Consider the following 272,947-nt stretch of genomic DNA (forward strand, 5'->3'; position numbering starts at 1 on the left):
ACACTGTTAGAATCTTTTCAACAATGTTGGGGGGGGGGGGGGGTCCTCCTTTTCAAAAAGTGGATTTTTTTTTCGTTCGAGCTACCCGAACACGAGCCAAAAAATTACCAATGAGTCATACTTAGAATACAAAATACATTTAAAAAATGGCTTGCAAAAAAAAAAAAAAAATTGAAGCAAAATAGGGTCACCTGTTAAAAGTTTATTCTTGAATACAAATATTTTTAATACCTGAATTTAAATGTAAGATACCAGTGTCAGAAGTAATCATATAAGACTATTTAAATAAAGTGTAATCTTAGGTACACATTGACTGTTACATTGTCTTGATATGTTTGGGGGGGATCTTTATAAACATGCCAACTCATAACTGAGTGTGCGTAGACTATAGCTTACATCTGCCTGTCATTGTGTTCCTGTGCGGATGTGCCTGAGAAAACAGAATAATATAAGTGTTGTAGTGACAGAGATATAAATGATCAAGTCAAAAGATACCTGAGTACATTTAAGTACCTTAAAGTATATCTAATTTGTTAGGCCTACTTTACACCATTGCCTATTGCAATGAACCTCAATCTCCCCTTTAGAGGAAAACTGGTGAAATGGGGACCACCCATGCCCTGTTATTTATGAAGACGTAGGCGTCACCATTAATTCAGGAAACCTAGGTTTCTAGAATACACCCAAGACTTCCACACGTCAAAGAGAATATATGATGCTGAATGAAAAGTGGTTGGGCAAATAAGCAGTTTCATTTCTGCGCATTGCCACACCCCACATGTAGGGATAGCATAATTACATGGGCAAGGGACTTTGAAAACCACTTTAAGATGATGGGGTCAAAGTGTTACTAAATTTGACCAGATGGGAACTTTGTGAACAATGATATGGCTGAGAAAAGGCACGGTACTAGATGGATGAAATGAGTGAAGTCTACTGGACTGGCCTGCATTCATATTCCCTTACTGTAACAACACGTGCCTGGAAATGAAACGCGATGACGGATGCCCTTCCGTCAATTCACTGAATGAAAAGAAATGGCACTGCAATGCCGAGTATGTGATGTTTTGTCCAATTATGCATCTTAACACATTTTAGACATTTAGCCTTTGAAGCTTTTAGTTTGGCCTAGCGTCCCAGTTTAGCGAGAAGAGTCATTTGGATTATAATGTGCCGGCCGAATCTTTCCAGTCAAGCCCCTCCCCTTTTCTGACGAGAATTTATTTCAGGCAGGGTATATTCAGAAGGGGCTACTGGCGCAATAGTTCATAGATTCGTTTCTCAAATGCATGCAGGTGTGGACTGCGACTGAGATCTCTCTATAGAGAGAATTGTTTCATCTTCCTTTATCGTCGTGCCAACGGGCTGCAGACTAAAGATGAATCGAATAACGGCAAAGTCTGGGGATGAAACTTTGATAGAGATGAGCCCTGCGGTGTCTTATAGTGGTGAGTGTCCATGGTATCGGCTACTATTTTGTTGCCTTAAACAATTTGACACAGGCCTATCCGTTTAACAATCCATTTATTTTGTATTTGTTATAGGCTATGTTTATCTATTCACCAGCTGATCGGTCAACCTTTGCTTAATTTATTAACTTTGTTGGAATCTTACCTATATATCTGCAAAATCGACATACAAAAATGTTTTAGGGTATAGCCTTCTTACCATGTTCAGTATGCAAAAAAGTACTTTCACTGAACATTGTAACAAACTTTCTTTGACAGTTCAGCTAAAAGGTTTCAGTTTTTCTGTTAAACCCACAGATTATAGTAGCTACTTCATTGTCTTATTTCCTGTTTTGCACAATATGATAATAACGTATGTTTCTCAACCTATTTTCATAAATTCACAACCATGACTACAGCTTTAAGACCTATCCTTTAACCAACAATTTAGCCAGTTGCAAAATGTTTGACAAGATACCTGACAATCATATCACCTTGTTGAGATCAAGGCAAGACATAAAGATGTCAATTAGAGAGATAAGACTCAACCACGTTTCCAAGTAACACATGCCTAGTTGAAACAAACAGCCGAAACTATCCACAACCAGGCAACAACCTCTGCCATGGCACTTTAACAGCAGGCCAGTGGAGAGAATCCTGGGAAATTGAGTTGGCAGCTCTCAGTTGAGCAGAAAGTGGCCATGAACTGAGAATGACACAGCACAGCTTATGAACAACGTACAGTACATGACTATCAGATCTCCTTGGGCGAGAGATTAGCCCAAGAATCAGCCATGACAGTCATGCCCAGCTTGAACTGTCAACATTGCAGCCAGACCTGCAGCCTTTACAGACAGCCAATGGAAAATGAAGTAAAAACAAAAAGAATGAAGTAAAAACAAGTCAGTCTGCTGGGAAGGTTCCTCCACTGTTCTGGAAGGGGGGCATGAATCAGGATGGATGTTCCTCAGCAGTATATTAAAAATACAATTGTGAAGTTAACCCTTGAAGACCGTGCTATTTAAAACAGAATCTTTAGGCTCAAACCAAAGAATAATCTGTAAATTTAAGATCATTCTACCAACAAGATGCTGGACAAAGTACCTAAATGTTTTTTATTGTAATGGTGATTAGATTAGGATAAACATCATAAAGATATCACATGGACAGATAAGATTTAACCGTCTCAACCTTAACATTCAGAACATAAACACAGATACAATCTATGTACAGATAAGTCATAATAAAACTGACAGTCTTTTAGGTGACCGCCTTCTTGGTTTTGTGGCGAGGCTGTTTATTGGTGTTATAGCCGTATATTTTCTCTCAGTACTAAGAAAGGGAGTAGCCCACACCATCTGTAATAGCTTCAGCCATATCCGAGGTTGTTTTCTTTGCCATCTAATAACACTCTGTCTTCAACTGTAGTGTCAATATATACTAATATACTTCATTTCAATTGTCATGCATGCAAATATTGTTCCTCATTATCCATGGTATTATTGCATAGCCTTTTATTACTCTGTGAAGGCTATGGCAAACAGAAAGGAAGGCCTAGCCTGGCAGTTGTGATCAGCTGCTTTCTGTGTTGAACAATGGCAGGTCTGTTAAAGCTGCCTTGGCTAAGCTAGCATGTAGTTTAACAGAGTTCTACATTAGTATACTACATCCCTCGGTTTCCATGGAGTCCAAGCAAACAGTCCTCATATGCTATGAGGTTCATAGATGTGAATCCAGTCACTCTCATTGCTTGTTAGTGGCCTAAAATATATTGTGAGTTTAATTTACTGATTAAATGTCTTCAATATATTTTGAATGTTAAAATCACTTTAGCCTAGTGGATATCTTCACATTAGTGGAACTTGTTTCAAGTTGGTAAGAAAGAGGATGTGGTTTGAGGTGGTCCTTTTTACACTTCACTTTATCCTCTTGCTGAAGTTTCCAGAGTAGCATGATGTCATGTGTTCTGTCAGAGCTAAATATAGTTTTAGGGAGTTTATATTTTTGCCTTTCACTTTTAGTAAAGTGATTTGAGCTATTCCCAAACTGGATGCCGCAACCAACTAGTGGTCAGCTAGGGTAATACAGGTGGGCCGTCAAACCAATGAAAACTAAAATATGAAAAATGAAAAGAATTATACATTACTGTATATTTACTGTATATACTGTTGGTAAATTATTATAAAAAATTATACTATGCTGATTTCAAAATGACATTTTGCCTTTAAGTCAGGGGTAATGCAGGACTGAAATGTTACGTGACCCAGTTTTCAAGTGACAGTATGAGGTATACAAAGTACTTTTAATCACGAGCAAGATTGTACCAAACATTCCACATCGCTTTCCTCAGAGCTAGAGAAACAGCTGAAATGCAATATAAAGTAAAAAAAAATGTTTAAAGCAGTGAGTCATCATAATCGGATCAACTCTGAATCACAGCCCGAGTCCCAGACAGAGAACATGCTTGTAGCCTAACTCACTGATTCAGATCTTCAGAATCTGAATCAGTGTGAAGAGGTTCAACCACAGTGGACACATTTCGACCACATTTATGACTGCCTGCCAAAACTCCTTAGTCCATGTCAATTGTATACGTTCCTTTCTCTGATTTCCTTTGCTTCCACATGGCCCCTGATTTAGGTTTCTCTATTACAATAGACTGATAATTTACTCTTAATATGAACAAAATAATACTTCCTGTCAAGTGAACTCCCCTACTTCTTTCTTGTGTTGCAGAAGATAACAATGGCTTCCGGTCAGACTCTATACACAGCAGACGATCGCCCCAGGATGAACTCCCTGAGGTAAACACTCACTCCTGCTCCTCCACATGCAAATCCAAATGTGGTAGACCATGAAACAGAATGGAGAAGGAGATGGATGTATTTCTACCCCAGGAAGATTAGATCTACTAAAACGACATTCAGCTATTCAGCATAGTTTTAGAGTCATTTTAGAGGTCATTTTAGCTAAAAAATAGAATACAATAAAAAAGATCTTAGTCTGCTGCGTTAGTGTTGATTTGCATATTTCGTGATCTTATCATGCAAATGATGAAGTCTAATTTGTTTATTTCCATTAGGTTACATTGCCTTTATTGTTTACTTTAAAAAAGGAAGTTCATGCTGTCCCTGAGGAATTGTGTGTTGATACAGGATCTTTATCTTCTTGTTCTTCCTCAAGTGGCAAAGCAACAACATGAGTCATACACTGTACTTGTGCAGCAGTTATTCTCCAAACCCAACAACATTCTCATGTCAGGAAGTAGCTGCTGGCTGGCCATCCCAGTCCAGGCCTCATCTCTCCTCAGAGTTACCTTCCTAGCACAAAAAGCTGTTGGATACTGTACTGCTCTTGTTTTTGTATGGAATCTTTCCTCCCCATATCTCCACTGTTCCCGCCGTCTGGTATCAAGTTACCTTTAACCTCTGCTGAGTCCTGTGAGTCTCTGTGCTCCAGCCTGGCCTCTCTCCCCCTCTCTGAGCACAGTGACAGTCCCATGTCAGAGCCCCCCTCCATGGAACGTATCAACACTATGACAGGGGTAAGACAGGAGCCATGGCAGGCACTGCTGCACTCTCCTGTGTGTGTAACTTCCCCATTGCATGCTGTAAACAGTGCAGATTTCCCCATAATATCTACCTCAGAAGTTGCCTTAACAATCCCATTTTGGTTAATACTATTAACTGAAAATAGGCATTGGATGCTTGTCTTCCTGGGATTATTCAGCAAAATTGAATTGCATTATCAGTCTAGAGTTCACTGAAGCGTATTGTTGTGTATAATGAAGAATTTGAGGTACCAGTGCTTCTTCTTGGTGCTACATTGTGTTCCATCCCTCACTGTCCAGTCGGTTTGTTCACAGATTTGGAGAAAGAGGGCCCTGTTTCTGAAGCATCGCTCCAGGGTATGGCATGGTAAAAGGGCTTGGTGTGTTGCGTTCGTGTGTTTTTGAATCCTGCATCCAACCCTTGGGCTTCAATGCTAGTTACTCCATGTCTCTTTAATGTAGGAATGTCTATTGTCTTCAGTATAGCACAGGAACTTGAGAAAGCTAGTGGACAAGCATGTTTTTCGGAAAATCATAGTGAGTCACGTAAATACGCTACTGTAGCATTAAATGTTTCAGTGCATCTTGTGTGCCTCATTAAAACTGGAGGAGCCTTTTGAGTTTCTCACCTGTGATTACAGTTTGCATCACTGAAGAGAAAAACAAATCAGGGTGCTGTAACATAACAAAAAATATAGTACTGTACACACACACACACACACACACACACACATGTACACACACGCCTTTACATATATAAATATCTACCTAAATAATGGAATGATACAGGCCTACATTTTATGTTATAGGTAGGCCTGTATGATCTGTTGGGGCTATCATGTCTGTAGAGTGGTCTCCATGAGTCCTATGGTTGCAAGCAATCCTAGGTTTAACTCGGGGTTAAATAGAGGAGGGCAGAAGCAGCATGGTCTGTATGGGGCGGACCAGCCCTGGGTGCGTGTGCGCTAATCATAACCCTGCCCTGTGCTGATGATAGGACTGAACTTAACATGTGGTACGCCGGGTCGAGTTCCCCCTCTGTCTCTGTCAGATGTGGTCAGAGCTCAACGTCGTCTCATCCAAATGTCTGAGGTGTTCTGATCCTTCTACGCTTATAATCTTCGCTCAGAACGATCCGATAAACACACCTAAGTGTTGCTACTGATGTTCACATTCCATTGAAAAGCATCAAAAAAAGCGCCAACATTTCTACAGTCAGCCTATTCCCCTGTGACTTTTGAATACTGCTAGTTTAAACCATAAATACAATAGCATTAGATTAGGGAACCATGAGCCTCTTTAAGTAGCATAACTAATAAGAACGTTCCTTCAGTCCAACTCCCAGTCCCTCCTGCTCATGATAGGCCTACTTGGGTAATTACCTGCCCCACACCATGTTCTACATTTATCCTCCTTCATTCACATCCAAGCTACGCCTAGATCTATATGTCATTACAACCTATGGTGAGGCTTTGGTGGGTAAACGTATAGAGGGAGGGATCTAGGCTTTTCTACATGTAATCTGTAATTACAGGAAATTAGAGAGAGCTGCTACGATGTTCCAGTCAGAGAACGCAGCCTCCCTTCATGGACAACATGGACTTGGGGGTTGGCTGTGGGGGGTGGTTCAGACTGCTAGTTAAGAGCTAATTTGAGCAAGATGGAAAAACTGTCCTTGTCCTGTACACGTGGAGACTGATGCTCCGAGCTGGCAGTGATATCTGAATGGTAAACATATACAGAGGACTTTAGAGTCCTCTACTTTATGTTCTATTGGTCCTTCTCTGCCTCGCCTAGATAACAGGCTACTAGTGTTTTGTTAAAGCCCGTACTTTGTCCAGTGATATTATCATCCCAGGTCGATTGTTTTTAAGCAACGACTAGCCGGTATAATGTGCTCATATTCTGGGATCGTTAACAGGCCCCATAAATACATGACAGAAGCTGCCATATAGATCCCAAAGAGTTGTGCTTGAGAGACGTTTTGGATTAGATGATCAAAATAGGAATTGCGGCTCTAGGTATCCTCTCCCCCAGTATTGTGATGTCACTTCCCCTCCTGTGATGCTGCTGAGCTCTTATTACATTAGTGGGCTTCTGGCAGAAGCTGTGCTGATGGCATGCTGATGTTGCTCTAGGAGCCTCCCTTCCCCTCCGAGCCTCCCACATCCCTCCCATCCCCATCTGCCCACCCCCCCCTCTCCTCCCTGTTCTCCTCCCCCGGCTTCGGACGAGCGAGTGCTGGCTTGTCTTGGGATGCTCGGGGAGTAGTCTGCCTTAGACAGGGAGAGAGAGAGAAGGTCTGTGGCTTGACCGTGCACTCTGGGGAGAGGCACTCTCTCTGTAAAGGACTTTCGGCTGATGCAACACTACAGACATTGGAGAGGCAGAAAACCATGGAGGTAAAGCGCTCTTCTTCTGCCCTCCTCGGCCCGCTTGCCGACTCCCTGACTGTTTTGTTATTGTTAGGTGCCGGACTAGTGCCTGCGGTGTTGTTAGCAGGGTCTGAGCCTATCCAGGCAGCTGTAACGTGAAGCATTTAGCTCTAGAATGCACCGTGCAGTCGTTATTTATAGCTTTGTGAACAGCTGTAGTAGCAATAACACTGAGCAGTATCTCCTTCTCTCTGCTGTCTTTCTCTGTATCTCCTTCTCTCCTACTCTTTCCTTCTCTCCCTCCCCCCTTTCCACTTTCTCTCTTCTTTCTTTCATTCCTGAGTAACTGCAGAGGGAGTGCAGGGTTTCTTTCTGAACAGGCCGCATGGCCTGACCAAATGCATGGTCTGAGATTAAATGGCTGCGTTCAAAAGAGCTGTGTTACCTCTCGATAACAGATGAACAACAACTTGAGAGGTCAAGCTACACTGATGACGTACAGTGACGAGGCGTATACTGTAGTTCTTTGTATGACTTTATTCAGACTCTAACATCTGACAACCCTCTCCCTTTTACACTATCTTAGCAGTCATAAAGTAAACTCTTGTTAGCTGCCATAAAAACAGTGTAATCTAGAATCATGGTATGCTGGATATCTCTCAGGGTGTCATTAGGCACTACAGCTTTCTCACAAACATTGCCCTGAATCCAGCCTTGACACTAAAGTATGTGTATCTCCTACCTTAATCAAGGTGCAAAAGTACATTTTCACCTTCACAAAATGCAAAGGCTATTCGCATGTAAGTCCTCCGCGAGACATTATGATTACAGTGGATTGCTGTGGTTTCAAATAACAGATTTGACTTTGCTCACAGACTCTTGCATAAGTAATCAAAATTACGGTGGCGTATGCATTGATGTGTGTTCTCTTGAAAACCGCAGGTGTTTGCCTGTGGATGATGTCATCTTCTCTCACCATCTCCCGCCAGGTTGACAAGCATCAGCAGAGTAAAGACTCTATATTTTTCCGGGATGGAGTGCGGAGAATTGATTTTGTCGTGTCCTACGTCGTTGAAGACAAGGAAGGAGACAGGAAACCAGTAAGCCATTTGCTATTTTGACAGTTCCATGAATCAGTGCTATTAAAATGTAAATGTCACACAGTACATAAATACAGGAAGTGCAATGGTGTACAGAATTGTTCCACTGTGTTTCTGGGTCATAATGTCCAAAACTGGTGATTTAAGATATAGCCAATGCATTGTTGGTGGTAAATGCAATATTCTGGTAATAATGTCACCACTATAAATCATAAACACTATAAAGTTATTAGTAGAAATATAACATATGTGTTGATAATGCCTAGCTTCTGCAGTCATTATTTTTAACCCAAATTTCCAGGCTGAGGGATAGACCTTACTTAGATAAAGGCCAGAGTGATGAGAGGCCTAGTGTTTGAGATTATGCTGTTAGCTCTCACGCCTGAGTGTTAGGCTCCATGTCTGTCAGCCATGTAAGTCTACCCTCCCACACTTTCACTGCCTCTTCTTTGACTTAGAACCCAGGACTTTCACTACCTCCTCTGACTCAGAACCCAGACTCCCAGCCAGGGCAGGGACTCACTCTCTTCTCAGAGTGGAGGTCCACCACTATGTCTTGAGTTCTAATGATAAGTTGTGTAACGTTAAGCTGGCCACGACGAGCCAACATGTTTTGATGGTTTTGTCTGCAGGAGAGGAGGAAACAGTATGAAGCGAACATGCAGAAGGCAGGTCTGGAGCTGGAGTTGGAGGACAAGGCGGTAAGAGATCTATTGCTGATCGAATTACATCAGTCTTGCCAAATTATGGTCAAGGCTCCAGCCTGGCACGACGGTAGACATCTTTACAACGTCAGGCTGGCTGTCTCTGCAGGTTTTTGAATTCGAATTAATTGTTGTTTGTCACAACCAAAGGGATGTAAAATCACCGTAAAGGCACTCGAAAGAGCAGGAATCACCATAGTTCCTCTCCAAAGAGAGTTAGATTCACACAGAAGCATCAGAATCAGAAAAGTATTTATTCGCCATGAAAGTTTGCACAGACAAGGAATTTACTCAATAAAATAAAATATAAGTTGCCATAAAATATAAGTTGCCAATTACAATATGAGAATACAAAAAATACAAATATTACAAAAGATACAAATGTACAAGATAGAATTGTGTAAATGCAATGTGTTTTAAGCAGGAAGTCATTTAGAGTCAGTGTGGACCCTTGGCTTTGTTGAAGTGGCCAACAGCGGATAGGAAGAAACTGTTCTTGTGGCGTGAGGTTTTGGTCTTGATGGACCGCAGCCTTCTGCCGGAGGGGAGTGACTGAAACGGAATGTCCAGGGTGGGAGGGGTCGGCCACAATCTTCCTCGCTTGCCTCAGGGTCCTCGAGGTGTGCAGGTCCTCGAGGGTAGGCAGATTGCAGCCGCTCACATTCTCAGCAGTGCGGATGATACGCTGCAGCCTGAACAGAACCACCACATCGTTGAGCTTTCCTAACATCATTTCCCACGTCTGTTCGTGTCTTTCTCTCATCAGGAGTCAGATGATGGGAAGACGTACTTTTTAAAGATCCATGCCCCTTGGGAGGTGCTGGCCACGTATGCAGACGTGCTCAAGATCAAAGCACCGTTCAAGGCCAATGACATCCCCAACAACACGGACGTTCCCATGAACTGGCTCTTCACGCCCTTCCGCCTGCCTGACCACATCATGAACCCAGAGCCAGACTACTTCACGGCACCCTACAACAATGGCAAGGAGGACTTCTTCCTCATTGACAACAAAGACACCTTCTTCTCTCCTTCCGTCCGTAACAGGATAGTAAGTGTACCGACACCTTACAAAACAATCGTTCTACCACACGATAAAGCATCATTAAGATCTCATGCATATTGTTGCTGTGACCACCTCCATTCGTTTGAAAGGGAATTCATCTTAACAATGTGTAATGTCTAACCATCCCTCTTCATCAGGTGTACTACATTATGTCCCGCTGCCCATACAGCCAGGAGGACAGAGATAAGGACAAGAAGGGCATCAAAAGACTGTTGAACAATGGCACCTACATCTCTGCTTTCCCGCTACACGATGTAAGATGATGTTTGGTCTCTTTTGTAGATAATGAGGATAATGTGACGTCTGCAGTGGTTGACTGGAAGCGCTCTATATGTGTGCAGAGTTCCTACTGGAAGAGATCAAGGGATCCCAACTGTGAGAGTGACAGATACGACCTTTACAAGCACTGGGCCCAGTTCTTCTGTTTCTTCAAGGAACAGCCCCTCAACCTTGTAAGGTATGAGCAGATGAAGAGAACGGAACACTTTCTGTGTGGTTAAGTTGTCTGGCATCTTCCTTTTTGTGAGCTTTTGTAGCTCCCCAAAAAATGGCTCTATGCCTGGGACTTTACCAGGAGTTGATTATCAAAAGAATGATTTAATCTGTTCAATAACTGTCTCTGAATGACAGTTCTTTACATGCTCAATAACTCAATTAACTATGAATAAATGTTGAATAACTATTGACTAACCCTAAAACCTCAACTTTTTGTTGAATATCTTTTTGTATTATAAAGCTGATACTGTATTTGTAGTAGAGAAATCACAAATGATCTTAAGGAACTCTAGGTTAAGTGTGAAAACAAGAGGACAGCTGCTGGTTGCGGATGTGTGATGTTCTGTTTGGCCGTAACTAGGAAGTACTACGGAGAGAAGATAGGAGTGTATTTCGCTTGGCTGGGCTTCTACACTGAGATGCTGTTCTTCGCTGCAATAGTGGGCCTCATCTGCTTCCTGTATGGACTTTTCACCTTTGATGAAAATGTGACGAGGTAAGGCCAGTAGTGGAAAAGGACTGTCCGGCACATACATTAAAAATAGCAAATAGACTTGTCTTGAACAACTGATAAATAAAAGACATGAACAAATATACATTATTGAAAAAAAGTATCTTGTACTGTATTTTTGTAAAAACCAATAGAATTGAAATAATAATTTATATTAATCACGATCCTCCTTCAGTAAAGAAATATGCAGTGATGAAATTGGAGGAAAAATCATCATGTGTCCATTGTGTGATAAGAAATGTGGATATTGGAAACTCAACTCAACCTGTAACTCCTCCTGGGTGAGTGACCATGGCTGTCTGACTTGTTGAAGAATGCACGTGTTTGTGTTTATAACATTAGAAAAAATTATGCATTTTTCCTTTCAGCAATCCCATCTATTTGACAATTTTGGGACATTATTCTTCGCCATTTTCATGGGAATATGGGGTAAGGGAACATACTTGGAATTTTGTGTCTTTTTTTTGTGTCTTGCATGTCTTGCACAGAGCACCACCTAGTGGCGGTTGATGGTTACTACAGGTAGTCAGCCTACAGGCCATCAGTTTGGAACCAATTACAAGTTTGATTCAACCCATTGTAGCACTACAACCACCGACATCGAACACAAGAGGCGTAGATCCTACCGTGCTCTTGTGATATTCCTAATAATGAGTTTGTAGTTTGTAGGTTTCACCTCTTAATAGTTCTCTGCCTTACCTCTCGCGTCCCTGCCCCTGCAGTGACCCTGTTCCTGGAGTTCTGGAAGCGGCGACAGGCTCGTCTAGAGTACGAGTGGGACCTGGTGGACTTTGAGGAGGAGCAGCAGAAACTGCAGCTGAGGCCAGAGTATGAGACCAAGTGCACCAGCCGGCGGAAGAACCGCGTCACCCAGGTGCTTGTGTGCCCATGACTTTGAATTCACAGGAAAGGATGTTGAGTTGATACATGAGGTATCTTAAAAGGAGTTTTACTAATGCTCATCACATATATGTTTTTTTGTTGGGGGGGGGGCGGCGGTACTTTTTAGTACTCATTTACTCATTCGTAATGAGTACTTCTTCATTTTTAAGCCATGTGATTTATTTGTGCAATATGGGGATGTTTTCTGTGGGAATTTAGTTACGCACATCACTGCAGACGATCCTGTTTCTTGGTCCTTCTGACGTAAATGTTTGTCACAGTTATAATCGAGGGAGGACTGCAGGCTGTTCTCTAGCCCTGACCCCCTCCTCACCTATCTGTAGGAGATGGAGTTGGTTTTTGAAAGGACTGTAGGGGATCTGGTGGCCAAAGTGCTGCTGTGTTGGACCACTGTGTTCCTGTGGGTAAGACTGGCATCGCCCAGGGCGGCGCCCCACGTTCTGGAGTGGGGGTGCAGGTGTTTGGCAGGTGTGGCCTGGCTTGTGTTGACCCCCTAAACATGTCCAGAAGACTCTAGAAGCCAGGATCTTTGATGGCACTTGCACTATTTGGTGAAACGCATACTGTATGTCTTTTAAGGGGATCTAACTTTATAGTATGGGTTCACCGGATTGCCACAGTGTTCACGGAGCTTAGTGTGACACGAGGAGCTGTGTGTGTGTGTGTCTGTGTGTGTGTGGAACGTCCTCAGTGTGTTCTGGGTGCAGTGGTAACCAGGGTGACTGACCTCCTTGTCTTGCTTTGCCTGGTGACTGTGTAGGAGATGGAGCCTTACTTACCCGTAACAAGCAAGTGTGCTCGCACATGCCTGTCTGGAGCCACCGTCATATTCTGGGTGAGCACGCTCTATTTGCTTCCTTTATCATCAAGGTCATCTTCCTCCTCTCACTCCCTCCATTTTTTCCCCCTTCATCCTCATTATCCCCTTTTATGGTTTCATATCATTTGTTTACCATCTATATTATCACTATACCATCTCTTTCACCTATACCATAATGCACACTGTAGCATAGGACGATATACAGTTCAATATACAGTTCATAGGTGTCGATATATATGGCCGTTAAAAAATACCACATTAGTACGGGTCAAATGACATATCTTTTAGCTTTTCTGATGTGCATGTGTGTGAAAGCATGTAGATGGTTCCGGTTTCATGTGACCCAAATTGGTGTTTCTGTGTGCGCTTCAATCTACCTTTGCCAATCACTAATACTTTAATCTACTTTTACAAATCCCAAATACGTTTACAAATCTGTCATTGTGTCCTCTCGGTTGTGGCCTGCCTCCCACCTACTCTGTTTCATAGAACTCCTTAATAATTGCCTGCATCATCGGGGTGATAGCCTACCGCCTGGCGGTGTATGCAGCTTTCGCCAGCATCATGAAGGACAGCCCCACCAACAATCTACAGGTGGTGGGTTCGCTCATCACTCCCCAGCTGGCCACCTCCGTCACGGCCTCCTGCATCAACTTTGTCATCATCATGATCCTCAACATGATGTACGAGAGAGTGGCTGTCTGGATCACTGACATGGGTGAGGGACCGATCACGATACAGGTTCTACCAGCTAGGGATGCACGATATATCGGCGACCGTATCGGTTTCGACCGATAAATGTTTGTCCATATTTCCATATCGGTGCATCCGTCCAACAGCCCCACGGATGCCCTTATCTTTGCTAGCCCCAGGAGAACCTGTTTAAACTGTCTGCGGTTCCACGTGAATGGGTTCTTTCTTGCATTGCAGAAATCCCAAAGACTCATCTGGAGTATGAGAACAAGCTGACCATGAAGATGTTCCTCTTCCAGTTTGTCAACTACTACTCCTCTTGCTTCTACGTGGCCTTCTTCAAGGGAAAGTTTGTGGGCTATCCTGGGAAATACGTGTACATGTTTGGCAGCTCGCTGAGAAACGAAGAGGTAGCCAAAACCATATCCTTCCCTATCACGTAGTTGACAGATATGTTTACACATAATGCATTGATATATATTGTTACATAAGTTATGTAACATAACTGTAAGAATGAACACAACTTATGTTCATTCTTTTCTGTCTCTGTGCAGTGTGACCCAGGAGGCTGTCTAATCGAGCTAACCACCCAGCTCGTCATAGTGATGGCTGGTAAACAGGTGTGGGGTAACATCCAAGAGGCTCTTGTCCCGTGAGTATCATTAGCACCAAACCCCATAGCTCAGCTCTCCCCTGCTGGTCACATGCCTATATACAAGAGTCATTGCAAGCCACTTAGATGTAATGAATCTCCTCCAGGTGGCTAATGAACTGGTGGAAAAGCAGAAAGGCTCGTAATCACCCAGAGAGTTTGTACAGCCGCTGGGAGCAGGACGAAAACCTCCAGAGCTTCGGTCAGCTGGGTCTCTTCTATGAGTACCTGGAATTGGGTGAGCACAGGCAGACAGATAACCAAGCTTAGCCTGCGTTCAGTTGTACCTGCTGCTGTAGTGTCCCCTGCTGTCCTACAGAGGGCACTGTTTCTCTGTTTTTGACTTCCGCTCCTCTGTGTCACAGTGATCCAGTTTGGCTTCATCACTCTATTTGTGGCCTCCTTCCCCCTGGCCCCTCTGCTGGCGCTCATGAACAACATCGTCGAGGTGAGAGTGGATGCCTGGAAGTTCACCACTCAGTTCCGACGGCCGGTGGCCGCCAAGGCCCATAGCATCGGGGCCTGGGAGGAGATACTCAGCGGTGTGGCAGTCTTCTCCGTGGTCACCAACGTGAGTGTGTCATCTGGTGAAGATGTGTGCTGTTCTTCACATGGCTTCGTCTTTATTTGTTACTTGGTGGTTCTGTAAACAGATTTAGTTTCATCTAAAGTCAGATGGCTGAGTGGTTAGGGGACCGGGCCAGTAATCTGAAGGTTGCTCGATTGATTCCCGGCTGTGCCAAATGACGTTGTGTCCTTGAGCAAGGCACTTCACCCTACTTGCCTCAGGGAGAAATGTCCCTGTATTTACTGTAAGTCGCTCTGGATAAGAGCGTCTGCTAAATGACTAAATGTAAATGTAATGTAAATGTAACTACATTTACTACATGTCCCTGCTTCTTCTTTATCCATCCCAAAGGCGTTTATCGTGGCCTTCACCTCAGACATGATTCCTCGACTTGTGTACATGTACGCTTACCAACCGGACGGTGATTTCAGCATGAAAGGCTACATCAACAACAGCCTGTCAGTGTACAACATCTCAGAGTTTCCCTTTGAAAACGCACCTGATGATGGAGAGAGCCCTTCCTGGTTCAACAGCTCTATCTACACCACGTGCAGGTGAGCCGAGATGTCTGTGCCTGTGTGTCTGCGTGTTTTAGAAGTTTCTCTGTTGATGCACTGGTTTTGATTTATTCTTGCTCTCTAGGTATCGTGACTATCGCTATCCCTCAGGCCATGAGAGGCAATACTCCTACACCATGCAGTTCTGGCACATTCTGGCTGCCAAGTTGGCTTTCATCATCATCATGGAGGTACAGTTGGGTTCTACCCTCCCACTTCCTGCCTACTCCCGACTGAGAATAGATAATGCTAACACTCATTCTTTATTATTAGTATCATATATTGTTTTCCACTTTACTGACATCCACCTAAATGACTGAACAGAATTCCTCATAATCATTGCAGATGACTACAGCAGTAAACACTAGTATAAAGCTGTTCACTGAACGCTGCTCTGTCTCCTCTGCCTCCCTCAGCATGTGGTGTTCTCCGTGAAGTTCTTCGTGGCCTGGATGATCCCTGACGTTCCCTCGGACGTGAAAGCCAGAGTGAAGCGGGAACGCTACCTCGTCCAGGAGTACCTGCACGACTATGAGGTGGAGAAGCTGAAGAAACAGCTCATTCAGGAGAACGACTGCACCTGCACCCCCATGATCTACCCGTCCATTAACACTCACGAGGTACTCTCTCAGTGTCTCTAGCCCAGCGCCCAGGGTCAGCGCCCAGGGTCAGCGCCCAGGGTCAGCGCCCAGGGTCAGTGCCCAGGGTCAGCGCCCAGGGTCCAGGGCCCAGGGTCAGCGCCCAGGGTCAGCGCCCAGGGTCAGCGCCCAGGGTCCAGGGCCAAGGGTCCTCTCCCTCTTCACCCGCCTTTCGGAGCCTCGTTTGGTTCCTAGTGCAAACCTGGATGGAGAATCCCCTCGCATCCACTCTGTTCCTATATGCTGATGAAGTTCAACATGTGACATAGAGGATACGTTGTATTGGCAATGTGATAGTGCCAGGTGAATTACCTTCTTGTCATCCGTCCTCCCATTATTCCTTCCTGTACGCAAGATTAGATTCTTGTTAATAAATTGGGGCACAGAGAATGAGTGCCTGGTGTCAGCAACTGTTCTGCGTATACATATGTACACGCACACTTGAAGTTTTAAATCACTTCGCTTATTGCTTATTTATGACTCACTCTTTTTACCATTAAGGGTTTCCTCGACTCTGAGGTAAAGAGTCTCGGCGAGGTGAAATGCTATACACACACTGTGCAAGCCAAGCAGCCTCTACTGTAGTGCTTAGAACATCACAACTGTGTTTACTTGATAAGTGCCACTACCACTAACCAAAGACAAAGGCCTTAAAGAGAATCATTATTACGTTAAGATTTTCTTTATCTTTCTAGTGAATTGTCCTTATATTATTATTAAACCTAATATTAATGGAAGATGTATAATTTGTTGTTGTTTTTGTTGATCTGTTTTGAAGGAAATATGTCAATCAAGGGTGCCAAACTTTGTTAAAGGCTTCTTGAATGCAAAGAACACATCAAAGATAGGGCATGAAGAGGAGATGTAACCAAACAATCAGAAATGTTTGATAAAAAAAGTTTTGCCATTGACAATGTATGGTCCATTTATTGGAAATGTTTTTTTTCCTTCACTTTTTTTTTTTACCTGGTGTACAAGCAGTCAAACTATCTACGTATGTTTAATTAGATTTGCTTAAAATGTCACTCATTTGACACGGAAGGCGTGAAGGAGTTTATGAAGAAAATGATCTAATCTAACCTAATTATTTGATTAAAATCGTTTTCTTAGAGATCCTGTTTTCAGTGTTATCCAGTAGATCCATCCATCCAGATGCATGGCTTTCAACAATGTACCAGCAGCACGGACTTCAGCAAGTAGGCAACAGCTGGTGCATGTTGACTGTAATTAAGTCTGTGTGTGTGTGTGTGTGTGTGTGTGTGTGTGTGTGTATGTGTGTGTGTGTGTGTGTGTGTGTGTGGGAAGGGGTTCTTTTCCTGGAGGTAAGAGTGTAAAGCCTTGAGAGTGCAGAAAGATCCCTTTTTAATGTGCCTCTGTTTACCCACTCGTTAGTGCTAATGAAAGCCTGGCCTCACCGACTGATTCCTATCGCACTCCTGTCTGCCTCCCTTACACTAAACCCATCCGTTATCGTTTAGCTCTTGTGTCTCTGGTTTAATTTCTTCAAAGTGTCTCTGATGTAAAGGACGGATTTAATTGTATCCTTTTTTGTTTTGCACAAAGCACTTAATGAAACCAATCCCTTCAGTCAGAGTAAATGCTTCATTGTCACTGGGTCATCAGTGCTGGGAAGCAAGGATCGCTTTTATGCATGGAACAAGTGATTGGTAATCTTGCCAGAAAAACAACAACTCTAATTTCCCCTAAAAATAACATGTTAAAGCATGTATAGGGTGAAAAGTAACTTAATCTTTTAAGGTTGAATCTTTTTTTTTTATTCAGTCATTAAATGAAGGATATATATACATTAAGTGTAATAAATGTATGTGAGAGTTTTTTTTATTTAATTGTGCCCTCTATCGAAGATTGCTGACTGTCTCTGTCTCAGGTCCACACACATCTAGTTTGAAATGCAGAAATATGAATGTGTTTACGACAGGAAGTGACATGTTAACACCTAACCATGATTGGACAGTTCCAGTTAGCTTTTTAATTACATTTCTCTATGAAATTAACGCCTCTTTAATGCCTTAATGATCAAGTTTTGTATCTTGAAGACATACTGTATTTTTCTCAAACTTATTTTTCATATTTTACGTTTGACTAAGTTTTTATCTGTTGTGTTGGAAAATGCTTTTATTGACTATCTGTTTTCTATTCTCCCCAATAAACTGGTGGTTTACAATACATTTCAATTTTAAATTTTGTTCTTTTTTTTTAAACACTTCCTTTAGGTAATTATATATATATCACTGTGCTTGACTGTACTATATTTAAATGGCGAATTTATAAATTACCATCAGCATCACCACTGAATCCCTGTGTAGATATGCACAGTATATACACAGTAAATGCAGTGTGTGTATATAATTCATACTGGCTACTGTTCATACACTGTAACAGAAGGTCTGAGTATGGATACGGTATCAGCAGGAGGTGTTTGCTCACACTAGTGGGTGTGCCTAATACCACAAACATTCTGCTTAGGCAAACTCACTCTCATCCAGTGTGACACTAAATCAGGGAGCCACAACACTAACATGGGCAACAGCCAAGCTCAGGTAAGTCAGACTAGTCCAAACTCGGTAGTACACTTTGATTGTTTTGAACATTTACAACATTCATCGTCGAGTTGTACCACAACTAGACAGGCCCTCTGTTCTACCGCAGCCTCCGGAGCGTGTCTTCTGTGACGTGGGTTCTCCCGGGGAGGAAGGGATGCTGGTGGTGCAGCTGTACCTGATGCCGGCTGTCTTCCTGGTGGTGCTTATCTTGGGTCTACCTCTCAACATCCTCTCTCTCTGGATCTTCTCCCACCGTCTGGGGCGTTGGACCCGCAGCAGCGTCCTCCTCTTCAACCTGGCTCTGGCCGACACTTTCTGGCTGCTGGCTCTGCCCTTTCTGATCTACTACCACCTGGACCACGTCCGCTGGGGCCTGGGCCGTCCCCTCTGCAAGGCCATGCGGCTCCTTTACCACAACTACTTTTACCTCAGCATCTACTTCGTGGCCTGCATCAGTGTGGATCGCTACTTGGCCATCGTGCAGCCTCTGCGCTCCTTGGTCTTGCTGGGCCGCCGGCAGACCTATCTGCTCTGCGCGACGGTGTGGGCGGTCACCGTGGCGCTTAGCTTGCCGCTGGTCAACATGACGACCACCCAGCTATGTCCTGGAGACAACCGCACCATCTGTACCCTGTACCTGCTGCTGGAGAACACCGTGGAGACCATGCCTTACTCCCTCTGCTGTACCTGCACCGGGTTCCTGTTCCCACTGGTCTCCATCTGCTACTGCTGCCTGCGCAGTTTGAAGGAGCTTCGCAGCCGCCCGCACCTCCCCCGTCGGCACAACAGGGGGCGCCGTCTCACCCGAGTGCTGAGCGCAGTGTTGATTCTTTTCACCTTGTTCTACCTGCCGTACCACCTGACCCGAAACGCCGTCATCATCTTGCGGACGGTGTACCCAAACGACCCTGCTTCCCATTATTCCATGGACCTGGCCTTCTCACTGGAGATGTGTCTGTGTAGCCTTAACACCTGCATCAATCCCCTGTTTAGCTGCTTTGTGGGTCGACAGTTCAGGAAGGAGTTCCTGGACACGTTTTGTAGCCTCTGTCACAAGCGTCCGCGACCAGGCGCGGTGACAACCTCACAACTGCCCAAGCAAGGGCAGGGAACCGTGGGACATGGGATGAATGTCACCCCATTGTAGATGTTAGAGCGACAGAGAGGAGCATACCCCCATCAAATGTGTACTCTAAGGTCTTGTGTGTTTTGTGATGACCCTCAAATTGAAATATAATTTAGTTAAGTAGCACATGTAAATCCTGATCAGACTTTTCTTGTCTTGTATTAGATCATCTTCTCTCATTGCTTGTATTGTTATATTGTATTCAGAATGATGTTCTATCATCTGATAGTCTGTCAAGCCGCTATCAATGTAACTCTTAAATGTCCGAAGAAATACAACCTTCTGCGTCTATTTGCAGAATTTGAACGTGGCTGACTGTTGGTATAAGATGAGTAAACGCTGCGCATGTGCCATGTGTATCGCGTGCCACTGAGGGGAGCTGTTGACAGGTAGGCTTCATCAAACAGCTGGTCGCGCGCAGGCTGCCGCTCTCCTTGGTGCTGAAGGTTCTTTCAGTTTCACCGGAGATCCACACCTTAGATAAGAGGGCTGCTCTATTTTAGTGTTATAATTTTTCGACTTCACAGCACAATAATCTACTATTTATTTCTGAATATTATGTTATCTTGATGGATTATTGGGTGGATCATTTCTTTCTTACCATTGACAGGATATCTAAAGGATGGCACTGAGAGGATTTTATTTGTGCAAAGCGAAAGAGGATTTATCACAATTTTGGATTTGAAATAACTGATTGGTCACATCATCTTGCTGTACAATCCTTTTCCATCTGTTTCCGTATCTCAGGCACTGGATGTGAAATTCCTATTCTTGTTAGAGGTGCAAATAATTTGGATGACAACATGGCAATATGTTTATTAACATTATTCGTATAAATTCGTTATAGTAATATCATATAGGCTAATAAGGAAATTGAATATGGAACCAGAACAGGAACGGGCTTTCCCCCCCACTAAACAGGGTCTGAAGAATTTAGCTGGAAAGGCCCTTGGGAATCTGCACAGGTATGGCACACAAATGATTTTGTATGTCTGAGTTATCTGCTTTTCATACATTAACTAATTCACGTGTATTTTTTCACATTTCACGATCGTAGACTATAACACCTTCACACTGCGAAATATATATATTTTTTTAATCACCCCCAAAAAATCCTTAGTTGTTCAATTAACTCGAGATAACACGACGTATGGTTAGAATAATTATGAAGAGGAAGTTGAAAAACGTTGTCGGAGAGCAATATTTAAGCATCAGATATTTCCCTGGAGGATGCATTCTCTTCCATCCAACAGCTGTGGTTGGTTTTAATATTTAATGCAAGGGAACAAATCGTGACACGAGGTCGAGGAATATCTGTTACATAGGCCCACTCATGAGAGTGTATTAACAAAGATCGATCAAGGTATTTTTTAGGCTATCAGCTTTTCTCAGCTTTTCTTCTTTGGTAGGGATGAGATTCGATGGATTGTTTGATCAGTGCAAATGACAAACGTGTGTAGTCTAATATATATCGTTTTTTTTTATTCAAGCACGTTGAATAATAATGATAATAATTCTGACTAGATTTGCAATTTGAAAACGTTATTATTTAAACATTTTGTTTGTTCATTCAACGTTATTTACTCTAAGAGTTTGAAGACAACGGCCCCTTTGCACTGTATTTCTAGATTTGTCCACCATTAAAATAGATTTGTGCTGTAAGAATAAAACGTCTTACATTATCCCAAGAATAAAAACCGAGTTTCCATAATTTATGGGAATGTCTTTTTAATACATCGAAATGTGTTAATTTGTTTTGTTTCGCATATTTTTTTGTTATCGACACCAAATGCATACATTAACAAGCTTGTAAACGCAACCAGGGAAAAGGAACTAAACACATTTGTATTGTTGCAATGCGGTATATCAGGTTTTTTTTTTGCCAATGATCTCTTCTTTAAATCGCTGCCAATTAATCAAGGAACGAAAATAACAATTGAAATAGCCCGTTTTATCCATATTTTAACTGCATTGAATATGCACCATTATAAATGATAACATTTAGTTTTGTTAAAAGAGGTAAGAGTCTATAGGCGCACAGAACAAAGAAAACATCGAGTCTAGCCTACTAAAGCAGGCCTACGGACCAGCAGATTTGAACACGTCTGTAGGCTCCTTACTAACTATTCTCCCTTATAGGCCTAGTAATCTTAATTTATTGGGGTTGAATATTTTAAATTAGGCAAGGCTCGTGCCTTATTTTTCCAATCCGTCCTTGCAGGGTGGAACAAATGTTACATCTTAAAGTAGGCTAGGCCTACTGGTCTATATGTAGGCTATTATTACAACGAATTCTTAATAGTCTACGTTGTAGGCTTTAATACAATAAAAACATGTTCTTTTTCCTCTTCGGTAGAGTACTGGAAAAACGCCAGAATACAGGTGAAGTGATTGAACTGACCGAGGATGGACGGCCTTCTGCGACCCAGCCTAAGAAGGCCCCTTTATGTGACTGCACGTGCTTCGGGCTTCCACGACGCTATATCATAGCTATAATGAGCGGTCTTGGTTTTTGCATCTCCTTTGGCATCCGATGTAACTTGGGCGTGGCAATCGTGAGCATGGTCAATAACCACACCGTCCATGAAAATGGCAAGATCGTCATCAAAGAGGTGCTGAAGTGTTCCGCCCATTCTTTACAATTCTAGAAATGCCTGTATTTAGTCGGCATAAACACATGTTGTACAGGGCCATCAACGAATGCATGATATGCTTCAGGCTAATACACAATGTGTCACTCTGCAAGTACCTTAGCGTTCACATACATAATCAAATGGATTGGCTATATTTAGGCTACAACAACATACTTACCACGAATGAAATTCAGTTAGTAGGCTATGATGTAAAGCAATTCATTAGAGTATAGTCTGTACAGTGTACAGGACTGGGTTCCGTGTTTGTAGTTGTCCAAGTAATTCGTGTTTTTTTTTTGTGTTTTTTTTAAGAAAGCGCAATTCAACTGGGACCCAGAAACAGTTGGGATGATACACGGGTCATTTTTCTGGGGCTACATCGTGACTCAAATTCCTGGAGGGTATATTTCAGCAAGACTAGCAGCAAACAGGTAAGCAGGGTGAAAAATGACTAAAACTGACTTTAGACCGAAGCCTAAAACTACAGTAGGCTAGGCTAACACATTAAGGCTTCAATTTAATAGCGTCTTGTCCTGCAGGCCACATTACATTGAGCAGAAATTTGCCGTTGCCAAATGAACATTAGACCGATTGTCTGGGAGCAGAGGCAACTGACCTAAAACATGTATTGTTTTTTAGCTTTTTTATTGATGCCAGTAAGACATAGGCTACTTACTCATGTTAATTGGATCCCATGGGACAACCGTATCTAATCCTTTACAATCGGAGGCATGGCAACAAGCCGCAGAGAAGAACGCGGCATGCCAAGGGCGAAGGGCAGGCTAGGAATTGTGTACTGGAGGAAGAGCGAAGAGGGAATCCTGCAACAGAGACGTCCTCCACCGAATACATATTTCCTTTCACATGTGTAATCATTATTCTCGAATATCTGTTTGGCTACTCAAGTCTTCTGATTAGTTTCGGTCATGTATATAGCAATAGTCTATTTGGTTAGTGGTAGTACCAACGTTTTCTTTCTTCATATTAATGGCATCAGTGTATGTTGCTTGCACAATCTGCACTATTGTAAAACGGTAGCAAAGACCCAGGCATGCGTCTGTGTGTCTTTTGGCATATAAACCATGTTTTCGTTTTACTCCCAGGGTGTTCGGAGCCGCCATTCTCCTCACCTCTATACTCAATATGTTCATACCCACTGCTGCTCGATCGCACTATGGCTGTGTCATCTTTGTGAGGATATTGCAAGGCCTTGTTGAGGTAACATTGCCCTCCTTTAATCTGGATATCAATTGATCGATCATTTCGTGGGTTAAGCCTATTGTATGAATCTTTAGTTTTTTTGTCTAATAACATTATGACCATGGAGATTCCTAAATCGTATTCATATAAAGCACCTTTTTTTCAGAAAAGAAAGTGCATTAATTTATGTTTCTGCTGGTCAGGATTATTTGTTTTCCATGTGTCTTGACAGGAGATCACAAAGCTTTAAGACCTGTTGATTGTACAGAGGTCATTTCCAATGCACGAAAACATGGGCTTTAATGGATAACTGATGTGCAATGCTTGAAAGGCATCATCCTTCAATGTTTTAGGATACACAGTTTTAATCTATTGCAAACAATCCTAGAGAATGTGTATTCTCTTATACCTGACTCAAGCATTTGAGTAGACAACTCATCGAACCTGATAGAGATGGACTGATGTCCACATAGAAACACAAAGAAAAGACTGAAACCACATGATGTCATTCCTATTTCTCTTTGACAAAATGTGTTGTGAAAGAGGATGTATGATGTTTCATGAGGGACCATTATCAGACCGAAGGTCATCTCTCTTTTGTAATTTTGGTTCATTCAACCTTGTCTGTTGAATAGAAGCACACTTCCATTGAGAAGCTGTGTATGCCTCATATTGTCTGATTACTGCAAAATAAACATTAGCATTTCAGGATGTCTCTCATAGCAAGCCCTAGCAATTTGTGTCTATCAATAGTTGATTGTGTGCCACTTAGTGAGTAATGAAGATTTAATAGGAACAAATCTCTTTTCGCGGTGAAGTGCCAAGTCATCTTGAATTTGCACTCGCTCCATTAATCTTGCTTAGGAAGTTAAACTCAAAGGCATGGAAGTTGGTTTCTTATTAAATGTAATTTGTCTTGCATGTCAGTGACTAATGTGAAACACATTTTGCCATTTTAATCAAAGAATCGAGTATCCATGAATGGCTCACATCTTATTTTCTTTGTTAATTTGGCATAATTTTATATCAGTGCAAGATTACTAGAGGGTATTGAGGCAGTGACAATATGTATTGGGTTACCAGTGTATCCCAGACCACGTCATTGAGATTGTCCCACTGTTACAGAATGTTCTGTATTTCTGCCCAGGGAGTAACTTACCCAGCCTGCCATGGGATCTGGAGTAAATGGGCTCCGCCCCTCGAGAGGAGTCGTCTTGCCACCACATCATTCTGTGGTGAGTATTTACACCCAACAGACGGGTATTGACAGTCAGCAACTGTATAAATGAAAAAGTACATCAAAAACATTTGGTTCACCTGTCCCACGGAGTGAAAGTGAATACATGATATGAACTTATCTACTCATTGCTTTCCTGTCTCCAGGATCGTATGCTGGAGCAGTCATAGCCATGCCTCTTGCTGGAATCTTGGTTCAGTACTCTGGCTGGTCATGTGTGTTTTATTTGTATGGTGGGTCCAATTTGTCTAATATTGAATATGTACCATATATTCATATAAAGCACAGCTCGTATGATTGTGGATTTTGAACGTCCAGCTTCGAAAACACAACGTGACATCTCTTCTCCTGTCCGTGGGTTGTCGTTGATTTTCTGCATCTTTATTTCCGCTCAGGAACCTTTGGAATCATCTGGTACATGTTCTGGATCTTGGTGTCTTATGAAAGTCCAGCGGAGCATCCCACCATTACACAGGAGGAGCGGTGTTACATAGAGGAGAGCATCGGGGAAAGTGCCAACCTGATGGGACCAAGCGATGTGAGTCTTCCGATCCGCAGCTCCAAACTCGGTCACGTCAACTGAAGACGTCGGCCAACTTACGGTGTGTGTGTGTGTCGTGATTTCCACAGAAATACAAGACTCCTTGGAGGAAGTTCTTCACCTCCATGCCTGTCTATGCAATCATTGTGGCCAACTTCTGCAGGAGCTGGACCTTCTACCTGCTGCTTATCAGTCAGCCGGCATATTTTGAGGAAGTGTTTGGCTTTGAAATCAGTAAGGTGAGTTGAGCCACTCAACATCAGACGGTATCGGTTTCTCCCATAAGTACTATGCTTGGATTGCATTACCCTGTTGGAAATTGTGTCAACTGTAAAATACGCAGAGATAAATCATTGTATTTGAATTGATCTGTAGCACCTAGAAAGCTGAATAAATCAGACAGGCCTGACAGGAGCAATCCAGACACACATTGGATTCTTGGCCTGGTGATTACTGTGGATGAAATATTGCTAGAGTGTCAGCGATACCAGAGCCTACAAAGATTTGTTTGGAGAGAATTGTTTGGGGAAATCTACTCTTACCTGTTATAGGAAGATAAATCAGTGGAAAATATTTGCTGAATATATCACTTTGTGGACCTGTCTACCCCCTTGCATGCTGTTCTAATAAAATATTTAATCAGAGGCCTTCATTAAACCTCCAAATCCTGTTCAATCATGTAAAATATAACCCATTTGAACATTAGCACAAAGTAAACTTTTAAAATATATCTGCCATTCAGTGATTCAGGGGTGTTTGTCCTGTGTTCTTAGGTTGGGATGCTGTCAGCCCTTCCTCACCTGGTCATGACTATCATAGTGCCCATTGGAGGCCAGCTGGCTGATTACCTTCGCACCAGGAACATCCTCTCCACAACTACAGTCAGGAAAATCATGAATTGTGGAGGTGAATGAGAATCACCAGTAGTTTAGTTTACATTTACATTTATTCATTTAGCCGACGCTTTTATCCAAAGCGACTTCCAAGAGAGAGCTTTACAAAAGTGCATAAGTCACTGATCATAACAATGAGATTGCCCCAGACATTGCGGATAGCCAAAACATGAAGCATACATTGTGAAAAAAACAAATAAGTGCCAAAGGGAAGAACCATAAGAGCATGTAGTTAAACAAGTTACAATTACACAACATGAACCTCAAAAAGTGCAAGAGTGTACCTGTAGAAAAGCAATCACCAGTAGTTTAGTTCCTACACAGCAAACAGTCTACTTGGTCCTGCAGTTGCTCCATGTAAAGATCGTCATGGATACTGTTTGTTCTTGTTTGTAGGGTTTGGGATGGAAGCCACATTGCTGTTGGTGGTTGGTTTCTCTCACACTAGGGGCGTGGCTATCTCTTTCCTTGTTCTTGCAGTGGGTTTCAGTGGGTTTGCTATATCAGGTGAGCTACTTAACATTTGAAGTGACTTTTATAAGGATTTCATTTGAACTTTCTACCTTGTTTGCATGGGACATCACTGGTTCACATCAGTTGGTAACACAGTTTCCCTTCTGTAGGTTTCAATGTCAATCACCTGGACATCGCTCCTCGCTATGCCAGCATCCTTATGGGGATTTCCAACGGTGTGGGAACGTTGTCAGGTATGGTGTGTCCTCTCATCGTGGGAACCATGACCAAAAACAAGGTAAGCCTATTGTTTCAAAATATGGGATGTGTAGTTTTGTATCATTGATTGCATATAATACTTTTTACACTTTTCCCTTAAATCGTCATCTCTCTGTGTGTTTCCTCATCTGTTTTCTGTTGCTTCTAGACTCGTGAAGAGTGGCAAAACGTGTTCCTCATCGCTGCCTTGGTGCATTACGGGGGCGTGATCTTCTATGGGATATTTGCTTCCGGGGAGCAGCAGCCATGGGCAGACCCGGAGAACACCAGCGAGGAGAAGTGCGGCTTCATCGATGAGGACGAGCTGGCCGAGGAGACGGGAGATATCACTCAGGGATACGGTGCAACGGCGGCCCCAGTCAAGAGCTACGGAGCGACCACACAGGTGAACGGAGGCTGGGCAGCGAGTTGGGAGAGCACAGAGGAAGCCGTCTCAAAGCCAGTTAGCCACACCCGCACAGAGGGAGAGTTTTCATAGAGCACACATGCACTTGTTAGCAATTATTAGGAGTCAACCGACTGGGAGAAAATACACATTGCCATTTGCACAAATTAGCATAAAATGTAGATGAAAAATATCAGTGCTAAGGTTACAACAAAAAAATGGATACTTTTTCAGTGTAACTGATTGTTAGTGTTAAAAGTAGTTTGGATTCACATAGATTGGTAGACATTTGTTATCAACACCCATCTAGATTATCGAGTGTCAGCAATCATACAATATAAAAACGCAGGCCTAAGTTCTATGTGTTACTAACCTCTTGAAACTACTTGAAAAACACGAGCCAGATATATTGCAGCTGACAAGTATATACAGTAGGGTTATACTTTGTCTGGAGTACAAGTTGATTGCACTGATACGATATTCAAAGTATTCAAAATCAAAAGCTATTCTATTTCTTATAAATGTTCTATGTAATGTATAAACTGTTTCTGTGAGACTGCAGTGGATTTGGGTCGTTGATCTGTGTGAACATTACTATAAAAGGCCATATTTTTCATGGACAGTACCTTTTCAGGGACATGTGTGCTTGCCAAAAGGTCTCATACTCATGAAGGCCTGTCATTAAATGGAAATAATAGTATATTGTATGTAAAATATAAATGAGATCTCCAAAATAGAACTATTATGTGGAATGTTGCATGAATCTTCTTAATTCAGTGTGAAAAAACAGTGTTTTGTTGCCATGATAATCTTCATTCAGTCACTACAGACACAGAAACATTAAATGTGTATTTTCAAAAGTGATGTTTCAAGTTACATTTTGGTTTGCAAGGAAACACCTAATAATGTACATTTAAAGGACAATGTTTTACACAAATCTCTGTTAATTTGAGCAACTGTTAGATGTTCATTACAATCAATTCTGTAGAGCTGCTTTTCATCCTGTTTTGTAGAGTAACTTTGGCTTCCAAACTTGTATGTATCTGTAACTGTTTTTGGAGTCATGTGATGAACAAGAAGTATACAGGATAAAAGTTTTTGAAAAGACGTTTACTGCTTATGACGCAGGTCATGTTAAAACTATTTGTCAGACGTAAATAAGTTATATGAAAAACTGAAATTTCTGTTCTATTGGTGTTTTCTGTTGATGGTTGTCGTTACCTGTGATTCAGGGCATGAAGGCCTCTCATAGTAGCCCAGCCCACTCCTTAGCCTCTGAGTTGGCTTTGTGTCATGAGATTACTCTGCAATATATAAAATGATATGAGAAAAAAAAGAAGAATTTTAAAGAATGTTCAGGATGATCAAATTATGCTATTTTGGCTTTGTGCCATACATTTTGTTTAAATGTGATTCTACTGCTTTTAATATTGTGTTTGATTGATAGGTCTTTTGATGTCAACAAGTGTAATTCATATGCTCATGTCATTTTATAAAGAAATAATATTGAACAAACCCTTATGTCTTTTCTTTGTGAGGTGCTTCACCACAGACTGACTCAAATATGTTACATTTGCTACTTTGAGTTGAAGTACAAGCTGATTGCAACTGAACTTGAGCTGATCTGTTTCACTTCAATTTCCTTCATTTGTTCTTGCCTCTCCAAATTGCACCACACATTGCTAATTAGTTCATCAATTGCATAGTCTCCTGATCCCAGAGAGAACAACTGACCTCTGCAGCTTTGCAATGAGTAACAGCAGTCTTAAGGCTGTTGGAAGACATTTCGCAAACCCATATAACCCTAGAAAATAGACATATCACTATCATACTATACAGTGCGTGACTTTGTGTTTCACTTTAACTGTTTTGCTTTCATTATTCATGATTGTTTCATTACAAAACACTAAATCCACCAGTTCAAAAGGCAACTGCTCACAAAACATTGACTGTGATTTACTGAACACATTTTGTTGCAGTTGCTACATTTCTTCTTTTTTTACCAGACGTTTTTTCCAAATAAATGCACATATGGAACGTTCCACATATGGAAATCTATAGAATTTATTAGTGACAAATAACAATGTATGATAGACATGATAACGGCTGATAAGGGATCTTCACACATAATAGCAAGTGAAACGGCCTTCTACACCAAGTCCTCAGCCCCAGCCAGTATTGTGTGTCCTTCACTACAACCGAACAGGGCTGAGGTCGATAGCCTATCTTGTTGCACTAATGTAACAGACTGAACTATTGACTTATTGTGGTTCCTGAGGAAAAACACAAATCATCACATGCAAATTAAATGATAAAGAACAGGTCAATGCTGTTTTACATACCCTGGTGGAGAGATGAGTGGTTTGCACTTAAGGCTAAACAATATAAGATGTGGAACTAAATGTGCCCAACTAAGAAATGTACAATATACAGTTTTCACAGATGCGCGGAAATTCATAAAAATACTGGTTTTCTATAAATAAATCCATCCAAATGCTAGTACGTAAAAGCTGTCATACCAAGCATGGGTGTCAGAAAGGGGAGGGGCAGAATTCACACTCATCAACACCCACCTCCAATTGCACTTCTTAATCTGATGGGAAATACAATTGTCAACCATGTGGAACATGTTTTTCCAGGACTAACCAGCTGGAATGGTCATGGCTGTTGCCTTTAGTGCAATACCTGTTGGAACATAACTAGTCTGAACATGCATACATCTTAAACACAGGTCTGCATTAGATGCATGTGGCAGACTGTGGCAATGTCATCAAATGACCGACATATATAATACCAACAATTTAAAAATATATGTTTGTGTTGTGTTGGTGTGTTTGTAACCCTGGGAATGAGCTTATGGTGAGTGGGGATGGTAATGATCCGAGGGGGGCAGGTGTGCGTGTGGCCCTGAGGGACTGGGATGGGACGAAGCCGATCCAAAATGAGGATTTGATGACGGGGACTGCATCCCCATGGGACCCTGGCTGAATGTAATTATCCTCTTGATCCACACTCTCTGCTGTGGTGAACGGCTCAGGCTACTGTCAACACAACAATTGTCTCCCAGACAAACCAGATAAAACGTACAATATCTGTTGAGATACTTGGTTGTGAAATTTTCACTAGAATATTACTGGTTCACAGAGTTGTATTTTTGTGGTACAACATGCATAAAAGCTCCCAATAAATTATAAGATTCAGTTAATTATCTCAAATCATGGCGTAGCTTCCAGAGTAACAGTTGCAATTTTATAGCTTTAATTATTGTTTTATGATACCCAAGTCCATGTTCCGGTAGCTCCTTCCTCTGTTCTCTCTCTCTTTACTGCTTCAGGAAGTTTTTAATCTGTCACCATTTAGCTCACAGCCATAATTGCTGTTAATAGTAATGGTAGATTGAGACAATCATTGGCTAGGAAATAACATTATCTCAAGATGAATTAGATAAGGTTATCTCCTACTTAAGTTTATGCTCTTTAATGTGTCTTATCTTCCAGACACCTGACTCTTGTTACATCCACATGCTTTCCTCCAATTTACTCAACCTTTCTGGTAAGTGACATATCATTTGTCTTCCAGTTCCCCACCCCCAATCCACATCATTTTGACAGCTTCATGCGCAATCTTGCCTGCATCTCCACAAAGGATATGATTATCAACTGATTATAACATATCCATGTCTGTTGAAACATCTTTATTTTCCTTTTCAATTAATAAAGGGAAAACTGTAAACAGCTGCATACTTTACACATTTATCGCAAGGACCTCAGTCCTCATCACTTGAAAAGCTTTCGCACGCACACTAACTCCACCCCCTTCTTTGCAATGTCCCAAAACAGTATTTCTGCAGCTACAGCACCTGACCAACGCCTTACTACGCATTTCTGGTTTAAAATAATGCTGCAGTGGGTCTCCCCCCTCCTTAAGCAGAATGTTAATTGCACCAACATCCTATCCTACAAAATATGAATGCGTTTTCATGAACACACATTTTCACAGTGTAAAAAAAGGCAGGAAGATGACACTGGACCAAATAATATTGTTCTACACCAAGGTCATATTTGAATACCATTCCACCACCGAACAAATCTGAAATCCACTCCGCAGACATTGAAAAGGGTTTGGTCCTTAACAATTGCATGATTCAGAAACACACACTGCTCAAGTTCCCTGATGGTGATATGTCCTTGTGTTTACGCAGAGACCTCAGATCACCCCACGGTTGTCTACAATCCTGGGACACAGGTGTGGGGAGGGGGGGGATGGAGTGGAGGACCCCTCCTGCTCCGACCGTGTGGCCAGACAGAAGCCAGGCTGGAGGAGCTTAGGCACGTATTTCAAGGCACACGGCCCCTATAGAAGATTTATTTATTTAGATTGCCAGATGGGGACTGGATTCGGGTTTTAATTAACACTATCCTTCACCATGCTCCCAACCCCTTCCTCCCAGATGATGTCAGAAGCACCTTTCAAAGTGAGCAGACACTCTCAGATTAAAGCACCTGACAGGTAGACCCTTAGAAGCCTTAGACTGTGTTCATTAAACACCTTCCTCACAACCAACCCATATCTTTCCCCACCGTTTGGAACGCCGATGACTGATGTGGTTTGCAGTTACACTGCTCAAATAGAGAAAACACAAGCACCTTGAGCTGGATAGAGAAAATGACAATGCAAACTATGATATTTGGATTTGCTTTTTGCCTTGGTTTCTGCCTTGCTTTCTGCCTTGCTTTCTGCCTGCTGTGACAGGCAAGTCAGTAAGCTTCAGCACACATGACTCATCACCATGGTTGCTCAAATGCTCTGCTAATCATGTGCAATACTGTGAAAAGAAATGCGAGATCTGCCAGTGTCAATCACAAGACAAGGTAAATAATATATTTTGAGTCATCTCATTATTTGAGCCTACCAATTAAAAAATGTTTTAAGTCAAACACTGATTTTTTGCTTCTTGTTTACTTGACCTTACGCCTTCACATGCATCAACCGACATGCTAAATTGGAGAGCAGAGGTAAAGTTTAAACAATTGATTTTTCCCAGCTCGATGCATATGTTCCTCATTGGGTATAATAAATTGCTGGTGTAGTTTCTGCCCCACGCGCACTGACCCCCAACGGTCTCTATGTGAATTGCTTTCAGTGTGTGTTAAACGAGCCGTGGCCATGCTGCAAGGGTGTTACCTTTCACACTACGGCTGGTGCTGTAATCCGCTGTCTGGCCGTGTTATGTCAGACGCGTGCCTTTGTGTTGGGTTTGATTGAAGATGCCTGGTCTGACTAATTGATCCCTCAGCAGCAGAGGTGCTATAACATAGGACTGGGGGTGGTAATGTTTGGACTGGAGGCCAAGTCATGTGACTAGCATGCGGCCAACCAGCCATTCAGAACCAGAGGCCAGTTCAGCCTAGACAATGCTGACAGATGGTGACATGAGAACATGAATGATTGAATAATTTACTTTTAAATTGTATGCATAATATAAGACAGAATGATTCACCGTAGCTACTACAAAGAAGTATGCCGTTATGTTTAAAAAATAATAATAAGAGTCACATCTCATGCCATATTCCACAAATTCAACAAATACTAATTAAGCAATATATTTGGTTTAATGTATTGGAAGTTTTTCTTCAAATGTTTTCAAAATAATTCGTAAAATCCTTTATTGCAGATTGAATCAAATGTATTAATGAGTATCAGTGCTTAAGGGAGGGGCAAGAAATGAAGTCTGCCCATTTTACTGGAAAGCAAAGTACTTTGTTAGTTTCCTAGGCAACACATGATGCCACCATCTGTCATGATTGTGCTTGTTGATTCCTACTTCCTGTATTGCTACCAGTACAGAAGAAACACACAATTTATGTAATGAATATTAAATGAAAGGTAGGAGACTATAGACTAAACACTGTAGACTATGTAAATATAAATGTTTTAGAAAGGCCCAAAGACTGGTAAATGAATAAAGGGGGTATTCAACAACACTGAGTGGCACAGTAAAACAATCACTGTAATTCATATAGGAGGTCTCCCCATATACAGAGGCCTTTCACATCAAAACCTCCATCTGCAGCCTTCAGTGTTTTCAATTCTCCCAGCATTTCCTCTTTCAATGATGACCATTCTTCATGTAATGACCTAAAATGGTTCTTCAGTGTATTGAAAGTTATTCCTTTGGCAAATGTTTGAACCCATTCTCCTTCATCTATATCGTACTCCATTTGGGAAGCCCACTCTTTCAGGATGTTACAGTAGGCCATCCTGAATTTCAAAAACTGCTGGGAAATATTTATCAAGAGTCTAATGGGTAGTGTACAGCACATATTGTGAAATAACCTATTGTTTCGCAACAACCAGTCTACAAGCTTGTCTTCTGAAACTCCTGAAAAGTTATTAGCCGTGTCGTTTTTCCTTGACAACAAAGCAACTGCGATGACCTCAGAGAGATTGTCAAGCTTGCCACAGTTCTTAAGGACAGAGTCCAGGAATCCGTCTCTCTTGTCCACGTCGCTGTCCATGTTGTTCAGTGTCTCGAGCCTCTCTAGAAGCATCGTGCCTTGTACCTCAGCCTCAGGACCAACGTCTGTCTGTCCGCTGTCAATAGCACTGAGAACCTTGCATGCAGATGTATACTCAAGGACACGGACGCATTGTCCAGTGGCTTCCTGGCAGTCGTTTCCAGTAGTCTTCCAAGAACTGGAAGTGTCAAATAGCAATTTTAATAGACAACTGGGAAGCGCGGGATTTTTCAACAACGTCGTGAGCAACAATTGTTGACACTGGGACAAGCGAGCAAATGTGACGTCGCTGTAGACTCCTTGGAAGGCAGCTCGTAAGCGGTCATTTGTCACCTGCAGTTGTTTTTCTATCATTTTCCTGACGACAGGATTTGTGTGAAACCTTGAATACAGGTGTTCACAGTAACGACTCCACTGAAAGGCCCTGTTAATAGTTTGTTGATCCCATTCTTTTACTCCGTCGGTCTGAGTAACAGCGAGGAGGTCGGCGATTCTTTCCAAGTTTTTAAGAACTGCCTCCATGTGGCGCTCTCTGCTAAATAAAACATGTGCATGAGGGTCCGGTTCTTCCAATATTTCGAGTCTGAGAGTTGCCTTCAGACTTCCGTTAGCTCTTGGTCATATATTTTCCTTGAAAAAAACGACTTAATATATGTTCTACGTGCTGTCCTTTGAGGCACTTTTTCTCTGTTCAGCATTTCCTCAATATGAAGTGCCACGGAAGTTCCGAGATAGTTGTCCATTCTTTCAAAATAAAAGTCTGTTAATAAGTCTTCCTCTAGGTCCTGATATCAACACAAAAGTTATAGATTCGATTTACACAGTACATCAGATACCTATTATTATAGTTATTATAAATACAAATACTGACTGTCTTAAGACAAACCCGTTAAAAGTTTTAGCTTGGATACTCTCAAATTCTTATCTTCTTAACTATTTAGCATAGTTAAATAAAATGAAAATGTAAATGAAAACACAACTATTCAAATTGAATGTGTAAGAGTGGATCAAGTAAATATTCTTTACTTCGCTGTACAGCTGCTGAACGGGTGAACAGACTGCATATGCAAGCTGCCTACTCATGTCAAACTGAGGCAACGCGAAGAGCTGCTATAGGGGAGGAACGCATCCAGCATGATCAAACTTCCGTCCCATTGGCGTTGCAGATGAATCATTCGTCTCTGCAGTTTGCACAAACTTCTGACAGTTACATTACCTATGCCTATCTGCCCTGGGCCACTGTTCTCCAAGACTGACTCGAGGATCGGTAACATATCAGTAGAGAAAAGCATGAATATAGAAACACCGGAGCACAGAGGACTCACGGAAGGACGGTCCGCATCTAACAGTTCAAAAGCAAAGGGTGAGTGGAAGATCTCCGAAAGCTCATTACAGATTTGTTTGCCACTTCTACTCTATGCCTGTGTTTTCATATTTATTGTGTTTTACTAAGATACACGTGATACCTACCATGGGTATAATTATTGCATTTGCATTTGTTTTGAGGTTTCTGAGGTGCTTTTAAATAAAAAATAGATATATTATTTACTACTTTTACAAAAACAACCACAAACAAGTTAATCACAATTGAAACATTTCAGAGCTTGATCAAGTTATTTTCATGGCTATACTTCTGCAATGACTTATCTTATAGCCTACATTGGGCAGAGGACTCAATTATGCAAATAGTTTAAACTTTCACACAGAGCAGCCTTGTTTTTATTTTGGAATGTCAATGACTAACCCTCAAGTGCCAAAATGTTTTTTTTCTGTATTAACTCTCTGCAACTTTCTCACAACTTTGACCTAATTCAATGCCCCCCTCCCCCTCCTCCTCCCCCTTTTTGATATGAGGTCAGGCTTTAGTTTTTTTTTTTTTACTCTTATTTACAATAGGATTAAATTACTCTTGTGGCTTCTTTATTAGTTGTTGTAAACATAGAAACTTTACACAAAGGGACAGCTTTGAAAGTTTACTGCCCTTTTTAAAATGAGATACACAATGACAGGAGACACCAGGACTGGAGTGATGCACTGACCAACAGAAAAGAGAATCTGTTAAACAGTATATTGTGTGTGTATTATTTATTTTCATTCAATTTATGATAACATAAATGAACAGTTTTCTTAATATCTGATCATTATCATATTCAGCCTCAGCCTGCCTGTCAAATACCCTTGCAAAATGTTGTCTAGGTGTACATCAGCACAGGAGCAGTCAGTTCTGAATGAAACTCAGTAACTGTTTACAAATACTAAAAAGAGACACATTAGCTATTGTGTGAAATAGCAATGAAAGTGTATTTTTCAATGGCAATTGCACATTGTAACATGATGTCACCTATCAGTCAGTGTTCCACCTATAAGCTAAATGGTCCCTGCTGAATAGACAGGTCACTTATAGATCCGTTTTCTCTTGTTAAGGGGAGGGGAGCAAAGTCCAGCCAGGGTTCTGGGGACAGGGGGAGTTCATGACTCAGCATTCAAGATTCACTATCAGATTTCTGCAGTGAAATGATCTGGAGCCAACTGTTGTGTGATGTGTTTGCATTAAACAAGGTCATGAAGAGGTCTGCAAGGGGACTTTAAGGTATTTTAAGAACTGATGTGACTAATGCAATTATGTATTTTATAAAGGCATGACCACAATGTGGTTGTTGGCCACACGCAGAATTGTGTATTTTTCTGCAAAATTAAGACAAAATTCATGACGTGGTTTTTGTTTGCGATTCCCTAAAGAAAAGTGGCATGAGAAAGGACAGGAAAAAACTCTATGGCACCACATTACATGCTTCTGAGCCAAGATTAGCTATTATTTGATTACAGATTACAGCTTGTAATCACAGAAAAATGTGAAACTAAATATTGCCGAAGTACTGTATAGATAACCAATTTTGCCTTTTTTTTTCTTCCCCCTGACATATATGTATTGACTACTTTGGCTGTTGACAGACGATTCTATTGTGAGAGAGAAGGTTTGCTCTGGGCCTTGTCAGGCTTTCACCTCAGTGGATGTGGGAATGTGCCACTCATATGTCATTAGTCTACTCTGGTGCCTGTGATGTGTGTAGGGTTGTTGTTTTCAGAAAGACTAGCCCACAAGGTCCTTGGTTTCCTGTTTTCACTGGGGTGTAACAGCAAGGTGTACTGTCCTACAGGTCTGTAGTCAAGTCCAATGCCCAAGGGGCTAATGGAATCCACAAATATTTGTATTTGTATTTCAGTCATGCTCTTAAAATGTCTTGCTCCTTTCAATTGTCATCTGAGGATATACTCATTTATATGTACTTTTCTGTTGCATTGCAGCTGTTCATTCAACTAGCATATGTGAGACTGACCAAACATGTCTCAGTCATATTGTATGCACTAGGCAAGCCTACTAAATCAGTGTGATAGCAGTTTTACATCGCTGTTTGCTCATGGCATTCTGCATTGAAGCATCCTCCTGCTACTATATTTACTTACTGGGGAGAATGTGCTGTACAGTACATCAGAAAGTGCTAGCACGAGCCTGGGCAGTAGGGGACCCGTGTAGTAGATTCCAACGCAAGGATCCAAGCTCCTTCAGAGCCTTTATGGAGCTGAATGGACTTGGGTTGTGTTGGGTAAATGAACAGGTTGTTATTGAGGTTATAATGGACCAGAGTAGTGTGAAGCCCAGCTAATACAGGCTAATGTCTGTCAGGGGAAATGAATGGGAAATTATCAGGGAATGGCAAGCTTCACATGTGCAGAGACCTCTGGCAACCTGTGAGCAAAATAAATATTATACCCATGGAAAAGTCAACATGCTTCTGCTCACAGTATGTTTTTCTATACAGGACTTATGGTGCATATATGGTGACAGCTAGTCTCATGAAAAACAACCAATTCCTGCAGAAAGAGGTTTTCGTAGTCACTGTGCCATCTGCACTGAGAACGTAACCCAGCAGAACAGTTGGTAACATTCTTGTGATGTCACCATCTTGTCTCAATGTTAAAGTCTTCTCACATCTTTATGTCACAGTCACTTGCAAAAGTGAACAAGCCTCCTGTCCCACTCTTTGGTCTGAAAAAATAGACATTGTTGGGAGCTGTTGATATTTCCCCTCTGATCATTCACCTGGTCATGCTGTGCATCTGGTTTCCTGCTGTGCCGTCTGACACTCATAGTCTCCTCACTCACTGACTCAAAGTTTTCAATCCACACATTGTTGGCCATTGAACAGAGGAAGATATTGAGAAAATTGAACATATCATGTTTCATCGAGCCGCTTTACCGCTCTCCTGTGATGTCTGAGGAAGTGGAGGTGATATCATGCTGTAATGGTTGACCTCTGGATCGGGTTGCACTCTCTGCAGCATGGGAACCCTTTCTGTTCTCCCTGTCAGTCTGTGAGATAGAAGTCCTACTGTACTGTGTTGGCAGCTATGAAAGGAAGCCTGTTCAGGGTGGGAGATAGGAATAGGAACCAGGCTGAGAATGTTCTGTGTCATTAGGTGTGCTGTAAACCACACCAGGCCCAGAGCAGTGAAAGCAGTGATCGTTCTCATCACTCCGAGTCCACTCTGATGCTCTTTAACACAGTGAGACCAGCTCAGCTCAGGCGTCTTTCTAAATGGGTTCACGTCCACCGTGTCAACGTTTTCTTCCATGAACTTGGTCTATTATCGGACACCGAAGTGACCATTTCTTTTGACATGTACAAACCAGACGGCCATTCTTCTACAAACCCATGTGTTTTTTGAGGGTAAAGCTCAGTGTTTGGAGCATTTGATTGCAGATCAAGTGGTTGCAGGTTCAAATTCCTCCTATATTGTGTGCTGCTTTGCATAAAAGCATATGCTAAATGAATATATTATTATTATTATTACCGGTACTCATTTAAATGTAGTCATTTAGCAGACGCTCTTATACAGAGCGACTTACAGTAAGTACAGGGACATTCCCCCGCGGCAAGTAGGGTTAAGTGCCTTTCACGGCCGAAAATCGAACCGGCAACCTTCGGATTAACAGCCTGATTCCCTAACCGCTCAGCCATCTGACCCCAATACTCTTGATTTGTCTGATTTCTTCTCTTCCTCCTTATTCCCCAGGCCAGTGTTAGGCGAACCATGTGCAGCTCCCTGAGTCCGAAGCACCCCATTGGCCCAGGCCTGACAGACATGCAGCAGTACAGCCAATGGCTGGCCAGCCGGCACGAAGCTAGCCTGTTACCCATGAAGGAGGACCTGGCTCTCTGGCTCACCAGCATGCTCGGTGAGATCCACTACCACCGCCTTCCGTTTACTGTAGCTTTCAAAAAGAAATGATCCTAAAAGTAATTTTATACCAGTACTTGTGTCATCCTCAAGACCCTTAATGGTGTTTCCCCGATGATATCTAATAAGCATTGTCAATGAATAATGAACACAAATATTTGTGTCAAGGTGTCAAAGCCAGTTGAATTGGATTGCCAATAGACCTGAGTACGGTTACGGTCCTGTTACTGTGCCTGGTTCAGGAAGACATGTGGCTGATTTGCACAGCTAAAATACATCCTGTTCAAATATTTACATTAAACAAAGGAGATGAGCTCTGAGATGAACTATAGCTATTCTTAGGTATTCCTTATTGTAAGTGGTGTCTAGATAAAAGGCTGTTTACTTTGATCCTGCCTTGGCTTCTACCGGATTTTGTTGTATTACTTTGGTGGGTCCTCAGGGGGTTTCGGGTATTGATCCGAAGCTTCATTACGAACAGCAAATGAGACCAGAGTAGGGAGTGACTCCCGCTCTGACACCAAACCTAATTGACTAATGGGTGTCGTTAACAGCACCTAGTACTATGCACAGGCAGTAATCTCACATGCATGTTGTGTTTCGTCTGTAGCTTGCAAGTTGATTGCAAAAAAAAAAAAAAAAAATCCAACCGATTTAGTTCTAATTTATTGAGCATTCTAACTCTGATCCTCATCCCTTATCACTATCTGCCCTGCTCTGCATCTGCTGGGCATGTCTGTTTGCGCTGGCAGCCACCAGTGTTCTGTCAAGGGAGGAGTGTGGGTAGCTCATGAAAATAAAGGCTGTGCACACTGTGTATGTAGTCTTGCACAACCAGCAGGTCTGCAAAAGCTCAGCTACTGGTTTTCCCAAGAACAATATACTGTATATTTCCATAGAGGGAGTTGGCATTTGTGTTTTGACGATTTGTCTTTACAAATAACATCTGAAAAGGTCACAAATCCTATAGTCTTGTCTTGTAAATAATTGATTGTGGCACACATATGGAAGGGCTAGTTATGACTGGGAGGGAATGTTTGTGGTTGGTGGAATGCTTACTTTATTGTGGGTGCACAGGAAAGTATATAGATATAATGAATGATTAATACTGTATATTGGTAGAGAGAGTTGCTTCATTACATAGATTGTCACATATATGTTGTGATTGGAAGATTGCTTTGGAGCTGAAATGTTGTTAGCTTAACCATAGGTTAGAATATTATTTGTAAAAATACTAGTCATGGTTATGTCCCCTGTAGGATTCATAAACATTACCGTGGGGCAGAAAGGGGTACATTTTCCTTCTCTAGTAAAAAGGAGCGGATAGCATGAGAATAAGGTAGAAACTTAGAGGGTATTTCCCAAGCTCTCAATCTCTGCTCCTCTGGGCTCAATTACCACATTTGGAACTCATTAAACATCCAACCCCCACCCCCCCCAGCCCCCTCCTTCTATTAGAAAAAGAAAAGAGATGAGAAAATCACTCTAGTTTCTTTCCACAGACACCCCCTGCCACCACCTCCTATTTCAGAATGATCTAACTGAAAAAGAATGGCCGTCTGGAAGCCAGTCAGCTGCAGAGCCCACATGTTGATCACTGTTCTATCTCTGCCAGTGTGTGATAATGAAGCATTACTGTGCAAAATCAGATGGCCCCTGTTCATGTGCCTTAGCTAGCTGACTCTGTTAGCCTGCAGGGACTTGTATTCAGCTATCATCCCTGTTCTCTTGGCCATGTGCTACAAACAGTTGGCCACCACTTGACGTTTCTAAAAGCCCTTCATTACTCTTTGAGAATATCTAGAATCTTTATGATATTTTTATTCATTAATAGATTTAAAGGTTTTGTGTAAACTGAGGCAATATTGTATTTCAATTTGCCATATGCAGATGTTGTTTTGGTAGGCATGTGCTTGCAGAGTAGACCATTTGACCAACTTTACCTGTAAGTTTCAATATTTATAATGTTATTGTCAGTCATTTTACATCAAGCAAACTAATTGTACTGTTTGATACATTGTTACCGAGTTACTGTCAATTCAAAAGCAGGTTTTTGTGTGGAAATATGTCTGCTGTTTGACAGGACTAGTCTCTTCACCTACACAGGTGTGGAGATCACTGCTGAGGGCTTCATGGATCGTTTGGACAACGGCTTCCTTCTGTGCCAGCTGGCTGAGACACTGCAGGAAAAGTTCAGGAAGAACAATGACAACCTACCTGGCCCTGGCAACGGCAAGGTACAGGTCCACCGAGACAGAGTCAAGCTGGGCATAGTAGCAGGGTGCGAATTACGGGGGGGTTAGGGGGGTCTGACCCCCCTAATTAAGACTTGGACCCCCCCAAAAGAGATAAAAACAACAGGTCGGGGGGGGGGGGGGTCTGACCCCCCTATTTAAAACTTAGGCCCCCCCAAAAGAGTTCAAAACAACAGGTCGGGGAGGGTTGACACACACCCTGGAGAAGAAGTTGACCCCCCCGCTTGTCATTGTATAATTGTGTAATATTAGCATCCCTGTTGCTATTGCTTTATACCAAGTTTTTTTTTGAGCAAGTACAGTTCAAACTAACTTCTCATCACAGCGAATATGTCTCAACCATCCTCTTGAATTACAGTCTAGGAATCTTAGGAATGCAACCACCCGTGAGGCTTCTTTTTACCTCCTGATTGACAGTCCATCTCCCAGGGTTGTTTTGGTCTATATTTTTGTACAATTACAATGGAATTTTGAACCCTGACAAAACATGACTCACTAGACAGTTAATCTTACTGGTCTCACTCTCTTCTGGCTTGTCAAACAAACCAAGGTATCCTCCTTCAAAGATAACCGTTGCAGTCTGTTCTGTTCTCATGAGATGAAAAGCTTGGAGATTCTTGCGTAGCCTGTATTGACATTGTACTGTTGACGTAAACTGTTAGTTACCCTTTTTTATGAAGCCCCACTCCACTTTTGAAGTGAAACAACTGAAAATGTTATTATAGCCTTAAATTTAACATCAGGATTTAACTGATTTATTAACTGCTCGTTATGTATTATACCAGGGTAGAATATTTCTGAAGATTTGATTCGGCTATTTGTCTATCTTTCACATGGTACCATTGCCCAGGACACACACACAACACACACACATACACACACTCTAGTTTTATGTTTCCCTTCTCTGTAGTCCCACATTTGAGTAGCCTGCCATGTGCTTCCTGACAGCAAGACAATGTACCTTCTTATGGTTTGTTAAAACTGCTGAATATGCTGTTTTATAAGGACCCATTCAATGGCAGAAATGGTTATTATTTCAAAATAAAATCCCAGGTGGGTAATTTTTAGAGCCTGATGTATGTTGTAAATTATTGAATATATGTTTTGGCCGTGGTCCTACCACATAAGGACCTCCATAATTGATTGCCCTTTTCTGATTGCCAACTAGGCTATTCTATGTGACACTGGTACAGCACCGAACAATACCTACTTTATGTCATTATTGGTTATTCTACAAAACACATTGGTAAATGTTCCCTATTGGGGATATGCAAAACGCATAGGGAAAGGTTGGAAGCATTACCAACCATTTTTTAGCTCAATACAAACTCCTCATGGCAGTGAGGTAGTTAACAGAGGATACCTCAAGACTTAACCCAATAGAGCTAAGTAGTTTACGGCTAACCAAAACCAGTTTACTAATAAAGAATAGCTTGGCTGTGTCTGATGCGTGTAGTTTTACCGAGATGTAGTATTCAGGTCCTCCATTGGCTTTTGGACTGACCTCTTGCCTGAAATCTAATTTGCTGATTGAGATTGGGTCAGCAGTTACCTTGACTGTTTACTTGTTGGGAGTTTGGCAAAACCATTCACTGGTGATCCATCCAGTGACTTATATCGCTGCGCTATTGTTACCGCTATTGTTACCACTATTGTTACCGCTATTGTTACCACTATTGTTACCACTATTGTTACCGCTATTGTTACCACTATTGTTACCGCTAACTACATAACTCAGCATGGCTATATCTTGTTTTTGTTTTTTGTGATCACGTAACACTGGAGAGGTGTATGAATGTATAAATGAGAATGCAAAATGCATTAATCAGCAGCTGGAAGGGTTGTCCAAGCTGTCTTAAAGACTGCCCTATTAGCTTCATGAGGCATAGCTTCTACATTTACATGTATGCATTTAGCAGATGCTTTTATCCAAAACGACTTAGAAGAGAGAGTTTTACAAAAGTGCATAGGTCACTGATCATAACAACGAGATAGCCCCAAACATTGTGGGTAGCAATGTGTGTAAGTCAAAGGCATGCTGAAATGAACAGTCTTGAAGCAATATACTGTGTAGTCAAACTGTATGTTTCAATGACTGAGGGGTAAAGACCGTTTTTCCCGAACGCTGGGCGTGATTACACTAATCACAATCCTGAGAAAGTGGAAGGGGAGCAATAGGCTCTATTGTTGAGCCTTTGGTTCTTCCAGTATTGATGTTTGCCTGCAGACTTTAGTGAGCCGCAGATGGTGGGTCTCCTGATCCCAGTGTTAGTGTAGCAGCACAGATGTGAGGAAATACTTGAGGTCAACGGCCGTGGGACCAGGAAGAGCCTGCTAGAATACAGGGATCTATTGATCTGGGAGACCATGGAGGAAGAAGAGACAAAGTCTTCTCAAAGCAGCTCTGAAATGTATAGAAAAGGTTGTAGGAAAGGAGTGTTAAGATATTTGTTTGGGAGAATATAAATTGATTTTATCTCCTTCAAAGCTAAAAGAAAGGAAACCTATTTTGTATTACGCTTTTTTTCTTTATCATGAACGTTTTGCAATAAAGCTCTTGTAATTGAATCAAGTATGAGAAATTGAACACACTGTACATTACGTTCAGTAACTGTGCCGTTTCCCCAGTTTTCACCATAAATCTTCTAACTTAACTCACACAGTGGCTACAGCTATTTATACTTTAAAAGAGCCCATCTAGTCAAAGCGGTTTTAGGCAGCTTTGAAGTCCCATCATTATTGGAGTTGTGTCATAAAGAGAGTGGGTCTAAATGATTCCAGAAGGAAGAGTTGATGAATTATTAACTGTTGCTGTTGAAAGCTACGATTGAACCTCTCGTCGTAACAGTAATCCTCTAGCAGAGAGATTTCACTCTGCAAGAGCAACATACAATGTGTGCTCAATGTGAAAGCTGTCTTTCATTTGTGTTCACTCGTGGTTATACAAATATAACATCAATCTCATATGAATGCATACATAGAGTATACTGTAATAATTGCCGGCCTTTTAGGTTACAGTTGCTTTACCTAAATATAGCCCTAAACTGTATTTTTCAGGCTGGTATGTTTTGAAATTAACCAACAAAAAATGTAAGGCTAAACTAGAGCCACTTTGTGAACATATACAAGCTAAAAGATATATCAACTCTTCGCCGGATGTATTTATTGAGTGACTAATGTACTTCATCATTGTATTAGTTACAGTTTTCAAGAAATTACTTCAAGGTGTCTGCTCTTTATTGTTGGTATTATTAGTTTATGTCCTTTTAACCCTAACCTCAACCTCTGAAGGTAGGCTTGACAGATATCCAGTAAGTGGCTACGTCTGCACGTGTGCCACTAGCTAAGAGATGTGCCTGTGTGGACAACACCATTGTCGGAGGAATTCAAGATAGTGGAGCAGTAGAACAGATTCCACAGTCAGGAGTGAACTGGAAAGAAAGGAAAATTCCCCACAAAAGACAGCATTTTTCCAGCATGACCTCATTGTACCTTTCTCCCTGCTCAGACTCACACATCCTGTATAAAACCACAGCGAGGCGCATGAATCTCCCAGTCCACCCCGCGCGGGGATCTGCTGCTGTGTGATTTGATCCTAAATCATAGCAAGCCTGGTAAAGAAGCCCAGGGTCTCTTTTACCGCCATCTACCATATTGATCTGTGAACGGAAAAGGGACTTGATCCTGAGCTGAAACGAGAGCCTGGACAGATGGAAAATACATCAGTGCAGACACAGGGGGATATATTCTGATGGAAATGCTGGGGGTTGGGTTCAGTGGCCCCGATTGGTTAACTCGGCTTTCTCTTCTCAGAGAAAGGAATTGTCAAAAACAAGTATATTAGCTTCTGCACAATGCAACTGCCTACCGGACAGCTCCATATCCATCCTATTAACCTGATTGTTGTTGGTGATGTTACAATAATAATCTCAACCCTAATCTCTCCCCATCTCTACCAGGCTATTCCCTGTCGTAGGATACCGTGCAGAGCGAGTGCACCCTCCGGGTCCTTCTTTGCCAGAGACAACACAGCAAACTTCCTGGCTTGGTGTCGTGAGGTTGGCGTTGGAGAAACCTGTTTATTTGAGTCTGAGGGGTTGGGTATGTATTGTTATAGATCTGCCTTAAGTTTTTGGGGTGAAATTAATTATTGAGGTCTGGAAAATTGCCTATTTGTAACCTTTAATTGCCTCTTTCTTGTCGCTCATATCCTGTTCCTGTCTAATAAAACAGTGGTGTCATTAGGTAGCAAGAGCAAAAAGCTGTCAGAGACGGAGTTAGCAGAGGATACAGGCCGGAGTACAAACTGTCAGGTTTCACCATCCCTAACTTGTGTGGCCCACTCCTGTCACAAGGACAGAAGGAGAGACCCAGACTGCTGTCTTGGACTGCAGAGGTGGGAGCAAGAGGCACAAAAGCATCTCTTACCAGTCTGAATGGTCTCATTATGCTTGTGGAGGACTAGGCTTCCTTTACTTCACCAACACTGTCCCATGGCCCTCTGTCTCCATTACCCAGGAGACAGGCTGTCCTCCAACTCAGATACCAACACACCCCTTTCCTACACACACAATACCTGCTCAACACAGCAGCACACTGTGATGTCTGAGGCTGTTTTGGTTTACCAGATGACTTTGATACCTCGCATCTTAAACCAACGTTTATCGACAGATAAACTAGAAAGGGAAGCATGGAGGGGAAGGGTGGAGTTGGAGAAAGTAGGCCAGAGCTATGTAAATGTATGCATCAGGGAATTTGCTGCTCTATTTTTACACTGACACACTCAGCGCAGGCTCTGCTGGGCGATTTTGAAGTAACAAGCCAATGATCGCAGCCTGAAATGCGTGTGAAAACACTGTCTTAAAAATGTTGTTAATTCATTCAGATGTACAGACAGGATCTTTCCCTTTTCCAGCTGATGTCTGGCTGATATTCACTGCTTCAATGCCAGATTGATCGGTTTGCACCCCCACTTGTGAATAACATAACAGTTCATAGAGGAAGACTGAAATCTAGAAAATCTAATAGTCTCCTCAATGTACAGGTGAAATAGGTGTGCTTGCACCTGAGGGACCGTTACTGGATGTGTCAGAAAGAGTGATTCCTTTGTTCTTTCTCTCTCCCCCTCTCCTCTCTGACGGATTGCACAGCATCAGTTGTAAGGTTTGCAGTCATTAGGTTTATAGCTTCATGGTGTGTGCAGTGTCACATGCAGCATGTTTATTTCCTCCACTCTCTTTGTGTAGTCTGAGATTTTGTGTTCAGTACATTGTCAAGTTCTACCAGAGGTTTGCTTCCCAGTCTTCATAGCATTTAGTTAAATCATAGTACCGTATTTTGTCATGGCTTAAATCTTTTACCTTCAGGTTTTTTTTTTTTTTCTCAAGGCCTGTTAAAATGTTTTGAATGATCCAAATAATACCACAGATCTTTTTTTTTGGTTCATTCAAATATGATTGGAATTAAATGTGTCTAATGATATATAAACTGTTATTATTTTCTATATTTTTAGAGCAATGTAAAGAGTTATTAATCTTAATTACTCTAAATCAAGATAATTCAGTTCCATCTGTTTGAATGCATGAAGCTGCTATTAGAACACTGAATATACTGTATTTCCTTTACACTTTGTTTTATCACATTCATCACCACTGTGTGCACTCATTAGAAACTAAATATGACATTACCATTGTTGCCTATCATAACCACTGGGTGTGAATAAGCATTTTGTGGGAATATATCTGATCAGATATCTGTCTTTCCCCTGTAGTTCTTCACAAGCAACCACGGGAGGTGTGCCTTTGTCTCCTACAACTGGGAAGGATAGCCTCTTGGTGAGGTGGAATATTCTTAAAAGTTGACGTGGAAATTACACATTTTTCCTGTCCTTCCTCAGAAGAGTCCTAAGATTCGGACTCTTCTGAAGTAAACGGAGTGATGACTAATGTTCTTCACCCAGGTACAAAGTGGAGCCTCCTGGGCTGATAAAGCTGGAGAAAGAGATTGAGCTGGAGGAGAAGGCCCCTCAACCTCCTGTCTCCCCTGTCTCCCCCTCCCCATCTCTCTCCCCCTCCCTGTCTCTCTCCCCCTCCCCATCCCCATCCCCATCCCCCTCTTCTACCAAGTGCTCGTCCAACAAGAAGAGTACAGGAAAGCTGCTGGACGAGGCTGTGAGTGAATCCGTCCAAAGCAAGAGTTTTCCTTGACCAATCTAATGATAAAAAAACGTATCTACTTCCATTCTTCTTTTGAAAACAAGCCTATGTTCTTACATGCTGCGGTCACTGCTAACTGGCTGTCTAGTCAGTCATGAAGTCTGTCATTATGAAGAAACTGTAGGTGTGTCTATGGCTGTGCATGTGTTGCAGGTAAAGCACATTTCTGAAAACCCCCCCTGCAAGTGTCCGAGTAAGTATTGTGTGGAGAGGCAGTCCCAGGGTCGCTATCGCGTTGGAGAGAAGATGCTGTTCATTCGGGTGGGTGCTGGCTCATGTTATCCCATTGGACGATAGCTATATTACGCAAGATGTCATGAAGGAACACATAGGATGTACTGTAGCTGAACTGCAGTAGTTTGAAAAATGATGTTGAATGGATGCAGATGGGATGTACATATACGCACAAGTCATCAAGAAAGTATCAAGTTGCCTCATTTGCTTCATTCATAATTTGCTCATTCGGAATTATGTATAAAAGCAAGTATGCTGTGTTTCAGAAGTACTAAAAAGGTTAAATTACCCTTAGAAATGCAGTTGAGGATTGCAGTGGTTTGAGGTGGACACCTATACCGTCCCCGTAGCAACCCACTGGACCCTTTAGTTCAAAGATTTTATGATTTAAGATTTTGGCTGAACTGTTTTTGCTCACTGCTTATTTATCGACTTCTCAGTTTTGGCTCGATCTTTTAGTTTTATGAGCTCCCACTAACAATCAGGTTTCTCTTCTCTGCTCCAACTCACATTTTCACTGACGCAGTCACACTGCGTACAGCAGTCTGTTGATATTTGGTCTACATGTGGGATGAAAGTCATCCTTTGTCTCTGGCAAGGCCTCTGTTGTTGGGAGATTTCATTTACTGGTAATAGTATTCCAGCAATGTGTCTGGACTGCACTGCTCACCCATTATAAGGAGATAATTGTCTTTTCCATTGTATGATACAATGGAAATTACTCCCCATATTCCAATAGAGCTTTATGAAATGTTTGATTCTTTTTATAATGTTACAGACTTTTGACTGAGTGATTAAGCACTAGGATCCAATACAATATTATGCAGAATTACTAAAGATTTCATTTGTACGCATTGCGATTTTTTGGCTTTTTGAAATATTTTGAAACGCAATCGGATGTGAAATGAAGGGTATTCCAATGGGTATTTGGAAAAGATAAGTAAAGAGACCAGAAGAGATGAGGAAGCATTTGTACTCCAGTGATCCTGGTTACTTGGCAACCCAGTAGCAGGATTCACACCTCTAAGAAGGAGCATTGTGTGCTCAAGATGTTTGAAGAATACACTTTAGGTCCTCTGCTGTTAGCCCACTGTACTTGCACGACGGATGGGTTTGTGTTCTTATGTAGAACTAAGAGCTAGAGAAATGTCATGGCTAGTTCATCTCAATATATCAAAATAACATCCACCACCTTAAGTCTAGCCCAAAGATATTCTGGATATTCCCTCTGTCTAATGGATGCACAGGGAAATGCATCCGACAATCTAGAAAATGTTATATCCAAGGTCCTACACTGTGCCTCAGTGGGATCCATGCTTTCATTATTAAGTTGTAGGTTTTCTGAGGCATTGTATAAGAGGTAAATATCTACATTCTTTGACTTCATGGCATTTTTTATCATTCACACTGTTCCTGTGAGTTGCCAAGCAACCAAGGACATATGCAGTCTTGTCACTTTGTATTTGCTTTTCAAGAATTCTCAGAATGCCTTTCAGAGGAATGGACATTGAGTGTCTACTGTCTAAGTTATTTGTGTGCAAGACACACAATTCCAGGAGGTCAACATGAGCATTCATCAGGGTCTCCATCCCTGTATGGTTCAATAAATAATTCAACTCAGAAGCTTCAATTAACATTCCCCCCAAATCTTCTCCTTTACAGCTCATACCAAAATAAAATGATGTTGTATGTTGACTAGTCAGAATCTTCAGGCAATAATGACAGAAGATCAAAATGGAACAGAATGACTGATATGATAAAGTGGTATTCATTTAACAGCTGTCACTAACTAACAGTTAGTGTACCGTGGCCATGGTATACTTGAACTTACATTAACACATGCCACCATATCAGCATGATCTGACCTCAAATTCAAATCCAGAAAATATACTTAGTAGAGTAAACTCAGGGGGTTTATACAGGCTACATGTATGAGGTCATCCGTATTTGATTCAGAGTTGTTAAATCAAGTATGTCCTTCAACATAAAGGCCAGGGTTAGAGAAGGTGAAACCCTTTAATCACAAGCAGTCAGCGATCTACCCGACCCTTTCAGCTCCCAGAGTAAATGAGAGGCTTGTACCTCCAGTTAGAGGTTAGAGTACCACTACATGGGCAGCTTGATGCTGCACAGAGAGCGTGGGTCCCCCTGGCCTCAGAGACTCTGCTGAGCTCAGTCGCCGGCTCAGTGAGATGGCGCTGGGGTTCTGGCTCGTGGTCTCGTAGAGCAAGTGATTGAAACCCTGTCTCCACCACAAGCCTATTACGTCCCCGGTCACATAGCCTGGGGGCCTGCTACTGCTGATTGGAGCTCCTGCCCTCCCAATGCCCTGTTGATTGATTCTCAGAAATGTTTGATGTTGTGAAGCTGTCAGGGGAAGCCTCTATGTTTTACCTTAGGTCTGTTCACTTCCAGCTCTTGTCGCCTTGCCGTGGTGGTTTTTTTGTTGGTATATTTTGAAATATTTATTTATCAGAATTGATTGTTTCATCACTTAGTATAACGGTGAGTTAAGAGGTGGTGAGACAGGGGGGGGGGGGGGGGGTGGTGGTGTGTGGGGGGTGGTGGTGGTGGTGTGTGTGGGGGGGGGTGGTGGTGGTGTGTGTGTGGGGGGGGGGGGTTGAATGCAGTGCCTCTGAGGAATGCAGGCATTTGAATTGCCAATGGGTGATAAATATGGCAGAGCAATTTATTTCTTCTGCTATTGGACTAGGATGTTACCATGGTTCCCAACTCTGAGAATTCAGTGTATGTAACAGGCTGGGGAAAATTCAGGTCTGTAATTAAAAAGGCGTGGATGAAATCTAAAATATATTGCTAATAAAATGCAGCCCTCTTAGCCCCACATAAATTCATGGTTAACCACAACATATGATTTATACATACAATTTTCAGTGAATAACACAAAAAAAGCCAACTCCAGAAGCTTGTAATTTTAGAGAACAGAGTAACAGAGACTCATTTACAGTAGTACATTGTGCTTTCATCTAATTTTGTGCCAACTTGTACATATATTGTAAACATGTACAATATATGTACAACTTGTACACATTTCCTTCATAATCCCTGGTCTTCACCGCCCCTAAGCAGTCAAGCAGACTGGACAGTGTTAAACTGTGGTTGCTAGTTTCCAGCTTTACCATGGTAGCAGTTGTAGTGAGATATAGAACTGTTTCCTACTGATTGTAGTCGGTAAGAGAATTCCAGATCGGCTATCAAAACCCAACATGCTTAGTGGCTCATTGATCTTACACTCAGGGGTGCCACCAGGAATTAGGGTTAGGGTTAAAAAAAATAATTGGGCCCCCCCTGTGCAGCTGTTGGTGATTTGTACATGCAAGTGTGCATGCAGTATGCAGTTCACTAGTTGATGCAATATTTTTGGGGCCCAGTCAGGGGCCCTTGGAATTGTCCCCCCCCCCCCTCCCCCCCTTATACGGCGCCCCTGCTTACACTCAAGATTTATCTTACACACCCACGCAAATTACATTTGCTCAACGTGTATGCTTAGCAGCCATTTCTAACCCTAGCTTGTATGTATGTAGCCTAGTCCTGCTGTCATCAGCGGCGGTAACAAGGGCCATTTAAAAGCGTGTCGATCGTGAGTTTGACTCAGCGCTGTCCTGTTGCCTTCCTGTAGATGCTGCACAACAAACACGTGATGGTTCGTGTTGGGGGAGGCTGGGAGACCTTCGAGAGTTACCTGCTAAAACACGACCCCTGCCGCATGCTTCAATTTTCCCGCGTAGATGGCAAGACCTCCCTTATTGCCAGCAAGTTGCCAAATATAAAGGACCTTACTCCCGACAGCTACCTGGTGATGGCTGCCCACTACCGCGGTAAAAAGTGAAGACGTTAAACATTGTGAGGGCATTCAGACGATTAGGTTGGGCAAATGTACCCCCTATTTTGTATGACGATGCCATAACGGTGACATCGAAGTTACTGCATCCCTAGGCAGCAGCCTTGTGTTATTACGGTCACTAGTAGCCTACGTACATTTTCCAGCATAGGAGCTTATTATGCAACGACCTTCACAATGATGTCCAGCCTGGGATCAAGATCTGGTTCTACAAATAACCTTTAATATAACATTTAGTTTACTTTACGCAGTTTAACTCATCGTTTGGTATGGCTGCTGTGTGGATACTGATCTGATTTGGTTGTGTGCAGTTAGACAGACACTAGTTTTACATGTTATTCCAATTTCCAAACCACTGTTCAGTTGATTTGAAGGAGCTTGCTTCATTGTCAGATAGCTTCTTAGTTCAGTCTTCATACCAAAGACCTCTTTGTGGTGTTCATCCACAAATGTATATGTCATTATTACTATTATTATTATTATATCCCTCTTTACTAACAATATGGGGAGCAATACATAGAATGTTTACATGCTACTTTGGATTTTTATACATTTCCTATTTTCTGTACTGATCTGTAATCATTTTCCTTCCAGTAGTTTAATTCTGTTTTCCTTTTTCGAACCCAATATGCTTTGTTGTAAGATTTATTTCTGTGAAAATAAAAATGAGACAATTTCCTAAACAGTATTTATATCAGTAAGTTTATTGTATTTACTCTTACACATTATGCATAATCATATCACCTACAACTGTACCAGAATATGAATACATGTATTGAGTCAAAATTGAGTTACAATTACAAATCATTAAAATCTGATTTCAGCATTGACTTATTTTGGCAGACAAATATTCATAATTTTTGATTCACTGCAGCAGTCATGTATTTTTAATCAACTACTGACCCCATGAGGTAAGAAACAGTAGTGTAAATTATTTTTGAAAAGTAGTGGCTCTGGCAAGGTTGCCTATGTAGTAGGCACCAGGTCGGTACTGCGACATTGAGGATTTGTTGTTATTGAGAGCCCTGCCTGTGAGTTTCATCTTCTCATCCACTCCTGCAAATAAAGATGAATTCCTGTTCCTCAGAACCAGAACAAACACAGACAGCCACTGAAGACAGTAGGAAACAGCATTCTAAGAGATTCAGAATCAATAAAAGCAACAACATAACTGAATGTAATTCGGACTGCAATTTAATTTATTTAAACAAATTACAATGGGTTGACTTCCTGCCTTGCAAACAGCAGAAGCACCTTAAGCATCGGGAGATTAAGTTTAAGAGTAAAAGCACTCAAGGAAGGTACAAGATAATTCAAGTGCACACCGAGTTTCAGAAATGTTTTCCTTCAATTTCAGCCGCGCCTTACTGCAGGCAATCTCAATCCATTACCATCACTGCACGAGTGTTGTCCTCACCACCAACCATGCACCAGCAAATATTTGGTCTTAACCTGGTATTCCACAGTTACAACTTCACCCTCAATCAAATGAAGCAGGCATATGCTTCATATAAGATTTTATTTTTAATACTGATAAACTAAATATATAACTAATATTGCACAATCATAAGAAAACCAAAACACTAAAGCAAAAGGTGTATTATATTGGGAAGGTCACATTTCAAAACAAGCAGTGAGATGTAACTGTAAACATTACTTTTCAGCAATTTACAATTAAAATGTTGTATTCGGACCACGGTCGTTGAATATTCTTCATAGCTTATACATTTTAAAAGTAAAATATAAATATGCCAATATTACTAAAACCGTAGTATGAAAATTACAAAAGCACAGTGGTATAAAAGCTGTAGTGTTTACTTTGACAAGCAAGCCAACTGCTTTTGTTTATGGATGTGTAAGAAAGTAGATTTCCAAAACAAGCGTATGTGCCCCTGGGTGTTTCACTATTCAACTGATTGGCTGGTGTCTTGGCATTAGTCAAGTCCCAAAATGTCACCTAAAAAAAATCAGGCAAGACGGTTCTTTCCGTAAGAGACGGGTAAACGCTTTTCTAAGCATGTGCCTATGAAAAGGTGCAGAACAGATAGCTTCTCAAAGGTTTATTCAAGTCGACTGGTAGCAATGCTGCATGTTGAACCACCCTTAGTGTACTTGCAGACTTCCAAGGTCTTCTCCATGAACATCCTCAGCCCACCTGCCACTGCACAAACACTTGATTAAGGAACTGATTGGCCATAGGAATGCAACTTTGAAAATGGCTTCTTATTACGAGAACATAAATGCTTACAAATGTTCATGGTTATAACAGGTGTGTTCGATGATTCTAGGACTAACCTTTAGCCCTCCCCCGGAGCTTGACGTGGTCATCGCCTGTTTCTCAATCTCTTCCTGTTTCTTCTTCTTTCTCTCAACTCCTTCTGGGTTTTTGACCCCCCTATAGGTTGTCTGAAATAAGATCAAAGTTAAATGACAATAGAAATGATTAAAACAAATATTTTCTTTTGACTTTGACCGGTGTGTGTAATAATCTTGACTTTGATAAACACAAATACTTTTGCTACAGCTTTGACATGCATCGTAAGCAAGGCCTGGCCTGACATACTGATATAATGTTGTGTAGATAAAGTTGTGATATCATGCCAATTAAACAAATGTGTCTGGAAAGAACAACTTGCACATATAGTCAGCCATGAATGTGGAAGCTGCAGTATTGATGGTCTTGTGTGCTGTCATTAACAGCATGCTTTGTGTATCGTTTTCATTCATTCATCGTACAATATTTCTGTGTGACAAAAAAAAAAAGGTAAACTTTCACGTTCAAGTGCAACGCATGATAAGACTAAAGTTGAGAAGGGGTGGCAATTTCAATTAGTTAAATACTATTGCGTGAGTAACAAATGTCCGAGGAGGAACCAGCTTTGAAAGGGTTGAACTGCCAAAAAACTGCCAATCCTTGGGATTCTCCACCTTCTTACCTTGATACTTTTTTATGTGGAGACATTCGTCTGTGACTGGGGTATTTCTGGACAATGGTACAAAAATACCCACCACATCATAAGAACTCCAATTGTGATTTACCACTGCGTCCATTGTTAAGGTTTCAACAGCACTTTTATCTAACCTGAATCGCCAGATGGTTTATTACACATATCCATCTGGGAAGTTGTCCTTGGAAACTGTTTGAAATAGGGCAGGCACTTGGCAGGTGAGTGGGTGAACTATCTGTCTATCACCATCTATCATGGGTTAACTATGCCCACAGCTGCCAGTGGTTCCTCATAGTACTGATGGTCTAAACCACTGTGGTTGAGGCACAAACTAATAGCTTAGAGCAAAATAGATTTTCTTGTGGTTGAGAACTCAACTGAATGATTGCAAAGCACTTTTGTACATCAACTCACATTGTAAATACCCCGCTGCTAGCTAAATATTGTATAGATCAGGTCGTTTTGAAGTTTAACATCTCTTAAAATGTTGCATTCTAGCTAGCTCTATTTGTGTGTTGGCTAGTAAAGTTGTCCACTGGTTGTAGGCTTGCCAATAGGTTCAGCTTTCCCCACCTAGATGGAATCTGGAAACCACTTCAACCTTCACCCCTTCTCAACACTTCTTCCTCAGAACAAATACAATTTAATATCCGAAGTCCTCCAAGAACCATTTCCTTCGATACGGAGGGATACAAGGGATTAAATAAATGTTATTTATTTCTCATTTAAATCTCATTAAAATTAGATTTTATAAGGTTGTCATTATTATTTATAAAGTGGCGATAAGCCCAACCTACCTCCTTCTGCCTCTTCTCAGCTGCTTCTGCTAATTGCCGCCGTCTCATCTCCTAAAAAGCAAATAAAAGTAACACACTAACACTGCCACCGTTTCAGACAATGGTGGATGCGTCTCATTAAAACTGTACTCAAATGTGACTTGGTTATATATACTAAAATCAGAATGGCAGAGCAAATTTAACTTTTGGTAAACTTGCCAATCTGGTTAATAGTTTAATACAAAAGTTATGTCACGCACAGAAATGGTAGCGCTAGAACTTGCAAGGTGTAGCCTATAGACTACTGGATGAATAATGCTAAAGGCTCTGTTTAAAAGTTGCTGTACGCCCTGCAACTTCAACTTACTGGGTCTGGAGTCACCACGACGTCGTCAGAAGCTCCTCCAAGGCACGGTAGGCACATTCCCATACTTGGGTATTTCAGCAAACGTGATCAACTCAATGTAAGTTGTATTACATTAGCTAGCTACCTAGCCAACTGTGATGATACAGTATCAGCTAGCGCTAGCTGGTGCTTGAGCTAAATTCCTTAGTCAATTTACAAAGCTAGGCAAGAAACAGTTTTGGCTACTAAATTCTGTAGCTAGCAAGAAACGAAAAAAAGCTAGCCAGTTTTATCTAGCGAACGTTACCGTGTGGGTTGGGTTAGACACTCAATGCAGACCGCATCAGCAGCTTGTGCAGCAACAACAAGTGTGCTAGCTGGCTACTAGTACGCTAACTCTACTAGCTACTGTCACAAGCTGAATTGGACGAGTTGAGTCAACTTGAATGAGACACCGCCCCTCCTCTTCTTTATCAGGTTTTCGCTTAAGCCTAGATTTGTAGCGACACTATTATTAAAATAATTGCAAGCTAGATATGCAGCTAATAATTAAGTTGCTAATGCTAACCTCTTGTTCCAACGTATAGGCATTTTGTATTTGCTCTGGAGAGTGTTACTGTAGTAGCTCCATAGAGTGAGTAGCTCTGTGGCTCGTTTTCTTCGTCTTACTTTTGAAATGGCAGATTGCAACCAACATTGAGAGGCGGATTACCGCCACTTACTGTTCGGGAGTGTGATTTCGGCGGCCAATTACTCAACAAAACAATTACCGGTGTATAAAATATCCACTTCCCGGCATCCATAGACTATAGCTTAATTCAAACCTCCTTGCTAATATCCCAACCATTTCCCCTTGTGTTTGGTATTCCCCCCCACCCATCTTAACTCACTAATCCTAGCTCTGGTTATACGGCCCTTAATCAAGTCATTAATTCATCATTAATTAGTCAAGTAACCCTAACCCTTCTGATTATCCTCACTTAGGTATTTTTCATGAGTTCAGAGTTTGGTGCCGTTTTTCCCCTACCACCACTACCACTCTATTAACCAACATAGACAATAGGCCTAATAACTGTAGCCTATTTTAATGTCATACTTGACCCAATCGGGATTGAAACTCCACCCATCCATCCCAGTCATGTCAAAGGGCAAAGCGCCAGTTCCAGTGCGTAGCTTCATGGGGCGGTCATAATGGTTCACTGTTTGGGAATCATTTAGCGATCATCCGATGAATAGCAAGAGGACACAGACATGCTATGGAAGTTAAATGCCATGTCGTCTTCGGTAGTTTCTCAGGTAGGTTAATTAGTTTGATCCGAAAAATGCTATTTACCTTTCTCTTCTGTGGGAATCGCTAACTTTAAATTTCAAAGTTGGGTAGAATAGGCTACAGTTTATAGCAGTTGTCCTACCGCCCAAAAGCAAGCGAGCAGGTGGTAACGTGGATCTACTTTTTAATTATGGATAATGAGATGCTCGACAATCCTGGGTTGGTTTGTTTATAGAAATTTGGACAAATACGAATTATAATGTGCCAGAGTCAGCATATGTGTAAAATGTTTTAATGCCGTAGCCTATTGTTTTTGTGGTGAGACTAAAACGAGTAAAACAAGCTGTTTTGTGAAGGTTTTTATAGAGATACATCCACAGGTCTGTCAGTGTCAAAGTTGCAGTATTGCATTGTAAAATTACAAATTAGTATTTAATGCATACAATACAGATAAAGTTGCTTCTAAGTCTTTGCTTCGTAGAAAAAACAAAACACTAAGTATAGTTTGATTTTATAAAGCTGTCCATCAGGTTGACATATTTGATGTAAAGGGAAATTATCTAAATTACACCAGGAAAGTAACTCAAACTCAGTGACATTGATAGTTATGGCGATATAATACTCGATGAAACCATTGTTTCTTTCAATAATACACAACACAATAACACCACACAGTGATGTTGGTCAACTCAGTGATTGCAATGTTTAAATTTGTAATGGCATTATTGATTGCTATTTCATGATAATCAACAAGTTAAAGGGAATGCTGTCATGTTTTTACAGTAGGTTGAATACAGTCACTTAGGCTGTTGCAAACTAATGCTTTCACAGTTACTCATTGCTATGATTCATGCACACACTTATACCATATTCCCATTTAGGCCTGAGTAGAGTGCAGCGGAAATGTGTGTCTTAAGTCCCAACTAAAATGGTATGTTTTGAATAGATTATTCATGTACCAGGAAGTTCAGAGGATTTTCCTTCTCACCAATCGATATTTGCTAATAGCAAACTTTTAACTGTACAGTAGACATCAACCATGTTTGATTCAAGTTCCATTAATGACAAATGCTCTTGAAATCATCATTTTAGATGATCACCTCATTTCAACCACATCTGAGGAGACTCAAGAGGGAGATGTGACTGTTGATCCTTCAGGGCTTTGTTTATAAAATATTTTTCCTGAATGCTTTGCAAAATAATCCTTCTGTGAGCAGGGCTGAGTCACACTGTGCCTCCATTTCAGAGGCATCTTGTTTCCGCGAGCCTAATGAGGCCGAACGTAGAGATGATCATTACGTCCTCTCAGAGTGAGGGGATGTAGACACATCAACACATCCGGTTGCCGATAATGATGTTCGTGGACTCAGACCTTGTGGCAGTGCTTGCAAGGGCTAAAGAAAAGTAAAACAAAAACAAAACATACATATGATGTCATGAATAAAATGAATCTTAAATACTATGTGATATACAAAGATAGATTTGTGAGGATTGCATGCAATAAGTCTTATGGCGTGTTCTTAGTGGCCCAAGGATTTAGTAGGAATACTTTAGGCCAAAAATGTGGTATTGGGACTATTTTTGTATTGGTCAAGGATGTGCCCTGCGTGTCAAACCTGCACGACAGGTTTTGACCCAGGTACAGGTCAGACCTGAATTTGGTCTGTATATGTTTTCATGGATGTAGCCATTCCTAATTTGGTGGGGGGAAATGCAAAAAAAAAAATGTTTTAGAATTTCAATGTCTGGCACAAAGCCCCCAACATATCTACAACTATGGTCAACCATGGAAATGTAGCAAGTAAAATATCTGAAAACATGTTTTAAACTATAACGAGCCCCTATACAGTACACAAGTATACTGCCACTGTAAATATTTTAACAGTTGGAAAGTTCAAAGTACTTATGAATGCATGTATGAGATAGTTGATTAGGAAGCCAAGTTATTAGAAAGACCTATTGTCCTCCATTAGTGTCATGTATCTGTAAGTCTTTTTCATAAGTGTTAAACATTTATGAGTCCAGCAATACGAGGAGTATTACTGTGGTCACCTGTTTGGGTTGCTGTATCTAAACACGTAATTCTATAGGTTTTCATAGGAAAGATGATATAGTAGTTAAATATATGAAGTAAAGCAGTTCTCAGGAGGAGTTTCAAGCTACAATAAGAAAACAAAATAAAAAATACCCTGAAAGAACAGGTATGTGTGGCTCCTGTTTTGCAGAAGCATGTCACGAGGAGAGCCATCTCACCCAGCCGTTGCTGGTGCAGGAAGACCCAGGGGCCAGAGGGGCCACACCTGTTCCTCCACAGCCTTGCCTGAGCCACTCAGTCTCCTGGAGCTCCTCCCTGGACACCAGTGCTCACACCGGGGATACCGAGCTGGACTCGGGTGAGTCTCTCCCAAGGAATCCAAGATGGCCTCTTGCGTTGTTGTCAGAGCCTAACCGCTGTGCTTTAAAACTGACGATGCCGTGACAAGAACGACAATGACGCTGTTTGTCATTGGTGTCCCTTCGCTATTGCATCAGGGGGGGCCAGTGTCAGGATGGCAGGAAATCCGGGATCAACACAGGAGCCAGAGAGGACTCATCAACAATGCCCAGCTCTTTAATACCTGTCTGACAGGAAGTGTATGAGAGGTTATGTCAGGTTACTCTGAGCTAGTAAAATAGCCATATCAGCAAATAGCACTCTTAACACTGAGTGCTAGAGAGAGACATCAATGGTAATGCTTTTAGATGGCTTGATATGCTGTCCTGGGGCTGTGGGTGCTTCTCAGAATGAAGACAGGAAACAACATTTGTAAAATCAATGTAAAGGCATTATGTGGAAAATATCAGCAATTTGCCTGATAGACTCAAGCTGTTTTTCAAATGAAGATTCATTTGTGCCTTTTATTTTGAAGAGCAATTTGGATGGTACCTTTTTATATATGAAGGTAAATTAGGGTCTAAAAGATTTGCCAGTGTAAAACTAAATAAACTGACTGACAGGGACCAACTAAGGCAAGCGCATGGTTCGCTAGCCAATCAGTTGAGAGGATTCTGGTCTATGGACCCCTGCCCAAAGCCCACACCCCACCGCCCTCCTGCCTTGCCGAAAATAATTTTGACCCTGATTTGGCGATGAAACTGGGCCAAAAAAGGGAGTTCATAAAATTGAAAGGCGCAAATGGTGAGCTCGCAAAATGTAAAAGCAAAGACACAAATCTTTTCTGCTCTTTTTTTTTTGTGGAGGGACTGTTTTGATCTAATGATCAAAGGAGTCATCACACCAGTCTTTCCAGTTGTTTAACTCAAGGTAGAATAAGCCTTATATTGCCTTATTACATGTACTAATAAAATGTGCACATGCCTTCCCAGTGCATGGCTCTGGATACCTGTAAAAAAACATCTGGAGAGGTCAACATACTGCACTCGATGTTGTAGCGTGTCATGACCACATAAAACACTAGATGGCAGTAAAACCTTTCCTGAAACTTGCACAAACACCTGACCTACATGTGTAAATGAACAGATAGAAGTGGTGGAGATTTCTTTTTTTAAGGAGTCACTTTTTAAGAGCTACTTATTTATGTAATTATTGGCCCAAAAGCTGAGACATAATTGCGTTGCCGAGTGAAATGTAGCAAGGTGGCATGTGCTACATTTCCCACCAGTCCTCCATAAATACCACAGCAGTGGGAAGAGAAGGGACCTGCTGAGCTGCGAGGAAGCAGATGGTATTAATGTCTGTGACTCCAGACCACAGACCACAGACAGAGATACTTAAAGTAGGCAGACTTAAATGGAATCGTTGGGCTATTGAGACTACGTATCGGTAATGGGTATGCCCTTGAACAGGTCATGATCACGTGACTGTCAAAGAATGAAACGGAGGTGACTAGGCTCCACCTTCCTTTGTGACCAACATGAAATCACTTCTGATTGGAGGGATGCAGCTGTTCTACCCCATTGCCATTGAGATAAGATCAATGACCTTGTGGAATTCCTTTTTTTTTTTTTTTTTGAAAAAAAACAAACACAAAAAACTGTTAAAACATGTTTATGATTCTGACTGAGTGGATGTTTGTAGTATGTTGCAATGATCTACATAGAAGTAGTGCCACACAAGTGTCTACTTGGAAAAAAATACAGGAGTATTGATTATTAACAGGTCTCACCCTGACTAATGTTCTAGTAAACTTTTGAGATTTTGGTCTATATTGACATGAAGTCGGCTGCAAATCCATGATGCGAATCTCCAATGCCACCAGATTAGGTGTTCTATCGGATTGAGATCTGGTGACTGTGGAGATTAGTACAGTGAACCAAGATGTAAAAAAAAAAAAAGAGATTTTTTTTTTTTACAATAATAATAATGCCTTTTTATTTTTAGCCACCTTTCAAGGCACTCAAAGACAACATGCATCATAAAATGCATGAACTAAACAGTATAGAAACACAAACACTACTGCTAATCAGTCAAAGTTGTTCTAAAAATATATGTTTTTGTATTAATTTTTTACGGGCAGATGCAGTCCGACTGACGCATCTGCAATGGTAAGGAGTTCCACGATTTTGGCGCTGCACCAAAATAATTTAATTAAAAATGAGGTGCAGCCAGTTAGAGCTTTGTGACATGGCACATTATCCTGCTGGAAGTAGCCATTAGAAGATGGGTATGTGGTCATAAAGGAATGAACATGGTCAGCAACAATACTCAGGAAGGCTTTGGCATTTATACACTGCTCATTTGGAACCAAGGGGTTATAAGTGTGCCAAGAAAATATCATCCCTCACACCATTACACCACCACCACTACCAGCTTGAATTCTGACTTTACCATCTGAATGTTACTGCAGGAATCGTGATTCATCAGACCAGGCAAGGTTTTTCAGTCTTCTAATGTCCCGTTGTGGTGAACCCGTGCAAATTGAAGCCACCGTTTCCTGTTCTTAACTGAGAGGAGTGGTACCCACAGTGCTCCTCTGGTCCAGCTCATCTGCTTCAAGATTCGATGTGTCCTGCATCCAGAGATGCTCTTCGCCACACAGGTACCTTGGTTGTAGCAAGTGGTTATTTTAGTTGCCTTTCGTTTTTTTAAATATATATATATATATGTATGTTCTGACACGTTCTGCTTTTTTGATTTTGATAGTGACAGTCGAGACAGGCAGGGAGTGAGAGAAGGGATGACATACATGAAATGACCCACTCTGGAATTGAACCTTGGCCATGGAGTAAGGTCTAAGCCTATATGGGACACGTTTGGCTCGGACCAGTCTGGACAATCTCTTCTGACCTCTGCCATCTCCAAGGCATTTTTACCCAAAGATCTTTTACTCGCCTGACATGTTCTCCTTTTTTTTTTACCATCCTTTGTAAACCCTAGACATGGTTGTGCACGAAAATCGCAGTATTAGCCGTTAAAGACTCATACCTGCCCGACTGGCACCAACAATGATGCAAAGTTCTAAATCACTTAGAAACTTTTCTTCCACATCTGACGCTTTGGTTGAACTTAACTGGATTATTTTAACCATACCATATCCACATGCCTAAATACAAGTATACAGGTGTACCTAATAAAGAGGCCAGTGAGTGTTTTAAAAGAAAATGTGATTGTTGAATACACGTCCATGTTCAGAGTGTAATTTCAAGGTTCTGACCTTTTGCGCCTTGAAAGCTGTCCTTCGCTGTTTTGACGGGATAGATCATTTATTTGGAGCAATAATTGAGGTCTTCACTGATCAAGAGAAACTGCCCAACGTAGGACCTCCTCTACAGTACGTTACCATGACAACAGCCATGGATGGGGGAGCATGCGGAGCTTAGACAGGTGTTGAGGGTTTGCGCATCGCTCTAGAAATCGTTGGGTATGGACGGAAACTGCAAGACCACCTACGCAATCCCACTATAGTTTCGCATGTATTCAGCAATATTGCTGTTCAAAATAAGGAATACAATTTACTGTGGAAATCAATCAAACGGCGCAATGGTGCATCATTCGGGGTCTATTCAGTCCTTCAAGCAGCAAAAAGGTTTGTAGTTGCGATGCTGTTCGTTTCGTTAGTCGGGTCTTTACGTAGTCACGAGTACTTTTGCACCTTGTTTATAGTTTGCGAAATGTGTTAGGGAACGATAATGCACCCATGTTGACACGCACTGGAACTGTATGCTATGTGACGCATAGCGTTGTTGTGAGTTGGCCCACGGTAAAAATGACGAAACTGTTTTACAGATATGTCCGAGATATGTGTATTGAGTAGTTATGCGATGCTGCGATTTGAAAGACATTATTTTAATACCGACATGTTGTAATTGTCTGTGAGCTTAATAGAACACGATGACAATTACTACATTACTTCCATGACCCTGCACTAAACTGTTCAGTTTCCTAAAGTATGTCTTTGTTTCTTTTTTTTTTTACATTATCATTTATCTGAAGTACATTTCCATAAAATGTCTAATTGTAGCCACAGTACAATTAAACTAGATTGAGATTATCAAAAGGTTTAAAATGAACATGACAGTTTGCAATGACAATACCCCAATACAAGCAGCAAGAGAACACTAGAGATGCTCAAACCATGCATCATCTTGTAACAACAGCATCCTAAAGGCTGAGTGGTTGTGTCTGCAGATAATTGATTTATCTGTAATCTAATGGAAAATAAACATCCTAAGGTAATGTGAGAGGCAGCATCAATCTCCACTTTATGCTGGTATCCATCTAACACTGTTTTGGAAAGAAAGCTTGCAAGAAATACAGCTTTGTCAAACTCCAGGTCTGAGTGTCACACAAAACACTCTGTTTTGTCAAGAGCCTGCAAGTTTACCCCTTTTTAGGTTTTCTCTCCTCTGTAAAAATGTAGAGATCTACTGCTGTCAGATGCCCACGGCATGGTTGACTGGATGAAATGAAATAATTGCTCAGTTTGGCACATTTGACCCCTTTTAATGTGCGAGATAATGCACACAGTAGAAAAGTATGCTGCTTTAAAACAATAACACTGTCTCTGATATTGATCATGGAAAGTCTGGCTCTCTGCAGAGGGTTAGGTTGATTCTAGTTGCTGTTCATTATTGCATGTGTATTCAGAGTTCTGTGCTAGAGTCGTCTTTTGTGATGATATCTGTACTGCTGACTACTGAGCACTAGGAAATAAGGAGTTTTGTTTTTCTAGCTGGCTCATGAGATCTCACTGGTGGATTTAGTGCTTATGCAGAGAAATGATGGCAACTTTATTCACGGATAGTACGATGGATGATCACTACGTTAGCAGTCCTATTAGTCAAGATTTATGGGTGATGAATTCTCAGGCATCCATGCTGATTTCCTTCTGCATCAGAACACAAACACATTTGAGTCTGAGCAGCTATGATGGTAAGAGCAGAAGTTGGAATCTGTCCTTGAGTGGCAATATTTGATAGCTTGATATCTCAGTTTAGGCATTATGATTTTGCAAGAGGATATTGACTCCACTGTATGAACACTCCAAATGAAGTTCAGTTCAGCAGACCACATTGTCACATCACAGCACCACCAACATGGACTATCTCCAAATATAAAAAGAAGGAAGCATGTGGGCTTATTTGAGATGTAGACTTGAAAGAAAGATTATTTTGGGGGGAAAATATTAAATGTTGAAGTAATGGATATTTTGTTTAATTTTGTAGCATGTGTTCAGTGAAGGACTGCCTGAACTTTTGATTACCCAGCACCCCCACATCCACAAGCAGGCCACCTGTTTTCTTATGTCATCAGACAGATGGTTTAATAGATATAATTCATAATTATTCATTGAAGCATGAGGTGAAAGAATGGTGAATCCTACCCTGTTTTAGCTAAAATAACATTTGCTTTACAAATTCTGAATACTGTACACATTTTGAAAAACCCCCATATCTTCCTCTGATTATGAGATAGACTTGGTTTGCTGAAGTAAGGGCAGGTACACAGAATGTTAATACAGTTTTAACCACATCGACCTGAGGCTTTACAGAAAATCCTTTTGTCGTAGTAAGAATCACAACCAATCCAGGGACACAACATACTTCATTGTAGGAGGGCGCAGAGGCAAGCTGTGACATAGACAGATAGATTAAAAGGCACAGACTGAGGGGAGAATCCAGATGTTTAATCCTCTGAAATGAGGCAATAGGAGACTCTGCCAAATTTGCATAAGACTGTTCAGAGTTCAGAAGCCTATAAACCATCTGGGCTTGGATGTGTTCATGGTCGGACCTCCAAGCAACACGTGATAGCCTTCAGCCAAGAAACTGTCTCTATGGAGATTAAATCTAATTACTTTGCAAATAGTAGTCTTTTCACATTGCCCATTTGATTGCTTAAAACTGTGTTGTTTTTTGCAATCTAATTTGTTTGATATTATAATTTGTACTGTTATTTTAAGTACTGTTATGCCAACTTCAAGATTCCATCTGGCTCTCTGATAAAACAGGACGACCACCCTTTGAGCACGGCAGAGTCTGTATTATTATATCGTGCCAAGCAGGAGATAAGAAAACAACATGAATGGCTTAAAAATTGTTTTCTCAGTAGAAGGTTGTAGTTATTCCTGGCTCCAGGCTGTAATCTGGTGAGGGCAGCAGAGTTTGTGATGTACCTGTCTTTCTCTGTATCCCTGCAATGGGGCTACCCTTATATGCCCAGTGTCAGGGAACAAGACACCTAAAAATATCCTGATGGGAAGTGCTCCACTCTTAAGTGGTAAGACTCAGGCTGAGACTGAACACAGATGAATAATTCAATTTATGCTTCATATGGGAACGTGAAGGAATTGTGGGAAAGAGCCCACTGACCTGAATTCACAGCATCATGTTGCTATCTGCAACTTCCCTTCAGAAAAGAAGATCCCGATTGATTCTGGCTTAGCTTCTTATTCAGGCTGTGCCAATGGAAGGGCAGGGTTCAATTGTGGTGGTATCGGATTCTATCCTGACTAATTTAGGTAGTGCCTATGTTTACATATCCACGATGGATCATTCAAAGAATCCACCCAATGTGTATTTTACACTTGCGTGTATTTTCTGATTAACCTTTTGAAGATTTTTCTGTCCGATCTAAAAAAATGAGATAAGACATGTAACTGTCCACTGTGATGGATATTTTTACGTGTAAATGTACACCCATTTGCTGGATGAGAAATGCATAAGTTCTTGGCAAACCCATACAAACATCTTTGCGCACACCCATAAGCGCAGATCGCAACACCCCACCAAACACATTATAAACATGAACAAATATTTTTAATCTCACATCAAAAAATCCTCATAGGCAAGCTGCCCGGTAAAGATTCAATTCCTGGATCATAACCTTTCCTGAACCCCTGCCAGCCACCCCTCTGACTAAAACATAGCGTGTGTGCGTGCGTGTGTGCGCGTGTGTGTGTGTACCAACGTTTGCAGTTAAGGGCCTCAGTCATGCTGATGTGGTGAGAATAGAAAATATCTCCTTTTTTTCCCCACGTCAGTCATACTATTTATCTTCTTTCTCATACAATCCATCCTTTTTTTGTCTCTTTATCTGTGACTCACTCGTACACACACTCGACTGCCAAACACCCACAGTCTCCTCCACCAATGGTACACAATCCATGCTCACGTCCCCAGACACACAATTGCTGGTGCACACACACACAAGCAAACACACAAAAGATTAACTTTCTCCCAACAAAACAGTTTTAGCCAGCCATCCAGCCCACAGTCAGATTAAAAGCAGGATTGCACATTAGATGAACCCTTTATATATTTATATAGACTTATACAATGTGGTGTCTTCAAAAACAAACACACATCTGTCCTGCTTGTGGGGCAGAACTGAAGCACACATGCTGTACATCAAATGTTTACACACAATGCTGTGGTGTTTGTCGGGGCAAACCTCATGCCCAACCCATCTTCTGTCCCCTGTAGAGTGGTGAGATGAGTTGGCAGCAACTCTGTATTGAATATCCATGATGGAAAGCTCACACTATATCAAGCCCATCCAATTTGTAGGACTATTTTAAACATGGGAGTCATTTGGGATCATCAGGACTCACTCCTGTAGACTGATCTGAGCGTTTTAGACATGCTGAGACTAGCTGGAGTCTCCTGGGATTTTAGACTACCTTGCTTATCCACCGTTTGATCATTATTTCACCAAACCAGTGATTTACTTCCCAGGAGAGTGGTTTTATAGTTGTTGTATTGGAGAGACTGTGAGCTGTGTTCCCTAACTGACCGTTTAATTTAAATAAGAAAGTGATTGCAGCTTTTGTCAACCCACAAAGGCAGTGGAATTATAGCCCAGGCGACTGGCTGTAGGACTCAGTGCCCACTGTTCATGTAAATGTATCACTTAGTCATAAATCTGGCTGGGAGGAATCAGGCCTTTCTAAATAACCAGACTATTAAGTTTAGATATGATTTTGACAGACACGGTATTCTTCACAAAATAGTGCAGCAGGTATTTTTGTTTGGTTGTCATCGTTTTCTTTTGACAGTGCTGAGAGCTAAATAGTGTGATGCCTGGTAATCAGCCAGTACCTGGGTTAAATCTGTACAGAACTATTAATTTATTGACTGAAATACGACTGACTTGGCTGTGAGAGGATTCGTTTAATGTGGCTCACAATCCCTGCGGTTTTTCAGCTTTTTCAATTATTCATCATGTAGCCTTTAGCACGACTTAGCTTCATACATTTCATATCTCTGCAGAGGAATAAACGGTGTTTCCCCTGGGACCGGATAACTTATCTTTAAATGGGTCTTGTTCCACCCAACAACACAGGGAAACCCTACTGAAATCAACGCAGTGAGACAAAAATGAGTTATTGCAGCCCCTTTCAGCACAGGGTTGGTGAGGGTGAGCGAGTGAGAGAGGATTATCAATGCAGCTGAGCTTTGCAGAGGGGCGTTATGAGACTTTCTCCCTGAAGGTGAGAGTCACGTTCTCTTCCATGTGTAAGAGGCACGTTTCATGAATAACCGTGTGAGCGAGGCCGAATCATGATGGAAAGTCATATGAAGGTCAGGCTTGCAGTTGAGGCTCCATAGTTGCCTATTTGTTATGATTATCAGCTGTCATAAATGGCTTTATATGTCTTAATTAGAGGCTTTATCGCTGTGGCTGCTAATGGGAAAATGTCAATCATTAAACGTTATTGACACACGTTTACCTCTTTTATACTGTGCTTGTGCATGACGTCAGAATAACCTTGAAACATATGACCGTTTCATACGTGCGAAGCTACTTACTGTCCTAAGCAAAACCATGATTACATAGTCACGCCCAAGCCAGATGTCATTTGTTAGCAGCTGTTGTTGACCTCCCAGGAGTGTCATACTTTGTCCTCCAAGAATGGAATACCATCTATCTGATAGAATGAAAGGGTCATAAATACGCTGATGTTAATGACATCATGACCATTATGGTAAAACCTTGAAAACATGATGGACTCCTCGATACGACCGATTCACGCCGCCTCTCTCCACCCCTGCCCTCCCCTGCCTTCCTCTCTCCTCCCCTGCCCTGCCCTCTCCTCCCCTCTCTTACTGTGTCCTCCAGGCATGCACACAAGCATCAGTGAGATCCTGAGGGAGAAGACCCTGAAGCCGTCCCGTCGCAGCTTGCCCTGTCTGGCCCAGAGCCAGACGCACCCTCTGAACCTCAACCACTTCCTGTCCGTGCCTCTGAGTCCAGAGGTCAAACACGAGGCTGTCCCTGTCCTGACACACAGCCTCAGCCTCAGCTCATCCTGCACTGTCCTCCCCCCCCAGACAGGTCTGTATGTCCCTCTGGTCTGTATGTCCCTCTGGTCTGTATGTCCCTCTGGTCTGTATGTCCCTCTGGTCTGTATGTCCCTCTGGTCTGTATGTCCCTCTGGTCTGTATGTCCCTCTGGTCTGTATGTCCCTCTGGTCTCTGGTCTGTATGTCCCTCTGGTCTGTATGTCCCTCTGGTCTGTATGTCCCTCTGGTCTGTATGTCCCTCTGGTCTGTATGTCCCTCTGGTCTGTATGTCCCTCTGGTCTGTATGTCACACTGGTCTGTATGTCCCTCTGGTCTGTATGTCCCTCTGGTCTGTATGTCCCTCTGGTCTGTATGTCCCTCTGGTCTGTATGTCCCTCTGGTCTGTATGTCCCTCTGGTCTGTATGTCCCTCTGGTCTGTATGTCCCTCTGGTCTGTATGTCACACTGGTCTGTATGTCACACTGGTCTGTATGTCACACTGGTCTGTATGTCCCTCTGGTCTGTATGTCCCTCTGGTCTGTATGTCCCTCTGGTCTGTATGTCCCTCTGGTCTGTATGTCACACTGGTCTGTATGTCCCTCTGGTCTGTATGTCACACTGGTCTGTATGTCCCTCTGGTCTGTATGTCCCTCTGGTCTGTATGTCCCTCTGGTCTGTATGTCACACTGGTCTGTATGTCCCTCTGGTCTGTATGTCACACTGGTCTGTATGTCCCTCTGGTCTGTATGTCCCTCTGGTCTGTATGTCCCTCTGGTCTGTATGTCCCTCTGGTCTGTATGTCCCTCTGGTCTGTATGTCCCTCTGGTCTGTATGTCACACTGGTCTGTATGTCCCTCTGGTCTGTATGTCCCTCTGGTCTGTATGTCCCTCTGGTCTGTATGTCCCACTGGTCTGTATGTCCCACTGGTCTGTATGTCCCACTGGTCTGTATGTCACACTGGTCTGTATGTCACACTGGTCTGTATGTCACACTGGTCTGTATGTCACACTGGTCTGTATGTCCCTCTGGTCTGTATGTCACACTGGTCTGCATGCCCTGCTGGTCTGTATGTCACACTGGTCTGTATGTCCCTCTGGTCTGTATGTCCCTCTGGTCTGTATGTCCCTCTGGTCTGTATGTCACACTGGTCTGTATGTCACACTGGTCTGTATGTCCCTCTGGTCTGTATGTCCCTCTGGTCTGTATGTCACACTGGTCTGTATGTCCCTCTGGTCTGTATGTCCCTCTGGTCTGTATGTCACACTGGTCTGTATGTCACACTGGTCTGTATGTCCCTCTGGTCTGTATGTCCCTCTGGTCTGTATGTCCCTCTGGTCTGTATGTCACACTGGTCTGTATGTCCCACTGGTCTGTATGTCACACTGGTCTGTATGTCCCACTGGTCTGTATGTCACACTGGTCTGTATGTCACACTGGTCTGTATGTCACACTGGTCTGTATGTCCCTCTGGTCTGTATGTCACACTGGTCTGCATGCCCTGCTGGTCTGTATGTCACACTGGTCTGTATGTCCCTCTGGTCTGTATGTCCCTCTGGTCTGTATGTCCCTCTGGTCTGTATGTCACACTGGTCTGTATGTCACACTGGTCTGTATGTCACACTGGTCTGTATGTCCCTCTGGTCTGTATGTCCCTCTGGTCTGTATGTCCCTCTGGTCTGTATGTCACACTGGTCTGTATGTCCCTCTGGTCTGTATGTCACACTTGTCTGCATGCCCTGCTGGTCAGTCACTCAGTCAGTCAAGCACTGGTCGTGACTTGTTCACCAAAACGTTTAGTACTGTTAGGAGCAACTATAAACGTTTTACTCTCTAGAAGGGTTCAGAGTCGTCAGCGTATATCACAAAATAAGTACTCGGTGTATCCACCACCGTAATAAAATATCATGCTGATTGATAATGATGGTGATTTACTCAGCTGCTGTGTTAGGTACTCTTGGAATGCTTTTTGTGGTGAGAAGCGATCGTAGCAGTTATCTACATGTTCATTGATCTTTGTAATGACTGGGGGACAGCAAATGCATCATATTGATTTGAAAAGCTTACATTTTGCCCTCAAGGATTTATATTTTGTAGCATATACGTTTTATAATGGAGTAGATTTTAAACGTCTCGAGAAATAGGAAGAGATCCTGGCAAACTGTTGTAGCCCGCAGCAAGTCATCACTTTATGCCACTGCCTTTGGGGGGAACAGAGGAATTATTCACCCTTTTTAATGAAATATTTAGCAGAAGGGAATTTAGATACCATTTCGCTTTCCAAATGAGCTTGACTGAGTACTCTGTCTTAGCATGATCAGCCGTTGCAAACGGGGGGGGGGGTACTGCTGAAGAGCTGAATCCTGTTTCATTCCTACACTGATGCAGACGGCAAAGAAACATGCATGCTCATGGATCCCAGTTGATCCCAGTTACGCTTTCATCTATGTATCCAGCATGTGCCCTGAAAACAGGAGGGTGGCTGCTCCAGAACAACTTCATCCCCGAAGTGTTTTAAGAAGTAGAGCCCTCAATAGTATCAGAATCGATCTGCCACAGAAACACTGTTGTGAGTAGTGATGTGGAATATTTAATCTATCAAGGGCTTATGATATAAGCTGTGGTGATATACTGTACGTGCTCTAGATATGAACAGATGTATGAGCTCTACAATCCCGGTAATGATGGTGATCATTTTAATTAGTGCCATGTTAAAACACAGCAGCCATATTAGTCAATGAGGGATAGACTGTTCCCATCCACCCTGAAAAGCTCCACCTCCATCAATGACACTGTTCGTTCTCCCCTGATCCCACAACCTACAGAGGATAAAAGAGCTCTCCACTGCAATCCCCTCTTTGGATTAGAGAGCGCTGATAAAACCAAAAGCCTCCAGACCATGAAAACCAGGGTGGAATGATTTGGTTTTGTCCTCTAAAGACGAGTTCCCCAAATCAAAACTGACCTTCCCTCAACTGCAGCTGTTTTGCTGTGTCCTGTGAAACTGGTTACCTTGCTATATTCAAGTCAAACATAGATACCGTTATATGGACCAAGCTTGAATCAGTGAACAATCTGTCTGGCCTTCTTAGCTTACTGTACCATCCTTCCACTACAGAAAGGTTTAGCTTTACTGCCATTCTACCTGATGCATAGTCTCTCTTTTAGTTTTTTTTTTTTTATGGATTCTTATAGATTATTTATAGTTTCATGATTAAATGTTTATCTTAATGACTACAATACCAGCTCAAAGGCTAATCACTCCTTCATATACACATGAAAGCAGAATATTTACAATGTGTAAATGCTGTGTCTGTTTCTGTTTTTACAGAAACGATCAAGGACCTCTATGCAGAAGAGTCGGAATCTAGTTCCTGTAAGGCGAGGGCAGACGATTATAGTTCCTGTAAGGAGAGGGAAGACGATTCTAGTTCCTGTAAGGCGAGGGCAGACGACTCGTTTATAATACAGAAACCTGTCATCCGTGCAAAGTTAGAGGCCCGCACTGATTCAGTTCAGGTAGCACACTACCCACACCCATTAAACAGAATGACACCCATATTTTTACCTGTCTTGAAATGACTGCCATTGCAGACATTGACAGGTCACACAATCAAGAGTTATGCCTTAAATCTAGATCTATTTGAGACCCATTTTCTGAAATGAAATCTCAAATTAAGAAACCAAGAAGCTAAAACAAAGAATGTGTCTCTGCAGAGCAAATACAAACGAGCTAACTCATCAGGACTCCTGTTCAGGGATGGAAAGAAGCGCATCGACTACATCCTGGTATACAAGAAGTCAAGCCCTCAAGTGGAAAAGAGATGCACCTTTGAGAGGAACTTGCGTGCCGAGGGGCTGATGCTTGAGAAGGAGGTATGATAAACTGAAATACATTCTCCGGTTGAAAGGAATGTATCAGAAACCCTCTCCACAAAGCACTTCCTACCCGACTTTCTGTACTGCTTTGATGTGAGGAGGAAACCAGAAATCCTGCTTTTACTTTTGCCATTTTCATTTTGTCAAATGTAACACGCACAAAGTGGTTGCATGAGTTCTTCATTCCAAACTCCACATGCTGTTGCTATGTGTTTCTCTGTGGGAGAAGAAAGCAGACAGTTCTTCAGGGTTTAGATACTGGCATGAGCTAACCTGGTACCTCTTCTTGCTCTTGAAAGCCATCTCTGACCAACAATGACATCATGTTTGTCAAGATCCACGCTCCTTGGGACACTCTCTGCAAATACGCAGAGCAGATGAACATCCGGATGCCGTTCAGGTATGTTGGTGCTGTAGTGTGTCTGTGCTGGAGGTACTGAAGGCGCGTGACTACTGACTACAATGTGGCGTCAGGTCATTCTGTGAGATTTTACTCTCATAATCTGTTTCAGAAAGAAATGTTACTTTACCGACTGGAAGAGCAAAGCTTTGAGCAGGTAAGTGGAGTGACATCACATTGTGAACTTCTCCTTGATATTCTGCAAAAGCGTTCCGTCCACCAAAAAATGCCTTCCGCCCAGCTGGGCTGTCACTTGCTGGGAGCTGGGTCTGTGTGTTGAGCTGGAGGCTGGAGGCTGGAGGCTGGAGGCTGGAGGCTGGAGGCTGGAGGGAGGTCAACGAGAATGGATGGTCATTGTAACAACCAGGGGGACTTCCTTAATTGAACTTTCACTGAGCTCTGTCTTCCCTGAGGGGGGTTTAATTAATTCAGGATTAATCTGGTTTCGTAGAAGAATGTTGGATTTGAGCTTTTAAGCTTTATAAGTCACCCTGAAGAAATGTGTCTACAAAACAAACACTGTGAGTGATGATAATATTGTCTGGAACGGATATTAGGATGGAGGGATTCTGAAAGATTGTCTCATCCCAAACTTTTACGAGTGAAATTGTCCAAACTACAAACTGTTTTGTTGAATACTACAATGTTCTCATACCGCGGCTCCGTGTGTCCGTGTCTGTATGCAGCAGGTTCCGCCAAAGATGTCGTCAGATTAGGAGCTGGCTCCCCAAGAACCCCATGAAGCTGGACAAAGAGGCCTTGCCTGACCTGGAGGATACTGACTGCTACACAGCCCCCTTCAGCAGAGCGCGTATGCACCAGTGAGCAACACGCACTCAAACACAAAATGTGTCTATAATATTTTAGGATTGAGTATCTGTCTGCAAAATTGCAACGTGGCTTGTTTGTTCTGGCCATCTTGTATGCCAAGTTACTTTTTTTTTAAGACCCACGAGAGCCAAGGAAGTCTTTGGACTGTGTTGTTCAGCCAGAAGGAAGGGCACGAAAGAATAACGACTGAATGTAAACTGTGTTTATTTCTTCAGTTCTGCAGTCTTTGGATCATCCCATAATCTTCTGTTTCTCATTTTCAAAGATGTGTTTCTGGAGCTAACCCAACACAATGTTTATTTGCCAGCAGTACTAATTCCTTTTTTGGAAGGGGGGTAATCTCTCTTTATTCTGCAAACAAAGTGTGGATGTCTCTATCAAATGAACAGTTTTATAGGTAACAGATACTTTGTCCTTCTTCCTCAGCTTCACTATCAACAACAGGCACACGTTCTTCTCCAACTCCACCAGAAGCAGAATAGTCCACCATGTTCTGCAGCGCACAAAGTATGAGGATGGGAAGCCTAAAATGGGTATGAACCTGTGCTGGATCTGCCTGTGTCCAGTACTGAAATACACCATCATTACTTATGGGGGCTAAAAAACCTTTTGTACATCTTTAAATGTTTTGATTGCGATGGTTCATCTAGACTCAATATTCATTGGACAAAAAGGTATTATTTATCATACACATCTGAAATAAATGTGAATGATAACATCCGTTTTCATCCCATCAATGAATTCAGTATGGTGATGCATGAAAATTGTGCCTTGTCTAGATCAGAGATAACAAAGGCCTGCTTTTCCTGATCCATTGAGTGAGTCAGTCAGTCAGTAATATCTGGTCGAGGCACTAATTTATATCACATTGCCATTAGTTTTCTAATTTCCATTTTCTTGCTGTCTGTCCTCCCGTCTTGCTTCTGACTGTTTGTCTTCCCTTGTCTATGTCCCAACGATGTATTTCTTGTCCTGTTTGTCCTCCAAACTTACTAAGACCGTTGTGAGGGCCTTCTTGTAAGTGTCAGCTGACATCACTATGATGTAGCACAGTAAGAGACAGGATACTTTGCTCTTCAGATGTACTGGCTTCAGTGGGATAACTGGAGCAGAGGTTTGGCAGTTGTAGTTGGGAGTTCCATGTGTTGCACTGGCGGCTGATTAAAATGTGAGCCGCTGTCGTCATTGGCAACGTCCAAACAATGGCTGATCCTCTCCTTCTGGCTGTTATGTATTTAATTTTTTTGCACTGGCACTCAGACACCCCCCCCCCCCCCCGCTTCTCTCTCTCTGTCTCTGTCTCTGTCTCTCTCTGTGTGTCTCTGTCTCTCTGTGTGTCTCTGTCTCTCTCTCTCTCTCTGTCTCTATCTCTCTCTCCCTCCAATTCCAAAGTCTCTCTCTCCAACCCCAAACTGTCCATTGCATTAAAAAGCCCTTGTCAGTCTACTGCAGACATGTTTTGCTGATTAAGGTTTAGCCTTGAAGGGCCTGTGGGATTTCAACAGTAATATTTTAATACTGCTGACCTCTCTTCTCCACGCCAACAAATGAGTTCAAATCTGGCAAAGGAGTGACCAATCCCCTTCTAGTGCTTGTGACCTCACAATCGACTATTCCAAGCAGGACTACTTCTGTGCTGTGAACACAGTAGTAAAAAATCCATAATCCGAGGCAGCTGAATATTGTGCACGGAAGACAAGGCCAGATATTGTCTCTTCTCCATCAGGATATCCGGGCTTTCATCCATATGTCTCTTGCTCATTCCAACCACATGAATATCAATCTATTTGTCCTTTACGCGTCCTCTCATATGGAAGTTACAGTGGAAATGCCTTTTAGTATGTATGTTCATGGCTCACCCGTCTTTACAATGTTCCTGGTGTTAAATCTCTCCATGAATAGGGCCATACAGCGTCAGGTTAAGCCTGCTGCACCCCCCCAGTAGCACCCCCCCACTATGTACAGCATGTCTGTGTGTTGGACAGCGTTTCTAGTTACATCTCCTTCATTTTTCAACAGCTCCTCCCCTCTGTTGTCAGTCTCTCCTTAATTATTATGGTCACCATGACCGGATCATGATTGCCCAGTCTCTGAACTCCTGGGAAGGTGCGTATGTCCACGGCAGTGCTACTGGGCTGTTGAACTAGTAGAAACTGGACAACAGTGTTGATTCATGTTCTTGCTCTTCTCAAGTAGGTGTTGATCATGGATCCCTCTACTGTAGTTGTTAGTATATGCAGGAACAAATGAACACGTCATGTTTAAACACGTTGGGTTGAAATCAGCCGACCTGAAGTCATTTCGACTGAGAAACTTGAAAACCAGAGTTTGTCTGTGTGTGTTAACTGTGTTTACGTGTGTTATGTTTTTTGTGATGTATGTTTTGTTTGTCATGGTTTCCCCACTAACTGTCTACGCATTTAGTATTCACCGTTCATTTCTGGAGTTGCTGGTTAAAAATGTTCTCCAAGTTCATACAGTTTAGACCCCTGTAACGATACAGCAATGAAACGATGCAATTAGGATTATGCCTTGCAATTAGATGATATCTTCCACACTATCCTGCCTTGTGGCCGTCCCAGACTAACCACACTTGGCCGAACACAAAGCAGAAGACACAATTATGTAGAACGAGTGGCTAATCAAAGTTCTGCTGTCTCAGGGGTTCCAAACAATCAAGTACTCAAAGCCTGACGAGCTCCGTTACATAAAGCAGTATATTATAATCACAGCCGAGGATTTAAATAGATCTCCAGCGGGGGCCTCTGTCAGCTACACTAACTGATGCTGTGTCCATTTTTAATCTCGAAAATGAGTTGGGAAAAGTGCCGTTAATAATGTTCTAGTGGACTTCTGGTACTTTTTTTTCAGGTTTGTTTGGTTTTGTGTGTGTGTGATGGATTTGTTTCTATCCAGGTATCAATCGACTACTGGGCAATGGCACATATGAGGCTGCGTTTCCTCCGCACGAGGTACAGTTCATAATCATAAAATGTGTTTGGAAGTTAGGAAGCTGGACTTGTTGAGTGTTGGTTTACCTCACTCATGCGTCATTCACAAACAGCCTGCTTGTTTCTGGCCTGCGATTTCAGGGTGGTTACAAAAGCAAGCACCCCATTAAGACCCACGGGGCACAGAACCACCGACACCTGCTGTATGAGAGATGGGCTCGCTGGGGTATCTGGTACAAATACCAGCCTCTGGACCTCATAAGGTAACCAGCCATGGTCCGTTCAGTATCTCACGGTTTTGTGCTCTCTCCCCTTGTACTCTGCCTGCAAGAGAAAATGTCCCTAGAGTGAGACAAGTCTCTGTTTTGATTAATGTCTGAATAAAACTCTAATTGAAAAGTCAGCCTGTCATGTGGGCCGATTGTTGCTACAGCAATCTGTCTTCTTCTCCTCCTCCTCCTGCCTGACAGGCGGTACTTCGGAGAGAAGATAGGCCTGTATTTTGCCTGGCTAGGCTGGTACACTGGCATGCTGATCCCCGCAGCCCTGGTGGGTCTGTTTGTCTTCCTTTATGGCCTCTTCACCATGGACACCAGCCAAGTCAGGTCAGACCAGACACCCCACAGCAGGGCGTCATGTACAGACCCCTAACATCCTCCACAATCCACATAAATACTTCTGTGTATTATTATTTTTTTGGTGCCTTTTCCTAGGTTTTGCCGTTTGATTGACTGTCTCATTAACGCTGACCTTGTGTCTGACTCTCCTGGGTTTTGTCTTCAGTAAGGAGATCTGTGAAGACAACACCACCATCATGTGCCCCATGTGTGAGGAGAACTGTCCTCCTTGGAGACTGAATGATAGTTGTGTCTATGCAAAGGTCAGTTCATTTATCACTACATGGAACTTCATTTCAGACTGCTGTGCTAATCAAGTTTAGGTCAACGATGGTCATTAAAGGCCTCTGTAAGTTGCACAACAGTTGTACTTTCTATGGTAGTAACTAATATTGTACAACTGTAATTGGTGTTCGTATGTATATTGTGTGTTTTTTCAGGTGACCTATCTTTTTGACAACGGGGGAACTGTGTTCTTCGCGATATTCATGGCTATATGGGGTAGGTGAATGCAGTTTTTTAGGTTTGAAGTTATCTTTGTGCAAATACATGTTTAGAATTCTGTTCCCCACGGTGAACAGCTTTCAAATAAACATTCGTATTCATCCGAGAATACATTGTAGTTGTAGAAAAGTTAAAAAGGAATACAATGTTAATACACCATTGAACAGGCCTTTAGGTGACTAATAAATTAGTATTGGAAAGCCTCGAGTTAAATCTCTATCCAATCAAGCCTGCATATAATTAGCTGTGTAATGAAACACTAGCCTCTAGCTAGCTTCTGTCCTCCACCCACATGACACTGCAGCATGGTGTTACAGCACTGTGTATTCTGACGCTAGTGCACCTGTTCCCAAAGCTAGTGTCCCTAACTCACCATCAAGCCTGCTGTATGGCACTGTACACGGCCTGGGTCTGCTTGTCAAACCGACAAGATGAATGATCCTGACTGCTACAGGAGGGGGCTGGTCTGTCCTATCCTCTGGTTGGGCTGAATGGAGGTCACAGGGAGGTCCAGTCTGTAGTGGCCTGGTAGTGACTGCAGGGACTACGGAATCCAGCTCTGAGATTTTTTGGGGGCAGTGTTGTCGAGGCTGCATTATTGCACCACTGAGTGCTCTCCGGGACTGCTGCGTTTGAGAAGAGGATGAGAAAGGGGGGGAAAAAATGGTTAGCCCAAGGGACAGAACACAAGCATCTGAAAAGACTGATTTTCTTACCCTGCTTCTTCAAACAAAAGTGGGTCGAGCTATATTAAACTTCAACAGCAAGTGGAGTTGAATAGACTTTGAGGGCGCTCACTGGTGCTGTGTACTTTCTCACTGAAAACATCCATAGGTGTGTCCCAATCTCATGTGCAGTTCTGGTCACAGATGTCAGTCTATACCAGAAACATACCTACTGTTTTCAGAACAACAATCACTCTACATCACTCTGAAACCCATAAGCCGTCGTTCAGTAATATGAATTCCATCTCTAAGGTGTCGACATGATCAATACAGTGATTGATTTCTTTACGTCCTTCCCTGTGGTAATCTCACAGCCACTGTGTTCCTGGAGTTCTGGAAGAGGAGGAGGGCTGAACTGACTTATGATTGGGACCTCATCGATTGGGAGGAAGAAGAGGTCAGTTGGTCGAACTCTGTAATAGATTTACAACCATTTCACCCAGTGTTACAATGTCTAACTGTGCTCTAGTTGACAGCTAGGTGGGTTGAAAGAGGCTGATACAGGTCATGTGATAGGTCATGTGATAACGGGATGCATGGCGTTCTGTGTGTCTCAGGAGGAGTTGAGGCCCCAGTTTGAAGCCAAGTACTCCGGAGTGGAGAGGGTGAACCCTGTATCCGGCAAGCCTGAGCCCTTCCAGCCTTTCACAGACAAACTCAGCCGGCTCATGGTGTCTGTGTCTGGAATCTTCTTCATGGTAAAACCCCCTCTCACCTCTGGAGTAATCCGACTGCCTGCCATTGCGACCTGACGAGGTTCAGGATGGGCTTTTCCTCTGAATGTACTATCGCTGGGACTCTGGCCGCCACACAGCTCCCCCTGCTGTTGATGGTTGTGTATTTCGGGAGCATGCTGAAAAAATTTGACTCGGTCTCCCATTGTATTTCCGTTCCTTCAAATGAGATGGAATACCCTAAACCAACACCCTGAGAGGATGCTTTATCTAGTTGTCCATTAGCTCCACTGAAGATTAAATTACAGTGTTTGTTTACACTGTTTTTCAGCCTTGTTTTATTTTCTACTCCTCTCTCTCCCCTCCCTGCTTCCAGATTTCCCTTGTTTTGACAGCTGTGTTTGCCGTGGTGGTTTTCCGACTCATTGCCATGGAAAAGTTTGCATCATTTGACTGGGAGTTTGTGAAGAAGAACTGGCAGTTTGCTACCTCTGGCACTGGTGTCTGTATCAACTTTATGATCATCATGTCTCTGAATGTGGTGGGTGTTTGTCTCGTCTGTATCTGTGTTTCTTAAGAAGCAGGTGCTGAATGAACCACACAGAGGGGCAAGTGTTGGGCAGATATGTGGTCAGAAGCTAGTTTGGGGATGCTCACCTTGCAGATTGTCAATTGCTGTCATTTCCTCATTCACAGTTGATGGACGTTACTATTTTTTCTCTCATCAGGTTTATGAGAAGGTGGCTTATCTGCTCACTAACTTGGGTGAGCATTACCGCCATGCTGTAAAACATTCACTGTAGCGTGTCACAGGTTTGATAGACGCATGACAACTGCTCTTTCAAACTGGCATCCCCACAGAGCACCCACGCACAGAGTCAGAATGGGAAAACAGCTTTGCACTCAAGATGTTCCTCTTCCAATTTGTCAATTTGAACAGCTCCACATTCTACATTGCTTTTTTCCTTGGAAGGTAAGCGACTCCAAAGTCCATCTCCCCAATAAATGTAGTTAGACTTTATATGAGCTACGGGCCTCAGGACATTCAATTTCCTTTGGAGTTTGGCAGCACATCTTCCTTTCCCCTGTTTCAGTTTTCTAGTTCTTTCTTCCCTGCCATCCTTAATGTTATTATTTCTCTGCATTGTCTATGTAATCAGCAATGCGACATCAGGCCACTGTTTCTATCCTCTCCCCACTAACAGTTATTACAGATTGGACAATTGAATTTGTAAGCTAATGTTGTCAATTTCATTATGTTCAGGTTTGCTGGCAGGCCTGGGAAATACAATAAACTATTTAATAGGTGGAGACTGGAGGAGGTGAGTACAATTGCAAAGCCATTTAACCAGGTTATTATTTCAACACTGTAGGAGTTGGTGATTGCCTTCCATCTGGGCGGAGATTTTCGAATATTGAAGAGATTTATCATTTCTGTGATCGTTTCCATGATTACTAAATTCACACAGTAATGAGAGCCATTAATCTCCCTTATAATGAATCTTAGTTACGATATTTTTCTAAATAAAATATGCAGTAAAGCTCTATCATTTATAGGAAATAAACTAGTATTTCTCCAAGCATGACATAGCAGTATGAATATACTGTATACCGTTTTTTAATCGATTTGTATATTACCAGTGCCACCCCAGTGGATGTCTGATCGACTTGTGCCTGCAAATGGGAGTCATTATGGTTCTGAAGCAGATCTGGAACAACTTTATGGAGTTGGGTTATCCGTAAGTACTGCCCTTCAATAAACGATTACCTGTGTATGTCTGTCCAACAATCCCTTCAGAGTTGATGATACAGTTTAACCCCCCAAATCACAGGATCATGCCGGTGCTGTCATTTCTTTGAGTTACCGATTGACATCATTCCACGATTTTGTCGTTTCTGGGCAGTTTTATGAGGTGCATGCTGATTTAACAATGAAACAGAACCATATTATTTCTTATTTCCACATGAAAGGTCCTTTTCTTGTGCAGAAACTCATCAAATCCTCTTTAGTGTGCTCAGTTCAGTGCTCCCGCAGTGCTTTGTCAGAAATAATTGGTTTGAGTTGACAGCCAACATTTTCCTTGCTGTTCAGTTTGCTGCAGAACTGGTGGTCTCGCCGGAAGATAAAGAAAGGAGGGCAGAATGTAGAAAACAAAGTGCAGCTTCCACAGTGGGACAAAGACTGGAACCTGCAACCAATGAACGCTCACGGTCTCGTTGATGAATACCTAGAAATGGGTATGATCCTCTTTACAAAATGTTACCTTCGACCTTTTTCTTGAAGACATGACTTCATAAATGGAGTTGTTACTGTTGGATGTGTAACGTTGGTATCTGGATTGGTACTGGAGCTGTGTTCAGTCAGTCCTGTTCAGACCCTCCCCACAACCCCCTCCTCTCCTCCCCTCAGTTCTCCAGTTTGGCTTCACCACCATCTTTGTGGCTGCCTTCCCCTTGGCTCCTCTCCTGGCTTTGCTTAACAACATCATCGAGATCCGCCTCGACGCCTACAAATTCGTCACTCAGTGGAGGAGACCCATGCCTGCCCGCGCCACCGACATAGGTCAGCTGGCGTCCCTCTAATACCGCCTGGCACTCTACCCGAGTGAGGCCGTCTCTCTAGCCTTCACACCCACCACCTCCGTCGATTTCAATTCCTCTTCACATCGAGTGGTGTGTGTGTGTGGGCTGCTCTGGCGTTTTGCTTACTCACACGTCGGGTAAAGCTACCTGGAGCTTAATGTTCTGAGCGAGCTCTCTTGTCTTGCTGTGTAGGCATCTGGCATGGCATACTGGAGGGCATCGGTGTTCTGGCAGTCATCACTAATGCCTTTGTCATTGCCATCACCTCCGACTACATCCCTCGCTTCGTCTACGCCTTCAAATACGGGCCGTGTGTGGACAAGGGCTACCGCCACGAAAGGTACGTCCGTCTCCATTCACCCGAACGGGAGTACATCTATTTCTGACTGTCAGGGGAGTGGATGAGCGCTTAGGGAACGTCTGAGAAACAGAAACTGTGTTTTCCAACTGGTGACGAGCCTCTCGTATCCTTAGGTGCCTACGAGGCTACATGAACAGCAGCCTGTCGGTGTTCGATATGGGGGAGCCTAAGAACGGCAGCCAGGTCCAGACCAGGTTCTGCCGGTACCGGGACTACCGGGCGCCCCCGTGGAGCCCGGTTCCCTACGACTTCACCCTGCAGTTCTGGCACGTCCTGGCCGCCAGACTAGCCTTCATCATCGTGTTTGAGGTGAGTGAGAAATCCTCTCTCTCCCCTCCTCTCTCTTCCTCTATATTTCTTATTATCTCTCTTTTGGGTAATGCACGCAATTACCTTTACTCCCTTTGACGGAAAGTCAGTTTAGTTTTAACGGTTTAGTTTACTAAAACCTAGTTTACTTCATGTATTATTTACATAACATTGAACCTAACCATAGTACTGTATTTTTGCTTCCAAGTCCATAACTTCACACAAACTAAAATATAGAATTGTAGAAAGGATTTTTTTGTTCTAATAACAAAATTGACATTGCACCCTTAGCACCTGGTGTATGGGATCAAGTCTTTCATTGCATACCTGATCCCAGACATGCCCAAGGGGCTGTGTGAGCGCATGCGGCGGGAGAAGTATCTGATGCAGGAAATGATGTACGAGGCTGAGCTGGAACACCTCCAGAAGGAGAGGAAGAAGAACGGCAAGCGTTATCACCATGAGTGGCCTTAGCTTGACACCCCCCCCTGTCCTCACACACACACACACACCTTCACACACAGGCAAAGGCACACACACCTTCCACACACACACACACACACACACCTTCCTCATACACACACACCTTCCTCACACACAGGCACACACATGCATACACATACCCCCCTTCACAGGCTACCCAGATGCAACCCTCTATGTATTTAAGCCTCTGGCTTCACTGAACTGAGTCTGCACACCAAAGAGGCCTGAGTCATCGTCCCCCTCTCTCCTCTGTCCAGAGTGTCGGTGCTTAGTCTTGGTTTTGAACAACCCCTTCCCCTCCTCTCTTCCTCCCCCTCCTCTCTTCCTCCCCCTCCTCTCTTCCTCCCCATCCTCTCTTCCTTCCCCTCCTCTCTTCCTCCCCCTCCTCTCTTCCTCCCCATCCTCTCTTCCTTCCCCTCCTCTCTTCCTCCCCCTCCTCTCTTCCTCCCCCTCCTCTCTTCCTCCCCCTCCTCTCTTCCTCCCCCTCCTCTCTTTCTCCCCCTCCTCTCTTTCTCCCCCCTCTCTTCCTCCCCCTCCTCTCTTCCTCCCCTTCCTCTCTTTCTTCCCCTCCTTCAGCTTCATCTGGCAGGCTGCCCTTGGCCTTGCACCGTGTCATGGCTTAGAAGGGGGAGTCCTGTGCAATTGTAATGTTTACTATGCAGATCAAGGGCTGCACCACATCACCACTGCTCTCTCTCTCTCTCTGTCTCTCTCTCTCTCTCTGTCTCTCTCTCTCTGTCTCTCTCTCTGTCTCTCTCTCTGTCTCTCTCTGTCTCTCTCTGTCTGTGGCAGCTAGCACCATGCTGTAACAGATCGGTCTAGAACAGCTCACAACATGGCCGTGTACATCTCCATAGACATCATTATGGTCACTGGCCTATGTGACTGTGCGCTAGTGTGACACGTAGTGGGTCTTGTTGCAAAAGTGATTCTGGTGATGTGGCTACCAAAAATAATGGACAATGTTTATGCAAAATAACTGTATGTTGCCCTCAAAGCATGCTAGTTTATATTCACATTGGTTCATTTGTCAACAGCTAATAAAATACTTAAAAGATGTTAACACAAATCTTTTGCTAAAGGTTTCTCTATAAAATCATGTAAAATGCATGGAAATATTGTTTTGTATTTTTTGATAGACAAAGCCCCTGTCTACCTGCCTGGTGCTCATACGGTCTTATCCTTATTCTGTGTGAGCTGTGTTCGATTTTATTTGTAATATTTATTCCAAATTGCTGACCTTGACTGTGTCCTACTTTGGTATATCTAGTACATCATTATATGTAAATCTAGTGTGATTTGATTGTGCCTAACTGTTTTGCAAACAACAAGATGTGTCACCAACATCACATGTGCCTGTTTGTGCTGCAAGTCGAGTAATCTCCCTCTTCCTCTAACTTCCAGAAAATTGAATTATCGATATGGATTGCTTAAAAATGTGAACACTAGAGCCCACCACTGTTGCTTGTGCACCAGCCTCAGATGGTGATTCAGCTCGTACAAAATCCTCAGCGTATGAGGAACAGCCCCATTGTAAACAACTCGCACCTGCAGGGGTAAATCTGTTCTTCCATGCCTAGGGTCTGTTTCTCATTCGCCCTTCATTGTGATCTATTGTGATGACAGGGAGTTAGATAGCTAGTTTAGCCCTGAGACAGTTCAGGGAAACACACTAGGAAGCATGGAAGTGAAAATATCAGACAATACCCCAACATTCTGCTACTGTATATTTTCATTATAGCGTTTTTGAATCAATATATAAAATAACATACAGATTAGAATTTTAAAAAATGGATCTTGAACAGATGCTTAATTTTTTACATTTTCTCAAGGACTTCGCTACCAAGCACATTTGATTACATGACTTCTTCAATTTGCACGATGTGTGGCGGTTTCAGAAATTAAATAATGTATGGAATCTAGAATAGTAGTAGCTGAAATGTAAGACTGTCTGGAATACTTTAATTAGGACATTCTGTTACAGTACTTGTTGTGTTATTGCTGTACATTTTTATTTTTAGTTCAAGAGTAATCATTTCAGTTTTTCTTTACAAGCTGTGTGTGTACAGTATTTTTCTGAAGACTTTTCGTGTGTGTAATGTTTTTTGTTGGTGTGCTGAATTTAGCCAGCATGTCTTCACCTTTCCTTAAAAGCAAGTAAGGTGATGTAACTTCCGCTTTCCTCAGGTGTCTTCTGAATGTTTGCAGCTGATCTTGTTTTAAATCATTTAGTAGATGCAATCAAATGGTATACTGTTTAAGATGTATACAGTAAACAGTATACATATGTTTGCATTTGCACAACTAAAAATCATCACATTAGTCTGAAAATTAAGCACTTTAGAAGCATGATTTGTTTTCTTGCATTGTCTCAAAACAAACCATCTCAAATGTGATGGTATGATGCTCATATAATAAGAGGTTATGACTTATATTGTAAACTACAACGTTTTATTTTTCATTGAACATTACAACTTTTACGAACAGATTGTTCAAAAGCTTTTATGAATAGCATAAAGAAACTAATTATTTGCCTAAAGCTGCAACAAGTAACATTAAATTTAAATATGAGAAATAGTACGTATCTATTGTTAATAAACGGTACAATACAATCCTATACACCATAGGTCTCTAACCCTGGAAAGATACCTTACTGTAGGTTTTACTGCAAACCACCTGATTCTAGTATTTGGTAGTGTGGTTTATTCAAATAACTGATGTGTTCAACAAAGTTGGTTAAAACTGCAGTGAGAGCTAAAACCTACAGGAATGTAGCTCTACAGGAACCAGTTTGGAGACCCCTTAGCTTTACACATTTCAATTGCTGATCCAGTTTATACATATACAGTGGACTGAGGAATGTTAGAATAATTTTAAATCATCCTTCCTGTGATGTGATTATTGGCAATCTATGCATGCTGTCAACCATGGCTGCTCTGTATAACTTGAATAGTGTCCGATGTGGATGCATCAATTCATTAGAATACTTTTTAACTGGGGCCTGCATGACTTATACAGAGCCTAACTCTGTGAGGTTAACAAAATGTGTCTTCAATTGGTTCAAATGACTTGTTTCTTGTTTCAGTGACGAATATGAACGATGTTTAATTCATGGATGGTTGAATCCCCCATAACCTACCATATGTTCAGTTTCAAATACTGATATTTAAGATAAGCATTTTGGTTTATGTCTGAGTGTTTTACAGATAGTGGGTTTGGCATTGCTTTTGGAACACTGCAAAATCCTTGTGGGGAATTATGTAAAAGGATAAAATCTTGATGACAGCTTTATTTGTTTTTTGAAGTCACTTTCAGCACAAAAACTGTTTGAAACCTCTTGCTTTGTCGGTGGGAGAAGCTACTTATAACAACAAAATTGGCAGCTGTAAATCTGTGATTTTGTATCAGATTGGCTATAGATATTGAAGAATGACCATAGATATTGAAGAATGATTCGGATTAATTACTAGAGGCGACATAACATGAATTATTGTCCCTGTCACTCTTTTGAGATATTAAACAATTGATTAAACATCACATGTAAGTGATAAAGTACAATAGAGCAAGAGCTGGCTATGGAAACTGTAGGTAAGGGTAGAATATTGTATTCAGTAGAACAGTGATGACCTTGCCCATTATGAGAAGTCAGACACTGAAGACATGGATATCCTTCCATACTGCATACTGTTAACATGACAGGAAGCCCAGTAGACCATGGACTTTATGTTAGGATGTCATTGGTTGTGTACCAATTACTGGACATTGTTTACTTCATCCCTGTTTACATGTAAAAACATTTAAAAAAAAAGAAAAAAAAAAGGATGTAACATAATAAAATAATTTGGATATCACTCTTTTCTGTAATAAATTATGGATTGTATCTTTTAAACCAAATACTATGGCTGTTCTTTTTTATTATATAAAGAACAGGTCACCTCTACCTGTTATGCTCATGAACCACATAATACACTCCAAATATTGCATTTGAGACCCATAAATGATATTGCATTTAGAAAGGCTGAGAGTCTTCATTAAACCCAGTATTGGTGTAGGATTTTTCCGTAAGGTCGTAATAGTTTGTTGCTGGCTTTTTTCTTTTGAACGCTTTTTTGCCTTTTTCCTCCCACTCACAGTGTCCTTCCCATGTCACGTCTGGGATTTCCAAAACCTGAGAAGCAGAACACAGGTGTTTATTGTGTTCCTCTGATACATCATGAACATATGTGGTCATGCTTATTATAGTCTCTCACTCTGATACATCATGAACATATGTGGTCATGCTTATTATAGTCTCTCACTCTGATACATCATGAACATATGTGGTCATGCTTATTATAGTCTCTCACCTGTTTATCCTCGCCATGGCTCACACCACACCAGCACATTTTCTTGTACTTATCAGACCAGAAGCAGCAAAGATTGCACACTGGCCGTATTAACAGAGGTTTCACATTCTTACCCCTGTTAGATCCTGCCAAAGAAAGTTAGAACCCAAGATAAACCCAAGAGTCCTATATGTTTAATGTATGCACCTTCCTGCCAAAGTAAATTCCTTTGTTTGATTCTGATAAAGACAACTCCAAAGTTTCCACTTGGTTAGAAACTGTGAATTCTTGCTTATGCAGCCTCAAATGCCTCAACATTGCTAAATAACACTTGCTCGCTCAGTTATGTAACGATCTAAAGGTGTTTTCAGCTGGTTTCTAAAGCCTCTTTTGAAAATCGAAGGGTGAAGCCTGGGCTATCCAGAGCAGCAGTTGCATTTTCAACCACGACATTTTCACACAGTTAATAGGATGTCACAGAATGTGCTGTAACCATGTCCCTTCACACTCATGAAGTAGAAATTGATCCCTGGTCCCTTTAAGTCTAAATGAGTAATGTGCCATCTCCCCTATTGCACATAAACAGTACCTGTAAGGAAGGTAATCATCAGGCCTGCTATAATAGTGGCTATAAATCCCACTGCACTGTAGTACAAATAGGACAGGGAGTACCAGGAATCAGCCAAGGGTGACCTGGGGAGGACAAAGGCGATATGCTGGCATCCGTCATGGTGTTAGACACTAATGCGACTTGTCAGGGAAATAATTATAAAGGGACACAGAGAAAAACGCTGGTTCTGCACTCCACCTGGGTGAGAGAGGATTGGAGTCCAGTGAGAGTGGAGTTGGAGTGACAGCCATAACTGAAACATTGGCCTGCTGGCATGCTGTTGTGCTGAGGTCAAGAGGCCTGGTGTTGTTGCTGTGGGCTGGGTAAAGAAACCCCCCAATGCCAGCCCAGAACGAGAGGGCAATGCCCACCATCAACCCTCCAGCAGCACCCTACGACCACGGACATACCAAAGGGTTAGAGGGTTGATGTCAGACTGAGGTCAAGTCGAGTGCGTCTATATATCAAATGGCACTTCAGGGCAGAGTGTGTTATTTGTGTTGTGAATTTATGTTTCAAAGCACCGACCTTTGAACTGGTCCAGGGAAAGACTATTCCCAGAGAGAAAAGGCCAAGCATTGGGCCTCCACACATTCCATGAATACTCAGGGCAGCCTGGCCATCAGGAGTTTAATGAACATTAACACATTAACACACACACACATCAAAAGAAGTTCCCAGAGCAGGACTCCAAGTCAGATTCAACTTTTACCTGTACAATTCCTCCCATATAGGAGGCAGCAACAGCCATGGAAGTGCAGACCACACCAAACACAATACCTGCAGGAGGGTAGATCATCTCTCAGCTGTGTGTAGCTGGTGTCAACTTCTTGTTCATGCATGATCAAAATGTTATCACATTATTTTTTACATATCTTCTTTAACATCTCTCGCTGTCCTGGGAGCACAGTCGTCATGCACATACAAATTAAAGGCATATTTACACAATCCTTTGCTGATCCAGGCACTGGCTGAGTTGGAGAGGTTTGTACAGCTCTGCTTCACTAAGTCCTCATAGGTCACTGTTGCCAGAGCGTTGATGCTGGCGGCCACAGTGCTGCGGGGACCAACGGTTCAGTGAAGAAAATATCTTTGAAATTACATTTCACATCTTGCAATGAATCCATTGAAACGAGAAAACCGCAAACGTTTTTTGGTAATAGCTGCAAGACGCCTCGTAATTGAAATGTGTACGCTTGTAACCTTAGAGTTCCGCTGAAGGCGCAGGCCACAAAAAGTCCAGGAAGGCCTGGGAGTTCCCCCAAAATATCCATGACAAAGTACGGCATGAGCTTTCGAGAGAGATACACATAATTAGAAATGCATGGTACGGACTGGCACAACCGAAACTCGAGATCCAGACACGGTACCGGTCCTAGCACAAGCTAGGCGGCCTAGGCAAGATTTATCACCCCACCCCGGGATCACAAAACGGGGTGCTGCCCCCCCCCCCAACCACAACACGGACATTGACGTGGCGCGGTTAGCGCCCTTTGCTAGTTGTGCGGGAGGATTAATTAATGGAAGCACTTGGTAAAATGCCGCCCCCCTCTTCATGCCGCCCTAGGCGGCTGCTTATGTCGCCTATAGGAAGGACCGGCCCTGTCCAGACAAACCTGGTCGGGGGCGGTAACGAAGCCGGCTGTCCATGGATCACAGCCAGCGTAGAAGGCAAACATGACGAGGCCCGACAGCACAGCACACACCAGGATGATCAGCAGACCCAGGAGGTTGAGGTAGAGAGCTCTGAAAGGGTGTGTGGATGCAGAAGTTCACGTGCTGTCTTTTTCTCCTTCGCAGCACGGAGAATCGTGCTGAATCTATAGGCGAAGCTCTATTGTTTTAGGGCAGAATATGAAGGTCTTGTGGGGCGAAGATGGTCTTGACAAAGAAAGTCAGATATTGTACATCGACTCACAGTGCCATGGCAACAGTTAATGCTTACAGTCGGGCGTGGGTCTCAGTCTTGCAGGAAATACACCTCTGTATAGTAGACTGGTTAACCCCGTAGATGCCAAGCCAAGTAAATGTCCCTCCAATGGTGATGGTCCAAAATGTGTGACGTCTCAGAGGGTCAGGGTCAAAGCTGAGGAAACCATTTTTGTTTATTTTACTTTTGTTACGTACTATGAAGATAGCAGTAAATATCATTGGGCCATCTTCAATCTAATTTCAATGGTATTGGTATCCAGAGAATGGTGAGGCCAGTTTCCTGAACTCACTCAAAGACAGAGAGCCTGTTGCTTATCTGCGCTGCCTCCCAAACAGACCCAAGCCCTCCTGCTTTCAGCACCCCCTGGATCAGCACAGTAAGGAAGCCCACCACCATCACCACCATCTGAAAGGCATCTGTCCACACAACCGCCTTCAGGCCTCCCTGAACACACACACACAAGTATGTACACACACACATACCAATCACAGACACAGACACACACATATAGTGAGCTTGCACACCACAGACAATGAACACATCCATTGGTACCTGGCCCCTCTCTTGTGACTTAATCTCTAACCTGGTTAACTACTTACGATGTCTTGAAAGTTAATTAGACTTTCAATGTTGATGTTGTGAGACATGTGTGAGACAAGTGTTTAAACATGTGCCACATGAGAAGAAACTGAATGGGCTTGAATGAGTTCAAGTTTGAGTCATCTGTCTCTGTTAACCCAACTCACCAAGGTGCAGTAGAACGTACACACGATGCCAGTGGCAAATATAGAACCCCAAAGATTGAAGCCAGTCACTGCAGAGAGATTGAGAATCATTTCAGTTTGCAGAATACGTTTGGTACAGTGAATTTATGTGATGTTTGATCTACAACCGACCTTGATTCAGGGCAAGCGCAGGAGCGTACACCACAACTCCAGTGTATAAAATCTGAAATATTACCAAGACCGTTACGAACATAAATACTTCATAACGTGCTCTTCATTTCCTATGCATCCAGTCTGCTTGACGACATAACTTTGCAGTGTGTATTTCCCTGGTTGGGTAATCTTACCGTCTGCAAAATGTAAATGAGAGTGGCTGCCAGACGAACCCCCCTGCAAAACCGCATCTCCAAATACTGGAGGGAACAGGACGATGGCAGTTTACTGTTGGCTCTGTGCTCCCTGGCACAGTATGCAACGTGTTTCTAAATTATATCACTGGAAGGTTGAACCCCTATCCTACACCACCTTGAGATGATGTCATTTCCTGCAACGCAAGATTGCAGACCAACTTTCCTTTCACACAGACGTGCAAACAAACGGATTGAAGTCTGCTTTTCCAACTCACCTTACAACCCCCTGGGCAGGTAAGCCTCGATAGTGAGGCATGCCAGACAGACTACTATTGCACGTACTCATGAAATGCACACTTACCTCGTAAGTACTCGTGATCCCTGATCTATAAAACACAGGCACAAAAAGTTCTGCTGTTGCGAGCACCACCAAGGTGTAAGCCACGCCAAAGAGTATGAAAGAAGCCCCAAAGCGGTAGACGTCAGAGGGGGCTCCGAGGACCGTGACGGCCGACATGAAGCTGGCCGTGAGCGACAGAGCCACGGGGCCACAAGTCATCTGTCGCCCCCCCACCAGGAACTCTCCAGAAGAGGCCTTGTTTCTCTCCTTCACGGCAAAGAAGACCCCTATTCCAGAGGAGACCACGAACAGACAGGCAAACACCACGTAGTCCCATGATTGGAATGTTCCCACTCCAGGAGACTGGAATGCCATGGTGGTTTGATGCTTCTGTTGAGGCAGTTGCTCTGCTTCTTGCTTTTGCAAAGACGATGTTCATTTACTGAATTATTTAAAGTGTTCACTAAAAGTTGATGATTTAGGGAGCTGCCCATTATTAAATTGAAACAGAGTGAGATTTTGCTGATTAAGGTTGTGACAGCGATTACTCATCCAAAGCCACATTAAGCATTAACTTATACATAAAATCATGTCCTTCTTTTTGAGGTTACAGAAGTAAGAATTTTGATCTATAAAGATGTAAGTTGTAAAGAGTATGTTTTTTGTAGTTTGAAAACAAAAGGAGAATTTACCAAAGTAAAGATGTAAATAATGGGTTTTTGAGGGTTTCTGTAAGGCTTAATGTCACACACAATTAATCATTAATTTTTCTTGAGTACATTTTTTGTCCTAATGTGTGAGACTGACTCACCAGTAAGATATTACATGAGTACAGGTGGGGAAATTGCTGACACTTAAAACAAAATGTCTGAAGACAGTGTTTTCACTAATCACTAGAAGTCTTGACTAATTAAACCAGCAATGACACGAATAGCAAAAAAAACTCAAATAAATATTTCATCATAATCAGACTATTTTCCAACTTTTTGTGTAACACAACCAGATTTATTTAACTTTGTGAGCAGGTTTTCAGTAGCCTGTGCCCACTGGCTATTAGACTAGACTATCAGGCTACAATTCAGTGGTTGGTCTGTGTTAACACTTCTAATTCGGGTTGTCTGTGCCTTTTAGGTAAGGTGGGACTGTAACTTGAGTCGGAATGAAAACTGCACGCGAAGCACTCTCACAGCAGTTGTTGTGCTATAGACAGCGGTTAAAGCCCTAGTCGGCCTAAACCCATTGAGAAGTGGATATGGATTTCACACGTCTAGTGCTGTTTCTTTTAACATCTATGCCACTTTGCTTTTCAGCTTTTAGTGGGCCCTTGTACCCAGAAATGTCTAATGGCACATTTCATCACTTTTTTGTACCGGACGGCGACTATGAGGAGAATGACGACCCCGAGACATGTCAAATGCTCTTTAAATTCACTGACCGGCGCGCGTGCGGAACGAATGAGGACAGTGACTCGGTAGTGCGCGACGATTTTTTTATCATGAAGCATCAAGTTGAAGCTGCTTCAAGGTTGTTGGAAGGCATCGGCAGAACGATATCTTACGACTTGGACGGAAAGGAAAGCTATGGGAAATTTCTTTCTCAGGAGACATCTCAGATTAGTGAGGCTTTTACAAGTGTGGAGAAATCACTCTTAGAGTTAGAAGTTAAATTCAAACAAAGTCAGGACAACGACCTTGAAGAGGAGCACCAACTCAATGGCAATGTATTGAAGCCAATCCATGGCGTTACAGATAGTCTCAGGGAGACAACGGACATCTCAGTGGGACTACAAGATAAACACGAGCTGCTCTCTCTCGTTCTTAAAAGCCATGGCATAAGACTCAGTCGTCTCAGAACAGAGTATCTCAATGTATAAATCAGCCCAGTCCCAACAACTCCAGCTGGAATGTCCATTGCATGAAGAATGAAAAATACTTCTGGCGTATGTTTGCGCGCGCATGTGCATGCACACTTTCTGAATTGTTGTGTTTAATGTTCCCCTGCCTTGTAAATGTGTCATTTGGAAGGAACTTGACTGAAAACATAAACACAGTCTTTGAACTCAGGGGAGCAACATTATCCGTTATGCCTGACTGAACCCCTGGAACCACCTCTTCAACTCTTTAAAGCTACATAATCCGATTTTGCTGACTTTATTTCATCTTTATTGTATGCTTCAAATCGGGCTGTACATGTAGAGAAATGTATTGGGAAGTACCTGATATTATCTACTTTAAATAGTTTATTCTTGTTGGTACATAATGTTACTGTTGTCTAGTAATGTTTTTTTTCTTATGTTGTGTTGTATTTTCAGCTTCAGACATAACAGGTCTGTTTGAAATGTTCCCAGTTAAAACCAAATAAATTTTAACTAACAGGGATAATGCCTCTATTGGAACTATTAAACGAAACTTTTACCCCTAAGAAATTCTATGTAGGGAACCAAAAGTATAACAAAACACATACTAAAGGAAATGTGGGAAACAGATGTATTAAAGTTAGAGGTCATAAAGATTTAATAGGAAATATGGGAAAGCAAATACAGATCATGAACTTCTAAACTTCCTGTTGTCAATGAATAAAGACAACATTCCTTTTTCACTGGTAACACAGAAAGTTTAGACGTTGCTCTAGATTTACTGTGTACGTAAAACATTTCCATTTTTACTTTTTTTTTTTCTGGGAAGCCTGTGTCATTTATTGTTCTACTTATTGTGAAGGAGGTCATGTTTTTCTATTGCAAAAATTAACTAACTAATTAACTAATTAACTAACTAATTAACTAAGAAGTCAAGGGTTAAGGAGACTTGAAGACCTCAGAAGTGGTTAAATAAAATGACAACCTGATTTAGTCTATGTTCTCCTTATAAAATACAGAACAAATGAAGTCAAACGCATGAACATTTTATTTTTCAAAAATATTTTGACTCGGCTACAATTCCATGAACATCAAAACATCTCTCATGAAATCATACAGATTCATCTTCAATGCTCATGTTCTCCTTGAATTAACATAAATGCATAACTACATACATACAGTTAAAAATGTATAGGAACATATATTTTTTACTCAATAACGATACTACTGCACACAATTGCCCTTTGAAATGTGACAATACTCATTCATGATTTAATTGTAAAAGTTTGTGCTATTGATCTTCTGTGTTTCTTTATAACCTGTAATAACTTATTTTTTTCTTTTGAATAATTGTGTGCTCCCTTTGAATAGCAAGCAATGACACTTTACAGTTTATTGATTTACATTTACATTTAGTCATAGACGCTCTTATCCATTCCCCCGGGCAAGTAGGGTGAAGTGCCTTGCCCAAGGATACAACGTCATTTATGTGCAGCCAGAAATCAAACCGGCAACCTGCTGATTAATAGCCCGACTCCCTAACCGCTCAGCCATCTGACTCCAGGTCTGATTAAGAGGGACCGAGAAAGCCCCAGATCTACTGAAGTAATCTACATTAAAATCTCCCTCTTCAGTAACAAAGAGAAACAATGTCCTTGTTTATGTCCAATGTCATTTAGCAGACGCTCTGAGCGACTTACAGTAAGTACAGGAACATTCCCCCCGAGGCAAGTAGGGTGAAGTGCCTTGCCCAAGGACACAACATCATTTGACTCGGCCGGGAATCGAACTGGCGACCTTCAGATTACCAGCCCGATTCCCTCACCGTTCAGCCACCTGACTCCCCTGTACATTGTGCGGCCAGAGTGGTGTGAGTGCTCTCAGTTTTAAATCCCCCTGGATGATGTCTTTGGAAAAACAGCTCAGCTCTGCTGTTTCAGAAGGGGGTGGGGAACGTGTCACTAGGAAGTTTGGCAACTTGTCATACACAGCCATTCTCCTGTCTGGGCTTCTGGGCCACCATGTGGGGGGGATAGAGGGACGGGGCCAGCGTGCACAGGAACCCAGCCAGCAAGGTGAGTCCTAGCCCCCCAGGCACAAAACATGGACCAACCATACCCATGACTAATGTCCTCTGGTATTCCATACATGTAGCGGGGATAACGGGAAAGTTCAAAATTGATCCCAGCTACACAGGTGCACAAGGAAATGATACAGCATGTTCCTGTTCAAACAAAAAGAAAACAATGGATCATCACAAAACCATTATAAATAAGAAAATTGGTGTTTAAATCAGTGTTATTAGGCTACCGGTACTCAGCCCACCTATTTTCTTCTGGACCATATTGTACCCGTTCGGTCATTCCCTCTCCATAACAAACCCTTTACTGCCCCACAATGGTCATTCAGAGTACTGCTTTCTCTATGTAAAGTAGCGCTTACCTCCCATGAGGAAAAGAAGTCCAGCAACATACTGCATCAGATCATGCTTCTGACAACAGCCCAGTACTCCAATGATCCAGCCAAAAAGAATGATGGAGATTGCCATTCCTATGAAGCTAGCAGTCATTCTTTGGAGGTCTGTCACGGAGAAAGACATGTAATTATTTCAATAACCATAACATTTAAAATAATCAAATTGATTCCACCTTAATGTAGCAAAAGTAAATAAAACTGGGCTGAGTGTGAAGCCACAACTTACGGAGTGCGTGCCACTCATCCTGTTTAATTGTCTTGGTGAGATTTATTGGTAGATTTCGGGGGAGGGTTGAGGAGGAGTAGTAGTATTTAATTTGTGTGCAGCGTTGAATCAACCCTACAGATAAAACGAAAACAAGCGTTTTACAAAGCCCATTTGAAAAACACCAGTGCCTGGAACACAACACATGCAGTACCGTAACCTGTAGCCTACCATGTCCTAACGCAAACCATTTTTAAAAGAGTTTGCCTGTAAAATTCAACATTAAACAGGATAAAGAAAAAAATCCCTGCCCATTTCAAAGGATGGATCTGTTCCTGCGTAGGCCTGCTATGAGTTGGATAACCGCGCAACATCAGCACCTTGGATAGCGCATACGTTGTCTTAAAACACTGACCGAGTCGTACAATTGCAAGGAGATCAACATACCATTTTCAGGGGTACAAATATTGTTAACAGATAAAAAACAAAAACAATAAAAATTACATCGGACACGGTAGACTAGAACGTAGCAGGCTGATATTGAATGAATTAAACCTTTAAAGATTAGGTCCTCTGTTTCCAGGTCGAACCCTTCCCGGTGACACTTTCTCCACAGCCCGGTAATGGTTGAGTTGAATTGCCGACTGCAGAGGGACTCCATGGCCGGGGCAGGAGGCAAGAAGTGCCGTTTAGCACGCAGGAGGATTCCACCACTAGATCCCTTTCTCTCTACATTATTTTCTTTCGGTAACATGCGCAGAGGGAGGTTGTGATTTGAAATGTAAATATATCCAGGGTCATTTCTTTTGTTTGAATAATTCTTGCAACGTTCCCGGTGCCTCCTCGCATCGGTTTCATACCAATTGTCGGTACTAATAGCAACTGCGATCAATCCTAAGGCACAAAAAGCCAAAAAGAGACCTGCGACCGTTAATGTCCTCATAGCAGCCATGTTCCGCGCACGCTAAAGGAGCTGTTTTAGCGCGAGGTATAGCTCTCCAACCGCTGCTGTGATTCCCTGGGATAGCAATCACTATTTTGTTATAGTCTCTCGTAGCTCGCTGTAGTATAAATTGCGTAATTGTCTTAAAAATACTATTTTGTTTCTTTGATATTATGTAAAAAGGACCACACTCACTTTTATGTTACTGTCGTAAAATACGCATAATTCGGTGGATGTATCATTGCCACAGGCCTATGTTTAGGTTATCTGGCAACGAACCTAACACTGTAACATTCCATCTGGGACATATTGTCAGGTCGAATAACTAATGCCAGCAGATGGAGACAGAGCAAACATTTGTAAAAACAAACCAGCAAGAGTGTTCTTTGTCAGTATAACATGTCTGTAAATATAGGCCTTAACGAAATCTAAATCCTACAAAAACCGATTGCAATTAAATTTGTCTCCCTAATAAATATCTTAATCGGTCATTCATCACACAAACTAATAACTTAATCACTCTATCTAATAATCCCAAATCATATTTGCATATGTAACCTACTTCCTCTATCTTCAATAGGTTATTTTAAACCTCTCCGTTACCTTTTACATATAATGAGCACTGGAGTAAAAAGGTGGTTAGACAGCTCGTGCTGTAGGCTGTACAGGAAATGTGCCCTGAGAGATAAAGGCTCACATTAGGCTGGCCTACTGTGGCCTACAAGCTTGACTGATAGACCACATAGCCTACCATTTACACGTGGTCAGTAGTGCTCCTTACTCAAAATATGAGTGTGTGTTTTAGCTTTTTTGTAAGGTGATATGTGTCTCCGTTTATGAAGTAAAAGTTAAAAGTAAATCATATTGGATAATAATCATAGCTTGAGTCACATGCTAGTTACATTTTTCAGAGATAACTATGCCTTTGATGGCTACTACATACAAATAGATATTGTTTTTCAAGACACTGAGTTGAAATCCATTCAAATGTTAAGTGAAACCGATTATGTCATCTTCCTGTTATATTCACTAAACTTAATTGAGCTGAAACAGTTGAAGCGATGACATTCTTTTAGCAGTTGTGCAAAAGATGGTCTCTGCAGTTGTAACTGACTTCCTGTAGACAGGAAATACACTCCAACACGTCAGGAAAACCTACTAATATTTACTTACAGTATATTCAACATTGTATAAGATCTAAACTATGGGCCAAGAAATGTGGTCTCAGTAACAACCAAAGCACATAAAAAGGTAAAAGTAGGTTGGTATGGTAATACAAAATGTTCTATTCTATGATTTTTTACCTTCTATTGCAAATAGCTACTACATTTATATTTGATCCAGTCTTACTGCCCTCTGTACCGATGATGTAAAGAGCAACTGAGATCTGAGTATTTCAACAGATTTGTCACAATGCTTGTAATCACTTACAGTACATTTAACAATACCTGACTGCCATCTAAACTATCGACTTCAAACTATCCTTTGCCAAATCAGATCATGCTCTCTTATTGGTCTGTTTACAGACCTTTATTGTACGATTCAGAGAGCCTACATTGGCAGTTCTTCTCAGGACTCTCATTTTTGTTATTCCCATATATAAAAAAGGGAATTGAATCTAATTGTTGATTATTGTTCCTCCTTTGAGCCGGAGTTCAGAAGTGTGTGTATGTGTGTATGTCTGTGAGTGTGTCTGTTTAGATAGTATGTTTGTGTACAGATATTTACAATGCATCTGAAAAAATTGTCACAAATCAATACATTAGTTAGATAAACCATTTGTTTGTTGTGAGTTATTGTAAACTTATTCATTGTTTAAAGAACTGCGAATACTATTAGAATTTCAAACAGGTTGGTTATAATGCATTCAAAACTTCCTCAAATGAATGACTATAGTGTCTAACTGTGATTAAAAGGGGAACTGTCCTCTGTCCAAACATCACTTTTGGTTTCAGACCTGTTCTGTCCTCTTTAACCGCCTAGGGTCCCCTTTAACCGCCTAACCCTGTCTAAACTAAAAGACAATACAAAACATTGTCAGATAACTGTCTGAACCATTTTTGTCAGAATAAAATATATACATTTTATTGATAAACATCTCTACCGATATTCAATATTAGCTTATTCAAAACACGGTGTGTAATTACAATGAGCTCGATGATTTGTTAAAAATGGACACAAAACAACGATGAAGACCAGCCCCATGAAGTTGTCACGATTGGTTCCTGTGTGCTGTGACACTTCACTTCAGTCCAGTGTGCACATACTGCTCCTTGTCGCACTCTTTCCCATCCATCTGTCTGACAGTTGTGTCATCAGTCAGTGGAACTTGTATTCAAGGAGAAGATTTTCTGAAGGATTGGTCCTGTTTTGTTTTTTTTTACCAAAAGTTCCAAAAGTAGAGATCACACTGCCTGCTTACATCATGGAAGGCTATATCTTTCCATCTGTAAGTACTGTGTGCAGTGTTTCACTATGGATATAAATCATTTACCATTCTTAAATTGTCAAGTTTGCTAATAAGTGATAACGTTGTGTTTCTACATCAATTATTCTAGTGGTGGGCGAAATGTTTTCTATGGACTAAAATATAATGTAGATTTTATCATCCCTTTATGGAACTTTGAAGACATTGAACACCAGCTATTTTATAAATGCAACCAATGCATTTATGAACAATATCTGGCCTTCATTAAAGAGATGCCTTAACCTTAATCTTCTCCAGGCATCAGAGAACATACCCCCGTATGAAACCGAAAACTATCGACCTCCTTTGGAGTTGAACTCATACCTCACTGCTGTTGGAGAACCCCATGAAGGTGAGTTATAATAGACATCGATATGGCTTATTGACTGGTGACACTAAATTGTTCAAAACAAAAGCCTACATACAAATGTTGGTCAGGCTTATGAATGGCATTTTACTTTTTTGATAGAGGGGCTGTTATAACACCCTTTATGAGATCTGTCTCTGAGCCACATGGGTAAAATTGTCCATTATAAGCCACGCATGAAGATCTGTTGATGAAATACATATTTTAAAAGATGGACTCAAAGATGCATGAATTATTAAGGTTTCATAAATGCTTTACAAATGTGTTACCATTCCCACGCTGAGTGAATTATGTTCAAATCTGGACATTTGTCTGACAATCCTCATGTACCTTTCTTCTTGGTTAGAAAATGTATGGGAGTACCACCACGGTGTCCAGCAGACAGAATTTGAACAACCTCCAGAAAATAATTTAACAGAATTACAGAGTGTTCGATCTCAACGTTTTGATCATTATCAATATGTGGACACGCAGCCTCCACACTTTCCCCTAGACCCCGCGCTTGGAGTCCTTTCAATATCACCTCAGGTAAGTTTGACTTAATTAAGTAAGCATATCACAAAACGAATGACTCAAAAGATACTGTGCCTGCAGTGTTATGTTAACCACAGTAGCCTAATCTCTGTCTAAGATGTTCAGGGCAATAGTGAAACAAGGAACACGGACATTTGTGTGCAGACAGAATATTGCTCAACGTGTCCTTTTCCTGAGTGAAGACACATTAGGCCCCACTGCTTGCAGTTTTGTGCAGACTCACCAACTGTTGAATTGTGGATACATTTTGATATACCCGACTTATTGAGAAATCACCCCTAGAAAAAGAAGGTTTAGTGAAAGAAAAAAAAGGAAAGTACAGAAATTCAAAGTTAAATTCCCAGAAGTCAAGATATTTAATAAATACATAGTGGCTTTTAACTTTAAACTTGTCGCAAGGACATGGAAAGGCTGTAAAAACATAGCACAGGGAATTTTAACTGTATTTTCTCCACATGGCAAATTCATGCCATTTGACATTTGCTTCTGTTCAAATCTGCTCCTGTTGACTGTACTGTAATGTAACTGTGGGGGTTTGTTTGACTGAAACCAAAGTACTTCCTATATTAGTCCTTGGAAAATTGACCTCTGTCATGATCTTCTTCTCCACCCACTATACAGATACCATATTACAGCCATGCCTTGTGTTACCAGTATCTGCCCACTGTGTCGCCTGCCCATTATTATTCAGAGGAGGAAGACCAACCTGTACGCAGTCCTCCTCTAGAGGTATCAGAAGGAGAGTACGACCAAGAAGACCACCTGCCTCTACTCTCATTGAGAGACTCCAGTGAGTACAGTAACAAAAGGGTCATGTCGTTTGGGTTCAGATACAGATGTTAAAACTTTTAAATAAAAGACTCAACTTAACGTTTATATATTTGTTATCCAGGCAACAAAAGGAAGATCCGTTTGTACCAGTTCCTATTAGATCTGCTAAAGAATGGAGACATGAGGGACAGCATCTGGTGGGTGGACCAAGACAAAGGCATCTTCCAGTTCTCCTCCAAACACAAGGAAGCATTGGCCAGCCGCTGGGGCACCCAGAAAGGAAATCGCAAACGAATGACCTATCAAAAGATGGCTAGGGCCCTTCGGAACTACGGCAAGACTGGAGAGATCAAAAAAGTGAAAAAGAAACTGACTTATCAATTCAGTGGGGAAATACTGAGGAAACTGTACAGAGGGGAGACGTTTCCCTCACTCACACAATGATATTCATCCAATACTTCAAATCAATAACAATAATCTATGTCCAAGCCATTTTTTATATGTGTGTGTGTGTGTGTGCGTGCGTGTGTGTCTTTGTGACTGTGGCCCGATTATCTTGCGAATGTGGCACTGTAGGAAGTTGAAATACGCAGTTGTATTCCACAGGACCCAATCCTGTGCTGTGTCGCATGTTACCTTGTTTGGATTATATGTTTGCAATAACTACAAACAGGCTATAGCCTGTATAGGTCTATATATAGGCCTATATATAGGCCTATAAATGCGGACGTCGCACTTGCTGCCATGTCGACCTGCAACAAAAGCGATGGATCTCGCGTGCCGCCAACTGGTGCACCAGTATCCTATTCCTAATTATTTATTTTACGTAATTGTTAATTTACCTTTAATGTTTAGCAGCAACAACAACTCACTTGGCTACACGTTAGCTTTCTAAATGAATGGTAAGGATGGAACAATAGTATATTAACCGAATGTGTTCTTCTGTTGTTTTCTTGTATCTCAGTAGGGCTCGTCTTGATCGACAATAAAACAAACCGTCATGTATTAATGTTCCATTTTCTAGCACCAGGACTCTCAATCCCCAGTTTGTCACTTTGATTTAGGCCTATAGGCAACAACTTTTAGGTTTACTATTTAAATGCCCAATTGTGTTGGTAAATCTCGTTTTTGCCTAGACAACCACATCAGTTAGGCTACGGTGAAGAGCAACACATAGAAACTGAAATGACTAATTAGGCCATGTATTCTCGGGCGAGGTGCCATGAAAAGGTTTAGCCAATAATGTTTTCATGTTTACATAAAAAAAAAACGAAACTAAAATAAATTTGAAGAACTTTTTATAAGGTCCGCAGTTGTACTCCCCCCCTCCTCCTCCCTCCTCCGTTCAGAGGAGAAGGTCATTGGTCTGTAGCGCTACGCCAATGAACAAGTTTCGTGTTGACGTACTCCAATCATTGGCCAATGAGAGGCAAATGATTGTTTCGGTGCAAAATTTGAAACGAGGTGGCGAATCAGTCTGGTAGAATACGTTTCAGAAGTTGAACTCTTTTGGGGTTGTGTTTATAAGACACGTTGCATTTAAGTTGGAAAACTAACGAGATCAAGTATATTCAGAACCGGGACCATGAGGAGAAGGTAAATCTTGTTTTCCTTCTTCGACTGTTTTAGCGAACGCCTGCAAGTGCAAGATCGACGACGTTAGTTAACCACTCGTTACTGTGTAGTCTAGCTAGCTAGCTAGGTCTACTAGCGTACTAGCAAGCTGCTTTCCTCTGTTTTCGCGTTAACATTTTATTACCGACTTCCGTTAATTGGGTTGAAGAACAAACTAAATCTATCCTGAATTTAAATATTGTAGTCTTATTAGTTGATATTATCGCTGCCAGGACGAGTGTCGTCACTGAGTCTTACAGGGTTGTAGCTATTAGCTCGCTAGCCAGTCGTGTTAATATTATATTCAGTTAAACTGGTTGCTTAACCGGTTTAAGGCCTAGATATTCACCTTTTTCGTCCGTGTAAGTATGTGCTAACTGGTCCACCACTTAACAAGTCTACTATAATTACAAACTAACATCGGAATGTTGCTGTTTAGTCAGCTCGCGTAGCCAGTAGTTACACGTATTTGTTTCTTATTCGTTTTCTCAGTGAAGTTCATGCTGCAGAGTCGGTGGCATGTCTGAATCGAGCTCTTAATCGTCTGAAGGACATTTGGGAAGAAATCGGCATCCCAGAGGATCAGCGACTACAGAGGACAGATGTTGTGAAAAAACATATCAAAGTGAGTCCAACCTTGCATGAAAGGATTTGTTGTAGTAAGTTAACCAAGCTTACGTTATATCTGCATCAACCAAGTTATCTGACTAGCTTGTTTGCTGACCAAAAGGACTTGCTGGAGATGATGATTACAGAGGAGGAGAGTCTCAGGAAGCGATTGTTGAGTAGCATCGAGGCTTGTAGCAAAGAGCTTGAGAGCCTGTGTCAGGAACTCCAACTACCACCATTTGAGGTAGGACAACTAAACCTTCCTGACACGTTAATATAATAAGTTAATAAGATAATAAGTTAATTAAATAATGAAGTGGATGTGTAGGATGCTTGCCATTGTGTGTAAGGCCTTGATTTTTTTTTCTTCTTCTTCTGAACGTTGGTGTCCCTAGGAAGAGGAGGGTAGCACCATGTTGCAGCTGGAGAAGGATATCAGGACACGGTTGGAGGTGATGACCAATCAGAAGAGCCAGAGGATCCAGCAGCTGAAAGCCTTCTGGAAGCAGGACCAGGAGCTTTGTGACATCATGTGCTCAGCTCCTTACTGCATCAGTCTGGAGTCAGTTCCGTCTCTGGAGCAGCTGGAGAGCTACCGTGCCTACCTGGACAGTGTCACCGAAGAGAAGGTGCCTTCTCAGTCATCCGTGGTGTCTGTTAGCTGGCAAACCATTTTCTAATATATATATATTTTTTATCCTAAGAGATAGGATGCATATATACCACAGACTTAGTGTTTTTGTTGTTTTGTGTTTTTCTAGGTGCGTCGACATGACGAGTTCATCGGCATCAAAAGGCAGATCATCCAGTGCATGGAGGATCTCGATCAGCTGCCTGACACCAGCTTTGAGAGAGACGTAGTGTGCGAGGACGAGGAGGCCTTCTGCCTGTCCAACGACAACATTGCAACCCTCAAACTACTGCTCGCTCAGGTAGCGTACACAGAGGCTTTGCTACCGCTACATTCTTAACAGGAACCAAACATGTCCGTGCAGCATCCAATGTGCGTGTGTTCATTTCCAGTTGGAGGAGCGCAAGGCTGAGAATGAGCTGCGCTGCTCTGCCTACCGCGCTAAGATTCAGGAGCTGTGGGAGAGACTGCAGGTTCCCCTGGAGGAGAGAGAAGCCATATCTGAACACATGGTCCTATCGAAGAAAACCAACCTGGATGCTGTAAGAAAGAGTCGTTATGGCTCAGTTGTAATGGCATGTTTTTAAAGACGTACGTTTCTGGTGTTGAAATGGAATGAAAGGGATGTGGTTGTTCTGGTCCTTCTCTCCCAGCTGCAAGCTGAGGCCGGGCGTCTAGAAGAGCTTAAGATCAAGAACATGCAGAACGTCATTGAGGCCATCAGAGCTGAGATAGCGCTCTTTTGGGAGAGGTGTTACTACAGCTCTGAGCAGAGACAAGCCTTTGTTCCTTACTTTGACGGTAACATAAACATCTTGGTGTGCGTTTTATATCCAAGTTTTTCTTATGGGGCTGGCTGGTCCTTAACGCATCACTTTGCACACAGATAATTTCACAGAAGAAAGTCTGAATCTTCACGAGGCTGAAGTTTTGAACCTCAAAAAACAATATGAGGATCACCAGGATCTCTTTGAGGGAGTCGGAAGGTGGCAGGAGAGCTGGATGCTGTTTTTGGAACTAGATGTGAGTAACAGGATCAGTATATTATTAATATTTTTTTCTCCCTGCAGATGGTTTAGCTCAGTGATTTATCTTTTATTCATTTATACTTGTACACAGAAAAAGGCAACAGATCCTTCTAGGTTCAACAATCGAGGAGGGAATCTTCTGAAAGAGGAGAAGCAGAGAGCCGACCTTCAAAAAAGTTTGCCAAAGGTAACGAGACCGTTTACCAGACTGGTGGCCTTGCTTCATATTTTCTTCTTGGTTGGCAAGTGTTAAGGAATCCTGCTTGATGTGATTGTGTCAGTTGGAGAAAACCCTGAAGACCCAGATTGACCTGTGGGAGCAGGAGCAGGGCAGGGACTTTTTAGTCAATGGTCAGCAGTTCATCCAGTATGTACAGGAGCAATGGCAAATCCTCCAGAATGAGAGGGAGCAAGAGAAACTAGAAAGGGTGAGTCTAGAATCTTCATAGCGGCTGATTAACATCTAGATATGAAAGAGAAGGGGGATTGCAATACTGAACTAACTCTGCGTGTGTAATAGCAACTGAAGAAAACCAAGCAGTTTGAGAAAGACGTGCTGTTTGGAACCACTGTGAAGACGCCGTCCAAAAGACGTCTGGCAGCTACACCCACACCGAGCAAAACCAGAAAGGTAATACAGGGCAGGTGGAAAAATTTGCATCTTATTTGTTAATTGTTTGTATTCATCAGATCTTTTTGGCCTTTCTCTTATTGACGTTTTCTTGATCCTGCTGCTTCAGTCAACAATGGTGTTTTTCACAGTTGCATGGTAAGAAAACGTAGTGATTCCCTGTTTACCCCCCTGCCCTTTCCATCTAGCTAAATTCCACCTGCAGCATCTCTACTCCCAACAGTACGCTCCGCTCTGGAGGAAGCACTTTCCAGTCTCCTGCCCTACGACCGCCTCTGTCCATCAGTAAGGTGAGAACAGCCCGGAACCTTCCCTGGCTCTGACACCAACATTGTCTCAGAGAACTCAGAATCAGAAGAATTTTAATGCCTGTGTGTTCCAACACAGATTCCTGGACTGCGCACCCCTGCACGTGCCAGGACTCCTCGGGCTCAGGAGAGGAACAAGGAGAACATCTCCCACCTTTATGGGACTGCTCTGGGCGGTACTTTAAGACCACCAGCTAGCCCACACCGGAACTTCAGCATCAACTCTGTGGCCAGCACCTATTCAGAATTTGCGGTAACTCTTTTTGTATATTTAAGACGTATGCTGCTGATGATGATTATTCCAGCAACACACAATCCAGTCCGATTTTGTAACTGGTAAAATGAAGAAACTCTGCAGGTTACCAATAATTGACTTGCTTTATCTTGTGATGTGACAATGTTGTCATTGTCATCATTAACTTTGAATCAAATTGTTCATTCTATTGTAGAAGGAATTTGTCAACATTGATTCCCCCGTCATTAAAAGGTCTGTATTTAAGTGTACTTACGCCGTGTACCATTCACGCTCACCCCACTAACCAACATGGCATGTAAAGTACATCTACTTTTCAGCTTTACCTCCTGGAGGACACGCTGAGTCCTGTAATCTGAATGTTTTAGAGAAGGCAAGCGTTTATGTAAACTCTTTGAATTGGGCTGTGTGTTGCTGGAAAATCAGTTCTTTACCCTTCCACTTTTAACAACCCGGTCTGCTTGGTGTTTTTGTGTTCTGACAGTTCACTTATTCACCTCAAACTTGCTGTTATGTGCATGGAAAATGATTTGAGGCAAATGAATATAGGAGTTTATAGTATGGCTACAAGTTTTGTTTGTGGTAACATTTTGTCTTTGTCCCCAAAGCGAGACCTTTCAAAGGTCTCCAAATCTACGATCATCCAGACAGGACACCTGAACTCTACAGTCACTCATCTCTGAGGGCCGGGCCAGGGGTGCACTCTGAGTCGACCAGCTCAACAGTGCCCCCAGCATTATGTTAACACTGTTGGAGTCTGAAATGTCTTTGAAGGAAAGTTATAAATACAATGAATGTAACTCCAAGTTGACACGATTTTTATTTTATGTTATTATATTACTAGAGATTTTTAAGCTTCTTTGGCTTCCTGCTGAATGACACGTGGGACTGCAGAACAGTTTTCATGAAACTCTGTCCTTTCTTTTATATTGCTATTTCATCATTTGCAATTTGATGCAAACTTATTGTATAAATGTTTTGGGCTAGCTGATCATGAGTTTTTCCCTCTCAACTTTGACTATACACTTTACACTACATCTTTTTGGTGTTATCTTTAAGGTATTTTAAGTGCACAATCTGCTGTCTGCACTGCTGCAATAACAGCACTTGTTTTAAACATATGAGTGTAATTGGTGATCTGCAAACTGTAAATAAATGTTTTGTTTCAATATCTGAGTGTTTTGGGAAATATATCGGTGTTTCCCTCAGGGTCTTAAAAAGTCTAAAATTCTCAACTTTTAATTTCACGTCTAAATTAAATGTAAGACCTCAGATGAAAATCTGTCTGTTTTTACCCTCGTTCATTTCTAGAAATGCTGGCCGCAGAAAGTTATTACAAAGTAGCAAAAAATGTTGTCGTAAAGGGCGTAGCCAGAATAATCTTTTTGGGTAGGCCTAGAAAAATATGGATAGGCATCTTTTCACTTTTAATATTTTTTTGTTGTTGACTTATTTACTTTGTGACGTGCACCCGGTGGATAATGTTTCTGAGATATTTTCGTTTTTGGGTAGGCCTTAGAACAAATCTTCCCTGGTCGTAGCCTACGAAGAGGAGCTCTCGACAGACCAGGGATCGAATTATGGGGGGGGGTGGTTGAGCCCCCTAATTAAGACTTGGACCGCCCCAAAAGAGGTAACAACAAGTCAGGGGGGTTGATACATTTATATATCGTTCTTACCTGTAATCCTAAATATTACTTTACGCCCTAGAGAATAAGATGACTCCCCCGTTTATCATTGTATAATTTGCACTCTGTTCAATCAATCTGTACAATCTTCCTGAGATTGACAAGCGTTTGGCGGAGAGGAGACAATATTTATGAAACTGTGAAGTTGAAGTCCCACATCTCACATGACCACAATGTAACTTAAGTTAAAATAAACAATTTAAAATGTGTATTTGAGTTTTGAACCCAGGCTGTTGTGGTATTGCACCAGCGTGTCTGAAAGAGCATGCATACTAGCCCAGTGAGTTGATTAGGGGAGCCCTGCTTTCTTCTAGTTTTCTGTCACCCCAACTCTACAGGTTGTTACAACTAAATAGTTTAATGTCAAATGTTGTGTTAAGTGGACATTGTTATGATCCCTGATAGCTCAGGGGTTAAGGATGAGGGCTACTGTATGAGGGGTTATGTGTTCAAATCTGGCTGAAAGGTATTCTTACAGCTCCATTTTTGCTCTTGGATAAATACTGTACAACTCGACTTATAAATAAAACTGATAAAAGGTACATTTCTTTAAAGACTCTTGGTTGAGCCTTTCCTGGTAGAACAGTTGGGTACCTGGAAAGAAAGTTGGGAGAGAGGATCTGGACAATCAGGTAGTGCACTGTGGTTACAGGGATCTGGCCACAAATGTGTTTAGCACAACGCTCTGTACTGGTTGTTGTGGTTTAGGCCCTTGTTCTCAACCCTCTCCAGCCCACAGTCCCCCTTCTATATACTTGGAAATAACATATATATTACTCAACGGATATCAGTTAAATTAATTATCATTTTGTTTGTGCAATATTTGAACCAGGGGTACTGTGTTTGGCATTAGACTCGATGGTACACATGCTTACCCACTGAGACACAGAGGTTTCCTGCAAATTAGCTTTCTACAAGATGGTGTAATTGCCCTTATGACACTACTGAAAAATCTACCAGCTCATGGCTTTCTTGGTCCATTATCTGTTCCATGTCATGGTCAAACACAATGACAAACATTTGTAAAGTGAATTTCTTTATTGACAAATATTCCAATATCTTAATACTAATGTCAATATGTAAGCCTAAAAATAATTGACTCAGATCTGCATTCTTACTATATTCCATCAACTGCATTTCATTTAGGTACAAGATGTGCTGTGACTTAAGCCACCCTTGTCATAAGCTCCTCCAGGGCCCTCTCACGGTGGTTTTCATGGATGAGCAGCACCTCCTTAATAGCACTCAGCTGGAAGCCCATCTCATTGAACTGTGTCAGGAGACGCAGGAACTCTGCAGCCTGAAATGGTAAAGTACACTCAAGCACCGAGAAGTAAACACGAGGAGCTAGCTGTCACTGCTGTCTGTGTTCGTTACCTTGCTCTCACTGTTCTGGAACATCTCAAGTGCCTCTTCTACCTGTGTCTCATCGTAACCCAGCTCACATAACCGCTCACTAGCAACCAGGTAGTTTATGATCTGTGGGCACAAGACCAGGATACTGCTACCAGTTTCCTGTTCTATCAGAACGGGCAAGTCACCACTGTTCTATCAATTAGTTAACAGCAATTTAAAGGATCTCTAGAGCTGATCACAGTTTACTGTATTGTCATCTACATATGTCCTACTTTCTCTGGACTGCTGTAGCCTGTCTTCTGTAGGGCCAGGATGGCTGTGCGTAGATGGTACCCCTGCCTTGTGATGACCTCCAGTAGCTCTCTCTCTTTCTGGCTGAAGGCTGAGAGAAGCTCTGCAGGTGAATCCAGTACCAGGCCATGGGCGGTTCTGGGCCGAGGAGCCTGTAGAGTAGAGCGGATGAAAAGGAATAGTTTGAGTATGCGCTACGTAGCAGACACTTTAGCCAGTGGGGTCAGATGGCTGAGCGGTTAGGTAATCGAGCTATTTATCAGAAGGTTGCGGAAGGTTCGATTCCCGGCCGTGCAAAACGACGGTTGTGTCCTTGGGCAAGGCAATTCACCCTACTTGCTTCGGGGGGGAATGTCCCTGTAAGTCGCTCTGGATAAGATTGTCTGCTAAATTACTAAATGTAATGTAAAGTAGTGGCACACACGACTAATACAGTTTATAGCATGTCCCCTCCAGTCTAGTCACAGCAAATAAATGCACTCAGAAAATATCAGAATTGGCTCACCCTGTTGCTGTGGTTTTTGACAATGGGCCCTGCTGAGGACGGCCGAGGCAGCTGAGGTCTGGAAGGAGGAGAGCAGAGACAAGGACAAGAGCAAGGCAGCTGAAGGGGCAGGGAGTTCTTTCTTTCCTTGGAGAATTGTAGGTGTCTCCTCCTGCTCGGCCTCTGGCCATGGGCTTGTGGACTGCTGGAGTGAGACGGCTCCAATCCAGAGAGGGAGGTCTGCATGCTGTCCTGGAGGGTTGACAAGGAAGCCCTTTTGTGGCGGCCCAGGCCTCGAAGAGACACAGGGTTGGAGCGGTGAGATGAGGGGTCACCATGGGGGTCTTTGAGTCTGGATAAAGGGTGTTTCGGCGCTGTACCTCTCAGCATTTCACACAGAGAGGGGTGAGGCCGGTTCTCCTCGCCTGACGAACCCTCGTCGTCCTCGGAGTAGCCGGCTTCGTGCTCGGAGTCAGACCTCATTAGCCAGACGCTGCGCTGGCGGTGGTGTATGTCAGCAGAGGTCAGGCTGTGGCTGCGCGGTCGGAGGACGGGAGCCCACAGGTCACTGCTCTTGAGGTTGGCCAAGCGTCTCTCCTGGGGACTGCTGAACATCAGCCAGTAAGGAGGGCAGGAGGCGGGTTCTCCTGCGAAGGGGGGATGAGCGGCTCGCTGCTCCTTCAGACAGCCACTCTGAAGCCCCGTCAAGATCCAGTTTTCCATGGTGAACTCATACTGCCGAAAAGAGCAACAAACTCTTCAGCGATACATTATTTCATATTCTCACATAAACACAGACTTGGTTGACACATTCGCAGTTATTCATGTTCATTTTTAACAGCTAAGGAATGGGAAAGTACGTTAAAAAGGCCTCAGTATACGGCCATCTGTGTTCACGCTCTGGTGGGCTAACCTCTGTGCTTCTTAATATCTGGAGGTAGTCGGGTACGGTGATTTCTGGAGCTGTGACCAAATCCACCTCCCCCAAGGGCTCTGCCAAAGAGCCCAGAAGAGTCTTAAAGGGAACTCCCTCCAAGTAGTTCATTCTGCACCAAAACACAGTAACAAAAACACCTACAGATGTTTCAAAATCAGAGTCCAAAAGTGATCAGTTTGTACTGACAGGGAAGGCACAGTAGGCAAAAGATTGTTAAAAATATTTAAGAATACTAGGCAGCTCTTTCACTCCAATCATTTTAAATTATTGATCAGATTATTTGCATTTTAGAGACACTCACCTCTATGTGAATAGTATTCACTCTAGCGTGTCCACCGTGTTGATGTGAAACACTGACAGGTGCATAGTGGCTAATACTGAGGTGGGATAAGACCGGCTCGTTCTTTTTAATACGTCAGTAATAATCATACGTCAACAATAAGCCCATTGCATAAGAAATGTTTACAAACACACGGTGTACAAATCATGAACATCTTGTTCCTTCCACAAAGAGGAGGTGGGGAATTTATAGCTTTTCATCACTGTCACATCAAACACTTTGAGGAATAGATGTAATGGAAACCATTATCTCCCCCAGATACACATTATGTAGATTTGTATTTATTTATGTGAGCACATAACATTCTGCTCCTTGTCAACATTGTCTGTTTATTGGCGTGCACGTCTGAAAATGAGCGAGCAGGGAGGGAAGACAGCAAGTCAGAGAAGAGGATTAGGAAAATGCTGAGGTGTTGCTAAAAATGAGATTACAATACTCAGATATTAAGCTTAGGCACGAATGGGGTCTTTGGTGCCCTCTAGTGGTTTGTAATCACTTAAATTAAATCTGACCCAACATTTTAATTTAATAAAACACTGAATGTCTGTACAGATATACATTTTATTTATATATTTAAACAATACCACGACACGTTTTAGATTCACAACTTTGGGGCATACAGAAGATTGAACTTTGAACTTAGAGAAAAGCAATTTTGAAACATAACTTAAAGCATATATGAATTTAAATCAAATTAAAAGGTACAATCCTAAATTAAATCTCATTTCATAGAACATGTAGGTGGACAGCAGCATGGTTTAGTCCAAAGACTGTGCTAGGAAAAAAAGGCAAAGATTACAGAGTAGTCTACTGAAGTACGATTTACAGGCGGCATCACTTAAGGTGAGGTTCCTAAACTTGACCAAATGCAGGAAGGTTTGCTGTGTCGATTCAGTGGTGTGTAAAGGAGTCTGAGGGTATCCTTTCGTACATTCTACCGGAGAGGCTTGAGATAGAAAATAAAACACACAACAAACTTTTTCGAGTGTTTTAAAAAGGTAACAAGTTTCTAGTCCTGCTGTTTAGTGTGCTGGTGTGGGCATACACTAAAACGAGTGATGAGATAATACAGGTTGCCTCGTGATACAAACTGATAAATTCTAAGTATGCGCCACTGCCCTACATTTACGAGCTCATTTTATTATCAACACCATTATTAAAATGGTGAGTAAGAAAACATCAAAATACTGATGTGAATATTGAATAACATGACAACAGGGCATTAGCTGCATCATGTAACAAGAAAATGTTGAAGCAGAATATTCCTAACCCTATGCCCTTAAGTGTACAATATGATCCCATTATGATAATTTGATTCCCTTGCCTTACAACCTATCACCCCCAAAAAAGAGAAGGCAAATCTCCTAGCTACTAATCCTTTTAAGAATAAAATTGCATTATCTTTTAGATAGATAAAATTGTTAACAATCCGCAAAGATTGAAAATGTACCAGGTTGAAGTCCACCTTGTTAGTTGTGCACCTCCTGTTGTTACAGATTAACTCCTGGATTCATGGGACCAATAGGACACGTGTCGGATACAAATCCTGTTATTTACGCAGACAACTCAGTGAGAACGTCCAGGATGTGTTCTCTTTACTACAGCCTCCAAGGCCTGTCTGGGGTCTCAGGGCAGGGTTATGAGGAGACAACAGCTGGTTTCCCTCTAAGGGTTCTAAGGAATCTAATGATTTGAGGCTGCAGTCGTTAGGAGTTCTCGGAGAAACAAACAGGGTGGATCAGTTGTTGGCTGCGTCTGCTTGTCTGGGCCAGTTCTCCTCCTCAATGCCGGAGTCGTATTCCTCCTCGGTAGACACCTTCACTGGAGCCCTAGAAGTCAAATGTGAACCTCAGTTCAGCTTTCCTTTCACGTGGCTGGGCTCTGCAGAGCTTGGCTGTGCAGCACGTAAGGTTTCTGACCTAGGTAGGAGGCATGAAAAGGTCGCAATCTACAGTGGGGGAGAGGAGTCAAATAAGATGTGCTCTGACCTGACGTATCTGGGCTCTGATTTCCCCTGGACGACATCTTTGGTCAACTCTACAGCCATGATGTCCGAGTGAGGAACCTCAAACATGGGCTCCAGGAGCAGCTTTTCCTGTGGAGAACAGTTCACAAAACGTTCACAACAAAGACACAGCATAAAGGCCAATGCACACTGCAATGTCTGAAATTCGTATCCGAAATGTTCGCACGTAAAAAAAAAAGTCAAAAACACTTTCGTCTGTCTAAAGAAAGTTCGGATCGGGTTCGATTTTCTGCGTTTTCGCATCCATAGCCAGCATTTTGATGGGATTTTTGGAAATTGAGAGCCACCGGAGGTTGAGGCTGACGATTGCGAAAATACGCATACGAAAATTTCGCACTCAGTGTGCAAGGGCCTTTAATGTACGTCAACTTGTTTGAGACCGTTTGTTTCCTCTCGTACCATAATCGACCTCAGACCACGGGCTCCAGTCTTCCTCTCCAGGGCCAGCCTGGCGATGGACTTCAAGGCATCTGCAGTTACACTGAGCTCACACTGGAACACAAAATCACACACTCGTCCAATGAATCAGTGATGAACACATTCTGTCTCAACATGCCAACCTAAGAAGAAACACACTGTGATATTTGACAATTTGGAGTCATAAAACCAGAAAATATAGTCTTTTTGTCAGGTGGGTGACAGGTAGATGGAAGACAGGTCAGGGGGCCCTGGTGCCCCTCCCCTGCAGGGGCAGTGCTATTGGGGGGGGGGGGCAGTGTGACCCCAGTGACAACAAGCTTGGACCCTCATGGCCCCCCTACATGTAGAGTCTGAATAATTATAAACATGGCACTTTGACTGTTAATGTGTGAAGAAGTGAAAAAACTATTCGACAACACTAAAGTTTAACGTAACTGGCCCCTCTTAAAGTACAACCCAGCTTGCCCGCCCGCCCGCCCCCCCCCGCTGAAATGGTCTAGACTCTCCCCTACTCCAGGCCTCACCTTGTCCATGCTGAAGAGAGCCTGGTACTGGGGCACCACGGCGTTGCGGGGCTCCGTCAGGATGCGCACCAGCGTCTCCTCGTCCAGGCTGTGCAGAGGGACCACCACGGGCAGGCGGCCCACAAACTCTGGGATCATCCCGAACTCGATCAGGTCCCTGGCCTCCACTAGCTTCAGCAGCCGGTCCTTCTCCTCGATCTCAGCCAGCGTATCCGTGTCCCCGCTGCTGTTGGCCTGGTCGGCCGCCGCCGCCGCACGCCGCCCCTTCCCCATGTTGGAGGGGGTGCCAAAGCCCAGGTACTGCAGGTACACACAGGAGGAGGAGGAGGGGGAGGAACAATACACACTTTATGAGCATCACGTTTCCGGAACGTTCACCTATTTAGGTGATGACGCCCAGATCTCGGGTTAGGGATCCGAGCAGGTCTGTTAGGCCTCACCTTTTCGTTCTTTCTCCTGCTGATGATTCTGTCAAGTCCATTGAAAGCACCCGATGCGACAAACAGGATGTTCGTGGTGTCTATTTGAACGGTCTCTCCTCTTAGCTTCCTGGAGTTCTTCTCAGGAACATTGACGATTGTGCCCTCCAGCAGTTTGAGAAGTCCCTGTATGAGTAAAAACACACTTTACCCCGAAACTACATAAAACACAAGGAAGAGAGATAACAATGGTATCTGGGACATTCTAATGTTTCTTACTAACCTGCTGGACTCCTTCCCCCCCAACATCTCTGAGCTGGTGAATGCCAGGCACGCTGCCAATCTTATCCACCTCATCCAGGAACACTATCCCTGCACAGGGAAACCACAGCTCAGTGTTACATCATCGCCATTAGAACACTGGGCGCAAAAGAACATTCTCTTTCTAAATAGTATTTTAGACATGTGACTGCAAACAGTCTGTTGGACAAAACGCCAGCCATGTGTCACCATTGACAACTTAACAGTTCTGACAGCTGTGTCATCTTGTGTTACCCACCTTGCTGCGCTTTCTCCACTGAGTAGTTTGCATCCTGCAACAGTTTGGCAATGACTGACTCAATGTCCTCCCCTACATATCCGGCTTGAGTCAGAGTGGTGCAATCACATATCGCAAAGGGAACATCGAGACACCTCGCCAGGGTCTGAGCCAGCAAGGTTTTGCCTATGAAACAGGAAAATACGATATATTTAACTGAGTCTTGACATAAAATAATAAACAACAACAACATTTTTTTTTTCATGGTCTTATTTGACCATGGCATGAGGAACATGGTGACGTGATGATTCCCAACAGACCTGATCCAGTCGGACCCAGGAGCACAATGTTGCTCTTCTCCAGTCTGATGTCCGTGTGTGTGGAGTCCAAAACGTCCCCGCCCCTCCTTTCCTGAGGTGCCTGCTGGGTAGCCTGCTGCTGCATGGATGCGCCCAGGGCGTTACCATGGGGACTGATCCCAGCAATCTGCAGTAGTTCTACAACATACACAGTTACAAGTGACCTGTTTAGAGTGGGATCACCACAAACGTTGTATATACACACTCTGAATATTTTTTATAAAGCCGCTAAACCTAAAAATACATTTGTGCATTTGATTCATTTAGCAGACTCTGAAATCCAAGCGACGTACAAATAGTGGATTTAGAAAGGATAGTAGAAGATGTGAAGTGCACAGCTCTACAGTATATCAGTGGTCAGTCAAGGAAGTCTGTATTTATTAGCAGAATAACAAAACGACGACTGTGCACTGATAGAAAAGTCCTTAAACTGAATAAATTCCATTGCGGAAGTAAGATTCAATTGAATGAGTACGGAATTGCATAATCCGAGTAGTGAGGAGTCACTCTCATGGCAAACAGTGGGCAGCAACAGGTCCAAGATCCATCTATGAATACATTTCCAGCACAGCACTATTGTGGGCTTACTGAATGGAAGCACACAGGACTAGGAATTCAGATGCACTTTATCTAGGTCATTGGGACATCTAATCTCCCTCTGTACACAACATTCAGTGCAGGACAACAGATTAATTTGCTTCTATTCATGAGACCAGTTCCAGAACCATGTCACATCACAATGAGTGTCTGTTAAGTTTGGCATTTGTGCAATTTATGAGATCAAACAAAATATTGGACACCTGAAGCCAATACGAGAAATTTACTAGGGAGTGCCGATCACTTACTTGTGAATCGGTATTCATCCTCACGTCTTCTCATCTCTAGTTCTACAAGGAGAGGATGAAATTACCAACATAGCTATCACCATTCTATGCTCCAATGACTTGATTCTATATAACACAATTCTTAAATCTATAAAGAAAGCAATAAAACAAATGAACCATTGGACAAATGCCAAAGCATAGAGACAAAGAAAATCAACTGTTTTGACCCTAAAAAGTATGACTGAACACTGAGTGACAAATGTCAACACTAAAGTTTGTGGAACATGTAGAACGAGTTGGTTTGCCTGACAGAATGCTGACCTCTGGGCGTCAAGGAGGCCTGTTTCTCCACCTCCGCCTGCTGTTGGCTCCCTGCTGGGATGTTGTTGTAGATCCGTTTGTAATGGTTGTACACAGCCACGGCTAACACCTTCTTAGCATAGGACTGACCGACAACGTATTTGTCGAGGTATGCGTATATCTGAAAAGGAATGTTACAACTTCATATCTTTCCAACTATCAACTTAAAAGCATTTGTACATACACCTGCTTATAATTCACACTATCTTTGTGAGATATACACCAGCATTTTTCTGTTGAGACAACTTCTATTCAACTAATTCCATTAGTTGGCCATCTAACCTTTTTAGGTGGCGGGGGTGGTTTCTGAGCGAAAGCCAGTTTCACTGCTTCAGCAGCAGACTCTGCCTCTTTGTTTAAACCTTTCTTGGAGTCAGTCTCAGAGAGGACCACAAAAAAGTGATGGCATTTCTCACATTTCACAAATCGTGTCGATGCTGAGGAAGTAAAACCAAACATTCAGATATCGGCAGTGTTCTTTTCTTTTCAGTACCTAGAATGGATCTATGGGGTTATAATAGTTATCTTTTAAACTTATTTGATGATTTAATCTTTTTTTCTTTTTTTAAAAGGTACTTACAGACAAAGGTCTCTACATGTGTGCAGGGATCTCCACATTTGGGGCAGCGTAGTTGGCTTCCTCCCTTCCCTGAGCCCCCAGAGGAGCCAGACGATCTCTTCCCTTCACTGATGCTTTTCTAAATGTATTTAAAAAAATATATAGAGAAGACAGAAAAACACTGATATAAAAACGAAAAACAAAGAAAATTTGGTGCATATTTTCCATTTACTTTGAATCTTACATGATGTATTACAGTAATATCTTAGATTACATAATTGATTGTAGATATTCAATTAAATGTACCTTTCCACCATCACCAGAGCCATCCTTTGTGGTGCCATCTTTTGAGGCAAAGCAGACTGCAGTTTCAGAAAAGGATCTCACTTTGACCCTGGACGGTAAATATGTTTCACGCGATCCTGGTCTACTCAAGGAATAGAGCTGAATCCGTGAACATGAGAACCCTGTAAAACGTGACAATATAAATATTGTATAAACATGTTTAAAATGTTCAAATAAAAATGTAACACACATTGTCTATGTATAAACATTTTAAAATCTATACACACTTACATCTTCAATCCAACCGACTTTACAACCATGTAGGCATATGTGACATTTCAAAAGAAACCTGGGTACCCAACATCTTGAGTAATGATTCAATTATGCATAAAAAGGGTCAAGTAGTTGGGTATCGTGCTAATCCAGAGTGGCAGCAACCGACTACACAAAGTAACAATCTAGTTTCGATTCTAATTATTCTAAAATATTGATACTAATAACAGAAAGAAAAAAAACTTTGTTGAAATGTACCTCTTTGTGCGGAATTGAAGAATATCCTCGCGGCCGAGGAACATGGGCAGGACATAGTAACTTAACCTCAAGGTCCTGGTGGAGGGAGGGGTAGACGGTATTGAGAATGACATAAGAGTAGTGCTAGCATGCTTAATTGTAACAATTCTATTGCACGTGCTAATGCGACCCTACGTGGGTACCACTAATAGCCTAGTTAATGGCTATGCTGGTCAACGTGCTAGCTACTGTAGCTAACTAGTCGGTAGCAGCTAGGCCAAATGCTGCTCAGACTCTTATTGCAAGGAAACACTGGCTAGTAGGGTAGCATAGCTACATGTTCAATATGAATAGGCAGCTACATCCAATAACATGCCTTCAACGCACGCGTTATCAGAAATGCTAGACTAATAATACCACCACCGAAATAACATTGAAACTCTGTTCCGAAATACAGATTAAAGTCAATACAAGAAATAGACTACTGCGCCCACAGCGGGCCTCGAGATTCACTCTTGGCTATTTAGCTCTCGGTTAGCTAGTTACTGACTACAGTATAGCAAGCGAGTCGACAGGTAAACAATCCACTGCTGACAGTGAGGCACGTCCATAGCTTCAGTGAACTATAATAAGCAGCTGGATAGGTGTTTACTTGACCAAACTACGATTATGTTAGCTAGCACTACTGTAGCTAACTAAATCCTGTGACTTTACTTACAGTGAGGAGGTACGACGAAATCAAACAAAACAACTTCAACCACAAATTGATTTTGTCGAGTCACTATTTCACGGACTTACAAGTGTTTAGCTAGTCCGCTAGCTAGCTAGCAATTATAGCAGGTCAATGTGTCATACCAATGTCACAATGTGCCGATCGATCGCATGGAGCTATGGTTATTCCCAGGCTCGAGGTCGTTTTTACCCCAGGTGGTAACAGACTTCATATGATGTAACGTTTGGTGTTATGAAATAGGTCAGTCGAACTAGCCTACGAGATCGAGGTTAACAGTTTCTCCTCTTGCGTTAGGAAACAACTAGGGTGCAACAGCAGTGTTGGCCTGGTTCTGTGCATCACATGTTAAAGGGGGCGCGCCCAATTTTTCCTTTATTATTGCTCAGTCTTTCTCACCTGTTCGGCCTACTCTCATACTGTTGCACTATTAACCAATCTGACGCTTGACAAAGAGTTGTAACGGTAATGTTTATTTAATCATAGAAATACAAATATAACATTATTTACAATATACTCTGAAATATATATACAGTATATAATACTATATAGCAGAAATTGATTCTACGAAAGATCTTTTTAGGACAAATAAGGACTGCTAAAGCGTTTGGAGAGAGTCAAATAAATCCTAGGATCCTATGGGGATTAGCTAAAGGAGATGGTATCCTATGGAGCCTATTGCTAAAAGGGATAGGATAACAACATTATGCTAACAGCAGTGTTTCCCACAGATTAGAAAGCAATTTGTGGCGGAGGTGGGGACTTTATTTTAAATTAAATATATATGTATTAGCTATTGCATGATATCCACCTCTCCTACTTTCTTCAATGTCTAACGAATCTATCTCTTTCTCTCCCTGACCCTGTCTTTATGCTTGAGCAGCACTGGTTGAAGTCTGAAAATATTGTAAACAATTTCTGCATATATGCAGGTAGCAACGCTAGTGCTAAATAGTTATTTAAATAACTATTTAGCTGGTCGGCTCCATGACGCCGGGTATAGGGCTCGTGAGACAGCTCACCAAAAGAAGGAACACACTTGTCTAACAGATTAAGACATGATCGTAGCTACCTAGCGAAAAGTAACCTCAACTATCCTAGAGTTAGCTATGGTACTAAGGCTCGCCGATATCGCATATCGTCGTTGCTAACGTGTGCTGACGTTGAGACTATGTGTATGTGAGAGACGCGTGAGTGACAGAGAGACGGAGGGAGAGCAGGGAAAGGAAATGCAGCTGAACGAATACGCTGCGTGTTTTAAATAGCGTTAAAACATTTTTTTTTATAACGAAACGCAATATGTGGCGGCCGGTGTTGATTCTGTGGCGCAGCGCCACAAACTAGTCTGTGTGTGAAACACTGTTAACAGTATAGTTCAGACATAAACATCTAACAGTAGGATTCAATATTTATTTTAATTTGATATATTATTGTCTACATCACATAACAGAGCATGTTATTTAAGTTTATGTTTACAAGTAAAATATATATTAAGTCATACAGAATTATTTGTTATTATACAATTATATAATAAACAATGAAACAATCTTATATAGCCTGCATTTTGTGTTTACATTTATATACAATATAAATTTTCAATTTAAATCAAATATCTTATGTACAATTATACTTTAGGTAATGAATACGAATACATACATTTCCTGTGTTCATATATGTTTAATTATTAAGTGAGATCTAGAGTTCAGGATCTCTAGTCTTCCCCGAACAAAAGTGTGTCTTTAAATGTCCTGACTGACTGAAGCTCTTCCCACACTGGTCACAGTGGTACGGCTTCTCTCCTGAGTGAACACGCTTGTGTCTCTTTAAGTCTCCTGACTGACTGAAGCTCTTCCCACACTGGTCACAGTGGTACAGCTTCTCTCCTGAGTGAACACGCTGGTGTGTCTTTAAGTCTCCTGACTGACTGAAGCTCTTCCCACACTGGTCACAGTGGTACGGCTTCTCTCCTGAGTGAACACGCTGGTGTGTCTTTAAGTTTCCTGACAGACTGAAGCTCTTCCCACACTGGTCACAGTGGTACGGCTTCTCTCCTGAGTGAACACGCTGGTGTGTCTTTAAGGTTTCTGACCGACTGAAGCTCTTCCCACACTGGTCACAGTGGTACAGCTTCTCTCCTGAGTGAACACGCTGGTGTGTCTTTAAGTCTCCTGACTGACTGAAGCTCTTCCCACACTGGTCACAGTGGTACGGCTTCTCTCCTGAGTGAACACGCTGGTGTGTCTTTAAGTTTCCTGACAGACTGAAGCTCTTCCCACACTGGTCACAGTGGTACGGCTTCTCTCCTGAGTGAACACGCTGGTGTCTCTCTAAATGTCCTGACCAACTGAAGCTCTTCCCACACTGGTCACAGTGGTGATGTCTGGCCTTATCCGTGTCCATGCTTCCCTGGATGGGGACCGGGGGGAGGGAGGAAGTGGTGTTGGGGCGTGGTCGAGAGGAGGACAGAGTCTCTGGTCTGATCTCTCCACTCCTCAGCAGAGAGACGTACAGGTCATGGTGGCACCTCTTGATGTGCTTGTGGAGGTAGATCTGGGCGGTGAAGGACAAAGGGCACTGGGAGCAGGAGAACACCTCAGTCTCGGACGACTCAATCCTTGGTCCTGGAAGTGTGAGAGCAAAAAAAAATAGATTTAATACAATTAAATACAAACAGCATAGTTTTCAAATGACAACCTATGGTAAGGGAAGGGATTAACAGGTTGCAATCCTGGTCTGTGGGTTTAATGGTTGTTAGAGGTAGTAATGAAAGAGACAAATGTATTATTGGCATTAAATTAACTTCACTCAAAATCAATGGTCTTGTATATCAGTCCTCTACTATAAGAATGCAGTTAAGGTCAATATTGTAGGTTAAGAACATCTCCAGTCAGTGATTTGTGTGGCTCAATGCTACAAGTCCCTCCAATCTTCCTATCAAGAGGGAAATGGAGAAGAGAAGGGAGGAGAGAAATTAGGGAAGAGAAAGAAGCGGAGGGGGAAGAGGAGAGAGGAGGTGACGTAAGAGGAGAAAAGACAGAGGAAACATAAGAAGAGAGGACATATGTCAGGAGAGGAGGAAAGGAGAGGACATTAAGAGGAGGTACCTCTGGTGGAGCTTTTGTTGTCCCAAAGGTAGTCAAAGGAGATGCCCAGGTCTCTGGCGTACTCCTCTCCGTACCAGACCAGCAGCTCCTCCCCCGGGGCCAGCGGCCGGCAGCAGCGGTACAGGATCGCTCCCCGGTGCTGAAACGCCACCAGGTTCTGTTCCCCCTCATTACGGGCACAGTTCACATACCTGAGGGGAGGAGGAGGAGGAGATGGGGATGGGAGGAGGGAGGGAGGGAGGGAGGGAGGGAGGGAGGGAGGGAGGGAGGGAGGGAGGGAGGGAGGGAGGGAGGGAGGGAGGGAGGGAGGGAGGGAGGGAGGGAGGGAGGGAGGGAGGGAGGGAGGGAGGGAGGGAGGGAGGGAGGGAGGGAGGGAGGGAGGGAGGGAGATGAGGATGGGATGGGATGGGATGGGAGGGAGGGAGATGAGGAGGGGATGGGAGGAGGAGGGAGGGAGGGAGATGAGGAGGGGATGGTAGGAGGAGGGAGGGAGATGAGGAGGGGATGGGAGGAGGAGGGAGGGAGATGAGGAGGGGATGGGAGGAGGGGTAGAGGGAGAGAGATGAGGAGGTAGAGGGGGATCAGAACATGAAAGGTTTAAACCAAGATAAGTTGAAGGAGTAGGGAGACTGAGAACATGAAGGGGAGTAAGGAGGGAAATGAGGAGGCAGATGGGGATCAGAACATGAAGGAGTTGGGAGAGTGAGATCAGTCAACTGACTCAGGGTGTTTTGTCATCACCTCATCCAGTTGGAGTGAGTCTCTGTCTTGGCGTCGATGTACTCGTTACAGTGTCTGCTCTTGTAAATCTGAAAATGCACACACACAGTTTGTGCTCACTTAAAACCCATAGATACATGGTTTTAAAACATACTCATACATTTGGGGAACTTTGTTTCAGGGAAACTTTCTGCTTCACACAAGAGATGCATAAAAGCTTTTTCAGTCAAAAAAATAATTTCTGATTTTGGTTGCTTAACTTCATATTAAAATGTTCAAATGTAATCGTATTCCTTACAAATTCATCAAAACACACTCCCTTTCCCCCTCGCCTCCTCCCCCTCCTCCTCACCACCCAGGAGTATCCACTCTCGATGGCCTCTTCCTCCTCCTTCACTTCTCCCTCGTAAGGGCCGTAGTGTGTTCCCTTGGCGACCACCCCCCCACAGTTGAACACCCCCAGCCCGGCCCTGGGGATATTTGACCTCCTGACCTCCAGGCCGGGCGGCAGGGTAAGTCTGGCCCGGTCTGTCAGCCCCAGGGCTGCAGGGGTGTCGGGGACAAACAAGGGGGCGCCGTGGAGATCACACTCCTTGATGAAGAACGAATTGCACTCCTCACAATCTGGAGGAGAGGCAGTATGTTTACAAATACAATAGAGGTAGAAGAAGGGACGGGGAGAGAGAAAAGGGGAAAGAGAGAGGGAGAGAGATAAAGAGGGAGAAAGAGAGGGTGTCTATCTCACAGAGGTAGTGTATATCTGACAGAGGTAGTATCTTTCTTACAGAGGTTGTGTCTATCTTACAGAAGTAGTGGTCATCTTTGGGCTCCTCCTGCTCAGTATAGTTGACCCTGGGTCTCTCTCTCAGGTTCCTGCCTCTGGAGAACTGGATCTTCTTTGCTGCCCTGCTCCTCCTCACACAGTCTGCCTTAGACAGGCCTGGAACACACACACATTATCCTCAGCCCTGCTCCCCCTCACTTAACGCAAACACAGAAATCACAAAGAGATACACAGCCAGCTAGCGTCTATCACCTCACCTAATGTTGACAGATCACATTTCTCCTGGGGGGCCTCTGGGCCTCCCGCGCCCCCTCTCTGAGTGCCCCCCCCACCGGTGCTCTGGCCCTCCGTTGCCAGGGTATGTGTGTGTGTCGGGGGGCTGGCGTCTCTGAGGAAGGCTAGCTCCTCCTCATTCAGCATTTCTTCCAGGGGGGGTTGGGCCTCCTTGCTGGGTCCTGCTACCTCACCACTGGGGGGCTGGGGGGAGTGATGGAGAGAGAGAAAGACAGAGAGCTCCTCATTTGGATTAAACTTTTAGATTATTTTATTATTGTAGCAATATTGTGTATATCTCACCTGTGGTGCAGGTGTGTATATCTCACCTGTGATGCAGGTGTGTGTGTGGGAGCAGCTCTCCGCGGTGCCGCTGGTCTCCTAAGAGGGGGTCTGGAGGTCCGTGGGGCTTGGAACACACAACAGAACATTGAAACATTCCTCTATGACTTTACAGTCAAACAGCTACTCTCTGATTCCTTCAGAAGCATTCTGAGGTGGTGATCATGGGAATGTATTTGCACTTCAGTAGTGTAGGATTAGTATCACTACAATACTATTACAGTACTATAACAGCTACAACAGTTAACTATTCTGTATGTGGACAGCAGTACTACAGTGATGTAAGATTAGTGTGACTACAGTACTACAACAGTACTACAACAGTACTAGCAGTATTCTTACCTGGAGGGGGTCTCTCCATGCGAGGGGTCCACTCTCCATCTTCTTCAGAATCACTGGGTTCAGGGAGGGGGGCCAGGACCTTGGCCCTGCCACGACGCATGAAAGCTGGAGCAGTGGAGGTCAGACCTGCACAACCACATACATACAAACAATACAAGCTATGTGTTGTAGGTGAATTTTCATGTGAGGTAAATTATTGTTACCCATACTTTGTCCTGCATTACAATCCGATGTTTCCTTGAGATACACCTACAGAGGTGGGGGGCACGATATTTAGCATGAGCAGTTGTCACCTGAATGTAATTTTGATCCAGGAAAACCCTGTTGATAGTAACCACGTGAGACACTGAGAAGGTACGTACCTATGGCCAGCATGGCCAGATGGTTTCTTTTGATGTTTTTAAAGCGGACTTTCTCCCATTCCTCCAACCTGGACCACTCTATCATGGAGAAGTGAGTCTTCAAGTCTGCATACTCGTCCTGTCAGGTCACCACCAGTTCAGACGCAAACTACAACCAAACTTGGAATTCGGGCTGACAAGCAAATTCCCTCTTTAACTAAGATGACTGGCATTGTTAGCATCCATGGCCAGCTAGCTAATGCTAGCCTCACCTCCTCTGAAGAACTCATCTTGGATGAAATCTTCGACGTTGGTCGTCAATTCTGCTGCTTGGGTTTATCTAGCTACAGTACAGTGCAAGAAAACGTTAGCTACCGCTAGCTAGCTTGCGACCACTTCTATCTGCGCTAGTTATAAATTATACAGTCTTTAACTAGTCTAGCCAACATCTGTATCACGAACGGCACGGCACTAGCCACAGTTAATTAATGTATTGTGAATAGACTAGCCACATTAGCTAAATAATTAGCTAACAACTCTGCAGCTATAGTAGTGTACTGTAGTGACGGTTACAACTAACCTAACTAGCTAGCATAGTGGCAGTAGCACCGTCGACTGGTTAACTTTATCTAACCTTACAATGCGACATTCACTTATCAACAGACGAATTTAGATCATTTTAATAACATATTACTAAAGTTAAGTACTTAACGTGAAATTAAACTTGATGAAAGCAGCTAAATACAGCTAGCTACCTTTTAATAAAGTCTTCCAGTCCTAAGATGAACTCAGTCTGAAGTAAACTACCACTGGACCGCGAGACCACCTTTACTGGCGCGAAACTCCAGCGGCGGGAAGTTTCAGCGCCTGCTTGAGACTAGAGAAAACACTGATTGGAGATCACGTGAGGGCTGCCTGTCACAAGTCCATGATGAGGAGTGAAAAGCCGCACAGCATGAGAGTAGAGAAAGGTTATAACGATACCTATACAAAGGGACCTTGTTAAACATCTCGTGTTGCGTATCTTGTGTCTACTGGAAAAGTTCTCATGAAGATGTGTCTCATATATAAGCTGTACTTGATCCAGAAGTGGGAGCATTTTTGCATACGTTTTCAGCTTGATATTCAGACTTTTAGAGTGGAAATGTCACACTGATCTTCGTGCACAATGCATTTTGATCATGGGAGTCAGATGGCTGAGCAGTTAGGGAATCGAGCTAGTAATCAGAAGGTTGTCGGTTCGATACCTGTCCGTGCAAAATGGTGTTGTGTCCTTAGGAAAGTCACTTCACCCTACTTGTCTCGGGGGAATGTCCCTGTACTTACTGTAAGTCGCTCTGGATAAGAGTGTCTGCTAAATGACTAAATGTAAATCATACTGGGTTTATTGTGATGTTTTTTGTGAACATTTTAAGCAAGTGCATGTTGCATAGTAATGGCCGGATGAACATTATGGGAACAAGTAAATCATTCTTTTAATCCACAAGAGAGCTTTTTCCCCCTTTACTTGGCTCTTAAAGTGAAAGCAGAGTGCAAAGGAAGCTTTTTTAGTTTTCTAGTAAGAATAAGTGACATTTCCTTTTATAGACTAGAGTGGTCTTCAACCCTGGTCCTATTAATGCATTAATTCAAATTAATGCTCATTATCAGGCTTAGATAAAGACTCATTCATTTCAATGGGTCAGAAGGCTGAGCGGTTAGGGAGTCGGGCTATTAATCAGAAGGTTGTTGGTTTGATTCCCGACTGTGCCAAATGACTTTTTGTTCAAGGCTACTTGCCTCGGGAGAGTGTCCCTGGCCTGCGCTTACTGTAAATCGCTCTGGATTAGAGCGTCTCCTAAATGTAAATTTGAATCAGGTGTGTTAGAGCAGGGAAACATCTAAAACATGCAGGACGGGGGTCCCTGAGGGACCAGGGTTGAAGACCATAATGCACCATCAACAAACCAGACATTTCTACACAAATGATTACCAATCGAGTGTCACCAGCAAAAAAAACAATTTTGAGATCGAAGGAACTTTCATTGCAGTAAAACACCTCACAGACCGCATAACTGCAGCTTGTTTTTCATGTTTGTTTTTTTTACAAGATCCTCAAATGCAGATAGCATAACGTAATTGCTGCCCATTGTGTTCGCTGTTCTACGGTTCTATGGACATGATAGTTACCCATTTGTTAGAAGTTTGATGGGTAAAACCCCTTTCACATTACGCTGGGTCAGGTTAACCTGACCTAGCTAATTAGTTTTCTGATATAAAGGCTCTTCATTTGATGAATTAGACTGTTGTGCATGAGAGATCTAAGGTCTGCACTCAAAAAGTGTCTTTTGTTCACTTTTTTGACAGACAGTTGGACCCTACACCAGTGCTCCACTGTCTTGCCTTTTAAGTCTTTTGTAAGAAGTCCCTAGCATTTAATAGCCCTTGAAAACTCACAATGGCTGTGTATCCAAGCAACAAGTAAATTGAAAGCTTAACCAGGGATTTACAAAAGCCTGAATCACTGAATTATTGAATACAAGCATCCCAGTAAATCTTTAAAAGCAGGAAAGGAACCTTTCTCAGCGACAAACTGTCACACCAGCACCGCCTTGTCATCAGAGCAGCCAAGAAACGTACGTACTGCCTCATCGTTTATCAATTACAAAATATATTGTTCAGTATCTTAAAAGTATCTGTTTTTAATCAGCATTCCTTATACACAGACAATTGCAAAGTACCTTAAACAGGGCTGCAAACATGATGATTTAAATAGACATCTAGCTTAAATGATTGATTCCAACACAAGATGCAAAATGTAATGAGCAATATAATGACTAAAGTAATGAGTAATCATCAGACGTTTCCATCTGTGTTACTGGACATGCTCCAAATATACAGAAGCAGGAGCACTGTGCTAAAGTGATTGAATTGACTTCTGTCCTGAAAACAACTCATGTAGGCCTACTCTATTCTACATTAATTAAAACAACAAATTAATTTAGCTGACAATTTTATCCAAAGCAACATACAGGGGAAGGGTTTGAACTTACATCTCCGGATCTGCAGTTAAATGTTCTGCTGTTGATCTTTCTCAAAGAAGCAGCAACAGTGCATTCACAGCATTCACAATGCAAACAGTGTATTCAGCTCAGACTGCGTTTGTTTTAGCACATGTTAAAGAATGCACCATCTGTATACCTTATACACCTGCTGCTTAGCTAACCAGCAGTGATACAAACATGAGGAGATCAAAAGAACTTCAACTCAGAATAAACTCTGTGACATTACGACAAGATATTTCATTATCTTGTTATCCAACTTGGAAAACAGTTACTTGCTAAATGTAATGACTTTTCAACCATGGCCTTGCAGCTGTAACATTTAAGGCAATAGGTTAACTTAAAAAGCTGAAAGTATATTTAACTTATGTTATCCATATGGTGTCTGTTTTTGAAGGGCAAAAGGTGTAAAAATAAATCAAAATTTGAAAATCAAGGTAGTCCAGAGTTTGAGGTTTTCTATGTTCTTGTTTATTGTTGTTGACAAATGGATCATCTTGATTTGTCTGTGAGCTATGGCAGGATGCACGCAACCTTTTTCAGGTCAGGTGTCTCCTTTCATCACATGCACATCCTCGCTCCAGGACGGCCATCACACCCAAGATGCTGCCCTCAGACCCTCACTCTCTGGTAACCACGGTAATCAACACCAACCCTGTAGTCTTCCTGTTTCTACTGCTCTGTCTCCTCCTGTCCATCGCCTTGACCTGCGCACCCACCCAGTCACCTATACCAGGTAACGGGTCACATTTAAAGTGTATTTAATAATGGCCCAATTTTTTTTTCTTTCTGATATTACCCACCCAATTTGTTGACTCACATCATACATTTGCTTGGAGCAAAAAATGGACTGCCTGACTGACTTGTCTGCCCCTGTTTCTACATGTCACTGCTACTGTAGGTCCTTCCTATTGCGTGGGCCTGGGCCCTATTCTCTCCTACGGCAGGTTCATCTGGACCGGCATTGGCACAGCTTGCAACTACTACAACCACAGATATGGGAGCATTGTCCGGGTTTGGATAAACGGGGAGGAAACACTCATTCTTAGCAAGCAAGTTATTGTTACTATAGTAACAATGAGTTACTATATTAAAATAGGTTAAGAACATGCCCTTATTTGGTTGTAATTTGAGTGGGGAATGCATCACCTGTTCAAGTCACAGTTATAAATATGTATTTTCAGGTCCTCAGCAGTGTATCATGTTCTAAAGAGTGCCCACTACACCGCCAGATTTGGCAGCAAACAAGGCCTTCAGTGTATTGGAATGGATGGGAGGGGCATCATCTTCAACAGCGATGTTCCACTCTGGAAACAAATGAGGGTGTATTTTACTAAAGGTATACAGAAATAAAAGATTAAGCACTTGAAACAAATGATGAAGTATGAGAAAATCATCAGATCTGACTGTGAAGTGTGCATGTTCGGCCATGTTACTGTAGCTCTCACAGGACCAGGTTTGCAGAGGACAGTGGGCGTCTGTGTTAGTGCCACAGAGAGACAGCTGGAGTGTCTGCAGGATATGACCGACGCTTCGGGACACGTCGATGCCCTCAACCTGCTGAGGTGCATCGTGGTGGACATCTCTAACAGCCTCTTCCTCAGAGTACCTCTCAACGGTCTGTCATGTGGATTCTGATGCTGATTCTGATGTTGATACTGATGCTGATTCTGATGCTGATTCTGATACTGATTTTGATGCTGATACTGATACTGATTCTGATGCTGATTCTGATACTGATTCTGATGCTGATTCTGATACTGATGCTGATACTGATTTTGATGCTGATACTGATGCTGATTCTGATGCTGATATTGATTTTGATGCTGATACTGATTCTGATGCTGATGCTGATACTGATTTTGATGCTGATACTGATTTTGATGCTGATACTGATTTTGATGCTGATACTGATTTTGATGCTGTGCTTCCCACTGTCATTCTCCTCTGTCACCAATAGTTTTCCTCATTAAGTTGAATATCTGTTTTTGACAGTTTGGCTTTCTGTCCTTGTTATACAGAGAAGGAGTTACTAATGAAGATCCAGAACTACTTTGACACCTGGCAAACTGTTTTGATTCAGCCTGACATATTCTTCAAACTAGGATGTTTGTACAAGAAACATGAAAAAGCAGCGTGAGCCCATGTCCATTTGACCTAAAATGCAACGCAATACTAATACACAGATGACTGAGAGTTTAATCAACTTGTCAACATGTATGTCTCAGTAAGGAGCTTCAGGAGGCTATGGAAAGCCTTATTGAGAAGAAAAGAAAGATCATCAAGGAGTCTGAAAAGCTGGATGATGACCGTGACTTCGCATCTGAACTCATATTTGCCCAGGTCTGCCAACCGATTTGTTAAAGTCTTTTTAGGAGCACTTTGCATGCATGGTTCACAATCTCACAGTGTGTGTGTGTGTGGGTGCAGAATATTAGTTTCTGACAGTCAAATGGTTTTTGTGTGTGACTCAGGATCACGGAGAGCTTTCGGCAGACAACGTCCGCCAGTGTGTGTTGGAGATGGTGATCGCAGCCCCAGACACCCTGTCCATAAGCCTGTTCTTCATGCTCATGCTGCTCAAGCAGAACCCGGAGGTGGAGCTGAAGATAGAGGAAGAGATGACCTCTCTCATGGGCGATCACCGCTCTCACTCAGAGGCCACAGGTGATTACTTGTGAAAAACACATGGGTCGTGATCATTACCACCAATAAACCCATGTATTGCTCTTTTCTTTTTTTTTTTTTACAGGTAATGAGGATGTGAAACATTTTGATTTACAGAAACTGACAGTGCTCGAGAGCTTCATAAATGAGTCAATGAGGTTCCATCCTGTGGTTGACTTCACAATGAGGAAAGCTCTGGAGGATGACTACATCGACGGCATTAAGGTTGCCAAGGGAACCAACATCATACTCAACATCGGCCTGATGCACAAAACAGAATTCTTCCCCAAACCAAACGAGTTCAGTTTAGAAAACTTTGAAAAAAACGTAAGTCGAAGCACCGTCGTCATTTTACGTGTGAATGTTTCACTTGGAACGCATGTGTCTTTAGAGCTACTCCATCTCTGATACATTACATTTATATTTAGTCATTTAGCGGACACTCTTATCCAGAGCGACTTACAGTAAGAACAGGGAAATTCTCCCCGAGGCAAGTAGGGTGAAGGACTCAACGTCATTTGACAGGGCCGGGAATCGAACCAACAACCTTCTGTTAATAGCCCGATTCCCTAACCGCTCAGCCATCTGATAGTTCTCTTCCCCTGCCTGCTCTCTCTGACAGGTCCCGAGCCGTTTCTTCCAGCCCTTCGGCTGCGGCCCCCGCTCCTGCGTGGGAAAGCACATGGCCATGGTGATGATGAAGGCCATCCTGGTCACCTTACTGAGCCGCTACACAGTGTGCCCTCGTCAAGGCTGCACCCTGAGCAGCATCCGCCAGACCAACAACCTGTCCCAGCAGCCTGTGGAGGATGAACACAGCCTGGCCATGAGATTCATCCCCAGGGTCACTCAGCCTCCACATACGGAACACAGCCAGCTGAGAGACGTCTAGACACCTGACACTTCAATAAACATGTCCGCTATTACTCACCCAAACTAGGTTGCTTGATGAAAGTGTCTCTAGATTGAACATGCTGTATATCTAATAAGATTAACCCAATTTTTTTGTGGTTTATTGAAACTAAATTAGTTAGTTGAAAGAAACCCCATGTTGAGTGGATTAGACTACACACTCAAAGTCAGTACAGAATTGTGTTGCTTAATATTTAGTTTTGACTACACAATTGTATATGTTGCAATCACTAAATAGCTTAGATACTTTGATTATTCAACCATTTGTGGTCTATATTTACATACATAGTTTTGTCCTTCACTTGGATTATCCTTTTTATCAAATGTATTCTCCTTTCTTCAATATTTGTCCTAAATTATTATTACTATCATTTTGTAGCTTATCTGTTTTAACTCATAAGAGCTACAAATAGTTTTTGTTGCATGGTAATTTTCAAGTATTTCATGTTCTATATAAGAAGACTAACATAAAAGTACATTTGGTAATGTAAACATATTTACACTTTCTACATTCCCAAAAATACATCTACTACAAAGTAATAGCACAGTCAGTTAAAAAAATGTGTTGCATTAAATGTGATTTATTAGAAGCAGAACTAATGACAGGCACTCTGAAGAACCCTGCTCTATCCAGTACCACAGGCATAAATGAACATGCCTCACTGGCATTAGAACATAAGGCATTTGGTCATCTAGCGTTATCATTTCAGTCCTGTTGCCTTTCAGCACTCAAGCAATGCAAACGCAAAACATATTCCCTCATAACACAAATTCAAAAGTGAGAATGATGGTCCTTCTCTGGATTACTGTAGTCTTTAGTTTCAGGACCTAAAAGTCAGTCTTGATTGATCATGTAAGCTGTACAACTAAATCAAGATACAAAACATTTATCTGTATGAATCTATCCAATAAATATGTATTGCATTGTTATATAAAAATATATTTGAAGACTTTCAGAATACACTTTTGTTCCTTGACTTAAAAATGAACCAAATGCATAGATTATCAAAGGTTACATGACAGGGTGTCTGCAGAACATAACATACAGGACAACAACTGCAAATACGTCTCTCCAACAAGAGCCAAGTCACACCTTCTAAACAAACCCACCCCGAGCCTTTTAGAATACGCTCAAACCCACCCCGAGCCTTTTAGAATACGCTCAAATCCATTAGTATACAGACCACGTCAGATGGTTTTATAAACATCTGGTCAGGTCCATCGGACCTTGGATTGATAACCAACCAGTCGAACTTCAGCCCCTACAAGTAATGTGTGACACTTTAGGGACATAAGGATCCAGATTAAATATAATACTTTAAGACATAACAGTTTATGATTCAACACAAGCTGGAAGGAGGCATCTAAAAATAAATATGCTGGAGTTCTCTATACATGTCGTACTGAGAAGTGGAAGAGTAATACCTTACCCTCTTACAAAGTGTCTGAAAGGCACATCAAACCAAAAACAAGTCAAACATTTGCATTACAACTGTCCTACTACCGATTTAGTTCTCTCATATACTGTACATAGTCCCAGTAATGAATTCCAATGACAGTTACAAATGTATAAATTTGATTAGTGTCTCTATCGGACATGCTTCCCATGCATTTCCCATAGTTGGTTAACTAGCAACGTCTTCCGCTTGAAATCCCAAACATCACCTCTGTCTAATTCCATGTTTATGTTGCTACTGCATTGGAAACAATATAAAATAGTAAACATTGTTTGCTTCATACTGGATCGGCTTCTGTTGTTTCTGCTGTGACGTGACCAGTCTGTGTACATGATGATTCCCTTCATGTGTTTGTGTGTGTGTGTGTGTGTGTTCAGTGCTCCTGCAGAGCTTTCTGATAGTGATACAGCAGACTGTCTGGCAGCTCGAGTACAGGAGAGCGCAGCCACACAGCCAGGGAGTCGTCATGGACACGGCAGTGCATCAGACAAGGCAGACCCTGAAGCAGACGGCAAGCCACAATCCCCTCCAACCCTGAGACACAAGAGGAAAAGGTCAACATCATCAGCAGTCCACTTCAAGCCACGGCTTCTACACAGAGACGCCTTTAGGAATGAGAACATCCTGCTCACCTATGATGTCCACCACGTGAAGCTGGAGTTTCTCCTTTAGGGCGTTTAGCGTGGCTGTGAGAGGGTCCTGGTCGTCTTGGACGAGTTTCAAGTTCTGTTTCGTGTCGTGAGTGTAGGACAACCACATTCTCCCATACTCCTCTGTGGACACAGCCAGAGGCCTGAGGGAGTGAAGAGAACGGACTGTTGACGGCACACAATTTGTAAACAGCCAAACTGTACCAAACAAGGCAGACAGATAGCGTATAGAGAGATGGTGTATCTGTTCCTACTGGGAAAGCTAATATATTGACAGATACACCACTGCCTTGACACAAGGTGTACCAATAGTGTATAGCTAGTTTATAGACAGAAGTGTACCTGATAAAGTCAGTCAGGCAGAGTCGGTATGAGAACTGTGCTGCCTGTGGTTCTCCAAGAGGCATCTGGTAGGACAGCACACCAGCCAGCTCTACCTGAGGAGAGGGGGTTTTCATCACCAGGGAGTACTTGTACACTGCAACACCGTGGCCGGCCAGCTCTCCTGGGGCGCCATCAGACAGGCAGGAGACCTGGGGGGGGGAGGTACAACCACATCATGTAGAAAAACGGGCTCGCTTTCTATTAAACTGTTTACTGTTAGACCGTAGCTGTACCTCTAGTTCTCTACACGTGAGCTGCAGTAGCAGGTGTTGGACGTCCGAGTCTGAGGAGTTGGAGACCAAGAGGATGAGCAGGAAGGTCTCCTCTGTGGACACGGTACAGGCTGAGAGCGCCACGTTTTGGTTGGAGCACAGGGGTGTGATGTCGGAGCGGGCCGTCCCACAAAGCTCAGCCGGCAGGTGAGAGCTCAGGCAGGGGTTACTGGGTCTCTCTGGGTCTGTGTGTGTGGCTGGCTCCACAGTGTCCATGCCGATGCCGCTGGTGAGGGGCAGGACGTGGGCTGCAGTCTCCCCTGGGAGGGGCGTCTCCTCCGGATCGCAGGTGCCGTTTGTGGCGGTCAGGTCTGGTGTGCGTTCAGTGTTCTTTGGGGAAACTACCCCATCCGAGGGGATGTTGGTTGAGTCCAGGAGGTTGTTGCCCAGCAGGCTGTGAGAGGATAAAGAGGATCTCTCAGCGGACCCTGACGAGGATCCTTGTTCTCTGGGCTTCCTCCTGAACCGCTGTGGCGCTGCGTCCGTCTTCCCCATCTGTTTGGGCCAAAACCGATGATGAAAAACCCCACAATTCAACCGTCTTTACTTGGAGTAAACATCCAATCACATTTGAGATGACTGTACCAGACACACAGCGTTTTGTGCCCCCAGGCCAACGAAGAGAGCCGAGGCGAGCTGCTGCCTCTGGAGGTCGGGCTCGGGTGTGGGGGTCTGTGTCTGGGGGCTGTCAGCGCTTCCATGCTGGCTGGAGGAGAGGAGGGGGCAGGGACCCTCCACCTGGGCCGCTTCCTCCACCACCTCCTTCTGGGCCAGATAGCCCTGCTTGCCCCACACTCTCTTCACACCGTCCAGCTTCAGGGTGGTGGGGCTGGGGGAAGAAAAAGAAAACACTGGGATGCCATTCTTGGTTCCATACTGAGTCTCTTAAATCAGTGGTCTTCAACCCTGGTCCTCTGGGAGGATTGTCCAGTATGTTTTAAATGTTTCCAAGATCGAACACACCTGATGATTCAAATGAAAGGTTTGCTTCCAAGCTCTGCAGAACCTTGATAATGATGATTCGAATCAGGTGTGTTGGATATCGAATATACAGTGGGCACTGAAGACCATGGTCCAAGACCACTGCTCTAAACCATCCAGTAATACACCATTCACTACCAGACAAAAAAAATGTCTGAACAGATATTGAACGTACGCTGCTCTCTGTGAGGGATCGGTGCTGTTCCCTGAGCTCACAGACAGGAGACTGGGAGACTGTCTGTCGGTGATGCAACAGGAGGACAGACTGACAGGCAGGGACAGGCCGTAGGGCTCCAGGCTCAGGGCTGAGAGAGAAGTCCAGAACATCAAGACGGACGATGACGTCATCATGGTGACAGGTAGAAAGGAGAGGAAGTGTCTGTTGGGGGGAGGGTCTTACCTTTCTCCTGGGACAGCTCCTCTTGTCTCTGGTGGGGAGGTTTGTAGGGGGCAGCTCCAGCAGCGAGGGCCTCAGAGACAAAGCCATCCAGAAACGACAGGGAGGAGTCCACCTGAGCAACGTCAGGACGCATCACGTTAGCAGGCGTCCAATAGAGCAGCGGTTCCCAACCCTGGTCCTCAGGGAACACCTGTCCTGCATGGTTGAGATGTTTCCCTGCTCCAAAACAGCTGATTCAAATGAATGGGTCGTTATCCAACTCTGCAGAAGCCTGCTTATGAACCATGCATTTGAATCAGGTGTGTCGGAGCAGGGAAACATCTAAAACATTCAGGACAGGTGTTCCCCGAGGGAGCAGGGTTGGGAACCACTGCTGTAGAGCAGGTGTGCTGTCCCCTCACAGACTGTGCTGTTGTGTCCCTTACCTCCAGGGGCTCCAGGGTGCAGCGGTACGTCATTACCCTGCTCCGCAGCTCCGCGTCCTGGCTGAGGTGCTGCACCTCCTGAGCCTTCTGCCTCAGCACGGTGTCCAGAGAGCCGATGTACCTGTCGCACACCTGCTGGACCAGGGCGGCGCAGGCAGGGCCCTCACACAGCTTCATCATGGCTGTCAGGACCCAGCTCTTGGTCTCGTTGCTGGTGTGGTTTAGATCCAGCAGCCTGGCCAGGAGGCGTGTGATCGTGGTGGCTTCCAGGTCGTCTCTCAGGTGGGAGTATTCACCAAGGACCTGAGAGAGAGACATAGGGGATGTCATATATTTTTCAAAATAAAATCTAACAATATGTTTTACTTCCATGCATTGCGTCAGAAAACGTTTCTATCATTTACACTAAATGAAATACCTAAAGAGTAAAATCTTGTTTTTTAACTTTTTTTGAGAGACAATCCAGTTCTTGGCGTTTTGATTTCATCTAACCAGGTTCAACACATTCACAGCAAATTCAGGACAACTCTGTGTCACAAGGATCCTGGAGTTATGACAAGCTTCTTTAAAGTGTAAAGTGTTTACCCAGCTGATGACCTGCAGGAATCGCTGGGGCAGTTTGGCTGGATCCTCCTGTAGCAGGCGCACATACGAGTCCACAGCAAACAGCCTCAGGTGTCTGTTCTCCTCCTCGCTGTCGAAGCCTGCGCCGGACACCGTCAGGAACCAAATCAATCAGGCCACGTTAACGAGCTTTTCACTGCCACTGTTGAGGGAGGGCAAGTATGTATCTGGAGTACATGCATTATCTTACCCTCAGAGAGGAGTCTGAGGAAGCTGTTTGGAATATCAGCCTGCATTGTGTCTCCCCCCAGCAAGAACACTGCATTCATGGTCTGAATGAACCACCCATTATCTGGAGCATATGTATAGAGGTTGATAGGAACAAACTCTCAGCAGTCAATGAACAGAAACACCAACAGCATGTGCAAATACAGCCAGAATAATGACGATGATCAATATCTAAACAGGAATAAAAACTGTCACGATAACGAAAGGATATTTTTCTGCCACTTCTGCCACTTTCCCCACCAGGTCGATAGTGCTGTAGTCATCGTTACTAAACCTGAGAAACTCAAGCATCTTCTCCACAATGACCGTCACATTCTGGCCGTTGGTTATCCTGAAGAGTAACTCCAGGGTCTGAAGGGGGACAGAGACATTAAAACATTAGCATATGAACAAACTGGCGGGATCACAACGCGTTTGTAAAGGGCCATGTCTCACCTCGCGCTTGATCATGAGGTCTGAGTGATCTAGACACTCAATGATGGTCACCTGATGCTGCAATGCCAGGTTCGCATCCTGCTGCACCACAAATGTCAGGGCCTTCAGTCCTGAAATCCCAAACATGTAACAGTAGTAGTAAGTTGCTTTGTCTAATGAAAACAGAAGATTGATTGTAAATGTCATTCAAAAAGGTCTTACCCAGATATTTGAGGTTTATCTTAGGAGATAGAACAAAATTCCCAATGCATTTCACAGCTTTCTCCAAGAGCTCAGATTTGGGATGAATTGTGTAAATAGCTCTCACACACTCGTACAATATTGCTGTTGAAAAATTTAAATATGAATTTAAGGACCAGTGTGCAGCCATTTAACTTGAGTTATAGTTCAATGCATTCTGTAAAAAAATAAATAATGACGTACCATAAGTGATATTGTGGTTCATCTCTGCTCTGCGTAAGCACTCGTCAAGTACATCATACATAATCTCGCTTGTGCTGTCAGAAACATAGACATTCAACTGAAAAACCCTTTACAGAAACTGGACACTTTACTCCAGAACATGTCATGTGTTAACATAGAAAGGGGGGTGAATGAGTGGGCACTACAGGGTACCTCTGGTCATCTTTGCCCAGGAGAGCCAGTATTTTGAGCAGCTGGATCTGCAGCCATGGAGCTGGTACACTGTGGTAGTTAAAATCCATGGGGAGCTTCCCCCCGACCACCTGTTTCAGTATGGTCACAAAGCTTCCCGTCAAGTCCTTGTAAACATCGGGGCTCTCCTGTGAGTTCAAAACACAGCATGTTACCTTGACAACGGTCAATGGCGCCATAAGATGTGCTTGTGCAGCAAACACAAACTGAATTGTGAAATCTTCTTTTGCGGCGTTATACTAACTGACCAAAACACTTGACATACACTTGCACCTCTAAGTCGTGTGATTTAGCACGACGGTACCTTTATCATCAGTAGGTAAATGTGTAAAGAAGCTGTCATAACTCCAGGATCTTTGTCACATAGAGCTTTCCTGAACTTGCTGTGAATGTGTTGAACCTGGTTAGGCGCAATCAAGTAGAACTTGTACAGTGCAAGAACTGCCTTCCTCCGAATGATTTCCCTGTAAACATTGACAAATGTTGACAATCAATCACAAGTACAGGGCTAATTTAACTCGAGCAAACAATCATAATAAGATCAACGTTGCGATGCTTACTTTGGATGTGAGAGCTTATCCTCCACTAGAGGCAGAATTGCAGGTATCATGTCTTTGGGGAACATCTGACTGATTACAGTTAAAGCCATGCACACCTCAATAAGGTTTGTGCTTTGAAGATCCTGAAAAAGACGAATGACCTTTCATATTTTACCATACACACTCTCCTCGATAAAATATAAGGCACAGATCTCAGTTGAAGTTTTACCTTTAAAACTGTGTTGACAAGTAGAAGCAGCAACTCGTGGCTTTCATTAAGAAACAAGGACACACCGAGGTAACCTAAAACACCAAGATATCATTCATAAGAATCTCTCTCAGACTCATTTTGTACAGATAAAGGGTATTTGTATCATGCAACAGTTTTAAAAGGAACATACCCACTCTCTTCTCAAGAACACTGCCTTGCTGAGCCAGCTTGATAGCATGAATGTAGGTGAAGGATGCCTCGTAGCCAAGCATTTCACAGTAAATGGCTCTCACCATAATCTCCTTCATCTGCCTCTGATTGAGGATAACACATAATTACAATCAGAAAATATTTGGCTACTGATAACGTACAAAGAAAAGCCCTGTTTAAGCCTTTAAATGAAACTTACCATAGTGGTGTTGGGGGAGGAAACTTGCTCTTTGATTGCGACCAGTTCACGTCTAATAAGCTTCTCCTCTTCCTTTAGTAAACAAAATACAGTCTTTAGTCATTAGCTTAGATAGCTAGCCTGCTAACGTTGCGGGTGCATAAATCAATGTGGCTAGCTAGACAGCCGCAGCTTAGCAATACCCAGTGTTGTAAAACAGGTACATATACATCTAATATGTATGTGTTTAACTGGTATGTAACTCACATGTTTAGAAGTCAGCTCAGTGATGCCTCTGATGAGATTTCCTAATTTGGAGGTGGATGAAAGTTTTCCAGACCCTGATTGAGAGTCCAGTGACAGGAGACTCGGAAGAGCTGTCAGTGTCTTCTCAACAACATCACTCATTGCGGTGCTCAAATAAGGCCTGAAAACCTAGGAATTGTTTGTAAAATGAGACTTAATTATCCATTTGACTACAGTACCCAACGTGTTTCAAACAACGCAGGCAATTATCACTACGGAGAAGAGTGGCATAAATGTTCACATAAACAGGCACGTAGTCGGCCATTGTTTTGATTCGGCGTTTTCTATTGCGTCACTTCCTGTTTTTGCTGGAAAACTTTATATATACGAACAGGAATTGTTTTTACAATGTTCTCGATCAAGCCTACAATAACAGCACTCAAACATCAGCCACGTTAGTATTTCAATAAATACACCATCGCTCAATTATTTATCTATTTCAGTAATGACAAAACAGGCGATTCATATTCCAAAGTGAGTTTATTATGTTTTTGAGATTTTGGTAAATGTTTCCTTATTTTAGCAACTTGTAAGCTATATACATTTAACTAAGGTAAAATAATTGCAACAATAATTAAAATCATGATTAATACACCAATGGCACGAACAGTAGTAGTCTTTATTCTAACAGGTGGAACGTTTTTATTTGAGTGCTGATAAACATCAGGAATTAGTCTACCGTGTATAGGCCAGGATCTCTCAAGTAACAGAAAACGTAAATTCCACAGTAGAAGTGGAATACGGGAAGAAAACATTAAAAAGTACAACACAAAATTATTAGGAAGATAAAGTGACATAAAGTGAGACAAACTTGTCTTCTGGGTGGTTTCTGCTCTATCTCTGGTATGTCAGCAGAAACCAGAACATTCAACAAAAGTCTCTACGCATTTTTGCACATTTCTACATCCTCATGTACACTTTTGTTTATCCAATAGATCTGAGCAAAGCGTCCATGTACAGTATTCTCCTAATCAGTCAATAAGGTTTTCTTCAACATTTTCAATGCTTCTAAATATTTTCCACCTTGTAAATTAATCACAATAAAAATGATAGTCACCCAATGCTATAAAGTCATTTATCTGATATGCATTTGTATATGATATATTGAACTTGTATCACGTGGAATACACCTAAACACATATCTATGATTGTACTGAGGCAGAGTATCCATCTTTTTCAGCTGACTTTTTCTCTTTCACTGTCTTCGTCTCCATCTTTAGGCCCAGACCTGCAATGTAATGACAAAGGTTAATTGCCATTGCTCTAAAACCAGTACTATAGTACTATAGTACATTTGTATAATGTAGTATTAAAATGCAGGATGTTTGAGTGACTGCTCTGAAGGGCACCATCAGGTGATGTGATGAGCCTCACCCTTAGGGTGTGGTCCCAGGAGCCTGAACAGAAGGCTGTTCCATCTGGGGAAACACGCAGAGTGCTCACACGATTCTCGTGCCCGAACAGAATAGACACTCTCGTCCCCTTCAAAACATCCCATACGTTGATGGTGTAATCGTTGTAGCCACAGAAAAGTAACCGACCTAGGCGAAAAAAACCACAATGAATGCATTGTAGAAAAACATTAACATCTTTGAACCTTGATTTATCTCCAACGAAGCCTTTCACGCATCAGGAACGATAGTGTTTTATGTGCAAACGAATGAAAGGCTTCTGTGCAGAAAGATTTACATGTCTTACCACTGAGAGAGAAATCCACGCTTGAGGCACCAAATATGATGCTCTCTTTGGAGTAAATGGCCACTTCTCGATCTGCCCTCAGGTCATACAGCCGACACTGTAACAGACACACTGGTTCAGTCTGTGCATCTCTCTAATCAGCCTGGTTTTCTTGCAGCAACATAATGACTGACTCAGCAACAGACCAGTTGAGAACGGTACACGACTTACCGTAGAATCATCTGAACCCGACGCAAATGCATCTCCGCTGGGATAGTACCTGAAGCCAAACAAAGATGATATATTGTTCTATATCTTGTGTTAGATATATATATATAACCCATACATGTGACAGATGTGGTCTTGCAAGCTCCATCAGAGGTATATGGTATATAACTGTTCGCTCCGACCGGGAGTCGAACCGGCCACCTCTGACTTCCCAAGCGCCACCACTACCAACTACACCAACAAAAAACTAGCAATTTTTCACGCGGGTGGCCTGTTAATTACTTGAGGAGTGATTTTCACCACACACCGGCTACATATATATCTCACATTTGTTGTTTGCTCATCAGTGAACCTGTTGGACAACCTTACCTGACACTATTGATGTCTGACTCGTGGGTTTCAAAGGACTGGATGCATTGTCCTGAGCGCATGTCCCAAACATTTGCCTTCTTATCACAACCCTGCATTACAAGGTCAGAGTTCAACTCAAGGGCAGAAGCATCACTAACAACTCGACTTACATTCCCAAAACACAAAAAACACAAACACGAAATAGATCACTGGGTGAGAAAAATAACTTGTGGAGGAAACCTCTCACCCCTGACACAAAGGTGTTTCCTGTCTCAGAAGGGGCTAAGTCCAAGCACAGCACATCTGCAGCGTGTCCATGGAAACTCTGCAACAGCTGCCCGCTCTCAACATCCCATAATGCACATGTTCCATCTCCACTCGATGTAAGGATCTACAACACATAGTGTCTAAGGGTCATATACACTGTAAGGCTGAAGCAAAGTCATGGCAGTCATATCCTGAGACTGATTATTAATGGTTTGACTCGGATGAGACGAAAGCATGTGACCAACCACACTAAAACACGCTGTTAAAAGTTGTGAATTATTCAAAAGCATTCAAGTCATTCCTCAGAGATACTGTACTGTACATTCCCGAGAGAAGCGCTTTCCCATTACTGGTCGAAAGCCAAAAAACTATTCAAATAAAATCTTGAGACTTGAGTTGACAGTTTGAGGACACATCACAATGGTTTGTACTGCTTATCATAACTGCAGTGAGATAACAGGAGCTTGAATAGAGCTTTTCTCACCTGCATATCTGAATTGGTGAAACTACAGGCAGAAAGGTAGTTTGTATGCATGGCCACAGACTTCTTCTTAGCTGCGAGATTCTCATTCTTGTCCAGAGACAGAGGATACACTGAGCATTTGTTGTCCAGCCCCCTGAGACAGAGCAAACCATAAAGGTCCTTTTAACGTTCGAGAGGTTTGGCAACATGGTCGTTAACTGACTTTTCCATGATGTATTGTTTGAGGCTTTGCAAATGGAAGACTCACCCACAAGCCACAGCACAACCCGAGGGAGCATAGGCGCAGGCCATTACCCAGGTACACGGCATTGTCACTGCATGCTCCTAGGAGATGGCAGGAAAACACAAATGAAACATTCACAATTTGTTCTTTGTCAGGGTTTCATACTACATTTGTTTCAAACGGACAAAGATCTTAAATACCTTGTTAGTTGTGAAGGCATCCCACACAATTACTTTTCCATCCTGAAAAGGCAGACATGTTTCTTAAAAAAAACTGTTATACATGCACCTGTTATTTTGTACACAATAGTACACTGGCCAAAAGAGTGTTCACTGATTTTTTTAAATTCTTAATACGATTTCAGCACCAAGGACAGGGGCGACATGTGCATCCCGTGACACAGTTGGAAGTGGTTTCAAGGAGGGGCGCGCTCAGAATTTCTAAACAGTATTTCAGATTTTTACCTGTGAAGAGCTCACGATCCTCCGCTTGTCCTTACACCAATCCATGCAAAGAACCTTGTTGCCGTGCCCCTTCAGAGTGCGCCTGGTCTTCATCACAAACTGGCCCAATCCATCTAACTTATCAGCCACTTGATGTACTAATGCAGGGGCGACGTAAATAGATGATCGTCAAATGCGCCGCTTGCAATATAATTCCGCCATTTCTCGTAGCAAATAAATTACAGAGGATTTGGGGATGTTGAGAGTTAGTCATTTTAATCTTAACAAGGTCAAATGTAACGTCCACATAACTCGATATACAAACCGCATCATTGACTAAACTGAAATGGCAAAAGATAGCGTCGAATCACATCCATAGTATCATATGGATATAGGAAAGCATGTTATCAATATATTAAATATCTTAATGCACTTCTGATAGAGTAGCCTACCTACAGACAGATATCATGAAAGCGCAGGGAGGTAAACATCTCTATAGTATCAGTGATAGTGCAAAATAAAGAACTCGTGGCGACCTCATGAATGCTGAATAACTGTAAATTACAAATTAGCATGTCTTTTTCGTATTTTACTGTGAAAATGTACGATCGTTTAATTTATTAGTAATTTATGTATTTGCTATTTTGGATAAGATGGTGAATCAGGCCCTGATTTTTGTCTACTTACGTTCCACATCATGCAGCTTTGCTCTTTCATCTTCGAGCTTAATCTTCAACGTCTCCGATTCCGTTTTGAGGTTTGAAAGAGACTCATTTGGTTGTACATCTTGTGACGCCATTTCAGGAGTAATAGGAAATCTCATATGTTTCTGTTGTCAAAGCAGCGATGGGCAGTAAAAGGGGTTTTCAGTCGGGCTCTCAGCTGATGCAGCTGTCATGACGTCAGAGAAGATGCTCTTTCAGTTTCCACGGGAGGTTTCTTGCTCATGCGCCGTTCGAAAGAACCGTCCAGAGCAAAAAGCTACGCATTTCAAACGTTATCAATAAAATATGTGCTTAAAAGTAGTTTGACATAAATAGAAATATAATAATACAGACAAAAACACTGTCATAACAAGTCATAACAGACTAAAACTATTTATTTAAAATACACTCAGATTTGTAAGAAAATACTCAAAAGTGCACGTCAAAATATTTTATAAAGCAACAACTTTGCTGATGAAGCTTTGATCTGTACTAAAGTTGACGTGGTTGCTTACATTTGAACTGTGTTGAATCAAGCATTACATTAGCAGACCTTAATTCACTAACAAATGGTGGTAAATCAAAGTTCTGCCCAATACTTAGAGCACAAGCAATTACATCATCTTATTCATCATCAAATGTATTCAGCTTGGCAGTCACTTGACACAGTCTACATCAAACCACATTCAGGGTAATAACTGTCTGAATTCATTGGGGTCCTGATTTTCCTGTGAACAATCAGAAGTGCCGGCCGTGTCAGATCCTGGAGAGGAAGTTCAGTCGGAGGCTGCTAGGCAACTGAAGTGCCTCCAGAGCTTGGGAGGAGGGGCAGAAAGGGAAGGTGACCTGGAAGCGATACTGTGTGTCCAGCATGAGCTGGGTGGAGCCTTCACGGTCCTGTTGCAATGCCTGAGTCCAAGAAAGCACATCAGAGACATGTGACTCAGGAGTGAGAGATACAGCACATAATCTACGGTGCTGAAAAAGCACCAAATGATGAGTTTCAAATTGAACACTGTGTCTGCAGACTGTAAACGCTATTTGTTTAGTCTCTTTGGGAACAAGCGTCTGACAAAGGAATTAATGTAAATGTACACTTAGAAGGTCCACTGCCAACTATGCTACTTAACTAAATGAACAATGACTCACCTGAACTTTGCGAACAAATGAAGGTGCCACCCTTTTCTCAAAATCGTCGATGGGGGTGTAGGAGTTCAGAATCTTCACAATCTAGCACAGAGTAACAAACCAACACAGTAAACTATAAGTGACCGTATCATATATATAAGTGTATGGGATGTTTTGATATATTTCATATAACCTTTTGGAAAGACCGGTTTCCCTATAATATTATTATGACTATTTAAAAAAATAACATAAAATCACTCATGTGATTCCAAATGATCCATGCATACAATGTGTCCATGATTTTGTAACAAAAACACTTAAGTGCTCAACAGTGAGGAGTACCTGAACAGGGTTGAGTTCAGTGCACTGTTCAAGGATCTCCTTGGCGTCTTCCTCGGTGGACTTGTTGACCTGCAGCAGCCAGGCGGCCTGGGACAGTGGCTTCAGAGTGTCGATGGCACTGGAGGCCTGCATGTCCTTATCCTTCAGCCACTCCTCCAGGTAGCTGATATTACACCTAAGGCACACAAGGGAGGGGGCGATACATAACACACACAAAAAACACACACACACAGAGACACACACAGATACCAACGTGCGCAAACACACACACACACCTAATTTGCATGCCCTTCCTACAGGAGCACATGTCTTTGCGGAGCAGGATGTTGTTGAGGGTGGTGGCGCCGACCAAGTAGAACTGCTGCTTGACGGCCTGTCTGATGAGCTCCGGCTCCATACCGTGCTGGCTCATGGTGATGTGGAAGAAGCTCAGCTGCTGGAGGATGGAGGAGATGGTGTACGCCTCCGTGTCCTCGTAGACGCTGTTGGAACGCTTACGGAAGCCAGTGGGCTTCATGCTGGAGAAACCCTGCAGGCTTTCATGCTCCAGCATGCCAGGCACTGAGCACAGAAGCAGCAACTCTCTCGTGTCAGGGTCAACACAACGTGAATTCAGACGGTAACACATTTTCAATCGACAAATCTGAAAGAGGAAGGGCGTGATGTGTTTGAAGTGCAGGTGTCAGTTACATACCGATCATAGGGGTTAGGGCTTTCTCTATGACCGTGATGAATTTTTGGTAGATGCGGATGGCCAAGTCACTGATAATCTGTCTGTGTTCCGACAGATCAAAATTCTGCAAGCAGTTCTTATTCTGCTTCTCGGTATTCTGTTTCATGAATTCCTTTTAAGCAGAAGAGACAAGGAAAATTCCAGATTACGTATACTTGTTGATGCTTCTGAGAGCGGCAGGTTTGCTGGAAGTTTAGTAAGAGATTAAAGCCCTACCTCCTCTCCACTGTACTGCTTTAGACAGTTGAGCATGTGGTAAGTGTTGGAGAGCCAGAAGGACAGCACCTCAAAGTCTGTATGGTGATCCTGAGAAAGAAAATGCATTCGGTCTTCATCTGTCCTTTTGCACGCAAGACAGCACTTTGTTAGCAGCCATCAGCACGGAACTTACCGTGATGACCTTTTTGATCCCGTTTATGACAGCGTTCATGAGAGACTTGAGCTTGGCTCCGTCGTTGAGGTAATCAGCGTGACGCACACACATGAAAAGGATGTTGGCAGCCAGGCCAGGGATCATATTCACCACAACTCCCCTGGGTTTCAGGTCTGTAAGCAGAGACCATGTCCAGACATGGAACAATACTGACAATCCAGGGAATGTACGTCAATGGTAACTTGTACAAATTACAATTAAAACATTAAGTAAAGGCTGGCATCAAATTTTACCAAGAATTAGGTTCTGGATTAGTCTGGATTCATCCTCTCTGTTGTATTCCAACATTCCATGGTATTCTTTGGGAATACTGGGTATCGGCGTGTGTTTTTCTGAATGAGATAAAATATGAATACACGTAAATATATCGTAAATATATTTTAAACTTTTAATTTGAAAATATATAGAGAGAGTAGATTGTTTGGGTTACCTTTATCAGAGGTCTTAATGCTTTTTATTTGATTGAGTAGTTTCTTAATCTGTCTGTCCTTCATATCAAGTTGTTCTTCAAAGTCCTGGGATGATATTGAAGTACATTAAAGATGTGTCTGTGAACTGTACACTTTAGCACACACACACACATGTACACTGTACACCACACACACTGTACGCACACACACACACTTGCCATGTTTTCTGCAGTTAATCGTGATGCCTCTTGACTTAGTCTGACTTTGGCATCGCTCTCTGCCTGATGCTGCCTCTTCAGATGCTTGTTCGCCTCCTCAAGCTCCTCCACATTCCTCTCCAGCTCCTTCTTCTCCTGCTCTAACTCCGCAGCCTTTAGCTCCACCAGCCTTTACAAGAAACACGTTAGGTCACATCTGTCCCATGCAGAACAACGTTAACATCAGGTGTGACGTGGTTAGGGAATCAGGCTATTAATCAGAAGGTTGTCGGTTCGATTCCCGGCTGTGAAAAATGACGTTGTGTCCTTGGGCAAGCCACTTCACCCTGCTTGCCTGGGGCGGAATGCCCCTGTACTTACTGTAAGTCACTCTGGATAAGAGCGTCTGCTAAATGACTAAATGTACCTGCGATGGGAGACGTCCTCTTCAATCTTTTTCTGATGCTGACTTGAAATCTCCTCCATTTTTTCTAAAGGGCAGAAGGTTAGGCAATTTCTCTAGGATGCAATCAAGTAGTGCTGGATAGACGGGCGAACTGATGAAAAGGACAGTGGCGGGTACCTGTCAGCTCCTTGTTTTGCTCCTCCAGATGGGCTTCCAGTTCCTGCTTCCGTCTCTGTAGCTCTGACACCTGCTGCTTCAGCTCAGGCAGTACCTGTGCATCAGAGGCAGTGGCGGATCTAAGGGGTGGCAAGGGGTGGCAGCTGCCACCCCAATAAAAAATACTTCCACCCCAATCTTCCCATGGAAAAATATTATGTATACATTACAGAACATTTCAATAAATAATATTAATGTTACTGTTTAATTTAAACTACAATGTTGTAGCCTAATCATTTACCATAGGGAGTAGGCCAGCCAACAACATCCTTCTGCCACCCCATTGCCACCCCGAATGAAAATCTCTAGATCTGCCCCTGATCAGAGGAGTGTGAAACAAAGTACACGTCCCACTAGTCTGACCCTCTGTACACAGCCAAGTTTCTCCCTACCATGTTTTCGGTGTTCAACCTGGCCACTTCTTGGCGAATGCTATCAGTGATGTTGCTCTTCTCATTGAAAAGTTTCTGGAGCTGGTTGTTTTCGTTCTGTACATGCTCCACCTTGAACTGCAGACTCTCAAGCTGACTGTCGTAGCCCTCCCTCTGCTGCTTGTGGTGGGCATCCAGCACCCTGCAAGATCAGGAACCATTAGGAACCATCCACATGGAAGTAACAACTGGATCAGACCAGTCTGCCGGAAGGAAAATATCTTCAGACCTGGTCGCTTTCTGCAGTCCATCAAAGGCAGTGAGAAGATCCTCGACTTCGTATGATGGATCTGGGCCATCTTGTGTCATCCTTTTAAAATATAAACGTTTTTCAGTTGAAACACATTATCCCAGTCTGCAGTAATTTTCTGGCCATAATGTAATTTGACCAAAAAACAACCTTCTGAAGGAGTCTTAGATACGTGTTTCCAGCTGACCTAAATCTAACACCTTTATCAAACCTTGCATATAACATTACATTACTGTATGTAATCTAAGGTATTTCTGGGTACACACAGAAGTCTTAGAATCATCAAACTGAAATATGATCTCACTTTAAGAGCACTTCTTCTTCCACAATGCCTCCAAGCAGCTGTCTTGTAATCACACTCACCTTTGCTACAGGAAACAGGAAACAGGTACACATCACATATTTGGCAGATCAGTGTTATGTCATTGGATTCATTGGTTCAAAACATTTTGTTCCATCTACCTCGTGTTTGTTCTGATCGCTCTCTCATCTTTTTATCCAGTTCGTTCCTTTGGGTCTGCAGGTTATGAAGCTCTTTCCGTAACTCGGGTATAACCTTGACGTGCTTTGTGAGCTGGACCACCTGTTCCTGCAGGTCCGTGTTGGCCTGACCGCCCTCCTCTAACTGTCTCTGAAGACGGTTCCTCTCCTCTTTCAGTTTTCTTATCTCCTCCTTCATAACCTCCACCTCTTTCTCGTGGTCCTCTCTCTGGATCTCTATGTTGTTCTCTGCGATCCTGACAAGGGAAACAATCACCAAACAGCATGTGGATTGAACTCCTTGAGTATTTCCTCAAGTTCCAAATCCTTACTTCCTTAGTCTTTCTTCTTTTTCCATATCTTCCTGAAGAGTTGTCTTTATTTGATCCAAGCTGTCTTTCAGTTCTTTGCCAGATTCAACATGCTTCTTCTCCAGGGTCTCCTTTTCCTGGACCAGCTTGTCCATTTCTCTCTGAAGCTGGGCTATAGCCTAAAAGAGACAGAATACAAACAAGGATGTAATGTTCTGATAATCGCGACACAGCCGTAACGTGCAATATGAGACTAGGCATACCTGACTGGCATCTTCCTTGTTCTTCTTCTCTCGTTCCTCGAGGGCTGTCCTTTCATTGGCTGATTTGCTCAGCTGGGTTTGTAGACTCTGCAGCTTGTCTGTACTGTGGGCATGTGCAGTAGACAGGCCTGTCAGCCTCTCAAGTAGCCCATTATTCTCTTTGGTCTAAAAACAAAAACACAAATTCTTCTGACAGGGGAATCACCTGACCCCGACGACACCGGAACTTAATAACAAAAGGCTCGATACGTTTCAAAACGGACATACTGGAGATAATCTCACCTGCTCCTCAACCTTTTTTCTCAGCTGCTGAACCCTGAAGGAGAGCTGGACATTCATCACCAGCCTACGCATGCTCTGGAACCGCCGTCGTGCAAGCCACGCTCTCGTGTATTTCTGTAGTATCATGGCCTTTTGCTCAGCCACCATCTGAGGTCAAAGTCCACACAATAGCATGCATTGATAAACAATTCTGCTCTCGCTATCATATCTAAATTTGTTTTTTTGGGGTTGGTTTGGTTGAAGTTTATTTCTAATCAAATCAAAACACCTTTCTGAAACGTTTGCGGGCAGTCCAGCCTCGTGTAAAGGCTTGTATGGTAACAGTTGCCAGATGGACCACATGGTATATCTGCTGCATCCTGTAGCCTCTCCATCGCCTCTGAATGACCAGCGCAGCCCAGCCCTGCTTCAAGGCAGCTGCACTCACTGTTTTTCTTTAGTGAAGATATAGATATAATAAATCACACATTATTCCAAACAATTGACAACATTCTGTGAAACACAAGTGATGCTTGATGCCAGTTAGAATCTAGAGAAAATATGAATTTAGCACATGATGATGTGCAGACCCTCTCCCACCGGATTGTTTTCTGCCCGCGGATGTAAAGTTGGATGGTGATGGCAGCAAGTCTCATGCGCTGATACTTCCTCCTCTGGCTCCAGGCTCGGACGTGCTTTTGGATGGTGACGCAGGCCCCTCGCAACCGGTCCAGACGGAGCTTCTCCAGGTAAGCCACCTGGCCTGCTCGGAAGAAGATTTTGGTCCGACCAAACTTGTACTGGTTGGAGTCCTGGATGTCGCATTTGGGATTACATTACACACAAAGCAAAAAAGAATACAAGGAGGGAATACATTTATCATATTCCTTTTGTGAAACTAGCGCTTTTACTCTCTTGATATTTTATCACTGCATGGTCTGGTCTATTATATTTGAATTACCCCAGAGTTGTACTGTGTGTGCTAAAGAACTGTACGATACAACGTTGACAGAAAGAAGGAATAAAATGCGAAACAGTGAGATATATTTCTTTTACTGACCTGAATTAATCTCTGCAGCACTGTCTTGCAAGTCTGTTTCTTGTCATTGAGGCCTACCTCTTGCTGGGTCATCAGTATACTGTACCGGCTGTAAAACTCAATATAGGTCCACCTGTGAATCAATAGCGGGTTAGAGGACACAAGCTTACACGTGTAGAGTAAGGTGAGGAACGAAGCTCAAATCAAGGCTCACCTGGAGGGATAGCTTTGTGCACTGATGTGAATGGTCTCAAGGACTCCACAGGCCCTGAGCTGTTGCACCACCCTTTTGGAGTCATATCTGACAAGGCACATGAGAGAGTTTCTTTTACAACTCATGCATCGTATACGACATAAAGGCATCCTGGTAGAGCACCAATGTAGTGATTGTCCACTCACTCAAACTGAAGCTTCTCCTCGTTGGGCTTGATGCAGCGCACGTAGTGAGGAGTGGTGGCGTTCAGGGTCTCCATCAGCAGGTAGAGGGAATCACGGAACTGCATGGAAAAACAGGGATAACATAAAGATAAGGTGAGGACAGGTAAAGCAAACATGGCGGAGCCCACTACACACACCGCACAACAAACCTAATATGGTTAGGGAAGGTCAAACTTCCTAATCTCTTTGACGCAGAGCAAACACTGGTACCTTATCTCCCACTGTGGTTCTGAACTGCTTGTTGGCTGGCTTTACACCAGGTCGGGCTGGCCTCACTTTGATACCTTTCATGCCCGTGATGCTTTTCTCGTCCTCGTGGAAAAAGTTGGCCAGTAGTGGAAACTGAATTTAATTGAACCGTGGAGGAAACACATTGTTAAAAATGTTAAAAATGTTTTAGATGTGTCATTTATAATTGAAATATGTGACACATAAGTCCTGCTTGGTATTACCGTGCTGGTTCTGATGATGTCAATGAGTTCCTCATACAGCATGTCTCTGTTCTTCTCTAGAAAACCTTTGCACTGATACTCCACCTGTAAAAGCAGCACGCCTTTCAAACCTCGCTATATCGCATCATGAACATGCAGCATTGAAAATGTTAAATATCTGACATCTGTCGAATCTCCTGGGAACACCAAGAGAGATGACCCTCAGGTTATATATGGCTCTCCAAAGGGCCAGAGACTGCACCTTGTCTGCAAAGTGTTGAATCACAAAAGCCTCATTTGATAACCTTGGCTTTTCGAAAAAAGGGTTTTCTTTTAGGTAGTTGTACAGCTTTTGTAGCCAGTTCTGATCTGTTCCCTGGGGAAACTGAAGAGAATACAAACATAATGAGTAGTGAAAGTTCGGGAACAAGAAAACCTGCAATACAATTCCACTCTTCAGAAAGTCATTGAGGTGAAATTGATATCTCCTTACCAGACATTCTTCATCAAGAAGATCCAGGATTCCCATTTTGGCTTCGATGAGGTCAATGACAGGCTGGTTGTCATAGAAATCTATTAATGTCCATGGGATATCCTCTTTCATGTACTCCTCTTGCTCCAGTTTAAAAACATGCTAAAAGGAAAAGAAAAAAATCATTTAGTTTAGCCATTCAACCATATCATGTAGGCCAAGCAGTGCAGTACTTAAGCCAAACAGGAAATGTTGCATACCAAGTTAAACTGCTGCTGAAGTTTCTCATTGGCATAGTTGATACAAAACTGCTCAAAGCTGTTTATCTCAAAGGTTTCAAAGCTGAGGGTACAAAAAAGAATGAGCATGAAAATGACATACATTGTAACTGATCACACACAGTAGTAGTAGTAAACAGACAGCCATGTTTATACGTTACCCATAGATATCCAGCACTCCTATGAAGGTGTGCTGCTTGCCTGGGACCTGCAGGGCAGCGTTGATCTTGCTGATGACACAATCAAACAAGTGGGCATAGATCTGCTTGGCCAGGGCATCCCGCGCATTGACCGCCCTCTCTTTTGGGACTGGTTTCACCACCGTCTCAGTCACCATGACGATCCTTCGATGACACAGCCACCGACACACGCCCTCTGATTTGACACTCAGCAGCTCGCAGAACGCAGCCAGATGTGGATCACTGGACTGCAGGCCGGGGAGAGAGAGGGTTGAAAAAGTGCCGTTGTCGCTGTGTACGTGTTCGGAAAGGCATCCAAGGTTTGGTTCAAACTCACGCTAATTGAGGATCGGTCACCACCAACATGTCTGATTTCAACATTTCCTAAGTGAAGGATTCCCGCTAGGATCTTGAAAATGTCGGACTGAAAGTCTTCCTTTAGGCCTAAAAGATGACATTGAACAACAACAAGATATAATAAGTTGGTCATTTATGCTGGTGAACATATGACCATGGTTGGTCTGTTAGTATGAAGGGATGTAACTCTTACCCAGAAGGGAGAAGGTTGTGCGTGTCTCTGCCATGTCTTGTCTGTCATCCACACCGTCAATCTCAATCTCCCCACCCATACAGGTGTACCTGAACTTGTCTGCACTCACTAAACACACACAACAGTCCAGAAAACACCAGTGTTTTATTACTAAATGTAGGGTGCCAAAATTAAGATTTCATTTTTGATCTACAGTTTTGTGCTGTGATAAGGAAAGCCGGTTGTTAATGCAGTCTGAATCGCTGCAGTCCCATAGTGATCTACTCACACAGTCTCAAACTCTTGAACTCTGGCTGATCAGCACACGCACACATCTGGTAGAATATGTGATAGTTCCTCTCTCTCTCTGACTGTGGAGCAAACATTGCATTGCTCAGAACGGAGAAACAGTAGCACAACTCAAGTATTGAAAGTGAAACCCAAATGATCTACGGCTACGCCATAAACAATAAATAAAACACGGGTAAAATGATGTAAGACCTGAAAAACCACTCTGGATTTCTCTAGAAGATACGTCCTCATATTGGCTCCAATAATCTGGTACCTCCTGTCGAAGCTGATCTCAGTGTACTTCCCAAATCGACTGCTGTTGTCATTCCTTGTTGTTTTTGCATTTCCTATGGCCTGACAGTCGGTCCGAGATATGAGTACACACTTGCAAGTCTGATTTCAAACATACTGTAACATACTGTAACATACTGTAACATAGTGTAACATACTGTAACATATTGTAACATACTGTAACATACTGTAACATACTGTACCATATTGTAACATACTGTAACATACTGTAACATACTGTAACATATTGTAACATACTGTAACATACTGTAACATACTGTAACATATTGTAACATACTGTACCTCTGTTATTGGGTTTGATGCCAGAACCTTGTCTTCCACGTGTGTTTTGCTGCCAGATTTGCTGACCACGGCAAAATACCTCATAGCATATCTTGCAGACACTGTCTTCCCTGCTCCAGACTCTCCGCTGACTATGATTGACTGATTCTTGTTGTTTCTTGAAAATTAATAGTTTCTGGTTACAGATTGTATTGTTCTGTAGTCAGACGTAAAGTTGCAGTTCATTACAAATGTTACCTTGCCATCTGTTTGTAAGCTTCCTCAGCCACCGCAAATATGTGAGGGTCCATATCCCCCATGTTCTGGCCAGAGTAGGCATGAATGACCGCATCTCCATAAATGTGTAGCTGTTTGTAAGGATTGACAGCCACTAGGATAATACCTTAAAACAAAAGGACAGCTCAAACTCAAACTCTTCAACAACAACATTTTCTATCCTTTCATGTTTATTTGAGTTCAGTTTTTTTTTTTTTTTTTTCATTACCACAGTAGGTGTAGATGATTTTGGAGTCCACAAAGCGCACTTTGAGGTTGTGGAGGACAGCAGGCTCGTGGAGGTAGCTGAGTGCTGTGAGGTCGTTCTCCCCCACCAAGATGTCAGGATTGCGAAGGTGAGGTAGCTGAGGGGTTGTAGAGTCCAAGGGGTAGAGCAGCACCTGTCAAGTACAAAAGTATGCAAACAAGTCAGCTGTTTTCTCCAGATACTGCATTTCACCTGGGGGTGTCTTGTAGGCTGATGGATGCCCTGGTTTGGTAATTCCAGAGATATTTTTTCTTTCTCAAAGTAGTGGTAGCTATATTTGTATTACAAAGTAATAAGGCTTGAATTGGTGATACTGCTGGCGTATGTTGTTGGACATTGAACGTGAGGCATAAAAACAAGTAATAGACTACTTACTGTGCCATCTTCAAGTAGGAGATGTAGTGTATCATCGCCATATTTGAAGTCTTTGCGAATTTCTGCAGATTTCCAGACATCCTGGGCATCGGGAATCCACACTCTATTGTACTGAATGATCAAATGATAAAAGGTTAATTAAGCTGTGTGCTTGGCTGCTGAAAACCGTTCCACTTTTAATCCTGTCATACATTTAAGCTTTTGTTTCATACTGGGCCTCAGACAAAAAAAAACAATATTTGACATGTTATGTTCCCTATGGCAATCCCCTGTGAGTTGAGCAGTTATACTGTAAACATTTTAAGACAAAAGGTAACACAGATTAACTTAATTATCCCAGTAGGTCTTACCTCGGTATATAGTTCCGACAGAGCCATGTTTGATCATATTTATTCCTTTAACCACGTAAACGTTTATTTCAAAGAGCGATACGCTACTCCTTTCGTTGTCATGCCGTCCCTGTTTACTTTCGCCCTGCTTGTGGGAATACCGTCCAACTTTTACGCCTCGCTCACCTGTGCGCTGGACTTTGACTTCCTCTACCGCCCAGTAGTCTTGTGACAATTGCTTGACAATGTGGGTGTGATCGTTTGAACAAGGACTCAGACAACAAAAGGAACAGGATACATACCTCAGCAAGTCTGTTGTCAGTCGCTAAGCAATTGCTCAGAGACTCATTAGAAAGCTGTCGATGTAGTCAGCTGTACACTAGCACAATCTACTCAAACAAATAGATTTAATGATCTTTTATTCAACTGTAGTCATACATTATAAAGGTGGCAGTGCATTAGAGAACACCATTAAGAAGGAATTTGCTAAGAAAGCAAGGCACAAATACTGTATGAAGCAGACTGAAGAGCCGCTGGATCCAGCGGCTGTGAAAGTGCTCCTCAAACATTTTTTTTACTTCATCAGAAGGCAATAAATGCAACACTGTATGTATTCAGTATCAGCCACAACATCAAATATTTCCGAAATGTAATGGATGTCCCTTAACCCTGAACTATATCTGATCTGTATAAAAGCTGTTGTATGGTTTGCTTAGCACTGAAAGCTCTGCTTTCACCAATATCGACTGCAAAATGTTCAGGTAAAACATTCTTGAGATTAGCTCTTCACCTATAGCATAATAAATACTGTTCTCAGGGTGGAGGTCAAATGAATCAAAATCCTTTCAATTTAAAAAGATACTGTAACATTTTATATAATCCCTGTGCCTATACATGGCAAAAAGCATCAATTGTGCCAATAAAATACATACACGTAGAAAATATAAAATGTACTATAATATATTTGGTGGTATAAGCAATATCCTTTCTTCCATGTATGCAGGACAACTGTTTATCTATTAAAGCTGATATACTTTAAATCCCTGTATGGTTTACAGTATATGGGCGGGAAATGGCTTGTCTTTGGTATGAATGGTGGTTCCCTGCATGAAGTCACAGCTGTCAGGGGTCTTAGATCCGGGTGAGGAAGTCCAGGTTGAGACTACTGGGGATCTGGATGGTCTCCAGGGCAACGGTAGAGGGCGCAAATGTAAAAGTGATGGAGAAGATCTTCCTGGAGTCCATGAGCAACATTGGAGAATCAACTCGGTCTTTCAAAAGGGTCTGAGAAATGTCAAACCAAAATATAAATCATACATTTATCAACAACGACAAAAGAAGACTAGATATGTACTACGTTTACAAACGCAAAACACAACTTTGACAAACCTGTATCGTTTGGATAAATTTGACCGAAACGCGTTCCTCAAATTCCATTACTGGGGTGTACAGGTTCAGCACTTTCACAATCTGATGAGAACACAAACATTTTTTGAGAGCTTTAAACTACTCAGTTTTACTCAGGAAAATATCACAACTGTAAATGTGGGTAATAACTGGGTAAACAAACAAGAAAACCCTCTGATTATGCCTGTAATCCCTTCACTGGCCTCACACTGTACCTGTGCTGTGGTGAGGGAGCTACACATGGTGCTGATGGCCTTGGCGTCTTCCTCAGTTTTCTTCTTCACCTGCAGCAGCTGTGCCGCCTGGATGAGGGGCTCCAAGGTCTCCTTGGCACCACTGCTGATCAGATCCCTCTCCACTAGCCACTCCTCCAACTGCCACACGTTATACCTGAGGAGAACCAGAGACCTGGGTCAAACTCAGACATTTACATTTAGTCATTTAGGAGACGCTATTATCCAGAGCGACTTACAGTAAGCACAGGGACATTCCTCCGAGACAAGTAGGGTGAAGGGCCTTGCCCAAGAGCACAATGTAATTTTGCACACCGGGATTTGAACCGGCAACCTTCTGATTAATAGCCCGATTCCCTAACCGCTCAGCCATCCGACCCTCTTTAGACGCGACGCACCCTCCACACCACAGAGGGGCGCTAGCACAGCCGGAGCCTAACCCCCTGTGTTACCTGATCTGCAGGCCTTTGCTCCAGGAGCACATGTCTTTCCGCAGCAGCAGGTTGTTGAGGGTGACGGAGCAGATGATGTAGAACTGCTGCTTGACCACCTGCTTGATGAGGTCGGGGTCCATGCCGTGCTGGGTCATGGAGGCGTGGAAGAGGCTGAGCTGCTGCATGATGGAGTCCACGGTGTGGGCCTCCTCCTCGGGGAAGCTGGAGGTCCTCTTCCTGAGACCTGTGGGCTTAGCTCCAAGCACTCCCTGGATGGTCTCATGTTCCAGCATGCCTGAGACTGCAGGTTTACAACAATTTAAGAAATGGAAATGTTTGGGGGGTTGAAATCAAATTCATTACAGAAATTTTGAGGTTATTTTTGTTATTTAATTTTGTTATGACTTTTAAAAATGTATAGTTTGTTTTTTTGTTGTTGAAGGTAAGAGGTCTTTTACCTATCATGGGCTGAAGGATCTCCTCCATACACTTAACAAGCTGCTGGTATATCTGGATGGCTAAGTCACTCAGAACCTGATGGTACTCTGACAGGTCGAAGTTGGAAAGACAGTGCTCATTCTGTCTGGGAGTGTTGAACTTGATAAACGCCTTCACAAAGGTGAAGCAGAAACCCAACAGTTATTAATGGACGGCGCATGGGGTAGTTAGCCCAGTGCTAGCATCACTCGTGTCTTCCAACTTACCTCCTCCCCACTGTATTGCTTCAGACAGTACAGGAACCGGCATGTGTTGGCCAACCAGAAAGACACTGTATCGAAGTCGTCTCCTCTCCTCTGCGAGACAAAATGGACCCTCTCACAAACACTTCAGACGCAGCGCTCTCGCCGCGCTACTCGCTCTGCGGGGGTCAGCGTCCTCCTACCTTGATCACGCCTTTCACGCTGTTGATGGTGGTGTTTAGCAGGGTGCTGACTCTCTGGTCGTCGTTGGCGTAGTCAGCGTGACGCAGGCACATGAAGAGGATGAAGGCAGGAAGCCCGGGCACCAAGTTGACAGCCACGCCGCGCGGCTTCAGGTCTGAGGGACACACGAAAACAACTTGAATACATTTTATTCTTTCAACTGATGCTTTTATCCAAAGCGACGTACTAATAATGCATCTAGAAAGTACAGTAGAAGATCCAAGGGTCTGAAGAACAATGTTCCAACACAATTTTGGTGGTTAACATCTAGGAACGGTTAGTTTTTTTTACAAGCCACGTCACTCACATCAGGACATTAGAAAACATTGGGGAAGTTTTCAAACTTGGACCACTGGTTTGTGTGTTTTAGACAGGTAAACATACCGACAACTAGGTTTTTCAGCAGCCGGCTCTCATCCCCTCTCTTGTACTCCAGCATGCCCTGGAAGTCCTTCTCCTTGCGGCTGATACTGGCCCGGTGGACCGACAGAGAGGGAACACTCTCCTGCAGCACTCCAGCTACACACAGCAACCACAGGAAAAACCAGAGCATGACTTGTAGTCTTGTTCCAAAACTATTTCAAGCATACCAGTTATTTGTCTTTAGTTTTTACGTGACCCTATGAAAGTACACCTTCAAACTCCTCCAGCTTTTTCACATAGAGTTTAAGCTGTTTCTTGAGTTTGCGTATGACCTTCTCCTGCTTCCCTTGCTGCTCCATTAGATCCTACACGAGGACAAAACACAGGTGAAGGTCAAACATGCTGCATTGATGTCCTCCACAGCAACAATGAAATACCGTCCGCCCAGCGCAGAGCTGTGGGGGGCGGCCGTACCCACCAGGTTCTCGTTGGTGAGGCGCGTCATCTCGTGCTGGAGGCCGGCGTCGACGCGAGCGCCCTGGGGCAGGTGGAGGCTCTGGGCCATGAGCTGCTGCTGCTGCCGGTTGTCTTCCCTCGCCCTGCGCACCTCCTCACGCATCTCCTCACACTCCTCCTCGTGAGTCCTGTCCTGCAGCCGCAACTGGGCCTCCAGCACCCTGCAGGAGGAGGGGAACCACGAGGGTAAGAGACCAAATAAATCTCTCAATTTTTTATTTTTTTTCACCACCTGGTGAAATGGTGTCAATCAGATTGGTGGTATTAGGAGTGTCCAACAAAGCAAGTCTGTGTCAGTTTCTACTTCAATTCATGTTAAGAAAGAATGTGTTTTCCAGTTGTTTTCCTTTCATACCGGTTGGTCTCCTTTAACCCCTCGTAAGCTAGCCAGAGCTCTCCATCCTCGTTCAGAGTATGGACGTCAGGAGCGGATCTGAGAAACGTGAACGAAGAAACAGTGTCAACCAAAACATACCGGAAGTAGATAGGGTGGAGGAGGGGGCCAGAATCAGAATTACCTGTCAGCCTTTTGGGGGTGTAAAGACGGCAGTGGGATCTCACTGATATCCTTTAGATTCAGCCCTTCTCCCAACATTGAGTCCTAGACAGAATCAAAATAACTCTTAAACCCTATGTACACACACAGAGACGCACATTTGTTTTTGTCTCCAAAAATCCAACCATATCATGTGAATGACAGGACCTTTCTTTGAACAAAGGCACCCACCTTGTGTTTGAGGGCCTCCTGGCGCACCAGGTGGGAGCGGAGCAGCAACACCTCCTCCTTGCGCATGTCCAGCTCCTCGTTGGAGGTATTGAGCTGCTCCAGCAACACGTTGTAAGGCAGGGAGCCAGGACTAGGGGGCGCTGGAGAGCCACAGTCCTCGGTCAGGGACTGACGCAGCTTGCCCAAGTCCTGCTTCAGCTTCTTATTCTCAGACTCCAGCTCCTGCCGCTGAGAAACAAGAGAGTCAGAAAAATGGCCTCCCATACCCATCCACAGAGCCCGTCTCTTCCGGAACAATCTCCGAGTCCATCCTTACCTTGAGAGCCTCCATGTCCAGCTCTGCTCTACCAGCAGTCCTCTGCTCCTCGGCCTCCTGTAGCAAAAAGCAGAGACGCCATCAACAAAACAACACCAACTGCACAGTGATTTAGTGTGTGATAAACGACTCTTGACTCCTTCTAGGTGGTCGTCTGGTGTCCGGCACCTTGGCCTTGTTAATCTGGGCGTCCTCTCTCCGGTCCAGCTGGCGCCGCAGGCCCTGGTTGTCCTGCTCCAGCTCCTTGACTCTCCACTGCAGCTTCAGCAGGACCGGCATGTCCACAGCAGTCTCCGTGACATCCTGGCGAACGGCAAATAAAACCCTGTTCAGGTACTTCTGGTTCTCTACTTTGAGTTAACGCAGCAGATTCCTGCTTGTGTTGGACACCTTTTACCTCGCTTTGTACAGAGCTATCCTCTGGGAATCCAGAACTTTGGGTGCCCTCTGAACCGTTGCTGCTGTAGTTGGAGTCTGTTCTCCTGTGCCCGGGCTTGCTTGTGCCCTGCTGAGAGAAAAATATTACTCATGGACAGCCAAACCAAGCAGTACTGCTTCTGTGTGTGTGTGTGTGTGTGTGTGAGAGAGTGTGTGAGAGAGTGTGTGTGTGTGAGAGAGTGTGTGAGAGAGTGTGTGTGTGTGTGAGAGAGTGTGTGTGAGAGAGTGTGTCTGTGTGTGAGAGAGTGTGTGTGTGAGAGAGTGTCTGTGTGTGAGAGTGTGTGTGTGTGTGTGTGTGAGAGAGTGTGTGAGAGAGTGTGTGTGTGTGAGAGAGTGTGTGTGAGAGAGTGTGTCTGTGTGTGAGAGAGTGTGTCTGTGTGTGAGAGAGTGTGTGAGAGAGTGTGTGTGTGTGTGAGAGAGTGTGTGAGAGAGTGTCTGTGTGTGAGAGAGTGTGTGAGAGAGTGTGTGTGTGTGTGAGAGAGTGTGTGAGAGAGTGTCTGTATGTGAGAGAGTGTGTGAGAGAGTGTGTGTGTGTGTGAGAGAGTGTGTGAGAGAGTGTGTGTGAGAGAGTGTGTGTGTGTGAGAGAGTGTGTGTGTGTGTGTGTGAGAGGGGGACCCATCCCAGCATGTCTCTCACCACACTCAGTCTCATCTCATCCTTCAGGTCACCGTAGCGTTCCTCCAGGTGCAGGTGTTCACTCAACAGACTCTGGTAGCGGGAGCGCTCTTCGCTCAGGTCTCTCTCCAGCTGCTGGCTGTTCGCCACCTCTGCCTTGATCTCTGACCGGGCCAATGGGTGGACACACGTCACAAACACTCACCTGGGCACTCAACACGACTGCATTAGTGATAAGATGTCATCATTGCAGACCTGAAATCTGCAGGTCCTGTTCCTCGATCAGCTGATTCAGGTTGTTTCTCTCGCTGTTCATCAAGCTGTTTTTGGCGTTCAACTCTGCCAGAGACTGGGGATCAAGGCAAATTAAAGTGCCAAGCTGCTACAAGTTTGTACTGCACAAATTCAGGTGATCCGAATACAAATATTTGTCATGTGAACACACTGGTTGGGGTTGAATCATAAACCAGGCAATCACGCGATCGGCCTACCTGCTCCATCTTCTGCTTGTAGGTGTTGGCCTGCTCCTCTACGGCCTCCTTCTCCCTGCGCGTGGTCTCCAGCTCCTGACGGAGGAAGGACAGCTGTTCCAAGAGGGAGGGGACCCTCTCCGCCTTGCCCCGGGCCTCCTCCTCCGCCGCGCGTAGTCGCTCCACCTCCCTCCCCAGCCTCTCGCTCTCGCCGGCCTGGGACCTCTCCTGCCCAGCCAGCCTCTCACTGAGCTCTCTGTTCTCCTTGTGCTGTAGGGGGGGAGACACACACAGACTAACCATGTGACACGGCACAACTCCCTCTACCTCTCAGAACGCTGTTGTTTTTTCCCCAGCTTGGGTACATCATTAAATCAAACAGCTAAAATACTCGATCCCGATTTGACAGATTAAACCGACCACGGACACAGACGCAGTCGGCCGGGTGCCCGTGTTTGCCTTGACGGAGCTCACCTGCTCGTCCACCCTGCGCTGCAGCTGCATGATCTTGTTCTCCATGCCCACGTTGAGCTTCTTGAAGTGCTCCACCGAGCGGGCCTCCACCTTGAGCTCCTTCAGCTGCCGCTTGGCGATGAGGCGACGGACGCAGCTCTGCAGCAGGACCACGGCCGCCAGGGCGCGCCTGTACCTGCGCCGGGCCAGCCAGCCTCGCACCCGCCTCTGGACGACCACAGCCGTGTGCTCATACAGCAGCTGAGGGCGGCACAGAGGGAATGAGCGCACACACACACACACACAACACACACACACACACACAGACAGACATAGATGTGTAGTGAATTGAGGGTAAGTAATGACACAGGGAAGAGGAGCGCTTGGTACATGGGTACATGGTCAGGGGCGCCGCCAGGAATTTTGGGCCCCATGAAAATATATATTTATATTTTTTGATGATTTCTATTAGTTTTTCTATTTTTGGGGCCCCTGTCAGTCAGGGGCCCTTAGAATCGTCCTAGCTTTGCCCCCCTATACGGCGCCCCTGTACATGGTACAGTACAAGACAGTACTGTACGCTGACGCTTTCCTATTAGACTACTTCATCACTCCTTTTAAATGTGTTCAGGTGTTTTTTACCTTGTGATAGTGCTGTCTGGCCTTGTAGGCCCGTAGGTAGCACTGCACCGTAATGGCTGCCTGGCGGAGCTTCTGGTAACGCCTCCTGGTCGCCCACATCCGCACGTTTCTCTGAACGACGACTGCAGCCTTAGTCCGCCGCATAAACCTGACAAGACTGAGGGACACAGGTGAGATGGACTAAATATTTATTTTTGTGTGTGTATGGGGGGGGGGGGGGTCTGGACGATGTGAGGGAAGAATGAGGGAATGCGGACTGGCAACACTGCCACCTGCTGGCCGTTCCATCTTTCCCTGATAGGCTACCAGGGAAAGAGATGTGGTAAGACATGCAAGAAAGGGCCTCAGTCAGATTCAAACCCAGGCCCCTGCCTTAATGATTCCCGCTCTTACCCTGTGAGCTACCGGGCCTCACAGTAAAGACTCTTAAAAGGTTTTACACGATCAACATGACCACTGTGATGGTTGAACTCACCCCCGGGCCTGATGGCCCCGTACATATCTCTGGAGTGTGACGGCAGCCGTCCTCATCCTCAGGTACTTCTTGCGGGCCACCCAGCAGCGGATGGTCTTCTGGATCCGGACACAGGCTTTCCTCAGTTTGTCTGAACGCAACTTCTCCAGGTAGGCCACCTGGCCAGCCCGGAAGAAGATTTTGTTTTTTCCAAACTGGTACTTGTCCTGGTCCTTGAGACAAAGTAGAAAGTTGTTCAAGGTTGTTTAGTTTTTTTGTTGTTTTCAATAGTTGTGCTTCAAGAAACCTTATTTACATGTACCTTAACTAATTTCTCCAGGACATTCTTGCAGGTCAGCTTCCTGTCCGATAGCACATCTTTTAGTGTCATCAGAACCCGGTAGCGGCTGAAAAACTCTTGATAGGTCCACCTGCAATCAAGTCAAATGTCTGTCATGACATGGAGCATTTTCAGGTCCATACGGGGATGTTTGTGTTCATGTGCTGTATGTGGCGTGTTTGCATGCATGCGGTCATGCAGGGAACCAAGGCCTGCATGCGCAGGATGTACCTAGACGGGAAGCCCGCGGCCGAGATGCGAATAGTTTCCAGAACGCCACAGGCCCTTAGCTGCTGTACGGCCCTCACCGGGTCCATCCTAACACAAAGAAACCACACATCACTGTTTCTCAATGGGCTCTTTCAAATCCCATGGGATAGAAAACAAGTATGGAGAAGGAAAAATGTGTTATTCTAATCCAGTGTGTCTCAGAAGAATTTCATCTGTGGAGATAGGAGAGGAATCTTTCTCACGTGAAAGGAGCTTTGAGGTCATTGGGCTTAATGCATCGGACATAGTGAGGAGTGGTGGCGTTCAGGGTCTCCATCAGTAAGTGTAGAGAATTGCGAAACTGTAAAGAAAATGCATGTTCACTGAAGAGCTCTGGCTGCACGAAGCTACACTGACGAATCAATCTGTGCCGCTCCCTTACTTGCAGGCCGACAGTCTTCTTGTGGTCCCTCTGGGCCTGACCAGGGCGTGTCATCGCTGTGCTTGAGGCACTAGTGGGCCTCTCCTCATCCTGGAACAGCTCCAGCAGCAGATCAAACTGCAGTGAAATACATCAATGATTCAGAACATTAGGCTTCGACCTTTCCATCAGGGACTTTGAGCGGCCAGCAGGTGGCAGTGTTGCCAGTCCGCCCTCCCTCATTCTTCCCTCAAATTGTCCAGACTTGTTTCCACAGCTCTAACTTCTAGGGTGTCGGGTCTCTGCGCTTCACGAGACAAGCTGACTAGTCAACCACTGAAAGCTTTTACTGAGGGTGGAACCAGAGAGAGAGAGAGAGTGAGAGTGAAAATAAATACCAAAACACAACCTTGCTCAGTTTCAGCACATTTATCTGTTCTTCATTGACTGTGTCCTTGTTCTTCTCCAGGAATCCTTCGCATTGATACTCCACCTTAAAGCCAGGAGAGATCAGACAACGGTTAGGTAAATGTTCACTTTGCTCAGATAAGACCGGAAGAGATTAAGCTCACTCTGCAACCTAATTGGAGGTCAGGTGGCTGAGCATGTCCCTGTACTTACTGTAAGTCGCTCTGGATAAGAGCGTCTGCTAAATGACTAAATGTAATTGACCGATGCTGTTCTGCGGGAAAACCTATTAACTCTGCTCATACCACACTGGATCAGATGTATACCACAGACAGTGAGCAGGAAATGACTTGTCACAGAAATCATTTCCACATCCTATTCACTTACACAACCACATGGTACAAACTTAGCACACGTACCAGAAGTTCAATCATTATGTTGTTTGTGTTCACCTTGTCTGCAAAGTGTAGGATGATGAAGGCCTTGTTAGACATACGAGGCTTCTCAAAGTGAGCTTTCTGCTTCAGGAGGGTGTTGTAGAGTTTCTGGGCCCATGAGTCATTGTTACCTTTGGGCATCTATGGAAGGAAGGAAGGGGTTGACTCCAGCATTACTGGGCTTCCTCAAACACACTCCTGTGGAGGGCTGAACAGGCACAGTCAGTATGGGTAGGAATGTATGTTGTTACTTTGCACTCCTCATCCAGAAGATCCAGAACCCCCATCTTCGCTTCGATCAGATCGATGCACGGCTGGTTATCAGAGAAGTCGATCAGCGTCCAGGGAATCTGCTCCTTCAAGTACTCCTCCTGCTCCAGCTTGAAGACGTGCTGGGGGGGAACATCAGGTGACAGTCAGCCACATGCTATAATCTGGAGATCCATTACTGATATGAACACAAGATAGAGACCAACCATGTTAAACTGTTGCTGAAGCTTCTCATTGGCGTAATTTATGCAAAACTGCTCAAAGCTATTGACATCAAATGTTTCAAACCTGAAGAGAAAAAGACAGTAGAACTAAAGTAAGTCTGAAGAGAAATAGGAAGAGAAAAATAAAATGAACAAGAATGAACGAAAAACACACCCATAAATGTCTAAAACCCCGATGAAGGAGTGCTGCTTGCTGGCAGACTGCAAGGCTGCGTTGATGTGATTGACGATCCAGGAGAAGAGTTTTGCGTAGATGTGTTTGGCGAGGGCGTCTCTGGCGTTTATGGCGTTCACCTTGGAGAAAGGCTTAACGTACACCTCAGTTGTAGTCTTCAGCTTGCTGTGACACAACCAGTGAGCCATGTCCTGACAGGGCACACCCAGCAGCTCACAGAACACTCTCAGGTGACTGTTGTCAGGCTGAAATCACATCAATTTGAATACATAGTGGGTTAGAGCTTTAAGGTATCCTCAATACATGATTACCAGCATTAAAGGTTGAAAGAAGTGTTCCTTACATAAACGAGTCAAAGCAATATAGTAAATCTTCTTGTCAACATCTACAGAAACACGTGGAACCCACGTGGACTTACCACGATGGTGCTTCTGTCTCCACTACTATCCTTCACCTCCACATTGCCCAGATGAAGAATCGCAGCAAGGATTTGAAAAACTGCAATTTGATACGCTTCACTGATTCCTAAGAGTAAAACGTTTTCAAGAATAAGTGTAGGCTCTTTGACTACAAACCTGAACTTTGGGTTCTTAAAAAAGGTAGAAATGTTGTCCAATCTGACTACCCCCCTCCTCGGGGGTGAAGACTTGCCCAACAATGAGAGAGCCTCCCTGGTGCTGTACATCTCCTTAGCGTCATCAACTCCTTCTATCACTGGGCTGCGACCATGGCTAGTATAGTGGAAGTCATCTGCACTTCCTTCATTTCATCACACAAAACATATTTCTATAAAAGTCAATGTACAGATACAGATACTGTGGCCATAGCTCCATGTGTTTCTAGTTATTCACACGTTTAAAAGAAAATTCTTTTTTAAACAAGATTTCATTGATGATTTCATACACAGAAAGCAACCAGAAAGAGTGTAAACGACAGTGGATGTGGCCAAATCCAAAACCCATGGGGTAATTTGGAAATCCTCTGTTTAACAAGGCAGAGGCAGAGTGTTTTTGGGCATGGCACTTTAAACTCAGGACAGGGTGGTTTTCCCACAGTATGATAACAAAAGCTTTTAAATTGGCCAAATCGTTTAGACAAATGCCATACCCAACTTCAAAGCTTTGAATTCTTGAAGATGGGAGGAGGCACACAGCTGGTAGAACATGTGGTAATTCCTCTCTCCATGCGCCTAAGAAAAAAAACATTTTAAGTCTACGAAATTGCTAATAAGAGGTTCTAAAGATAGAAATGAAATGATTGCTTTGTGTCTTTTTTGGATTAGAGAATAGTTAGAAGCAGACCAGGATAATCAAATTGAGGATTAAAAGGACTATATATATTGTACAAAGCAAGATATCTAAGGACATCACATCCAGCTGTTCATCTGTGGCAAGTTAGAGCAGAGAGTGGACATCAGAAAGATGGTCACACTATGCTAATGATCAAAAGACCCACTCACCTGGAAAACGACTCTAGATTTCTCGAGGAGGTACGTTCTCATGTTAGCCCCAATAATGTGATGCTTCTTGTCAAAGCCAATCTCAATGTACTTCCCAAAGCGACTGCTGTTGTCATTTCTGGTCGTCTTGGCGTTTCCTATCGCCTAGAGGAGAAGCAGAAAGGATGCTGGGTGTCATGCAGTCATGCTGCAGACAAGTGAACCTAGATGGATGGTTTCTAACCTCCATGATGGGGTTGGAGGCCAAGACCCTGTCCTCGATGTTGGCATCGCTGGAGCTGCTGACTGTGGCAAAGTAACGCATAGCGTACTTGGCAGAGACCGTTTTTCCAGCACCTGACTCTCCACTCACGATGATAGACTGATTCCTTTCATTTCTGTAGGAATGAGCAGTCGTTCATTGTTTGATGTGAAATTTCATTAGGACCTTGAAATTATGAATCTAATGAAGACAAACAATGCTACTCGTGACAAACCTGGCCATCTGTTTGTACGCTTCTTCAGCAACAGCAAATATATGAGGGTCCATATCCCCCATGTTTTGTCCATTGTAGGCATTGATGATGTCAGAGTCATAAATAGGTAGACTCTCATAGGGATTGATGGCAACCAAGACAATGCCTGAACACAACAACAAATATGTATGAATACAGGGAATCCATATCATGGATACATATGATGGATACACCTGTTGGTGATTCTATTTCAAACAACTGACAGGGTTTCAATTTCTATATTGCAATAGTCACTTCTGTAAACCCTCAGTACAGTCATTTCAATCGGCATTGCTGTAAGTTGCAAGTAAGCACGAACAAGAGATTATGTCAGACAGTACAGTGAACGAGACTCCAAAGTCTACACTGACGCAGATAGTGAATCTACAGAGGAATGGTTCTTTACCACAGTACGTGTAAATCAACTTGGAGTCGATAAAGCGCACTTTGAGGTTGTGGAGGACAGCAGGCTCGTGGAGGTAGCTGAGTGCTGTGAGGTCGTTCTCCCCCACCAAGATGTCAGGGTTCCTTAAGTAGGGTAAACTTTGGGTCTGGGGGTCAATTTTGTGTTCCACATTCTGGAAAGAGACAAAAGAATTTCAATGAAATCGACAAAACGTGTAGATGTTTTAGTAGAGTCACTTGTGTAGATATAACAAATTAATCCCCCTGTCAGTCACTTTCATCTGCCACAGCCACAGCCAAATAAGTTGCACTTATTTTCATAGTTATCTGGAGTTGGTCTAGCCTACATGACCAAACATGAAAGTACTTTGGCAGAGAGCAGCAGCTTAAGGCACTGGAGAAATGATGATGCATAGAACACATTAATAAAATTTGGAGAAGTCTCTTATGAAGAGCCGTCTCTTCTATGGCCACGATTTGTCCAAGGAGCCCGGTTCTTTAAAATTCAACCATAAGTCATGGTCATGTTTTCCTACCTTTCACCAACAGAAGGGAAACTATGAACATTGGTCAAATTCACTAGACCCCGCCCCACCAGGAAACAGCACTGATCCCTTCTTACCGTGCCATCCTCCAGCTGAAGATGGATAACTTTGTCCCCCGGGGTGTAGTCTCTCGTGAGCTCTGCTGACTTCCACACCTCTGTTGCATCTGGAAGCCATACTCGGACATTCTGAGAGAGACAGACACAGGTCATGCATGACACAGCTGCCTATTAGCAGCGAGTACCTTCAAGTGTCAGTAGGCGCATACTAAATGTGTTGTTTAGGGTACCTATTTAATTACAATCATTTATAATTAAAAACAAAACAATACTACGTCCGTGTTCAAATGTAGCTATAAGTTGCTTTAGAACCATGTCGCTTTTCTCTCCAACTGCGTTATTTAGAAAAAAGTAATTCGCTCAATTCTACCTGAAATATAAAACTAACAGACAGACCATTCCGGTGAATCAATGAGAAACTGTATGTCAACTAATCTAGTATTAACCTACCTTCGAATACAGCTCAGAGGCTGCCATCGCTCTAACTCTGCTTTAATCCGTCTTCAGTTCAACTCTTCTGCACTGTGTGTGGGCATAATCCATTTTCGTAGCAAATGTAGACAGAAGAGTTGCAGCTCTCCTGTTTCGGGTTTTGCCAACACATACTTTTCCAACACAGAACTTTGTGCATTATGGGTAGCTACAGCTGGCCAGCGTGCCGTGGCACGTTTGCCTCAAGCGAGGGACGCGTGCCTCGTAGTGGCCAGGAAAGGGTATTACATCGCATTAGACCGTTAAAAAAATATTTTTATATGCAATATGAATGCAACATTTGAGAAATTGAAAGTCTGTCAACGATTATACTTATTCAACATTACATTTGAGTCAAACAAACCTCCTGTGTATTTGCTGATGGCTCGTGTAGTTATGTGTGCATTTGACTCAGTATTTAAAACGTGTTTTCATGTTTTCCACTAAAAGTCAGAGCCCCAATATTGTGCAAAACTATTTTATTTACAAAACAAATGGCACAAGGTGACTGTACAGTAAATGCACATGCACACTCCAGATAATTCGTTTTCGTGAGTTGCTTGACTACAAAACCGCTTCATTCACAGAGATTCTCACTGGAGTGAGCAAATATTGCCCGAGAAAAACAGTGGTTCATTACTGTTAAGGCCATTTTAGAAGTCAAGATGAGATGCATGTTCTCAGCAGCCTTTGAAAATCAATATCACAAATATTAATTGTAACAAGACCACCTAAGAAGGGCTATGTCCAAACCATTTTCAATGCATTCAACAAAGAATATAGCGTTCATAAGGAGGGGAGTAGATATAATCCAAAACAACAACATTATTTCACAATTCTAATAGGAGGCGCAATGCAAAATGTAAAAACAGTAGTAGAACGGGGCTTCTCTCCAACAGATTGGGATGACTTTCAACCAGTCACTATATTAGATTTCAGAAAAACTCCTACACATCGTGTCAATAATTTCTAGTTCTATGAGAGAGTTGTGTGGCATACATATCCTGGTTGATTAAACAGTGCTTTCTCAATTCTTATCAAGGAGATACAAGACGACAAGAGGATGGGTTGGCCAATATGTAGACGTGAAGGGCCGGAATGGTAACAAAACAGTTGACGTCACAAAACCTTTCAATTCAACCGGCCAGCTTGCTGGCCACAATCGACGGCTTTCTCTGGGGCAGATCTTGAGGCGTTGGGATGTGGTCCCCCGTAATTTCAGCCTTTTCCGTTGTGGCCGTTGGCACTTGTTTGCTCTTACCCTTGGCTTTCGCCATATTGTAGTCCCCGGAATCAAAGTACTTTTGATGCTGCGTGTATAAAATTGACAGTTATGAAAATTGTAATGTACTTGTCTTGAATTGAGGACTACATCCAAAAAGTTAAACCACACATACCCCTTTCTGGAGTCGTTTCCTGAGAAGGTCAGATCCTCCGGGTTTGGCACCAAGATGAGGATACCGTGCCTTTAGTTTCGCCTCCTCGGCCTTCTCTGGACTTACAACTTTATCATCCATTTCCTACAGCAAAGCAATGTAAAATATTTGTATTGTTGAGTTGTGCACAAGTGGCATATTTTGGCCTAGGCAGTTGCTAGCTACACAGCCAACGATCAAGCTACCGCCAAGCTGCACCGACAAACAACCACCACCAGGAGGAAGGCAGCTAACTGACTAGAGTCGCTAGATGCTACGTCGTGCAGTAAACTGGTTGTTGAAAGGAAATGTGTTCCCTTGATTAATCGTTGTGATATGAAAACCATGAATGCTACCGTTTGTCTAATAATCCAAAACGCTGAAGCAGGTACATGTCCAGTGATTAGTCATCATGGCCCCAGAGTTTGTTAGTGCTAGCTACTTAACGTTAGCCAGCTACTGTTAAATGGTGGTTAGCTGGCAAGCTAACTGTTAGCTTGCGGCATGCATCTCGACAACATAAAATACAATGCAGTAAATTATTCACCTGCTGTTCCTCAGTTGTCCGTGTTATATCACTTCCCTCAGACATAGCTAACAAAGTATAACTCCCTGATACTGACGCTGTTTGCAAAATGTACCTAGCTAGCAAGTTGACACCCTACCAACTCAAATGAAACGATGCTCCAGCTACCAACTTTACCCCAGCACCTGCGCAGTTCAGCGTTTGTGGCTGGAAAATAGTTCGACGTCACTATTTCCACACTTCCCTGGGATTTTATGTCGAAATAAATGAAAAGGGAAAATATTCGTTTATCACGTTCTCATGTATTTGTGTACTAGTATTATGTAGAATGAAAAAATCAAGCAAAAAAAAAAGAAAAGAAAAAATTATTCCTTTAAGCTGTCATGTCTTAAACAATAATATGCAAATCCATACTGACCAAAAATTTGACATGAACCATTGAGTGATATGAATATGTATGTAGTTCACACAACAAAGTCTCTTTAGTATATAAAATTCAGACCCCCATTCAGATCTCCAAGTCTAAACCATGAGGCAAAACACAATATCTCAGCCATTTAATAAGCCACAAAATAACCACAAAATAACATAAAAATAAACTATAGGCCTAATCCCTATACCTTTCCATTAAAACGGCAAAAAAGACGACATTAAATTAAAAAAGTAAAGCATACTGGTAAAACCAAGTTGGATATAAAAACCTCTAAGAGCATACAATATGTTGAAAATAAAACTGAAATATTAAAAGTAGCCTACGATAATGATACGTTGTGAAAATAGGCCTACACGTTTTTTAAAGAACATTTCATGAGGAGGTGTTGCACGGGGCCCAAAGTAGGCTACAGTGCACAGGGGTCGATACAGATTATTTACTGGTGAATACCGCATTAAAAGAATTAACACTGCGTAGGCTACCTTGCAGTCGATTTGTACAAATATCATTCCATGCCCCGGATAAACAGGCCCAGAACTAAAGTAGCACCTTTTAACGCAAATTTCTTTAACGACTAACGTTTTTATGTTTACGTTATCTATTTGCTTCTTAGTTAGCTTCTTCGTATATGTTCTTCTTTGTACCAGAGAATGTTTAGTGTTAATGGAAGATTGCCACAATGTTTAGGAGCGGCATCACCGCCACCTACTGTTGAGTCGGGTTAGGTGTACAGTTGCGAGCGCCAAGGCTTTGGGGTCATTTGCATGGCGGGAATGGTGACATGATGGGAAAGGTGACGGGACAATTGAAAAAGGGCCGCCCAAAAAGTATCTGCCATACGTTTAGCTTTTAATATAGTATGGTATATTATATTCAAGTAGTATATTAATGATTAACATGTTAAGTCACAGTCCCAATTTGACACCAACAGTCAGGCATTCAGGTCAAGGGAATATTTTCTCATTCGACTTCCTTAAAATAAACGGTTCAGTGGGATAATTAGTTTGCTCGGTGGCAAGTCCGTTGAGAGTATTTTTTGATGACTAATTTCTGAATTTGTGCAACTGTAACTTACTAACTGAAGTCGAGAACGTGTCTCATACACTTTGAGAAATAGCCTATCTCCACACTCCTCTCAAATCTTATATCTGTGTCTGTCTGAAATGTATCCAGTAGGCTACACTATCAAAAACAGATAGCACTGCAAATGTATGTATTAAGAAGGAATGTATCATGTTAAACATGGTGCAGCTACTTAAAGAGAGGTTGAGCCTTTTTCAAGTTATTTTTATTTAAATGGTGAAAATAACTTTAGAGAATCAAAAACTTTGGTTGGTAGTGACTTTGTGCTTTCATACAAGACAAAAACACTATGTTAGAAATTTAGAATAAAATACATGAGGTGGTAAATAATGTGAATATTAAAAAGCATGTAATTACAAAAGCATAAGTTAAATAACAACAAAAAAGGGCAAAATAAAATGTTTCTTTAGCCCTTAGCCCGAGTTGTCCTGAGTTCATGACACAGCATTCCACAGGCAACAAGAACATAGTCTAAAAACACCCTTTCATAATCCACATATTCAGATGACAAAATACTTCCAATTGTAATCTGAAAAAAGTTCAAAACATGATGATGCTAAAAAAAGAAAGTCACAATGTAACCGTTTTTACAGCTCTCAGATGAAGTTTCACTAACACAATCCAACTGAACAACTTGACCTCTTTAAGTTCAAAACAAAATGTATTGGCATCCACAAAATGTATTCAGCCTTTTCTATAACAATCAAAACATTTGAAAATTATATCACATTATGCAAATACTGTGTTCAAATTCAAACCAAAAGTAATGAACAAATAACAGATTAAACATTTCTTTGGTTAGGATTGGTTGTGTCTCAAAGCTATGACATTTGATTATGTTGCTTTTCACTCGGAGGGTAATCATCTATAGTCAGACTCCTTGATGTCGTCACACAGAACACAGCGTATAAACCAATATTTCACCATGCATACATCACTTACAAAAGGTCAATTGTGAAAGTTTAGATCTCTAGCTGATAAACGGAAATTCAGATTCAACATCTGGATTGATCATCAGCCGTCACTGGAAATACACACTGGATCTTTGGTCTGTCGTGAGCAACATCTACTGAATGATTACAAGTATTATCTGAAGGGAACAGCTCTACCCTCTGAGGAATAAGACAACTCTTTGGCATCGGCATAGCCGTTGCATTTAGCAATGGTCTAAAAGGCAAATGGATGACTCATCTAAGAGACAAGTTATAAAGCTTTCACCAGGATAAAGCATCAATAAATGTACAATGATAAATGCATTCACGCCATCATTAAAAAAGAGATAAACATTTTTGGGAAGAACAATATTTTGGCATCCCCTCACAGGTACTATAAAAGTAGTTTTTTGGGTAACTTTCGAGTTTCTTTTGTATTCTTAAAAACTCATTCTTTGGGTATTTTTTTCTGTCTTTGGATGTTTTCATCATACGCAAATCCCTTTCCATATAAGGCCCTCTTTAAAGCTTTTAAGGTTCAGTGCACTGTAAATGCCAGTCAACCTTTTTTTGGTATGATCTTACTCAAATAAAAGTTGACAATATCTAATGCACTTCAATGTTGAAACAAAAATACTAAAAATAAAAAATACTAAAAAACTTTTCAACCTTTGAAAAACAATGTTTGGGAAAAACAGGAGTAACCTGAACGATAAGTCCTGAAGTGCACAAATGCACAAAGGAAAACATGGCTTTCCTTAAACCTTGTCCCCTGAGTTAGAAGAAATACTGCACAACATACTGACAAAGGAGGTAGTAGTGTAAACACGAAGAGAGAAACTGAGGTAGACATCCAGCAATAAGGGGGTCAGCTACACCCTTTGCTCCAGTGGCTAAAAACTTAAATATAGAGAAATGTATCTCAATACATTTTTGACATTCTGTAGGACATTCATTTTGGGTGAGCTTTGGTTTCAAACATACACACAGACAGACTGAACCGAGGGAATGAAATGAGTGGAACAACATTCATTATAAAATCCTGAGGTAGACCTGAAGTAACAACCCTCTTTCCTCCATAACTGCTAGCTTCCTGATCCGTGCTTCTAAGAAAAGAACCCTGGGGTCCAGTTCAGTAGGCGGGGTGGTCGAGGTGGCGGCTGGGCTTCACCTACTGCAGAGCAGAGGATGCTCGGTGTCAGGAGTAGGCGGGCTGGGAGGCGTAGAGGCCGGGATGAGCGGTCTCCACAGCTGTGAGGGAGCCGTGAAGCGAGACGCGCACAGTGTCAGGGGCACTCCTGCGGAGGGGGCTCCGAGGCTCCTCCCTCTCCACTGTGAAGCAGGCCTCCCCTTCCTCCGGAGCAGGGCTGTCGTCAGACCCGAAGGACGAGGGCCTGCAGCTTCGGCTGGTGGATGGGTCGTTCGTCTCAGCCTCTTCGTTGGAGTAGTGTCCGGAGTCCCCGGTCTCGTGGCTCCCCTCGCTGGTCTGAGAGCTCTCAGAGTCCCCCAGGGGGCCGTAGAGGATCTGCAGGGAGGAGGGCTGGAGCGGTGAGGCGCCCAACCGCTCCTCATACCTCAGCACAGTCTTCCCTGCCTCATACAGACAGGCCCTGTCCTCAATCTACAGGAAACATGAGACAAAACAATTGTTTAGGCATGTGAGTCACTGTACTTAAATAACTGTACAGATATATCTTTACAGTAATAACAATATCAAAGTCATAATATAGAATTTACTGTCATTAAATCTGACAACTTACATTGCATATTGTTGTATTCCGTGTCTCCTTTTTAAAGAACTGCCATCTCTTTCTTCTACTGCCAACAGGCCCTGCAGTGCTTATCACCAGGTTGGTACCACCCTAAAACCGTCAGAAGGTACATTTAGCAATACAGGAAATGCATACTTTCACATCTCATGTGTCACCGTCACTATTATTTCCAGTCCTGACCAAAATGGTCTGTCATGTCCTGAAGACACTCCTGTTGGTGAACTCATGTCTCACCTTGGTATCTATGAACGGACTTCTCATTGTTGGCTCAAGGGAATCAGCATTCTGAGCATGCTCAGTGGCCTGGGGCGAACCAGCATGAGGACCCTGCCCGTTCACCACACCAATAATCTTAGAGTTTGACGATTTCCTGTTTGTGTTTGAAGGACAGAAGTTAGTCAATAGAACTTCACAAATGGCTGTAGTGCAATCTGTATTAGGTTTTTATGTTTGGTGTTTATACCTAGATCTGCCTTTACTGATGAGAATTAAGGCACACATGACGATGCAAGCCAAGGCGATGCACACACCCACGATTATCCCCGTCATAGACCTCGGGTCTATGTGGTAGAGACCATCAGAAAACACTAAAACACAAACACAACACTGGTTCCTCAAGGGGAATTCATCTCTTTTTGGGCAAACCCTTTATGAAACCCTTTATGAAAATGTACAGGAAACAATTTTACACATCGACATTCAGCCCGATTAAAAACGGTTTCTTGGCCACACCATCCCTCCAAAACGTACCGGTAGTCTCGGAGCGTCCGTCAGAGTGGCGGGGGCTCTTCCCCCGGTGGGTGCTGCCGGGCTGCAGGGCCAGCTCCACGATGCTGGAGAATGGGCCGTCCCCAACCTGGTTGGAGGCAGAGATCTTCACCAGGTAGATGTTGCCTTGCTCCAGTTTCTCCAGCAAAGCCATGGTGTTGCTCCCTGTCAATCACAGCAGGTGTCAGAGAGCACTGATAAACAAGCCCCCTTACAATCTTCTGGGTGGCAAGGCTTACTAGGCCAAGGCTTACTAGACCAAGGCTTACTAGACCAAGGCTTACTAGACCAAGGCTTACTAGACCAAGGCTTACTAGACCAAGGCAAGACCAAGGCTTACTAGACCAAGGCAAGACCAAGGCTTACTAGACCAAGGCAAGACCAAGGCTTACTAGACCAAGGCTTACTAGGCCAAGGCTTACTAGACCAAGGCTTACTAGACCAAGGCTTACTAGACCAAGGCAAGACCAAGGCTTACTAGACCAAGGCAAGACCAAGGCTTACTAGACCAAGGCAAGACCAAGGCAAGACCAAGGCTTACTAGACCAAGGCAAGACCAAGGCTTACTAGACCAAGGCTTACTAAGAATACAAAACCCTTTGGAGCACGCTGCCAACAGAAAGCTGTGTGTGTTGGTCTAAAAGCTGCACGGAGGTTTGTTCCTCACCCTCTCTCTGCAGGACCTGCCAGTGTCCGGCCAGCCAGGCCCTCTGGGAGGCATAGAGGATGGTGTAGTGGGTCACCGCTACGTTGTGTTCCTCCGGCTCTCTCCACGACACCAGAGCTGTGTCCTCCTCGATCAGGGTCACTTTCACGCCCGCGGGCGGGTGGCTGGGGGCTGTCAACACAAGAAGGAGTCTCTTTCATAACTCTATTAAATAAACACATATCTAAAACAAAGAAAGATATCTACTATGATGACAAAATGTACGGAAGCCCAGTGCAACTTTAATAGAGGAAAGAGCTATAATCCTCCAGGGGCACGCATCTACTACACTAGCTGTTATCACCCAGGGGTGCAGGCATCTACTACGGAGAGTCTTACCTGATGGAAGAGTCCGCTGGTAGACAACAGAACTCCAGGGACTGGACAGCTGGTCCACATGCAGACGAACTACAAACTCATAACGGGTGTTGGGTTCTAGATCCTTCACAATCACACTCTGGTTGATACTGCGTGATGAAAGACAACGACAGAGAAGAATGTTCCATGAACTCAAACACAGTACCATCATCCCTTTGTGCAAGCGTGAATGTGCCAGTAGTGTCTAAAAAGCTGTTCTCCGTGACAATGCACCAAACTCACGTTTGCAGGTAACGTATGTCGGAGGAGTTGTGTGTCCCGACTGGAGTGCAGCGAGCGGTGTAGCTGACGGCCTTCCCCGTGGTGAAGGCAGGACGGCTCCAATGCAGGAGCACTGCGGAGGAGCTGTTTGCCCGGGCGTTCACGTGGTCGGGGGGAGGAGAAGCTACCAGGTGGTCTCGAACCGCTGCAATGCAAACACACACATACACAGACGCACATGTTCAAGTGTGGCTCCCATTGGCCTTTAGAAGTCACATGGATCCATTCTGGTCTAAGGTAAAAGGGTTGTGGGAAGTCTTTGGTAGATTGTTTACTCACACACACATCCTGGGGTGCTGACAGTCTGGTCGGCCTGATAGCCATCGCCCAGCAGGCTGAAAGCCAGTAGTTTGACATGGTACTTCCGCCTTGGATCTAAACAAAATAAAATAAATGAAGTGCGTCTTAAACAAGCCAGGATAAAAATAAAAATGAATGAATGGTATGAAACCAAAGCAACACTTATAAATAAGTCAAAACAGGCAGAAACATCACTCAAGTCACATTTTTCAGTTAACAGAGCATAGCTTTCATAGTGGTTTAGTGCTGGAAGAAAAATGCCTTTGTCTTGGCCTGCCACCACCCATTCACACACAACTCAGGGTCTCTGGTGTCACCCCAATCTATCATGTGTTACCATAGAGGAAGAAGCCCTGAAGGCCCTGAAATGGTGGTGACATGACCATTGAACTCAGTGATGGACACGGTGTCTGTCCCTATTCAAAAGGTTCAATGGCAAAAATACAACACAATGTCACTGCAGAGAAACATTGCCAGCAGTCTGCACGGCAGTATGCACACTGGAAGAGGCAAAGGCAAGGGACTTCAGGTGAAATTAGGTCTGTGCACATAGAAAACATACTTAGAACCTGTAAGAAGTTTCAACAATAAATCAAGCCCCAAGGAAAGGACCATACAAAAAGCTAGTGGGTAATAGCCGCATATCCTTTCCCCCTGAAATGTGCAATTAAAATCACTGTCCTTTGGCTCAGGGATTCCTTTGAAGACACCACCAACTCTCCTACTAAACCAGGACGTTTTTAGGGAGCGTTAAGATTTGTTTTATGCTTCCGAGTGTGAAAGGTTAGCCTGTGGGTATTGACCAGTGGAGGTGGTGTGTCCAGACCTGCGGAGGGGGAGGGGGCCAGGGGCAGCCTTCAGCTGCTGGGACCAGAGACCCCTGGGACTGGGGGGTTTGACTGGGGCCAGTAGGTCAGGCTAAGATAGAACAGAAGGAATCTGGCCTCTGGAGTGGGGCCCCTTTGTGTTCCCTCTGAAAGTCCTTCATGCTGCGCCCATTTTAGCCTTCAACTTGAAGGTGGTGGAAAAGAAATAGAAACACTGTTCTAACTGTTATAACACAGGCAGTTATCGGAAGGTGATCTCATCAACTAGGGGGGAAAAAACCTGCCCATCCATTCCAGGAACCTAGACTTATCTAATTTCCCTCTGATTGCGTTTGCTAAACCCGAAAAGTCTGTTAATTAACTATATGACCATACTTTTCAGAGTCCACAAACACAGACTAACTAACTAACTAAAATGTTCCTGTCTTGAACATTTTATATAATTAACCTTGCATTATTTACATAGCAGACTGGAGCTGAGAGAAGGGTGGGATGCAAATCCAGCTCCACAGTCTCAAGTCCGTAGGTCACTGGCCTTCCCAGCTCCGGACAGTCCCAGAGGGCTTTGGGTGAGCCCCACTGCCCAGCTGGAGGGGGGTGGGGATGGGCAGTCAGGGTCTCACTGGGCAGGGCTGGCCCTGGACCTGAGGCACAATGGCCAGGAGTAATTATGCAAGGATGAGGATGGGAAACTGGGAAGGGAGGGCCATCTGGGCTCTGAACTCTGACCCTGGGAGTCTGTGCTCCCACAATACTGGAGCAAGGCTGGAGAGGAAGGTGCTGCTGTTTAGGAAAGCAGGATCAGTCCTTATCGATCGGCCAGGAACACTGAGGAATACTACTGCCCACTGAAAGAACAACAAGCTAATTTATCTTCAAGGTGTAGGGTTCTCAATCTACAATACTAAAACCATAGACACGCAAATAGGTTCAATGTATTGAGTACAGACACATTTTCTCCATTAGTTGATTCAAGAGGTACCGGCATTCAAATGAGCATATCTCCTTCAAATATTTCCATATTTCAGTGTATGATACGTCATTTGAAAGATACCAATCTGCACTTGTCTGATCCGTAAAGAACCTGAAAAAATTCAGACCGACATGCAGACTAAAACACCAGCACCTGTCCCATCCTCACTCCTTCCCATTCAACATTATGTGTATTTGAGTTCATCCTCAAGAGGCGGCATCACTTACCAAGTCCACTGATGGTGTGGTGGGAGTGCTGCGGAGGAATCTGGATGGTGGGCTGCTCTGGCTGGCCTTCCTCGTGGTAACAGAGACGGTAACCATGAACAAGCACGCTTCCCGGAGTGGGCTGCCACCGCACTGTGATGGAGGTACAGTTGACAGGCTCCAGCTGCACCAGGGGGGCCAGGGGCACTGCAGGGATACAAAACAGCTGTAAGGGACAGTGTGTGCATCCTCCTGTTACAGGATTGGGTGGGTTCCACCCACATCACAGAGGAAACAGAGTAGAGGGCATAGAAAAGACCTGTGTTAATCAGAGGTCATCTACAGAATAGGCCACTTAAAGTCAATAATCAGAAACCATGCAATCTTCTTTCTCTCCAGTAAATGTACAGTAGGCCTAATAAATATGTTACTCTCCAATTGATCTTATTGATTCGAGCTGAACTCCTTTCCATTGCCTTTGTATCAGTCTGCGTTCCCTTTGATATATCTCTTTATGTTTGCATGAATGATCCTGTTTTTTAAATGAATGTAGTTGTTGTCCTGTTATCATGTTACATTTAGAAAGTTGTGAAGTTTCACTCTTAAGATGACATTTTCTACCGAATTAAAATAGTTAATACATCACCGTCAGAAAACTAGAAACTTTTCATGACAACCGAGAACTACAGAGTGAAACTGTATTATCTCTTTTGTGTGAAGTGACTTGAACAGACACAGCTGGTTTCACATTTACCCCCACCTACAAACACACACATACACACACACACAACTTCAGGAGTCCCATCCATTTAGCTTGACACACAGGTTCACAACCCTGTTCTGAAATGTTTGTCTGAAGATTAAAAATCTCTGTCGGTTGAGTGTTCCCCTTTACCAACAGCACTCCTTCATGTTCCAACTCATAATATTGTTTAGGAAGATAAACAACCTCCCCCGCGCACACCAGGCCATGAAAAGAGCCTATTCTTCCCCCCACACAGACGCCTGGGGCCAGGTCTTTATGACCCGTGACAGAGGCCACTCTAACACCACTGACGGAGCAGGCCAAAGGTCCCTGGGTAACCAACACAAAGGCTGTGGGACAATGCTACCAGAGCAGTCTCTAGTCCAGAGCTGGCTAGGCTGCATGGGGCTGGCTGCTCTTCACAGAATATACCAAGAGTTTTCAAACATGTGACAAGCCGAGCAAGCTCAACCAACCATGACTCGGGCACTGTGTGAGGACGGGCAAGGTGCTCACCTACTGGGATGTGACCCGTCCTAAACAACATTAGTTGTGAGACACACTTGAAGAGGCCCCTCACCTTCTTCACACCCATCAAAGAAACCAAAATGTATCGCTGAGCCTAAATCGGGCATTCTCTCCCATTGCCCAATCAGAGACGTCAGCGTGTTCTGCATTCTCTCCCATTGCCCAATCAGAGACGTCAGCGTGTTCTGCATTCTCTCCCATTGCCCAATCAGAGACGTCAGCGTGTGCTGCAGACACGTGCTAGGACCTGAGCAGATCCAAACGTCGTCACGATGTCATCAGCCCACACATCGTGTCCCATCCAGCATCTCCACGTGGAACCAGGATAAGGACGTTACCTTTGGTGCTGGACGTCTTGGGCGTGCGGTGGGAGGTCCAGGCCGAGGGCTCGCACCAGCCCACGCGTGTGGCAGCGGCCATGCGGAGCAGGTAGATGGTGTCAGGCTGGAGGGCCTCCAGGAGGTGCTGGGTGCAGTTCTGAGGCAGCTCCACGCTGCTCACCGTGCTGTGTGAGGCTGTGCGGTACGACAGGCGGTAGGCAGACACCCGGCCGCGGCTCAGCTTGGCGGCGAGCGGCTGCCAGCTCACTTGGATGTCGGTAGGACTGCTGCTGGTCAGACTGAGCTCTGGAGTACGCAGAGGCACTGAAGCAGACCAGAGGATATGCACACGTTATTCACCTTGCCCATCCTGACCTTTTCTCCAAGATGACTGGTCATGTGGTTATGAGATAAGTGTAGCATTCTTTCCCTACTCACCATCTTCCAGGGTGTGTTGACTGACTTGGTCAGACATGCGGCTAGCTCCCATTGGCATGTAAGCCACAATGTAAAAAGTATAGTTCCTCGCTGACTCCAGGTCGTCGATGATGTAGCTTGTGGTGTCGTTCCCAATTACAGCTTGGTATTCTTCGTTGTTTAGACCTGGTTGAAATGGATAGGGAGAGAATGACAAGGGTAGTTTTAATGCAATATGCTTCATTTAGGTCGGCTCCCCTTAATAGAGCTAACCGGCTGACATGAAAGATAACTTGGCATTGAGTAAACAAGGGCGTGTCTCTGTCAGAGTCAGCCTGTATTATCCACATGTCCTTCATATATTCTGTAAACATCAGGCTAATGCAGAGCAGAACCGCATTTCTCTTAAGTTCGCATCATTCCTTTCCCCCCTCCAGGCCTCCTGAAACAGGCGGACTCAAACGAGGAGAAAGAAGTTTATACAACTCTCATATTCTCTGAACTCGTTTCAAAGACGCATCTCTGCAACCCCAAATTCCATTTGTGTCAACTTTTTCAGGCTTTTAAAGCCTGTCTTTCCCCTTTAATGTTGAGCAGTGAGTTGAGGAGTGGACAATGACAGGCCAGTCCTGTTGTTATTTTAGTGAGGCTGCCATTCTTCTCCCTGACCTCTGATCCCCATGGCAACAACAGATGGCCTCCGCTAAGGAAAGTTGGCCACATGTAAAAGAGCTGCATAGCTCAGTGAGATGAACATTCCCCTCTCTAAAAGACACACATACCTTTCCAACACACTATATTTCATCAGGATTCTACATCATCAAGTTCAAATGAAATCAAAGAAAAAAAAAATCTGCTTTACCTTCAGCTTTCATGTAATGAACAGAGTAGGCGATGACTTTGTCTGTGTTGTAGAGCGGCCTTTCCCAAGCTAGCAAGATGGCGGAGCTGGAGATGGTCTCTGCGTGGACGTTTCTGGGCGCACTGGGCCTGTCCTCGGACATCACCACGATGAGGCGTGCCAGGGACAACACGGAACCCTGCTCATTCTCTGCCAGACACTGGTAGATTGCATCGTCCTCAGGGATGATCTGAGTAATGACCAGTTTGCTGGGAAGGGGGGCAAACACATGAGAAATCAACATCGATACAGCCTTCGTCATCATGAGGACATTACCCAAGACCTCGAGATAGAGGAAAAAGCTTCGGACTCTGTCGTGTGCGCTGTTCTGATACCTGTTATACATCTTGATCCGGCCATTCAAGCGCACCCTCTCTCCATTCTTCAGCCAGGTGATTGAGGGCGAAGGGACCCCTTCAGCCTGGCACATGAAGCGGGCCGTTCCAGCTCGAGGGCGAGTCTGGCTCTCAGGCTTCTCTACTATGGACGGAGGCACTGGAGGGACAGAAAAGCAGCCAGAAATGAGAAAAACAACAGTCGACAAAAGAACTCTGGAAATACTGCCTGAGCATTTTGCTCTTTTATGTGTGAAACTCAGAGGTAAACGAGGAGTTTACCCAGCACGGTGAGGTTGGCCGCAGCGATAGTGTAGTTCCGTGTTCCGGGTGTGGTGGCTCTACACAGGTAGACTCCGCTGTGCTGGGGCTTGACATCTGCAAGAACCAGGTTGCCACTGCCAAGCACCCTTGCGTTGTACACATCTATGGGCCTCGTGTCAGCCCTGCTCCAGGACAGAATGGGTCTGGGGTTGCCTGTGGCCATGCACTCCAACACCACTGTTTGGTGAAGGGGCGCCGTGACATTTTGAGGTCCGGCAATTATCCTGGGCCTCTGTCGAGGTTTGGGGCCTGTGCCTGGAGACAAGGGTGGGTCAGTATCAGCATGTAAGTATACATTTCATCCAGGTGTTAAATTCACAGTCTGTGTGTGTTTAATCTCCATGTCTACACACCTAGACCCAAGCTGACGGTCAGTGTTGCCTCTCTGCTCCTTGTTTGACTGCCGATGTTTGTGACCACGCATCGATATTGTCCAGCATCCTCCATTTGGACGTTGTAGATTTGAAGAACACCATTGGGCAGAACAGTGATTCTGAGAGCAGGGGAACATGGAAAAACATGTATAACGGCATACAAGAATCTAATCTAATCTAACTACCGTTGAAGACAAAGTTAGAGACAGCCATTAGGGTAGAATGATGAGAGTCTGCTTTGATGGAGTACCTGTCTGTCTCAAGGGGTAAGATGCTTTGGTTGAGCTCCCAGGTGATAGAAGCAGGAGGGTTGGAGGAGACCTGGCAGGAGAATCTGGCCTCAGAGCCTGCAATCACCACAGCAGGTACCGGCTGCACCACAAAGGGTGAGATGTCTGGGACAACGGGGTAAAACGGAGTAAGGACTACCCTTCAGACCCAGACAGAGTAAACAAGGTTTTTTCAGTTCAGTCAGGGGAAGACATAGATGATAGATATAGATGGTGAAGGCTGTTCTATTGATTTATATATAATGTTTTAACGATAACAATTGTCAAACTATATACCAATAGTATATATAAGTATGTTGATTTGTTGATATTGTAAAAAATAAAAATAATCTCAACGGTATATATATCTATTTATTCATTTTTCATATTTTAGTTTTCATTGGTTTGGTGGCCCATCTGTATTACTCTAGAACACTCTGGAACCCTATTGAGCTGCGGCCCAAAGGGTGGGAATCACTGTAAACCCTAATTATGGTAAGTAATAGAGGGTGTTTAACATTTTAGGCCACCAAGATCTCGTCTTTAAGTGGTTATCAGGTCCAATACTGTCCAGCTGCTCTGATCAATACATCAATGGGAGTGGCATTGAATGATGCATGACTAATCAATAGGTTAGCCCTACTCAGGAGGAATTACCCGTGACCATTTCTCAGCAAAATCAAACCTTATTTAGGCTTAAATTGGTATGATTTTAGACTGAAAATGAATGACTGAAATCTATAGTGATTCTGTACTTTAGTCAAATTTAAGAGTAATTCTAACCCCACAAATCTTTGTGTTTCATGCTTAAATCAGTTTACCTCAGAGGTGATTTTTTTTTTTTACGTCACATCCCAATGTAGGATAGGTATGTTTCTACACACCAAAATACCACAAAATAAAAACACAAATTAAGGGGGTGAAAAATTACCTATCTATCTATTAAGTGTTGAAAGACTATGTAACCCTAATCCATTGGTGTAATAACACTTTCTCCCATCCCCCAAAGTCCAAGATGGAGCAGGTCAATAATGAGTTAAAGGAAATCAATGCCACAATGTTTCTTCCTCTAACAAGAACCATTTAAATGTTGTAAAGAAGATCTGAATTTGAAGCTTAATTTCATACAATTACACATGAACAGCTGTTCACCACTCAAACACATTAAAGGGTAGTGCTCACTCATGAGGCTGGCTTCTTCCTTGCGTTATAATATTGTCACAGAGCTGGAAATATTGTTAATGACAGATTTATATGACATCCCTGTATCTGAGTAGCTAATTTCAAGACTAAAAAGAGTCAAATTATAATACAATTAATTAGGAAAAACCCTGAAAATGGGTTCTGGGTTGTGTTATTCAGAGCAAGTAATTTTCATGGAATCTATTCACTTCTAAAATATCGAAGCAGCATCTTCAACTGCAGCAGAATATACCTAGAATATCAGTAAAGTCTGTGATGTCCCTGTTGGCGCGGCCACGACAGACTGCTTCACTAATATGGTCAGCAGTGTCGTAAAGAAGAGATCAATGACCAGGTCAAACAGCACAAAGGTTCTCCTAAAGAGGTCAAGGGTCAACTCAGCCCCCTGTCCATCCAATCAAAAAAAAAAAAAGGGAACCCAGACCGAGGTAAGTTTGCCTTTTGTCTACAAAACTGGGATTTGTATATGCTGTCGATAAGCATTCTAATACCTCATAAGCCACATCAAATGATGCAACTGTGGTGTGTTGTTGTTTACATAGAGTATGTAAACATATTATGTAGTATGTAAACAGAGGTAGTATGTAAATAAAGACTCGGAGCACTAGCCATTGCAGCTCCTGTGCTGTGACCAGTCACAGAAGCTGTGCTGTGTCTAGTGATACACAGCATTATGAGAAATACACAAGCAGTACCAACTAGTGTGCTTGGCCATTTAACAAATGCATGGGAGAAACTCAGCTACCATTTCAGAGTGGAGAAACAGACTATGTGTCTTACAAAGGAACTGCGTGGGGTTGACAATGCTGAAGAGGGAGAAAGGATCCATGTTTGAACCAAAGGACCACAGGACCACCAAACCAGAGCAGCCCAGTGACATCACAAAGCCTTTCCCATGTGACCTCTGACCCTCTGGTCTTCTGGACAGAAGGGGAGCAGTGTGTGTGTGTGTGTGTGCGTGTGTGTGTGTTCCAGCTGACCTAAACCTTAACCCATTAAGTTCCAGAAAATCCCCACGATCAAGCTGGAGATCATGACATAGCTTTTTAAAATGTGTGCTTTCATTATCTTTTTACTCTTCACTACACTGGGATGGCTGCCTGTTCAACAATCACAAACAAATATGAACTAATTTGCGTGGAATTATTTTTTGCTTGTTTCAGAAGATTGTGTTCAGAGTAAAGAAGATTTATGCAGATTTGTGGTTATAATGTCTGTCTACGATTATTCTTTTAGAGAACCATATAATTACCCCTTAAGATATGGCTGTAAAACTACTCTCTGAACCAGAGCACAGCACATCCAGAGCACAGCCTTGTTCATAGTGGGACTGACCTTGTGAACAGACACAGCTGTCCTGAGCACTGATATGTGGACAAATAGCCTGAAAAACAAGTCTTTTCTTTAGGGGCAGTCGGGGGCACCTCTTAACAAAAGAGGCAAAGTGAATGGCCTTTTAGAGATTCCTCTGTGTGGCAGACCATAGACCAATCACCCAGAGCAGAAGCCTGCACTCACAATACAAGATAGCCAACACGAGAACATATTGGACACTGTAACACCAACATTGTCTCTAGAAAAATGAACATCTGTTAAAAAGAAACAAGGAGGCATCTCTTGGTATGAGTTTGTAAACGTTCCTTACAGCACAGCGATTACATAAAAGATATCAGGCCTAGTTTTAGCTTCTATTACCTTCTGATAAACTTTCTATCAAGAATTGTTCTTTAAAACAAGTATTTAACTGCCTTACAACCATTACCATCAGGACTACCTTCTCTCTGGAACAATGCGTGACTTCTAATGGCATAGAAATGGGACTGTAGTGGCTATGGCGACTTTAGACGATTTTCCTTCATAAATAAAGAAGAGGAGGAGGGGTCCATCTGGCCCACATCGCCACGGTAACAACCTGTGACCCTGACGTTGGGACACAGTGACAACACAAAGTGGACAATACCGTGGGCTTTAAATCCTCATTCATCTGGCTCCCAAAATGAACTTGCACCATGAAAATGTAATGGTGAATTAAAGTCTTACTGCTCACAACGCCATATTGTTACCTTGAGGTCCATACTTACTTATGATAGTCAGACAAGATCTTTGGCTCAAGATGGCTCCATACTTGTTTTGAGAAAGGCATTGATAGAAGCCTTCGTCAGAGTCCTCTCTGTCACTCTTCACCTCTGGGATGTACAGCGAGCCATTGGAGAGAAACTGCATGTGTTCACTCTCTGGCACTTTGAGCCCATTCTTTAGCCACTTGATAGTGACTGGAGGGTGTCCATGGGCCTGGCAGTCTAAAACCACAGGATCCTTTGGTATCACGGTGACATCGCTGGGTTCTGTGATGAAGGACAGTTCACTAAAACTAAAAACAGCTGAAAATAAATAGAGGGAAGCATTATCATCAAGTATCTGGGGTACAAGGGGAGGAAATGGATAGTGACACAAAATCACATCATGCCTCACAGCTGAAACAAGAGGAGAGTCAAGTGACTGAAGGACTGTGGAACTAACACCGTTTTTGTATTCTATGAATACCGAAAACTTAAAAAACCTATTGAGACAGTTGCATGTGGTAGATGCATGAAGAGATTCTTAAACAGCCTAGACAAGAGCGGCTTCCTGAAACGGAATTATGCGTTCTCATATGTATTCAAGAAAACACAGCAAATATTAATTGCGGTGAATGTGAAAGTTAACGAAAACTGGAAATAAGTAGTGATAGTTTATAGAATAGGTGATCAATCAAACAGCATGAGACCGCAATTTCAGCGAACTATTAAAAAAGGAGGATGTTGGCCAGGTATAAATCAGTCAGTTACTACTTAAAAACTCTTTCTCTTTCATAAATCCCAATACCATTAAACCATGCAACGTAAATTCCCATTTATATTCTCAGGTAGCCTAATCTAACCGCCCAGACGTTAGTGGCCATAGCGGTTATAAAAGGCTATGGTCATCCGGTCACTCACGAACCATAGGCTCTGGCAAAAAATGTGTCACCTCCACCAGAAATGATAAGAAAAACTATTACTTACTTGTGAGTCGAAGAAATAAAACGAAAAACAACAAATGCTGTAAAAGTTTCATTTTAAAATGAGCCATTTATCCAAATTGTTCTGTCATTTTCACTCTCGCGGACCTATAGGTTCCCCATCGTCCTCCGCGCCTCTCCAAATTACTAATGACACTGTTAGTTCTACTACAGTGGTAGAGACCCCTTCCTGTTCAGCGCATGCGCACCGACGCTCAACCAATATTATGTTCGCATAACTGGAACTAGGCCTAAATATTGCGCAACCATAATATTGACAGTTTACCGAAATTGCCTTTCGTACTTTGTTTGGATTGATAACAGGTTTGTCGCTAATTGACATGTAGGCTATAACGAGACATATTTTGTCAAGCCATTTCTGATTTTAGCATATTCCACTAGTATTTATTTGAATGACAGTTGATGTTTAATGTCATGAGCTTGAATCATGAGATTTCAATGTATGTATAAAGCTAGCAGACACTTTTCTTTCTAACAAACAACGGCTTTTCTTTATAACAAACAACGGTGTGACTATGCTGTTACCAAGTGTTAGTGGATAAAAAGTGATCAGATTTCAGTGGAAGCTGCTCTCAACATCAAACTTGATCATTATTAAGAAGTATTGATGACAGCAAGTCAGCTGCTTAATGAATTCAGATATTGATCCACAGTCTGTGCCTCGTGACAATGGTCCTCCTGTCCCGCTGTCCTCATTCAATAGCTACAATGGGCTTCAGCTGTGAAATCAGCTGAGCTGGATCAGCAAAAAAAAGTCCCTTAAGCATATAGGAACATTCAAAGTGATTAGAAATGTTCGCCCACATCCATTGGATTCAGTCATCATAAAAAAAAGGTGCACAAATGTATTGGATTCATTTCAATATGAATTCACTGACTACTTTTCTAAACAAATATATATTTGTTACAACCAATTTTTATACTACTGGGATTCTTGAATATTGAAAAAGCTATCCAATCAAATGAGATAGAGTGCAGTGTGATTATTTATTGATTTGGGCTAAACATTGATTTTATGATTTTAGACAATACTCAAGCCAAAAGTCACAGTGAAGAGAAAATTATCAGCTGGCCAGTGATGGTTAAAATCCTCTCTATTTTACTACCGTCTCTGTAAAAAAAAAAAAAAAAAAAGTGTGTTGATTTGTCTTATGTTAATGAACAAGTAGTTTGTTGTATTATTCAGAAGACTGATATCTTTCAGGTGTTACCAAACAAAAATATAATCTTCATTATAGTTTTTTTTATAGTCTTCTACAAACAATCTCCATGCACAAGGGTGGCTTTTTCCTTGTCTTGTCTTGCTGGTCAAATCTGGTGAGTCAGGCAGGAGGTGGAAGGTGCCGCACGGCCTTAGGTCAGGCGGGAAGGTCATGATCAATAGAGTAAAGGTCATTAACATGTTATGAATATCGTGAGGCCATGGGAACGGGGAGCCACTGCCAACTGACTCTGCTCTGATTGGTCAGTGTCTGTGGTAGGCCCCTCCCCAGTGACCTATGAGGTCAGTAAAGGGGTTGACTTGACTTCTTGACCTCGAGCTGGGTTGATAATGAAACACGTTTCATGCTCTGCATAAAACAAAAAAATACATGAATTATCTGGTATAACTATGATAGTTATTTACTTAAGTTATTTTAAACAGTAATCATTCTACTTAATATGCTAATTGTAGGAAGGGAGGAAAATGATGGGAAGTACAGTTAGTGTAGTTTCATATCATAAAAGAATTAGAATGCACGAAAATGATTATCATTTATAAATGTTTTAAAATTCAGAACTATGCTACCATGTAGTGTTGGCGATTTAGAGAAGAATAATACATGTGAAGATTCATCCAGGATGAGCAGATTCTTTAAAAAAGTTTATTGGCTTTTAAAACCACTTTAAAAATCTCACCAGTGAGTACTTTCCATTGAAAAAAAACATTTTACCGCGTTTGCAATATTAACAAGCTACTGTACATGAAGCAGTATACCACACAACTACACAGAAATGCTCTTCCACTGGTACTGGTATAAATGGACAAAATAGTCAAACAGAGTTGGAACTGGTTAAGTCAGAAGTACAGAATCAGAGTTACTGCTTGATGGAGCTCCTGTACAAAAGGTGCATTTTCCTTCATTCAAATTCATATATCAGTGCCTTGTTCAATGTAAAAAAAATTAAGAGAAAATGTTAAAAATGTCTACTACTGCATTTTGCAAAATAAGAAAATGTAAAATCGACAAAACAGTTATTAACAAAACATACAGAACAATATTAACTTAGTAAACAGCACACAATGAGAGAGTAAAGTAACTCCAGTAACTAGCACTGTTCGTCTGGTTAACAGAACCCGCCCTAATCACAGAAGACAGTGGTTACCAAGAATACAAAGTTCTATAGAATTCATCACATGCACGCGTACAATCATTTATAAACATAATGAAGCATGAAGGTTTTAAAAGGTAATTTCAACATTTTTTGAACAGTTTTATATTCTCAGGTATGAGAATGACTAGGAATGCGGATCTCACTGAGATTAATGCACATTTTGCTACAATACAATTATATAGTCATTTTCAGACGATTCTTTTAAATTTTCCTTTCTTACCTTGTTGTAAAAATTCTTTTTTTTTTTCTTTTTTTTGCGGGCATCCATCATAACATTAGTCCATAAAGATGTGGCAAAGCCATGTGTCATAAAAATTTAGTGCAATAATGTGAACCTCCAAAGTTTGCTGAAACATGGACCATTACATTTCCAGTGTCTGCTGGAAGTCTTCTAACACAATGTATATGTCACAGAAATGTTTGCAACCAGCTAATTTCACAACCTTTTTTTCTGAAGAAACCATGCTCACACCCCTTATTATCTTCGGAAAATTAAATTAAAAAACACACCAGCAAGCGAGACCAAACAGACAGCGATACTTCTACAATACATCGATCCAGATATGCAACAGACAACATACAGTATCTTGCCAACTATAGTTCTGTTTAGATTTTTTGTAATGGCCCATAGATTTAGCTAGAATTATGGCCATAATATAGCGTCTTGATACATCAATTCCTATGTATCTATCCTATTTACAAATGGAACTTTAACATGACTTTTACAACATTAACAATAGCCAAAATTCAAGCAAGCGTCCTACTTTATCACATACCTGGCTAGCAGTGATGGTTCCAACATGCTTTCAGTAGTTGCCTATTCAGCACAGGACTGCGACCATATCACTAATTTACATACTGTACATATATTTTTGCAGCTTTATCTCTATCAGTTTAAATTTTGTTTCTTGTAATCCATCACTACATTACTCTTAAGTGATCTCATCTTCATGGCTGCCTGTTTCCCCTCATTGATATTAGTCACTAGGAGCAGATGAATGATCAAATCCATTAATAACAACAGCTCATCTTTGGTATGGAAATAAGGCTGGTTCTCCAGAAAGACAATAATCACAATTCATTTCTTGATCTCAAGATGACATCAAAACCAAGATCAAATGTTTTGCAATACAGCCTCTAGCCTTCAATTCAACAAATCAAGCTGTCTCCATACCACTGATATTCATCCTGGGAGAGAAACCCCCTTTTGCCACTACTCAGTGTACCGGACATGGGATCTATAAAATGATAGCATATCAAATAATCTTGATCTACAACCGATAAGGGCACGCGCAGTGTAGTTTATACAACATGCATGCATAATGCTGCAACAGATTGTTTTTTTTTTTGTGTTTTTTTTTTTTAAGAATAAGAAAATGTACTGAGAAAACCTTGTCATAGTAACAGCTGCCTGGATGTCATGAAGCTCGCTCAGGGGGGTTCTGATGAAGTCTGCAGAGTATGCTACAGTCTCCCTCGAGGTGGCATAAGGCCTTGGACTTTGGAAATAAGGCAGCCAAGTTGTTGCTTCCCTTCCATGTCACATCATCTGCAAAACGGCCCAATTCTAGTCGATCTCTTTTTACAAAATATTGAACAGTACAAGTAGTGTAGACTTTGAGAAGATTTCCCTCCTGGACAAAGATCAGACATTAATCAGTATTTCGCTGATTTGTAATGTGATAATGTATAAAGACAATGTCCTAAATTCAGCACCTGGCAGCATCAGTTGCTCCCTTTGTAGTATTCTGATAATGGTAGGCAAATGTCCTAGGTGATGAGCACACAATTTGGTTGTCCTTCCATTCCAATCCTAAAACAGGATAACAGCATACATTTTTTGGTGAGGTCGTTTGTGATTGTTTTTGTGCCAAATTTCTTACTTATCCCACTTTGCTAAAGTGATTTCTGAATAGAAATATTGCATTGTTGACTGTAATATGGAAGATGAAGTTTCACCTGTGTGCATAACATATTTCAGATGGAGATATAAGGTGGATATGAACTATGACATGTGCAACTGACATGACAAGTGACAACGAGAAAACAAAATCAGTAGGAGAGAAATATTCTGGATAGGCTGGCACTTTTAACTGGACAGGTGAACAAGTCCAGACAATTCCCAACAAACAATAATGAAAAACAGACACCATAACTACTTTACAACAATATTAACCCAGCATCTCAACTGTGGTTGGCTGGTCTTTGCTTTCCAGCCAGTCGAAACCAGAGTTCACAGTTTCACTGCATATCTGCTGAAATAGCGGGTCATTCTTCAGTTCTTCCAGTGTCGAGTCTTCATATTGTTCTTGTTGCTGATTGGGGTCAAACAGCAGGTTTGTGTCCAACGTGTTAAGGTCAGTTATGCTACTGGACAGCTCTGAGGTCAGTCTGATGTCGTTGGAGAAGTCGGACGCCACAGCGTTGAGCTCTGAGGCCACCTGGCCCACTAGCTGAGAGCTGGGGTTCAAACCGTCGTCTCCCAACAGGTCCTTTACAGTGTTGTTGAAGTCCAGCTGCTGCTGCTCCTCCTCGTCTTGCTGCCGTGTGCTCTGGAGGAGGAGCTGGGGCTGGGGCTGCCCTGCGTCCTCCTGCTCCTGCTCACAGAGGCCTGCTTGTGCTTGGGTGTCCGTGTCCACGAAGCTCAGCCGCTCCCCGCTAGCGTTTAGGTAGCTGTGCTGCTGGAGCTCGAAGGCAGCCGGGCTGGAACTGACCGGGTGCAGCGGCCCCTGGTGGGAGGCTCCTCCGCTGAACCCCGGGGTGGTCTCCAGGATCTGGGTGAGGTTCATACGGGCCGTGTAGTTGGACGGGAGGTTGTTAATGCCCAGGCCTCGGACCGCGTCGTCCCCGTCAGAGTCCATTTTGTTAAGCAGGACACTGGTGATCTTGGCGGGGTTGCTCTGACCCTGGACGGGCAGGACCTCGCTCTGCATCATGATGCCGAGAGGAACAGACTGACTGCGCTGGACCAAGCTGTGGACGGTGTCGACCGCCTGGCTGCTGGAGAGGATGTTCAGCACCTCCGAGGCGACAGGAGTGTTGAAGGGGGCCGCGACGGCTCCGGGGGCGGAGGCAGAGGCAGAGGCGGCAGTGGTGGGTGTGGGGGGGCCCGTGTTTCCGCTGAAGTTTCTCTGACGAACCGCCGGGCTCACGCTGCGACAGCGGAACGTTCCGGACCCAGACGAGCCCGCGGCCTTGTTGTCCAGCGGAGCGGGAACGGCAAAGCTCTCCTGCTTAGTGGACGTGGACACACCAGGCATCTGCTGCTGCACCGGGGAGACGGGAGTCAGACGGCCAAAGTGAGAGTCTTGTCTCGACTGCGATTGGAAAGACTGGCCCGGTATGGCGAACGCGTGCGGTTTCCGAAACTGGTCGTCCACCAGGTCTTGGTAGCTGGGGAGAATGCCGATGCCTTGGCTTGACAGGGGACCTCCAGAGCTGCTGTTGTAACGGTTGTTGATCCACTCCAGCTTGGCTTTGTCAGGGTGGGTGGCCATGGGCCTCTGCATGGGTTTGACCGGGCTGCTGGACACGATGCTGGCATCGTGGTAGCCCGTCATGCTCGAGTTGATGGGGGTGAAGGCGAAGGGATTCCGACACTCTACGGGGCTGGGGGGAACACTGCTGCTGCAGTTAGACAGAGGGGTGCTGATGGGAGTGTGCCGACCCATGGTGCCATCCACGGGGGTGATAGGAGCCATGCGGGAGCATGGGCTCTCTCTGGTCAAACCATGTCCCCCGAGGGTCATCTCCGAGGTGGGGGTGGGGGTGGGTGTCGGGGTGGGGGTGGGGGTCTGGACGGGGGTGGTGCTGCTGTGGGCAGAGTGGTAGAAGGAGGAGCCTGCTTGGTGAGCGTTGAGAATGGAGCTCTGATGACCAGCAGACTGGCCCTGGAGAGACATGTCAACACAGCTGCTGAACAAAGGCTGCAGGCCTTTCAGCTTCATCTGCTCCTCCATCTGTACCAGCTCCTCCACTATGCTGTCCTGGGTCATGTCGTCGTCATTGAAGGGGAAATAGTCCATGTTGGGCTGGGAGCCCGCAAAGTCCACGATGTCTTGATGGAGGGCGAGCTGGCTGGAGGTCTCTGGGGTCTGGCCCATCATGGGCAGTGGATCTGAGGAGGTCTGGCCCAGCATGGGCAGTGGGTCTGAGGAGGTCTGCTTCTGGAGTTGGTCCAGCTGCCCCTCCTCCCATATTGTGCTCTTCAAGTCCCTCATCGCGGAGGCCTCCTGAGCTCCCGAGGCAGTTGCTACAGCGACAGGATCGGCCGCGATCTGCTGCAGGGGCATTGGGTCGGGGGTGCCGCTACCAGGGGCTGCGCTGCTGGTGCCCAGAGACAGATCCGCGGGTTTCAGCAGAAAGGCCTTGGGTTTGACCACAGTCTGGGAGCTCTCGGTGTGGGCGATGGGCGAGTCTGAGAGAGCCAGGATGTGGGTGGGCATTAAGGTGGCGTGTCTCACACTCACTTTGCAGGGAGCGCTCTCGGGCCTGGCGGCAGCGCCTGCTCTGGGGATCCTCTTCACGGCGGCAGCGCCCGCTCCAGGTTTGGGATTGTCAACTACAGCCACAGGCTGCTGGGAGATGAACACCCTCTTAACAGGAATCACGTAGGAGTCCAGGGTGGGGCCGGTGCGCTTTCTAGGGCTCTTGGGGCCTGGGCAGGAGTCCTTGGACAACAGGGTAACGGCTGAGGAGCCGTTGGCCGACATGCTGACGCTGGCGTTCTGATTATCAACAGTCAGGTACAAAGTACTGTTTTGAAAGTTACTGTTGTTATTGCTGTCCTGAGTCCCGACGGCCGCCGTGGCCGTAGGGGGCGACGTCGAGTCACTTTTGGTCCGGGCCACTCTGTCAGGTCCCGGGGAGCACTTGACCAAGAAGCTGGGTTCACTGGCGGCCCTGTATTTGGTGACCCGATCCTCCTTGCCCCCAGCGGGAGACTCCAGGATGGTGCTCTGCTTCTCTGTGCCGGGAGCTAGGTGGTTGTTGTTAGCTTCGGACACCGCTTTGTCGTGGCTGATGGTAGGGGTCGGGGCACCAGGCCGGACAGCTGGAGACTGGGGGGTGGCCGAGGGCCCGCTATGGGCCTGGGAGAGCTCCTCTGGAGCTGCGGAGGTGCCCCCGCCTGCTGAGATGGGCCTCAGGGCTGTGCTGATGGTGTTGCTGCTACCGCTCGGGGACAGGGATATGGCGGTCATTTTGACCACGTTGACTGAGCTGACGTGAGGGTTTGGCATCACCGTCTTGATGGGGCTGTTGGTGATGAGGAGGGTGGGAGGAGAGCGCAGGGTGATGGCGCTCGTCGCCGAAGGCTTGGGCAGGATCTGGGCGTACCTGTGCCGGGCCAGGCGGTCGCCCACCGGGCTGGCGGAAATACTCTGGGGAGTTTTAGGGGACTGTTTCAGAGACTGGGTGACCACCTGGAAGTTAACAGGCAGAACTTTGCCTTCTGCAGTTCCTACAGGACTGGGTGAGGTCATGAGCTGCCTGCTTCTCTGCACCTGAGGGTGACAACACAAGAGAGACTTGCTTCACATACAGTAACGACTAAACGATACAATCAATCAGGAAAAAAGGAAAGTTTCCCTTCAAGTATTGATCTTTCGTGGTAGAAAAAAATAAAATCATATCCTACCGTGATTGGGCTGGGAACAGCAGCCACCACGATGCCTATGGTGGGTTGAGGGGACAGCAGGGCGGGGCTTCCACAGGGGATGGTGGGTCCCGGGGTGCTGACCTCAGGCCTCTTCCCCTGAGCCTCGCAGGGCAGAGGGGAGTGCAGCTTCTGCTCCTGCTGTTTCTTCTGGATCTTCCGCTGTAGCTGCTGCTTGGCGTCGACGGAGGGCGAGGGGAGAGTCTTCACCTGGGGCTGGAAGGAGTTCGCTTCAGCCGTGGGGACAAACGCAGAGGCCGGGGTGGGCGTCTTCATTCCTGCGGAGGCCAGGGATGCGATTGGTTGAGTGGCACGTGATTTATGAGATGCCGGGGGGGGGGGGGGCTAACGAATATGTGGTTTCTGCTTTAGAGACAAGATAAGAGGGGGAAGGAAATGTAGTGGAGAGAAAGGGGGGAGGACATGCAGGAAACGGCCCAGGCTGGATTCGAACCTGTGGCCATCTTTACCTGTTGGTGTTCCGGTCATGACTGTGAGAGCTGCCATGGACTTGGTGCCGATGTAGTGACTGTTGAGGAGGAAGCGGGCTAGGTCTTCTACGTTGTCAAACTGGCGGCTGAGAACCTTCTGGGCCCACTCACACACCAGGCCGCAAGCGGCCGAGCGCATCTCATCCTCGGCGCTGGGAGACTGGCCTGACGGCTCCATGAGCTCACACTGGGGACAGAGAACAGGCAGAGCCAGGGGTCAGCATCTGGTGCAGGAGTCCAGACTGGGGGGGTCAGCATCTGGTGCAGGAGTCCAGTCTGGGGGGGTCAGCATCTGGTGCAGGAGTCCAGTCTGGGGGGGGTCAGCATCTGGTGCAGGAGTCCAGTCTGGGGGGGGTCAGCATCTGGTGCAGGAGTCCAGTCTGGGGGGGGTCAGCATCTGGTGCAGGAGTCCAGTCTGGGGGGGGTCAGCATCTGGTGCAGGAGTCCAGTCTGGGGGTCAGCATCTGGTGCAGGAGTCCAGTCTGGGGGGGTCAGCATCTGGTGCAGGAGTCCAGTCTGGGGGGTCAGCATCTGGTGCAGGAGTCCAGTCTGGGGGGGTCAGCATCTGGTGCAGGAGTCCAGTCTGGGGGGGGTCAGCATCTGGTGCAGGAGTCCAGTCTGGGGGGTCAGCATCTGGTGCAGGAGTCCAGTCTGGGGGGTCAGCATCTGGTGCAGGAGTCCAGTCTGGGGGGGTCAGCATCTGGTGCAGGAGTCCAGTCTGGGGGGGTCAGCATCTGGTGCAGGAGTCCAGTCTGGGGGGGTCAGCATCTGGTGCAGGAGTCCAGTCTGGGGGGTCAGCATCTGGTGCAGGAGTCCAGTCTGGGGGGTCAGCATCTGGTGCAGGAGTCCAGTCTGGGGGGGTCAGCATCTGGTGCAGGAGTCCAGTCTGGGGGGGTCAGCATCTGGTGCAGGAGTCCAGTCTGGGGGGGTCAGCATCTGGTGCAGGAGTCCAGTCTGGGGGGTCAGCATCTGGTGCAGGAGTCCAGTCTGGGGGGGGCCAGCATCTGGTGCAGGAGTCCAGTCTGGGGGGGTCAGCATCTGGTGCAGGAGTCCAGTCTGGGGGGTCAGCATCTGGTGCAGGAGTCCAGTCTGGGGGGGGTCAGCATCTGGTGCAGGAGTCCAGTCTGGGGGGTCAGCATCTGGTGCAGGAGTCCAGTCTGGGGGGTCAGCATCTGGTGCAGGAGTCCAGTCTGGGGGGGTCAGCATCTGGTGCAGGAGTCCAGTCTGGGGGGTCAGCATCTGGTGCAGGAGTCCAGTCTGGGGGGGTCAGCATCTGGTGCAGGAGTCCAGTCTGGGGGGTCAGCATCTGGTGCAGGAGTCCAGTCTGGGGGGGTCAGCATCTGGTGCAGGAGTCCAGTCTGGGGGGTCAGCATCTGGTGCAGGAGTCCAGTCTGGGGGGGTCAGCATCTGGTGCAGGAGTCCAGTCTGGGGGGGTGACGGTGCACCTCCAATGGGACAAACAAAGACTTACTCCGTCGCCTGACTTCTGCAGATCCAGGTTGGGTAACGATGGCATGTGTACAAAAGCTTTCTTCCTCAAGCCACTATAACAGTATGTGAGAAGCAGTTAAGGTTTATTTACAGCCTTTGAACTGCCTACAGAAAAATGTGGGAACAACTTTTGAACACGTTAATTAGGTTTGTTCAACTCCAGTTGAGTACATTTACATTTAGTCATTTTAGCAGACGCTCTTTTCCAGAGCTACTTACAGTAAGTACAGGGACATTCCCCCAAAGCAAGTAGGGTGAAGTGCCTTGCCCAAGGACACAACGTCATTTGGCACAGGGGCGGGAATCAAACTGGCAACCTTGATATTACTAGCCCGATTCCATAACCGCTCAGCCAAATGACTCATTGAGTACGTTTGAAAGGATATTTAGATTTGCCTCTCATGCCCAGCCGGCGTGCCTTCATGTTGGGAAAGACATTCTTCATGATCTTCCCAAAGTCTGCAGCACTTAGTGGGTTGTAGCCTAGATTGTCACAATAGCTCCTGAAACACATTTAAATAAACGTGATGTACATTTACTACCATGCCACAGTATGTAGTAGGTATATGAGTAATTATTTGAATGAAACACAGGTCTTCAGTTTTGTATACGGTATATGTGAGCTAAAGCCTATTTTATTTGACATGGCTTTTAAATGTTTATTCATCAACATGCATCTTAGAATTGTAGCTTCCACTGAATGACAATCATACAGCATAATAAAGTAATTCAGTGTAAATCAAAATTCTGGGATTATACTGTATAATCCATGATTATAAAGCAATTGTGATTTCCACAAACCTTGTTGCTAATTGCATTATATTTAGCCTTGCCTCAGAAATGCAGATGGCTCTAAAGGGGAGCAGCAGACACACTCACTTGTACTCGTCGTACACCTCTTGCTTTGGAAGGGACGTCTCTGGATGTTCCTCTAGGTGATTCCGAATCCAGTTAAATGCATACATCTGCTGTGTCCGACTGGACGACATCGAGCTCTGATCACTGCAACGGCGCAAAAACAAACACAGTCAAGACAGATCCTCAATGGATAGGTCTGATTGCTTGTCCTTTAGAAGAGAAACGTAAGTACCATAGTCCAGGAGTTGTGGACCCCCTCTGATTTTCAGTCCTATTGAGGGTTGAGGTGATGAATAGATATGGGGAAACAAATGAAAAACACAGAAAGCTGTATATAGCAAAAACCAATCATTAATAAGGTTACTTGATGATAACCATAGAGCCATGATGCTGGTGTGATACTGTACTGTGGAGGCGAGGAGACCCTGGCTAACAAATGTGATAATAAATTCACAGGCAGACAACTTAACAGCAGACAACTTCACAATATCATGTAGACAGGTGCTGGTCGTACGCATGTTATTAATTAGCTGATGAATATACAATGTACTTTTAATATTTATTACAAATGCGAGTGGGTACATTTAATGGACTTATTGAATCAAATGTTTAGATCATAACAATCCACTCATAATAACCAAAAAATGCATTGCAAAGAAGCAGTAGCAATGTAAAAACGGACTGAGGATGTTTCTCAAACTGAAAGAAGCCCTTGAATCATGACATCCAGCTCAATGAAGGTGAATGAATACCTTTTATCATTGCCATTGCTGGGACCAGAAGGCAACTTAAGGTAGAGGTAGAGTTTTTCAATGTCTGTAAACTTCTCAACATCTTGCTGTGAACATGGGGAGGAAGAAGACCAAAGTAAGCTCAGTAAGTACAATGCAGAACCAACAAATGATACTTTGTTGAATTTATACAAAACGGAAACACAAAATGAAGACCAACTGACAAGAGTAAATTGTAAACCAATTGTGTATATGATCCTCCTTTCGATAAGGTCTACGCTAATGGAAGTGAGTGGCCTACTCCTGATGAAAACCTGAGTGTGAATTGACATGGAAGGCTGGTTAACAGTGCATTCTGCAATTTGAGGCAACAGCTATTACAACCGATGAACATGGAGAACATTAACATAATTGAAAATTGCAAGGAAAATCTAAACACTATAGTATGTTAAGCACACTTGAAATGCGCCTCTTTTTAGAATCCTTTGGCTTTTAAGAATGAATAATCTCACCTATTCTATTGCCTCTCGCCTGTTGCTAGGGTAACCAATACTTGTGAATGAGGTGAGAGTCAGCCAATAAGCATCCATTAAAAAAGCTTTTTACTAGACTCTGACCAGCATGCAGTGTGCCAACTGCCAGTTTCCTTTAAAGTGATGCAAATGCAAACCTACAGAGTAGGCCTACTACACAATGTAATGATTAACAGAATCTGCCCTGAAAAAATATTTGAAAAAAATATTTTGGTTTGACCCAAGGTAATAAAGTGTTGGTCTTTTGCCATGTTATAACATGATGTAATCTGATGTGTGATAAGTGAGGAATTTGACAGTCTAACAATAATTAAGTGTTGACATCAGATAGAGATCGGCAACCTCAATTCATGGTCAACTAATTTATAATTATATAAAGTTAAAAACATTGGTAGAGGTAAACTTGTGGGCAAGAAATAAGCAACTGAAAAATTACTAAAACTTCAGTATCCTTTCAATATTTCTACCGCAGCCAACAGAAATTCAATTACTCACCAATATGTTGTCCACTTTTGATTGTACGGATTTGCTGCAGAATGTGAGACAGCAAATGTCAAATAATGAACGGTGACACATCAGGTAATCCAGTGACTATTTCTTGCAAGGACCATTGGCCAAGGTCAGATTGGATCACCTTTCCTTCAATGTTTCCAAGCATTAACTGGGATGCAACAATTGCTAAATGCATTCATACTTTTCATGTAAATGCCTGGCGACCTCTACCCCATAACCTCTGATGGCTGTCAGATAGCTACGCCCAGATGCCCAGATGTTCTGGATCACACCAACCTACATTAGCGCCAGTTAGCTAGGTGACACACAGAACACTGTTAGCTAATATTAAACAACTGCCTGTCTGATCAGACAGATTTTATATTCTTAATTCAACGTCCCTAGGTCACTAACTGTTAAGATAGCTAGCTGGATTATTTATCTCCATCATCAATCAAGCACAATGATCTATAATGTCATGCACGCAACACGCGAAAAACAAACATCATCGACTAGTGATGTCTCTCGCTAGCTAGCTGCTAGCTAGGGCTCAGGTGTATAACAAGAGGCCTCTCTTGACTGATTTGCTAGCTTACTAATTATTATTTGCATATGAAGATAACCTGCTAGCTAAACGAATATGGGGTTAAATAAATGAATAGCATTTGCAACCATGCTATCTAGCTAGATATTAGCGGTAGGCTGGGCGGGTGTCAATACTATCGTTTTTTTTTTTTGACAGCGACTGTATTTGCGTGTTGATCATCCATTGACATTGATCATAATCAATCTTACCAAATGGAATTCTTTATTTTGAACTGCAATGCATTTGCCTCAGGCCCCTGAAGTCCTGGCACTAGCGTTGGAAGTGAGCCTAATCCCGAAGTAGGCTTCTGGTGCTGACCAGGTTGTTGTTGATCATCAGCCATCACGATGATTCTTGAGGGGAGGTGAGGGAGCTTTAACAAGTAGGCCTCATCCTGCTGTAGCTCGAGACCAGAGCGCCTCTCCGGTTGTGCATTAGCTTGCTAGACCGGACCCAACGTTTTCGAACGTTTAAATCAACCTTAGATAGCTAGGTCAACCTACTAAAATGACAATAAAGCATAGCTATTAAGACTATGATATGACCATTTAAATGTATAAAACCAAACAAAACACATTCGGGAATACAAAATACATTTCGCAGAGGTCTCCACTGCCGCAAACAGCACGCCTGCAGCAGCCACGGACGATGCTGCTGCCAGGCAGTAGGGGCGCACGCGCAGGGAGCGGCATCCGATGAGAAGTAGATAAGGGGCTACTGTACATTGGTAGTGAATGTTTTTTTTCATAATGACAATATAATTGTTTAATTAAATAACATTATCATCAATAAACATGCCCAGTTAAACCAATTCTTGACAAATCTAACACCACACTGCACAACAAAATTATATGCAAATATGTATGTATAATAACTGATAATAAAATCGAAACTCCAGTCTTGAATACAGAAGTCTAAATTATGTATAAATAACCTGCACCTGTCTGACTAGTATGGTGAGCAAACTCCCAGTTACCTGTTCAATACTGCCACCTTCAGGTTTACAGTTATTTTCCTGAGTTTGAAAATAAAAGATAGTCAACAGGCCAAGAATGACCTGTCATTCTCCTTGTATTCTGTATTAGTATTTTACATAAATCCAAACAAATTTGTCATATATGCAACGTAAAATCTGCAATGTTAAAGAAGGTAAGATAAGGTTCTCATTAATATAGAAATTATTTTGGCGTATTTGAGTGTATCTTATTCTCAAATTTTACATGCTGTCTAAAATAGTGAGGTAAAATGGTGACACTTCCTGTATATTTCAAAACATCTCCCTGTTAGTGATTCTTTTAGTGTATTTTTATACTCTATTTTTGACTTGCTGCTCCCTGCTATTCAATAATAATCTATTTAACTGTCAATCTCCTGTCACTTCTAATTCGACATCTTTCAACGTTCTTGTCTGAGCATTCTGTTTGTCCTTGCTTCATGTTTCAGAGGTTTAGCATCGCTGAATGGTTCTCTACTAGTTTATGTCAAATGTTAAATGGCGACCAAAGTATGCTTTCCTAGATGGTCAGTTAAGATCTTGCCGCTCTTACTCTGTGCTTTTATCGATCCTCAAATGTTTCACTTCGAGAATTTAAAGGCATCAAAAGAATCGTGTGGTTCACAGTAATAAGCCAGTTCATCAGGTCAAAGAGGGGAATCAGACAGGGCTGGTGTTGATGTGAGCCTCTCTATTTTTCTAACTGCTTGGCTTCAATCTGGGCCAGTGGCTGAGGTCACCACAGCACATGATTCAGTGTGTCTGGGCCTCACGTGTACACTGCAGCCTTTCTTTAATCCTCTTAGACCTACATCTTCTCCAAGATCATCTGCCCTAATCTTATCCCAAAGATAGTGCTTCCCTGTAGAGTCACGCCAGGTACCAAACACCGTTTGCACACACCTGCAGAACTTTGGTAACAGAACATATTGGCTTGTGTTTTAACATTTCTGTAGCAGTACAGAAATGAAGTAACAAACAAATACAACAAAGTATGGTGTTCCATACATTAGGCCTGGAGCATTCCAGCTTCAGATTTGAAATTTAAACCTAAAACATGTTAGGTAACATATTGTTTCCAATGACCTACAGTATCCAGCAAGTGTGTGTGTGTGTGTGTGTGCATGTGTGCATGTGTATTTTAAGAAGAGTTATTTAATGTTTTTTCGGGAGTCCCTGATTTTGACGTCACTGTCCTGACCCATCCTTGGATGGCTTTTAGTGTTGAGGGTTTTTTTTTACGTTGTTTTTGTGCTCTCCAGTGGGAGAGCGGATGGGAAACTGATGTCATCAACCTTGGCCCAGCAGGACTGTTGAGCAGGCAGGCCCTCAGGGTTCCATGAGTGGTGCCCATGTGTTTGTGCCCTGTAGATGGTGAACTAGATGGTGTGGAGTTGCCCAGCTGGGTTGCACCTGCGTCCCAGCGGGCTGATTGATCAGTTTGGTCATGTGGAATGTCACCATCTGCTCCGTTGTGCAACTCTTCCCCTCCTCACTGGCAGGAATTTAGTTATTTAAGCCCTGTCAAATCATCCACTCAAAGATAAGCAAAATAATCACTTGAAAAAGTATATCTTTATTGCAGTGCTGTGTACTGTATTGTTGATTTAGTTCCGAAGAGAATGTATGGCCGAATACTAAACAGTAGTTTTTCCTCTTAATAACATATATTATTTGAGGTTTTACATCAATAATATGTTTCAATATTTGAGTATTATTATTATCAATTTGATGTCACAAGGGTTTATTCCGTCACAGTTAATTGGTGTAACTGAACCACACAGTGCAACACGGATGGCCCTGCAGTCAACATCTTTCTCTTTTGCTTATTCCTTATTTTACCCTTCTCTCCAGTTGCTCTTTTCCTCCTAATGACCAGTCACTTATCAGAGTGCATCAGAAGTGACATTCATCATTGTAGAGTGTCATAATCAATGACATTTCAACAAAGGAAAAATATAGATATGCTAATATGAACTCATTAACATTTGCATTACCTGTTTGAATAATAGCCTTCCTGACAAGGCTGTAATTAACTAAGATTGATGCAAAGTTCAGAGTGAGGTGACTGTGTGCATTTTCCCTCGGGTTCATGTGTGTGAAGCCTTTATGAGTGTATATCTGCATGAGTGGTTGGGGGTCTTGCCCATCCTCACCCAAGAAAATCGTCTGAGCTATATGTGACCTCCTTATAAAAATACCTTACCTCTGTCATGAGTAAAGGCTACCCTACAGTGAGCTCTGCCTCAGTCATCTCGTCTTAAGATCCTCAGATAATGACGCTAATAGGAGGGAGGAGTATGTCGACCTCCTGACCGAGTTTCCTTGAGGTTAGAATCGTTACGCTGGTGCTCAAGAGTAGGGATTGCAGCATTCCTTTTGAAGAACCAGTACAAACTGGCTTACCTTGACTGGATGTGTGTTGGGAGTGATGACCATCACACCCTTTCTACGGGAGCTTTCCAGTTTTCCTTTATCAACAAATGTGTAAATTGTTGAAATGTTCTACCCAGACATGATTATCCTTGTGTGGCAGAGGCTCCTTAAAAGTATAGAAAACCCTTACCAATACATTTGCATGATAAATAAATTATAACAGGGCACAGCTCGTGTTTTTCAGTCGATTATTTTCAATGTTTGAAAGAAACTCATTTTAATATTCATTACATTCTGTGGTGAACGCCCATTTTGACCCACACTTATGAGTTTGAATCTTATTTGTGAACCCCAAACAGTGCCCAGCCACTCTTCTCACTATCATTGTTAAATGTATTTATAAGAATGAACAATGTGTGTCCTGTCTCCGTAGTGCGGCTGGATCTCATCTTATTAAACTAAACCTCCTGTGACTGTGTTCCAAACCACAAGCGCCAAGAGTTAGTGAGACACTGTTGAGAAGGGGACAACACTTTTGTCTCAGTGAGGATTCGTTGATTGGATTGTTGTGAAGTGTCACAATGTCTAGGGCAACTTGTCTCGTCGGGGCAGCAGGGTGCCTCAACAGTGTTGTCACGTCTGACGTGTGTCCAGGGAGGAGATCCTTCTTGATCCTTTAAAATGATTTTTTTTCTCCAGATTATTCTAAATGCTCACTGTTTCATGTATTAGTTTTTTGCTAAACATGACATAGAGTCTATTTAAGATATGCAGTTCATACTTTATCTCAGATAAAAGCTTTGATATAGAGTCACATCAAGGTTAGAGTGGAGGTCAGACATTTTAAAACAGTTGCATATCTTCGTACAGTAGGTCACTGAGACTGGTAGCCCAGGCCAACACGCATTAAGAGCCAAGGGGATTATAGCTCACAGGAAAACCTCTTCTGTGTGTGCATTCAGTCAAAGCAGCACCCAGACAGGGAGACTTATAAATAACCTTACTCCAGCCAAAGGAGGAACTTGCCACGCCACACGTGCTGAGTACTAAGACTAGGTTTAATTTGAAAATGTGGGTCAGCTGAGAAGTAGGTGGTGTTTACAGGAATTTTCTACCTTGCTAATGGGAGGTAACCTTGTCGTCCTTGTGCTTCAACACCAGGCTTACTTCAATTAGTGTGCGTTGTTTTCTTGGCAGTGTGACGATATTCAGATGTATGCTTTCATTGTGATCACGTATAAAGAAATTTTTGTATTTCCCCATGTAAACATTTTAAAAACATGTCTCACTCAATTGTTTGAAGGAGATTACATTCTGACACTACTATTACAGTGTTTGCCAAAAGCTATGATATACTATATGTACTGCAGAACATCAGATTTCAAAGTGTTGATTTAACACCAGGAGCGTAATGATGATGAGAGTGGACTTGTATAAACACCCAAGGAGTGAAATGAACACTGCTGGTGTTAAATAAACAATTTGAAATTTGCTGTGAATGGAAGATGTCAGTAGTTACACCATGACACAGTACAAGACAAGCACATACTGCCCTGGTCTCCACTCAGCCACCCCTCTGCTCCTTGTGATGGTCTGGCCCTCATTTGCATAAAGTCTGTGTGAGTTCACTGCATGAAGAGGGCAGGGTAGGGACTGAGTGGATGTGAACTAAGAGCTCATCAGCAGAGCGAGGAGCTGTAGACTGCACTGTGACACTGGAATCTTGTACTGAACTAGCCGGAGTCATGTATTGTGCTTACCCAGCCTCTGGGACTGGAAACAACTCACTGATGTACGGCTGCAACATGAAATCAGTGAGTATATTTCTGTGTTGTCTGTACATATGGTCTTTGTTTTTGTGTGATTTGGTGTGATGGTGTCAAAGGAGGGTTTGCAGGTACACCAGGACACCTTTACCTGACTCTGCTCTGGTACTGTAAGTGTTTTTTTGATCTACTTGTGATTTGCAAAAAAAAAAAAAATTCACTTGAGTTTTAATAAGACTTGACCATATCTCTTTATCTGCATTGTCACCATCTAAAAGTAATATCTATTTGAAAGCAGATACATTTTGGAAAAGTGATGAAGTACGTTTAGTTTATATATTTTTTTATATAAAATGATGTATGTAAATCAGTGGTTGATATTGAGTGGTTTAACCAGACAACACCAAAGCTTTCTGTGAACAGTCATGTTTGTGGGATGGGATAGTGGTCAGTGCACGACCACCAATCCTGGAGGCGTGTTCAAGGTCCTCTGATCAGACAGACCTAAGAGCCTGCTAGTTAAATCAGCTTGTCAAACAGATCTTGACATAAAACAGATTGCTGCTATTTTTGTTGGATTTAACCTTGCAATGTGCAGCAGTCCCCATGCCCCATTAGGACAGTTATCAAAGGCAGCTTTGATCTTTGTCAGTGTAACCATATCCAGACATCACGGATCATAGAGAATTTAAAATAGTTTCATGTGGCCGTAGTTAGTCATGGTGGAACCACGTTACAGCACCATGCTAGGTACATACAAGGATTAAATTCAGCAATTTTTTCTCAGTATATTAATGCATGTGCATTTTAAACAGTAAGGGTGATAGGCTATGTTCCGCTTTACAATCTTTTAAATATTGTTTTCATGTTCTTAGACATGCAAACTTTATATAAGTGAAGCAAAAGTTTTGGGTATGGCAGCAAAAAAAAAACCCTAAGCTGCGTTCTTATGAAAGAACAGCCCTTCATAATTTGTGCCGGTGTGATTGATGGTTCCTATATCAATGCTGTGCTAAAAGAGATGGAGATGGGGGCTCAGTCCATTGGGGGCCAGCGAGAGCATGCTGGGCTGGGGGTGTGAGTATTATTAACGGGTCGCCTCCTTGCCCATGGTAAGGAGGACAATTGGCTTTATCCACCACCATATGCTGCTTGTGGAAGCTCAGACTGCCCTCATGTCTACAGGGGCTCATCTGGTTTGCCTGGCCCACGATCACCATGGGACTCATGCCAGACAGGGGCACGCTGTGCGTGTATGCATGTGCGTGTTTGTATGTGTGTGCCAGTTTGTGTTTGTGGGCAGAGATGGGAAGTAAGAAAGTACAAGTACAAAAAAAAAAAATTCTGGTATCGGTACTTTTTATTTATTTGTATTTTTACTTTCACTTCTTGAGTTTCTTTTATACAAAATATCTGTACTTGTACTTCTTACATTTTCAAGACAGGCTCATTACTTTAGTTTAAAAATATTTTTGAGATAAAGTTTAGAAAAAAAGTTTCAAAAGGTTTAAATTAAAAAAATGACAAATAAAAAACATTTTCAAAAAAAAAATCGAAAAAGTTTCAAAAAGAAAAAAAAAAAATGTTTTTCTCAATGGTTATATTTTTTATTGTAAAGGTTTAAAAAAAGTTTGAAAGGTTTGAACACTAGTGGTCCACAAGGGTAATACAGGTGGGCTGCTAAAACAATGAACGTTGGACGAAACTGACATTTCCGCTTCAACTAAGGGAAGTCCTAGACCTGGCTTGGCCGTGGTAGTCATAGATATATCTATGGTGGTAATTACGCAGGTAAACTATTTTTACAGTGTGTGGTTACTGTGGCGCTGATGGACACTTGATTGACTTTGATTGCTCCAATAAATCTTGCTGTGGAAGTATGATAAACGCGAATTAAGTGAACTGATGTGTTTTTTGCGGCCGCAAAAATATTTGAGCTATGCAAGTGAGCCGCAAAGTGGAAAAGGTCAGGAATGGCTGGTCTAAAAGGTTTTAAAACAACAAACATGATACAAGGGATTTGGCTTGTGTTGTCAGATTGTGTCTATGAATACAGTGAAATGTATGCTGCTATATTAAGCTTCTTTTTTAAGGGGGGGGGGGTTGGGTATTTATAACTGATTATGATATTTATTACAATATTACTAATCCCACCCTGGAGAGTCCATAATGGTGGAACCCATTTATGACAAAAATGCACCTTTAAAATGTGGCAAATTGTGCGGAGGACTTCTTATCCAGTATTATTTTAAAGCCTTTAAAATGAAATACAAGTTGAAGCTTTTGAATAGAGCAGAACCTGAGAATGATTAGGGGAGGGATTTCTCCTGGTGAATGCTTCCTAAATCCGGATGAGGAGCCACATGGATTTTAGGCTTATGGATTATCACAATAGTTCTAAGTGTACATCAGCTTGCTGCGTTGCTTTCATTTGAACATGTAATCTCTCATCTATGATATTGAAATTATCTTTATGTCAGTTTTGTCTCCTAAAGTATTCTTAGAAATCACTGTTTTGTGTATTAAACTTGTTCACCCAGTGTCATAGATTTGACTCATCAGCACTTCATAATGCTGCTGTGTGTTTATCTTCTGATCTTCAGGTTTATGATGACATTAACCAGAACCCCTCCACGCACCCATCCTCCAAGGCCCCCAACAATATGTTTGGCAGCACATTCTATGGTAAGTAAAAGTTCCCACCATGAAAGATGTATTGGTTCCATGGTACTTGCTATTATACGTCAATCAGTCGCCACAAAAATGCAATGTAATCAATGACATTTAAACACACAAATTACATTCAAACACTTAAAAATGTCATTTTCAGTGACAGTGAATGTCATTTCTTTCCGATTCCATTTCAGAAGGTACAAACGGATCCACGGACATGTGGGTTTCCACAGGGGAGCTGAGCCAGCTGGGATATGGAGGCCGCTCCTCCCACCAGTCCCTCTCAGGGAACTACAACAACCTGCCATCCCACAGTCACCCGGTAAGACCTGACAGAGTGGGCCTAAGATCTGCCTGGCTGGGCCTCAGTCCTGATTGGCTGGGCCTCAGACCTGACAGAGAGGGCCTAAGATCTGCCTGGCTGGGCCTCAGTCCTGATTGGCTGGGCCTCAGACCTGACAGAGAGGGCCTAAGATCTGCCTGGCTGGGCCTCAGTCCTGATTGGCTGGGCCTCAGACCTGACAGAGAGGGCCTAAGATCTGCCTGGCTGAGCCTCAGACCTGATTGGCTGGGCCTCAGACCTGATTGGCTGGGCCTAAGATCTGCCTGGCTGGGCCTCAGACCTGATTGGCTGGGCCTCAGACCTGATTGGCTGGGCCTAAGATCTGATTGGCTGGGCCTCAGACCTGATTGGCTGGGCCTAAGATCTACCTGGCTGGGCCTCAGACCTGATTGGCTGGGCCTCAGACCTGACAGAGAGGGCCTAAGATCTGCCTGGCTGAGCCTCAGACCTGATTGGCTGGGCCTCAGACCTGATTGGCTGGGCCTAAGATCTGCCTGGCTGGGCCTCAGACCTGATTGGCTGGGCCTCAGACCTGATTGGCTGGGCCTAAGATCTGCCTGGCTGGGCCTCAGACCTGATTGGCTGGGCCTAAGATTTACCTGGCTGGGCCTCAGACCTGATTGGATGGGCCTCAGACCTGATTGGCTGGGCCTCAGACCTGATTGGCCGGGTCTGTGTCCAGGGCAGGATTCACTTCTGGTTTAAACCCGGCCTCCCTGACTGTCTGTGTTCCCTAGGACTATTCTCCACACTCAGTCTCCCCCACCGACATCAGCCGAGGTCTTCCTCCCATGTCCACGTTTCACCGGGTCGGCAACACCACCTCTCACCCTCACGCCGCCAGCAGTCCAGACAGCTCCACAGGTGAGACGCACAGTGTGGCTGCCGTCGATCTAGACCAGACCGGCTTTTCCTGACGGTCCTCGATCTATGTATTGTTTGCTTGGTTTACATTTATCTGTCCGCGACTTTTAAATGCGAGTCTTCTTGTGGGCCAGGTAACCATGGTGAGCAGGATCATCCCACAGGCAGGACGCAGACTGGGGATGCCCTGGGGAAAGCTTTAGCTTCTGTAAGTATCAACTACAGGTTTCTGTGAGGGTAAATTGTACCATATTGTGCTGTTTTGAGGTTGCTCGGTCTCTGGTTTTGCGTTGTCCTGTTCATAAAACCAAGGCATAAAATTGAGCCCTCTTATAGTTTTTTGTCAGGCTCTAATGAAAAAATAGAGAAATTGTTTTGTTTTTTTCTGGTAACCAAGTGTCTTGTATGGACCCTGAGCCATACTCGCATTGCTGGGCTCTTTATGAGCTGCTGACTTGTAAAAAAAAAAGACCAGGATTGATGAGTCACTTCGGGTTACGAGCCTTCTCCAAAGACCATGGCAGGGGCTGTTAAACTCTACAGAGAAATGACAAGTTGTGCCTTTAAAATGATCCACGAGTTGGTCTTCACACTGCTCCATCTCTCCCCCTCCCCCTCCGTCTGCTGGTAGATTTACTCCCCTGACCACACGAGCAGTAGCCTGCCGTCCAGCTCCTCCACCCCTGCCAGGTCTCCATCCCCTCTCTCAAGCTCTGCTGCACCCCAAGGTACGACCCGAGAATAACATTTCAAAACTAAATCTGTTTCGATAAAGCTACATTTTCATAGTAGTAGACTATTGTTTTTGTTTGTTTTGTTTTTAGAGTTTGACAGCTCACTCTCCTGGTCTGTGTCTCTCCTAGGTGCTAACCTCTGGCCCCGCACGTCAACTCACGCCCCTGTCTCTCCTAATTATGAGTCTTGTCTCATATCCATGGTAAGCACATGGTTGTATGATAAAGTCATATGAAATTAATAAAGGATTATATTTCCGTGACATCTGCTGTATCGCTGTGGTACTTCACACAACAGTCTCTCATCCAACTTCCTGTCTTTAGTCTCAGCTGGAGGATCGTCTGGACAGACTGGATGATGTGATCCATGTCCTACGCAGTCATGCTGTGGGTCCTGTCCCTAGCCTGCCCAGCGACATCCACAGCCTGATGAACTCAACTCACCCTGTCCTCAGCTCTGCTCCAGGACCCCATGGCACCAATCACACACCTGCCATGGTGAAAACACATGATTGTTTCCAAGTGTGTGTGTGTGTGTCTGTGTGTGTGTGTGTGTTTAGGCATGTGGGGTGTAGAACCATGTGTGTGGGTATTTTATCTCGAATGGAATTGTGTGCAGAGAATATTTTCACTTTCCTGAAAGAGTTAGGGGAGTTTTTAGCAAAGGATTAAATATATTTTCAGATTAAATTCATTTTGTGTGTGACAGATTTACTCAGGGATACATAACAAATGAGTGGGCAGATGTTGGTTTTTGTGACCTGTTTGTCATTCAGATTTATAGAGCTTTCATTTACAGTGTAATATAGCTGGCTTCTCAGAGGACAGTAAGATACTGGAAGACCACAGACCTGCATAAAACATTTTTTTAATAAAGATTTACTTGTGTATTTTGCAGACAGAAGGGGTCAATCTGAACAACAACCCCTCCGCATTGCACAACCGCAATCACAATGGCCACCCCTATAACAGTGTGCGACGAACATCCCAACAGACCATACAGGAAGAAAGCAGAGGTCAGTTAAAAACCCTCCTCTGAAGCTGCCATCCCAGCTGGTCTATCCAACTTCTATTGACATATTCACAACACCCACAGCAAGATCCTCTTAAATAAACGTTGCGTCTATGCAACATTTCTTCCAGCACTCTTCAGCCAGCTGGACCTGAAGTTGGAGGGTCTGGATGGAGAAGACATGCATACGCGTCAGAGCCACAGCTCAGCCAGCCAGCGTTCCGACGAGGAGAGTGACACTCGGGACACCAAGACACCAGGAGACAGCACCAGGTGAGGGGTCCAGGCTGCGGCCTCCGTTCATGACGCCGGCAACATCTGTATTGACCACCAGCACGCATGAACCTACAGTTTGTGCGGAAACCGACCACCAGAGGGCGCATGAAATCCACATTATAAAAGCTTGCATCTCAGGCCGGGGCACAGTTTAAAGACAGACAGGCAACTGGTGAAGATGAAGAAGTAAACATTACGCTCTCCTTGTGCCCCTTGGATGAAGCAGCATCCATGAGGATGAGGACCTCAGTCCGGAGCAGAAGGCTGAGCGGGAGAGGGAGAGGAGGATGGCCAACAACGCCCGAGAGCGGCTGCGCGTGCGGGACATCAACGAGGCCTTCAAGGAGCTGGGCCACATGTGCCAGCTGCACCTGAAGAACGAGAAGCCCCAGACCAAGCTGCTGGTCCTGCACCAGGCTGTGGCTGTCATCCTCAGTCTGGAACAACAAGTCCGAGGTCAGTGCTTCACCACGGTGGGCGGGGGCGGGGGTGGGGGCTGCGCCTGAGCAGTGAGGGGGTCAGATTGCTTCTTACTACTTTGACTTCTGCATCGGTGGGAGACCCGCGTTGTGGGCAGGGCCTCTTCTACTCTGAGTAAGGTCACATGAGTGAGAGAGAGATGGAGAGAGAGAGTGAAGGGGAGCGAGAGTGAAGGGGAGAGAGAGTGAAGGGGAGAGAGAGTGATAGAAAGACAGACAGAAACAAAAGAGGTAGTGGGTGAAGAAATATAGAATAGATTCTAAAAATGTGTATCTATAGTAGTCACATACAACTTGAAATGGAACATTTTGGAATGTGTGCGTGAGTATGAGACTTCAGTTGAATACTTCAATGAAGATAATGATGACGATTGCAAGGGGGGAATATTAACTCGACACCACGTCATGTACATTTTCTATTATTGGTCATCTGCTTCATGTGGATCGGCACTGACTTGGATGTCTTTTGAAACCTACAGAGAGAAACTTGAACCCAAAGACTGCCTGTCTCAGGAGACGTGAAGAAGAGAAGGTGTCCGGGGGTTTGACAGACGGCCAGCCGCTACACCCATCACTCCATCCAGGTCTGACAGACACAGCTAACTCCATGGGCCATCTCTGAGCCATCGTCAGGTACATTACATCTACTCCCATAGATGCTTATTTGTGACCCATATGAGAGGCTGCCAGTTAATTAACCATCATTCACTCATTGATTTTTATGTTAACGGAAACCTGGCACTGATCTACCCTGTGCTGAATTTCGACCAACCAATTAAAACAATCTTGTAATCCATCAGCAGATGTTGAGTTGATGAGCATCTTGAGATGGTGGACTTGTTCAGCCACTCCAGATGGAATCCAGGGTCTTTAGGACCCAGCAGCCTGAGGAGGAGTCGTGTGTTCTATATGTCTGCTCTGTGTGTTGAAGCTGAACAATCAAGTGTTGCTGTTCCCAACTCTCTAAATGGACTCGTGCCTGAACTTACTTGTAATTGACAAATGCATTGTAATCTAAAAATGTTTTGTACTACCAGTTTCTTTCATCTTTTTTTTTTCTTTTTTTTTTTTACATTTAAATATCAAAGATCTTTCTGTTAGACATCATGAAGCAAATAAGTCATTGGAGGATGTCACTGTTGTCCTTGTTGTGGAGTTAACTATCCTGGTTTAAGCTAGACCCAGAATCATACTACACAATTTATCTTTGTGCACTGAATATGTCAACCACGGAGGACAGATATTCTTAAATGTGTGTTTGTGTTTGTGCACACCAGTGCATCTTGTTGAACGCGAGTCCCCATGTATGTGTGAGTTTGACCATTCTGTGAATGAACAGACCTCTCTTCATTTGTTCTGTTCGTTGCATCCTAGTTGACATCCATGTTGCCATGACCACTAGGTTGTGTCATGTCAGTCATGTTGGTGAACGGTATTTTCTTAAAGGCCACATTGATGGATAGAACAAAGCAATATGAAATAGAAAAATATCTCCCCGATTCCCTTTTAGTATTACTCTTCACATGAGTATTGGTTTGTTGCATGTATTATCTTTCTAGATTTTCTTTTCTTTTTTTCAATAGTTCATCTTTTATACATATCTTGAGAAGTAATTATTACATTGTCGGTTTAAATTTTACACGAGATGATGTTTTGACATATTTTCTAAACATTTTAACAGATTGTAATTATTTTACTTTGACCAGAACTGTAGGTGATAGCGATATAGATTAACTAATCTCTGATTTCTAACCCAACAATGTCTGAAGTTAAAATTATGCGGCTGAAAATAAAAAACTGTACATGTTTGGAAAGATATGCTACACGAAGAGTGATCATTTTTCCTGACAACCAATTCCTTAAAGTTTCCCTCAAACACACATTCCACAAGTTTCTGTCGATAAATTACTGTGTTGCTCACCATCGAGGCAGTGCCAGCTAGCTTTCACAGAGACAGAGGGAGAGAGAGAGGAAGAGAGGAGGGGGGAGAGAGAGAGAGAGAGAGAGAGAGAGAGAGAGAGAGAGAGAGAGAGAGAGAGAGAGAGAGAAGAGTGTGAGAGAGAGAGAGGAGGGGGGGGAGAGAGAGAGAGAGAGAGAGAGAGAGAGAGAGAGAGAGAAACTTCAGATAACGTCAGACAACTCTCGCGCAAGGAGGAGCGCGTCTCCTTTCAGTCTGAAGCTACGCAAACTGGTAAGTCAATTATCACTGAACACTGTCAAGTTATAATAACGTATAGAACTAGTTAGTTGAAAGGTCATTTTTGCTGAATGAGGTTAATCAACATTTTTACTAAATGGATCAGCGTCTTTTTGAAATTACGGTAAATACAGAGATGTGTCTACCATTGTTTAGGCTACGATGATAACATGCTCATTTAGGCTACCTAAGCCTATGGCATTTATCAATAAACTTATTGTGCATAATCCAATTATAATTTTCGAAAATTTCATCTCGTTTTAATATAATTAAACAGATACGATGGCGTCTGCTGCTGATGTTTTTCACAACTACTTGCTTGACAATCACTTCGGTCAAGTACCGTCGAATAAACTATGACGACAGTCTTTAGGAGAAACACTGCCAGTGTTAAGTCGTCATGCAGTTGACTCAATTTCGCTGTACAATCGTACTCTGTGATTCGCACACAGAGTGACCTGTTTTCACAGAACAATAACATCAATGTACTGTGTCTGTATTATTTTACTCTTGTATTGTTGTGTAGCTGGGTATGAGGTACAACATTGTTCTCTAATAGCATTTAGTCTAATGAGCTACTTCAACCAGCTGAAGATCAAACTACTCGAAACCACGTGCATAGATCTTTTGCTTTAAAATGTCTTGTCTACAATGCTTACATCATGTCTACGAAATGCATGTGTTTGTTGACCAGCTGTGAGTTTAGGGAGCTCAGGAGTTTCCCTGGAGTCTGCCCCCCCCCCCCCCCGCCCCCCGCCCCCTGCACTGATGGAGTCCCCCAGGGGGAGTGGCTTGCCTCAGAGGGACTACAAGCAGCATAGCCCTCGAGGCAGTCTTCAGAGTGACAGCGCAGGCCAGTTTGGGGTCAGAGTCCAAGTCCAAGGAATCAAAGGTCATCCATATGTGGTCGTGAACAACGGTGGCAAAGATCCCTGCTGGTCTGGCAGCCAGGAGTGTCTCGGGGATGTTTCTGTCGTGGGCCTCCAGTCTGAGAATGGCCTTGCCATGGTCAGGGGGTCCCCACGGGGCAGTCCCTCGTGGGATAGAAGAGCAGCTCTTCATCAGGGTCAGTATGGCTCTCAGGGAGAGTTCCCAAGATCTCCGACTGGGTTTCACTATCTGAGGTATCCTGAGTTACTCCGCCCGTACGACCCTGATAACAGCTTCCGAGTCCCTTCTCCCACTCATATGGGACATTCAAACACCTTCCCCAAGTTTAGAGATTCCCAGGCAGCTCTGCCCAAAGCCAGGATCCCACTACCAGCTGAGGGCTCAGTGGAAGCCCAGAGCCAGCCTGAGAGCCAGGCCCGGAACCAGGCCCAGAGCCAGGCCCGGAGCCAGGCCCGGAGTCAGGCCCAGAGCCAGGCCCAGAGCCAGGCCTTTACCCCATGCAGGGCTCCCAAAGACCAGGCCGAGGCCAGCCGGATGTCCCCCAGCTCTCTGGAGCCTGATCCCGTCCCCTCAGTGGGGAGGTTGATAGACCAGTTTGACAGGCCCCAGAGGAGGGGCCGCTGTGGCCGCAGAGGCAGGATCGACCCAGAGGACCAGAGGAGATCACGCAGTGTGGACAGCAGCCAGCCGTCCAACACCTCCAGCCTGTCTGCCATCAGGGGGGAGACCCCAGGGGGATCCAGTGTCCCCGGCTCTCCCAGGGCTGTCCCCGGGTCTCCCAGGGCAAGGTTCTTTGTTGGAGAGGTGCCGCCACTGGCACAGAGAAGAGGAGGCAGCCAGTCCACCACGCTGCTTTACAGAGGACAGGAAGACAAGGAGCAACCTTCTCCCAGAGCAGTTAAAGTGCTGTACCGAGGGGACAAAGCCTCCCAGTCCACCTGCACCAACTCCACTGATGAATCCACGGAGGAGAGAGACACGCAGGTAAAACAGACCGTGTACTGCGCCAGTCAGTGGAACACACAGCTGGGTACTTGGTAAACACTGTGCTGTGCACTCATCAGGTTACTCCAGATCTGCTGAAAGGGTGGCAGGAGCTTCTTCCAGAACCGAACGCGGAAACCACCAAACAGATACTGTACACTTACCTCAAGGATGGGTAGGTATTAGAAATAAATGTATCATCATTTGTTTCATATTTAGTTTACCTAGGGATCTGAAAACGTTCACCTTTTTCCACGTGTCTTGACACTAGTTTTCATCCATGACATCCATAAGGAATTGCTGTTTTAGCTGTGTGATATGACTTACTTCCACAGCTTCCCAATGATCCCCAATATATTAAACCAACATGAAACCACAAGGGGATGCATCATTGCATGATAAATGCCATTGTAGATTACATATCTATATTTAATCTCGATGATGCCCTTTAATCTACAGATTGTTGTTGTGTTTCAGGACTACTGACAATGATTCCACCACTCAAAAGAAGGTCAACTTAGTTTTTGACAGAATTGGCCAGCTGAAGTGGAAGACTGCAGAGAAAGTGGAGGCGGAGAACAAAGTAAGAGTTGAGATGAGCCTCATCGACCTGTACTGGGAGGTTTGTGTCTGTTGTGTTTGTTTCTAGGGTATTTGTTTGTTCCGTATCTTGTAGGACTTTGCTGCGGAGGCCAAGGCACTTCAGGAGAAAGGCGAAGCTCTGGAGAGACAAGTGTCAGAGTTGAAGAAACAACTGGAAGATGAAACACTGGTAAACCGCTGCAGTTTAGGGAGAAGAGAAGCAGAAACATGTCGCTCATCCTCCTCGACGTGGTGTCTCCAGGAGAGGGCTCCGTCACAAAAAATAACACGATTTTATGTCCACATATGCGATGCAGAATGAGAAGAGTCTAGCAGAAGAGTGTATGAAGGCCAAGGAGAACGTGAAGGGCTTGCAGGAGGAACTGGAGACGAGGCAGCATGAGCTGTCTAAACTCAGGGACCAACTGGCTGAAATGGAGACCGAACTTCAGACAACCAAACAAGAGTGAGTACAGGATTGTAACCTACTTCTGTTCTGGAGTAAAAACACTCAGTTCATACAGACTGGCACATTTGGGGGTCCATCTGCTGATTGATATCCCCTTGTGTGTGTCTGCCAGGCTTGTGCAGTTGAAGGCAGAGAGAGAGAAATCCAGGATGGAGATGAAGGACCTCCAGCAGCAGCTGTCTGAGATGCACGACGAGCTGGACCAAGCCAAGACGTCCGAGGCCGACAGGATCCAGGACGAAGTTCTTCTGAAGGTTAAACGGGTTTACTCATCAAAACACGCCTGTACCGTTCGCAGTGGGTTCGGACCCCTATTTTTACCACTGATCGACCGGGTTTGTTATTTCTTTGATATGTCTTTTGGTAGGACATGGCCCAGCTGCGTGTGGAGTTTCAGGAGGTGCTGCAGGTGCAGGAGGAGCAGGAGGAGGTGCTACGCTGGAGAGAGAGGGAGCTGACCGCCCTCAAGGGGGCTCTGAAGGAGGAGGTGGAAACACATGACAAGGACATGGTTTCTCTGAGGGAGGAGTATGAAAAAGAATTCCAGGAGCTCCGACTGCTCGTGGAGAAAGTCAAAGAGGTAACCATAGCAGGCCAGACATCTCACTCCCATAACGACAAGCGAAGAGGCTAATTTAGCTTGTCCTTCTCAGAGTAACTGTCTGCTGGGCCGGGAGAAGGCTCGGGTGGTGGAGGAGAGCGGAGCAGCCCAAGAGCAGGTGATGGAGCTGACCCAGGAGAGGGAGCAGCTGAGAGGACAGGTGCAAGACCTGGAGAGGGAGGTGGACCACCTCAATCACATGATCCAGGAGTCCAGAACCCTGGAGAACCAGCTGGAAGAAAGGTCCAACCAGCTGAGGGTGAGATGGAGGGTGATGGAGGCCATCGTAGAAGGCTTGGCATGTGAAAATGTTGTTCAATGGTGCAAGACGGGTGCTTCTAATAGAGGAGGCTCTTTCTTTGTCCTTCCGCAGAAAGAGAAACAGCATGTTGAGGAAACGTTGATGCAAGTGAGGGAAAAGGAGGAGGAGCTATGTCAGGCTAACCACGCCCTGGCCGTGCGGCTTGAGTACATCCAGGTAAGACCAGGGTTGTGGAGCATAGACAGTCCTCTCTCTCTTCCCACATTTCCTATGCTTAATCACTGTCCCAATAAAGCAGAAATTCCTTAAATTCATCTTCATGGGTTTCTATAGAGGTTTGGGAATTGATCAGCCTCATTGATCAGCCTCATTGAACACATCTTCAAATGTGCGTTCCCTTTCTGTCCCTCATCCTCATTCATGGTCAGAGTGAGTTTACCCAACTCAACCATGAACACAGAGACATGAAAGAGAAGCTGAAGGAGGAGAGGAGACAGACGGAGGATCTGAGGAGGAGGCAGAGCGGTCTGGAGGAGGAGAGACAGCTGCAGGACAGATGTGTGGAACAGCTGCAGAAGCAGGTTAGTGGAATGAAGGAGGGAAGGGCAGGAGGAGGTGAGGGTGGGTGGAGAGGGAACCAGAGCCAGGTCACCCAAGGGCAAACATTTCTTTCAGGATGAAGGTGTGGTTGGATGATCTAGTATTGACGCATGGCCCCTTATGGCTTCTCTTAAATTCCTGATGATGATAACACCAGACAGCAAACATACTTTAGTTTTTTCCCCACCCTTTTCTACCCTCTGTGATGTGTGTCTGGTCAGATGAGTGACCTAGTAGGGGAGTGTGAGACGTCCACAGACAGGCTGCAGGCCCAGATCGATGAGGCCAGGGAGACGAGCTGCAGGGAGCTGGCAGCGCTGCAGAAACAGCTGCAGGAAAAGGGAGTGGAACTGGAGAAATCCCGACAGTCTGCCAACAAACTGCAGGAAGAGGTGTGGTCGCCGTTCTCCCTCTTTAGTACACGTTCCGCCCTATGTTATGATTAGCAGGGAAACTGTTTCAGCGTAAAATGGTTTAAAAAAAAAAGAAGTTTTGTTTTAATATAATTTTATGAGACGATGAGGTATTTGTTTTAATGCCGTTTGTGAGTCCCTAACAGGAAATGGATCAAAATATATTTGTTTTTAATTCAAAATGAGGTAGTAATGTCTCACTGAATTCAAAGTTTTATTTGATTGACTTGGGATTGGTAAATGAGAGATATTTGTTGTCAATGTGGACAATCCTTCGTGTGTGTGTCCAGCTGTCTACCCTGGAGGAGGACCTGAAGCGGTGTAGGAGGGATCGGGACACGGCCCAGGAGACGAGCAGACAGATGGGCCGGAGGGTGGAGGAGGTGGAGGAGAGGGCCACAACTGACCAGGAGGACCAGGCCAAACAGGTCAAGATCCTGGAGGTATGAACTGTGTGCACAACTACCAGTCACCAAATACATCCAAGATCAGGAAGAATGACATATTTTCCAATGGATGCCATTCAGTGTGTCTGTTAATCACAGATCTGACATTTACAAACATCTCCTACACACCCTGGGGAGTCAGTCATTTTTCAGATTCGGTTCATTGTAGAATCGTTCCATTTCTCAGGCCGTTTACCTTTTACCTCTGTTTCTACCTGCATGCACTGAATGTTATCAGGGTACCAGAAAGAGTAGTGGTTGCAGAATCTCAATGACACCTTAGTGTTGTTTGCATTGCTGATGACAAAACACCAGACAGGGACAATGGTTGACTCTTGCAAGGTCACAGGGAAGAGGGTGGGTCAGATTGCAGCTGACTAGAGTTGACAGACCTGTGTGTGTGTGTGTACTCAAATATCAGACTTTTCTCATCAAACGTGCCACTTCTACCATGTTCCCAAATATTGCTGTCTTCAGTCAAATCAATAATAGGAGTAGTGGGAGATCCATGCAGTACATTAGATTGTGTGTGTCGTGTTTCCTGTCCAGGGGAGGATCTCCCAGCTGGAAGAGGACCTGAGTGAGGAACGCAGCAGCGCAGACCTCCTGAGGAACAGAGTGGACAAGGGCAAAGAGCAGGCTGGTTTAGATCCCTCGCACACAAACCACATCATCTTTAGCTTTTTATTTGACTTTTTTTTTTCTTCACTCACCGCCATGTAGGCGTGTCCTTCAGCCTCAGGGAATGAACCTTGAATTTCCTGGTAAACAGTAGGTCTGCAGCGCTCCCCTGTCCCCTCGCAAGCTGAGAGCAGCTGATTGAGCTGCAGATTGTGAAACTCAGGAAGGAATTTTGTTTCTAGTCTGAGCACTCTCCCATAACCCCCCTCTTCACCGCCCCACCCAACCCCCTCCTCTTCACCGCCCCACCCAACCCCCTCCTCTTCACCGCCCCCCCAACCCCCTTTCTCAGACGGATTGTGTATGTGAAATGCTGAATGCTTCTCTGAGATGTGTCCGTGTTCTCTATGCAGCTTGCTGGTAAAGTAGGCCAGCGTGTATGCTAGCAGATTGTTGCTAATTGCCACACAATATTACATTGTTTTGGCTACCCTAAATAGACAAAAAACAAGCAGACTATTCTGGGCAGCTATTCAGACTCTAACCACCTCAGCTCATCCAGTTCAGAAGAGAGTCTGGATTCTGCCCACAGTCAGACTGGGGAAGTTAGACACCATTTCGTCTGTCCAGTTAACCTCACCACTTGAACAATGCTTTTCGTAACATCACTCTGTTGTAAACCTGACAGGGGTGTCCGATTGTCTCCTGACTGGTTGTTGCTTTTCTGTCACAGCTGGAGAAGATGAGGGGTGAGTTTCTGCAGGAGAGAGCAGCGAGACAGGATCTGGAGTGTAATAAGATTACCCTGGAGAGACAGGTGCAGTGCTGTTAACACCTGCTGGCCACAACAGAAACGTGATTCATTTCCTGTTTTTACCAAAGCCCGTTTCCTGTTTCCACCAAGCCTGTTTTCCATAGCGACTGCGATGTGTTCTCCCGCCTCCGCAGAATAAAGACCTGAAGGGCCGAGTCTCTTACCTGGAGGGTTCCCAGAAGGCCAGCCAGGACGGCCTGGTCTCTAAGCTGGTGGCCCGTGTCCAGGAGCTGGAGGAGAAGCTGCAGGTGGAGGAGAGGTGAAGCCACTGCACATAAATAAGTCTTCAGCGCACTTAAAAAACATGCAGAAAGCACCTATGAGGCAGTGTGATGAACTACGGTAATGCATGTTGGTTGTGTGAGATAAGTCGATAGTAAAAGTAGTTAACTGTCTCCTCGGATTGCTTGTTAGCATGTCATACTGTCCTCTTTTCACCCTCCCTGGTGTTCACTTGTGTTCATTTGAAGACAAGGTTTGTAAGTGAGAGGGTTATTTTCTGGTGCGGCCCCGTCGAGACCGCTTTGTAATGCAGGGATCGTGCTAGCGCCCGCCTGAGCGCATGTGTTCTCCGTCTGCACGTATCATCAGAGACAACAGTAACCTGCAACAGGCCAACCGCAAACTGGAGCGCAAGGTAAAGGAGATGATGATGCAGATGGAGGACGAACACCTGTCTGTGCAGACTCAGAAGGACCAGGTGAGGCTGCGTTCCAACACCTAGCTGCAAATACCCAGGGTCAACCGGTGCTGCGAAGACACTTGATTGGGGCTTGGATGGGACGAGTCCTCGCTGGCTCACCTGGGTGTCCTCTCCTGTGCAGCTCTGCCAGAGGCTGAAGACCGCCAAGAGGCAGATGGATGAGGCGGAGGAGGAGATTGAGCGGTTGGAACACGCCAAAAAGAAGCTGCAGAGAGACCTGGACGAGCAGGCAGAGAGCAGTGAGGAGCTGCAGAGCCAGCTCTACGCTCTGCGCAACGAGATGCGGTGATCCCCCTGTCTGTCTGTCTGTGTGTCTGTCTGTGTCTGTCTGTCTGTCTGTCTGTCTGTCTGTGTGTCTGTCTGTGTGTCTGTGTGTCTGTCTGTCTGTGTCTGTCTGTCTGTCTGTGTGTCTGTCTGTGTGTCTGTGTGTATGTCTGTGTGTCTGTCTGTGTGTCTGTCTGTTTGTCTGTCTGTGTGTCTGTGTGTATGTCTGTGTGTCTGTCTGTGTGTCTGTGTGTCTGTCTGTGTGTCTGTCTGTGTGTCTGTCTGTCTGTGTCTGTCTGTGTGTCTGTGTGTCTGTCTGTGTGTCTGTCTGTCTGTGTCTGTCTGTGTGTCTGTCTGTGTCTGTCTGTGTGTCTGTCTGTCTGTGTCTGTCTGTCTGTGTCTGTCTGTCTGTCTGTGTGTCTGTCTGTGTGTCTGTCTGTCTGTGTCTGTCTGTGTGTCTGTCTGTCTGTGTCTGTCTGTCTGTCTGTGTGTCTGTCTGTGTGTCTGTGTTTGTCTGTGTGTCTGTCTGTGTGTGTGTCTGTTTGTCTGTCTGTGTGTCTGTGTGTCTGTCTGTCTGTGTTTGTGTCTGTCTGTGTGTCTGTCTGTGTGTCTGTCTGTTTGTCTGTCTGTGTGTCTGTGTGTCTGTGTGTCTGTGTCTGTCTGTGTGTGTGTGTGTGTGTGTGTCTGTGTGTCTGTCTGTTTGTCTGTCTGTGTGTCTGTGTGTCTGTGTGTCTGTGTCTGTCTGTGTGTGTGTCTTTCTGTCTCTCTTTGTGTCTGTCTGTGTGTGTGTGTCTGTCCGTTCGTCTGTGTTAATGCCAGATGATTAACGATTAATCTTACGATTATACTTATTACCGCTTGGCTCTTAAAGACAACAAATGTTACAATCTTACTCCACTAGGCGGAAGGCGAAATCGGCCCCGTTGATGATGATAGTGGAAGATCGCACGGACGATGTGGATGACTGCGTCTCTGATTGAATAAAGCACCTTCAACGACTGGAAAGATGAGCAGCAGTTATTCTGTCTTAGGTGGGAGGAGCCAGCCTGTACAGCCTCTGGACAACGCTCACTCACTGACGTTTGAGCCTCTGAGCCTGTTTCTTGTTGTGAATTCTTAATGTTTTGCTTAGAGTGGCCTCTAGTGGGCATTTCTAAACTGCATTTCTAAATGGTATTTCTAAACACCTATTGACGTACCTCCAGAGGAACCAGTGAGGAGTGGATCAAATGGAGCAACGTTGACAACAGGCTGAAACACAATAAGCCTGTCGTATTTAAAAAAATGTGATCGTTTAAAATACGTACTTAATCATGATGGGATGTATTTAACTTCAGTCTGTAGAGTGAAGTGGACATGCTGAAAAATAATAGTTTAAAGGCCCTAAACCTCTAATCCAACTATGACTTTGTTTGCCTTTTGTAGGAATGTCCTGTTCCATACTGTTTGTATGTATGACTGCACTTTTCATAGAGTATCTGCAAAGCAGAATACTGCACTGTTGACAGGAACGCATCTCATAACTGTAAAACTACCAAAATTAAAATGTATTTTTCAAATTGACACATGCAGTACTGTACCCTTGGGCCTCCAATCCATGGCTCCATGGATGTGCACTGTGAGGGTGGTGAACACAAACAACCAGGTCGATGGTGTGTGTTGAATGGGTGTCTAGTGGGGGGTGGGGGTGGGGGGGGTCTGGTGAACTCCAGAGGTTTCCGAGTGTGTTAATCAACTGTCAGTCCTGGCTGCAGAGTTAGCACAGAAGCACATGGAGATAAAACACAAGAGAACGATGAGGCAACATTGTGCTCTTAAGCATGGGATACTCAAGGAGTTCCTGGCTGAATTTCTTGGGACTTTCGTCCTGGTTGTGAGTAAAGCTTGATGTTTGAACTGACTTTTATTTTGACATGTTGACGTTTTTTGTTGTTGCCATTGCTTCTCAACGCTGATCCAGTGGGTGTTGTGGTCTCTTTCCTGTCAATTTAAATTAAAATGTATTCGTGTTTATGTGTTCGTTGTCTCGCTCCGTCTGTGTGTTAGCTGTTTGGCTGCGGCTCTGTGGCCCAGTCTGTCCTGAGTCGCAATGCCTTGGGGGAGCCTCTCACCATCCACATCGGCTTCTCTGTTGGACTGATGATGGCAGTATATGTGGCAGGTGGAGTGTCAGGTAAATCAAAATATTAGCTTCATCACAAATATCTCAGGTTGGGGCTCTTCAGAATTGTCAACTCTGTACCAACTCTGTCCCATTTGAAGTGTTTGATGTCGTAGACGGCTTGCTTTCAGCTTTTATAGAGTAGCTTCATTGTGATTTCCTTGCTGAGTAGATGAAAATAAGTTTAACGTAATCAATTAAACTTTGTAGTTTTGGTGGAGACCAAATCAAACAGAGCAGCTAATTTGTAGTTGTGTGTTCAGAGAGCGTGGCATAAAAGCTTGCATGTGCAATATTATGTAATGAATGGATTGATATTAATTGGAGCTGGCAAAGATCAATTCCCCTCGACCCGGAGTATTGGCATTCAGTTAAATCAATGGGAGATGACATCTTTATTTCAAGGATTGTGCTGTGCTTTTCAACACTTTCTATGGTTTTATTATCTGTGATAGATACAATCCATACTGTATACACAGTTTATATGTCATTAAAATGACTTAATAAGTCAAGCGGACTAAGTGTGTTGCCAGGGTAATAGAGTAAAGTTTTCTTATTACTTTAGAATAAGCTGTTTACTGCCATGTGCGACCTTTAGTTCAGTCATACTTATACTCGAGTCAGGGAGAACGTGCCATACGTCATCCAGATCCAATGGATGAGAGCTAACCATTGATTTTTCATCCCCGGCACATTTGAAGTGTTGGCTTCATTGAGGTCATCCATAACCCCAGGCTCTAAACGCCCTGTAAGCTCCATCGATCTTCCCCATGTCCATCTTTCTATGACAGCATCCAGCCCCAACGCCCCTCACAGGAAACTGTTGACAAACACACGCAGAACGAAACTCTGACTTTTCGAAAGGGCTGTTTCTTGTTTTACGTTAACTCACAGTTCCTTATCTCATCGAACTCAGTGACATTCTCGTGACACGTTTATAACAGAAGCCTGAAGCGCCGGCTTGCTGTTTCCCACTGCTGGCTCTTGTAGCTCCGCCCGCCCGCCCGCCCAATTTGTCCGGTTTCCCCACCCGACCTTCCTCTCACTGTCTGCTCTGCCCTCCGTCCCAGGGGCGCACGTGAACCCTGCCGTGTCCCTCGCCATGGTCATCCTGGGCAAGCTCAAGTTCTGGAAGTTTCCCCTTTATGTGATCGCTCAGTTCCTGGGTGCTTTTGCTGGGGCAGCAGCAGTCTTTGGACTGTACTATGGTGAGGTTTCTGTTTATAGCTAACTTACCCCGATTTACTCCCCAATGTGCCCCATGGAGCAGATGGCACAATAAACCATTACAGCACAATAGGCAAGTTTGAAGCCACAGGACATGTTTAAAGATTTTGGGACACATCGGGTCAATTAAGTTAATTCATCACTCTTTGTAGATGACTTTCATCCCATTTTACTTTCGAATATATGTATTTATTTGTGTCGAGCATTAATTGAGCATCTATTTGACTGTGAAGATGAACAACAATGACCGATGCTCAAGCAACTGAACTGCTTCTGTCAAACTGTCACCTGTGCAGATGCCTTTATGGAGTACACTAACGGCATCCTGTCAGTGACCGGGATCAATGCCACGGCTCACATCTTTGCCTCCTACCCTTCCAGGCACCTGTCAGTCCTGGGTGGCTTCATAGACCAGGTATGGCAGGATCGGGGACAGATGACCCCTGTGTTGTTCCAGTCCCGTCATTAAATAACCCCATTTTCTTTTCCTGGGAAATGTGGTTAATGCAAATTGATTGTCCTACTTTCCCCCAGAGCGCCTGTCTCATTAGCTGAGTTTTGGGTGTAATGACCCTTTTTCGGACTCTCTGGATGTTCAGTTCTACACTTAGCCCCATTTTTGGTTGTTCCGGATCCTTCAAAAACAAACAAGTGCTATGTAGTGTGGATCCAGATCAGTGAGTGTTAAAACCACGTCATTGGCTCCCTCGACCTGAATCCTATGACTAAACTAAATAGGCGTTTTCTAAAATGGACAAAACTGCCGAAAGCAGTTTAAAAGTGAAGTTTCGAAACGCACACAATGCCTTTTTCCACAGATCTTCAGGCAGGTTTTGAATGAGACCGTTTTGTGTTGTTTTACCTCAGGTGGTGGGTACAGGGATGCTGGTGATGTGCATCCTGGCCATCATCGATGGGAAAAACATCGGAGCCCCCAGAGGAATGGAGACCCTGGCCATCGGCCTGATCATCATGGCCATCGGGGTGTCCATGGGCCTGAACTGTGGCTACCCTCTGAACCCGGCCCGGGACCTTGGGCCCAGGCTGTTCACTGCGGTGGCCGGATGGGGCATGGACGTCTTCAGGTGACGTTCTGGTTATTCCCGCTCTCTCACCTAGTGGACGAGCTGCCTCAGCTCAGTTCGCTCCCCTGCTTGCTATAGAGGGTTTTCCATTGACATTTGCTAAGAAAAAAAAAAAAAACACATGTTGAAATCGATTCATGTGTTATATAACCCCACATGCATTCATTCCATGCAGTCAATGCTGACACATGATCCAGTGTCAGCCACTGACACCTGCTTGTAGTGTGCTATGGTGGGCCTAGGTCCACTCTATTGAATTATAGTGAACGTCTATGGTTGTTGGCTGCCCTTGTCAAAACCAAACAGCCATGTAAAACTAAAGAAATCGAGTAAAATACACGGAATTCATGGAATTTGCTGATGTATTTAGAAAACAAACATCATTTGTTAATTTGTGTGTGTGCGCATGTCCTTGTGTATGCAGCACTGCAGACAACTGGTGGTGGATTCCTGTGGCTGGGCCCATGGCCGGGGGCGTGGCAGGGGCTCTCGTCTACTTCCTGTTCATCGAGCTGCACCACACACTGCCCGAGAAGCCCCACGAGGAGGAAGAGGAGGAGGATGACGAGGAAGAGGACGAAGACAGCAGTCTCAAGGACAAATACGAGATGATCACCATGAGCTAAAGACCTCTACCTCCAAGGACTAACATAGTGTCTGGTTCAGCAAATGTCAATCAGGAGAAGAATGTCCAACCCCCTCCCATTTAGGGACAGGCTTGCTCTCTCACTGTTGTCATGGAGCAACCCTGGTGTAGATAGACAGCCATTAGTTATGCCTGTCAGCAGTGCAAGGCTGTCTCTGCCCTCTGGTGGCAACAAATATTATGACCGTCTTGAGAGTGATACTACAAGGTGCGTTGATTTACAAGATTCCTGATCTCCGAACTGTATTATAAGTATACAAAGGCACTTATTGGTTTATAGTGATGTGCTGTTAAGCGTATGGCAGTAGTATCTGTAACACAACGGAAATAACATTCATGTAACATTCATGTCTTGACAACAACAATTCTTGTTCTTAGTTTTCCTTCTGTATGTGTAAAGCTCTGTACATTTTACCTTGTCCTTTGTCATTTCAAATTTAAACGTTATATTTCTGACCAGATGTTTCTGATATGTGGACCTCACCTCATCTGTTCCTCCTTGTTGGAGAAAGACTGGTTCTACTGCATGAGATGTGTTGCCTTCAGTGTAGGCTTAGATTAAAATACGTACTCAAACACATTTCAAACAAATGTATCATTTTCAGACACATACTTTACATAAGACATTCACACTTACAGTTTGAGTTACATTTATTTTTGACGTATTGCTGAAAGATTTGATTACAACCTTCCTAGATATCGGTTAACGTACTCATTGTTTTACATCATGTGGTTTTGTTCTTTTGTAAATGTCTTGCATCATTGCCAAACACATTGTCTGTCTTATAGTTAAATCATTTAAATGTAAGGATTTTTTCAGATTCCTGTTTGTGTCGAAGATTATGATTCATAATAAAGCGTGTGTGTCTTGTATGTTCAAACATTTTTTACATTCTCACAGTCCACCTGTCCTCCAGTCTTCAAACTGACACTGTTCAGTGGGATGTTTACACAGTGTAATCTTCATCATAGTAACCAGGGGCAAACACACAATGTTTGTGGGTGGGTTTCATGTTGCTTAGTAGCATCTTTCCGCCACTGCCCTTGAACAGGCAGCAAACCGACACACAACACTTCTGTTTGGGAGTGCGATGAGAATAAGCAGAAGAAAATGTTAATGTTTTAACAACAAACCTTCACATCTGGTAAGTTTGTGGTATTGCTTAGGATCCTACCTGAGTCATGACCATGGGCATGTCACTCTAAATAATGGTTTTACTCTAAACTAAATCTAGAATTATAGATAATAGATTATTCTGGGATGTTTGGCTTTAACTTCAGGATCACATATAGAGATGTTGAAAAACAGAGACTTGGAAGGACAGAGGGTGTTCAGACCCAGCCTGCTCTTCATAAAACACTGTTCCACTACAAGAGAGCTTTCCTACTGGCCAGTAAGGACTCATGCCTCCAGAAACAGTACTGCTGTCTGTTCAACCTGGGGGCTGGGTACATAGGCGTCGGCAAAACAAAGAAAGGCCTAAAGTGCCTTTTGAGATGCATGAAAGTACAGAAGCAGTCAGGCCGGGTGGACGATGGAGACCTTTACCTCAACATCGGTCTGGCGTACGAGGGACTGCAAAGACTGGACAAGGCCCTGCCTTTCCTTCAGCAGGCAGTGAGAAGCTTCAAGCCCAACAGTCCCAGCAGCCTGGGTGATTCTCTGATCAAACTATCCTACTGTTGGGTCTCCCTGGGGGAAAGGGCCGTCGCAGGTGGGTCCTTTGCCCAGGCTGCCAAGGCTTACAGGCGAGCTGGCAGGAGGGAAGACGCAGCCATGGCTCTTCAGGAAGCGGCCAAACACACCATACTGAGCAGTGAGGCGTCTGACAGATGTGTGATGCAGCTTCTGCAGGGCTGCCTGCAGGACTGCAGGGACGGGGGCTGCAATGTCAAGCTGAGAGGTAACGGTTTCAGATAACGCACTCACCTCTCTCATTCCGAGATTATACCAGTAGGTTCATACCCACTACAATGACTGTGAAGAGGGCAGTAACTGCATGACGAGGCTTCTCCTTCCCTCAGACCAGCTGCTGACTGACGTGGGGCTGCATTACTGCGCGCTGGGTCAGTTTAGCCATGCGGAGGCCTGTTTTCTGGAAGCGCTGTCCGCCTGCAGCACACAGACAAATGAGGGCCTGCAGAGAGCCGTGCTGATGCAGAACCTGGGGGCTGTGAAGAATGCCCAGGGCCTCTTCTCCTGCTCTCTGTCTTATCACACTGAAGCAGTGCAGCTGTTCGGTACAGTCGAAAACACACGTACATTAATTATTCTATAAATTTACATTTAGTCATTTAGCAGACGCTCTTGTCCAGAGCGACTTACAGTAAGTACAGGGACATTCCCCCCGAGGCAAGTAGGGTGAAGTGCCTTGCCCAAGGACACAACATCATTTTGCACAGCGGGGAATTGATCCAGCAACCTTCTGATAACTAGACCGACTCCCTCACCGCTCAGCCATCTGATTCTTCTATAAATATACTGTTCATCCTGCTGTATATGTCCCGATGCTTCCTACATTTACAGTCACTACATCAGGCACACCCCGACTGGTAGTCATAGTGATTTTAACTTGCAGGTGCTTTGGATCAGTGGAAAGGGGAAGGGCAGAGCTTGGCCAACCTGGCCTACGCCTACAGCCAGATGAGACTCTACCAGCCAGCGGGGGTCTGCTACCAAACAGCTCTGGAGTCTCTCAGGAGAGCAGGTAAGCTCACGGTGATCTATGACGTTCGGTTCGTCCTCATGAAGCACTTCTCGTCCTCGTTTGGTTGTTTCCTGGCATGCTTTTATCTTCCCGCAGGAGATCTTCGGGGTCAGTGTCTAACGTGCGAAGGGCTTGCTGCCACCCTGGTCTGTCTGGGGGCAACCAAACAGGCCGTCTCCACCTACCAACACACGCTGGCTCTGTTGAGAGCTTCAGAGGTAGGCTTTGTTTACCGACTTAGAAGTGCACTGGACGGCGGGCACTCTTGTGACACAGTTTTCCATCTTTGTTGATGTTGTCACAGGCTGTGTTGGATGTCATCAGGACAAGGATTGTGAGAAAAATGACAACACTATCGATTGTAGTCGGTACGTAAAATCTCATGTGCTTTCAATTCACTGGATCACGGTTTTTGTTGATGATCCAGCAGTTGCTTGTCACACCCACCAGATTTACAATCGATATGATCACGTGCCAGATATGATTGAGGATCAATGCTCTTTGAGCCGAAACACACGAGAGCATTGATTCTTCTTGTGTTTTCAGTAGCAGGCAGATGGGGCAACAGGGTCTATCAAATCAAAATGTATGTGTACAGCCCTTTTTACAAGCCATGTCACAAAGGGCTTCACATATGCCCATAGAACTGCCCCTCAACCAACCTAAACCTTCAAGGAAGACAAGGGAAAACTCCCAGAAAAACTCACTAGAGGAGAAATAAAAGAAACCTTGGAGCAATTCAGTGAGGGATCCCCTCCCGCAGGGACAGTTGAGGAGAGAGAGGAGCTGAACACAGGCTAAACATAGTCACACAACAGGGAAGTATCAATGGGTGTTGAAACACAAAAATCCAGTGTTCAACTTGGATTATCATGGCTTTATGGCTGGTGTCAGATGCACACAGCGCTCTCTGGTGGCAAGCCGTGGTATTGCATAGTGGTATTGCATAGTGGTAATACCCATCTCTACCACCTCTGGTACCGGTGTATTGAGTACCTACCTATGCAGTAAGGTTTCTCCTAGACTAAACACAGACAGCAGTAGGAGTATTTCCAAAAGGTCCCCTGTCCTATTGGTAAGAGTTCACAGTACAGAATATTTAACTACAGTATGTCTTCAGTAGAACACAAAAATAAAAACAGTAGGCAATTGTCCAGTTTATTTTGAACGAATCTTTTAATTAATGCATTTCAAGTACTCCAAAAATTACATCTCTTCGCACAATACAATTTGAAACCGTTTTTTTTTTTTTTTTTGTAAAAATGTTCAAAGTGAACAAAAGATTTTGATACTGTATAAAACACAGTGAACATTAAAATCAGACAGTAGTATTACTTTTTAATTGTGTTCTTTCGGCCTACATCACCTACAACATTTCAACTCAATTTGGACATTTCAGTGCACGTTTATCTAAAAACTTTACCGGTACTACAAAATTAAAATGAAAGTAAATTTACAGGCATTATTCTTCTGTTCGTCTACCCAAACCATGCCACAGGATAACAGAAGACAAAAATTAGAATGAGACATTAAGTCCATTACACTGAATTGTTTTTACCACTGGTGATGGTGGAGAAAAAAATATCTGTAACAAACCCCTTTTCAACTAGCACATATAGGAACATAAATAACTTAGAAGAGAGGGAAGTTTTGTCACATGAACATCTCGGAACATTTTTTTATCTGGAATTAGAATACAAAAAAGAACAGACGTATCAAAAAGTCTTCATCTTCAAATAAAACTCCAATTCTCCAAGTACTGTACAAGTTCACAATGATATAATCTGGGCTAGTATTAGTGGGCTAGCCTATAAGATGATTTTAAAACCGCTTCTACTCCTTCATACGGTAAAACCCCCAAATGAGTTTAGCAACCCCTAATCTCAATAATTCCTCAACAATGGGAAACAAATGAGTTGATGTGAGACAGACGTACTCTAGAGTCTCCTACAGACCTGTGCATGCTTGGCCAAAGAGAGGTGATGGGATAGCAAACTAGCTTGGAAGCCGTTAGCATTGCCCCCACTTTTTCGTGTTAAGAGGGCAGGAGGAAAACCCGCGAGCTCATATCAAGCGCACCATGGCAGTCCCCATCTCCTCCAAACCTGAGGCTTAATCTGTCCCAACTAGTGCATGGCTTCTCAAAACCTACTGGCCCTTTTCCAACCACTGTGACACTAAAGCAGAGGTCTTCAACCCTGGTCCTCAGGGACCCCCTGTCCTGCACGTTTTAGATGTTTCCCTGCTCCAACACACCTGATTCAAATGAATGGTCGTTAACAGGCTTCTGCATATGTAGATAACGACCCATTCATTTGAATCAGGTGTGTTGGAGCAGGGAAACATCTAAAACGTGCAGGACAGGGGGTCCCTGAGGACCAGGGTTGAAGACCTCTGCACTAAAGGATGCGATGCGGCTGTTCTTTACAGATCTCTGGCCAAGAGACATTTATGACAAGGTCATGCACACACGCTCATCAGCCCTGATGGGCTTCTGGCGTTGTAATACAAACACCTGCAGAAACATTGGGCAGGAGATCTGTTTGAGAAAATAGAAGAATAATGATCATGCCATACAGCTATTAGCCCCTGACACACAGCTGTTATGGGCTTCAATATGCCACTGATTCCAATCTCAATCTTTTGTCACCATTGTCACCGTTTTAAGACTAGATACAACGAGCTGTTATAGCAAGGTGATAGTGACCACAGAGCTTTGTTCGCTGTCGTTACATGGAATTAATGTGTCGGCATGGAATTAATGTGTCTGCATACTGACAATCATCTTCAGAGCACACTTTTGATGTGAAAAAGTAAGAGCATGGAGTAATTTTTTTTCATTTCTTTTTTTTTTGTTTTACATCCATATTGGAACTATTTAGCAACTTCACACTTTCCACACTCACGTAAACCTAGCACTGTGACATTAATACACTCTCTGACCTATTGTAAGCCCTAAGTCTGCCTTCATTTGCCTGCATTTATGAACTACACAGGCAGAATTCTTATCTTAAGTTAGTGGTTATTCATTCTTCAGCAACAATAAAAGTGTGTAAAACCTAGTGAGGTTCCCTCCTGTTCCTTGACTATCCTTATATGTTACATGGTGTGATCAGTACGAGATGTTAGCAACAAAACAAAAGCAGATGAAAATTTGGATCTTGAACGTCCCTCCAGGTCAAAAGTGGGATATGGTGACCTTGACGTTTAGCATCCATGTCCAGTAACCTAACGTGATGTTGAGACAGCCTCCTGATCCAACTGCAGTAGGGGGAAGTCCAACCACCATCAGATCCCCCAAACTCCAGCATTCAAGAGTTCATCTTCGCAGATACCTTCATTTGTGTGTTTAGAGTCCTGAGAGTACTAACCGAAACCAGTAAAGAATCATACATTTACAGTAGAAGAAATAGTTTGTATTCACTTATGATACACTTAAATCTGTACAGTCACATGCAGAGGATGGTCTGCATGAGAGACAAGAGCTTGTGTCTTTTGACGTTTTGAAAAGGTGGAAAATCCCAAAAGTGCTGAAGATCTCTACCGAGTGCCTCTCGGCTTCCAGGCTGGGATGGCAGTAGACAAACCCCAGAAGGTTCACCAACAGCCGCAGGTGTGTCACTTGAGAGGACTTAGCAATTGGAAAGGAGAAAACAAAAACCAAAATCATCACAGAAAGTACTAAAGCTACGCATGATTCCTTTACTCCTTGGCACTCCTTTAAAAACAAACCAATAAAAACAATATAAGGGGGGGGGGGGGGGAGGAGGAGAGAGAGAGAAATGCCAGACGGCCGCGTTGGAAATGGCCCGGGGGGGGTCCTAGTCTGCATCCCAGGCAGGATGGGCGATCTCACCCCAGCTTACGGCGGGGCCGCTCTGTCGCTTCTCTATATCTCGCCGTCTGTTTGTTGGGCTGTTTGGTGGATGAAGGGTGTGAGGATGATGGGGTGACTGGTTTAGGCTATTCTTTGGATGGAGTGACTGTTTTATCCCACTGTAGGCACAAGGAGGAGGAGCCAAGGCACGGCCTGCTGGTCTCAGCGTCGCATCTGGCCCATCTGATAGTTCTCCCTGGGCTGCCGGCCGTGCCTCTGGGGCTGGGGCTGAGGCTGCCTCTGGGGCTGGGGTTGCCTCTGGGGCTGAGGCTGCCTCTGGGGCTGAGGCTGCCTCTGGGGCTGCCTCTGCCCGGCGTGCTGGTGGGAGTGGGGGTGCTGGGACTGGTGCTGCACCTGGGAGCTGGCTTGCTGCTGGGCGCGCCGCCTCTTCAGGGTGCCTGGTGGGGGGGGGAGAAGGGGGTGACTGGGTGTTAGTTCAGCACTTCAGAACAAAACAACTTCCAGGTCTCAACCATGTGGTTGGCGTTCCCCGGTGGTTTTGTTGGTTAAGTGTTTCTTGTTGGCCGGCTGGCTGGCTGGCCGGCTGGCTGCTCACCTGGTAGTGGTTTGGGCGGGGGCAGCTTGGGGTTGCTGCTGGGAGTGTGCACGCTGCAGATCTTTATGAAGCCGGCCATCAGCATGATCAGAGCGATGCCCATCAGCAGGACCGCCCACCAGTGTGCCTGCATGGAGATCAGAGAAACAGGCAGTTCATACAGGGACATCATCCTGGCATGGGGAGGGGGGTGATGACGCTGTGAGACACGTGGGTTGAGGGTTTAGGTTGGTTGAGGGGCAGTTCTATGGGCGTATGTGAAGCCCTCTGTGACATGCTTGCGTGTAAAAAGGGCTATACAAATACATTTGATTTGACACGTACCACTATCCACTCAGCGATGTTCTCGTAGAGTTCGGGGTTGAAGATGGCCTTCTTGAGCCTGGCCAGGGGCCCGTCTGCGTCCACCAGGCGGCACTTCATGAACACGTCGCAGTAGCCCTTGAAGTCGTTGCAGGGGGACCCAGCGGGCAGCGTGGTCACCTTCTTATTGAAGAAGCGTGCCAGCTTCTCAGAGCCCGTGCTGCTGCAGGTGTTGGGGTTCACTGCAAGGGGAAGGAAGTGAACATTAGCTCATGCCTTAACGGCCAGAACATTAAGAGCTTCACCTTAACACCCAACCTAATAACGCCTCGTGATGGATTGTGTGTGTGTGGATATGAGAAGATGTGCAAGGCGAGCAGAGGAGGAGTCTCACTCTTCTCCATGCAGCAAACGTGGCACAGCTCTGTCTCGTCCTTGCCCTCCTGGCTGGCGCAGGTGCACACCTCCAGCCCGTACTTCTCACAGATGGAGCCGGAGCAGCCCTGGGGAGGAGGAGGAGCAGGGAGAGGGGGAGCAGGGAGAGGAGGAGCAGGGAGAGGAGGAGCAGGGAGAGGAGGAGCAGGGAGAGGAGGAGCAGGGAGAGGAGGAGCAGGGAGAGGGGGAGCAGGGAGAGGGGGAGCAGGGAGAGGGGGAGCAGGGAGAGGGGGAGCAGGGAGAGGAGGAGCAGGGAGAGGAGGAGCAGGGAGAGGAGGAGCAGGGAGAGGGGGAGCAGGGAGAGGGGGAGCAGGGAGAGGGGGAGCAGGGAGAGGGGGAGCAGGGAGAGGGGGAACAGGGAGAGGGGGAGCAGGGAGAGGAGGAGCAGGGAGAGGATGAGCAGGGAGAGGAGGAGCAGGGAGAGGGGGAGCAGGGAGAGGGGGAGCAGGGAGAGGGGGAGCAGGGAGAGGGGGAACAGGGAGAGGGGGAACAGGGAGAGGGGGAGCAGGGAGAGGAGGAGCAGGGAGAGGAGGAGCAGGGACAGGGGGAGCAGGGACAGGGGGAGCAGGGAGAGGGGGAGCAGGGAGAAAGGTTAATCGGCGTCCTCACAAGAGGGCTCCAAGGGAAGGGAGGGAGGGATGCACAGGACAGTGGCACGCCCCCCCCATCTCGGGCAGGAAGCCCACTCACCCCGTTGAGGCAGACTTGGGTCTCCCCGTGGCAGGCGGTGAAGTTGGCCTTGGGCTCGGAGGTGGGGCACTGGGCCGTGCCTCCGTTGCACATGCCCTGGTGGGCACACTCCGACTCCTCTCTGCACTTGTCGTTGCGGCCCTTGTAAGTGCACTCGTGAGTACAGCAGGGGCCTTGGCTGGGACTGAGGGAGCACAGGAGAGTTCAGTCGCCTGTGCTACATGTCGCTTCCAGGCAGTTGATTTGTGTGAGAAACACTGGAGGGGAAACGAAACGAAAGCGACTGCCTGTTGGCCATTTGAATTACCTGCAGACTTTGTTTGGCTTTCGCTTGCACTTCTTGTTGTCGGGCTGGTTGGCGTCATAGCAACACTGGTCCCTGCACTGGTCGCTGTAGCCGCAGTCGCACTCCTCTCCAGGCTCCACCAGGCCGTTACCACAGATGGGCTGGCCAGACTCTGTGTGGCCGTGCACGTGTGCGTGTTTACACAAAGAAAAAAAACACACAGAAATGCCTCTCCTTTCTGTGGACAGAGATCTGCCCCAGAGGCGTGGCCTCACATTCACAACAAACACAACGTACCGACGAAGCAGTTGCCCCTCTTCTTCTCCAGCACCTGGCTGATGTTGCGCACGCTGCAGATGGAGAACTTGTTGTTGTTGAGCTTGTCTCCCGAAGTGGCCCGGGCGTACATGATGTAGTTCCCCTTCTCTTTCTTGTCTTGGCTCTTGGACTCGCCCGGAGTGCACTCTGACCCAGAGTCATGCTGAGGACAGGGGGGGGGGGAAAGCCATCTTGGTTCAGGATTTAACAGGGGATTAAAATGAGTCACACTAGCGCCACTAAGCCTCACTTGCGCTGAGTGGGGAGGAACGCGTTATCCTTCTAAACTCACCGGTGAGCCAAAGTTGTGTCCGACTTCGTGAGCGAAGGTAATGTGAGAAACTTTGGGTGGGACGTGCGAGGCATAGTTCTGCACCGTGATGATGCCGGTGTTCAGAGACTTCTTCTTACCATCCGAGTATAACTTGCTCTTCTCACAGATGCCCCCTGAGCTGCCTGTGAACACAAGCCAAACCTGTCAGCAGAGAGTTCCCCAAATATGGAATCGTCATGCACATGGGAAGCTAAAACCTAACCAGGTCATGGCTTCACTACCTGACTGACTACATCTGCGGCTGTAACCCTGACGATGTTGACTAGAGGGTGATGGAGGCGTTACCTGCAGGGGCCCCCACCCAGGCCAGGCCCAGCACGCCGTCGTCAAAGTCCCTGTCAGTGAAGACGTAGGCCAGGCAGTAGTCGTCGTGGTTCTGCTCCGAGTTCAGCTCCAGAAACTTCTCCACACCAATGTTGGCGAAGCGGAAGGGGTTGGACCTGTCTCTCTCATCACTGGTCATGTTGATCTGTACAGCGAGAGCAAGACAGAGAGAGAGACAGAGAGAGAGACAGAGAGAGAGACAGAGAGAGAGACAGAGAGAGAGACAGAGAGAGACAGAGAGCAAGACAGAGAGCAAGACAGAGAGCAAGACAGAGAGCAAGACAGAGAGAGAGACAGAGAGAGAGACAGAGAGAGAGACAGAGAGAGAGAGAGAGAGACACACACACAGCTTAAGGAAAGTAACAATGCCAGCATAATAAATGAGTAGCATTTCACCCACAGTGGGTCAGGTTTGCGTTCATAACGACTGAATGAATCTCGAGCTCACCCTGATTCTTTTCACCATGAAGCTGATGTTGCGAATGCCCATAAAGTCTGTGCCCTGGTAGATAGCATCGATGGCCTTAACGTGACTGGAGATCTGGAGCAGGGAGATAAAAGCACTCGTTACTCACACTGAAATGGAACTGCACCCCCTTGGTCCCAGTGAAAGCTGGCGTGTCCTGCGCTACCTGTGCTATGACAGCCTCTCTGGTCTTGTAGAACTTGAAGAAGAGGTGGTCTGTCTGGATGAAGAGCTGGCAGGTGTTCTTCTCCACCTGGGCCATCCTCTTCTTCCTCAGCAGAACAGGGTCAGAGGGTGCGTCCTCGCTCTGCTCCTGGAGCAGGGCGGGCGAAGGAGAAACAGATATGGGTGGTTAAATAAATCATATGCAGCATTTTCAGGCCAGAGGTGGCTGAATAAAACATGTGCCGTATTTTTAGGTCATCAAATATACCTAAACCAACGTTTTGATACCAAAGAATCTGCATGCAACCATTAGGGAAATATAAGCAGATAACAGTTATGATCTGTGTTGATCTATGACTAGCAGACAGTAAAGTTGTGGCTGTGTGGAATGGATTTACCAAAGCTGGTTCCTCTACACCAGAGCTCTGGTACTTCTTCATCTTCTCAAATACAGAGTGGTCAGCGCAACCTCCTTCTGGCCCGTACTTGTGTGGATAGTCTGAGGGAATAGGACAGCCCATTGTTTACATTAACCCAGACCATTTGAAGCACCCCTCTATTTTCTCTAAAGAAATGCACTTAAGAGCTCCTCTAACGGTCGAGATAATGCTTCTCTTGCCAACGTTGCTGGCCATTTGCCTTTCTCTAATGCTCTCAAAGAGCAAATAATACGTTCATCACACATTTTCTCTACATACTCATGAGCAGGCAGTGCTACAGGCAGAAGATAATTAGTCGTCCCTACGGACCATGTAAGACCTTGTTCGCCGTTGTCACTGTGGCTAGTATGTACAGTGTGGTACACTGCAGACAGGTCACTTAATTAAGCTGTAGTGGCCCAGCAGTAGTGGCCCAGCTGTAGTGGCCCAGGAAATATGGCTAATTGGTGCCTTGGGGAACACAAGATAGTCAGCTTCTGTATCATCAGGATCTAGAATAAAAGTTTGGGAGTGTGTGTGTGTGAGGAAGGGACTCACTGATGTCGTCTTCGTGGTAGATGACCGAATGGAAGGGTACATCTTTGTCCTTCAGGTATCTTTCAGCCGGCTCCACGTAGAACGTCCCCTGGTAGGTCTGGATGAAGCCCTCAAACTTGCCCTCCACGATGGAGCCGTGGCTCAGGGTACCCTTCTCCCCTGTGGAGAGAGACCCAGACTCAGGAGAGCCAGACTCAGGAGAGCCAGACTCAAGAGAGCCAGACTCAAGAGAGCCAGACTCAAGAGAGCCAGACTCAAGAGAGCCAGACTCAAGAGAGCCAGACTCAAGAGAGCCAGACTCAAGAGAGCCAGACTCAAGAGAGCCAGACTCAAGAGAGCCAGACTCAAGAGAGCCAGACTCAAGAGAGCCAGACTCAAGAGAGCCAGACTCAAGAGAGCCAGACTCAAGAGAGCCAGACACTGAAGGCAGCATCAGAGACTTCTCTCCAGCTTTTTCAATTGGTTTGACCATAAACATCAGTGAGGTGGTTTCCTCTATCATTCCTGGTTCCCAAAGTTCAAGAAAACTTTATTTGCCCCCAGAACTATGAAAAACAGAGACAGGAAGGTGTTAAACGTACCATATATTTCTCCTGTGTAGATGTGGGAGGTATCATACGTGGTCTCTTCCCCTCCCATATCCACTTTCAGGTCCGGGACAAACAGGGTGGTGTCCCTCTTCATTCTCAGATTAAAGTGTCTGAGAACCGAGGAAACAGATTCAGCGCACGGGAAACAGATGCACAAGTGTGTCCAGGACAGAACAAAAGAAAGTCACTGAACAACAGGCCTAACCCTCCAGGGGGGGGGGGTCTGCTTATCCATTCTCTACGAAAACATTAGACAAGAAAAAGGAAGAGGATAAGTGTCATCCTGAATCCTAGTCTGATTTCATTGTTTTGGGTACTTTCTTTTGAGGACAGACACCCAAGATGAGGGTCAGGAACGTGTTACTCTGATTATGTGCCCCCAGGCTGGGGGTCTGAACTTGGCAAGGCTGAGAAGGGTTGGTGACATTATTCAGACGTTATGCAGAGGGGTGTGGGGGGGCAAATGAAAAGGAAAACTGAAATAAATGCAAGGCCACTGGCTCAGCAAAAAAGATAAAAGAAAAGACATAGTGCTTATGCTCCAGTAGAAGTTACTAACATTTTCTTATGCGAGTAGCACATAGAAAAATAATTTGGTGTTTTTCAACAGCGGTGTTTCTTTTTTACTGCAGACCACAGAAACAAACAAGTGACAAATTAAGTAATACTTATATATTCTATAAAAGTAGAAGGCTGCTGGCTATATATAATAAAATATAAAAAGGCAGAGATTTATCTAAAAGAATAAGATATAATCTGGAATAGCACAGAAACAGACATTGTCCATATGGCAGAGCATTAGCGCTGTTTCATGCTAAGCCAGGAGGGCTGCAAGCTTCGGGGAGTCCTACTTTTCTGAGAAGCAGACACCTTGCTTCTATTTGTTTGTTTGCTCAGCCCTTATTCCTCCCCTTCCCCATCAAGCTGCATCTGAGCCTCAAAGCACTGGGCCAGGCCACTGGCAGGAAGAGCCCTGGTCCTTGCCAAACTCCAGATGGTCTCCACTGGGTCTCTCAGCTTAGACCGAACACCACTCTCTGACACAGCTACAGCTCTTTTTAAAGGTACAGGATATTAAATAATGATGTGCTTCTAAAAGCATCCATGGGGTGACATGCAGTTTCTGTGACTGAGAAGATCATTCTGTATATAAAAACCCGATGCACTTGGATGTTTTGAAACAATGTAACCATGCTTTACTTTTCAATTTCTACAAAGAAAACCGACAAACCTTCCATGGGCATGGAAGTCCAGACGAAGGAACTTGTCTTCGTGGGAGAGCGCTCTCTTGGCTCTCTGATGTTTGCTGTGAAGCAGGTCTGTGTCATAAGACAGACCTTCATAGTGGCGGATGTATTTATTCAGGGGGTTCCCATAATAACCTGGACATAAGATAGTGGAGTTTTAGCAAGTTCCATAAACATATTGTTGCCTACACAACACATTCCGACCCAGATCAAAGTAATCAACATAATTTTGCTAATATGCAAATTGTATTAGTATTATAATGTATACTATTATTACTAAAATATTAAATAGGCCTGCTATTCCCATATAGGCCGACTTTATCTGTACTTGAAAACATTAAAGTATCAAAGATGTGATAATTTAAGCATGGAAGCGTTTTTGATTGTTTTGAATGTCCCCGAAACCAATTGTCTAATGCTTTTCCTTCAAATTCCTCTTTATATATAAGCTTGTCCAAATTGTTGGGATTGTTAATTCTTCAACCTCATGCCTAGTATAAAGCTAGATCAAAAACTTATTATTACAAGAAGATAACATCAACAATTATATTGAATGGCATGGAAGATGGATACATCAGCATCAGAAATATTAAATGATCCAACTACCACAAGACATCATTTGAGCGTTTAGGTGATCAGGGGTTGCATATTTGTTAAAATAATATAGCAATGCCTGTTAATTAGTCATGACTACATCATAATGGGAATTAGGAAGTGTACTAGTAGGAATCCTTAGGGCTTCTGTTGAAAAGAAAAAAAGCATTGCATGGCTACGAAAACACAATAAGGTTTAGCTACGCTTGCTAAGAAGAATCCGGTCATTGTTTCTGTACTGGTGCTTTTGACTAGGCAGCTAGTTAGCTTCCAATACAATAGACAATCAGATGGCATAATGAAGAACGTAACGCCTACTTGCTTTGCTATCTAATGAAACTGTGGCTGAATGACAACATGGAATTTTGCAAAAAAATAAGACATTTCAAAAACAACGTTTAGATCAGTATTGCGTGTTTGCATTAATAACTAAGCAAGCTATCAAACTTAGCTAACGCGATACCCCCAGACTCGGTAGTAAATAACTGTTAGCTAGCTAGCTAGTCAGTTAGCCTAGATTATATGTTAGCTAGCCGTGTCGGGTGGTAGTACCACAGTCAAACCGACAATAGTCAATATAGGTACTTGTAAATTGAAAATGGGCAGATTTAACTAATTAACTGGAAACTATTAAATAAATGTTATTGTGTGGCGGTGTGGTTGCAAGAAATCAAATTGAAGGATGCAATCTTTTTCAAAACAACCAGGCCATGGCTAGTCCGCTGTTTTTGCCTAGCCACTGGCTCGCGATATATTTTTTCTCCAGTCCAATTCCTTCGTGTATGTCGCTTTTTCGATTAATCAATTGAAATATGGCAACTCACCTTGTGCACAGTTTATTACATAAATAATGAAAATTAATTCCAAGAGAAGCATTTCCGTCAAACCCATTGTTAGAGCATTGATAGTGTTATCACTTTATTGTCCTACTTAGCTAGGCGCAGCCGCCCTGTGTTTTTGCAGCTTCCTCTCATCACCTCCCCTTCTTCTCAACGCCCTGACGTCAGACGCAGTCGGGATCTTAATGACATCCCTTCCCCCACATAACACACTGTAGGTATTTTACTACACGTACCAGTATACTCTATGACAGGTGTTTCCAACCCCGGGCCTGCCCGGGAGGATTACCTTCCTGTAGGGTTTTTCTCCAACCCACCCCAGCAACTGGATGATCAACTGGATCATTACAGGAGAGATGGAAAAAGTACACGCATCCTTCACTCAAGTAGAAGAACAGATACTCATGTTCAAAGACATGTTTTTAAAGTTGAAGTGCTGACTACTCTTTTTTGCACTTTTGCACTGAAGTTCAAGCAAGGCCGTAATCATAATATATCCTCCCCAATATTCAAACTGGTCAAAATGTTCCCCCCAATATATTGATATCAAAATATAAATGTGCTACGCTACAACGGGCAAAAATATTTGACCTTCTGAAACGTAAAAAAACAAAAATCAAAAAAATGTTTTCAACCCGTTTGACTTTTTTTCGATTTTTATTTTCATTTGCTACTTCTCAAAACCTTTTTAGAAACGTTTTTTTTCAACAATGTTCAACCTTGAGAATATATATATATTTTTTAAACTACTTAGACATCCCTGAAAGGTTCTGAAGAGCAATACAGCAGTTTATGGCTCACACACACACACATGTTGATGTACATCCAACCAAGCGGTGTAATAAAGCATTCATTTTAACATATGATACAACAACAAATCTCATAGAGATGTAAAACCGTCCTGTTCACCAGACCAGCCACATTATCAGCTGTGTCAGTTCAATGGGGTTCTCAGTCATAATTAGCAGCCTAAAAAAGCTACTTCAGTCATCCCAGTCAGATGCAGCTGTGTGTCACTCCAGACGGGCGCCCCTTGCTCCTGTGGCGATCACGTGGCAGACCTCCACGTCTGCACCCAGGCTCTGCAGCTCATCCAGCCAGATCTGCTGCTTCTGGGACAGCCTATCGCTGGGCCCCTTCACCTCCACCAGCTGTAACACAGAGAGCCCTCTCCAGTAAACAGTGTACAACAGACATTATTAACTTTGCACTGGTTGATTATAAGTTGGGGGATATAACTATCACCACAGGGTTAAACACAATGTAATCGTGAGCTCACCTTGTAGCTGTTGTTCGAGGTGTTCCACACCACCAGGTCAGGCAGACCAGCGCGGCAGTGCCGGTAATCCTTTGCCATCCGAGCGATTATCCCTCCCAGGAGGGCTCCTCCCATACAAGACACAAGACTCTGCCCAGATATAGGTCATTTAGAATTTGTTAAATCAGAACGTCTTCAAAAGCGCTATGCTGTGTCACTTACCTACCAAAATGTTACTAAATGACTGACACTATCATTACCATGTCATTGACAAGACATGACAGGGTAGTCGTAAATCCCTGTAACTACCTTGAGTACATAGCAACCCTTTACGTAATCATTCAAGAGGCTTGTTGTCGTTACCTGAGCTTGCTCCAGAGAGGAGAAGCGCTCCCAGCTGACCAGGGAACACTGCCGTCCTTCCTGTGAGGTCCAGGTGTCAAACAGCAGGTTGTGGAGCGTATCTACAGACGCCTCGCGGAGCATCTGAACACGCGTCTCTACGGCCTCCCTCCGATTCTCATAGAAGCGGTCAGTGAAAAGGTCCAATGGACAGGTCTGTCACACAAGAAGGTTTAGACACATTTCTGAACGGATATCTAGCTGGAGATGGCTATTAGTGTTGGACGTGTTTGTACCTACTTGGTAGGGGTTTCGGAAAACATCTGGAATGTCATCCATGAAAATGATGTCCCACATCAAGAGACCAAATAGAGTTGAGATTGTCGATCCCTCTCCATGAATGCCTACACAGAACAAAAACGAAAATGAATCACTACACTGACTATAAAAAAGAAGATTATTACAGATGGCTTATTTTATTTTGGTTGTACATTTTCTCTCTTGTTCATTATGTTTAAACTGTATGCACCTGCCCACTTTAGTAAATGGTTTGTGACCACTTACTTGGTGATTAAACACAATTCAGATTCTGATGCATTGTTATACAAAGGTGAACAACTTGCCTTGGTCAAAGCCGTTCCGTCTGTAGTGTGCCAGTGCCAGCTCTTCCACAGAGCACATGACAGTAGCGTGTCCCCCTTCCTCCTCAGCTGGCAGGAGAAACACTGATTTCCCCGTTCCTCCCTCATGAGGGAACAGCTGGCCTCGGATGGTCACCTAGAGGCAAAACGAAAACAATACAACTTGTGGAGTCAGGTGGCTGAGCGGTTAGGGAATTGGGTTAGTAATCTGAAGGTTGCTGGTTCAATTCCCAGCCGTGCAAAATGAATTGTCCTTGGGCAAGGCACTTCACCCTACTTGCCTCAGGGTAATGTTCCCTGTACTTACTGTAAGTCGCTCTGGATGCTAAATGACTAAATGTAAATGTTTTAGAGCGGTGTCTTTTTTTTTCTCAAGGAAGTTTAAAGCGCAGAACATCTCGGCGGGACTTACGTGAGTGACATCTTTGACATGGATGGTTGGCAGGTCTTGGAGTTCAAGGCGGTACTTCTTGAAGCTAGGAGACTCCTTCATTCTGGAGGCTCTTTGGTGGAGGGACAGTTGATGACCGGTGCGCACCAGAGGGTCTGACAGGCCCTCTCTGATCGCAGCAATGGCCTGTAAAACAGACATTGGCGTTGCAAAAGTCTAATTAAGGGCTGATATGCCGGGGGAGGGAGTCTGGACAACCAGCTAGGAATGCTTTTGTAGAGGTTAAAAAAGATTGCCACAAACCTGCTTAGGCTGTTTTAGGTGCTGCTGCAGGTTGAGCGCTAACCTGTCCCACCATCGCCCCCTGCTGTCAGGACAGTATACAGACTGGCCCAATAAGGAGCGCAGCTCCTCCACCGCTTCCTAACACAAGCATGACACACTCCAACCGTCAACAGAAACAACTACAAAAACATAATCCAGTGACTTTTCGGACATGTTTACGTGAAGCACAATCACCTCATAGCGTCGTAGCCTCTGTAGAATCTCCACGCCTCGAGACAGCACGCGACTGTACGCCCATCCTGTGGTGAAGCAGCGCAGGAACACTGGCAGGTTCTCCTCATGACTGCTCATACAGAAACAACTCAGGAGTCAACAAGCAGCCCTCTGACGTGGGACTCTGTGAAAGCTCATAAGCACCTCTGGGTAAATATGAGTCGTGTGGTACCTGAGGTCATGTGTCATTCTCAGCTGCTGCCAGGCGGCTCGGGCTGAGGTGTAAAGTGGCAGGGCGTCGTCCCAGTGGCCTGCCTGCATGGCTGTGACCACCTCCTGCAGGGTGCGCATGACCGCCTCGTACCTGACATGATGGATGGCAACGTCTGAACACTCCAAGGCACATTTGCAATAACGCAGGAAACGAAACGTGCCCCAACGTAAAGATAAGTGAGGAGAAAAAAAAAAAACAGGACTGAAAATGACAAGATCACATTACTGTCCGTGTTGGTCATCATGACCAATTCTTCCTCTGAATCTGACCTGATGAGGTCTTCTCTGTCCCGGAACAGCTTGGTGCGGCGAAGCACGGTGTAGTCAGGGAAGGCCAGGCGGCCAGAGTTAACCAGGAGGATGGTGTAGAGCTGGCCCTGACCTCCCGCAGCCATGTCCTCCTCCTCCATGGAGTCAGTCAGAGAGAACAGGAGGAGAACCCGAGAGAAGACAGCTCGAGGTCCTCGGTATAAACGAACGCAGGAACCGGCCAGTTGCTTGGCCCTGTGGGATCAAATGAAGACAGAGGTGAGCAGAACATAAGTCGATCATGTAGGGACACCATGATAAATAAATCACCAGAATCAGATGTTAACTCATTTTGATGTATTCACTTTTTAAGAATGATGGCCCCGGTGTTATTCTGACCAGGAGCCAGAGCAAAGAGAGACTTCTGTCTGCTCAGACGAAGAAGCCCGTCCACTAGCTGCTGTTTCGGAGTCCCAGACCCTCCCAGGCGGAAGGTCTTAGCCAGGTTCCGGAGCTCTGGGACGGGCAGCAGGTCCAGAACCTTCCCCAGCTCCTGGAGGTCATTTTCTGTCATACAGAAAGAAGGATTTAAGTATAGATTTTAAGTGAGGGGAGTGACTTTCCAAAGTGGACAACCTCGAGTGACAGCCTCCCACCTGTCTGTAGGAAGCTGCCATCAACCAGCTCTTGAACAACAGGACTCAGGTCAGCGCTAATTTCAGCATAACCTAGCTTGTTCACTTGGAGCCATTTCAGCTTCCTCTGGAACAGTCTCACGTACAATTTCTGTCCAGGCACTAGAGGAGAAAAAGGTACAACATAATAAAACATATATAGCTAGGTAACAAGAATAGCCAATTAGAGAAAACAAACAGCTATAACATACACAACAAACAGGTGACATTTCAACTCACCCGAGAGCCTTTCAAACATGTGTATGACAGACAGGTCATCCTGATTGAACAGCTCCCTGTCATCCTCATTCTCCAGTACGGCCTCAAGCACAGTCCGAAAGTTACGGAGGTAGTATGATAACCGCAGTGGGTCTGAGGTGTCCGCTTCCTCAGCTTCTTTCCCTGCACCGGGTTCAGTCAGATCATCACCGTCCAGAACTGCAGAGCTTCCAACGAGAGCCTGTTCTGTTACGCTCTTTAATGAAGAGTCATAAGACACATCTGAAGTCGGCTCTGATCTGTGTCGGCTGCAGTCAGAAGCCCCTGTTGTGTGTTTGCTAGACTCAGCCTCAACTGGTGCACTGTTCTCAACATATTTGACTTTCTTACTGAGTGCCGAGGTCCTCTGTTCTGAACCGCTGTCGCCAGATCTCTCTCCTTTCTTCCTCTTTGTTAGTCTGGAAGAAGCCAGAGAAACCACTGGAGGAAGATGATCCCCATGTTTCTCTGATGGACTCTCTACTTCAACAGAACTGGTTGATTCAGAGGCTAATATAATTGTTTTGTTGTCACCTGTAACTCCATGGTTCTCCTTCTGTGAGTTGCTCAGCTCCCCAAAGTCTTCCTCCTCCTCCTCTGAAGAAGAAAGCTCTATCACATTCGGTGTCCGAGACCCATCCGGAGATTTGAGGCCTTTACTGGATAACTTGGAAGACAAGCTGCCCAGACTGATAGTCCTGACCACACGCTTTCTTCTCACTTCTTGAGATATCTGCTTTTTAAAATAGGGGCTCGTCTTGGGCTCGTGCTTAGCTTCCTTGGAAAGGCATGTGACGTCCTGGTCTGGGGTCTTGGGGCTATTTCGAGGAGGTGACAATGGCAGCTTAGACACAGCAGTACTACTGAATGAAGCCGCCTCGTCATTGTTATCCCTTTGAAAGTTCTTGCATTGCGAATCAATGTGCTCATTTATCTTAAACCTAAGGACCATCTGGCCACACAGCGGACAGGGCAGTTTAGATGGTGGGGTATTGTTGAAGAAGGAGGTGATGGGACTCGTTCCGGTCCCCCCATTTTTTAAGATTCCTTTTTTCTTTGAGGCAGATAGACTTCGCTGATGTTTAGTTTTGTTTGGGTTGAGTCTCTCAGCCATAGTGGCTCAAGCTAGTGCGCTGTCCCTCAGGTTTGACTAGAAAACCACTTGCATAGGCTTTCCATTGCACCGAGAGGCCCCGGCTATTGTCTGCAGCTGATCTCTGCAGCCGAGGTTGACATGATTCAAAAGTAGTCACAGTAGCTATTATTAAGATTCGCTTGATGCTAGCTAGCGGCTAAATCAGAGTAACTGTCGCGCGCCTATTAAGCTAGCTAGCTAATCAAAGCATAGCGGTTACTAGTTTGATCCTGTACATTACCTTGGCATATGGTATCATATTTTGACACTGTGAACTTTACAGTTCATAACAGCAAACTGTAAAATGTGTCGTCTTGAACAATGCATTTGATTAGCAATTACATTCTTATGCTTGTCCGCCACTTTTCAATATTCTGCGCTCAGAAGGCCGAAGCAATCGATCAAAATCCGACCGGCTAGAATAATAGATCTCTGACGGATCGATTTCCATCGGTTCTGGTTCTGATTACTATAGATTACAGACACTGAAGTTTCGTTCTCATTAATGATATTCGAAATATTATACATTAAATCCTAATCATTATTATTGTTATTCAGTGAAAATAAGCTACTGAATTGTCTTTTTAGTCTACGTTTTTGCAAATCCATTCATTTTTTAATGTTACATTTTCATGTAAAAAAAATCTACCACATTCTGGTTTGAATTTATGCGGAGCTTCTCATCTAGGCGACAAATGTTATATTAATCAAGTATGATTACTCTGTGCTATAACTAGCGTGTCATCACTTCATTATTGTAAATATTAATTTATACTTGACAATTGTATTTAATTCAGAAAGACTGCTTTCTCATTGTATGTGCCAAGACCAAGGTACGACATAATCTTACGATGCTGTCCAGGGAAGAGAGAAGAATAGCGATGTGCCTTTCTTACACACGTTCCAGGGCTGTGAGTATTTTCTTCAAAAACCACCAGATTCCGGGGCAATCTCTGTGATCGGAGATAAACCAGCGTTTAAACTAAGCCATACCTTTACTCTACCAATCGATGTTGGTAAGTATCCTATAATTATTTGATGTTCAAGGATAGACAATTTGCTGTGTTGGCAGATCAATCTTTCAATTTGTTTAGCTCACATCCAATGATGAGCTCTGGGGAACTGCATCTCAGACTGCATCTCAGACCCAAGCCACAACATTCACCATCACCAAGACCCTTAGCATGGTGCAGTCTCGATGAGATATCATTAAAATGAAGGTCGTTGAATTTTTATGTTTTCCGTGTATCTGGTAAAATCGTAAACCTGGACCTCGGTAAGAAAAATGTGATGAAATGATGTGGATGATGGATGAATATGTCACTATGCGATAAGGTTCGAGACAAGAAAAAACGGTTATCTTCAGGTTATAAAGAATGTAAAATCGTGCACACATGTGTGTGGGTTAGGGACAGTTATCTTATATCTATAGTAACACCCCCTGCAGTTGCGGCAAAAGTTTGGCGTAATGAATTATCATCTGATTATGTGAAAGGTTTTGGGAAAATCCGTCGTGAATATGCATTCGAAATAGAAGTATATCTAAGTCAAAGATTTTAGCACAACGCCCTGTGTGTACATAAGATAGTCAAGCTAATTTGACAGTTCAGTACCTTGGACAGTACTGTTTTAGTGCGCATTATAGCGGGTGGGGGATGGGGTTTAACGGAGGCGTGCTCAGGTGTTGTTGGGTAGAAATAGTTTGGCTAGATCATCTATTTGCAAGTGCACGTTCTCTTTCAAAATATTTGGCGTTGTTGTGTTGTTTTTCATCACAGATCATTTTATTCACATGCATGTCTACTGTATAATTCTTTAATTGTAAAAAATGTCCATTGTGTCTTTGATCTACTGTAGGACCAAGAATAGAGGGAGGATTACCAGAGCCAACCATGGCTTATGGAAAGAGACCAGGGACTATTACCAAAATACTGGGCGCCAGTTCTCCATCCTGCCCAGGTCCTGGCCCTGGATTCACAGCGTATCCAGGTGAGGAAACACAGGATTTGAGGAGAGAATCCCCTCCACCTCGCCCCCGCAGAAGCACAGAGTTGTATCACAACAACCAGCCAACCCCCCCTGACCTGGCTCGTGTCCGTCCACTGACCTGTGACCTGAGTACCGAGGGCCTGGACGATGAGGACACTTGTTCTGAGTACGACAACGTGGGTTCAGACGTGGAGCAGCACTCTGATGAAGTGCTGCAAAGTGCCGTAAATGGAAAGGGCGTGGACGTGACGTACTACACCCACTTCCGCTCCGAGGAGGGCCCGTATGTGGAGACCGTGGTGGACGGCACTGACGAAGGCTGCAGCGTCGTTGGTCGTCGTTCGCCAAGGGAACATTGCAACTCAGATATACATGAGGAACCACCGCAGGACAAAGAACATCCTCACTCCGACCGGCAGTTTAGTCCCTGTCCTGCCCCCGTGCCAAGAGGAAAAGAGAACCAGGATGAGCCGAGCCAGAAGCAGGAATATTTCCCTGATGAACCCGAGCAGGAAGAGCAGGATGGGGCCGGACACACAGACGACGATACGGAGGTTCAGACCTCCGTCGCTCAGCAGGAGAATAAGGGAGAGAGGATGAGAAAGAGAGAAGGAGAGGATAGGGCTAGGGAGCCTAATGAGGTCTACTCTACAAGGAACTGTGTTATCCCAGAGAGCAGTAAGAAGTCAGCTAGTGAGTCGTCTCTCAGAAGCACTAAAGAGAAGGCGAGGCACAGCAAGGGAAGGAGCAAACTGGAAACAGGCGAGGATGTTGAGCTTACAGTGCCCGGGGCGAAGGGGTGTCCTAACAGTCCCACTCACCCAGAGGCCCAGAAGAACGGCAGACCAGCAGCCATCAGGCCAAAACCTAGATCCAACATCACTAAGCCACAGCCTCCCCCACAGCAGCATCCTAACAAGACCCAGATCCAGGCACACCCCAAGCCACACCCCAAACCCCAGCCACAGCCACACCCCAAACCCCAGCCCCAGCCCAAAGCCCAGACCAAGTCCCAAAACAAGACCAAGACCCCTGCCCCACAGACCCACCAACCTCAACAGAGAAGAGGGGGTCCCACCAGACCCACCCCAGAGAAGAGCCAGCCCAAAGCTTCCAGCCCACCTCAAACGCTGCCCCATATCACCGAGCTACAGAGAGTGCCGTCTGAAGACAGGGAGGTGTGGGCAGAAACACAAAAACAAGTAAGTGTTGCAAACGGGACAGGGTTTGCTTTGATATATCTGCCCTGCATGTCTGATCATCTGACCGTATGGTCCCTGCTCACTCTGTTACAAATGTATGTCAGAGTGTCGCAGAGCAGCCAAGGATGCCTCCCAGCGCCCAGCCTAAACCACCAGAGGACAGCATCGACCAGGTGAAGGTGAATGCTGAGGTCATTAGAATACAGCTAACTAATAGTTTATGTCAATTATCCACATGTGAACGAATATCAAACGTTTTGTTTTTGTCTTTTCAGCAAACGCAAGAAAAGGCTTCTTTTCCAAGCTTTGTGGACGGTAAATATATTTCTCATGTGGTTTATGGATTCTGTATGCTGTTTGGCCGATGAACAATTTGATCAAGCTGGTTGTTTCACAGTCCCAGGTCCCTGTGAACCAGAGGACCTGATTGATGGGATCATCTTTGCTGCTAACTACCTTGGCTGCACTCAGGTGCTGTCAGACAAAAACCCCTCCAAAGCCATCCGCATGGCGCAGGCCCAGGAGGCTGTCAGCCGTGTGAAGGTACAGCACCTGGTCCCAGGGATTCACATACCAAATCCAGTTCTAAATGCAAGTGTGGGCTAAAAACGCTGAATGTGCAATCATTTGTCAAAACACAGCAATGCCGCATCATGTTTAATTGATTGCAGCCGCTGTTTTAGAGTACACTGTAAAGCCACATGGTGGAGCTCTAACATTTTGGGGGTTTTTACCTGTCCACAGTGTCAAGAGGAGGATTCACAGATGGTGACTGAAGTGGACCTGTTCATCTCCACCAAGGCTGTCAAAGTGTTAAATGCAGACACACAGGTCTGTAATGGTCAGCCCTGCATCATAAAATCTAAAAGGTATTCCAAAAGGGCAAATATTTACATCAAGAACGATGGGATCAATACAATGTATTTTTATTCACGCAGGAAACGATGATGGACAGTGCCCTTCGTATAATCTCCTATATTGCGGATATTGGGAACATTGTGGTTCTGATGGCAAGGAGACGCATGTCTCAGGCCACCTCGCAAGACTGCACCGAGGACTCTCTGTCTCCTGCTGAGGGACAGAGGCAGTACAGGATGATCTGCTACGTCTTTGAATCGGAGGACGTAAGAATTCAAACCCTCTCTCATACGGCCTGGTGCCATATCCACATAGAACATGTCACCATGACCTGAACGGTTTCTCTCATGACTGCATTGTTCACTGGAGCAAAAAGGTGAAGTAGTTCTTCCCAACCAACCCTTCCCTTCCCGCAGGCACAACTCATTGCCCAGTCCATCGGTCAGGCTTTCAGTGTGGCGTACAGAGAATTTCTCAGAGCCAATGGAATCAACCCCAAGGACCTGAGCCAGAAACAATACAGTGACATCATCAATTCCCAAGAAATGTACAATGATGACCTGATACATTTCTCAAACTCTGACAACTGTAAAGAGGTATGCTAGGTTTTTTTTTTATTGCAGATACAAATTATAACGATGATGCATTTGTACGGAAACAATAACCAGAGCCTCGAGCCATCTGTGACCATCTGTAAGCACCCTTATGCTCATCCCTTTAATGTAAACACCTTTAAGATGTCCTCTCTCTCCCTTCATCTGGAAGCTGCACGTGGACAAGCAGAAGGGGGAGAGCCTGGGGGTGGTGATTGTTGAGTCTGGCTGGGGCTCCATCCTGCCCACCGTGATCCTGGCCAACATGCAGAACAGTGGCCCCGCTGCCCGCTCTGGGAAGCTCAGCATCGGAGACCAGATCATGTCCATCAACGACACCAGCCTGGTGGGGCTTCCCCTGGCTACCTGCCAGGGCATCATCAAGGTACAGAGGGAGCGGTCAAGCACTGTCAGCATGTCAGTAAGCCATCTGACCTTTTCGTCCCTGCTCCCTGTTGTGACTGGTATAGGTTAATGGGTTTTTACCAGACAAGTCTCAGGGTCACCGATTCCATACTCTTGTTTCAGGGCTTGAAAAGTCACTTGCAGGTGAAGCTGAGCATCGTGAGTTGCCCCCCGGTTACGACCGTCCTCATCAAGAGACCGGACCTCAAGTTCCAGCTGGGCTTTAGTGTTCAGAACGGCATTGTAAGTGGGGTTTGCTTTACTCTGCTCCGTAAAGGACAGTCCCTCAGAAGGGGGTGTTTAAATTTACATTTAGTCATTTAGCAGACGCTCTTATCCAGAGCGACTTACAGTAAGTACAGGGACATTCCCCCGAAGCAAGTAGGGTGAAGTGTCTCGCCCAAGGACACAACGTCATTTGGCACGGCTGGGAATCAAACTGGCAACCTTCAGATCACTAGCCCGATTCCCTAACCGCTCAGCCACCTGACTCCCTATTGTTTGACTGTGTAGATTTGCAGCTTGATGCGAGGTGGCATTGCAGAGCGAGGGGGGGTGCGTGTCGGCCACAGGATTATTGAAATCAACGGCCAGAGCGTGGTTGCCATGGCGCATGAGAAGATTGTCCAGACCTTGTCTGTTTCAGTGGGTGAGGTGAGCAAACAAGTTCGATTGTAATTGTAATGCCTAATCTACATCCAAAATACACACAGTCAATTTAATTGTTTCTCATATCTTATCTGGGCCCTTACAGTGACTCTGTGATACGTTTATTCATTTTTTAGAATCTATTAAGTCTAGGTAAGATTTTCAACCAAAAGAGCTCACACTTGTTCTCCTGTCTCTCTCTCCACGTCAGATTAACATGAAGACAATGCCTGCTGTGATGTTCAGACTGCTAACAGGGCAGGAGACTCCTGTCTACATATAGAGTCTACATGGAGCCTTAAACGCCTTCTGCATGTCCACTATGACCCGAGTGACACAGTGTTCACTCTAGTGTCGTTTTACTATCCTGGAAGGAATCTCTTCAAGTTTGATCTTGAACTACTGGTAAATTGTCACAGTGGATTGATGATGTGTAAATAAGCTTCTGATAGTGTGTGTGGATGCAGATGCTCTGGAAGAATGTGAAGTGAATATAAGACCATGGTTATTTTCTTATGAAAAGAGATAAAGTAATACATTTTATTTTTGATTTTGTCCTTATTTTTTATAATATACAATGTTATACAATGTTGTTTAATTACATATAGTTGAATTTACTGGCATGTGAACTATATCATTAGCATTGGGTGGGCCAGTCAGTAATGGCAGATAAGTATTGGGTTTTCAAAGAAGGTATTGTGCTTAGCTGGATGAGGAAACAGTTGGAAACCTAAATTATGAGGCAAACTAGGGTGTTAACATTTTGGCAATACTAAAGGCCAAAGATTATGACTATTGCAACATGTATTCTAAGATAAACATTTTGGTGATTGCCTTCTACAGGTAAGAACAATTTAACAATTGTACATTTGTTGTATGAATGTATTACCCCCATACTAAGACAGCATTGTCATGGCTGAACCCTTATAAAAGCATACAATTTCCTGTTTTAACAAAGTACCCATATGACATGCAGCACTTAAAATAAAGGGATCAAGTTTGATATGTGCATGTATTGGAGGACAACAAGACTTTCTGTAATTTGCACATTTATTGATACAATGGACTGGGAAATAGACAAATTGATATGACAGCACACTGTTTCTTGGACATAATCCTGGATTGCTGGTTGCGTACTGCCTTGTCCTTGAACACAACACAGTATAAATCCTTCACATTTGTATATGTTACATTATTGCGACATGCCAAGGACATGGTATTAAAAATAAAACAACAAATTCATTAATAAACAAACGTAAATGCTATAAAGTTTAGGCTATGTACATTATTCACACCCTTAAATACAGGCTCACAAATGTCATTACACTTGGTCCCTAATAAAGCACAATCTGTGCAGAGGATCTTCAAGTATTGGTGATGTGCAATGGCTGGGTGACCATGTACTTCCTAGAACACAGAGAGTTATTTTTAATGACAGACCAATAAGGAAGTTTCCAACATTTCCTGTCATAATTTTTCATGGCATTTTGGGAGATCAGTCAGAGTCAGAGACTTACAGCAGTTGAACCCAGTAGTTCTTGTCAAAGTCGTACACTGAGGGTCATTTCTTCAAGGAAGCTGGAATTAACATATCCCTTGCCAAAATCAACCTCATTGTCTTCAGAATTATCCATGTCGACACTGAAAACCTCCCTTGTCTTCTCTGGGATCAAACAATCCAACACCACCACCACAACACCAATCACAGCACACAGTACTCCTGGGGAGAGGTTAGAAATGTTTCAACAATAAATATAATATAATAAGAGTCATTTTTCACCGTTTCACTTGACACAGTTTTCTATGTGGCAGTATTTAGGTATTGACATACCTGTGGCAAGTGCCAGCCAAAAAGAATGGCTATAGCCTGTTACTAGGGAGCCTGTCCCTATAGTAAAAGTGCATGAGGGCAAGTTCATGATTGTGGAGAAGGACGCCATGGAGAAGAAGATGAAGGCAGCAGTTGCCATCATCATGTACCCGGCATAGAGAATGACTGGCATAGAGAAGAGGATGTTGGCAACCAGCCAGCAACAGAACGCAGTCCTGTGGAGACAAAAAAGTCATTGCCTGATTATTTCAACATCAACGTACAGCAGCAGTACAGTATGCTGTATGCTTGTGGATCAAAACGAGAATAGCCTTCCTACCAGAGGGTGGCAGAAGCGTAGCGGCCAGAGAATCTGTACTGGTAGATGAGCCCACAGGGGCTGTGGAGGGTGAATTTCTCAGCGATGTAGAGGATGGGGTTGGGTAGGCCCTTTTCCAGGGCCTCTTCGTAATACTTGTCGATGGTATCCTTCCACTCGAACATCTCATTATAGTCTATGGTCTCGTTGAGCTGCATCACAGGATTTCCTGTGAGATAACCATAGATGAAGCTCATGCGTTCCTAAACAACCCTTAACAAATACGGCGACCGTGTAAACTCATGTTTCGATTCAAGGAAATACGAGGCTTGATCAAAGTAATGACCCTCCAATCAAAAAAAAGTTTCTGTACTTGTTGACGTAAGGATGGGGATATTCTACTCGCCAAGTAGACAAAGTTCTCTCTCAACATTATAACATACAGTATATTGAGGCTACTGATAAAAAAAAGAAGATTTTCTGAGATAACCATCTTTCTGTTTCCCCAGTATAGGGACTCACCTTTCAATGTGATGTTGATACCATATAATCCCACATGTAGGCCCACTTCAGCATTCACTTCAGCATTGCTAAAAGACTTGTAGGTGGCATTAGAGACGGTGCTTGCCTCAGCCCAGTCACTGGTAAAGTTTAGTGCTGGGAAGGACCATAAAATTACTAAACAACAATCAACGGGAGGTGAGACTGCATGTCAACCAACCAAACGTTAGTTTGGGTTTGAGGTATTTGCGTTCATAGGTAATAGATACATAACTGAACGGCACTCACCTACTATCACAACGCCGATGAATAAACTTGTGATTATTCGGCACATCCAAAACACCCTCTGAAACAGGGAGAATGCTATAACAGGACGGACGGATAAGTCCGGAAAATCATCTTATTTCAGCCTTCTTAATCATCGATAAAATCATATTTAAAACCTCAAAAGTATTAAAATACATGGTAAGAACCCTATTACGTAATGGACTGCTGTCGCACTCACCGACCTCCCTCGTATGCCTGGAAGTATGAGAAGGAAACTGACTGTGATCACTAGGAAAACCAAAATAATGGTGAGCAGGTGGGTACTAAAGATGAACGAGGTTCTTTGTAGAGGGTAGAATGGGTAAATGTCATTGTAGAAAGTCATCTTTCCTCCAGATCTCACACGTGAAGCTGAAACCAGACAGTATGACAGAGAAGACAGTGTTAGCTTTGGGGGCTCTCAGTTACTTAAAGATTCAGAGATAGGAATTCTCCCTCTATGCGCTGTGGATGTACAATCATTTAATCTGCACAAAATGCAGATGTATCACTTAAAACAAATATAACACATGAACATCAATGATAATTATAGGAAATTGCAGATTATTTAATCACTTGTAGGCTACATGTCAGATCCCTTGATAACGAATCACGAATCTGTAACTGGATACTCTTGAACTCTTGACTTCGTGGCCCCAAATTATTACGTAAAGACCCAATTCGAGTTTGACCAGTATTCTGTTCAAGACTAAAAATTGGTTCAATTAACCATTTAACGGGGTCATGATAAATGCCAGAGTATGGCTATTTTAACATGACAGGTCAATGCTTACCAGATCAGCAGAAGGATGAACAGTGCGAGTAAATCTTACGAGGTCGAAGCTCTTCTTTTTAAAGCTCCACCATCTTCCTTGTGTTACTCATTGTTGCATGGATTGGTATTCTTGGAAAAGAGGTGTGTGAATTAGAGATAACCTTTCCCTCTTTAAGTGGACACGGGACATATCTCAGTTTGTGTCAGGCATGAGATCATCCTCTATTTACTGGAAATTGTATTACTCTAATTTATTTGTCTTGGACATCTGTTCGCTGAATACATTTCATCCTCATAATTGGGTAAGTTACTACTAAATATAGGATATATGGTAGCCTATAACCAAAACAACGTTGTTTTAACAACTATTTGCTAATATGATCACATTTCGCGCACAAACATTTCAGGCTGATGTACAAAAACTGACGATTAAGAGATGCGATTACTCGACACCTCAAGTAGACGCGCTCAATAAAAAATGATTTCCTTTAAATGATCTCGATGCACATTAAAAGTTTCCCTACCGTTCTATTTCCAACGAGAACTCCTCCTCTACTACTCTTGACTGAGCGGGAGACTTGGAAGCCCAACCATCTCTCGCACCAATGGATTTACGTACACGGATCTGGAGTATCCTAAAACTGGTAGTGTTAGCGGCTATTGTTGAAGGTAACTCTGTCCCAATACCTTATTTAATTAAACACCTAGATTTGTTGTTTGGTGACGTAAAAGTGTACACTCTGCTGACAATGGACTGAATATAAAAAATGACTTTTAAAATTCACCTGTACAGATTCCCACTCCAAAGTTACCTGGGAAGTTCAACGGCACGACGGCTGGTATAACAATGTGGCATATCACAGTCGAGGAGCTGTTGGTAAGTTTCCTTCGTTTTGTAAGCAATAACTATTTTAAATATTTCATACTTAAATTATTGCTTGAGAAATGAATTACAATTAACGCACTATTGACATTGACAGTTGGATTTACTGTGTGACTGCAGGTTCTCATCTTGTGCGTCTCCTGCCCGCGCGCTATTCTGACGGCGTTTATCAGCCTGTTAAACAAGTGCCCAATCCACGCAGCCTGAGCAATGTCATCTCCAACGGCCCATCAAGCCTAGCGTCAAAACACAACCGAACTGTCCTCTCCGTGTTTTTTGGTAAGTAGGATATTGCACACACAAATCTTTCCCAAAACAATTCCATGTCTACTTAAGTAAAAATTGCACCGAATGTTACAGAAACTGCCCATAATGTTATCAATGTCGATGTTATCAAGTCAATCGAATTAATTCTTTTATTTCTTTTCAATTCTTACTTATCTGTCTAGGCTACCATGTTATGTTTGAAGTCCTTGACTCAAGACAGCCTGGCTGCCCACCTGAGTTTATGAACATCCCAGTTCCAAAGGGAGATCCTGTCTTTGATCCTACCAACACTGGTGAAGTTAATCTCCCATTCCAGCGAGGTGTCTGGGACAAAGACTCCAGCCAGAGTCCTAACAACCCCCGCACACAGGTAGCCTACTGTTACACAGGTGCACTAGTATCAGTGTCCATTACATTTACATTTAAGAGCAACTTACAGTAAGTACAGGGACATTCCTCCCGAGACAAGTAGGGTGAAGTGCCTTGCCCAAGGACACATTATTTGGCACGGTGGGGAATCGATCCGGCACCCTTCTGATTACAAGCCCAATTCCCTCACCGCTCAGGCACCTGACTCTCCCATTACAGGACATTAACAGAATCCCTTTTATATCCTCATCATGTACAATACAGGTGAACCTAGTGACAGCGTGGATAGATGGGAGCTCCATCTACGGACCCTCCAGTTCGTGGTCAGACACTCTGAGGAAGTTCGAAGGTGGCCTGTTAGTGTCTGAGGGCAACATGCCCAAACGGAGTGGGCAGCATCTCCTCATGTGGAGTGCACCAGACCCTTCAACAGGAGAACACCACCCTCACGGGCTCTATGGTAAAACTCAGTCTTTACACACGTTGACACTGAAAATTTACTGTTTCAAATCCGTAACATGGAATGAATTGGTGTATAGATCTGTGTTACCAAATATACTGAAGAAACAAATATCCCTCGGAGAGACACAAAGCGATGAGAGCAACAAGCCGTGCGCTATGCATCTGTATGTTGTGGATGGATTGTTATCTTGAGAACTGCAAATCCTCCACACGTTGCAGCACAGAGAATGGAGTTTGACTGTTAGGAAAGCAGTACTTCCTGAACTTTGTTTTTGTCATGGGCGGTGAAGTCTCTCTCTCTGTGTTGACACCTGGGAGAGAACCACTGTCGAATCTTCAAAACAAACACACAAACATGACTCAATCAGTGATCTTCCATGCACAGTGATCCTGTGCATTTCAGGCACGTTCGTTTCGGACAGTGTTTTGTAGAACCTCAAGAAAGGTTTTCCTATCCTAGACTTGTAAGGAAATGGTTTGTGTCTTTGTTTAATTTCCAGAGTTGGGAAATGCCTGGGCCAACGAAAATCTGTTCACAGTGGCTGAGGGGATTATCTGGTTTCGCTTCCACAATTACCTGGCTTCCCAACTGCATGAGAAAAACCCGACGTGGTCAGATGAAGACCTGTTTCAAAACGCCAGAAAAACTGTTGTGGCCAAGTTCCAGGTACAAGGACAATTCTCTTTTAATCCATTTTCTAGCCAGGTGTTCATTTAATTTAGGCCCTGAAAAGAGTGGCGTTGCATCACCACCAGGTGGTTGTGATGGATGAAATGGTTTTAGTTTAAGGCTGAGTGTGTCAACTGTCACTGAGCTTAGAGCGGAACACTGCCTACATTCCAGTCAATTAAAGTATCTTGTCAATAACAATAGTGTTATTGTTAACTGGTTATTTCACATATAATTGATTTGTTATTTGGAAAAAAAACATCAGGATTTGTTTGTTTTTTTAATAATTTTGCATCTCCAACAGAATATTGCCCTTTATGAATGGCTACCTGGATACCTGGGAAACAAGACCTTACCTTCATATCCAGGTGAGAGAGAAGAGTGGGTTAGTGTGTATGCACATGACTGAGAATGTGAGGGAGCAAGGTAATGCACTGGTGACCACAAGACAGCCGTTGTTAGGTGAGCTACCTCTTGTGGTGTTGTCCAAAAACACTGCTCAGCAGCAGAGTGGCCAGGTGTTCTGTTGAATCAGCAGTTTCAGTTCAAGTAGGTTGGTGGAACATGAGCCGGAAGAAGAAAAATCAGATCAGGTTTATTCTACTGTCATGAATCACATTACGTAATAGCTTCTTGGCAATTCCCAGACAATATAAAAATATATTTCCTGTACCGGATTAATTGTGATTCACATGTAACAAATGGTATCATCCAGCTTTTTATAGTTATATTATAGGGTGTGTTTTTTTATGACATATACATAGGCTACCAGAAGTTTGTAGACCCGGGGATCTCCCCTGAGTTCCAGGCTGCTGTCAGCTATGCCTCCACTATGGTGCCCCCTGGTGTCTACATGAGGTAACATCCGGCCACGACTTCACATCAATCTACAACTGTTGGGTGGATTTTCTATTTTCAACAGAATGTCCCAAAGTCTGCATATATTTTTCAGTGGTTTTATACTATAACAGCACGTATTAATGAATGTTTCATCCATTCCTGCGGAGCAGAAACAGAACCTGCCACTTTCGCAACTTTGTCAACGTCGACGGGAGCTCATCACCAGCGCTGCGCATGTGCAACAGTTTTTGGAAGCGTCAGGTAAAAGCATTTTAAAATATACATGACCACTGTGTATAGTACAACAGTGCACGGATATATTGCATGTATGAAAGGTTTTGTCGTGTAATACACTTGTCAATTCAAGAGAAGTTTACAGTATTTATACACAGATACTTATGGTTTATTAATTCAATAACTAAATAAAACTGTATTCTAGAGCCCCAACTTGGAATCAAGCCAGGACGTGGATGATCTCATCATGGGCATGGCGTCCCAGATTGCGGAGAGAGAAGACAACGTCATTGTGGAGGACTTAAGGGGTAAATTGAACTTTCGGTATTTATTTCCTGTGTGAACATGACATATCCAACATTACATTAAGTAGACGCTCTTATCCAGAGCGACTTACAGTCAGTACAGGGACATTCCCCCCGAGGCACGTATAGTGAAGTGCCTTGCCCAAGGACACAACGTCATGGCCGGGAATCGAACCGGCAACCTTCTGATTAATAGCATGATTCCCTAACCGCTCAGCCATCTGACATCCGTGTGGTTCTTCCATGTCCCTCACCAGACTACATGTATGGCCCCCTGAGGTTCTCACGCTCAGATCTAGTGGCTCTGACCGTCCAGCGAGGCAGAGACCATGGCCTCCCAACCTACACCCAGGTCAGAGAGGCCTTGGGCCATGCTCCGGTGCTGGCCTGGGCAGACATTAACCCAGAGCTCAACAGAACACATCCTGAGGTAACACAGAACTAGAGGGCCTCGAAGCACTAACCGTTAGCAGATGGATAAAACTACGATGATTTGTGACTCAACTTAAATCAAAGAACGTTTTTTGTTTCGATGCTTTCACAGTTGTTCAGAGATCTGGCAGACCTATATGGGGACGATATTTCTAAACTGGAGTTGTTCCCCGGCGGTCTGCTGGAGTCTGTCGGTGGTCCGGGTCCAGTTTTCACCTCCATCATCTTGGACCAGTTCGAGCGTATCAGAAATGGTGATCGATTCTGGTTTGAGAACAGGCAGAATGGGTAAAAATAACATGAGAACAGCAAGCTAGAGTGTGTTTCATAATCTTAATAATTGATTACGGCATGGAAAAATGCAATCTTCATCAGACCATGAGCAACCATTCATCCATGTTTGGTGTGTTTGTCATAGCTTGTTCGATGATGAGGAAATCCAGAACATCCGAAAGACCAGCTTTTCTGACATCCTTCAATTAGTCACCAGCGCAGAATCTGAGGACGTGCAGAAGGAAGTGTTCTTCTGGAAGGAGGGTAAATTCTTTCAAGATTGGTATATGAAATCACATGTGTGGTGTATCATATGAAGGTGTGACTGGGCTGAGGGATTGCGTCATGAGCTGAGTGTATGAGATGTCCGCCTTTGACCCGCAGGTGACCCCTGTCCACAACCAGCACAAGTTAATGCCTCTGACCTCCACCCCTGCACCAAAGTTACCACGCTCAACTACTTTGATGGACACAAAGTGGGCTTCGGTGTCACCGTTGTTGTATTATTTCTTTTCCCTGTTGGTCAGTGTACCTTCTTGATGATGGCAGTTCTGTTGAAATGTTATAATTTAACCTTATTGCTGGATGTCTGTTTGGTCGGGATCACTGATAAGTGCATAGCAGGTTGTAATAATATGATTATTTCATTATAATGTAGTATTATTACAATGCATGATATTATGCTGACATGTTTCCTTCTTTATAGTGAGCTTTCTAATGGCCTATGCAGTGGCCGGTTTCCGCAATAACAAATATAAGAAGTTCCAGAGGAGAGGCAGGGCTGCTGAGGGAGCAGAGGAGCCCGCTGTGGGACTCAATGGTGTGTTCACGGGTGTCCAACAGAAGACACAGTCCTATCATCACCTACATCCACCATCCACTCCGCTATCTAACTTGCTGCATTCCCACACTTTCAATGGCCCAGTTACATTTGTTTGTTGACGTGCAATCTAATGCTCTTCCGCTGAGCTCGACCCATCCCAGCTTACAACGTTACTCTGTCTCTCTCTGTCCCGTAGCGTGTGAGTGGCAGGGCCCAAAGAAGCCTCTGCGCCCAGTCAGTGTGCACCTGGACGAGAGGAAGAGGCTGCAGATGTTTGACGGCGTTGGGCCTGCCCTTCGCTGTCTCAGTCTAGGAGCCCAGACCAGCCTGGACGTCCTTCTGGCTGACGATCGATCACGCAGAGCTCTGCTCCTCAAAGTCCCCAAGGAATACGATCTGGTGAGTGCCGTCAGAGACAGCAAACAGGAGGCATCCTCACCTTGGAACTGTTGAAAAACCACGTTACTCTTCTCAAGGTGAATCAACTTCCTTTTCCTAATGCTGCAGGTGTTGTTTTTTGACGATGAGTTCAAGCGGACGGAGTTTGTTAATCACCTGCGCTCTGAGGGGACAAACAGTGACAGACAGATGACAGTGACAGAGACAAGTGAGAAGGAACTTCTTAGAGAGGCCGTAACCAAAGAGCAGAGAGCTCAAATAGTGGAGACCTTCATCCGACATGCCTTTTCCACGGTAATAGTGCTCATATTCTATTATATGACTGTCATATAATCATATGATTTTATAATAGTCATATATTAACCAAGTTAGGCTAGAACTCAATCCAAAGGAGATAGACTTCCATGGAGTTGCTTCTGGTCACGATAATTACATAAGTGACTCATCTCGGTTGGCACCAGTTTCCATCCTACGTGACAATCAGTATAAACAGAGTTGACTCAAAATCAAGACTGATGATTACATTTGGGTTGGGTAGGTCCTGGAGATTGACAGGTGTGATGCTGGTGATGTGAGAGGCACGTCCAGTAGAAAGACCAGGGAGGTGCTGCAATGTGAACTGACAGGAACTGAGTTTGCTGACACCCTCGGACTCAAACCCGATTCACTCTTTGTGGACTCCATGTTCACGCTGGCCGACAAAGATGGCAATGGCTACCTTTCTTTCCAAGAGTTCCTCGATGTCATTGTCATATTCATGAAAGGTAATCCCAGTGGATTTCAAACACATTAACGTCAATGCCATTCACTTTGAAGCATGCCCTCTGTTCGGTAGCATGTTACGACATGATGATATGAGTGTCTTCATCCTGTCTGTATACACAGGGTCCCCAGAGGAAAAATCCAAACTGATGTTCTCAATGCATGACATTGACGGAAACGGCTTCTTGTCTAGAGAGGCGTTTTCCAGACTACTCAGGTTAGCCACTCAGGTTATAACATCCCATCACACCTGCGGTTTTCCCGCTCTAACTCAGCTCACCTGTGTGCTGCAGGTCCTTCATTGAGATCTCAAGCGGTGCCCTTAGCAAGAGCAAGGCAGAGGAGGCTATCGACGCCATGCTGGAGGCTGCAGGCTTCAACAATAAGGCGCACATTACCTGGGAAGACTTTCACTTCCTGCTGAGGGACCACGAGAAAGAGCTGCAGTTTGCTCAGCTCAACATCAAAGGTAATGAAGGACAGGGGGCAAATGGAAGACCTGAAATGAGTCCTGCATTTTTTTTTTCTACTCCGCTGCATTTCTTTCAGCCCATGTACTGTACGTTGGCTTGTTGTGGCTGCAGGTATGGAGATGCAGAAGAAGAAAAAGATGAGTCGGGACCAGCGGGTGTCCTTCATCGTCCCTGCGAAAGACGGGTAAGTGGGGGTCAGGGGGCTGAGCGGTTAGGGAATCGGGCCATTAATCAGAAGGTTGCCGGTTCGATTCCTGGCCGTGGAAAATGACGTGCGTCCTTGGGCAAGGCACTTCACCCTACTTGCCTCAGGGAGAACGTCCCTGTACTTATTGTAAGTCGCTCTGGATAAGAGCGTCTGCTAAATATGTAAACGTAAATGTAGGTAAGAGAACGCGGGGAAACAGAGAGAGGCTCGGCCACGGGAACTTCCCCAAGTTCCTTGGCTTCTTTACAACCATTTCCAAATCAGAAGGCCATCCAAGTCTGTTGGTGTATTTAACGATCTTATCATCTGCACCTTCAGTGCAGCTGAAGGGGACCTGCAGCTGGGCTTCAGCAGCATGGAGAATGAGGGATCGGAACTTCGCAAACGACACGGGAAAAAGTAGGTTTTTGCTCATTTGTTTTTGTGGTTCACCACAAAAGTGTGATGTAAGTGTGATGCAACCTGCCCTCTGTGTGACCTGACATTTCATTGTCTTTGAGCCTTTCAAATATGAGGGTTATTGTATGCATGGTGTTTTTATCAAACATTAACTTTATCACCACTTAATTTCCATTTTCATTTTTCGTCTTCTTTATGGGAAGCAAACCAACTGTAAAGCACTACCTGTACTCTCCTTATCCTAGGCCAAGCAACCATCACCCGAAGGTCTATGTTAAACCCAAGAGGGACAAATACAACAGGAATCCAATTCAAAATAAAATCCAGCAGTTCAAGCGTTTTGTTGAGAACTACCGTCGCCATATTGTCTGTTCCACTATCGTCTATGGCATCACTGCTGGGCTGGCTCTGGAGAGATGCTATTGTGAGTTCTGGTGCTCATTTCCCTCCCCTCCCCCCCCCCCCCCCCACCCCCTCATAAACCTGTCAAGGACTGTTAATGTTATGAGGGTTACCTGCTCCAAGGCATTGACAAGCCATTCCCTCATACAACGGGTAATGCATGTTTGCCCCACAAAAGCATCTACTATTTGTTAAGTATTTCAATTTTTAGAAGTAACTAAACCTCAAATTGAATTTGAGTGAACTGCTTGAGCCTGCTTGAGAGCCAGCTTGAGAGTAATACCCGTGGACTAACATATACAAACCACTAGTTCTGTGTTTAGACTATGGTTTTCAGGCCAACTCGTCCGGGTTCCCAGAGACCTCGGTGGTGGGCATCATGGTGTCCCGAGGTTCTGCCGCCGCCATCTCCTTCCTGTTCCCCTACATGCTGCTGACTGTCTGCCGGAACCTCATCACCATGTTCCGGGAGACTTTCCTCAACCGCTACATCCCCTTTGACGCTGCCATCGATTTCCACCGCTTCATGGCCATGTCAGCCATCGTCCTCACAGGTAAGGAGGAGGCTCGCTGCCTGAAGACGTGGATGATGGGAAGGGTCTTTTTATGTTTGTTATAGGTACACTATATATATATATATATATATATATATATATATATATATATACTGTCTCCAGAAGGTTTTCGGAACATTTCACATTGAGAATATTTTATTGTGTTTTATTTTTTACATTACACACTAAATTAGCCATCATTACAAGGTGAAAACGTGTTTTTAAATATACATTTTGGTAATCCTTTATTTACGTGCCTATTCATACCCTTCAGTTTGGCAGATAGATGTAGATTACTGATTACCGTTCTGAAGCCACTCTATACTTCCTTGTCTCCTTTCTTTTAAGTTGCTCACAGTCTGGGTCATGTGGTCAATGTCTACATATTCTCTATCAGTGAACTCAGCATCTTGGCCTGTCTTTTCCCCAAGATCCTTTCTAACAACGGGTAATGTCTTCATATTCTAACAGTTATAGTTTTCATTGAATGATCATTTCATGCTTTTCCTGATGTGGATCATATTTTTTAAATGTTTACTATTTTCAGGTCTGAACTTCCTATGCCCTGGACATGGTGGTTCTTTCAGACTGTCCCAGGTACTCCGGAGAATAAACCAAAACAAATCTCAAAAACGTAACGTTGTAGCACAGAAAGTGAAGGATTCCATCATGGTTGCATCTTTTCCTGTTTCAGGCATCACAGGCATTCTGCTTCTCTTCATTCTTTCCTGTTTCAGGCATCACAGGCATTCTGCTTCTCCTCATCTTTGCCTTCATGTACGTGTTCGCCTCCTTCTACTTCCGACGAATCAGCTTCCAGGGATTCTGGCTCACGCACAACCTCTACGTGCTTGTGTACATTCTGGTGAGCACCACCCCCACCCCTTCCATCTGTCACTGTGTATACAAATAAATAAATAAACCCCACATGCAAACCATTGTGGTGTTGCGCTGTTAACATCGTGTGGTGGATCCTACCTGCGGGGACTAACGGTGGTCCCACAGTAGACTGAGTCTTGGCTGTGTGCTCCTCCAAAACAGACGGTCATCCATGGCAGCTTCGCCCTCCTCCAGGAGCCCCGCTTCCACATCTACCTGATCCCCCCCGCTCTACTCTTCCTGCTGGACAAGCTGGTCAGCCTGAACAGGAAGAAGGTGGAGATCCCTGTAGTGAAGGCTGAGCTGCTGCCTTCAGGTACCCCCGCTTCTCCCAGCCAATCAAAGCTTAGCATAGGACTACGGTAGAGACTACACCTCACCAAAAGACTTCTGTTGTAGTTGGATATTTGATGCGTGTTCTTATTATTATTGACGTTAACAAATTGTCAGTTTCTGTCCCACACACAGCCATCTAATTCCACAGTTATCATTATTATGATCATCAACATCATCCTGTTCATCTTCATAATAATTCACATCAGAGAGGGTTATCTTCTTCCGGTTCACAGTGTTTAGTAACATCACGTGTTGGTTTCACCGGTCCGTGACTGCTTCTCTGCAGGAGTGACGTATCTGGAGTTCAAGCGTCCGCTGGGTTTCGTGTACCGCTCAGGCCAGTGGGTCCGTGTAGCCTGCCTGTCGCTGGCCACAGACGAGTACCACCCCTTCACCCTGACTTCAGCCCCACACGAGAAGACCCTCAGCCTGCACATTCGCGCTGTGGGGCCCTGGACGAGCCGACTCAGAGAGCTCTACACTCCAGAGAGCCTTGCAGAGCTGGGCACCTATCCAAAGGTATGTCAGCACCTGTTTGTGTCTGTGTGTGGGTGTTGATGGGTGTTTGTGTGCATTTGTGTGTGGGTGTATTTGCTGTGTGAAAGCTAAGCTGTTCTGACTGTTTGATGACACCTCCAGCTGTACCTGGACGGCCCGTTTGGAGAAGGCCACCAGGAGTGGGCAGACTTTGAGGTGTCTGTTCTGGTCGGGGGAGGAATTGGAGTTACCCCCTTCGCCTCCATTCTAAAGGACCTTGTGTCCTCAAACAAGTCTAAGATTCAGTGTAAAAAGGTACAGTGCCCTGAAACACATCTTTACCTGATCCCTGTATGCCATCTCATGTCACACTAATCACCACAATGACTGATGTGTTGAAGGTCTACTTCATCTGGGTCACACGAACACAGCGCCAGTTTGAGTGGGTGTCTGACATCATCAAGGAAGTAGAGGAAAAGGACACTCTGGACCTCGTGTCGGTCCACACCTACATCACACAGCTGCCTGAGAAGTTCGACCTTCGCACCACCATGCTGGTGACTGACAGGAAATTTTATTTGAGCAAACAGAGTTGATTTGAGTCTTCTCGGTGGAGGAACTGTGGTCTGTACAGTGTGTACCTGTCACGTAAAGTAACGTGTGTGTTTTTGTGTGTCTTTATGTGCGATGCGACTGCAGTATGTGTGCGAACGTCACTTCCAGAAAGTGCGGAACCAGAGTCTGTTCACCGGCCTTCGGTCTGTTACTCACTTTGGTCGTCCCCCATTCGTGCCCTTCTTCAACTCGCTACAGGAAGTTCATCCTGAGGTAAGGGTGACTCCTCCCTCTCCATGCATGTCACTTCCTGCTCTGTCACTTCCTGCTTTGCAGCACCTCAGAGCATTCCTCTGCGTCCTTCTATCTATAGACTAGTGAAATCATGTGGGGTGGTGCTGGTGGTGTTTGTGATTGGCTGGCAGGTGGCATGTGACTCTGTATAACTCCATCAACTCGGTGTCTCACGGTGTATGCGAGAGACTTGAGCACTTTATATAAATGATTGAAAACATTAAATAAAATGAATGAATGGGGGGAGGGGGGGGGTCGCGACCCACCAGGGCTATCTAGATATAGCAAGATGGTTGAAAGTTGGACAGAATAGTTTTCTTCTTCTCCTCCCTGAAGGTGGTTAAAATGGGTGTGTTTAGCTGTGGACCTCCTGGACTGACCAAGAACGTGGAGAAGGCTTGCCAGCAGATGAACAAGAGAGACCAGGCCCACTTCATCCATCACTATGAGAACTTCTAGCCTGCCCTCACTGTCAAACAGTCCCCTTTTTTCAGATTTTTTCAATTTTTTATAGATGTGCCAGAATATTTTTATGCTTAGCATACATATAGTAATCATAGTATGTGGTATATGCGGATTAATTAAATTTAAAATAAATTTGAATTGTGATATACAGTAATTGTTAATGTATGCATTGTCATCTATAATTATGTGTACAAACAAATACAGAATTTAAAAGTCACATCCATAAGTCTCTTAGTTTTTTCTTGAACTGGGTCATAAAATATTACTGTAAGTATGAAGATGTGTGTTTAGAGTTTGGAGGAAAAACAGTACACATTCAAGAAATGTGTCTTAGCAATTGAGAAAAACTGTAAGATCACGGATGTTCAAAGGAAAAAGTCTAACGATTCGGTTATAGTAAATCCCTGGGGTTGTGTAATTAGACAAACCTATCATAAGGAACAGCAGATAAAACGTGTTATATACTTTGCAGATTCACCTGCCCATGTCTGGGAAAAGGTTCATGTTCCACTTCAACACACTTCCTTAGTTCTATAAGTGTGAATCGATTTGGGAAACTACAAATTCGTATAGACAGGATGACGCAGGCAAAAACTTGCCAAATTGATTGTGTGATTTATGGCAGGTAAATTTATCATTGAATCATTGGCCTTCCATTTGCAAAGTGTACCTTTTGTCTGTATTTGTAACACGCTCTTTTGCTTGCAACATACAGCACAATGCAATCAGACTGATTGCTTTTTCTAGTGCTGATTCACAAAACTGAGTGTAAACATGGCTGTTGCACTGTGTTGACAGAGGTAATCTGTTTCATAACAGGTTTTGCTAAATGTGGTTTTCTGCAATGGCCTCATTCCCTTTTAATACAAAATTAACAAAGCCTACTGGCATGTGGCAATTCTTAATACTGTTGGGGAAAGACATTATAATGAGAATGTAATTACACTTATATTCTGAATGATTCATACGTGCTGGAAGTCATGCACGCACCTTTGTTGGAATGACCTTTATGAAAAGTTAACTGTTGTAGTCATAGGCTTGGGCTTTTATGTTGAACCCTCTGGGACTGGTTACACAAATATTATTTGATTTGGCACGTACACACCTAAGTTAGTTATAAGTTCCTAAATTATTGTACATCCCTTGTGTGTCTTTGGTGGCCTCTAACGAGATGACGCAACAGATGTCTGAACTTTAATGAGGTAAGGCACCGTAGGATACATTACAGTACACCAGTAGGGAGATAAGCTGGCATGAATACATCTCCTTGTGTTTCCTTGTATCAGACCTCTCCGGTTAGCAGATGAATAGACTAAAATGACTAAATGAATAGCAGTTTACCATAAAGATGTGTTGTAGTACTGTAAACACACATACAAAGGTGTCAAAATGTGTTAAGTATGGAGTGGATGTGTAAACTATGCCCTGCGCACACAAAAAAACGAAATTAAAATGTTTTTCATTACACTGTCAGTGTGTAGTAGCTTAGCTGCTTTGTGTGCTAATTCAAATGATGGTTTGTGTGCATGTGCATCGTGTTGACGCAAAGCATACCGTTTTCAATGCTTTTGAAGAGTTTTCCAAGAGTTGTTTGTTTATTATAATGTTTTCCTGGTTTGGTTTGAGGTTTTGCGGTTAGTTTGTAGAGTTCAGTAAAAATGGTCCATAGTTGCAAAGAAAGTGCCTTAGCAACCAGACAAAAAACTGAAAGTTGCTCCATCTACTGGTGCAGGAACAACAATTCACCTGGAGAACATGGACTGAGACTCAAGGTCAAATTGTCTGTGCAGTTTAACGTAATATACATTTCCACAGTACTGTGACAGTGACATTATAATTACAGATATTTTTCCTTAAAGTTATTAAACAAATGCCACATAAATGTTTTTATAATGATACTGTCTCCTATACCCTAACAAGTATATTATATATGGAAGCAAATCAGTGACAATGTTTTGAATTTGAAGGCATTGAATGCTTAATATTGAAGTGGACACACCACTAAATGTGTTGGTTTTGAAAACACCTCTTTAAAATTTAAATATAAATGTATTTTAATGTTAAAAAAGAAATTCTGATCTATGAAATTCAAGGTTCAGAAATTCAGGTTGCTCATATCCGAATGGTGAAATTCAGATCCCCAAAATTCAAGCTGAAAAAATTGGAGCTGAAAAAATGTTGCAGTTTGAATATTTTTGGTTGCTCAAATGTAAAATAAAATTGCCCAAAAAAATGTGACCCGGATCGGGTCACATTTTTCCGGCAATTTATTTTTGGCTTCAAAAAATCAACACACCAAAAACACATTTGGGTCACATTTTTTTTGCTCAAATATTTTGGAATCTGAATTTCAACATTCGAATTTTAGCAGCCTGAATTTTGTTCTATTTGAATTTCTCAAGTTAGATTTTGGGGGGAATCTGATCTTAACTGTTCAAATTTGAGCAACCTGAATTTCCGAACTTCGAGATTTTGGATCAGATTTTTATCAAATACATTCATATTAAAATTTTAAAGAAGTATATTCAAAACCAACCAATTTGGTGGTGTTCAAATTTCATTATTCCTGTAAGTTTTCAATGCCTTTTAAAATTATGTGTAGTTTTGCTCACAAACACTGGAGACAGAGGAATTAATGAAAGCTAGAATCCTGACAACATTGACAATCAAAACATGAATGGATTATTTTTGTGTTGAGGCAGTGTTTGAGTATCAATGGAGTAGCCTAGAGACAAAATGTCAAGTTGTCCAAGTACGTCTCCAGCGCAGTGAACAGTTTATAGTAGTCCAGGCCTACTTAGAGCACGGTAATCCTCTTAGCTGTCTGTAAGAACCAGCCTAGGAGTCTGCTGCGATCCAGACTGTCAATTCCCACCTCAGACACTCAGCAGGCCACAACAAAGGGGGTTCTGGGACATTTGTGGAATGGTACCCTCACAAGAATGAAATATGCACCTTCCTCTTCTTGGTAACTTTGTTGACAGAGCAGTGGAAGAGTTTTTGGTCGGTCTCCTCAACGTCAAAATGTTTGGAAGTGGTACCAGGAAGTGGTTTGTGAAGAAGCAGAAGAAGCCGAGGCCGGGCAGGAAGCCATACAACAGGAGGAAGAGAAAACGGGCCACCAAGATCCTGAAGCAGCACAGAGAAATGATACTGAATGAACTGGATGTCAACAGAGTGCTTCCGTACCTGGTGTACGATAAAGTTTTCTCTCTGGGGGAGTACAAGGAAATACTAGGTCAGGACTCCAACGACAAGAGGGCTGAGATATTTCTGGACCAGTTGTCCTTAAAGGGGCCTGCTGCATTCTGTGCATTTTGTTCTGTTCTGGAGGAAGTATGTCCCCACCTGCTAACCTGCTTTCTGCTGGATTGTGAAGGTACAGACATTAATTAACCACTAGTTACACCTAACAAGCAGTTTATAATAGGAACCTGAAAATGATATGAGAAACCAATGGGCCATAACTGGTGTGCTGTTCTGCTCATTAGTCCTAAGGTGGCGTTCTGCGATCAATCACTGTGGTGTGTTTACGTGATGCAACATCAACACATTTCACAGCTTATTGATCTGTAATGGCTTTTGGGTTGTTTAATAGTTTTTGTCATTGGATTTCATCCTGAACCTCACAATATTTTCAAAGGGCTTGAATTCAATCGTTGAAAATATTAACGTAGCTACTTTACAATAAGCCAATACCTCTCACTAAGAACCAGCAAAAATAGCCTCCTAAATCTGAAGGGCTGAGGAGATTACTAACCAGCCACAAACTGG

The 272,947-nt window shown here is 43.9% G+C and overlaps 31 protein-coding genes and 1 long non-coding RNA gene across 58 annotated transcripts; 15 read left to right on the forward strand and 17 right to left on the reverse strand.

The window, feature by feature from the left end:
* Nucleotides 1–1,263: 1,263 nt before the first annotated feature.
* Nucleotides 1,264–18,282, forward strand: ano5a (anoctamin 5a). 8 transcript variants are annotated; one of them, XM_084673270.1, is made up of 23 exons: nt 1,266–1,448; nt 4,185–4,252; nt 4,864–4,992; nt 5,314–5,355; nt 8,363–8,473; nt 9,106–9,174; nt 9,944–10,228; nt 10,381–10,497; nt 10,585–10,700; nt 11,100–11,234; nt 11,425–11,530; nt 11,618–11,678; nt 11,972–12,123; nt 12,476–12,556; nt 12,913–12,987; nt 13,462–13,690; nt 13,903–14,075; nt 14,220–14,317; nt 14,425–14,555; nt 14,683–14,888; nt 15,237–15,439; nt 15,528–15,633; nt 15,859–18,282. In XM_084673270.1, the coding sequence occupies exons 1-23, from the start codon at nt 1,379–1,381 to the stop codon at nt 16,081–16,083; spliced, it is 2,988 nt and encodes a 995-aa protein (XP_084529396.1). In that variant the 5' UTR covers nt 1,266–1,378; the 3' UTR covers nt 16,084–18,282. The 8 variants fall into 8 exon arrangements, with proteins under 8 accessions (XP_084529404.1, XP_084529396.1, XP_084529397.1 ...); XM_084673271.1 differs by lacking the exon at nt 12,913–12,987; XM_084673272.1 differs by lacking the exon at nt 12,476–12,556.
* Nucleotides 18,283–18,798: 516 nt separating this feature from the next.
* Nucleotides 18,799–19,791, forward strand: LOC146259126 (P2Y purinoceptor 3-like). Its single transcript, XM_084671895.1, has one exon. It carries the CDS (start codon nt 18,799–18,801, stop codon nt 19,789–19,791), a length of 993 nt encoding a protein of 330 aa, XP_084528021.1.
* Nucleotides 19,792–22,539: 2,748 nt separating this feature from the next.
* Nucleotides 22,540–28,867, forward strand: slc17a6a (solute carrier family 17 member 6a). Of its 2 annotated transcripts, none has more exons than XM_084673309.1 (10): nt 22,540–22,834; nt 23,507–23,621; nt 24,751–24,838; nt 24,987–25,073; nt 25,236–25,378; nt 25,471–25,620; nt 26,155–26,287; nt 26,671–26,781; nt 26,898–27,025; nt 27,155–28,867. In XM_084673309.1, the coding sequence occupies exons 1-10, from the start codon at nt 22,752–22,754 to the stop codon at nt 27,482–27,484; spliced, it is 1,368 nt and encodes a 455-aa protein (XP_084529435.1). In that variant the 5' UTR covers nt 22,540–22,751; the 3' UTR covers nt 27,485–28,867. The 2 variants fall into 2 exon arrangements, with proteins under 2 accessions (XP_084529435.1, XP_084529434.1); XM_084673308.1 differs by lacking the exon at nt 22,540–22,834 and adding an exon at nt 23,040–23,271.
* A 4,043-nt stretch (nt 28,868–32,910) lies between these two features.
* Nucleotides 32,911–34,622, reverse strand: fancf (FA complementation group F). Its single transcript, XM_084673323.1, has one exon. The coding sequence runs from the start codon at nt 34,429–34,431 to the stop codon at nt 33,397–33,399; it is 1,035 nt and encodes a 344-aa protein (XP_084529449.1). The 5' UTR covers nt 34,432–34,622; the 3' UTR covers nt 32,911–33,396.
* Nucleotides 33,757–52,404, forward strand: gas2a (growth arrest-specific 2a). The gene is made up of 9 exons (XM_084673324.1): nt 33,757–34,223; nt 34,948–35,272; nt 38,986–39,148; nt 41,257–41,387; nt 45,365–45,506; nt 47,176–47,239; nt 47,365–47,575; nt 47,774–47,881; nt 51,495–52,404. Exons 3-9 carry the CDS (start codon nt 39,004–39,006, stop codon nt 51,702–51,704), a joined length of 1,011 nt encoding a protein of 336 aa, XP_084529450.1. The 5' UTR covers nt 33,757–34,223; nt 34,948–35,272; nt 38,986–39,003; the 3' UTR covers nt 51,705–52,404.
* Nucleotides 52,405–52,888: 484 nt separating this feature from the next.
* svip (small VCP interacting protein) lies at nt 52,889–56,527 on the reverse strand. Of its 2 annotated transcripts, none has more exons than XM_084673334.1 (5): nt 56,355–56,527; nt 55,808–55,871; nt 55,462–55,512; nt 54,012–54,122; nt 52,889–53,877 (listed from the first exon to the last, which is right to left on the reverse strand). In XM_084673334.1, exons 1-5 carry the CDS (start codon nt 56,375–56,377, stop codon nt 53,863–53,865), a joined length of 264 nt encoding a protein of 87 aa, XP_084529460.1. In that variant the 5' UTR covers nt 56,378–56,527; the 3' UTR covers nt 52,889–53,862. The 2 variants fall into 2 exon arrangements, with proteins under 2 accessions (XP_084529460.1, XP_084529461.1); XM_084673335.1 differs by having other exon boundaries at nt 56,094–56,407.
* On the forward strand, nt 55,519–83,503 carry ano3 (anoctamin 3). 4 transcript variants are annotated; one of them, XM_084673267.1, is made up of 28 exons: nt 55,519–55,854; nt 59,282–59,449; nt 61,904–62,095; nt 62,200–63,082; nt 68,617–68,832; nt 72,109–72,296; nt 72,495–72,653; nt 72,956–73,056; nt 73,169–73,213; nt 73,743–73,877; nt 74,314–74,420; nt 76,804–76,859; nt 76,980–77,101; nt 77,309–77,443; nt 77,622–77,718; nt 77,896–77,956; nt 78,999–79,081; nt 79,242–79,382; nt 79,735–79,899; nt 80,087–80,123; nt 80,220–80,331; nt 80,623–80,680; nt 81,000–81,097; nt 81,451–81,596; nt 81,769–81,921; nt 82,134–82,281; nt 82,416–82,611; nt 82,903–83,503. In XM_084673267.1, the coding sequence occupies exons 4-28, from the start codon at nt 62,968–62,970 to the stop codon at nt 83,083–83,085; spliced, it is 3,057 nt and encodes a 1,018-aa protein (XP_084529393.1). In that variant the 5' UTR covers nt 55,519–55,854; nt 59,282–59,449; nt 61,904–62,095; nt 62,200–62,967; the 3' UTR covers nt 83,086–83,503. The 4 variants fall into 4 exon arrangements, with proteins under 4 accessions (XP_084529393.1, XP_084529392.1, XP_084529394.1 ...); XM_084673266.1 differs by lacking the exon at nt 55,519–55,854 and adding an exon at nt 56,737–57,082; XM_084673268.1 differs by lacking the exon at nt 55,519–55,854 and adding an exon at nt 58,315–58,460.
* A 3,530-nt stretch (nt 83,504–87,033) lies between these two features.
* On the reverse strand, nt 87,034–91,100 carry slc5a12 (solute carrier family 5 member 12). The gene is made up of 14 exons (XM_084673321.1): nt 91,035–91,100; nt 90,859–90,910; nt 90,709–90,776; nt 90,252–90,406; nt 89,975–90,115; nt 89,646–89,775; nt 89,233–89,321; nt 88,974–89,086; nt 88,742–88,809; nt 88,558–88,644; nt 88,228–88,421; nt 88,009–88,112; nt 87,441–87,565; nt 87,034–87,262 (listed from the first exon to the last, which is right to left on the reverse strand). The coding sequence occupies exons 1-14, from the start codon at nt 91,089–91,091 to the stop codon at nt 87,104–87,106; spliced, it is 1,542 nt and encodes a 513-aa protein (XP_084529447.1). The 5' UTR covers nt 91,092–91,100; the 3' UTR covers nt 87,034–87,103.
* Nucleotides 91,101–92,591: 1,491 nt separating this feature from the next.
* Nucleotides 92,592–94,670, forward strand: fibina (fin bud initiation factor a). Its single transcript, XM_084673329.1, has one exon. The coding sequence runs from the start codon at nt 92,630–92,632 to the stop codon at nt 93,248–93,250; it is 621 nt and encodes a 206-aa protein (XP_084529455.1). The 5' UTR covers nt 92,592–92,629; the 3' UTR covers nt 93,251–94,670.
* Nucleotides 94,671–95,213: 543 nt separating this feature from the next.
* Nucleotides 95,214–96,864, reverse strand: tmem276a (transmembrane protein 276a). Its single transcript, XM_084673325.1, is given in 5 exon segments — nt 95,214–95,322; nt 95,324–95,456; nt 95,675–95,812; nt 95,934–96,047; nt 96,468–96,864. Coding segments are annotated over 5 exon segments (891 nt in total).
* A 2,274-nt stretch (nt 96,865–99,138) lies between these two features.
* spi1a (Spi-1 proto-oncogene a) lies at nt 99,139–101,999 on the forward strand. Its single transcript, XM_084673326.1, has 5 exons — nt 99,139–99,304; nt 99,581–99,674; nt 100,036–100,217; nt 100,845–101,013; nt 101,116–101,999. Exons 1-5 carry the CDS (start codon nt 99,281–99,283, stop codon nt 101,436–101,438), a joined length of 792 nt encoding a protein of 263 aa, XP_084529452.1. The 5' UTR covers nt 99,139–99,280; the 3' UTR covers nt 101,439–101,999.
* A 437-nt stretch (nt 102,000–102,436) lies between these two features.
* On the forward strand, nt 102,437–107,239 carry LOC146259136 (protein regulator of cytokinesis 1-like). 3 transcript variants are annotated; one of them, XM_084673290.1, is made up of 15 exons: nt 102,437–102,590; nt 103,101–103,233; nt 103,339–103,461; nt 103,613–103,846; nt 103,979–104,149; nt 104,241–104,390; nt 104,502–104,649; nt 104,735–104,871; nt 104,968–105,063; nt 105,158–105,304; nt 105,397–105,507; nt 105,696–105,797; nt 105,895–106,068; nt 106,265–106,302; nt 106,677–107,239. In XM_084673290.1, exons 1-15 carry the CDS (start codon nt 102,580–102,582, stop codon nt 106,726–106,728), a joined length of 1,827 nt encoding a protein of 608 aa, XP_084529416.1. In that variant the 5' UTR covers nt 102,437–102,579; the 3' UTR covers nt 106,729–107,239. The 3 variants fall into 3 exon arrangements, with proteins under 3 accessions (XP_084529416.1, XP_084529418.1, XP_084529417.1); XM_084673292.1 differs by lacking the exon at nt 106,677–107,239 and adding an exon at nt 106,389–106,643; XM_084673291.1 differs by lacking the exon at nt 106,265–106,302.
* Nucleotides 107,240–108,775: 1,536 nt separating this feature from the next.
* Nucleotides 108,776–111,579, reverse strand: LOC146259137 (ubiquitin-associated protein 1-like). 5 transcript variants are annotated; one of them, XM_084673314.1, is made up of 7 exons: nt 111,126–111,579; nt 110,801–110,933; nt 110,268–110,622; nt 109,909–110,180; nt 109,385–109,555; nt 109,134–109,271; nt 108,776–109,056 (listed from the first exon to the last, which is right to left on the reverse strand). In XM_084673314.1, exons 2-7 carry the CDS (start codon nt 110,930–110,932, stop codon nt 108,922–108,924), a joined length of 1,203 nt encoding a protein of 400 aa, XP_084529440.1. In that variant the 5' UTR covers nt 110,933; nt 111,126–111,579; the 3' UTR covers nt 108,776–108,921. The 5 variants fall into 5 exon arrangements, with proteins under 5 accessions (XP_084529440.1, XP_084529438.1, XP_084529436.1 ...); XM_084673312.1 differs by having other exon boundaries at nt 109,134–109,235; nt 109,909–110,622; XM_084673310.1 differs by having other exon boundaries at nt 109,909–110,622.
* A 126-nt stretch (nt 111,580–111,705) lies between these two features.
* clpxb (caseinolytic mitochondrial matrix peptidase chaperone subunit Xb) lies at nt 111,706–119,046 on the reverse strand. Of its 4 annotated transcripts, none has more exons than XM_084673287.1 (15): nt 118,787–119,046; nt 118,010–118,084; nt 117,500–117,660; nt 117,215–117,332; nt 116,917–117,071; nt 116,596–116,755; nt 116,296–116,337; nt 115,412–115,588; nt 115,113–115,277; nt 114,837–114,925; nt 114,575–114,739; nt 114,135–114,434; nt 113,590–113,682; nt 113,153–113,259; nt 111,706–112,993 (listed from the first exon to the last, which is right to left on the reverse strand). In XM_084673287.1, the coding sequence occupies exons 2-15, from the start codon at nt 118,062–118,064 to the stop codon at nt 112,903–112,905; spliced, it is 1,878 nt and encodes a 625-aa protein (XP_084529413.1). In that variant the 5' UTR covers nt 118,065–118,084; nt 118,787–119,046; the 3' UTR covers nt 111,706–112,902. The 4 variants fall into 4 exon arrangements, with proteins under 4 accessions (XP_084529413.1, XP_084529411.1, XP_084529412.1 ...); XM_084673285.1 differs by having other exon boundaries at nt 118,844–119,045; XM_084673286.1 differs by having other exon boundaries at nt 118,707–118,846.
* A 1,051-nt stretch (nt 119,047–120,097) lies between these two features.
* Nucleotides 120,098–125,465, reverse strand: LOC146259139 (histone-lysine N-methyltransferase PRDM9-like). Of its 3 annotated transcripts, XM_084673282.1 has the most exons (11): nt 125,380–125,465; nt 124,897–124,968; nt 124,646–124,763; nt 124,284–124,409; nt 123,929–124,008; nt 123,584–123,803; nt 123,348–123,482; nt 122,895–123,166; nt 122,564–122,631; nt 121,823–122,013; nt 120,101–121,339 (listed from the first exon to the last, which is right to left on the reverse strand). In XM_084673282.1, exons 2-11 carry the CDS (start codon nt 124,912–124,914, stop codon nt 120,414–120,416), a joined length of 2,154 nt encoding a protein of 717 aa, XP_084529408.1. In that variant the 5' UTR covers nt 124,915–124,968; nt 125,380–125,465; the 3' UTR covers nt 120,101–120,413. The 3 variants fall into 3 exon arrangements, with proteins under 3 accessions (XP_084529410.1, XP_084529408.1, XP_084529409.1); XM_084673283.1 differs by lacking the exons at nt 124,897–124,968; nt 125,380–125,465 and adding an exon at nt 124,493–124,532 and having other exon boundaries at nt 124,646–124,744; XM_084673284.1 differs by lacking the exons at nt 124,646–124,763; nt 124,897–124,968; nt 125,380–125,465 and adding an exon at nt 124,493–124,502 and having other exon boundaries at nt 120,098–121,339.
* Nucleotides 125,466–128,916: 3,451 nt separating this feature from the next.
* cyp19a1b (cytochrome P450, family 19, subfamily A, polypeptide 1b) lies at nt 128,917–131,297 on the forward strand. The gene is made up of 7 exons (XM_084673328.1): nt 128,917–129,004; nt 129,107–129,283; nt 129,687–129,801; nt 129,894–130,008; nt 130,140–130,302; nt 130,418–130,659; nt 130,955–131,297. The coding sequence occupies exons 1-7, from the start codon at nt 128,932–128,934 to the stop codon at nt 131,222–131,224; spliced, it is 1,155 nt and encodes a 384-aa protein (XP_084529454.1). The 5' UTR covers nt 128,917–128,931; the 3' UTR covers nt 131,225–131,297.
* A 512-nt stretch (nt 131,298–131,809) lies between these two features.
* Nucleotides 131,810–139,478, reverse strand: ap4e1 (adaptor related protein complex 4 subunit epsilon 1). Of its 2 annotated transcripts, none has more exons than XM_084673260.1 (21): nt 139,160–139,478; nt 138,914–138,985; nt 138,695–138,818; nt 138,523–138,596; nt 138,315–138,436; nt 138,059–138,218; nt 137,716–137,882; nt 137,524–137,597; nt 137,302–137,424; nt 137,101–137,210; nt 136,873–137,016; nt 136,628–136,736; nt 136,399–136,517; nt 135,814–136,116; nt 135,389–135,500; nt 135,164–135,293; nt 134,593–134,836; nt 133,969–134,502; nt 133,694–133,788; nt 133,334–133,494; nt 131,810–133,235 (listed from the first exon to the last, which is right to left on the reverse strand). In XM_084673260.1, exons 1-21 carry the CDS (start codon nt 139,298–139,300, stop codon nt 133,075–133,077), a joined length of 3,279 nt encoding a protein of 1,092 aa, XP_084529386.1. In that variant the 5' UTR covers nt 139,301–139,478; the 3' UTR covers nt 131,810–133,074. The 2 variants fall into 2 exon arrangements, with proteins under 2 accessions (XP_084529386.1, XP_084529385.1); XM_084673259.1 differs by having other exon boundaries at nt 133,694–133,884.
* A 200-nt stretch (nt 139,479–139,678) lies between these two features.
* On the reverse strand, nt 139,679–143,717 carry gnb5a (guanine nucleotide binding protein (G protein), beta 5a). Its single transcript, XM_084673320.1, has 11 exons — nt 143,559–143,717; nt 142,893–143,029; nt 142,629–142,670; nt 142,453–142,529; nt 142,206–142,338; nt 141,702–141,845; nt 141,473–141,564; nt 141,107–141,155; nt 140,897–140,993; nt 140,573–140,739; nt 139,679–140,426 (listed from the first exon to the last, which is right to left on the reverse strand). Exons 1-11 carry the CDS (start codon nt 143,692–143,694, stop codon nt 140,415–140,417), a joined length of 1,086 nt encoding a protein of 361 aa, XP_084529446.1. The 5' UTR covers nt 143,695–143,717; the 3' UTR covers nt 139,679–140,414.
* Nucleotides 143,718–143,958: 241 nt separating this feature from the next.
* myo5c (myosin VC) lies at nt 143,959–155,094 on the reverse strand. Its single transcript, XM_084673336.1, has 39 exons — nt 154,936–155,094; nt 154,586–154,696; nt 154,172–154,343; nt 153,925–154,069; nt 153,688–153,844; nt 153,304–153,447; nt 153,092–153,173; nt 152,824–152,931; nt 152,611–152,717; nt 152,256–152,521; nt 152,077–152,158; nt 151,838–151,978; nt 151,607–151,729; nt 151,366–151,449; nt 151,124–151,255; nt 150,875–150,972; nt 150,690–150,776; nt 150,497–150,608; nt 150,037–150,248; nt 149,726–149,891; nt 149,458–149,604; nt 149,176–149,340; nt 148,934–149,091; nt 148,584–148,858; nt 148,426–148,489; nt 148,101–148,181; nt 147,833–148,013; nt 147,402–147,495; nt 147,246–147,309; nt 146,840–147,008; nt 146,642–146,726; nt 146,445–146,543; nt 146,170–146,324; nt 145,995–146,084; nt 145,740–145,890; nt 145,321–145,606; nt 145,046–145,220; nt 144,725–144,805; nt 143,959–144,484 (listed from the first exon to the last, which is right to left on the reverse strand). The coding sequence occupies exons 1-39, from the start codon at nt 154,960–154,962 to the stop codon at nt 144,332–144,334; spliced, it is 5,229 nt and encodes a 1,742-aa protein (XP_084529462.1). The 5' UTR covers nt 154,963–155,094; the 3' UTR covers nt 143,959–144,331.
* A 222-nt stretch (nt 155,095–155,316) lies between these two features.
* On the reverse strand, nt 155,317–168,967 carry LOC146259144 (unconventional myosin-Va-like). Of its 2 annotated transcripts, none has more exons than XM_084673255.1 (39): nt 168,804–168,967; nt 168,372–168,482; nt 167,751–167,922; nt 167,327–167,471; nt 167,074–167,227; nt 166,851–166,994; nt 166,499–166,580; nt 165,810–166,150; nt 165,371–165,636; nt 165,199–165,280; nt 164,974–165,114; nt 164,738–164,863; nt 164,287–164,370; nt 163,899–164,015; nt 163,720–163,817; nt 163,478–163,564; nt 163,229–163,337; nt 162,928–163,139; nt 162,453–162,609; nt 161,832–162,071; nt 161,379–161,627; nt 161,143–161,236; nt 160,909–161,051; nt 160,231–160,338; nt 160,002–160,136; nt 159,834–159,890; nt 159,518–159,745; nt 159,309–159,391; nt 159,146–159,223; nt 158,753–158,951; nt 158,546–158,639; nt 158,296–158,430; nt 157,872–158,026; nt 157,693–157,782; nt 157,447–157,597; nt 157,007–157,289; nt 156,537–156,711; nt 156,304–156,384; nt 155,317–156,198 (listed from the first exon to the last, which is right to left on the reverse strand). In XM_084673255.1, exons 1-39 carry the CDS (start codon nt 168,828–168,830, stop codon nt 156,046–156,048), a joined length of 5,586 nt encoding a protein of 1,861 aa, XP_084529381.1. In that variant the 5' UTR covers nt 168,831–168,967; the 3' UTR covers nt 155,317–156,045. The 2 variants fall into 2 exon arrangements, with proteins under 2 accessions (XP_084529381.1, XP_084529380.1); XM_084673254.1 differs by having other exon boundaries at nt 160,231–160,341.
* Nucleotides 168,968–169,286: 319 nt separating this feature from the next.
* arpp19b (cAMP-regulated phosphoprotein 19b) lies at nt 169,287–170,985 on the reverse strand. The gene is made up of 3 exons (XM_084673332.1): nt 170,787–170,985; nt 170,222–170,344; nt 169,287–170,134 (listed from the first exon to the last, which is right to left on the reverse strand). The coding sequence occupies exons 1-3, from the start codon at nt 170,829–170,831 to the stop codon at nt 169,961–169,963; spliced, it is 342 nt and encodes a 113-aa protein (XP_084529458.1). The 5' UTR covers nt 170,832–170,985; the 3' UTR covers nt 169,287–169,960.
* A 1,517-nt stretch (nt 170,986–172,502) lies between these two features.
* LOC146259146 (protogenin B-like) lies at nt 172,503–187,999 on the reverse strand. Its single transcript, XM_084673258.1, has 19 exons — nt 187,865–187,999; nt 186,902–187,201; nt 183,599–183,743; nt 183,328–183,467; nt 182,933–183,229; nt 182,651–182,810; nt 182,277–182,524; nt 181,436–181,600; nt 181,016–181,321; nt 179,426–179,611; nt 177,378–177,473; nt 177,060–177,243; nt 176,799–176,926; nt 176,421–176,591; nt 175,736–175,918; nt 175,449–175,572; nt 175,220–175,355; nt 174,974–175,075; nt 172,503–174,834 (listed from the first exon to the last, which is right to left on the reverse strand). The coding sequence occupies exons 1-19, from the start codon at nt 187,929–187,931 to the stop codon at nt 174,412–174,414; spliced, it is 3,561 nt and encodes a 1,186-aa protein (XP_084529384.1). The 5' UTR covers nt 187,932–187,999; the 3' UTR covers nt 172,503–174,411.
* Nucleotides 188,000–192,326: 4,327 nt separating this feature from the next.
* Nucleotides 192,327–201,741, reverse strand: LOC146259147 (DNA-binding protein RFX7-like). Its single transcript, XM_084672498.1, has 10 exons — nt 201,305–201,741; nt 200,513–200,546; nt 199,506–199,591; nt 198,986–199,024; nt 198,775–198,897; nt 198,279–198,398; nt 197,876–197,957; nt 196,384–196,591; nt 195,896–196,191; nt 192,327–195,761 (listed from the first exon to the last, which is right to left on the reverse strand). Exons 1-10 carry the CDS (start codon nt 201,436–201,438, stop codon nt 192,429–192,431), a joined length of 4,455 nt encoding a protein of 1,484 aa, XP_084528624.1. The 5' UTR covers nt 201,439–201,741; the 3' UTR covers nt 192,327–192,428.
* A 4,469-nt stretch (nt 201,742–206,210) lies between these two features.
* LOC146259148 (transcription factor 12-like) lies at nt 206,211–214,390 on the forward strand. Its single transcript, XM_084672648.1, has 13 exons — nt 206,211–206,279; nt 208,835–208,916; nt 209,099–209,226; nt 209,985–210,111; nt 210,246–210,319; nt 210,743–210,839; nt 210,975–211,048; nt 211,170–211,343; nt 211,744–211,861; nt 211,989–212,130; nt 212,357–212,589; nt 213,092–213,245; nt 213,416–214,390. The coding sequence occupies exons 1-12, from the start codon at nt 206,211–206,213 to the stop codon at nt 213,232–213,234; spliced, it is 1,461 nt and encodes a 486-aa protein (XP_084528774.1). The 3' UTR covers nt 213,235–213,245; nt 213,416–214,390.
* A 1,180-nt stretch (nt 214,391–215,570) lies between these two features.
* LOC146259149 (cingulin-like protein 1) lies at nt 215,571–224,022 on the forward strand. The gene is made up of 18 exons (XM_084671524.1): nt 215,571–216,684; nt 216,765–216,859; nt 217,162–217,267; nt 217,361–217,456; nt 217,584–217,732; nt 217,848–217,989; nt 218,103–218,315; nt 218,389–218,595; nt 218,710–218,814; nt 219,027–219,179; nt 219,420–219,590; nt 219,902–220,054; nt 220,607–220,696; nt 221,412–221,495; nt 221,627–221,751; nt 222,084–222,192; nt 222,317–222,480; nt 223,361–224,022. The coding sequence occupies exons 1-18, from the start codon at nt 215,578–215,580 to the stop codon at nt 223,437–223,439; spliced, it is 3,348 nt and encodes a 1,115-aa protein (XP_084527650.1). The 5' UTR covers nt 215,571–215,577; the 3' UTR covers nt 223,440–224,022.
* Nucleotides 224,023–224,127: 105 nt separating this feature from the next.
* Nucleotides 224,128–228,406, forward strand: LOC146259150 (aquaporin-9-like). The gene is made up of 6 exons (XM_084671525.1): nt 224,128–224,332; nt 224,506–224,632; nt 225,691–225,828; nt 226,144–226,262; nt 226,715–226,932; nt 227,357–228,406. The coding sequence occupies exons 1-6, from the start codon at nt 224,231–224,233 to the stop codon at nt 227,556–227,558; spliced, it is 906 nt and encodes a 301-aa protein (XP_084527651.1). The 5' UTR covers nt 224,128–224,230; the 3' UTR covers nt 227,559–228,406.
* A 2,033-nt stretch (nt 228,407–230,439) lies between these two features.
* Nucleotides 230,440–240,739, forward strand: LOC146259151 (uncharacterized). The gene is made up of 3 exons (XR_014729746.1): nt 230,440–230,504; nt 230,591–230,654; nt 240,532–240,739. It is a non-coding gene; the product is annotated as an uncharacterized LOC146259151 (long non-coding RNA).
* On the reverse strand, nt 233,681–242,445 carry LOC146259152 (disintegrin and metalloproteinase domain-containing protein 10-like). Its single transcript, XM_084672517.1, has 16 exons — nt 242,273–242,445; nt 240,839–240,989; nt 239,599–239,717; nt 239,018–239,176; nt 238,439–238,539; nt 238,042–238,188; nt 237,858–237,950; nt 237,371–237,554; nt 237,044–237,207; nt 236,731–236,914; nt 236,455–236,605; nt 236,148–236,331; nt 235,417–235,525; nt 235,044–235,264; nt 234,720–234,846; nt 233,681–234,561 (listed from the first exon to the last, which is right to left on the reverse strand). Exons 1-16 carry the CDS (start codon nt 242,337–242,339, stop codon nt 234,326–234,328), a joined length of 2,397 nt encoding a protein of 798 aa, XP_084528643.1. The 5' UTR covers nt 242,340–242,445; the 3' UTR covers nt 233,681–234,325.
* A 486-nt stretch (nt 242,446–242,931) lies between these two features.
* Nucleotides 242,932–248,421, reverse strand: fan1 (FANCD2 and FANCI associated nuclease 1). Of its 2 annotated transcripts, XM_084673228.1 has the most exons (14): nt 247,223–248,421; nt 246,854–247,015; nt 246,596–246,736; nt 246,305–246,506; nt 245,961–246,194; nt 245,650–245,781; nt 245,439–245,547; nt 245,223–245,342; nt 244,941–245,105; nt 244,511–244,664; nt 244,188–244,291; nt 243,909–244,103; nt 243,567–243,695; nt 242,932–243,438 (listed from the first exon to the last, which is right to left on the reverse strand). In XM_084673228.1, exons 1-14 carry the CDS (start codon nt 247,983–247,985, stop codon nt 243,301–243,303), a joined length of 2,748 nt encoding a protein of 915 aa, XP_084529354.1. In that variant the 5' UTR covers nt 247,986–248,421; the 3' UTR covers nt 242,932–243,300. The 2 variants fall into 2 exon arrangements, with proteins under 2 accessions (XP_084529354.1, XP_084529353.1); XM_084673227.1 differs by having other exon boundaries at nt 246,854–248,421.
* Nucleotides 248,422–249,743: 1,322 nt separating this feature from the next.
* Nucleotides 249,744–254,874, forward strand: apba2a (amyloid beta (A4) precursor protein-binding, family A, member 2a). Its single transcript, XM_084671962.1, has 11 exons — nt 249,744–251,197; nt 251,302–251,376; nt 251,473–251,512; nt 251,595–251,740; nt 251,942–252,028; nt 252,136–252,321; nt 252,472–252,651; nt 252,821–253,033; nt 253,177–253,296; nt 253,567–253,707; nt 253,913–254,874. The coding sequence occupies exons 1-11, from the start codon at nt 249,899–249,901 to the stop codon at nt 253,982–253,984; spliced, it is 2,559 nt and encodes an 852-aa protein (XP_084528088.1). The 5' UTR covers nt 249,744–249,898; the 3' UTR covers nt 253,985–254,874.
* Nucleotides 254,875–254,975: 101 nt separating this feature from the next.
* Nucleotides 254,976–258,049, reverse strand: duoxa (dual oxidase maturation factor). The gene is made up of 9 exons (XM_084671961.1): nt 257,937–258,049; nt 257,432–257,541; nt 256,837–257,009; nt 256,620–256,677; nt 256,353–256,487; nt 255,852–256,059; nt 255,533–255,747; nt 255,219–255,421; nt 254,976–255,108 (listed from the first exon to the last, which is right to left on the reverse strand). Exons 3-8 carry the CDS (start codon nt 256,981–256,983, stop codon nt 255,243–255,245), a joined length of 942 nt encoding a protein of 313 aa, XP_084528087.1. The 5' UTR covers nt 256,984–257,009; nt 257,432–257,541; nt 257,937–258,049; the 3' UTR covers nt 254,976–255,108; nt 255,219–255,242.
* Nucleotides 258,050–259,306: 1,257 nt separating this feature from the next.
* On the forward strand, nt 259,307–269,317 carry duox (dual oxidase). The gene is made up of 29 exons (XM_084672310.1): nt 259,307–259,391; nt 259,894–260,060; nt 260,368–260,431; nt 260,828–260,921; nt 261,074–261,164; nt 261,343–261,445; nt 261,700–261,872; nt 261,987–262,162; nt 262,293–262,411; nt 262,532–262,669; nt 262,854–262,967; nt 263,167–263,369; nt 263,478–263,663; nt 263,908–264,133; nt 264,255–264,348; nt 264,425–264,600; nt 264,716–264,788; nt 265,167–265,211; nt 265,457–265,635; nt 265,937–266,167; nt 266,516–266,615; nt 266,715–266,764; nt 266,905–267,032; nt 267,209–267,362; nt 267,669–267,901; nt 268,022–268,174; nt 268,261–268,416; nt 268,559–268,687; nt 269,045–269,317. Exons 1-29 carry the CDS (start codon nt 259,307–259,309, stop codon nt 269,165–269,167), a joined length of 3,963 nt encoding a protein of 1,320 aa, XP_084528436.1. The 3' UTR covers nt 269,168–269,317.
* Nucleotides 269,318–272,947: the final 3,630 nt, after the last annotated feature.

This window comes from Hypomesus nipponensis, chromosome 14 (genome assembly GCF_054491055.1).
Source record: "Hypomesus nipponensis isolate SF chromosome 14, ASM5449105v1, whole genome shotgun sequence".
Lineage (NCBI taxonomy): Eukaryota > Metazoa > Chordata > Actinopteri > Osmeriformes > Osmeridae > Hypomesus > Hypomesus nipponensis.

What these genes read in the sequence shown, in the direction of transcription:
- ano5a (XM_084673270.1), top strand. Translation starts at nt 1,379, where the DNA reads ATGAATCGAATAACGGCAAAGTCTGGGGATGAAACTTTGATAGAGATG. An exon ending in CAGCCCCTCAACCTTGTAAG is followed by an intron (nt 10,701 to 11,099) that starts GTATGAGCAGAT and finishes GGCCGTAACTAG; the next exon opens with GAAGTACTACGGAGAGAAGA. An exon ending in CAACCTGTAACTCCTCCTGG is followed by an intron (nt 11,531 to 11,617) that starts GTGAGTGACCAT and finishes TTTTCCTTTCAG; the next exon opens with CAATCCCATCTATTTGACAA.
- LOC146259126 (XM_084671895.1), top strand. Translation starts at nt 18,799, where the DNA reads ATGCTGGTGGTGCAGCTGTACCTGATGCCGGCTGTCTTCCTGGTGGTG.
- slc17a6a (XM_084673308.1), top strand. Translation starts at nt 23,135, where the DNA reads ATGGCAACAAGCCGCAGAGAAGAACGCGGCATGCCAAGGGCGAAGGGC. An exon ending in ACCTGATGGGACCAAGCGAT is followed by an intron (nt 25,379 to 25,470) that starts GTGAGTCTTCCG and finishes TGATTTCCACAG; the next exon opens with AAATACAAGACTCCTTGGAG. An exon ending in GAACCATGACCAAAAACAAG is followed by an intron (nt 27,026 to 27,154) that starts GTAAGCCTATTG and finishes TGTTGCTTCTAG; the next exon opens with ACTCGTGAAGAGTGGCAAAA.
- fancf (XM_084673323.1), bottom strand. Translation starts at nt 34,431, where the DNA reads ATGGAGGCAGTTCTTAAAAACTTGGAAAGAATCGCCGACCTCCTCGCT.
- gas2a (XM_084673324.1), top strand. Translation starts at nt 39,004, where the DNA reads ATGTGCAGCTCCCTGAGTCCGAAGCACCCCATTGGCCCAGGCCTGACA. An exon ending in CTGGGAAGGATAGCCTCTTG is followed by an intron (nt 47,240 to 47,364) that starts GTGAGGTGGAAT and finishes TTCTTCACCCAG; the next exon opens with GTACAAAGTGGAGCCTCCTG. An exon ending in GAAAGCTGCTGGACGAGGCT is followed by an intron (nt 47,576 to 47,773) that starts GTGAGTGAATCC and finishes CATGTGTTGCAG; the next exon opens with GTAAAGCACATTTCTGAAAA.
- svip (XM_084673334.1), bottom strand. Translation starts at nt 56,377, where the DNA reads ATGCCTATACGTTGGAACAAGAG. An exon ending in TCGTGGTGACTCCAGACCCA is followed by an intron (nt 55,513 to 55,807) that starts GTAAGTTGAAGT and finishes TTTGCTTTTTAG; the next exon opens with GAGATGAGACGGCGGCAATT. An exon ending in CTGAGAAGAGGCAGAAGGAG is followed by an intron (nt 54,123 to 55,461) that starts GTAGGTTGGGCT and finishes ATCTTATTTCAG; the next exon opens with ACAACCTATAGGGGGGTCAA.
- ano3 (XM_084673267.1), top strand. Translation starts at nt 62,968, where the DNA reads ATGTATTCAGCAATATTGCTGTTCAAAATAAGGAATACAATTTACTGT. An exon ending in ATGGACACCAGCCAAGTCAG is followed by an intron (nt 77,444 to 77,621) that starts GTCAGACCAGAC and finishes TTTTGTCTTCAG; the next exon opens with TAAGGAGATCTGTGAAGACA. An exon ending in ATAGGTGGAGACTGGAGGAG is followed by an intron (nt 80,681 to 80,999) that starts GTGAGTACAATT and finishes GTATATTACCAG; the next exon opens with TGCCACCCCAGTGGATGTCT.
- slc5a12 (XM_084673321.1), bottom strand. Translation starts at nt 91,091, where the DNA reads ATGCGGTTTTGCAGGGGGGTTCGTCTGGCAGCCACTCTCATTTACATT. An exon ending in TCATTTACATTTTGCAGACG is followed by an intron (nt 90,911 to 91,034) that starts GTAAGATTACCC and finishes GTAATATTTCAG; the next exon opens with ATTTTATACACTGGAGTTGT. An exon ending in GTACGTTCTACTGCACCTTG is followed by an intron (nt 90,407 to 90,708) that starts GTGAGTTGGGTT and finishes GTGTGTGTTCAG; the next exon opens with GGAGGCCTGAAGGCGGTTGT.
- fibina (XM_084673329.1), top strand. Translation starts at nt 92,630, where the DNA reads ATGGATTTCACACGTCTAGTGCTGTTTCTTTTAACATCTATGCCACTT.
- spi1a (XM_084673326.1), top strand. Translation starts at nt 99,281, where the DNA reads ATGGAAGGCTATATCTTTCCATCT. An exon ending in TCCTTTCAATATCACCTCAG is followed by an intron (nt 100,218 to 100,844) that starts GTAAGTTTGACT and finishes CCCACTATACAG; the next exon opens with ATACCATATTACAGCCATGC. An exon ending in ACTCTCATTGAGAGACTCCA is followed by an intron (nt 101,014 to 101,115) that starts GTGAGTACAGTA and finishes TTTGTTATCCAG; the next exon opens with GCAACAAAAGGAAGATCCGT.
- LOC146259136 (XM_084673290.1), top strand. An exon ending in TCCAACTACCACCATTTGAG is followed by an intron (nt 103,462 to 103,612) that starts GTAGGACAACTA and finishes TGGTGTCCCTAG; the next exon opens with GAAGAGGAGGGTAGCACCAT. An exon ending in GCACCTATTCAGAATTTGCG is followed by an intron (nt 106,069 to 106,264) that starts GTAACTCTTTTT and finishes ATTCTATTGTAG; the next exon opens with AAGGAATTTGTCAACATTGA.
- LOC146259137 (XM_084673310.1), bottom strand. Translation starts at nt 110,932, where the DNA reads ATGAACTACTTGGAGGGAGTTCCCTTTAAGACTCTTCTGGGCTCTTTG. An exon ending in AGATATTAAGAAGCACAGAG is followed by an intron (nt 110,623 to 110,800) that starts GTTAGCCCACCA and finishes TCTTTTCGGCAG; the next exon opens with TATGAGTTCACCATGGAAAA. An exon ending in GCTACAGCAGTCCAGAGAAA is followed by an intron (nt 109,272 to 109,384) that starts GTAGGACATATG and finishes CTGATAGAACAG; the next exon opens with GAAACTGGTAGCAGTATCCT.
- clpxb (XM_084673287.1), bottom strand. Translation starts at nt 118,064, where the DNA reads ATGTCCTGCCCATGTTCCTCGGCCGCGAGGATATTCTTCAATTCCGCA. An exon ending in GGGGGGAAGGAGTCCAGCAG is followed by an intron (nt 114,740 to 114,836) that starts GTTAGTAAGAAA and finishes TTACTCATACAG; the next exon opens with GGACTTCTCAAACTGCTGGA. An exon ending in GTGGTCTGAGGTCGATTATG is followed by an intron (nt 113,260 to 113,589) that starts GTACGAGAGGAA and finishes TGTTCTCCACAG; the next exon opens with GAAAAGCTGCTCCTGGAGCC.
- LOC146259139 (XM_084673282.1), bottom strand. An exon ending in ACTCACTCCAACTGGATGAG is followed by an intron (nt 122,014 to 122,563) that starts GTGATGACAAAA and finishes TCCTCCCCTCAG; the next exon opens with GTATGTGAACTGTGCCCGTA. An exon ending in CAACAAAAGCTCCACCAGAG is followed by an intron (nt 121,340 to 121,822) that starts GTACCTCCTCTT and finishes TCACACTTCCAG; the next exon opens with GACCAAGGATTGAGTCGTCC.
- cyp19a1b (XM_084673328.1), top strand. Translation starts at nt 128,932, where the DNA reads ATGGATGGGAGGGGCATCATCTTCAACAGCGATGTTCCACTCTGGAAA. An exon ending in GAGGGTGTATTTTACTAAAG is followed by an intron (nt 129,005 to 129,106) that starts GTATACAGAAAT and finishes ATGTTACTGTAG; the next exon opens with CTCTCACAGGACCAGGTTTG. An exon ending in CCTCAGAGTACCTCTCAACG is followed by an intron (nt 129,284 to 129,686) that starts GTCTGTCATGTG and finishes CTTGTTATACAG; the next exon opens with AGAAGGAGTTACTAATGAAG.
- ap4e1 (XM_084673259.1), bottom strand. Translation starts at nt 139,300, where the DNA reads ATGAGTGATGTTGTTGAGAAGACACTGACAGCTCTTCCGAGTCTCCTG. An exon ending in CTGGGCAAAGATGACCAGAG is followed by an intron (nt 137,598 to 137,715) that starts GTACCCTGTAGT and finishes TGTTTCTGACAG; the next exon opens with CACAAGCGAGATTATGTATG. An exon ending in TCACGTGGTGGACATCATAG is followed by an intron (nt 133,236 to 133,333) that starts GTGAGCAGGATG and finishes CTTGTGTCTCAG; the next exon opens with GGTTGGAGGGGATTGTGGCT.
- gnb5a (XM_084673320.1), bottom strand. Translation starts at nt 143,694, where the DNA reads ATGAGATTTCCTATTACTCCTGAAATGGCGTCACAAGATGTACAACCA. An exon ending in GGATCGTGAGCTCTTCACAG is followed by an intron (nt 142,671 to 142,892) that starts GTAAAAATCTGA and finishes CTGCCTTTTCAG; the next exon opens with GATGGAAAAGTAATTGTGTG. An exon ending in GGTTGTGCTGTGGCTTGTGG is followed by an intron (nt 142,339 to 142,452) that starts GTGAGTCTTCCA and finishes GCTCTGTCTCAG; the next exon opens with GGGGCTGGACAACAAATGCT.
- myo5c (XM_084673336.1), bottom strand. Translation starts at nt 154,962, where the DNA reads ATGGCTCTGTCGGAACTATATACCGAG. An exon ending in CACAACCTTCTCCCTTCTGG is followed by an intron (nt 152,718 to 152,823) that starts GTAAGAGTTACA and finishes GTCATCTTTTAG; the next exon opens with GCCTAAAGGAAGACTTTCAG. An exon ending in TTCAACACTTTGCAGACAAG is followed by an intron (nt 151,450 to 151,606) that starts GTGCAGTCTCTG and finishes CTGCTTTTACAG; the next exon opens with GTGGAGTATCAGTGCAAAGG.
- LOC146259144 (XM_084673254.1), bottom strand. Translation starts at nt 168,830, where the DNA reads ATGGCAGCCTCTGAGCTGTATTCGAAG. An exon ending in CCTCCAACCCCATCATGGAG is followed by an intron (nt 166,995 to 167,073) that starts GTTAGAAACCAT and finishes CTTCTCCTCTAG; the next exon opens with GCGATAGGAAACGCCAAGAC. An exon ending in GCCGCGGGCTTCCCGTCTAG is followed by an intron (nt 163,338 to 163,477) that starts GTACATCCTGCG and finishes ACTTGATTGCAG; the next exon opens with GTGGACCTATCAAGAGTTTT.
- arpp19b (XM_084673332.1), bottom strand. Translation starts at nt 170,831, where the DNA reads ATGTCTGAGGGAAGTGATATAACACGGACAACTGAGGAACAGCAG. An exon ending in GGACAACTGAGGAACAGCAG is followed by an intron (nt 170,345 to 170,786) that starts GTGAATAATTTA and finishes GCTTTGCTGTAG; the next exon opens with GAAATGGATGATAAAGTTGT. An exon ending in GGAAACGACTCCAGAAAGGG is followed by an intron (nt 170,135 to 170,221) that starts GTATGTGTGGTT and finishes TTATACACGCAG; the next exon opens with CATCAAAAGTACTTTGATTC.
- LOC146259146 (XM_084673258.1), bottom strand. Translation starts at nt 187,931, where the DNA reads ATGGCTCATTTTAAAATGAAACTTTTACAGCATTTGTTGTTTTTCGTT. An exon ending in CCAGCGGACTCTTCCATCAG is followed by an intron (nt 176,592 to 176,798) that starts GTAAGACTCTCC and finishes TTGTGTTGACAG; the next exon opens with CCCCCAGCCACCCGCCCGCG. An exon ending in CGGACGCTCCGAGACTACCG is followed by an intron (nt 175,573 to 175,735) that starts GTACGTTTTGGA and finishes TTTGTGTTTTAG; the next exon opens with TGTTTTCTGATGGTCTCTAC.
- LOC146259147 (XM_084672498.1), bottom strand. Translation starts at nt 201,438, where the DNA reads ATGGCTGATGATCAACAACAACCTGGTCAGCACCAGAAGCCTACTTCG. An exon ending in TGCAGAAGTCAGGCGACGGA is followed by an intron (nt 196,592 to 197,875) that starts GTAAGTCTTTGT and finishes CTCTGTCCCCAG; the next exon opens with TGTGAGCTCATGGAGCCGTC. An exon ending in CTGTTCCCAGCCCAATCACG is followed by an intron (nt 195,762 to 195,895) that starts GTAGGATATGAT and finishes TGTCACCCTCAG; the next exon opens with GTGCAGAGAAGCAGGCAGCT.
- LOC146259148 (XM_084672648.1), top strand. Translation starts at nt 206,211, where the DNA reads ATGTATTGTGCTTACCCAGCCTCTGGGACTGGAAACAACTCACTGATG. An exon ending in TGCCATCCCACAGTCACCCG is followed by an intron (nt 209,227 to 209,984) that starts GTAAGACCTGAC and finishes TGTGTTCCCTAG; the next exon opens with GACTATTCTCCACACTCAGT. An exon ending in AGTCTTGTCTCATATCCATG is followed by an intron (nt 211,049 to 211,169) that starts GTAAGCACATGG and finishes TCCTGTCTTTAG; the next exon opens with TCTCAGCTGGAGGATCGTCT.
- LOC146259149 (XM_084671524.1), top strand. Translation starts at nt 215,578, where the DNA reads ATGGAGTCCCCCAGGGGGAGTGGCTTGCCTCAGAGGGACTACAAGCAG. An exon ending in TGGACAAGGGCAAAGAGCAG is followed by an intron (nt 220,697 to 221,411) that starts GCTGGTTTAGAT and finishes TTTCTGTCACAG; the next exon opens with CTGGAGAAGATGAGGGGTGA. An exon ending in AAGCTGCAGGTGGAGGAGAG is followed by an intron (nt 221,752 to 222,083) that starts GTGAAGCCACTG and finishes ACGTATCATCAG; the next exon opens with AGACAACAGTAACCTGCAAC.
- LOC146259150 (XM_084671525.1), top strand. Translation starts at nt 224,231, where the DNA reads ATGGAGATAAAACACAAGAGAACGATGAGGCAACATTGTGCTCTTAAG. An exon ending in TGTGGCAGGTGGAGTGTCAG is followed by an intron (nt 224,633 to 225,690) that starts GTAAATCAAAAT and finishes CCTCCGTCCCAG; the next exon opens with GGGCGCACGTGAACCCTGCC. An exon ending in AGTCTTTGGACTGTACTATG is followed by an intron (nt 225,829 to 226,143) that starts GTGAGGTTTCTG and finishes TCACCTGTGCAG; the next exon opens with ATGCCTTTATGGAGTACACT.
- LOC146259152 (XM_084672517.1), bottom strand. Translation starts at nt 242,339, where the DNA reads ATGGGTTTGACGGAAATGCTTCTCTTGGAATTAATTTTCATTATTTAT. An exon ending in CTACACAGGAGAAATATATG is followed by an intron (nt 239,177 to 239,598) that starts GTACGTTTAACA and finishes CTCTCTCCACAG; the next exon opens with GGGAGAAGGGTACCCTGAGC. An exon ending in ACATCGCTGAGTGGATAGTG is followed by an intron (nt 234,847 to 235,043) that starts GTACGTGTCAAA and finishes ATCTCCATGCAG; the next exon opens with GCACACTGGTGGGCGGTCCT.
- fan1 (XM_084673227.1), bottom strand. Translation starts at nt 247,985, where the DNA reads ATGGCTGAGAGACTCAACCCAAACAAAACTAAACATCAGCGAAGTCTA. An exon ending in ACCTAAAACAGCCTAAGCAG is followed by an intron (nt 245,106 to 245,222) that starts GTTTGTGGCAAT and finishes TCTGTTTTACAG; the next exon opens with GCCATTGCTGCGATCAGAGA. An exon ending in CCTCTCTGGAGCAAGCTCAG is followed by an intron (nt 243,696 to 243,908) that starts GTAACGACAACA and finishes ATATCTGGGCAG; the next exon opens with AGTCTTGTGTCTTGTATGGG.
- apba2a (XM_084671962.1), top strand. Translation starts at nt 249,899, where the DNA reads ATGGCTTATGGAAAGAGACCAGGGACTATTACCAAAATACTGGGCGCC. An exon ending in TTTTCCAAGCTTTGTGGACG is followed by an intron (nt 251,513 to 251,594) that starts GTAAATATATTT and finishes GTTGTTTCACAG; the next exon opens with TCCCAGGTCCCTGTGAACCA. An exon ending in TGTCTGTTTCAGTGGGTGAG is followed by an intron (nt 253,708 to 253,912) that starts GTGAGCAAACAA and finishes TCTCCACGTCAG; the next exon opens with ATTAACATGAAGACAATGCC.
- duoxa (XM_084671961.1), bottom strand. Translation starts at nt 256,983, where the DNA reads ATGACTTTCTACAATGACATTTACCCATTCTACCCTCTACAAAGAACC. An exon ending in TATCAACATCACATTGAAAG is followed by an intron (nt 256,060 to 256,352) that starts GTGAGTCCCTAT and finishes GTTATCTCACAG; the next exon opens with GAAATCCTGTGATGCAGCTC. An exon ending in TACGCTTCTGCCACCCTCTG is followed by an intron (nt 255,748 to 255,851) that starts GTAGGAAGGCTA and finishes TTGTCTCCACAG; the next exon opens with GACTGCGTTCTGTTGCTGGC.
- duox (XM_084672310.1), top strand. Translation starts at nt 259,307, where the DNA reads ATGCCCAAACGGAGTGGGCAGCATCTCCTCATGTGGAGTGCACCAGAC. An exon ending in CATTGTCATATTCATGAAAG is followed by an intron (nt 264,134 to 264,254) that starts GTAATCCCAGTG and finishes CTGTATACACAG; the next exon opens with GGTCCCCAGAGGAAAAATCC. An exon ending in AAGATCCTTTCTAACAACGG is followed by an intron (nt 266,616 to 266,714) that starts GTAATGTCTTCA and finishes TACTATTTTCAG; the next exon opens with GTCTGAACTTCCTATGCCCT.